The sequence below is a fragment of the Coturnix japonica genome, chromosome 12, assembly GCF_001577835.2.
Source record: "Coturnix japonica isolate 7356 chromosome 12, Coturnix japonica 2.1, whole genome shotgun sequence".
Classification (NCBI taxonomy): Eukaryota; Metazoa; Chordata; class Aves; order Galliformes; family Phasianidae; genus Coturnix; species Coturnix japonica.
In genome coordinates, this window is record NC_029527.1 from 13956480 (window position 1) to 14244837 (window position 288358).

The window sequence follows — 288358 nt, forward strand, 5'->3', positions numbered from 1 at the left end:
TTTCTCATGGAGTTAATTAAAAAGTCTGAGAATAGTCAGCCAACCTCCCATGGCTAAAATGACTTCCCCATGTAGCACCTTCTTACAGGGATAAATCTCTGTTGCAGATGTATGTTTCTTCTGCAACTAGTGGCAGATTGCTGGCTGCTCTGTCTGACACTCGTGTGTGTGCCCTCAGTCTGACAGTGAAGCTGAACTATGTGATCTGACAATAAAGGCCGTGGCTGTTTTTGTGTGGTAGGAATTTGCATCCATCGATATCTCATGTGTCTGTGGAAACTTGCAGGGTGATGCCGGGCACTATTCTGCTACACTTCTGTAGCAGTCTCTGCTTGGGGCTTAAACCTGTACAGATATGTTAGGGAATGCATCTTTCATCATCCTGCCTGACAGCGGGTGTGATTTAAGTGTGCATTTGTGGGATAATTGCTGCTGTGTGGCCTCTTCCCCTTTCCCACCAAGGCCTGGAATCATTCAGCACATTAAGCTGGAGAGAGCATGACAGTCAGCACTGGATAGGTGTAAGAAGCAGCTGGTAGTGAAGTAACACTTCGTAATCTATGGACAGAATCTGAGAGGTCAACTGTAAGATCTTTGATTGGACAGACTAGACCGGAGCACAGGATTAAGCCTAATAAAAGCAGGTTCTAAAACTCTCCCTAGCAAGTTTGTCTAATGTGTACCTCCAAGTCTTGGAGTGTGTTAAGGTTTGTGATTTCATCCATGAATACTACAGAGTGAATATTTTCTTCCTTTATATAACTGCAAATAAGAGAAATATAACATTATGTTGGAGCCTGTTGTTTTTAGAAGTTATGGAATTTATGTGATGTGGAACTTGTCTGCCTGTGGCTGTACAGATTGCTTCTTGCTGCTTAGTTGCTAGGTGCAGTAGCTCCAGTGCCAGTACTTGAACTCTTAATGGATTTGTTTGCATCTGGCACTTTTTAAGAGTGGAAAGACTGCAGCCGTCAAGTGGCATTAGTTATTCTAGGGGAATTTTTGAAGAACTGTAATGAGAAACTCATAATTGAGGAAAGCAGTGAGACAAAGGAAAGGGGAAACCGGAGAAGAGAGTGAAAAGGCATAGATGGATCAAACAGTAAGTGGCAGGGGGGAATCCAGACCCTTCTGTCTGAGGAGGGAAAGCTCTGCTTCTCAGCACTCTAAGGACAAAATAAAACACTGATATAGCGTTACCCTGTCCTTAGCTGTCAACTGACACGAGACTGTTCGAAGTATCTGAATGTGTCTGTATATTTGCTAATTTAAATCTACTGCAAGTGGATGGAAGGACTGGTCGGCTTCTTGTGTGAAAGGTTATTCTGTAGCTGAAATTGCTTTAGGTGGCTTGGCTGTATTTTGTCAATAAAATGTGCCATCAGTAGAGGAACTGGCAGTGAAGTAGCTTCTGCGTGCTTAGAAATGGAGAGCACGTCTGAAGGGCAGCAGCAGAGTTTGTGGTAGAAGCAGTCAGCAATTGTATTACTACAAAGTCTAATTTCTTGGATTTAGAATCTTGAATGTGTTTAATTGCAATGTACGGATACGATCTACAGCTTGGATTTGATAGTTTTTGGCTCATTAAAATGAACGCTGTGTATAAACTCCAATGCTAGAGGGAGTTTGGTGGGGGTAAGAAAACAATGATTTCTTAATACAGTTACATATGTGTTAGAAATACACCCTGTAATGTCTCTGTAAACATTTATTGCATGTTTTGGGGGTTGTATGAAGTCTTCCATTTCAGGTGGGTGAGATGGAAGGACCTTGCCAAGTAATGACTTGTCAAAAACTTGAACAAGTTGCTTTCTGTCCCCTGCTCAAAAACATGGGCTGTGCTGGTCTTTGGTGTATATGTACTTCCAAATAAAGTAACAGTTACAGTAATGTTGTGGGCTGATGCCTTGCTTCATATTTGTTTTTGTTTTTTTCCTTTGGAGTAAGCAGGGATTGTCTGTGATTCTGTATTAAACATACAAGACTAGAAACTGTGATCTGTTCCTGCTGCTTCATTCTGCTGCAGAATTTGTATGTGACCTAGGGCAAGTTGTTTATTTAACTTCTGCTTCCTTGTCCAATTAATTTAGACTGGATTGACAGCGATGTTAAGGCATGCATGGTATGGCTCATGCTATAGGGCAGATTTTGCTTGAGATCTTCTGGTATTTGAGGACAAAGTGATCAAGAACAGTGTCTCAACAGACTTTCTGTGCTAATGAGGCAGCCCAGCAGTGCATGTGTGCATTCTGTATAAAGTAATTCACTCTGGAATAATATTTTAATCATTCTGCAAAGGCTTCTGTAGGCTGAAGTCCCAGGGTGTTGGCCTGCAGAGAAATGTCTGGGTTTTTTTGCAACTTGTTACCATTTCAAGGGAGGTTCATGGTTGTGCTGGGGCTGCTGCCTTGCTGAGCTGCCTCATGGGGCACAGAGTTAAGAAGATCGTGCTAGTTCTTTTCCACAGGAATACAGGTGTGCCCAAGCTTTGTTGTGACTGGTTTTCTGTTGATCACTTGCCTCTGCTGTAAAGAAAGTGCAGGGAAAGAGCTGACTTTGTACAATCAAAGGGGACATGTTTGACTGTGACTGGATATGCTGTTACCACCTCTGGCTTTATCTGTTGTTCTTGCAGTCTCTGCTAAGAGCAGCAGCAGCTCAGTTAATCTGTGATGGATGATTTCTTTGCTTAGCCTTCTATTAGACTTAGTCTTTTAATGAAGAGTCCTGAGCAAGGACATATTCTGGGATATGGCATCCAAACAAACTGGTTGCTCTCAGTTGGACATTTCAGCAAGTGCTGTCCTGCTTGGTGATAAAAAGATGGGATTATGGAGCAGCTGTGCTGCCTCCCTGTGGGAAGGGCAGTGAAGGGTTTGTACAGACTGCGTGTGGGTTAAGTATCTGTTTAATCCCAAGAAATGTAAAATAAAAATAAAAATGGTATCTATTTATACCTTGAAATGGCTTCTTAGTTTATGAAAAACCCTGAGAAAAATCCAAATTATATTTTTGTATGAGCCACAGCAAGAAACAGATTCATTTTTTGCAGTTTACATGTTTGGTAAGTTACATTGCTGATGTGATATGTGCTTGTATAATCTTTTTGTTGCAGTAGAGTGTAGGCTTGATAGCTTAAGGACTGAAAAATTGATATATTTGGCTTATATTCATGAGGTATCTAGCAGCCTTGGCTAGCAATCCAGGTTCTTTCATATAACATATTATGCAGGTTTCTAAAAGAACAGTAAAAATCCTTTCAGCCAGACTATGTAGTTTATCAGTTTCCTACAGCTTACAACTCAGAATCTTTCCAAGGGCGTGTGTTCAGTGGAGGTTTACATCAAATGTGAGTGATAGTATGCAGAAATATCAAATGAAAAACTAATTTGATGTCAGCAGTTCTGACCAATGTGGAATCACTTCAGCTTTTCTACAAAAGCAGCAGCTGGTTTAGTGCTCTGGGGGCTGGCCACTCAGGAGAAAGAACACATTTAGTAAATGTTGGGGGGGAGAGCTTTGTGACTAAGTATTTCCTCACTGGCAAGGGAAGATGTTTGAGAAACATAATGACAGGGAAGGACATACTCTCCCCAAAGGTATATTTGCCTAATCTATAGTGCATCACAAGTGTGGAGATATAGTAGGTGTGGGTAGAAGGAAAACGATGTGTTAATTACAGATGAAGCAGTTAGTGATCCTCTGGAGCAGCATGTCAAGGTATTTCTGGAGAGCCAAGAACATTGACTTGGGCTGAGTCTGATGTGCTCCAGCACCTTACTGTAAGTTAACCCACAGTGCTGGGCTGAGGCCAGGCAGGCCATTGCATCTCCCCTTCCCTGCTGCTGAGGTCCAGAAAGCAAGAAATACCTCCTCCTCCTTGGAGTTTATGGCCTTGCTTTGCCATGCACTTCATTTCTCTTTGGTTGAATGTAAGCTGTGGAGGATGAGGGGAGATGTTCAAGGTGGTTCCCTCTTCAGAGAAGGGAAGAAGGTGGAAAAAATAAATTCAGGCTTTCTCTACCTGATTGGATCAAGCCCAGATGTGCCTCTTTTGTAAGAAGAGTGTTTTCCATGGAAGCTTCAAGCTGTTTTAGTGGTTAGATTTTATTAGATTTCCAAAAAGCAGGAGGAAACCATAATCTTCAGCTTTAAAGCTGTTCAGTCCCTGATACTGCTAGTGAAAGACCCAAGTGTTGGCTGGAGGCTGTGCTCAGAGGTAGGCCGCAGTCTGCCCCTTGAAACACAGTGAAGAAAAACACTGAGGAGCCTCCTGCTGGAGGGAGTGTGACTCTGGAACTGATGATGACAGATACTTTGGCTTTAGCTTACTTTTTCTTCCATTTTATTTAAAAAATAAAAAAAATTTAAAAAAAATGCTGTAGAGGTCTGGGTTTGAGCATCCCAGGTGAAGGTCTTTCCAGATAGTGGGGTAATTTGCTTCTTGTGTGTGGGAAGGCTGTGTTCTCTCTCTTCAAAGGACAGGAGACCTGAAGATCTATGGAATGACACTGAGCTTCATTTAGTGAATCAGGATTTTCTTCTGCAGACATCAGAAGTCATGCAAGAATATAAGTAGGAGTCTTCCTGTGAGCCAGGAAGTGTTTTTTCAGTCCACTATACAGGCAGGTCTGGCTGTTTATTTTATCTGGCTGGGAGAGGATGTTGTTAGAAGTACAACACTTGCTACTGTGGAGCTCACAAAGTAGATTTTCTGGCTACTTTTATTCCTATTGCTCACTTGATTGTAGAACTTGAATAAATGTACCTTTTGGTATAAATATTACTAATGTTGGCAGTAATTGGAGGTGAAACTGGCAAATATATCTATCAAGCCATTTCACAGAGTAATCATTTATGAACATAGCTCTATTAATTTGTTTAGTCAGATGCAGAGAAGCAATAAAAGTGATTGACTAAAAACAATTAAAACAGTAAAAGTAAATTGCTGTGTGCATTAAAACCTGCTGAGCCTGTCAGATGAAAATTGTAGGTTTAAATGTGGAAATTAAAGCTATTGATTTTAGCTAGTGTGCACGTGGCTATCAGAGTCCTAATTTGTTTTAGTTTTCTTAGCTAAAAGTTGCTGAGACAAGAATAAAGATAATTCTAGAAATCACTTCCAAAAAGGCATAAACCCATTAGAAAGGCAAACGTGATAAATATTTGTGTTGTCTCAGAATGATGGGAACATTCTTTTGGGAGACCTATATTAACTGTCAGTATCTTGATGCTACAGAACTGAATATAAATATTTACCAATAACGGTAATTTATTGTACTACAAAGGAGATGAAGAACAAGACATTGACAGGAGAGAAAATACAGCATTGATACAGACTAGATTACAGGGCTTCTTGCTTAATTTATATGTGTGACTTTATTGTCATTTTATTTTTATGTGTTATAGTAAATCTTGCATTCAGTGAACTATTATTTTTTAGTATTCAATTAAAATGCTAGCACAAATAGTATTATATCTGGACAGGTATTAAGGGATAGTGGTGAGGAATGAAAATCTAGTTTCTACATGAGGTCTTCAGCCGCTCAATAAAGGTGACTGTCAGAAATTGAATGAAGCAGGGATTTAAAGAAGTATTATGTGTGTTGACTTGCCAGTGTATAGCAATAGGCCATGGTATTATTTCCTTTTATAGTTTCTTTAGGTCTCTTGTAAATCACCTCTTTAGAGTGTAGAGTGTAATATTTGCTGGTTAACTATTGGATCAATAGAGAGAGATTTTTAAATCTTGCTTCAGGGAGCGTAAAGCACATGTCCAACAGCCTTGTTTTTCTTTCTTTGGGAAGCAGACCCTAATTTCTGTCTCTGTCAGTCTAGACTAAACATTTCTAATCCTGAAAACAGAAGGAATGGGCAACCTCTTCCTAGCTTTTCCCATATTTCTATAGATAGAAGTGATGCTTATAGTCACTGAATTATTGTGGGTTTCTGAGGCTACCTGTAGACTGGGGCAACAGCAAGGGAGAAATAAGGTTGTTAAATTTTTATGGAGTGCTTTTAGAAAAGGGCAGATGGTATCAGCTGCTTCAGAGCATTGCATTTGAGAAAGAAAATGCTCCTAGTGTCTCTGGCTTCTGATAGGCTTCTCATCGGTTTGATGCTGGGCTTCCTGACTCCTCCTGAATTAGCTTGTCTTTTATGCATTGTAATTGTAAAGAACACCTGCCTAAGGAAACGTGTGGAGATGCTGTCCATGTCCTCAATGCAGGCTTCAATTATTTTCACTGGCATATGCAAGTGATGCAAGTTTAGTTTTTCTTAGGAAAGAAGGAGAACGACTTCAGGAGACTTCTGTGTTCCTCAAGAAATCCTGACTGCTTGGTAGACCTGGCCTGAAAACTAATAAACCTTTCCTAGTGCTAACATTTTTACCCCAGTCAGTGTTGAGCTGCATGGAAGGGAGATGCTTGGTATCAGAAGAAATGAAGGGGAAGTGGGTTCTCAGTCATTACTTTCTTTCTGAATTCTGTTGGAAGCAGCTTCTTAGGTCTGTGGTGTGCCAGGTTTCCTGACTCTCAGGGTATTCTGGATCATGCATCTGGATCATGGATTTCACAAAATCTGCACCTCCTGAAAAGGGAAGCAGGGGACCTCAAAGTAATTAGAAAACAGTAGCAATGATCTGAGGAGAAACAAACTAATTTACTAAATATGGTATTGGAATGCAAGATAACACACTATAATACAATATAACTAGAGCTGGAGTTAATAAATCAAATATAATGAGAGAGTATCTGAAAGCTGTAGGCCTTACAGTAGTACTGAAGTGATGTGTGCAGTTGGGATGAGCAGCGGTGAAAAGAGGCAAAGGAGAAGCGTGCAAAGAAGAACCGAAGAGCCCGATCAGGTGACCTTGTCAGGAGTTATATCTCCTCTCTGACTGCAAATGGGGAATGTAGTTCTTCTGTTCTGGGCAGGTACCTGGAACTAGAACATTAACACATTAACATTAAATGAGCATTGGAAGTTCCAAGGACTTGTATGAGACTAACAGAAGGAAATTTAAGTAAACCCATTTACTGCTGCAGTATGTTCTTTATTCTAAACTCTTGGTGATGATGCAAGTAATGATCGAGAAATGTAGTATTCAAAGGCAAAAGTAAAATGAATGTTTCAGGGAGTGGAGCTGGTCTTACTGCACATACTGGAAATACATCAACTTTAGTAGTAAGCTGTAACTCATTTTCCCCTAAGTAATGAAGTACCAACACTGCTCAGCAGTTGTCCTTCTATATGATTAAGGTCCAGATCAGGACAAATACAAGAAGCCAACCTCAGGTGGACAATAGTTTGCATTAGCTTGTTACAGCAAAGTAGAGAGATGATAGCAGTCCTGACTGTATTTTTTAATGTAAATAATCATTTATTCAAAGCAATTTTATTTTCAGCAGTCTTAATACTCAACGTGTTTGTTTAGCATTATCACAGGAGGAAATTGTTCCCTTGATAGCAGAAATCTAGTGAATTTTCACATAAGCACCACACTATCCTTTCCTTCCTTCTGGAGACTAACATTCAGCAATTCCAATTCTGCTGGGAACCATAGTGTGGCACCATTATAGCAAATAATTTGAGCAGTTATATTCCTAAGAACTCTTACTGGAAACACCACGCTGAGCATTTCAGGCAAAGCAGGTGTGGGTTTTATCTCTGGTTTAAGAATTAGATTGGTTTTTTTTTTATTATTTGACAGGGATACGACTCAATAAGGACCTACTATGTAAATACACTTAAGTGAAGACTGATTTTAAAAAAATCAGAGGGTATGTATTGTAAAATGGTTTCTCTAATATTATCTCCTTTGCAAGAAATTAAATTGAAAGGAGGTCTGCTGAAAACATAATAAACAACTTTATACTTAGTGTGAGTTTAAGGTCAAGTCTTCTAACTGGGGGCTGTCCCCTGATTCCAGCATAGCTTGTGTTATGCTTTTAAGACACCCTTCTGTTTGCAAAGGGAGAAAGAAGATGGCATAAGAAGCTTCCAAATCTTTTCATGTGAAACAACCCTGGGATGTCACTAAGGTAGGTGGATAATGGCTACACGTGTGTGTGCTGTTAATACGAATGTAAAGGGGCTTGTCCATGCTGAGGAATGCAAACAGGTAGTAACGCAACTGATTTCTTCCTTAAGTGTTTTGCTGAAGTCCAGACGTTTGAGTGTGATGACATCCTAGTCATGGAGCAGCAGTACTGATTTTTCTTAGCAGTAACCTCTTGCTGCTCTCGAGGAGACATGCAGCCATTAAGATCAAATGCTCATTTTATATTGGATATATCTTAATATCCTTGATAAAATTGATTCTAATGTGTATTTTGTTTTGTGCTGCAAGCTTTTTTCACCTGCACAGATGAGTTTTTGAGGGAGCAAATTTTTGATTCTTACCATATTCTTCAGAAATTCTTGATTGGAACCGATTCCTTTCAGCACTGAAGTTGTGAGTTGCAGTGACAGATGCTTTTTGTTCTGCTTTCTGAGCCATCCTCCTATCCCAAAAATGACTTAGTTGGGTACTTATTTCCCAACACATATATTCCACAGGTTTGCCACTAGGAGTGTAGAGAGAGGAACACACATTTACTTTTGATTTTGCTGCCTTCTGTTCTGTGTGGCTTTCTCCCATGTTTGCATCCCTGTATCCAGGACCAGATGGAGACTACATGTGTGTTAAGTATATTGTTGTGCGTCAGTTTGGTTGCTGAGGTTAACTTCCCTAATCTTTTGTGCAGTTGTAATCAATATCACTTACCTGGGTGTGGTGCTCATGTATGCGTTGTTGGTACAATACACTAAGATGTTCACTATTTAAGTACATGAAGTCTGAGTCTTCATAGTGGGAGTCTGTATGAAGCAGTCCACACTACACATCCATTTTGTTTTGGACTGAATGTCTTCTGTAGACAAACTTTACTTAAGGAGATGAATTCCTGCTTCATTAACAAAGTTCTTTTAAATGTGAAGTTGAAATACAGTAATAACATCCTGTAATTGTATTGTTTATCTACGTTTAATGTTATTACAGACTGATAAGAATGAATCTATTATTTTAGCTATTACAGAAACTCAATTTCAGGTCTCTTTTGCCCTATGTGCTTATGTTCTTTATTACAGAACATTAATATGTAAACTTACTGTGGTTTTAAATGCTGACTGTACTTATATATATGCAAATAGCCTTTTCCACAGAGGTAAAATTCTGTATGAATGAAATTATTAGTAATTTAACTTCTGCTATGTTTTACATTTTGACATTAAAATGTTAAACAGATTTTGATTTTTGAGGAAATAACAAGGACAGTACACCTTAAACATAACATTCAATTCATGCTGAAGGCTTTTTTCTTTTTCTTTTTTTGATAAAGATTAGAGCAGTCCTTAAAATTTTTACATGCTCTCACACCCTTAAAATTTACTACACTCTTTGGGATGTTTACTGGAAGCTTTCAGTAAGTGATTAGCTGTAATTTGCTAACTAAAATCAAACATGAAAACAGGATGATACTGTTATTTCTGTCATTGTTCTGCGTGATATCTGGATCCATCAGGTTGAATCTTGGGATAAAAGATGGAGCATTCCTAAAACTACTGAAGTAAAATCTGCTCAGGAGACAGTGTGCAACAGTTTTGACAGCACATCCTGACCTGATCCCACCTGGTCTCATTCAGTCTGGAGGGGACCCTCAAAGCCTTGAGGGGACTGTTTTCATTACCCAGATGAAAGCCACAGTACCTTGAGGTTTGATATACTGTGGCAGTAACCGAAGGCTGGAGAGTCTGTCGGAGGATGTTCACCCCTACTGTGGAGGTGGGCTTACTCCTCAGCAGTTCTCAGTTGGCTTAGGTTAGTGCTCACCTCAGTGTTCTACTGACTTGTTCTGTGCAACGTTTATCTTGTCTTTGGAGCCTCTTTTCAGTCATCTCAATATCTCTTCACCTTTGCTCTTTTTATTGAGTGAATGGATTGGGACTCATCTCACTGGAAAAAATAAGACCACTCAATTGAGACGCAGTTAGTTTTGGTGAGAATTCTTCATTCTAGTTTTGGTGAGAATTCTTCATTCTAGTTTTGGGTATGATTTGGGATAAAGTATAAGTCAGTACAGAACAGCTTGAACTAAAGCCCAAGTTTGCTGGGGGTTTACAAACCTCAAAAACACAGTCCTGGTTTTATATGTTATATTGAGATTTAAACTTGTTAGGATTTGAGTACCTTTGTAGAGCTCCAGTGAGGCACTTCTTCCAAACATTTCATTTATGCCATGAGAGAACTTGGACCCCCCTCTTTCCCAATGCTCCAGGAGAAAGTCACTGTGGCCATTGCAGTGGTTGGATTTGTATGCGAGCTACAGCAGGGATTTTTACAAAGGAACAAAGTTTGTTTTACTTCATGGCTGGAGGAAGAAAATGTGAAATATTCCAGTTCTGATTTCATGTGTTGCAGTTTATAGATGTAACACTGCCAACAGAGGATAATATAATAGGATTTGAGGATTGTAGAGCAGAATAAAATTTCAAGAAATGCTGAACTGTTTTTCTTCAGGAGAAACGCATGTGGTCTGGGGGGGGGGGGGGGTTATTCCACAGGAGTAAGAAGTAATGGATATTTGCATGAAGTTCTGTGGTTATGCAGTGATTCTACAGAGAGAATAGATATGTAACAGGAACCCAAAGCTTGTTCCAATGGACTTAACTGGCTTTGGGATTTCTTCCTAGCATTTCTGATATTGTTTGAATACTATTAGTCCTCTGAAGTCCTGACATGTAGTGTAGTAGAGGTGGGGGTTTCAGTTCCTGACCTGATAGCTAACTTAGATGTGGCTACATTGATTTTCAGCTGGTCTCACTGGCTTCTGTGTGTATAATTACAGTTGGCTAATGTAGCTACTCGATTCCCACCATGGTATTTCACCTTAATCTGATATCTCATTTAGTGCTGTAATTAGGGAGGATGAACATCTGAGACTGCTACTCTAGGATGAATTTTGCTGACAATGTTCCTATAGCATTGCTTGTTCCCAAATAAAGCAGTGCAGTTTTGTATGAATCCTACAGAATCATTCAGGGTTGTAAGGTGCTCTGAGTGACCTGCAGAGCTTGTGGGATAAATAGAAGGGCAATAATGAAATCTAATCTTTAGTCTATCAGGTGTTTTGGTTTGGCACCTTCCATTCCTTCACTGGGTTTTCTAAACAAATTGCTTGACTTGGTTGAGTCATTCAATTGCTCACTGTATGTACTTGTAAAAAGAGTTTTACTTAACCATTTTATAACAAAGAAGCTCAAACACAGACAGATGTTGTCAAACATATCACAATGTCATTATCAGCTTGTCAAATATTTCACTTCCTTGCCAATGCTGTAAAAACAATTATTTTACAGAATGTGATGTTATTTTTGCAATTTTAAGCTTACTTTTATTCCCCACTATTAGTTTATTCTTCAAAATATGCTATATGTTATAATTCAGCTTTTATTTTTAGGTGAGCATTTTTGCTGCTGTAAACTTGGAAGAAAAGCCTTTGTTTGCTGAAGGTAGTTGGTTTTATGGATCTATATAACGTTGGTGCCTTAATTACTACAAATGGATAATAAACACTTTCCCGTATATGAGAATGGGAGACACACAGATTGGCTGTCATTAGGAACAATTGGGTTTTCTCTTGATAAGTTGTTAAAAAGTGTAAGTACTGCAAGTAACTGCCTGAGGGTGTGTGAGATGACTCCTCTTGGAACCATGAAGCAAAAACGATTTTTACATAGATTTTTACAGAGGAAACTGAGTGCACATTTGTACATAAGTTGTATCACTCTTTTCATTCTTCATTTTGTATTAAGGTGACTGGCATACAGATTTCTTATTGGAAAGAGCAGACTATCATCACAGGAGTGGTTAGAATTCATTATTCCCTAGTAGGACACAACTCTGCCTTTTGTTGGTTAAACCAACCCTGTGTTTCATGGGATAGAGATGAAAAGTAATCTTGTTCTTCCTGCAGGAAGCTACATATATAAGAAGTCTCTTGCAATTAAAGGAGTGAAGAAAAGCTTATCTTTCCATTTCACAAGCTCCATAAGGAACAAACCATGCCCTTTAATGGCTCTGTAGATCCCACCAGGACAAGATCCCACTTCTTCAAATATATCAGAAGCTGAATATAGTGCTGCTGTCAACTTTCAGGAGCACAAACAATTCCCTTTGGCAAACTTTGGAACAAGTGCTTGCACTTAGCAAACATGACCCTTTGATTTGAGGTTTAATGAATCTAGAATAGGATTTTTCACTGCAATGGAAGAACTGCGTGTTGTCACCAGATTCTGATTTTTCTCTTAAACATCTTAGAGCAGTTAATACAAAATTTCTGAACATGCTTAAAGGGAGAAAAAATGGGCTCCAAGACTTAGTCCTAGTGACTCAAATTATTAGTAATCAAAAGACTCAGAGCACTGTGATCCTTCCTGCAGATGATGTGTCCATTTTCTCTGTGGGCACCAGGGACTTTTGTTGATGTGGGAAGCTGCCAGCAAAGTATGAGTGCTTCTCTCCAGATCTTCTCCCTGTAATTCTTGTTTGCTCACTCCCTGCTTGTTCAAGATGCAGTTACTTCACATTATTACCACCTTCAGCTGCTGTTAATTTCCCCTCAGCACAGTGTGTAGCCATAGGCCCTTGGGCCCTATTTCAGACCTTCAAGGGCATTTAGCCAGTAGGAAATGTGAAAAACAGGGAGTGTTGTGTAATTTAGTTTATATGCAGCTGGGCTTTCTTATTCAACCTGATGCTTGTCAACTGTGTGAACATCACCCCATGGATTTTGTGAATTCACAATAGAAAAGATACTTAAGCAGATTTTGTTATTTTGATGGGAGGCAATTAATACTTAGAGGATTGTATTTCCTGAGCATTTTCTTTTGGCACCAGTCTAATGATTTTTTGCCTTTCTGATCAATTTTACTTTACCCCTTCTTTGTTGGACTCTCATTACCTGTTGCAGCTGTTTCCCCACAGGCTTTCTGTAGCATTGGTGGTAATCCTCCGGTGGAATAAAAGCAAGATATTTGCAGGGATTTAGGCATGCCTTCAACAGGAACTGAAAGCCTTCCTTTAGAACAGAATGAGTACGTAATGTTATTTGTTTGAGCCATAAATACAGAATGAAATGAGAACATGTTTTTTGAATGCTTCAGGAGTATCAGCTTCAACTGAAAGCACCCAGATTTTTAAATTTGTTCCTAATAGAATATAGTAATGTTGAGTTTTGAAGTTTTCACATTGTAATTGACTTTGTTTTAGGGTTGAATGCTTCTAAGTGATGCTGGCCGTCTTTTCTCAGGATAATACAGACTAGTAAACTTTTCCACAGGAGGTGCACAGAAACCTTTTGCTCTGTTATATCATCATAACCTTGAAAAGGACTGTGTCGGCTGGACCCTGAAGCTGTTCTCTGGAACTGTGTTGTATCTAGTAGAGTTCCTGTCTTTCTCAGTCTGTATGAAACCTTTGAAGATCTGGTCTTGATCTCACGCTGCTTTCTTAAATGCCTGGCGAATGTGCAGTTCCTCTGTATGGAGGCCCAGCACACAGACTTTGGAGGACTTAGGATCTCTGGAAAAAATGGGCAAAAACAGCGTAGTGAAGGTCCAAATCATTTTGGACTCACGGGTTCCCTACCAATTTATAGGAAACTTAATCATTGCTGTTCTCTGTTCAATTCTTGCATTACATGGTGAATCTTCTTTTTGTGGAAAGTTGTTGTGCCATAAATTGGGAAGAGAGCAACAAAAGATAAATTAGTTGTACCATCCGTGTATGGATGATTACATGATATATTTTTCCCTATACAAGACTCCCATCATTCCCACATCTTAAAATGAAGACCAGTGAATAATGGCTTAGTCAAGCAATAAATACTTAATCTAATGCCACCTTTGAACCTTATAGCTCGTATGTAGGTCAAAGATTATTTGGGTTGTAATAATGATTTATGCTTTCAGTCCTCTGATATTTTTTAAACTATCTTTGCTTGTCTGTTGGTACTACTAATTATTGAGCCTGTTTTTAGGAGAAAACTGTTCCTTCTGGTGCAACTACAAAGTATGTTTTCCTGAATATAAAATAATTCAAACTGTAAGGCATTGTATTGAGTTAGGAAAGACTGGTGAGAAAAACGTGAATATTTGCATGAGTATATTTGCCCATGTAAGTGCTTATATTCACAAACTGTAAAAGGAAGCTTGTTTTATTATATGTAACAAGTTTAGCAATGGTGTATCTTTTAACAAATAATGTAACCTTCCTAGTTGCTGCAGAACAGTAATTACACAAAGAATTCTTGACAGCTTCCAAATTAATCTCTCTCATGCTGGTTGAAAAGAAAATTTAAGCTTTACTAATGAATGATGACTATGCATCTCAAAGAGCTTCCAAACCTAATGTTATTTCATGTTAAAGTGCATCAATCAATCCTTAAGCATAACTTGACAAAATAATTTGATAGTGGCAAATGCTTGTTTTCGTGTCTTGGGCTTTTGTTGATTCTTTACTGTACCTGAGGCAGAAGCTCACCTAATTTGTGGCAAAGAGCTTTCTGACTTGATATTGAAAGCAAATGTTGTCCCTTAAGTCCCCTCTTTTTTTATTCCTGCCTTTTGGCTTGCATGCTGTCACTTAGCTGCAAATAAAAGAATGTGAAAACCCAAGTGTGAAGTACTATGTACTTTGTATAAAGGTGTATTCTTATTCTTACTCTTTTAGGCTGAACAGTGATGAGTTAGTGAAGCGCTTCTGCAAAGCAGCTCCACAACTTCCATTCACATGCATTGGATGGGCTGACTTTCCTTTTTGGTTATTTCATCTACTTTGAAGTTAGTTGTTCTGAGGAGCAATGGGTGCTCTTGCCAGAGGTGAATGACAGACTTTATCCCTTCCTTTCTCTTTCACTTCTTTCTTGTCAAATATGTGATTACAGAAATACACATTCATTTCATGCTACTGAAAATCTCAGGCTTTATCTCATTAGATTTTTCTTATTCTGTAGTCAAGAATTCCTGGGGTGAAGGGGAGTGATGTTGGCTCTGGAAGGGATGGTGGTGTGTGTGTAGCCTGAGTGCATGGAATGGTTGCATGGCATGGAATGAAGCTAAACTGACACAGCAGTACTGAGGTGGTATTACAATGTGGTACCAAGTTAAAGTTTAAATACACTGCTTTTAAAATATATGACCAAAATGTTTCAGAACCGTGCTGCTTTCTGCACTGTTACTGATGCTTTAATCCAGTAGTAGCTATATTAATATCCTTTTAACTTTATATTTCACTTCTAATTACCTGAATTATACCACCAACTTCCTGGTTACCCAAGCATGGCCCCTCTGAAGAAAACCTCAGAGAACAGCAACAGTTAAATGTAAGTGGTACCAAATATATACATTTAATGATGAAGTATAATTGCAAGGAATAGTATTTGGATTAGAAGAGTATATTTGAGCCTCAGGGCATTGTGTCAGATGCAACACAAGGCCTAATAAACTGTAGGTCCCTTCTGCCAGTATTACTATATGAGAGCAATGATAACACTGTGATAGTGAAAACATCCATCAAAAGCTGACAGATCCAACACAATTATACATATGTACATGTATATACTGAAGATGCTAGTTAAATTTGATGGAACAGCTAGTAAAATTTTTCAGTGGTCTTAATGAAACAATATCTTGTACTTATTATTCCTTTCATGTGAGGTTATTTTTAAGAAACAATCCTCTGAGTGTTTGTGGGAAAGTTCCTTGTAATTTTAAGAGTAAACACAACATGTTACCTGATAAATCATAGGTATAATAGCTCTATTCAGAGAGGAGCTGAGTTTAAACTTATTGAATATACGTACTTATTTTCAGTACAGAAACTGTGCCTTTCTTGCTATGTATTCCTCTCAAACTTTGCTAGACAAATGTCTCTTGTTTCAGGTTGTGGGTGGCCCAGTTGCAGATAAATGCTTTTCTTTTTAAGAACCAGAAAAATGATGCATGTACAGTTAATAAAAGAGTTTGTGTGTGGGTAGTTGTTTAAAGAGAAGTTTCCAAACAAATTCCAAGAAGGATGTTCTTTTGAGGTGACCAGACTGTCATTGCTGTTAGTTCCATGAGCACCCTGTGTGGGGAGCTGACCTCTTTATTAGAGCTGGCAGAGTTGTCTCTAGGATACAGCCCTGAATTATGATTTTGGCAGACATGACAGGTTTGGTGGTAGCACAGTGGACCACATCTTCATTCTCCCTCTTTTGAAATATCCATTCAAATAAGTATTGTGGTATCTACTGGCTATAATATGTATTTGGGAGAGAAGCTGTAAGCATCACTTCTTCTTTATGGCATTAAAAAATGCCAGATGTCCTAGGTAAGAACTGCAAGCTGCATGTTATGTGAATTTAAAATGTTGATGTGAATTAAAAAAGAAGTCACAGTTCAGCTGTGTGTATGGAGCTGGTCTTTAGCTGCTTTTATTCTCCACTTGTGCTAAGCACACAAGTTCAGAGTTCAGCTTGCAGATCAATTGTCAATGTTTCTGGCTTGAATTTTTAAACAGACGTTGAAATGTAAATGTTCTAAATTACTCCTGTGTTGTGTGCCTTCCCTAAGGCCAGAAGCAGATGCATTTTGCTATAACCTCACATATCCCTGCTGCACCTTGCGCTTTTGGCTGTGTAGTTTTTCATTTTTCCCTGTCAGGTACCCTATGTGTCAGACTTAGCTACTGACCTACTGAGCAGCAATAGTTGGGTTGCTGTGCTTATTGAGCATAGAAACCACATAGAAATGCTTGCTAATTGTTATTAAATTTCTGAAATTTCAGCACCTGAAATAGACAAAGTGGTTCCTAACTCAGGTTGTATATATTAGTCCACAGCAAAGTTCACAATTGCCAAAGGTGGTTTTTTTAAGACTGTTCTTTGCGTATCTTACTTAACATATTTGTAGCTTAAGACCAATGAAATAGTGTCAGATTTTGATTGTTTTCTTTCCCTAAATGTGTGATACACTCTGAAGAGAGAGGGTTTGTTGATGTTGCAGTGTGTTCTGCTGCAGGAGCCTAATATATTAAACATTTTCCCAAAGGACAGCTGTGGTCTTTAATTAACTTTTTTTCCCATAGGCCTATAATACAGTATTATATAATATTTGGTCAGTACCCTACTTTTCTCCTCTTGTATAGGACTTATTGGTTCTCATTTCCTGAGGGAGCATTATGACTGCAGACAGGAAGAATGCATCAAATGAAAAGTTAATTGTGTTTAAGCTGTGAGTAAGAGAGAAACTGGAATTAGACTTCCATTCTGTTGTGCCTTTACAATAACAGCTAAATATACAGTTTCCTATGCTGCTAATCCATAAAAGCATAGAAAAAAATACTTTAATCACAGAGGGCAAAATATAAAATATAAAATATAAAATATGTATTTTGCCACAGAAATTTTCATGTTTGATTTTGGAAGTTGATTACAAGATAATGGAGATAAACACATGCTAGAATTTATAGTGGTTACTTCCTCAGGGAAGAAAAAATTGTGCATGCTTCCCAAAGACTGCAATGATCTTGTTATCCTAAATCTGTTGTGCACAGAAGCAATGATGGATGGCATGGAGGAACTTATATCCTTACATGTTCATCATAAATCATTACAGTGTATGTGGGCAGCTTCATGCCAAAGCCTTGTCTGGCACGGGTTTTTTTGGAGGAAACCAAATGGCTCACATCTGAGACTAGACTGAGAGTAACTTTCTACAGTTCTGAGCATTCTACAATCAGCTCTATGGCTTACTCATGCAAAATTTCCTTTTGTGCAAGGGCATGAGTTCCCAAGTGGGTGATAACCTGAGAAATAGCAGCTGTTTCAGAGCAGGATTTCCAATAACCTTCTCATTTGAGATGTCCCTATTGCTTATAAGACATTTTCATTGGAAAAACTCCAACTGTCAGCAGCAATTTGCCCAGCAGGGTTTTGTTAGTTTCTACCCTAATATGTTTAATGGGGCTTTGTGAAACTGGGTCTTCAGAAGTCTGATTGATCTGAGGAAAGATATTTTTCCTCTGATTTTGGATATCTTGTTCCAGACTCCTTATTTTAGGCTTAAAGTTTTATCTGAACTGAAATTTAGTAAAACATACTGTGTCAAAAACTGTATGTCTTCTGTCTTATTTATATGCCATCTACTCAAAACACTTGATCTTCTCTAGTATTGAAATTTCAGGGCAGCTTTAACTCGGGTTTCTTTGAAATGTTGCAATAGTTTACTCAAAGATTCAGGAACCAGAGGTCAGAGTGAACATGGCTTGTGCGTCAGGTTTGTAATGCAGTGAAACTGTGATGCTTGACCAGAAGAGAGAGAGCTTCATTACCTTCTGCTAAATAGAGCATAGAGTATGGGAGAAAGTGGGAGTGGTGACGGGAAGCCAAACCAAGTGCTAGTGTATAATTCACTTGAAATTTGACTTCAATATTCTCACAGTCTGTAGTGTGCTCAGGCTAGCATCCACTGAATAAGAGCAGCTCAAAGCACTTCTTAATAGTGAGCATGTGTGTTCTTGTAAATCAAAATAATTAACTGGTGTGCTGGGATCTAATGTGCCAAATACACATGGCAAGCTACATCACCATTGAGGCTTTATTACTTGGATGGTTGTAGCCTCTAGAGATCTTAATTGAGGTTTCATTGCACTGTTCAAACACTTAATTAAAAAAAAAATCATCCCCTACCCCATGAGTTTAGTCTACTCTCCAGATGCTGCAAATACCTGCATGACCCTACTGCTGCTACTGAGAGTAACTGTGCTGAAAATTAGTGAGATCAGCATAAAATAAAATTCCATCATACTGTGAACTCAGTATTTCTCTACTATTTGTGATAAGGCCAATACTGATGGTGTTACTGTTTGACCAAGGCAATGATTAGTGCGTTTGTTTACTTGTAAGAATATGATAAACCTTGTCATAGCAGAAGCTGAGAGGCTATGCCTTGTGTCCCCACGATTCACTCTGCATTGTAATATCAATATGATGTGACAGCACGTGACTTGGCACTGCCTCAAAACAGTGAAAGTGATCTTTTCCCAGGGATTTTTACAGCCAATCCAGTTAAATAAAAACAGTTTTCTGGAAGGAATCTTGGGGAAAAACAATAAATCCCCACTTTCCAGTGTATAGAAATTCCCACATGCACCTGCTTGCTGCACTGGAGCCTCTCCTCCAGCACAAAGGTTTTGTTAAGAATGCAGGCATACAGATGCTGCTGTGCCTCACTTTAACTGCTATGCCTCTAATGACATTTGGTTGAGAAACCCAGACTATTTGTACAAAACATGTATTAAATCACTTAGAGATGATACTTTAATTGAAATCTACAATAATATGCACCTGTCTTCCCAGCTGAAAATGGGTGTTATCTTATTTAACTCCTTTGTAAGCACATACATATCAGCTAGTGATTTCCTTGGATTCTTTTATGTGATAGACTTTTCTCTGATGGGCATTACAGAGACTGCCCTTTTATCAAATTATTTTCATATTGTTTTTTCCACAGCCTAAAAAGAATAAAAAATTGCTGCTACACTTTTAATCTTGGTGACAGTATATTATAAAAATCACTCCTGACAGCAGATGACATTAACTGTGATTAAAATAAGTGGCAATGGTTTGATGATGAGCTATAAAGGGGTGTTTTAAACTACCTTCTTAACCTTCATTTCTTTTAACGAGACACTGTTAGTTAAAATTTTGTGTCATCATGACTTACGCACACAACTTCAGGTACAAGGGGATAGAGATGATCACAGCACATGTTTGTTCATGGAGAGATCTTGGAAAACACTGTAGGGATTTTTATTAAAAATATTGAATGGGATTGTTTTCTTGTGTAGATAAAGGAGATACCTGCAAGATAAGCACAGTTCTGTATGGAGGTGAGAATGAAGAATAATCATGCATATTCATTAACTTGTGATGATCTATAACTTACTACACTGATTAAATAACCAGTCTTATTCAGTCATAGGGAAAAATCAAGGTTATCAGCACAATTACATGGTATGTTTACTGAATATGTAAGATCAGTTCCTACTGAACTTGTACCTTTCTGCTAATTGAGGGTTGCATGTGCCATAGAAACTGTTACCAGAGGAGCTCCAGTTAGAATGCCACAGCACTTTGCACTAACATGTATATGTGTATGTAGAAACAATTTGGCAGTATTGGGTTGAGAGCTAAGTCATCTTTCAGTTTATCTACATGTGATAGATGTTATCTGTGAAGCAGTGACTACAAACCATTTTTTCCTTCCATGTATGCACTTAAAAATGATTGAAATATTTCAGATGAATTGGCAGTGGTGGGGAGATAAAGGCACAGCTGCCCTTTTTTGACTTATTACTCATCCAAGCCTAAAGCAGACTTGTGTTGTTAAGGACTTATTTGGGCTATGGTTGTTTGGTCTATCCATAAGCAAACCCACCTGTCAATAAGGCAGCTGTTTTGATCAGTCTTCAGTATTTGCAGTTCGCTGGTGCTCAATATTATGCCAATAGAGATTACTAAATATATTCTTCCCTTACTAGAGACTGATAGTGAATTGTGAGAGAGCACCCAGGTCTTCAGAGAATGGTGTGATACCAAGTGGCAGTTCTGTTAAAATCTCTTTCAAGATGAAGATGCATGTCATGGTGCAAATGATACTTGTAGTCTTCCTCTATGTGTGTGCCCATCTGTAGTTAAATATCCCCCTAGAGACTGACAGTTCAGTTGCTACTCTCTTGATGCAGCTTGTTCCATCTGTCACTGATGCTTCAGTAGTTATTAACTGGCACATCTGAAATAATAAGGATCTGAATCTGTTCTGACCTGTCTAGAACCTGTCAGAAATCCTTTGGCTTCCTAAATGTAGAACTTACCTGAAAACGCTGGTAGTTGGAGAGCAAATGCTCTGCTTGTGAGGTTTTTAAAATACTAGTAAAAGTGCTCTGAAAACAACAGGACTGTTACCTTACATAAGAGTTCATGTATTGGTCTATACATGGACTTCTTTCCCATTATTTTGAATTTCAAGGAGAATTTAAAGCACTGAAATCTTTCATTCTCTTAACACTGGTAAAATATGAAGGCATGCTATTGCTTTGGAATAATTTATTCCTCAGTAGACCTCAGGAAGTGGAATAATTACTTTTGAACAGTCTAATTTACAGTCTAATTTTTATTTAGGACTAATTCTCAAGTAATTAAGTATCTGTGTTTGTATTGGATTTCTTTTAAAAGAGTAATAACTTAAATCTAAAGAAAATACTGTGAAGTTTCACCTATTCCAAAGTCTGAATGCATTTGATTTTTTTAAAACTACCTGTGGATGATACTTTCTGCATGTGAAATAATGGAGAAACCTGCATCTTTTAGATGTAGAAGAACATAAGAACACTTACTTTAATGTGCTGTTTCTTGAGAATTAAGTTTGTTGCAGCTCATGAGAGGCTAGAAAAGCTAATTTCTCTAAACAGCTCCAGTTCATTCAGGTACCTACATACTGTGCTTCATTTCTGATACCGCTGCAAATGTGAAGTAAACTGGTGATCTATGATCACAACAAGAGAATGAAGGGTTGAGGTTGTATCTCAAATTTTTGTTCTGGTAATCATCAAATTCTGTGCCGATGTGTGTTCACAGGTCACACAATTCAATTACTTGATTTCTGGTATCAAAAGATGTTTCAGAAAGGTGGAATTGCACAGTTTCAAATGGGGTTTTGGAGGAGGAGAATTAGTAAAAGAAGGACATTAGTTCTGGGATAAACAAAAATGACACCAGCCATCTGGGCTCCTGCAAAGACAAAAGCACAGCTTTTATCTGTCATGATTTTGCAGTAGGGGACAGAAACATTCAAGTTGTTCACGTGCGTTGGGTCACCATGGATGTTAGGAGAGTGAAATGAATGGTTTTATAGCCCTTTTTCTATTATCTTAACATTTTTCCAAGTTATTTCCCACTTAATGCAGGGCTGCATGCCAAAGGTGCTGTGAAACAAAGGGTAGAGTTACTGAGATCACCAGAATAGCATTCTGAAAAGATGTAAGACATATCTAATTATACCCAGCAGCAGGTACTTAGCTACAATGTGTTTTACTGCTTCTGCAACTCTGACCAGGATCTCAAACAAAAATCAGACTTTGAACAGTGTCCTTTGAGTCATAACATCAGTGTGTATATTCCATTAGCTGTGAATTTCTGCTGTACTAAGCTATTTGTCCAACCTCTAATTTCATTTTCTCAGTAGTTGAACTGTTTTTTCTTTTTAAAGATGGATTGTATAGACCCCTTTTTGCCTTTGTTTAGAGGTCTGAGAGTGTTTATCTGTGTACATCTTTTTCACTGTCTTTGAATAATTTTTGTCTTTGAATGTCTTGCTTCTGTCACTACACGTGTCATATGTTACTCTCAGTTCAATGTCTGCTAACAGAAGCTGATGGATGGGGTAGAAGACTCCTCCTAGAGGAAGGGGACGTCTGTGTTTGTCTTTCAAAAATATAAGCTGAATATTTTGGCCAGTACACTGAGCAGGATGGCTCAGATTTAAGGAGCAAGTCTGTTGAGAATAATTAGTACAGCTGAACAGTGCCCTCTGAGTGAGTTTGGTTGAAGGAAACAGATTTTTGGCTTGATATTTGGCAAAGATGGAATAGGAGTGTTATGGGCTGGAGCCAGGAATCTGTCTGTCTGCAGAACTCTGACACAAGCCAGTTACTTGAGTTAGGCTGGACTATTGGAGCAGGTGAGGTGTGAACATCATAGCTAAGCCTCTTATTTCCAGTCCCTGCTATTTCACCTTTTCAGGTGCTTTCAGTGTATGGTTCAGAACTTTTGGACTGGCAGCAGTTTTTTGTAGATGTTGTTTCAAATATTGGTAAACATTTACTTACCACGTAATCACGTTTTTCTACTGAAAGAGGTTGTAAATGTGTCTTACTTGCAAGTGCTTCATGCAGACAAATGTGGCACTTAAACTAATGATAATGTTGAAAAGGGTGATGGGGAATGGGAAAGAATGCACACACAAAAAATGTTTTAAAAGTTCTGAATTAAATATGAAATTTATTTCAATTTTCACTGAAGTGGAATAGTTCCTGTACTTCAAGTTATGTAGCCAACATGCAATGGGTTGGGACTTTATAAAAATAATTACACTTATTTATTTATTTATTTATTTATTTATTTATTTTATTCTATGAAAAGAATCACCATGAATAATGCAACCTAAGCTGGTTGAGCTTTCAGTATTTTTTTTTCTACTACCCATTACTACATTGTCTGATATCCATATTTCTTAATTTGATCCTGATTTTTGATTTGTCAATTAAAATTCGGTGCTCTCTGTATCTGTAGTATGTCCTAGAGGTCTACTGAAGTTATTTTGGTTAAGATTTAATATAGATAATTTGGTGTCATTAAGATTCATAGTTGAAAGTGTTTAAATGGTCTGGTAGACTTTTTATGCTGCAGACTCCACAGTTTGAAATAGAAACAAAGACTGGACTGTTTCACCTTTGATTTTTATTATTTATGTCTTCAGAAACTGATGAAAGCAAATGTGTGCAGGGCAACATTTAACCCCAAACCAAGTTTTGTGTTATTCTTTGTGAGCAGATTGAAAACAGTGCTGCCTGGGTTGGGTCTTAGAGTTTGAAGTTGGCTTTCTTTTTCAGTTGCCTGTGTCAAGTTGTAGTGATACTTCCAGCATGTATTTTAAGTATTTTTTTTGTTATCCTTCCTCTATATAAATATCCTTATCAAAAATAAATCCTAACAAAAATCTAGAAAGTAGATTGTAATTCTCAAAACATGTAGTACAGCCAAACAGTTGTCTTGTATAAAGATATTTTTTGTAACGGTGAGAGGGAATGATTTTTGAATTTTTTTTTTTAAGCAAAAATACTTTGATTTTTCAGAATTGCCACATTTCCAAAGAGATGTCTCCTGCTGCACACACAGCAGCCAGCGACTGATCAGCAAAATTCAGTAGGGCTGGTTAATGAGTGGTGAAGACAATACAAATGCAAATCTAGTGAACAGTTGCTTTTCACAGTTGGGAGGCCGTGTTGCAGGTGCATTTTCTTAATGAGAGTTAATTTGTTTCGTATTTTAATCTGACAATACTTGGCATTGTTAGTACATAGGCTTACCTAAAGACGTAAAATGAAGGGTTTGAGGGTTTTTTTTGTCAGATTGGCATTTGATTTCAAGTAATTTGTTGGTGCTGAATAGTAATGGAAGTTACATGAAACAGTCGTATTACTTAGATTTTTATGAGCCATTTTGATTATTCTGGCAGATCAAAGAAAGGTAAGTAGGCCAGATTTCTGTTTTCAGTTGCTTGTAAATAAGATCTAGTGAGGAAGAAACAGGACCATAAGTGGCATTCCATATTGCAGAAAGTAATAAAATGATCTCATAGTACTGTTCCCAGTTAGCAGTTAGCACATATTCTCTCACGCTAAACCACATTGCTCAGTTCAAGAAAGCATCATCTTGTGCATGACTTCCCTGAAACTTTTCCATCTGGATGTGGGAGCACTTATTTTCTGAATGGATACACTTCAAGTGAAGGAAGTGCAACCCCTTCCTGTCAAAGAAGCTGTCTGAACTATCCCAAACTGCTTGAATTAACATAACCTTTACGTATTTTTACTTGGATACCATTTAGCCAATACTGTTATCGGTTAATGAAATGTAAGAATAAATATGCTATGCTGCTAGGAAGCTTACAGTCTCCTTTAAAACCTGAAGTTTTTGCTAGAATGTTAGCTTGTGGCCTGACTTAACTTTATGTAAGGTCTCAAAACCTACTTCTTAACTCTAAGGAAAAATAAAAGCTGCACTGGGCATAGGCAAAAGAGAAAGCTAGCTTTTCTGTACTTGCTTATTAAGCATCATGTGTAAATTATCCATTGTTATCCTACTGTACTTTGTAGCCTTTTAAATCTCATATGCCTCTTGTATCGACTTGTTTTCATCCAATATGAACTCTCATGAATATGGAATGCTGAAGTGTGGGTCAGAAATCAATAACATCCTTTTGAAATATTACCTTGATGCCAGTGACTTCTGCTTCAGGGAATCTAGTTCAATATCCTATCTTACACTCTTATAGATTACTTCTTTAGCTTCCTTATATTTGGAACATGCAAAGGGATATTCCTACTATTGTAAAGTAAATAACACCAAAAATCAATGTGTGAAAAAGGACCTTGATATCTCTGGCACTTGGCAAAGAAATTGGAAGATTTTTCTCTCACTTGAGTTGTGATCCTGGTGAATAGTAACTGAAATGCTCCATTACAAAGGTATTTATACGATAAGCCAATGACTTGAGTTTGGTCCCTAAAATATGCTTGTAGAGCAAAAAGCAGCATGGCCTCAGATATCAGAGTTGGGAGTCTCCATGAGGGGGCAAAAAAAAAACCCAACAAAAAACCAAGAAAGATCTATTAAGCTCTCACACATCAGACAGCACTTCTTGTTCAGAAAATTGGTGGTACATGATTGTATCTTTCCAATGGCATTTCACATGTTAATAAAATTCTGTATCCATACAATTGTGTAAGAATTTCCATAGTAAAAAGCTGTCTATTTCATTTAATCACTAGGTTCAATTTAAAAGTAGTTTTTAATAAGAAAGTGGCCGTGTAATTGTATGAAGCTAGATTAGAGTAATAGTATCACAGGTTAGCTTGCTATACATTGTCTGTGGTGAGGAGCAGTGTTACAGTAGGATAATATTGTAGGAAAACTCAAAGTGGAGTAGATATTTGCCAAGGGTTCTTTGTGGTTAGGATAGCAGGGATTTTTTCTGACTTTATTCAGAACCATAAGTGAAACCAGTGAAGCGACTGGTTTGTGCAGTAGCTTTAGCACTTGTCTGCGTATGCGTACGTGTTTTCCTTCATGTAGCATTACTTGAGGAGTTTTACAGACATACTGTGGCAGTGTTTGGATTGAGATCAATGAATTATTCTACCTCTGGCTGTAGCTCTGATGCACGACATAGTGGCAGATGAGTTATGGTCATTCCTGAGTTAGTGCTGTGTGCAGGTGTGGGCTGCAGAGACCATCAGTATCCACTTGAGAAGGTGAAAAGAGGACCCACAGGCTCCCGGCTGACAGCATGTGCCTGCACTTCATGTATCACTCTCCAGCCTCAGCGCTTTCTGATGGGATTGCCCTGCTTTGGTGCAGAGCTCGCTGACTCCGTGTAATGCTCTTTTCTTTGGGATAGACCCAAATCTTACGTGGGGAATCAGCAGTTTTACAGAAACCAGTTTTGAGGACTGCCAGGTACTGTGATAATTTCTGTCTGGTCAGGAGAGTGATATACACGTATCTGCCTTCTGAGTGAAATCATATACAGCTCATTACTCCTCTGCAGCATTTGGGATGCTGACAATAATTTCAAGCAGCAAATCCATTGAAACAAGAGCACAACTCTGAAATTAGGTTATGATGATGTTTCTGCTTAGAGTGCTACTTGTCTTCCAAATAAAACAAATGCTATGGTTTTGATTTTAAACAATTGGATGACAAGTGGGGTAACTCCTAAGACATTCTCAATTATAAGAGGTTTTTAGTAATGAAGTATGAGGTTTCTGTTACTTGTCATTTACAGATGTGAAATCTCATGTTGATGCATTACACCTGTGCTCCTAATATGTGCTTTTGATGTATCATATATAGGTTGCACTGAAAGTTGTCTCTTATTTATTCCCATGGGAATGACAACAAATTTAAAGAGTGCAATGGCAGTATTTCATAGAGCAAGTTCTCAACTACAAAATACTGTTTTTAACATAATCACCACGATTGGCTCTGCATTTTCACCAGCAATGAGCAAGAATCTGTATGCTATGCCTATAAAATAAATCAATTAAAAATACCAGCAGGGGTGACCTGCTGTTGCCCCTGCTGAAGCGAGTTACTCGCTGCCTCTCTGTGCTAACATCCTCTGTTAGGTCACCATGAACATTCAGCAAGCATTTTTTTTTCATATATAGGAATTCATTGATACGCCTTTGCTTCATATTCACTTCCTTATCAGGTGCCATTCTATCAGACTGCCCCCCTGCTGCCATCTGTCACATGGTAATGAAATATAACTGAGTATTGGTGGGAAGGTTCAACCTCAGCTGCCATACCACCAATATTTGCCTTTGACATCGTGGGCCAGCATAACAAAAGAGGAGTCATGATGTTCAGATTAGCCCTCATATGTTAAGTGTATATATAATAGTTGATACTTTAGTTAATGTTTCACGTAACTCATTTTTAAGCAATATTTTTCAATTTCTGAAAAATCTTACTTATAAATGGTGATTTTAGTAGAAAGTTCTGAGTGCTTATTTGATGTAAGATTAATAACACATTGCAAGCTAAACTGCCCTACTGCTCATATTCTAGTTTATCCTGATTCAATGTAGAAGTAAGAGTTCTCTTACCAAAGATCTGTCTTTCTGAATTACAAACAGCTTTGATGTTTTTTCTTTTTTTACCTTCTCATTCGTAGGAAGCTCAGATGTGGCTTAGTAAACAATGGCAATATTATCTGTAATCAGACACCTGTCCATCCCATTACAACTGACACTTGTCCCAATTTTTATTCCTTATATGGAAAATGTTGGCTCTGCAATGCAAGAGGAAGGGGAAAAAGCCATGTGCTAATCCTTTTATTAACCCGTTAGTAGGTTTGCCAGCCAGCTGATCAAAATACCCTGCTTTGGGAATCTTCACAAATGCAGGGCCATGGAGGAAGATATGCAAGTAACATTCTGAAATGAAAGACAGTTTGGTTTCATGCTTTAGTGGTTGTTAAAGTTGTTATAGTCACCATATATACCATATATTAAGCTCTTCAAATTTTAATATTTAGGTACCTGCTTAGGGAGATACAGTATGTGATTTTTAACCCAGTCTCTTTCACTGTTGGTAGCAGAGTTATATACAAATCCTGCAGCCCATATATTTCTGGTGCTTCTGTGGACTAAAACCTGTGAGACTCAGCACTTTTGTTCCTAATTGATTTGAGGGGCTGTGTATATGATTAGATTAAATAAAAATGATATTTAATGTCAAGCTGTTTTTTCCTTAATGAAAAATTATTGTTTTCACTCATGCCAGCCTGAAATGCAAAGACTGTTTGGGTAAGGCTATTTCTTCCACGTGAACTTAATTTCTATAGCAGTGTATCAGAGTTTCCTCAGATGCACTCTGTGTAGCCAACCAGAAGTTTTCTCTGGCCTGAATCAGGATACGTGATTTTACATGCAATGGGATTTGTAGATATTTGTTAGTGCTGCCTGTGTTCCTGCAGGACTTATGCAGTGAGTCTGAAGTGCTCTGTGTAAGTAAACCCAAATAGGAACACGGCAGTTTCACTGCATCAATACTGCACAGTTGCCAGGCTAATGATCAGCATGTATAAAAACAGCATTAGCAAGAGCAATTAATAAATACAGATGTGCTTCATGATTGGGGCAGACCTCTGATGTATGAGAGAGGTTAAAGTTTTTGCCTCAGACAATATGTGGCAGATTTTGGTAGTGTTAAGGTATTACTTTAAGACAACCAAAGCTAAACACAAGGCCCCCTTTCCCCATTTATTCCTACCTACCCTTCAGGAACTGTCTCATGGTAAGAAAATAATTCCTCTTTTAGTTCCCATTAGTCCTGTCCGGCACTGTCTTTACCTCAGATGCACCTGCACTTGTACTATCACTCAGAGATAAATTACAAGTTGGTGGAAACAGTCTGGCCCTTTACTCTCTGCTTGTGTAATATGGCAAGAGTTGATATTTTGGTGGAAAATGTCTGACCAGCTCTTAAGACAAGCGTCTTAAGCGTCTGTTCAGATTTGCTGTTGTACTGTGCCTCTTCTTTGCCTTCCAGACTTCTACAAACCTTGCCTGTGATCTGATTGATTGCATTCTCTAGTATTTGGTGTTTTGCCAAAGGGTGATCTTTTCCAGTGTCATACCTTGTAAGAAGACAACACTTAAAACAGCTTTTCCTCATTGAATGCAGTAGGTGCATCTAAGATCATAAATCTAGATGACAAAACATAAAATTTACATGGAAGATGTAATTTATCCTCTTCCAACTGATAAAAACGTGGAGTCGCTAGTGGGTAGTAAATTCAGATACAGCATAAAAGTTTTACCTGGAGGTGCTAAATCATCTGACTATATCAAGCTTATAAGGTTGTCTTTGTTAATAAGTATAGTGTGGAATATCTGCTACTGGTTAGGGAGGAACATGAGGGAAGGGCAATATTTGCCAAGCCTTTTCCATTTGAGCAATAGCTTTTTCAGACCTTGGTTTGGTTTTTGTCACTCTTTGCGGTTACACAATTTTTCTTTGGGTTGTTAGCAGAATACTGGGCAGTGAGGAAGTGTTGCTTGCCTTTAACAATGTATAATATTATATCATATATAACTACTGTACTACTATATAATATATATTGGTTTGTTTTGTTCCCAACTCTGCAGAAATGTGTAAGAGTTGCGCTAATGCGCCAGTTCACCTCAGTTACAACCAGTGCCACAAGGCAGGTCTGTGAGCACTTACCATGTGTGCAAGTGCACAGGTGCATGTACATGCAATAAAGGCTACAAACTTGATTCTCAGAGGGTCTTGTTTACATTTCCCCCTTTCCACTTTAGATTGAGTTGTAGCATTTTCCTGTACAATTGTGTTGAAATCTTCACTGCAACAGACAGTTCCCTGCTGAGCCCAGGCTGCCTGTGTAACAGTAAAGCAGGTGGTGAGCATGTTGTGACTTGAAGGGTTTAGACAAAGGATGGATTATGTATGTCACTGAGAATTTTAAGCTCTTCCTCCCTTCTTTCTTTCAAAAGCTGAAAAAAAATCAGATGATCCTAAAGTATCAGATGATACTAAACTTCAGTATGGCTGAAAAGCAAATTGATGAGCTGAAGTAGAGACTTCTTTTTACCAGATATTTTACACAAGACTTTGTTAAAAGCAGCCGTTGGACTTTAAGGTTGCTGGTCAGGAAGTCAGTTCCTTGTAAAACAGTGCTGTGTGTACAGGGGTTGTGTGTTGCATTTTGGCCTGCAATTGGACTAGAACCAATCAGGAGGTGAATCCAAGCATTTTTAAAAAAATGATGCAGAATGGCCCATTAAGAATAAAAAGGCTCTTCTGAATGTTACTACTTTTTGACTAAAAGAAGATTCACAGTTGTCAATATCCTACTGAATTTGTCAGTATTTGCTGAGTTAATTCAGGTCTGGATTACCAAAGTAACTCACAGCACTGACATAATTCTGCTCCCCTTGAAATCAAAAGGGGCCGGGGTTAGGTCAGTGCTAAGAGCTTTTTGAAAACCTCACTGCTGGGTTGCTTGTGCCTTTGTCCACCTGTGAAAAAGAGGCCTTGTGCTATGTGACAGATGGGTTGCCACAGAGTAGCATGCTAGTATTGCTGAGAGAATATCACTGTAGCCATCAGAGCAGACAAATTATTCTAGTTTGGGTGTTTTTCAAGGAAATGTATGCAATTATTTTAATTGACTCTCCAAGTATTGCAGTAAATATATTATCAGGCTGTAGTGGAAATGCTGAGTCAAGGCTTGAAGTGGTGATTGATCACCTGGTGGGAAGACAGGGCCACCCCAGGAGAGCTCAGGTGCATGTAGTGTACCTGAGTGACTGGAAGGGATGAAGCCAAGATCTACCCCTTTCCAGACCTCATTTAAGGGTTGGTAGTGGAAGCAAAGGGATCTTGCTGGAGGTCCCTGCATATCTGAGGCTTTCTAAAGGTAAGCAGCTTCTTTATTTCTGTGCAAATCCTCACTTCCTGTAGCCTCAGACCTTGCTGCTCAGCTGTCATTGCTGTGCTTTCTATCACATTACATAGGCTTCTTGACTAATTTACCTGCTGAAGGGAAGAAGACCAAAAATTGCAGAAAGGCTGGGGTTAGTGCCATATTCTAACTGTACAAAGCCCACATATGACCAATTCTAGTTTGGAAGTATAGAATGAAACTCTGGCCCAGCAATATCCAGTAGGATAAACCACTGCAGCAGTGCAAAGTGTCCCAGTTTCATGAGGCTGTGTAAGGAATTGGTCATGGAATCAGGCAGACGACTGCTTTATGAGCTTTTATTGTTACTGAAGTGGCGATGTTCTTCCCCTGCTGAAGTGAGAGCTGTTGTAGTTCTGCCTGGGAGATGTCAAGGATGTAGCAGAAGGGTCATCTTTGCATTAACCTACATCCAAACAGACCTAAGTGAAACATAAATATTTCTTACAAAATCAGGGCCAGGGTTCTATTGCTCAAATGTTGTTATGGGATTGGAAACAGTGTATTGGCAATAGGGTTTCACTGGGGATCAGTACAAAAGGTTTGGACTTCAGGGCCACTATGCTGTGGAAGGAATAAATATTATGACTCTAACTTTACAAAGTTTCTGCCTTAAATATGCTGGGTTTGAGGGGGAAACAAGAGAGTCAAGGACTTTTCTGAACAAAAAAGAATATTGTTTTTTATATATCAGTGCATTTGAAGCTTCATTTTTTCATATTTCTGCTGTCACTTTTTTAGAAAGGAAATGCAAATAAAATTTGAAATTAGAGAGGATGAGAGTTATAAAGGCTGCTTAGCCCAGTAGGCTGCTCAGCATCACCATCATCTTGCTCTCCCCAGGTGGGATGGAGGAGAGAATAAGGAAGGCAAAAGTTTGAGAGCTCCTGGGTTGGTGAGATAGAGACAGTTCACTTGGTAAAGCAAAAGCTGCGTACACAAACAAAGCACAACTACCAATTCATTTACTAGGAATTCCCAGTGGCAGGCAGGTGTTCAGCTGCTTCTAGAAAAGGGGAGCACATCATGCGTAATGGTTTCTTGGGAAGACAAATGCCATCACTCTGAATGTCAGCCACCTCCATTCTTTACTGCAGCTTTTGTTGCTGAGCATGATGCCATGTGGTATGGATGGCATCTTGAGTCAGTCTGCGTCCTGGCTGTGTCCTCTCCCAGCTCTGTGTACCCCCAGTCTGTCCATTGGCAGGGCAGCATGAGAGGTCTGAAAATCCTTGGCTCTGTGAAAGTACCACTTAGCATTAACAAAAACATCAGTGTGCTATCACCACTATTTTCATCAAAAATCCAAAACATAGCATCATACAAGCCTCTACAAAGAAAATTAACTTTATCCCAGCTGAAACCAAATAAAAGGCTGAAATAGCTTAGCATCTAATACTATCTCCTTCCTTTTCTTAGTTCCCTTTATCCTTCTGTTTATGTTGGCTGCTTTTGTGTAATGAATCAAGGAGAAAGAAATGAACACCTATAAAATAATCTTCTGGTGGCAGGCCAGGATAATTGTGTCACTTAGTGTTATTATCTTTCTTGAAAAATGAAAGCAGTCAGTGAAATTGTTCTTGATGGGATGTTTGATTCATCTGTGGCATCCAGTTGGATTCTGGTCTTTTACTGGTCTGCTGTCCCCTGACAGATACATTGATGCCACAGATCAGGAACAGGCACGCAGCAGCAATGCAAGCTATAGCAGATAGCTTTTCAGGCAATGTGATGGGTTCACTGCTCTCCTTTGGCAGTTGAGCTGATCAGCACAGTGAGATTCGCAGGCCTGTAAAGGGGATAAGCTGCTGTAGGGCTTGCTGGCTGATGCTAACATTGAGAGCTCTACTTTCCTGTTTAAACACACTGGTATTAGTGTTATAGCTATGTCTTATGCCTCGCAGCACTGCTACAATGAATGACCTGTCAGCATTTTTAGGGTAAGGTGCTAATTTCAGGCAATTACAACTCAGCCATAAAAGGTTGCTTCAAGCAGGAATATGAAGCACAAATGCTCAGTAGAGGTGTTAATATTTAGGTGTAATATTTATAACAGTAGCTTTGCAATTTAAAAGTGGTTTTGTCTTAACTCCTGCATTTATACTTCAGAAACTAATGTTTCCTGTTGGCCGTACAGGTGCTGGGTATGTTTTGTGATAAGAATGAAAGTTTGTTTTCAGCGGTCTGTTGTCTGGGTTAGCTGAGAATTCAAAATCATGGACACCATCAACCACTGCAATAGCTAACCTTTTGGCATTAAGGGTTCTTACAGCTTGCATGCTACATGGGATAAATCCCTAACTGGTTCCTTTATTCTGCTCTTAGCAAGCAGTTTGCTAGGCTGAGACTTCCACTCCATTTGCCTACTTTGGGAGTTTGTCAAGGGCCTCTGTACTTACTGTTTTGTTTGCACTGCTTTCTGCAAGTTGGTAACACTGACTGTCTTTTCATGTAAAAACTGCAGTGTTTTTTCAGTACTTATTTCTGTCTCTTGTCATTTTGAAGGTAATCTTAAGGTCTTTAGTAAACTTGGTTGATCTCTAAGAGTCTTACGTTGTGACAGGTTAGTAGTTACGTAAGGGTTTATCAGGTATGGCCTCAGCAGCTGTCTAGTATGGCTGTTTCAGTTTAAACAAGCTGGGAAGCACCCTGGAAGACATTTTCCCTAGCCAGGAGTGTTTTACAAGCATAAGGAATTTTTCCAGCAATTACCTTTGATTTATATTATTAGTAGTTATACCTAAATTTCAAGTTCAGTAAGATTTGAATGAGACTGACTATTTGTTATATTACTGCCATGATTAAAACCATAGAAAGAGCTTATTTTGTAAATAGTGCTACTTCTAAGTGCGGTCTATGGATATTTTAAAGTTTTCAGGTTGTGATGTAGCAATTGATTTTTCAGTGACCCAGAATCAAAAGTGCTTTGAATGAGTTAGATAACAGCTTCCCCTTGATCTCCTTGGGTAATAACACTGCATAAGAACACACTGCTTGTGATCTGCTTTACCCAGGCTGTCTGGTAAACCTTACTAGCAATGCTGGAGAAATTTGGGGCTCACCTCCTCAAGTGTATGGATTTAGTTCAATTTTCTGAGAAGTCTCTTGGTGAAACTTCATACAACAGTTTTGCAGTTGACTGTCTGGGACAACCTCAGAACTGTGCAGCGATCTGTTTCTGCGGTCACACAGTTTCTGTCAGACAAGTGTCTTTCTGAAGAGTCATGTATCTGCAGGTAGCTGTCCTAATTTTGATGAGATTGCCTGTGAAGAAAGAGACTTATGGGGTAACTGGGGTTATGCAGGCTACCCTACATCTGTATGGCCTCAGTTAAATTTGGGATTCAGAAAGTATTGCAACCTTGTCTTTTTTTTCTCTCAAAACTGCTTGGAACATTCCTTTCTCTTTACCCTTTCCATGTAAGTAAATCTTGTTCCTGCTGACAGCCAAGGTAATTGCTTTATGTAGAATGGAAGTCTTCAATTCTCTTTCTCTATTTTGTTATATTATGTAACCTTCCACAACTAAGTTTAAAAGGACAGAAAAATTCATGGTGTTTGCAATAAGAGCATGTTTTATGCTTGTCTGCTACTAACGCAGGGACAATACTGCCTTGATATGGAAATGTCAGAGGCACAGACCTGTATCTAAGGCAGTAAATGTTTCTTTTAATTCTTATCCCACTTTACTCTGGTAGATATTAATTCTAAACTTTCCTTAGCATTTGCAGCAATAAAGCTAGCAAAAATCCTGATGTTTTATTCCTAAGTGGGTTTGTGTTTATGAGCCAAGCCTTCAGACTTCAAGTGAGACTTTGGCCCCTTTTGCTTTCAGAGACAGCTGGGAACTCTGCAAATATATGGAAGCACTGGGACACCACAGAATTTGGGCTCAAGGCATTATTTGTTACTGGTGAAATTACAGAGAATGCCCAGTGTGGGTGGACTGGGGTGTAAAGTCTTCATACAAATTTCTATCTTCCTTGCTGCTCTTATGATACCTGCCAACTGTGATCTTAATGTTGCCTTGCGGTTTTTAACTGTAGCCCCCTGTGATGTGTAGCAGCTATAAACCGCATCACTGGCCACACATCCCCACAGAGAGGTTGTGCCTTCAGTGTATAACTTGAGCTCAGGGAATGCTATGCTTTGCTTTGTGATGTGCCACAACCTGAAGTCTCTGCTTTTCCCAGTTTCTCTGTGTTACATGTGATGTAGTAGCATAATGTTCAGCTCCATTCATTCTCTTTTCTGATGATTCTTTTTGAAGTTGGCCTGACTTTGACAGAGCAAATCTGGAACATATAGGGAAAGCTGTGATATGCCTTCTGCACTTCAACTTGTGGATTGATTCATGTTGAGATTCTAAAGATTTTAAAATTTAAAATCAAATTAAGGAATATGTGGTGCTTGGCAGTGATACATAGGGCTTGAAGAATACATTCAGTTGTGTTTAACTGCTAGACAAATTTTCAGTTTTTGATTTAATGTCTAGAGCATTGACAGGAAGATTTGGCCCAGTACTTCCCCATTTAGCTGTGCTATTAGGCTACCAGACAGCAATGAAAAACAGCAGGTATTACCATGTTAGTGGAAGGCATCCTACAGCAGGATTTGTTCTAGGATGAAGCTGAACAATGAAGAAGTAACAATTTCTTGCCTGACTGAAAACTGCTGGTTAAATTGGACTTAGCAGAATGCAAAAATCTCATTCATTTCTTGGGAGTAGATGTCAAACTGTGTTCTTCTGACTGCAAGAATCCCCATGTTACTTAGCACTCAGCACATGCAACATTTTCCATGGAAAAATTTCTAACTTGCAGTGTAGGCATGGCTTTAAATGCTCTGACTGTCCAGAGAACAGTACCCTCTGAAGCTATGAGTGAGACTCATTTCTGTGTTGTTCATCTTTCATTATCTTACAGTTGCATCTCTGTAAATAAGCATATGCTATGCAAGTGCCAGTGAACCTGATGTTACTGTCCAAGTTTTCAGGAAATATTTAGCCGAGATGCTGCTATATTACATTTTTGTGAGTTGGAAAAAGTGGTACTTTCCTCTTTCTGGAGTGATATTTCCATTCTTTTCTGTATGAATAAGCTAAGGAAATGCAAGCCCTCTTTCTGATGTTATTGCAAAGAGATTTACATGAAAAATATTTGTAAATCTTTTTAAGAATGCCTATGTTATTTATGGTTGTTTTATTTTGGTTTATATGCCATATTGCTCTCTTCTGTTCAATAGTTTTTACACCATCAAGCTTTTTAATGCATTCAAGCATTAATCACTGCAGCCTGTGCTCAGTTACCCCCACTCAGGAGCCATCTATTACATTCCAGCATCCACAGCCAAATGATCTAATTTTTCTGTTGTTTGTTTTAGCTGATGGTTCATAAACTCAAGCCTATTATTGCAGTAGTAAAGATAAATTTTTGATATATCACATTGATGTGTTTGCCATTTTCCTCTCTCCTATCTTAGGAGAAGTCATGATTAAAGTGGGGGCTCTGTCATGGGAAGAAATTACATGGAAATTTGTCTGATATTATACATTTAAACTCATGAATTATAAGTCTGTAAGTACTAGACCACAAAAGCTGACTTGATTACACCAAGAACAATGACTCTGTTCTCAGACTCTACTGCCCTGCTGGTCCTCCTGCTCTTTGAACCTCCATTCTTCTTGGCCTCGTACTATTTTTAGTTTTCACTCATCCAGAGGTTCCCACCTTTTTTTGCCACTGTCCACACTTTTTCAGCCACTGGGTATCCAACCCTTTTTGAATGTCCTGCACCACTCAGCCTTCCACTTTTTTTTTTTTTTTTTCCTTCTAACTATTGCCTCTATTTCCCAATAGGCCTCAGTCCTGTTCTTGGTCTCTATTCTCTACTGGGGGCTCCCACCCTTTTTTGACTTCCACTCCTCGTTGTACCTTGGGAAATTAAAAAAGCATGCACACTTCTGCTGGTTCCCATAGACCTGCCACTTCTTCAGCTTCTAAGTTCTTTTGATTTCATGTGTGATTTGAGCCTTCACTCTCATAGTATCATAGTCTCATAGTCTTGTGCAGGTTGGAAGGGACCTTAGAGATCATCAAGTCCAACCCCACAGGATTCAAGCCTCCTGTGTAGCAGAGCGGCACTTCTACCACTTGCGCCATAGGGGGGATTCGAACCCAGGGCCTCCGGTGTTGCAATGCGGCATCAGGGCACACAAGACTCTCATTTGAGTCTCCACTGTTTCTGTGTCTCTGTCTTTTTCAGTCTCGACCTGCTCTTTGCCTCCCATTGCTTAAGGCTCCCACTAGTTTTAAAATTAGATGACGTGAGCATTTGTGACCAAAAAACTTCTCTGTAATTAAAATGTGAGTCACCCAGATGAATGCATTTTTCAGCCTGCATTGCTCAATGGAGGTTGTCCTGTCCTGAATTTGTATGTATGTGAACTTCTGAAGATGATTAATGGGGTAAATATGCGTGTAAGCAATGAAGATTTGGAATTCTGCTTTCCTCATATGTGTCTGTAAATACCTTTGAGTCTATTTTGATGGTCTCTGGAGAGATTTACTTATGTCTGTGAAGCCAAACTGCTGGAAAAGATAGTGCAGCTGTTTAAGGTTTGTCCTTCTTTCTACCAAGAGTCCTGGTATTACTCCTCTCGTGTGAAATAGAGCATACGTGCTGAATTAGAGATCTTGTCATGTTGATTATCCTCTCAACAGTGAATATGTTGTCTGATGATGGGGTAATCTACAAATAACAAATTAAGTACAACTTTTGTGTGAATGAATAACCAAAATGATTCATTAAAAATACATGAAGACAGATGGCTGTAAAGTAAGAAAATTGCAGCTGTTCATTCTCTTACAATTCTTAGGAGCACATTCTTAGCTGAGGTGCTTGAGACTATTCCAAAAACAGAGGAGACTGAGGGCAGGAAACCTGCTTGTAAGAGAAAAGCACAACAGGAAACATTGCTCTGCTGTAATTCATGCGGGGTGTTGGTCTAATCCATAAAGCACAGCCATGTGCTCATATCCCTAAAGGGGCATAACTGTTTCATGATAACAGTACTCCCTAGAGATGCCTTACTGCTATTATAAAAAGCATTTATTGTGGAGAAGCTTGCATTTGTGGTCCCGGTAGTTAGGAATATTGAACAATACTTGCAGCTGAGCTGGTGATTCACAGAGATTAGCTCTTCTCATTAGCCGGGCACCACTTCTTCCATGCCATAGGGGGAAAAATAAAAGAGGAAATTCTTAAGATAATTGCAGTTGACTCCGTAGAACAATTTCTAGTACTGTCATATAAACAGCAGTGTTTGTGTCAGGTCCAAAGAACAATGACTCATATTCTTTTCTTAGGAAGCCACACTGTAGAGTTTTCTTTGATCAAAATAGCTGCATCAATGATTTGTCAAGTTTTTCCAGGTGCTCTGAGAACCCTGTGCGGGCAACGAGCACAGTGTGAGGCTGTACACAGTGTTTGTTTTCTTCTTAGCAGAGGGATTATGTTGGAAGACTGTATGTTGTGGGGCTGAGCTTGCCGTTTTGTAAGCAGTGAACCAATAATTGCAACACTGGATTTGGGGTCTGAACATCATCTTTTGCAAGATGCTCTCAGACATGTATTCCCAGATGTTTACAGCACGTCATACAACATCTGATGCTTAAGGAGATTTTTACTGTGACTGGCTTGAAAGCACGATTGAAAGCTCAAAATTTACATTTCTTTAATTATTCTGGTCAGAGAATTTGTACGCGTGTTTCCTAAATATGTTTTGTTACTTAATTCTTCAGCTATCACTTAAACAGCAGCATTCTTTTTAGGATGATTGTCCTTTAGCTGCCATCAGAGGAACCAGTGTATTTCTATTTATCAATTGTTCCTCACCATGTATTATAACAACAAATTTACAGAAAAAGAGAATGTGCAAGCTATATTTTTCAGTTTCAAAAATAGCAATCAGACTTCCAAAAGAACAGAAGACAAATCAAAAATGTCTGTCAAAACTACAGCAACATTAGAGAACTGGCACAACTGGCATTAGTATTGCTGCTATTAAGAGTGTTGTTAAGAGTAGTGTAGAGAAGGCTTTCTATAGTCATTGTGTAAAAGCACACACTATTGTCTGAAAGATTTATAATGTGCATGAAGTATAAAAAAAAACAAAGAGATTTGCAGTATACAGACTAGCATAGCTGCAATGAGCCTATTGACGCACTGCTTTAGCAGTCAAAACTTGTGAAAAGTCAGTCTGAAAGAAACTGCTTGAGAAGTCCAGCCCTTAGATCAAACACTTTAAACTGCAGCTAACATACTGTGTATCCATCAGGTTTTATTTGCTTGTGTTTCCCTCTAAATTTCACTGCTGGTAGAAGAGTAATATGTCTCCAAATGATTTATTTTCAAGAAAACAATGACCAGCTGCATCTTTCTTAAATGTACAAGCAGTTAAAGAAAAAACAATCCATTTATCTCCAAACACCAGCTTTCCATAGTCCCTTAATTTATGGGATTGTCCATTAAATGGCTGATTAGCTTTGTGTGCTTTATGCGTGCTTCAAGAGAAGCAATCTCTTTAAAGTTTGCAGAGAACTGCTATTATCCCTAGTACTTCACTTGATTATTTATTTATATCCTCTTTCATGTTCACTTCATTTATTGCCAGCCTAACCGTATCCCATGCTCATGGAGTTGCTAGTGTGTTCCAAGTATTTAAAACTGGCTTCATGCTTGATTTCTTTCTGTAAGCAAGAAAACTGCTTACTTTGTAGCTTTTAATATCTCATTCTCCTCAGAGCGCACCTTCTCCCCTTTCCTCATTGTCAATCTCTTCCCTTTCTGAAGGAGACAGCTCATGGTCCAACTGTGGCCAGCAAGATTAATCTCTGCAGTTCCTCTAAAATCATCAACAAAGCCCTGGAGCTCCTGGCAGGGAACTCCCTGCAGCCTTTCCTGCTGCCCTCTGCCAAGTACCCTTGCTCGCTCACAATGGAAGCAGAAATCTTCCCTTCCTTCCAGGTAACCATTGGATCTGCACCAAATTGCAGACAAATGTCTCAACTGGTTACAGATTGTTGCTGTCTTAGTCACCTGCTTCTTTGTGAGGCTTCTGACTTGTGTTACTGATGTCTCTGTGCTCTGTTATGTCCTGTAAAAAGTACCGCTCTCCAGTGCAAACAGCACAGATACGGGACTGTGTAAGCAAGTGAGATTGAGCTGGGAACTCTTTATATTTCTTATATCCCAAAGAAGTTAGGATATAAATGCACGTGGTTATCTTGGCTTGCTTGAGTCATGAAGTAGTGAAGAAGTCTTGATTCTGATAGGTGTATTTCACTAGTGGATTAAATTGCCCTTCCATTTTGAAGGAGGTAAAGTCTGGCAAGGCGCAGTGATTGTTTTTGTTTGTTTTTAATAACTAGCTTTAAAGCAATAACAGGCGTGTAGTGTCAGGCTGATGTATTCTGGTTTGATTTCAGGCATTACACAAGGGGATAGACTATTTCTACATCTCCCCCTAGAGCTCTTTACCAACTACAGCAGCAATAATAATAACAATCTGGATTATTAAAAAAAAATAAATATCACAATGATTCCCTCAAGGGAGTAGCAGAAAGCCATAGGCCCATAGTGAAGCTTCATAGGATGGAGCGTCTTTCCTCCCCCTGTAAGAACAGTGCATGTGAATATGCAAAACTTGTATATTGCTGATTACCAGTTCTGATGTTCAGGAGAAATAGGTTCTCTTTCAGTTTTTTCAGTTATGGAAAAAATATTAGGCTTCTGACCACAAAAGTCATCTTCTCTACCATCGCTAATGTAGCAAAATTAATTTTCTGCTGAGATCGTTAGAGTAATTGTTGAGAGAACCTGTGGAATTACAGTGTCAGACTAATGCCTAGCATGGCTACCTGGAAAAATGCAGTGAGTTATGGTTTGGGTCTGGGTAACTGTAACCCCAACTGATGGGCTTTGAGGCTTGAGAAAGAGGAATGGGAAATGTCAATAGAGGGAACAGCTGATGCCTTTTTAATGGGAGAGGGTCAGTGGGGCTGGCAGGAGAACTGATGAACTGCCAGTGTGATGTGCTGTGTGCAGCACTGAGGTAGTGCCATGTACTGTGTTTATAAGAGCATGGTAACTGTCCCCAGGAAAAGGCACAAGCCCACCTCTTTGTTAAGTTTGTCTCAGACTTGCCATGTGATACAGATTTAGTTAGCTCTTTCTTCCTTTCTGCATTTCATTTTTATTTTCTTTTTATCTAAAATGACTGAAAAAAAGAAACTCTAGGCTCTTCTGTTCCGGACATCTCAAGAGGATATATTTTGGATTTGCTGGGTGGTTACTGGGTGTTATGTTTGTATGGTGAGAGGGAGAGACGAGGTTAAAAGACAAGTTCAGTAGGAGTGCTGGAGGGAACAATTGCACAAATCTTTTGTGCACTTTCAGCATATGTTTGTACGAACGTTTCATCAGAGCAGTATCAGCAGAAGTGAATCTTCTCTTTTATCAGATTTGAGGGAGGTGGCAGCATGACAAGAATAAGAGTGTATGACCTTTTTTTTTTCTCCATACAGAAGCAGATGTGGGGATAAGGCTTGTACTGGAAAACGTAATCCTCTGAACATGTAGCTGGGGAGAAAGGGAGAACACAGCGTTATGGAGAATGGAGCCAGGTGCTGAGCCATTGTTTTTCCAGTTGTGGCAGACATAAGAACGTCCTCTAATTAAATTTCATCTATATCTCTCTTGCCATCTTACACTTTTTTTTTTTAAATCAGTAATTCTTGTGATGTATTTCATCAATTGAATATTTTTTTTATGCCTTGATTTGCTTGGAAGGCATCTGATTGACTTTCTCTCAAGATTTTTAAGGTAATAGTTACTTAAGTGTTAAACTCTACTTTACAGTGAATACATGACAGGTACGGCTGCACTATCAGCTGAGAGTTATGCTAATAGAAGGGATAGAAGAAACAAATGTGAAGCATGTATGTTAGTGAGCATGGTCATTGGTTAATTACTTAATTAACATGCATGGTAGTATAGTTCAATACCTTTAGAAGGTCTCTCTCCAACTGTACTTCTGCTGATAGACATTTTGCCTTACATGAAAATGCTCCAGAAAAGCATGTTCCATGTAAAATAGCCAGTGTAGTTTTTTCAGATTTAGAGAAGAAAAGCCCTCTTTACTCCTTTCTCATTTTCACCTTCTCCTTGTTCTTCAAAACAAGGCATTAATCAATGACAGTAGAAACTGCTACTCTTAGGGCTGTCAATGTTTATAGCTTTGGGTTTAATAGCAAGGACATAAATACATACTTTTCATTACAGGTTTGCAGTTATTTGCTCATCATACACAGTATCTGATATTATCATAACTCTTTGGTTGAAGCTATTGAAGTTATGGTTTGTAGCTCATACTGGCATGAAGCAGACAGCCATAAAAGTGTATTAAAAAAGCGCAGAGATTTAGATACAACTATTAGACAGTATCAGTCATTTTCTCAGTGTTCACATAAGAGCAAATCTAAACTTAGTATCTTGTATCTTTAACCTTATTTCCTTATCCTGTGCACACCTTTGTCCCTCTGTAAAATCTCTTCAATTTAAGCTACAGCTATGTTTGCCATTGCAAGTGCTTTTTTGTTTGGCTTTTTATGGCTAAGTACTGCTAAGCAAAAACAATTTTGTTTCTATCAGATGAAAAAAGCAGCTTGATTCGGGCTTAAAGAAAAGATGACTTGAAGCTATGGTTACAGTGGGCTGTTGTACTGCCCACCAAAGTCTGGGCTGTGATAGCAAGGGCAATTACTTTGAGGACAACATTGAAGCTTTCCATTTCTATATGATCAACTTTGCCTTGGAAACTTTTCCAGTGAGTTGCTACCCAAGATCTTTTTATCTACATTTGGAGGATTATGTTCTGTCAATACTTTGGCCTGTTTACAAGTGAGTGGGTAGAAAGACAATGAAGCAGTAAAACTTGTCTACTAATTAAAGATGGCCAATGTGAAAATAAAGCCTCAGTTGAGACTTGTCAGTATAGCCAGTATCTGAGATGGTGACTTAATGGGTAGAAATCATTCATCTTCTGGCAGATAAACATTCCTTCAGCTATGGCTTAAATTACTAACAAGAAATTCTAGATCAAATTCTCAGTTCATTTTAACTTTGCTGAATCTTGAAGTGCTGCTGGGCTGCTCAAGGATATGAACTAATCTTTCTGTCTTACAGGGAGGAACCCTCACTTAGGTGTGTCTGATCAAAAGTGCATTAACTCTACTGGGTTTTGAATTAACTTGTAAGCACTCCAAGCTATTTCATACCCTATGTCAATTTAAATTTCTGTTCACACTCTGTATCACAGAATGCAGATTTACAGAGTATATCATCAATGCTCTTTCATCTGTCCCCCTTCAGAACTGTTCAGTCAGATGTTGGCAGAGACTTATTTTTGCTGCGTTTTCCCAGCTTTCTGTGAATAATCCAGGCTTATCCTTAAGTAACCTAATTCCATGTCAGAGAATATTAGGGTTTGTTTTAGCTTCTAAAATTTCACATGGCTATCAAACAAAATAAGACATCCTTTAATAGTCGTTATACAGATGTAATTGTATTCCTTTCTGAAGAAGTAGCACAGTTAGCAGCTTCAGAATAGGTTTGATTTATATTTAAAGTAAGATGTTATTCTTTGTAAGCTAATACAGGCTTGTGGTAACTGTTTCAGAAAAGAGCCAGAAGTGAGTGTATTTCTCATCCCCGTGTTTAGCAGCTCAATTGTTGCATTGTCATCTGAGCTGATGCCTTAAGACTCATTGATAGTAGGGTTCTTTTTGTCTTATTTGCTAGTGCCAGTGTGGTGTGATATTGGAGCAAACCTGTGTTATGTATAGCACAATCTTCTCTTTAACAGTAATGTTTTAGGTGCTTTTCAGAAGCATTTTCTACAGGATGCTGCTGCTGCCAGGGTTAGCCCTTGAAAATTCAACCCAATAATGGTTGAGGAACTTCCTGAGCTGACAAGCTTATCTTTTTAGTCTTATGTTCATTCCAACTTGCATTGTAATTCTTAAATATTGATTGTCATCTGGGTACATCACCTGTTCAGTGTTATTCTTTTCTATCAAACCCTTTCTGATTTTGAAATGACTATCTTTGTCTGACTGTCTTAGAAGCCAAACCACCCTTAGGATGGTTTTGTTATCCCATTACTGAATTTTTCTGCTGCTGCTTTTCTTGGGACTTTCAGTCAAATATGTAATGTAAACAAATTGTTGTGTTGTGTGGTGGTAAATGATGCCAACACAGTGAAAGAATTTGAGGGTAGAGGCTGAATGATTCACCTTTTCTAATAATCAGAATCTTCATAGGATACCTGTGCCTGCAGTGGGTGAGAGGACACTTACCTGTAATCTGTAGCATGACTGAACATTTTTCAGCAAGTTGTTTTCCTTTTATAAAATGCAAAACTGAAGCTTTATACTTGGGAGGGAGGCACAGATGTCCCCAGCCTTTATGCTAAATGTTTTAAGATTCAGAAAGGACTTTCTAGCTCCAGAGATAGTAAGAAAGACCTATGAAGAGCCTGTGAAAGCTGAGATTTCATACTTGGGTTCTGGATGAGGCATCTAGGGAATCGTGCAGCCTGTGTAAGTAGGCTTCTTTTGTATGTTAAATGCTGTTTGAACAGAGAGAGTAAGTGACAGTGTCAAGCTCTTATCTGATTCACCTGCTCTAGAGGCCTTGGGTCTGTGACTTGATATACAGCTGCTGTGCTTTGGCATTCCCTTCTTTTCATATTGCTACCAGCAGTGTTGAAGAAGAATTTGTATTTCAGTACCACACAAAGGACATTTGCTTTGAAAGAAACTAGAAATGTCTCAGAAGGGAGGTGATGCATTTCACTGTGTGTCCTATCAAGCATGGTGATGTGCCTGAGGATCTGCTATGTCAGCAGTTCCCATCCTTTTTCTCTTCATTTCTAAGAATGGAGTGAGAGTGGAACCTGTTGTGGCCTTGTGAATAACTTGCTGTAGTGTTTTCAGATGGTCTCTCTAAGAGTGAGGGGTTTTGTGTCGGTGTTTAAACAAGCTTACTTTCTGCAGCCCTGTGTGTGAAGGAAATGTTTTGTTGTGCAGGGAAAAGCAAACAGCAACTGCAGCACTGCAATCAGTGGCTGAATGGAATGACTATAGATGCTTTATTCAGTGCCAGTGTTTCTTTCATCTGGCAGCCTCCTGTCTTGGCTGAGTTCCTCTTGACATCTGACAATGAGCTGACAGTCCTGGAGACATTTCCTTCTGCACTGTCCTGTGAGTAGATGAACTTCAGATCAGCCCACAAATTGGAAGAATCTCAAGCTAAAATACAGACCCTGCGACAGCCTTATAGTCACTCCTTTTTGTAGATGCCATTTGCTTAAGCACTGCTCTCCTGCTAGTGATAGGCTTGACTGTTCTCAGAAAGCAGTGCTCTATTCTTCTCACTGTAGGTGCTCATTTTTAATTCCTTTTAACCCTACCACGTGGTATATAACCCTAACACTGGGCATAAATTGCTCTGGAGCAGTTCCACTCCCTTAGAAGAGGAGGATGGGACACCTTTGGGAACAGGAAAATGTTTGCTTGCCACAGTTATGTACCCATGGTCTATCTAGTGTATTGATCTTCAAACAGTGTCAACTTACATATAAAAGTGCTGTCTGCATTTGTGAGCATTGTTGGAGTGAAGATTCTTAATTTGGTCCAAATATCTTAAAATTTTCTTTTATTACTTTCAGATAAATGCTATGCTTGATCACTGACCATTTAAAGGTAACTCACATTCCTGACTGTTCTTAAGAAATGATTGTTGTTACCAGAACTGATCAACCAGGAAAGTGAGAAAGGATTTAAGAAAGTTTGAAGTGCTAGTGAAACATTTAATGGAAAAAAAGAGAACATTAAGAGATTTTTTTTTTTTTTGCTGGGGTCCACTGCTTCTGTTTGTGAGTTGGCAGAACAGGGAATCTGATTCTGAAGTAAATCTGCTCTTCCTGTAGCAGGGAGGACAAAAATCGGAACTCCTTTTTTTAGGGAAATTTGTCTCAGATGCTGTTGATGAATTGAGGTTTAAAGCTATACTGGGAGTATACGAGCCCTTGGCAGGCACTTGTTATTTAGCAGAATGACTGCATGTCAGACTTGTGTGCCCCTGCTGATGGCACTAATCTCCGTGTTAGGAGACAAAGTACCAGCTGTGCCTGGTCCTATTTGTACTATTTTAGCCACATGGATGTTCATCCGCTTAATTTAGAAATATTTCTCTGCACTCATCATCAGCCACATGCAGGCAACTGAAATTGCCACATTCATTCTGACTCAGTTTTGAAAACGGCAGATGCTACGTTACTGTAAGACATGGTGAAAGAGTTTTCTAGCTTTGTTTTTGTCTGTGAACATTTGATGTGTAAGTTATTCATGCTGATGAATGAGGCTACTTTTCTTCAATAAGGTCTGCTCCTCTCATTAAGTGAAGCAGAGCTTCCACGGAGACTGGTACTGTTTATGCTTAGGAAAAGGACTTAGAGACTGCTCTGGGACTCAGGAAGGAGAAGAGTTGGCATATGTGGCTCACAAACATGCACAGATGTGTTATGTGGCAGTTATTACTTTTTCTTAATTATGTGACTTTTTCCCTAGCCTGAATAATTCAAATAAACAATACTGTTGTGAGTATGCCTAAAGGCATGTAGCCCTCTCTGTCCTCTAGGTGTGTGGTTTGTGTTCTGCTTACAGTGCAGATATTTAAAGGGAAGAAATACAAAAGCATCTGCCAGGTCCTGCTTGTCAAGTGTGAGCCTTGCATAACTGCTTTACATGCCTGCTCACCTCTACAGCTGTGTCACAGTTGTGCACATGCCACCTTAACCTCATGATCTAGCTGTACTCATGGTCACGTGTGAGGAAGGGGCTGAGCCTTTGTGCCAAGGATCCTGTCCATACAGACTGTGCCTTGTACACCCTGTGGGTCACACACTGCCTCTCACAAAACCTGAGGTACTGCCAGAGTTCATATTGGAAAGATAGGGTGCTTAATGGAAAGTTTTGCAGGTCTAGGCTGTGAAATGTGTGCTGTATTGAAAACATTGATGCTGTTTAAGTGTCTGCTTCACAGTGCCTATGGGCTTTGCCTTAAATCTGTATTCTGTATCATGTTGTTTTCTTGTTTATGTTGTGTTTAGCAGTCCTTAATAATGTGTTTGAGTGGGGGGTTGTATTAGATGTTCTCCAAAGGTTTGCTCCTCCATCAGCCATTCTGTAACACAGAGGCACAGATGCCTACAAAGATTTCTGGAAAGAATAAAGCCAAACTTTCAGTTGCACTGCTAAACACTGGTACAGGAGAAAGGTGTGTGGTAGAAGGGATCAATCTTTCCTTACTGGAACTAAATTTGGAGAACTTTGGAATGGAAATACTGAAAAAGGCTGATAAAATTTTTACTGAAGAAGCATGTAGTGCTTGCCTCTGTCTTGAGCTCCACTTGTGGAGAGAAAAGCGTGCGGAGTTCCTTTGAATGAGATTTCAAATGCGTTAGAGTGAAGAAGCTTTCTCTGAAAAATTGGCTTTGCCTTTTGCTGCATTTGGCATCCATCCTTGCTGAAGTTCGTGGCAAAACTGAGTCCTGATTCTTGTACAAAGTATTTGGATGTGACCTTACTACATTTATTTTGGCTGCTAACTTGAGCCCTGAGGGCTAGTAAATGCTGGATACTTGTATTTAACCAGAGCTGAGCAGAAGTTTGACAAAACTCTGAAGCCTTTTGATTTACTTTCATTAAACAATTATTGTTGGATTTGCCTTTTGGGGAGTCTTTGTTTATAGTATTCTAAGCTAACAAGGACCAGCTAAGCTGAAGGATGGATTACTGAAAATCAAAGCTAGCTCTCCTAATGGGGACAATGGAATCCGCTTGGTGTGAGCCTTGCTGTGACACCTGGGAGGCCTGCACTCCAATATGATAAAGTATTTTCTTTGAAAGAAGGTCACTGAAAGTTCACTTTTACAGAGAAGTTCTTATTCCCAGTTAATGGGACTCCCTGTTGCATGGTCCTGCAGTTGTCGAACATAAAAAGGACGGACTGTCAAAGAAATTACTTTTAAAGCTCCTCCCTGGCAAACTTATCTGAAAGGGCAGACCAAGTGCTCTCCTGGCCAAAATGCGTCGTCCGCAACCCAGCCTCCCAAACTATCATCGCCCTTTGCAGTTCTGCTGATTAGAATTTGTCAGCATTTGGATTTTGAACCTTTGTTTCTGGGCACGTGTTGTCCTTCAGGGCTGCATCTTACAACAGAATTTCCTACCTGGGTTTCAGAGCAAGCCATATTGAACTTGATGTTCTTTAAGGTCTTTTCCAACCTGTGCTATTCTATGATTCTATTTGATCTTTTAAACTGTGGAAATGAAAAATCTTTCTTTGAGGATTTTCCTAGTTCCAAAAAAGCAGCTTCTTACTTTAACATGAACTACATGCTTATTGTATGACATTTTTCGTCCTTAAGAATACAAATTCAAAACATACAAGCAGAACCAAATTTGGCTTTTTTGTGTGTGAGCTTTCCATATGTAATTATGTGTGTATGGAAGTGAAATCTAAACTGGGCTGAGATCCAACTAAGAATCTGCAGTGATTATTCTTTCTGATCTCCTTTCAACTTAGCTGACTCATTTCTACAGAAAGGGGAGAGACGGAAGTAGGATGTGAGAAGTGTATGAACCAAGGGCAACATCATCTGCCAGGAGAAATGAGTATGGGCTAACTGGGCTTGCTTCAGTTTGGCCTTTCATGTGTAACTGCAGGTGTTGGGAGAGGGATTAGAGAAATTTAGTTATGTTCTAAAAATGATTCTGATTTTGTACACGCGGAAGAAGTAAGAATATGGGGCCAGGTTTCTACATGGGCTTTGATTCCAGTGGAGCTACACTGTTATAATATCGGTATTGTTTTTCTGTAAATTAAAACACTTACGGGAGCATTATTACCAGGTTGTTGTTTTCGTTATTAATTGATTTTATTAAATCTCCTCTAAAAAGCATTATGCGATGGCTTTTCTCTTTGTAGCCTTAACTAGTGTAGTTTAGAAAAAGTATGTTGGTTAATTGCCAGCAAGGACAGAGCCATCCCCCTGCAGCCTGGAACTCTGTGTGTTTACAAGCTATTCAGGGGACAGTTGTATCAAACTTCATGCCTCCAGGGCTACCACTTATGCTTGTCCTGAGTCCTGACTGGTGGCAGAACCTGGATGCTGAGTGTTCTGCAGCCCATCTGGAGGCAGAGACCTCCTTTTGTTATAGCAGAGCTTGTTCTACCTTCAGGATCCTCTTCTAATCCTTTGAGGTTATGTAGAGTCTTTTAAATCATGTGAGTGGGCTTTGAGTCTGTGAAGTCAGCCCATCTAACCTTTATATGTGACCCTCATCATATTTTAATGTAATATGTGGACCACTGTCTTGATGATCAAGTCTGCAGTGGTCAGACTTCTGTCTCCAATGATATGTGTGGGAAATAAGCAGCTTTCTCAATAGAAGTCCCTGAATCTCATACAGCTTTTTGCCATGTCAGACACTGAAAGAAAAGTGGCACTAATTCTGCATGTTTGCATTTGAACAGTGAACATCACATCTTCATTTAAACCTTGTATTGCTGAGAAACCCTGCTTTGGTAAGAGAGATATCACTAGAGATAGCTCTAGCTGGAGGCTCACAGAAGCTGCTCTGATGGAGAAATGAAGCTGCTGGGATGAAAACCTAAGCAGAATCTTGGCTATTTTCTTTCAGTAATGAATTTACATTTGATAAAACCAGAGGTCTCTTCGTTTTATTAAATGTACCTCTCTGTTTCTTGGGATATGGAGATATAGCATCTGCTGTGGCAGCTTCTATCTTGATTTTTTGACTTCTCTCTAATTAGTTTATGTTCCAGTAAATCCTTTATACAGCAACTGCTTTAAGAACAACTGAAAATAAAACACGGGAGCTTAAATTGCTTATGTCTTGTTTTTAAGGCTTCCAGGCATTTGAGCAATTTTGTTAACAAGTATCCTGTAACCTATTTCCAAAGGCCACTAGTAGATAATTATATTTGGTTAATTTACATACTTTCTGTTTATAATCCTAATTAGTTCTCCAACCAGTAGTCCCTAGGCAATATCTAGTCTTACCTCATTTTATTTGCCATCCTTAATGTGCAAATTCTCTTAATTTACAAAAAAACGCTGTTAGGTTTGGTTCAGGGCTTTCCCATTTCAGTGCACATCTAAACTGGTTGATTCCATGCTGATTTGAAGCCTATTTGCAAATAAGCATTTTACATTTTTATGGATCTTGCATCTGAGAGCATTCTGCAATTTAGGGAAATTGACCTGAGTTTGACACAGAGCCCGTTTTTATTGCAAAGAATCGGGCCAAATTCTGCACCAACCTATATTCAGGGATTCCTCTTCAAATGTTTAGTTTGCTGAGGTGATGTGTGTTAGCATGGGTTGGGAACAGGTATCAGGTCTGTGACAGCATCAGCAGTTTCTATTGTTGTCTTTTAAACACTACAATACTGTACGACGTTTTCTTCTAGAAAAGCCATATGAAATATTTTTACTTAGACATCAAAGTCTTCCTAGTATGTATGATTCTTTTTGCTGTAATAAGATCAGGCTTGCATTAATATTTTGATGATTTCAAGCATTTTCTTGAAAGCAATAAAAAGAACCAAAGCCTCCCTTTCCAGTACCATGTTAAGTACTTTGGTAGGGCACTGAAGATGGGAGTGTGGCAAGGTAGCCCATAGAGCACGGAGAAGTAAAACCTGCAGTTTGTTTAACTTCTGCCCAGATTTTCAGGAGAACAGTCAGATTCTGTGAACTGTATTAGTTGATAAGTTGTAATACTAAAGCACACAATTGATTTTCAAGTGACCAAAATGACAAATGGTTAGTGAGGAGAATCTCAAAGGTATATGAGTAATTTTTGGTCTATAATTTTATTTCAGCATCCTAAAGAATGCAAATTTTGTGCTGTTGTTGCTCTGGTATCATTTCTACACATCACATTTGAATTTTCAGATATGTTTCTGCTGTTAAATATACGTGCATGTATGCTCAGCATTCATGTAACTGGCGCCTAAAGGAACTATTACCTATTAAGTTTTTCCAAAGGAGATGTCACAATTTGATGATAATTTTACCTCATTAGAGTGTTTGAGGGCAGAGGGGATGAAGAATCTTGGAGCTATTAATAATGAGTCTAGTTTGCTATTTCTCCAGAAAAAAAATCAAGTTTATTTCTGAATTCTTGTTTAGAAACAGAAAACAAGAAAAGGAGTGAAGTATCTCTTTGAAATTCACTTTTTGTCCTTTGTCCTTTTCTCAATCTCCTTTAACTTACAAATTTGTCTGTTTTTAATGGAAAGCTTTGCTAAAGTTTGTAGGTTAGTCACCATTACGATACTGTGAAACAAAACAGAAGAGTAGAAATCCTATCTTTTCTTTATGCTTACAAGTAATCCTGAACACCTTGTGAAGTAAACACTTTTACTCTTCATATTCCTGCTTCTCTCTTGCCTCTTCCCTCCATATCACCTCAGTGCTGACTTCCCTCAAGGTCAGGATGCCGTCCTTCCTATTAGGCTCGACTCCCACACGTGGGAGCTGTGCTCTAGGACAGGATGCTCAGCATGGCACAACAGTAAGGGAGTTAAAAATAAAATTAAAATGTTTGAAATATAAAACAATAATTTATTTTACTTCATTTTACTTGTTAACATTTGCAGCTAGTGATGATTTAATGAAACCGCTTTTATAATTCAATACATTCAAATCTATAAAGCAAACAGTAACTACCATGGGCTTTTCAAATTCCACAAACTGTCTTATATAAACAAATCAGCTGTACATGCACGTTTTCTTCAAGAGGTTGCAATGTTTGCAAACATGCTTTAAAATCTTTAAAGCCGCAGTACACTTCTCTTTGCTTCAGGCTTTTCAGATGAAACCTATATGCTTTCTTTATAAACCTTAGAACAATATTTAAATGTTGATGGTAACTAAAAACTGCAGTTTGATAAATGTTAAATCTTACAAGAGAATGGCTCTATTAGGAATTCAGTAACTCTGAGTTTAAACCTTGAGCTAAATATAGATAAACAGCACTCAGTGTAGAAGTGAACAACAGCAGAATAGTATCAGAAAATATGGTTTCACAAAAAAATACGTATGTGCGGTTGCTCTTGTGGGGTTTTGCATTTTTTTTTTTAGACAAAGAAGAGCACGGGTACCTTTTTATATGAATATAGTTTAAGCAAATTACCTGTGTAAATATGGTTAATACATTTCTGATATTTAAACACTTTATGTAAAAGGTAACAAGTAAAAAAGTACAATCAGTATCCAAAAAGCACTGCTAATATTGCCTCTGAAGGAGCTGGGGTGGGCAAACAGTCTCTCCATTTTTATAATGGAGATCCTGGCACCCGCAGTCGTAGAGTTCAGTATTTGAACTATAAACTCGATGACTGTATCTTATATACAAAAATCTTGCCACATTGAACGAGGCATTGATTCCTACCCCAATGGTAGCGTTCTATGTACATAATTTAGCAATGGTGATTATACAGTAGTCACTGACAGGAAGGAATTGTACACTCGTGTTCCATCTGGTGACTTTGTTCCATGGGTAAGCAGTTCCTGGATTGTCATCCAGTTGTCAAATATTTTTTTATTCCTTTTCTTCATCATTTTTTTGTGGCTCAGTTCAATGATATTCACCTCTTTCTTTTCTTCTGCACCTTGCTGTTCCTTTAAACAATCCAGCCTGCTCTGCATCATAAACTCACGTCGCCTCCTCTGCTCCTTGGCTCGCACCAAGTGCTGCTTCCGCTCCTCTTTGCTCCAGTAGCGGCCCATCTTCATTTCACTTATGGCATCATCATCAGTAGTCATCCCACTGCGTTCTTCCTTAATCTTTATGGCTCGTTCTCTCAGCAATCTGTCCCTGACTGGCCTCTTGGTGATGTAGCGGGTTCCATCGCTTCGGACCTTCACTTTCCACTCCATCCTCGGCTCACTCTGACTTGCACTGAAGTCTTTGCACATACTCACCAGGCTCATTTGGCTCTGTGCATACTCCACTGCTGATTTTTGTTGGATCAGCTGCATGTAGCTCTGATAGTGCTGTGCGTGAGCAGGAATATGAGCATGCTTATATGGAGAGTGGTGGTATGGGGAGACATAAGAGCCAGAAGGTTTCTGACCATGAGTAGGGCTTTTGCTTCCATCACTGGCTTTTCTCTCCTTGCATTCCATCTGTTTGCTCGTCTCAGGATCTTTAGCAGATGAATGGCATTTACCTGTGCTGGATTCATGACTTTCTGAGCTGGAAAACAAATTCTTTTGGGAGACATTATATGCCACTGCTCCCTCATTACCTTGACAGTTGATGCCTTCTGCAGTTCTGCGCAAGGAATTGTCAGGAGAAATCTCAAGTGTGAGCGGAGTGCTTCGGCAGCTTTCACCTGTGTTGTATGCACTTGAGCTATCCTTGTCAGACTTCTCTGGGAGCTCTGTAATGTCTGAGAGCTCATGCCTGCGAACATCGATGCTTGTGTTGTAGTTGCGGAACCCACTGTTATGCAGCATCCAGGGCTCCCGGTACTGATCTTTCAGCTGCTGCATCTTATGAGCTCTCACAATGTTCAGGCACTCTAGCTCAATACTGCGCAGCTCCTCATTCAGCATCTCCAGCTCTTTGTCAACGCTTTCTTGGTCACTTTTGCTCATATCCAGAGTGCTGGTATGGTAATACAGGCTGTAAGGGTTGGCAGACTTCACCTGGCATTTGAGTTCCAGCAGTTCCCGGAATCGCTCACATTCATCTACAGGGATGCCAAGGAAGTCGACATCCGTGCAGTCGGCTGAGATAAATGACTCATTGCTGAACTGCATATCGCCACTTCCAAGGGTATCATGACTGTATGTCAGCTTCTTTTGGCTTCCTAAAGTGTTAGTGGAAGTAGTGTGATCATCTGCATTGTTTTCTTGCTCAGAGCTCTCATCATTCCGAGTGCTGTCATCTGTGCGCCCTACGCCACTGTCCTTCTCATGCTGGTTAGATAAAATAGTGGCCGTGTCAGTGGTACCACCATCTTCCTCGTGCTTCTTCTAACAGTAAAAATCAAAAGACAAAGAGAAGTTACTGCAAAGACATAAAATATCTCAGGATGCCTATTATATAATTGTTTTCTTAATTGCTGCCTGTTATATTTGGTGCATTTTGATTTTTACTTGTACGGAAAGAAAGAATAGAAATGCTGACTGAAAACACACCTTGATTTGGATGACCTTTTCAGAAGAACTTAGTCTGATTTCAGTTAGACAGCAACAACACTAGAATGCAGAATTTCAACGTGTTTCTTTTGGCCTGTGGCTGCACAGAATTATCCAGTTCTACTACGGTGCCACATTGAGAGTATCGCTCCTCCAAAAATGTGGCTGCCACAGCAGATGTGGAGTTTAGAAAACTCCATACAAAAACATGAGAAACTATTCATGAACTCATATGATTGCATTGATTGTGGCAGGACAACAGGGAATCCAGGTCTAATTCTATCTCTCTGCTATGCAGAAACATTTTCTCTGCCCTTCTTGTCAAATATACAGACCTCAGTTCAGTCATTTGCTTGACTTCCCTGTTTGTATTTTATGGCTTTGGCAGGCAGGCAGTTTTCAATATATGTGTGTATGTCAAATAGGCTATTTTATACAGAGAGCAGTAGTTCTCTGCATCTTACACTTATTCTATACTTTTGTCACTGATCACAGCCTGAATGGTGCATTTCTAAGAAGATCATGTCATAATGGGAAAAATGAAAAAGGATATATTTAAAAATAATTTAGTCTCCAAGAAGTTGTTTGTGGATAGCCATATAATATCTTGATTTTTCAGTAAATCTTTTTGTCTTGATGGTCATTTGAGACATTTATGTATTCAGTCAAGCTCAGTACTGGAATATTGAGTGCAATCTGAAGCTTTGACACCATTTCACAACAGAACAGCAGTACCTGCTGAAGCATGCTGGCAGTAAATTGCATTGCCTGGTGGTGCTGCTCCTCTAACATGTCCATGTGCAAGTCATCCAGAAAATCATTTCTGTCATCGTCCATCCATCCTTCATCCAGCTATGTGAGAAAGAAGGGGAAAAAACCCAAACCAAACATTGTCAAAAGAATGAGCACTGATGTAAATCAGGTTCCTTCTTTGTGGAAGGTGATCGGGAAGTTTTAAAAGATTCCTTCCTGTGACAGTGCTGCTGTGTCCTGTGAGGATGCACACACCTCCTGCTGAGTGTGGGCATTGACTCTTCCACCTTCCCCCACCTCAAACTTCAACAGTATGGTTTTAATGTCAATCCCCTTTGCATGAAACCTATACAGTCCTTTCATCCATGGAAATGCTTCTTAGCATTGGGGCTGTTCTGATTTGCATGTCATTTGATTACGATGTATAAAATACTCCAGGGTGCAAAGCTTTAATACACAGCTTGTGTGGCAGCATAAAGGGCCAGAAGCAAAAATGCTTGCTCTGGGTCTGTGAGTCTTTTTACTCCCAACCTATCAGCCCCAAGGGAGAGAGCTCAGAAACATCTAGACTAACAAGACAGTCATGAGCATGACCCCGTGTTTCTGGGTGCACTGGCAAGGGTTGCTTTCCCAATACATGGAGCAAGACAGTGCTGTTTGTTCAGCATCTTTGTTGTGCTAATTCCCACTCTGTGAAGGGACCAGATATAACCTATTATTAAGCTGAGGATGCTTCTTGACAGTATTTAACTACATTAAGAGATGGTGTTATAAAGGGATAAATAATAGATGTTTTAATGAATGATTTATCAATGTAGACTGTAGGATTTAGAACTCAGTATGGCCCTCCAAACCATGGTTTGAAAACATCCGAACTATCTTGCACTGGTAGTTGTAACATATATTGCAGCATAGATAAATCACTGAAATTCTTATACGTTGGACTGTAATATAATGCATATCTACAAGTATAATGACTACTGTATTCTATTATTTTATGTCACGTGTATGTCCAGTCAAACTATTTAATATAGTTTTAGATATATTTGATAGATTTAGTTTAGTTAAAATTCTTTGATGGAAAATATTTTCTACAAAACATCAAGTCTTTTAATTAAGACTCGAGAGTGTTTACTTATTTATTACTATGGTACCTGAATTTCTGGTCTTGCAACAAGTAAGGAGATGTTCTTGCTCTCTTCACTGCTGAGTAGTGCTACGGCTTCTTCTCGGTTCTGTACCTCTATGCCATTGATCTGTAAAGAAAAGAGCAACAGAATGACATCCTTTCACAAGGATACTTAAATGCTGCCATGGCCTGCTCTGGAGGGCTGCATGGCTGGATAGATTCCAGTGCAGTACAAGTCAGAGAGCTTGAATCAACAGCCACGTTATTTAGGTAACTGTCAGGTAATGGATACATGAAGCTGTTCCAAACCTGTGCAGGTGATGCACAGAGCTTGTTAGGAGAACAAAAACTAGACAGGGAGCAGAGTCAGCTCTTGTGGGTGGAAAGGAATGTCCTCAAATGGGACAGGTGAGGCTATGAACAGCATCCCCAAAGACTACATGGGATGTGGATGTCTATGTGCATTAGTCTCTGTGTAGGAGATAGACCACTTCCATTAAAATCGCTACGATTTAAGATTGCACGACTGCTCCTTCTGGCATGCAAGAGTACGTGTTCAGCCTACACCCTAACACAGTTAGTCACCCTGTTAATGAGGCTGACCACTGAGATTTTGCAAATAGGGTCAGAATTTTTATTTATTTTTTGTGGTAGAAAAAAAGTTCAAGGTGTATCAGAGTGTGTGCTGGAAACAGACAAAATCTACTGGCAAAATCCTTAGTCAGCAGACCAGGCTAGTATACAGCTTAACCTGGCCAGGAATATCTAAATTTCATATGCAGCAGAGGAAATTCAAGTTTCAGAAAGTTAAGAGACTATATGAATGTTGAAAGGAACTGTATGAGCAACCTGGTCTAGTGAAAGCTGTCTCTGCCTATGGTAGGGGGACTGGAACTAGATGATCTTTAAGGTTCGTTCCAATCCAAACCATTCTAATACCAAATACCATTTTAAAGGAGTGATTGGTAAAAATGACACTAAAATGAAGATATGGAATTACAGTGGTTGCAGCAGTAGGTTATAGTGCATTACCAGGCTTTCAGCCATTTACACACATACTTGAATAATGCGATCCCCTTCTCGGAGTCGACCATCTTTTGCAGCAATACTGTTGGGATCAATCTACAAAATAAGAGAACTGTAAGCATTTTGGAGATTCTAGGCCTCAGCATCTTTCTTCCCAGCATAACCCTGGCATTAGTAATATGACTAATGTGATAAGCCATTGTGCCTGCTATTGCTGATACATAGTTCTTACATCTTGTTAGTGACTACAGGACTTTTCCTTGCATATAGAAGACAAAATGAAACGCAGGTTAATATGCCAAAGTCAAAACCAAAGCACTAATTCTTGAGATGATACTTCAGGGACTGTAGATTTATCATGTTTGCAAAATATTTAGTTACCTCATAATTTAACATTTTGCTTTACAGCACAGTACTCTGAATTAGAATCTAAAGATTTTGCCTACAGAGCAGGAAGAATTATATCCTGAGTGACACATCCTATAGGAATAGTTTAAATTTAGTTGATTTTTCCATTCCAAACTGCTGTTGTGAAGTTTGAAATTGACCTGTGTGATAAAAATATTTTATAAAATGCCACTTATTTTATGAAAGGAAGCAACGACAGAAAAATGAGCCCCAAATCTTAGCAAATATACATTTTTTTTTTCCTTTCATTTATATTATTTCTGGAATAATTGAGAACAAAAATGGAAGATAGAATGTATTAAAAATCTTCTGAAAACGTCATCTGGAATTGAATGTTGAGAACATGTTAGGGAAAATGAATACTAAATGTGAATGTAACTAAAACAGCCATATGAAAAGATGTCTTATAAATTCTAAGAGGTAATCAGACAGTGCAAAATCCATGTATTCCTGTGATACAGTGGAAAAGCAATGTTTAATGTGAAATGTTTTTACAGGTGAAAACCCAAAGATTTTTAATGAATGTCTCAAGTACAACCCACATTTTGTATTTGTACAGACCAAAATAGGGTAACATCACAGTTCTCTAGACTTCAGAACAAGGAACATGCATTCAAATTATAAAGGCAAGCATTTGTTCTGGGGTAGTTAGTTCAATACTGGAGAAACTGTCAATTTAACATTGCTTTCCAAGAGAATAAAGAGCCTTCTAAAGGCTGCATGTTTGTTTTTTCCTGCTGTATTTCTAAAGATTGCTCACTGAAGTCAGTGGGAGCTGGACTTCAATGGAATGGGATTTCACTCAGTTTGAAGAAAAGGAAAAATAATAAGATTTCTTCCAATTATTACTTTCTAGCTCTTGTTTGAACATGGTGCAAGTAGAAGCAAGGAGTCATCTTAAATGTCTAGTACTGCAGTCTGAAAGACAAATTTTATCTTACAGGAGGCAGCTCAATCCTACCTCGCTCACATAAATACCAATGTCATCCTCATCATCCGTCCTGTAACACACAGTAAGACCGAGCTTGTCCTGGCTGTTCACTCTGTGCAAATCCACTTCCTGAGGTTAATAAAGAAAAGAAAAAAGACATTGTCAATAAGATACTTGTGATTGATGGAAGCTATTTTTCAAATACAATGAAAATATTTTGCTTAAGTGATATAGTGGATCCCTTCTCATTTTACTGTGTAGACTGGCTTAACTTACTGAGCAAAACATGATTATATGCATACAATCAATACTTCAGGCATTGTTGGCCCTTCAATCAATGCACTGTCATTTTGAAAATAGACCTTTTATTGATCTTATAGAAGAAAAATTACCTATATTTCATGTAGTCTAAGACTTCAAATGCTAAAATGCTTATAAAGTATGATTTCAATATTTGCCACAACTGATATACATATTTTCTTATAAGCGGGGTTTTTTTTTCTGTCTCTTCAGAGAAAAAATATAATATTCTATTACCTTAACTTGATAATTTTAATGAAATAATGTAATAAGTTTCTTATATATGTGACTGAAGATCAATATATGGTTAGCAAAGCATTTGGTACTGGTAAGAGAAATGCACGGAATGCTTCAATATCTTGCAAAGGTGTCAATGTGAGTAGGTTGTGGTTTACCATTCCAGGGCTCTGTGGTGGTCATGTCGGTCTTGGAGGCATTTAAACCATCTTAAGAATACATTCTAGCCACAAGGAATTAATCTGGGTTGTTTTCTCCTATGTTTGCTCTTGGTTTGTGTAAAAGTGTTACAAGATGCTCACTAAGCTGTGGGCTGCTCCTGGCTCCTTTGTAAGTCAGTGTAAACATCTCTTTCTCCTCCCTTCCAAAGGATTTCCCAAGAGCCCAAGGATCCTAGGGTGCCTAACACGCTTAACTATCTTATTGTGACTGCTGCATCAGTTCTTCCACAGGGAGGAAGTATGGTTTGTGCTAGAGGGGGAGAAACAAGAGAAGTGGTTTTTTTTGTGTGTGGGTTTTTTGCTGGTTTTTTTTTTTTACTTTTTCTTTTTTTGCTCTCTCTGTTGTATGGTTTGGAAAGGACCTTGCTTCTCTGCAGCTTACACCTGGCTATGGGGCTTCAGCACCATTGCAGTGAAAGGATAGTGTGGCGCCAGGAAGACCAAGTAAAGGGACCTGTGCTAAGAAGGGGGAACAGCCCCCGTGTGAACTGAGGGCCATGCCTGCCAACAGCAGACTTTTTTGTGCTCGGGAAGCATCCAGCACCGTGTTCATGTGGAAGAGTCTTGCTAACAGGATTCATTATTTCTGAACATCTCTTCTGTTTTGACCTGCGCTGTGCCATTTGTAAGGGCAAGATAATAAAACAAGCTGATATGAATAATTTATTGGCATGTCAAGATGACAGCTGCCAAGATCAGCAATCTCATGTTATTTACTTGTCAACATGTGTAATTCCTTTTTTTCCAAGAAGCATTGCTGTAAATGTCAGTGACATTTCAGATGGTATTTAAATGGTTTCAATCAATAGTATCCACGGTGAACTGCTGCTCTTTTTCTCTTTTTCACTCTCTTTTGTTACACACTGGATGAACACAATGCTTTAATAGTTTCTTTCTTTTTTTTTTTTTTTTTAAGATTTCTAAAGTTCTTGGGGATTTTTAGAGAGTAGGTAAAAAATTTTCAGTAGAAAAAGTGAGACAAAGTAGACTTGATTCTGGTCTTCGTTGATGTAATTAATCCTTGGAAGTACCACTGCAGCTAACTCATTTATTCCGGATGCAAGCAGGCTGTGATCTAGAGATGAGGTGAGAGTGTGTTGAATTGAGCATAACTCAGGCATCTTTCCTGCCTGCTTTAGCAAAAAGACTTCATGTTTTGAGGAAAGTTTTCATACAGTTTACTTGTTTGAAAATACAGCAATGAAATAACTGCAAGAAACTAGTGCTATAGTTCACTGCTGTTTGTCATGCTGGTAGTGAAAACATACACACTGTGTTTAAATTATACATAAATATATGTATACGGTGGTTTTGGTCCTATTTGAAACATCCTATGTAACCATGAACACTTGCCAGCACTTCTTGGAGTGCGGGGAGCAAGGTAGTAGCTTTGTTCTTCCTTCTTCCCTTCAGCATGTTTTAATAACAATTAGTGTTTTTCCAACAGTACACAAGTATGGAGAGTACTCTGATAATTAAAAAATAAGTATGAGTCTATATTTAAAATATACCTTCTCTGACATTTGCAACACAATGGAAGGTAATAAATGATCTAGTATACTAAATAGTATATATTTTAAAAAGAGAACAGGCACGTATGCTTTATAAACAGGCTCACAAATAAAGCATCCAAAAGCTAAAGCAAACAGAATACTCTTACAGCAGGTGTTTAGAACCTGAATTTTTATGAGTAATTTGTTGACATTCTTACCCTGGGGTACAATCCCTCTAGTCCTTGGTAGGAACGGAATAACTTGGTTTGATGCTACCCAAATATGGTAGTTTTGTGTGCTTAGTGGTAGGAACAGCTGCTGTCTATGGGTCTTTGCAACAACAAAGTTTTAATATAATCATAAAGGTTTGAAATATTTGAGAGATGAAAGTATGCAATTCCAGTTGGAGTTGAAGAATCAACTCCAGCGTCTTCAAAGCAAAGGTTATTTCCCTTGTTCGGGGTGGAATCTGTATAATGTACAGATACATGAAAGGGAAAAACAGAACAGAAAACTGGCACCTGCAAATACAGATATTGCGATAGCTTGTGTAATTGTACTAGGAATTAATTAAGCTCTAGGAATTAATGTGGGCCTAAAGAACTTTGAAGGTCTAAGTCCAGACAATGACATTGATCTTGCCATGTCTTACTCCTTTTTCTGATGTGTGGTCCTGCTGGACGGCCCAAGGGCCCAAGCATGTGATCCTGCAGAGCTCTATGCTCCTGCTGCAGAAGGAGCCGCTGCATGCACAGCAGCGCCTGGTCTGCTTCCAAAGCCCTACTAGGCACCTGCTCATTTGCTTTGGGCAGGCATGCCACAGAGTCTGGAGATGAAAGAATACGTAGTGCTCAGCCAGGGCTCAGATAGTGTTGTAATGAACACATTATGAAATATATCAGCCGCCTACAATGAGGAACGGAGACACTGAAGTGTCCCGGCACCTGGTCTAGATGTGCACAAATTAGTTAGCAGGCAATGGTGGTATGGACAGAATGTATCAGTATCAAGGGATGTGTTAAAATGACAATTGTGAAAATTTCAGATATGATGTAAGTTTTACACAAACACTTTCAATCTTTTGCTTCTTCGTGTCAGGTTAAAGTGGGATTTTGAGAGATGTGTGAGAAAAACAAGCTTGCACAGGTGATTCGTTTGAAAGATTACTGGCTCCATATGAAATGCAGTACCAAGGAGGGCTCAAAGTACTTGCTGCAGAAATCCACATGGCATTTGGAGGAAGGCAGGAGGAAATAAATGTGCACTATGACATTATACCTGCAACTGCCCATAATAACAGATTAGTAAGTGGTAATAGTAAATTAACCTCTGTAAACTCAAGAGAGCGTTCATTTGCAGCAGATTATTGGATTGTTATACTGGTGATTTAAAATTACAGCGTGCTTGTGTATTTATAAAAATCCAAGTCTCTAACAAGACAAAAATGAACAGTAGAAAACTGGAAGGTGTGGGCAGTAATGGATAAAAAAGATATATTGCAAACGTTCAGAAAGGATTGCCTGAAGTTTGCACAGTAAGTACTCTGCCCTTTGTCTCTCTCTCTCTGTAAAAAGTGGTGATGTTTTGTTTTGTTTTCCTGAGATACCTGATGAGCAGGGCCCACTTGGCTAAGGTGTGAGAGCCCACTTCTGTCCTCCTGGCATCAGAGCTGTGACTGCAGTAGGGGGACAGTGGTCACAGCTGTTCAGAATAGGCTTGGTGTCAGTGGCAAAGAGACATCTAAATGAGCAACTTCAGCTTTTTAAATGAAGAGTCCATGTATGTTCAACATGGAGTGAGAGCATGAGAAAGGAGATTTTCTAGCAGTTAGCAAGTGTTTCATGCTGCTTTTCATCTGCAAGCTTTGCAGTCAGCTCTGGTGAACTCAGTTCTCTGCTCAGAAAGAGAACAGAGTTGGGAATAGGAGGGGGTAAAGGACCAAGTCAGATGTGAGAAAACAAATGTCCTTTCAGATTTAGAATGTTGTCCTTTGTAATCTGAGAAAATTTGCTTTCTGAGAAAGCCCTCAATTAGGCTGCATGCTTGTTTGAATGAACATTAATGCATAATCCTGCTGGAGAAGCCTGCAGTGGCATTATTCTTCCTTTATGAACCCAAAGTGACTTCTGGATGGGCCTCTGTGAAAAATGAATGTAGTTCTAATTTGCAATAGAATCTGGAAATAGAATAGAATTCAAGATTTAGTCCTTCTTTCCTTGTGGCACGTAAACTTAGAGTGAAAAGGAATAATATCTGCTTATTTTGATAGTAGGAAATAGATGACACTTATCTCTGAATCCTAAATTTTTAGATACATACTGAGAGAGAACTGGGAATGCATTTTTGGTGTCTTGGCTATACTGCCAGTGTAAATTCCTTCCTAAGAGTTATTTACTTTAGAAGCTTGTTTTGAACTCAGTATTTCACTGTTTTGTGTTTTGTTTACTTGCTACAAATCACTAATAACTCAGCTATAGACCATAAAAGTTTGGATGAGGAGCTGCTGGTTTAAATTCAAAACACGTTTTATGGACACAGAAACCCATAGGGCTGACTTGATGGCTTTCTTACTTTAGGCATTCTTGCTGCAGTCAATGAAACAGTGCTTTTGTGGTCCTTTAAAGCATATCTATCAAAAGGCAAACAAAAAAGCAACTAGCCAGTTGAGTCCCTGTAAGCACTTTGACCTTATCATTGATCATAGTCACTACAATTTGAACAAGAATCTTTAGTGGCTTTTAAGAAATACTATTAGGCTACAGAGACTTTTCTAATGTTCATCCCCTTGTGTTACTGAGCTGATCACCTTTTACCATCAAGTACTATATCAATGTCAAAATTATTAATGTTGTGGTTTAAGCCACGTTAATGTCTGGCTACTGAAGTACATGTGTTTAAACTGTTTTCAGCTCAACTGGTGGACCTTCTAATGGAAGCAATATGATTTATCTACAGTATTAGATTTCCTAAAAGATAGATTTTGCAAATACACTAGCAGAAAATACTAAATTTGTTCTACATTTTCCCTTAAGACTGGATTTGTGTTCCTTTTTAATTAAGGGGGAAAACAAACAAACAAACAAAACATTTCTTTAAAAGAAAGGCCTTGAAGTCTGATGAACAGGGTTTGTTTTGCTGGCACTGATTTTATCCTGACTTCTATTTGGGTTTGTATACACAGATGAATTACTACCAGATCTGCAGAATTTGAAGACAGCTTGCAAACTTTTTATGGGGATTGAAGCCTTGATTTTGCAATCGCTTTTATAGAGGGGAACTTCATGGTCAAAGAAGGACTGAACTTTGCTCCTGTTGAAGCTGTTGATAAATCTGTCGTTGATTTAAACAGGACTATAGATAGTTTGCCATCATGTGCTCTGAGAGCTTTCTTAGCAGGACCATGATCTAAGAAATCAGATGTGCAAGCAAGCTAGGAGTGTAATCTAGTCACTAACTGTTAATCATGAACGTATTTTTGGGTTCAAATATAGGTGGAAGTATTTAGAAGTACTGACATATTTGCTGCTATTTATTATAAATTATGAAAAGCGTTTCAGTGGGCCAGTACTGTTTAAGTAGATGCAGAAGTAGAGCCTACAATTCACATGCTGTACTCTGAGTGTTTGGGAACGGGTTATAAGAACTAAGAATGAGAAAACTGAAAAAAATCGTTTGATGGGAAATGCAAACACAAAAACCACAAGTGAATTTTACAGATGTGGCAGGCAAATGAACTTACATAACTTTATGACTGACCTATAATTTTGTATGTATCCTCATGTAACTCTAGTAATGAAAAAGGAGGGAATAGCTTAGTATAGTGTGAGAGCTGTTCTCATCTTTTCTTGTAAACTTAAAATATTTCTAAGTGATACAATTGAGAACATCTGTTTCTCACCTGGGGAATATTTAAGGGAAACACATGGCTTTTTTCTGGTGACCGTGTGGGATAGGTCCACTCAGCCAACCTGAAAAATCTTTGAGATTTCTAGAAAGCCTAAATCAGCATAGTTATAGAGAATGTACCTGATGGAACTAAGGAATTCATTATTTATGTTAATTAGCTGAAGATCTAGCTCACCATTCCATGATACATTGTCAAATACATTGCTAAAGGTGTCAGTAAGATTTGCAACCTGCAAAGCAACCAAGGTGCAATGTTATTAAAAATAACTGCTTTGAAACGGTCTTTTTACTTTATACAGAATATAAAGACCACGACATCCATGTGTTAGGCTTGAGTAAATGAACTGGTTACTAAACATTAAGTACCTCCAATTCTAACTCATCTCGGTCCATTTCTTGATGGATTCCTCCCATGTAGTCATTTGGGTCATAGTATTCATGCACTGATGGATGACTGGAGAAAAAAAAAAAGTGTTACAATAGCATTCAGTTCTATAGTTAGCATAGCAATGCATTCCAAGCTTATAGCAAGTCATCATGAAACACAACAGACTAACATCCAAACCATGAAGATACACACAGTGAATTATATACACTATACCAGCAAATGTATTAGACAGTACATGTATTGTAAGAAGAATCTAAAACATCTGACACCTGATGATGAATGAAAAATTGGTAAAGGAGTCTTAATGTTTGATTAGTGACTTTTCCTCAAATGTAAGGCTGACCTGGAGAAAAATATGAAGATAGTGGTGGCAAAGTAGGATAACAGGTACTGTGTGACACAGCTAATGGGGCAGATATTTGCCAGAGTGAGAGATTACTTATTCATGAGCTCATGTTATTTGCAGAGATGTACATGAAATCATTGTTGCCTACTTCCTTGGTAGTTTTTCTTAGCCTTGAAGACAGAAAATCATATTAAGTATTTTAAAAATAATTTGCCACCCAACTATTTTGATTTAAATCAACAGCATTTTGTTGATTGACTTGAATACAACAGGCTGTGCATAGTGATTTAAATGCCATTTAAATATGCAACGCTCATTTCACTGTTGGCATGATGTTTTTTACATCTTGAACTGTCCAGCAGCTCTGCTGTCTGCACAGCAAGTTTAAGCAGTATGATTTTTGTGTCATCATTCTTATATACTACAATTTTATTTCTCCTTTTAATTCGCTTAACTAGATACATGTTTCTATGTATGTGCGATAGTATTTAAATAACAGCATCTGCTAACTGGTTAAGTTTCCCAATTCACTAAACACAGGTTAACATTCATTTGAATGGAATTTGGAAAAATTGCAGGAAATATTAAGGAAGCATAAAGCACATCCTCAGAAACTTACATTACTCTTTACTTGTACACACTGGATAACAGCATAATTTAATAACAGTCTGACTGCCCTTGTATGCAGGATAGCAGTGAGGCAGGCTACATGGTTAAGAACAACATCCAGACCTCAGAGTAAGGCCAGTAGTTGGAACCTGTGCCTAATGCTTGAAGGGCAATGAGTCCTTGGCAGGACTGAGCTGGCATTATGTAGGCACATTGCAACTTAACAGAATTTTCAGGAATTAATCTTTGCCGTGTTTTTACTGTATTTGGTTTTGCAGTTGGAAAGTGGCAGGTAGTTGACTGAGGTACTGAACGCCCCTCTTGCAAATATATTTGGGAGGTGCCCTAAGAACATGCAACCTCTCCACAGTGCTCTAATCCCTATTTCCCATTCACTGCATACAAGCTCAAGTCTAGCTTTGTCAAGCGTTTATGCTAAAACATGCAGCTGTGCTTGAAATTTCAATGGATGATAACAGGTAGCGATGCAGTAATATTTGACCAAACAATCTTTCACGTAATCAGCACTGAGAGCCACAAGAGGAACAGACTGCACACAGAAGACCAGTTCCTGGCTGAACACGTGGATGTTAGCATGCCATACAAGTCACTTTGGAGCAGTACAGGATTGGTGCCTGTCTGTAGTGAAACTTGCTAGGAGTGCTGACAGCGCTGTCCGGAGGGGCGTGCTGGGTTCTGTGTGCTGTGTTCACCGCTCAGGCTCTCAATGGAGTTCTTGCTCAGAGCCATACTGCACAGGCAACACATGAGCGTGCTGGCACTGCTTCTCACCCCATACAGGGTTGTCTCAGAACCTGGTATTGCTGTGGACTGATCAGATCACAGTCTGAGACAACACAACAACTGAGACATTCGGAACATTTCAATTACTTTTTCCATTGGGGAGGTATGTGTCAAGACGACAGGCAATTTGCATGGACTCCTTGGGGAGCTTTTTTCCTCTTGAACAGCATGTGAGGGCGTGGTGTGTGTGCACCAGGAGATAATTGTCATTTTTATTTGTACATACAAAACATCAAGCTACCATTAACAATAATTAAAATTTGATTCTAAAACATCCATGACAGCACTGGTAAGTAATTTTAGTCCTAGAAAATAATTTATTTGAGTAACATCGCTGCAGGGTTATAATAAAGTAATTAATACACTGGAACAGAATGTAGCGACTCTTAGCATTATACAATTTATGGCAGCCATAAAAAATAAAGTTAAAACATAAGCAACCCAAAGAGGCAATGAGAGGAATTACAAGATGCAATAACTTTATCCATCAAATGCCAAAAAAAGGAGCTTTATGAGGCTGTGTTGTGACTCAGTGGCATTACTCATGTGAGTAATAGCTTGGTAATGTGTAGAGAAAGTGAAAGTGTTTTGAATTATGAATCAATGTTATATGAGTCTTGGCTATATCTGGGAGCACACAACCACCAGCAAGTAAAGGTATGTTTGTAAACTACTTCTAACATGCCATGTTAAGGAATGCAAGGATTTTCAAGTGCTTCACAAGCAGTTACTTACTCTTTGGGTAGGAGGTAAGGGTCCAGCACTGAGACAGGTGGGGTAGGCGAGCCCATCTTGCTTAGAGCCATGATGTGTTCAAAGGTGATATCTGTCTGAGTGCCCACATCCACCAGCTGAGATTCAGGAGCAGTGAAGATCTTGGTGCGTGGAGTTCTCCTCAGGACCTGCACCACAATGGGCTCCTTGGCTGTTTTGAATGCTTCCACTGCCTGCTCATGTGTTGCTTTAGATAAATCCTTCCCATTGACCTGTGAGAGAAAAAAAAGCAAAACAATGCAGGGAACAGTCAAAAAGTGGATGGAGGATAGCTTTGTTGTTGCTGGCTGTTAAGGACTCAGATTCCATCTAAATGCTCATACAGTAAGTACTAGGAATGATTTATGTGATGTTATGCATCTCTCTTTTTCATCTGTCACTGCAATGATTTTACAAATCCTGGGCTCTCTTTTAAAATTTAATTAGCAGATTTTACTGGGATCACTCTGAACTAAAGTCCAAACCAGCATCTCATTTACTTCTTGAAGATTAGAAATCTCTCAGCCCTAGTTCGAACAGAATAAGTTATTGATTGCCCTGTAATTTTTCTGCTTTTGTTTGTTTGCTTTTTAATCATTTAACCTTGTTGCTGAACTAGTGGGACAAAAATTGCTATTACAGAAATAGGTATCAGTGTATATCAGTGTATGTTAAACATGTTTTTGGATGGGACATGATGGTCATACACTAAAATGGAGATTTCTTTGGGAGCGTGGCTTGTTTGTTGGTTTGTTGAGACATTTGAAAATGTAAAAGGTCTCTGTGCTCAGTCACTAAGAGCTGTGGTACAGAAATAGTAGAATTTGACCATCTTTTAACCTGCCAACTGTTGTCATTTTAACACAGATTTAAAGAAACAATTAAACAGAAGCTGCCCAGAGCAATTTTAGTGAAAGCTGTATAATAACATTACAATCCCATAGCACTGTGCTACTGTCATATAGTTGTTGCCTCAGTCCAAAGAATGTAACAAGTGTAGGCTCTCATGCAGACACAAAATGCAATTCAGAATTTGTAAGCTCTCCTAGCAGTGAGAGTGAGGACCCCTATCATAGCAATCCTCACCTTTATGAATAATGTCTTACATTGTTCTCTTTCCAGACATAAATTATTCACTTGATAAATTGCATTGCTGTATCCATCCCTGGTGAGGGCTGCACAGTAGAAACTCTTGCCTTCTGCAAGTTAGTGCTGGGTTTCTCAGGTCCAAGAGTAGCATATTTTTTCCAATGAGTAAAACCAGTGGGCATAAATACAGAGCCAGGTATTAATAGAAGCTACTTCTTTGTCATTTAATTACTTCCGTAAATGTGCTGAAATGCGCTAATGTGGTGACTATGTCACATTAGTTTCTTGAATATGATTTACAACACTAAATGTCCAGATTCTGCTACGTGTGTGTATCAGATAGCACTTAGTTCATACTTCGATCTGCCATGTTTAGTCCCTCTAAAGTAAGTGGGGCAGCTTACAGAGTACTATCACTCCGTGCACTAACTGAATTGAGCCCATACTTCAAGTATTGCTTGCAGCAAAAAGCTGGGCAATAATAAAGAGGGTTAACTTGAGTGCAGAATCGATTGAAAGGTCTAAATTCCTTCTGAATTGCCTTGCACACATAACACTTATTACACTGTCATCTTTGCTTTATCTTTGAGAGGCAAAGACACCAGTTTTTTTGTAAAGCCAGCTGAGAATGGAAGATGCTAACCCTGCATTTGCATTCCACTAACAGTTGTATTGACCACAATTGCTCACAGTAATGCATAGCATGTAAAGTTTGGCCCGGTCAAATTAGATATCATTAACTTGCCCAATCAAGCAGATTACTTTAAAACAATTTGTACAGCTGTAAAATTAACTTCAGTGTAATGTTTTAGCTGGAAAAAGGAAATGCTGATTATGGTTCCAGTTTTATTATTTGCTACAAATTAAATGTAGCACATTTTACTGTGTGCATCCTAATTCTTTTGGTACAGCTAAGTATATCAAGCCATCAAAATAAAAGAATCCGAAATTGCAGCAAGCATAATCTCCAGAAATGTGCTAAAATAACTCTTGAGCGAAACATTTTTTTATGTGAGCTGCTTTCCATGTCTTTGTGTTAAAGGCTGGTAAAATTGTGCAAAGGACAGCTTTCAGTTTATTCCCTAGTACTGTAAGTAACCTGGATGCCAAGGATTTTAGTAGAGGTCTCCTGAGATGATTCATTGCTGCAGATCTGAGGACTGGTATCCCCTTTGTGATTTTATATGTGATTTACATGTAAATAATCAAACTTCAAAATAGACTGACACAAGCAAGGAATAAGGTAGTAGTTGGATTGTATCAGAAATTATTATTACATGAGTTATTTCCCAGTATTTCTATGTTTTATGGCAGTATCCTCATCATACTACGCAACATTCTCTGGCCAGGAGCCATTCACATAGAATGGTTTCTGGTCAGTCTGTGGATCTCTTATGAGGGACTGACTCCTTAATTCACACTGGGTAGAATCCTTTTAGCCCTGCAGGTTTTTGTTTCCATCTGCAGTTAGTTGTAGGCAATATGGTGAACATTATTATATTTGATTTATTGAGAGCTGTGCTAACAAAATAAGAGTTAATGGGTTGCACAAAGCTATCACTCTTAACCATTCAGATTCCAAATGAAGAATGATGGAAGAGGAAGCAATGATGGAAAAATATGCTTTAAAGCAATTTGCAGTTGGGAAATTATACTGCTCCAGATTAGGCCCTTAGAAAAACAGTGCAAAGTGCCACATTGTGCACTAAATACTGAGCACTGAGTAGTTTATGTTTACATGGTTTTTATAATTATTTCTTATTCTAGCACAGTAATATCACTTTTTTTTTTGTTGTAGAGTCATGAGGAAGAGAGTGCTCCATTTGGATAATAAAAACTGGTAATCCTCAATTCTGATTATACGCACATAGCCAATGTGCTTTTTTGTCCAGGAAGTCAGCATTTTGGTGTTCGATTCCTACTACAAAATAGTCATGAAAAACATACAGTGGGATAATTTCAATAATCTGTTGTCCATGTGGAATTAGTACTCGAGACTAACTTTGAGTTCTTTTGAAATGTAAGCCAATAGAACATATTGATTAGGGTGTTTCCCTGCTATCTGGCAATCTGTCACAATTGAGAAACTCCCAGTGCTTAAAAAGCCAATGAATACATTTGTACAGTTCACTTTGTTAAAAAAGTGGCTGTACAAACATAAAATTTATTCCTGATGCTGCTCAACTGTACTCAGCAAAATTCACTTGCTGAAGATGCACTTGATCCTACTGTCTTATGTCACTGGTGAAGATGTTAAAGAGCACTGGTCCCAGTACTTGGACACCACTTGTCATTGATCTCCATCCAGACTCTGAGCCATTGACCACCCCTCTCTGGGTATGACCTCACAATGAGTTTCTTGTCAGTTACTTGAACCGTACACCCATCAAATCCATATCTTTCCAGTTTGGGGGGAAGGGTGTTATGGGAGACTGTGTCAAAGGCCTTACTGAAGTTCAGATAGATGACATCAGTGGCTCTTCCATTGTCTATTGATGTAGCTGTGCCATCATAAAAATCCCCAAGCATAAGAGTTTACCATGTGTCCTTTAAATATTTTGCACTTTATTTTTGCTTAAATAATGCACGATGTCTTTTGGGTCTTGGTAGTTTACTAAAGAAACTAGAAAGATTTCTGTAAAAGAAAATTATTTTTCCTTCTATCAAGTTAGGCTGATTTATATGGGTTTTATGTCATGAATGGTAAACAATTGTATGCGTTGTACAGCTTGTTGGTTCTTCTCTGCTTCACGAATGTCACAGAAGAAAACTTTTTTGCTTAAGAACAAGTAAGCAGCTTTTCTTTGTAGAAATGCATGCAAATCCTTGGGAAGTGCACTATAAAAACATTAGTTCTGTCAGACTACAGACGTCTGTGCTCCATTTAAAACACTCTTTATGGTCTGATTCACCTCTTTAGCAAGTTCTTAAGAAGTCTGCATATTACAAAAAAGCACCAGAACTTTAAAGATTTTATAGAAACGAGAGCAGCAAAAAGCCTGTTTTCTAAACCTCCTTTTCCTCAGGAACTGGAAAAAGAAGGTTCAAAATACAGGTTAATTCGTCTTGCAGCTCCATCTAATCCCTCTTTTATTTCCCTCATACGGACAGTCTCCCCGTCTCTCTTTTACTTTTTAGAAAAAAGAATAATATTGTTTAGCAATGGACTGTTTCCATGTGTGTGCATTTCCTTCTGCCTTGTGAGCCATCCATGACAAAATAGTTAAGACCAAAGAAAAAATCTTTTCTTAAGAGTACAGAATGCATTTATTCTTGAAACCATTAACTTCCAAACGGAAAATCCTGGTAAGAAAGACCACTGAAATAAGGAATTTTTATTCTATTAGTAATTAGCTCATTTATGTGTTGACAACACAGCACCAGCATTGTACACTGCATACTGAAATGTATCTGCTTCTGGCTGGATTCTCAGGCTCTGCTCCTATTTTATCATTTGCTTCAAAGGAAACAGTTTTAGGTCAATGCTGAGGCTTCTGAAACACTCACATTTGCGCTACATACAGAGTATACAGGGTACACTTGGAGTCTCTTCTCAGACATGCATTTATCATGTTAAATAATTTTATGTAGTGGCAGGATTACTTCTACATACTTTGTCAGTGTAAAAATGACAATCTTTTGCATATCTGCTCATGGCTTAATAACCAGGGTCAGTATAAAACTGGACAAGTTTACAGGTCTTCCCTTTTTAATGACTCTTTCTGCCGTCTCAGTTGCATGACCCAAGGGAACCAATCAATTATATTTCTGAGTGAGTTACAAACAACAGCCATAAATAATTACGAATTGCTAATGAGAATAACCCAGTAACTGCAATTACCCACTATCTCTCATTTTCTAGATTTGCCTGTATATGGAAAACATGGGCAAATACTTTGAAAAATGATGCTTCTGCATTGATGTTACTTCACAACATACCCATTCCTGTTTCTGTGCTGTCACTTGCCATTTGAAGTTTTTGAGTCCATCCTCCTGCTCCCCTCCCTTTTTCCACAAATGTAATGTCCCCTTAATGTAAGATTGGGAAAGAGCAGTTCAGGTTAACTCTGAAGATATCAAGGAATGACTGGATGTTGTGTTGAGGGACATGGTTTAGTGGGAGCTATTGGTAATAGGTGAACAGTTGGACTGGATGATCTTTTTAGGTCTTTTAGGTCTTTTCCAACCTTGATGATTCTATGATTCTGTATCTATCTTGAAGAAGGTTATTGGAGCTGCTGTCAGAGATGGAAAAAATGCCTGGTGTTGCTACCTAGGAATCCAGCAGCAGTAACAGATCCAACTGGTTCAGCTGGGAGCCTGCTCTTTCAGTAGCTACCTGATATCAGGTATCTGCACCTTGTGATCTTGTGCCACGTGCTTCCAGAAGCAGAGCAGTGCTGAACACAAACCTTAGAAGTTGTAATGACAGTAGAGGTCCCATCACCACCTCATCTCTGCCCTTTCAGTTCATGCTGTTTGAACATGTCCTTCAATTTCCAGTGTGCTATTTGTGTTTTAAAAACCCCACAACTCATTTTTCCTTTACTTGGCTAAAACTGATAGCAGCGATACAGATACAGAGATACAATAGCCTATGCTGCACTCTATAAGAAAGCCTAAATTGAAAAAGGCTTTCATACCAGCTGTGATTTTTTCAAGTATGAATGTCCAGTTTCTCAAAAACAATGCTATTGGACCTAATTATCTGTGTAAATGAATGCAGTCCATGAAAAAACAGAAAGAAAATCTTCAATCAGATTGAAACAATATTTAGTACAATTAGTTTTTCTATGAAGCATTTAATTTTTCAAGAGTTCCTAAGGAGTCTGAAGGCAGTGTTTGGAAATTCTACTGAATCCATCTAAGGTATTGTCTCAGGATAAAGCCAGAAGAAATTTCAGCACTTAGAAATGAAATGAGAAAGTGCCTATTTCCTGTACCTGTTGAGAGTGTGCCCCATCACCTACTGTGAGATAACACCCAGAATTATCACTGAGTCAAATCAAGCTATAAAAACTGTATCGAGATACTTCAGTATTTTATTGGATGACATCTCTAGATTTTTACCTAAAGATACACTGAATTAGTAGGAAGATTTGCTTCAGTAGTCACTATTTAGTAAATACTGAAGTGCTGTGTATGTACATATACAGTGAAGTGTATGTATTGTTATCAATTATTTACTCTTCCAGTCTCCTGTCAAATTCCTAACAGGTTCAGGAGGACTAGCTGGATCTGCTTATATTTACCTACTGAGCCTCTGAAAGAAACAGTCCAATTTATATAAAAGTGTAGAGTTGTACCATCCTAGTGAAAATGAAACATGACCTTTTGTTTCATTATTAATGGACACAACAAAACACATTTATTAAATCTGCACTTTTTCATTAGTCCATATGTTTCTTTTATCCCAGCCCATGTCTGACATGTGACAGTAAAGCACAGAGTGATTTTGTCCCTAGTGCCTGCTCCCTTGAGGTTTCTTGCCACCTGCTTCATAGCATTAAACAGATGTATAAGTGCAGAGCATTACAAAACCCATCTTTTCAATCATTTATCACTTAAAATAATAATTAAAAAAGAGAAATAGAGCTATGCTATGGTTAATCAATATATCTGCTAAACATGAAGAGAAAAGGCACTGCAGGTTTTAGGAAGACAATAAAGCCGTAAGATATTTCAGGTACACTGTAGGTCAAGTTACCCATTTACATTGCAAGTAGCCATAAGGCATTTTGTTTATTTCATATCACAACTTGTTTATGTTCCTTTAATGACTGAAATATCCCTCTAACATGCAATAAAGAGTATCTTCAGAGAAATTCTAACAGAGGCATTACATTATTCATTGTCAAGTGAAGAGGAAAATTTCAATTGCCAGTTTCTGGTAAATGCCTAATTAAGAAAGGGGACTTCTGAGCCACAGACAGGCGCCACAATCATTAAAGGGCAGTTTTCTGAAGATTATGAGTCTCTAGTATGTCAAGCAGAGTTTTTCTACAGCTGAACTAATTCAGCAGTAGAAAACCCTGTCTAGAACAAAGCCCTTGGAATTAACGTCTTGTTTAAGCAAACACACACCTACTTTGAAGTAAGTGCGATAGGTTCACAACTGTTACTGAGGTCAAGTTTAATGGTAGCGAAGTGACAGAATATAACTTCAACAGTGTTCTTAATTTCAGCTGCAGCACAGAAAATGTACATACAGTGTATTTGAAGCCATATACTGCATATCAAGTTGACCAGTTTACTATAATTGGCACTTAACACTGAAAACTACTGAAATGCAGACTAATTCTCTGGCTGCCCAATTAAATTTGAGTGTGTGAAAAGCATATACACATATATACATAATTATTTTGTTTCCCAGACCTCACAGCTTTGATTAGAAATTTCTTTTTGAGATATGGCCCTGATTTAGGATAACATCATTACTAAGAAATGTTTAAGTCTAGTCAGTCTGTGTGCTTGAATCAGCCTTTGTTAACACTGGTTGCTTTATTTTTTGTAATTCTAAATATGTGAACAGAATTCTAATGACAAAGGGAGGCGTATCAGAGATGAGCTCAGTGCAACTAGCTTGTGTATCAGTCTCCTTGCAAGAGCTGCTGCTGGAATTTGAAAATGAAATATAGTGTCAGCTACTTCCTCATCACTACCATCTTCTCATTAGCACAGCAATTTGTATGCTAACCTTGGTGTTTATATTACTTTAGCCACATAATATCTTAATCTAGCAAAAGGGGCAAATCCAGTTTGCCCACTGCGTTTTTTACCAATGCTGTTGTTATACTTGTCTCAGAAATGTGCTTGGCAAAGAGCATGTGGACAGAGCTTTCAAGTTCTGAAAACACTGCAAGGTCATTGCACCAACTGTTTTGTCAACATTCAGAGAGGTAGAAGTCATCTGCTCTCAGATCATCTGAAGCAAGTGCGGTGGCAATGTGAGCTTGTTTCCTACCACTGTTTCTGTCCTTGATCTGGAAAGATAGCCCGGAGGAAAGAGTTGGGCCCCATTCTGCTTTAAACCACCATTTCTCATCTTGAAGTGTAGGTTTTGATGGGTTGTAGTTATAATATATTCCTACCATGAGAAGCAGATGAACTCCATTATCTTGAATCCCAGGGAACAGCTCTGAACATTGCCTGTACAGTTAATTTGATTTAAAATCCTGTGTTCTTACCCTTGGAGTTTTTAGATGTCTACTGAGGAAATGCTTACCTTTCAAAATGTGCGTCAATGTGTGCTTAGAGTGAGATACGTAGTTAAAAAACTGAGGTCCTAATCTTTATTTTCATTTTACAAACTCAAAAGCCCTGCTTCAGATGGTGTATTCTTCTCTATGTTTCCTTCAGTGGAGATCACTTTTTGTTTCCCAAGGTATTTCCTTAGAAAAGGAAGTGCCCATATTTCTGCTGTTTGTACAGGAGCTAAAGACATTGAGAAAAGAAAACTGGAAAACTGGCCTGCAACATCCTCCCAATATTATGATTTTACCCTTAAGAAAACTCTTTCCCTTTGTCTCCCTAATTTCACCATCAAAAATATTCTGGAGAAAATTTCCATATAAATTGAAACCCAAACTCTAATAGCATGTAATTACTTCATTTCATATGCTATTTGCAACTGGGAAGTGAACCTCAGGATATATTTATGGTATCATATCATGATATATCTATGGTATATGCCCCATGTTGCTGCCCCAAAAATGCTCATCACCAGTGATGCTGTTTGGCATCAAGATTTCAAGTTGCCACAGTCCCCTTTGTATTTGTAGTGCAAAGCATTGATATGCACAGCTACAATATCCTTTAATGACTAGGTGTCTTAATTTGCTTTTTATTATGTGATTAAAGGTACAATAAGGTATGTGTTCAACAAGAGGCAAGACCATTGTTCTGCCTCATTAAGCTCACAGCAGCCCAAAAAGAAATTGTAGGCAATGTGCCAAAGCCCTTAATGAAGAGGATCTCTTTGAATTATCTATGGATGAGGAAGGGATAAAGCCTGAGCCCTGGTATATTTGATCCTCTTTGTGCTCTCTGTTATGAGGACTTACGGAGCCAGATGTACCAGACCTTCTGGAATTGTATTTTATTGAAGTATTGTTTTCACAGCCACATAAAAGCTCTTGGCCTAATAGAGAAAGTGTAGTTATGTGCTATTATTAATTCTTGCAAGTGTTTTCTGAATTCCTACACCTCAGAGCCATTAACCTTCTAAAAATAAGGTCAAGGGGATTTATTTGTAACAATGGCCAATATTTCCTAAAACCAAATTATGTAAATTTTGGTCTAACTGAGACTTTGAAAAAAACTTAGTTTTATCAGGAATGGCACTGTCAGCTTATGACACACTATGAGGGTTACATGGATGATGCAAAATAAAACCTGCTGTAAGAGATATTACCGCTAACATACTTTAGAACTTTTGTCTTTCGTATCCTGGTATTTTAATGAAAATAATGCTTCATACTCCTTACCGTTAAATTTTAACTGATTGCTCTCAAGATATACGAGGATGCGTTTTTATAGTCATAGTGACATTTAATTAGCTGGACACTTCCCCTAAGCTACAGAATTCCCTCCCACCTATCTTGTGAAAAAGAGGAAGTAGTATGCTGTTGAAATAATTCTGTGTAATAATTTCTATTCTGGAAAAATCATGGTTCATAGTACTAGAGAATTCAGATCTATGTTAGAAATCCTAGTTTTATAGGATTACATGCACCTTTCACTTCTTTGGGAGCTGAGGGTATTCCAACCATGTTTCCCCAAAGGACTCTCATGCTCAACGTTAATTACTGCTGCTGTGCACTGAGCTGCTTCTGCTGCAGAACAAGGTTGCAAGACTTTCCAGGCTGATTTCTAAATCCAACTCCATGTCTGCCCTGAACCAGCAGTCAGCACCAGATAGTTCAGTCAGCTCAGGTATCACCAGGACTGTTCCTGTGACTGATCTTAAGGACGTGTATTTAAAGAACGCTGCCCTGCTTCTGTCAGTAAGTTGCAAAGGTTTTCTGATTCCTTCATTTCACATCAAAGATTGCAAAAGCTTTGTAAACAGTTATGAATAATTTGTTGCTCTGGTTGCTGAACTTCTGAATGGGATTCACTAATAGTCATCAAATCTAGACCTGGGGGATAAGTAACTATCACCACAGCCACTGCATGAGCTGAGCTGAGAGCTCACCAACAGAACCAGCACCAACTCTGCTGCTGCAGGCAGCATGTGAAGCCAGTTCTCAGTATGAAACAATATCCAAGAAATCTGATAATCTTTGAAATTCTTCCCATCATCACATGCACAGCAGCTTAGCAAGTGGAAGTGAGTCAGTATAAATAGAAATGACAGTAAGCATGTCTTTCTATTTGTTCTCACAAGTTATTTCTTCCCTCCACAAAGCAACAGTGTGTCCTTTGGGTAAGCAAGTGGGAATTAGATCAAAACTATGTCTTTAAAATTTAATCGCTTCCCTATCAGCATAACATACAAAACACATATATTATTCACTGTGTTGTCAGTGCCATCACTATCTGTGCTCACATGCAGGTAGCTGCACAGCAAAGAGCCCGGGGTTTCACTGCTCTGTGAAGCTGAGCAATACCCTCTGCTGGCAAGCAAACACATGGCAGTGCTGGGAAATGTCACCCCCAGCCCCCAGTCCTCATGTCACTTGGCAATTGTCATGTGTCCTAAACAGCACTAGGAATGGTAAAGTAGTAAAGTACAGTTTGAGAGATCTTGATATTTCCTATTTATCTGTAGTGTTCAATGCACTACATGGTTTTGGAGATTAACTATAATCTGCTGATGGTTATTTCAAGAGATCAGTAAGTGCGTGTCCCTTAAAAACCTGGCCCTCACTGTGTTTGTCAAAATTATGCTGCAGATGCAAGAAAGTTAAGAGATTACAGACAGATAAACAATACAGACAAATAGAAAAACAGAAAGACAGGAAATATTGCATTGAGTTGGTATATTATCACAATTTTTGAAAACTTATCAGCTGCTCAATATGAAGAATGGGGTGTCTAAAGATTTGTAGAGTATTAGTTTTCATCTGGTGTCAACTTTAGCTATTTGTTAGCTGATATTCCTGCACTTAGAGCTGAAATAACAGGACATAAACTTATACTGGCAGGAAGCAGACTCAGCAGTGAATGAATGCAGGGCATAGAAAGTATCTATATGTACTTGTAAGCAAAGACAAAACCTTCTGAGCATCAGTCATTGCCTGTGTCTTCCTAACTTGCTCAGAGCATGTGACCAAGCAATGAGGGTCATCTCCTTGTGAAATTTTACTAATGCATACTAGAGAAATAAAGCAGTGCCCTATTTCTTGATATAAAATTATGCAAAACATTTGGTGTATAATAACATACATTAAAATATTTGATGTTCTGCAAGTGTACAGCAGGGAAAGTAAAAACATAATCATTATCTTACACACATGAAATTAGGCAACAGACCCTTTCATTTCCACTTGTATAAGCAATTTTTGGTATTCCATCTTCCCTGTCATTAACAGTGTTTACAAGCCTAAAAGACAACATTTGTTTTTAGAAATGAAATCTAATGCTTTACCTGACAAACTTCATACAGTAATTTGTACTGTTCTTCTTGCTTCTGTAGAGTGCACAAACTGCATCCCATGTTTAACCAAGTAGCAGAAAATATCTTCCTTATTCAGCAGTGCAGCCACAGAAATCTCTGTTAATAAGCATGCATGCAGATATCCTTTGAAACACCTGGGTGGGTCGGCTGACCTGGAGCACTTCACAGTAGTATCGCACAGAACGTTGCAGAGCAACCCTTCTCTTTTCTTTACAGCTTTCCCTCTCCCTGGCAGTACACAACACTCCCTCTGCTGCTTCACTCTGGCTGCCGTACTGAGCTCCAAAGCACGCACTTTATACTGCTACTAATGCATATTAATCAGCTCTCATTGACTATTCATAACAGACAGTGATACAGAAGCTATAATTGCCAACTATGACAGCTGAAATTTCTCTAATTAACAGGCAAGTGCTTCAGTAGCAGGCATAATAAAAGACACTAACAATTTTGTAAACCATTTTGTAGCAATTACAAATAAACATGACTACATTTTACTACGGTCCCTCAGGATAATTCTTAACATATTTAAGCAGACCAAAAATACATTTTAAATGTAAGGCACAATGCAATGAATCTAATAGCATGCAACTCAGCAGTGGCTGCAGCAAAGTTGAAATGTGCTCAGAAGCATTCATTTATATCTCATACTGTGTTGGCATCTGAGGAGCTCAGTTATAGCAGGAGATGACTGAACTAGGAATTCAACACAACACAGAAAGGCCATCCCTATCCCTGAAAGCTTATGTATAGCCATCAGGGCTTGACTGCAAGGCAGTGGAGATGTTCCTGCTAAATGTATGTGGATTTGAAAAAAGTAAATTAAAAAAAGCACTGGATTAATATTTATAGAATAGCTTTAGGTTAATATTTATACCAACTGAAAAATGGCCATCTGTGCTGATTTCTCTAATTTATTAAAACTCAAAATGTTCCCCATTTACAAAAAAGCTGTCCAATAAGTATGGCATGTATTCACTATTTGAGTGCCTTAATCTACCTGTGCAACAGATGTAAAATATGAAACATAGTGAGCTGCCCAATGAACTAGAAAAGCATCCATAAGTGTAAGCCTTACAGCTATTGCTCACCCTGCAGGACACACTGCCCTGTGTTAACAGTTTGGATTGAATATATGTTTAAACATTTAGATAGTATGCCTTTTTACAGTCTTATTTCAATTTATTCTCCTACACAGAAAAGTAACCAGCATAACACAAGAATGAGTTGAAAAGTTTAGTTTAGATACAGATGTTTCATGGCAGAAGGCCTTGATCTCATGCTATGGACATCTACCTGGTTTCTGACTGCTGGCTTAGCAGATTTCAGAGGAAATTTTCAGTGATGACCATGTGCAACTTTTATGCACAACCTCAATCCATAGGTATCTCCCTGTGAGATGCCCACCTATTGCTACAATTACAATGACACAGTTTGAATTAAAATGGTCATCTTCTGAAATGCAGTTCATGCCATGTATATGCTGTAATGCCCAATTTACAAGGTAGAGACTGTGACAAGAAGGGCTCCTAGGGATCCCTGCACTCCAGGGAATGTGTTTTGGCAGCAGTCTGCCCAACTCTGGGAAACAAAGATGGGAAACTTCTTCACATCCCTGTTAAATGTCAGAAGCCTCCTATAGCAGACAGGGGCTCCATCCCGGTGATGTTTCTCTCACAGTATTTCTGCTGCAACAGTAACTTTCAAGGTTAGAGCAAGACAGAGATTGCCCAGGTCTTACTGCTGGTCCTCCCTTCTGAAGGATTCTGGCTCTTGCTGTTAGAAACATTTCTTTCCAACAGCGTATTGGGTGCATCTTCACAGCCTGTGGCTATGGATCTTCAACAACTGGAAAGCTCGCGCATATGGGAATTAGTGCTCCCTCAAAGCAGGAAGGATTATGATAAATGAATTAAGTGAAAAGAAAAAAAAAGATCCTAGTGAAACTGCAAAGAAGTTTATGCCTCTGTCTGGATAATTTTGGGTTATGTGATTTGATTAAGCAACTTAAGGTAAAATTTTCAAAGCTGATGCCTATGGCTTTTCCTTTTTAAAGGGATTATGTTAATTCTTAAATGCCACTTGCCGTTTAAATGTTAAACTTAGTTTAGGTGGCTGGGTTCAGTCAGGGATTCTCAGCAATAGCATGCAGCTGGATATGACGAGAAACAAAACTGAAACATGCATGATATTTCAATTGTAATTTCAACAGAAATGCATCAATTTATTGTTGTTCTGTGGTGATGTAATCGACTGTGAGAGATGATTTTTCATTATATCTAATAACTACCCCAGAGACCAGTAATGATCTGTTTTCATGAAGTTTCATTTGATTCAAAAAGATAAGCCTTATATCTGGTCAGGAAAGTAAGTCCAGCACAGCTCTCTCATGTATGTGATGCTTTGGATTCTTGAGCTCACAGAGTGAGCACACTGCTCAGCAGCAGGCAGCATGGCTTAATGGTGCGGCTGCCTTTGTTGCACTGTTGCTCTGGTAAACAAGCCCGTCCAAAAGTCAGGCCAGAAGTTACCTCAACTGAGATATTTTCCATTATTGAAATCTAATTCATATTTCCCTGTTCTTCTCATGGACAGACATTGTGGCACTGTCTCGTGAGCATAGCCTCATTTTTTATGGTACTCTCCAAACTTCAAACATTTGGACTGAAACTACTACTCTGGTCATTGTCCAAGGTAGGTTTTTGTTTTAAAAGGTGTAATTCAGCCATAGTGCTTTACTCATTTCAGAGAGTAAGAGTACAGGAAAAAATACTTTGCCTGCCCATGAGAAATTTTGGATGCTTTGGCAGGGGGATTGGACTCGATGATCTCTAGAGGTCCCTTCCAACCTCTACAATTCTGAGATTCTGTGATATGTTTTCTTTGAGAAAGTTTTAGTATCAATGGAATTTGAAACAAGAATGGGATGTCTGGCACAGGGATGCCTGGTGCTGTCCCTGTGATAACTGCTAAATTTGATCAGCTTTTCAGCTGCTGCAGTTCACACGTTCTCAGTAAAAAGTTTTTTCAACTTTTCAGTGTAATTCTTATGAGACTTCTTCAGTGATGAACCAACTCTGTGGGTGATGCCAGATGGTACGAAGAGACTCCAGCATTTCAGTTCCTTTACCCAAGTGCTCTTTGCGAGGTTCAGGAATGGACACCAAAACCAAAGATGTGCAGTGATCCTCACTGCTGGGCCCAGGTAGCGTGCAAAAGCTGCCTGAATTACACAGGGTGTGTGATTGCCATAGCTTTGTAACATACATGCACAGGGCAGTCTGTGTGTAACAGAAACTAGTAAACATGTTGTATGTGGTTAAGGTAAACCAGCTGCATTGGTTTGTCCGGATAGGGCAGCTTGTCACTGGATCTGTCATCTGTGTTAACAATGTGTCATGTGTGGTCCCGCCGGCACCGCACAGATAATGAGCTTAGCAAAATGTAGGCATAGAGAACATCTTACATCATATGTAATATGAATATTATATTGGTCCCAGCTGAATCTGAGCAATCCAGACTGAATGGGAAGTTACTAAGCCAGCTGACTAGGAACAATGGTAAATAGCCTTTGAATATACAAGGTGCCAGGAAGAGCTTTCATTAGCATTTATCTAGATTATTTGCTCCCTATCTGATTACATATGGCCAAGTCTGCAAAATCTCTTTTACCAAGTTATTTGGCTCCAACTATCAGGCGTTTGCTTTTGTGTGTAAAAGCTAATTTCCAAGGAACTGAAAACGGAAAGCATCCAGAGTGCGAGGGCCACTGCAAACTGCAGGGTGCTGCTCTGGTCTCCAGGAGGCAGGATGTTCCAGACAGGTTGTGTGATGGCTACGAGCAAATCCTGTCCCATCCTAAGGACAGGTTTTGCTGTTTGTGTTTGTCATAGTTGCAACCTGCAATCCCCAGGCTTCTAACTACAAGCCTAGTTTAAATTTTGCTACTGAAATGTTTGATTTATTTTATGATTAAGCCTGTCAGATGTTGGTAGGTAAAGAGAATGCACAAGGCTTAAGCGCTGGTAGTGTCCTGTCTGCACGGGCTGGTGAGTCAGAATAAAGAGGGAAATGAAGAACTCATGAGGGACCTGCACCCTGGAAAGGAACATTATTGGGGAACTCAAAGGCTAAAAAGCGCTGACTGCCAGCTTTGTCAAGGGTAAGGACTTGCATTGCCAAGTGTTGGCTCTTGGACAGCAGTTCCCACCAGCAAGAATAAACTCATGTCCTTTGTGCAGGGAGCAGATGGCACATGGCTGCTTCACAGATCTGGGCAAACACCAAGCACTGCACTCAGTTCTGGGGCTCCTAATGTTTGAGCTGTTGACTGTAATATTAGTAATGGTTTGGCACTGTTTATTTTGTTTCTTTAAGCGCAAGTTGGCTTTGTTTGTATGTAAGTAACTGTTTAACATTATATTTTTGTACATATACTTAGCAAGTTCTTTTTAAACAAATGATTCCTATTTAAGGAGCATGATTGTGGAAATGTTTGCTTAATGCATCAATATTTTAATTACTTTTCTTTTTTTTTTTTTAACAAATATTTAAGATTTGAGAGAAACAAAGGCAAGGAAAGAGAACAGCTGTGACTTTATAAATAATTCTCACATTTGTGTGTTTTATAAACAGAAGTCAGGAAACTGTACAGATTATGATTACACATAGTGGTGTGAAACAAAACTGTTTGTGCTACACAACTGGACTTTAAAGCAAGTATCTGGAATTCTTCAAGTGTTTTAGGGTTCCTTTTAATTAGAGCTATTGGGTTACCTCTATTAAATCTTGAGAGCCTCTTTGTTGAGAAAGTGCTCTGAGTTCTCTTTCCCTATGCTTATGTGCAAGTTTGCAGTACTACAATCCACTGATAGCCATGGCAAGTGTTTGATTCTTAATAATACATTGAATTGACATGGACCTGCTTTAAAAATGCCCTTCTGAAAAGTCTTTCATTAAATAATTGAAAGTAAATGAGGATTTTCTATGGCATTGTGTAGGCACAAAAATTAAATGCATACTAAAAGTATAAAGATCCCAATTCTGCATTTTCTTGCATATGGGCATAGCAATCTGCCTATACACTGGAAGCTCCAAGATTGGAGCCAAAATATTTAAACTAAAACATACCACAAGAGAGGCTGTGAAAGCAAATGTAAAACTTTGGCTTTCTTCCCATCAGTTAATGTTGCTGCCTTGAGGTCCTTATTTGCTCCACTTAGCTTCTCTGAAAGAGTTCCAATTCTCAAAAGTAACTTAAATGAAATGATATTTATTGTTAGATCATTGAAGGGATTGTTCTGTCCTCTAAGCTCTTTAAGAAGTCCAGTATCTTCTTAATTAATGCCACTTGAAAAAGACAGTAACATTATAGGAAAATTAGAGCAACATCACTGTAAGCAATGCAACACCAGCATGTATGAGAACATTGTGTTAACTCAGTCTTTGCAAAGTAGAAATGATGAGGTCAGAATAGGGTAAATAACTGTTTAATATGCCACTGAGACCTTGTGATGGAGAGAAGGATGCAGAGAGCTGACCTATAGACTACAGATCTATCTCTTCCTTGGGCTGCCTGTTCTGGTGTCTATTCCCACAGTGCCAAGAAATGCTGATCAAAGATTAAGACAAAAGGTGATCCCTAAACCAGGAAATGTACACGCTGGATTTACAGAGACACTGTTATGGAGTGGGTGGAACAAGGTTTTAGCTACTAGAGGACCAAAAATGAACTAATCAAAATACAAATGCTTTTTCACATATTAATAAAGCAGTTCCAGAATCACCATCAGCAGCACTTCCAACCCAGCAATGCCAGCTTGAGGGACCTGGAGGCACACATTTCAGGTAGCTGCACTTTAGCTCAAATCCTGGATGCAGTATCATTGCCCATTTTTCCATTCTTCACAAAATGTATTCAGCCACTAAGAATACAAACCAAAAAGTACAGAAGACTGGCAAGGAAATGAGAAAATCTTATTATAGGCTGGATTTGTGCTCTAAAAGGTTTTCCTGTGTTGGAAGAAACCTCAGCTTCCTCTCAAAAAGCATCTTTGATTTCCTGGGTTTGATACTGGAACTGACAAGCTTACCTCTGTAATTTCTTACAGGTGATTTAACTAGATACTTTCTATTTAAGAAGAACTGCAAACTGAAAGCTGCACAAAGTGTTGCTTTTTACATGGTAAGAGCATTGTGATCATTGTTATCACATTTATAAGAATATCAAATTGAAAATTAAAGATTTTTAAATGATGAAATCAGTTCATAAAAAAATATGAGTGTAAAATTGATTGGCAGTTACACACTTGTGTTTACAAATTTCATGTGTTGTCAAATCTAAACTTACAGAGCTTCCATCCCCACTTTGCTTTACTGTGAAATATCACTTCAGAGGAATAGCATTGGTGAGCACAGACTGCTGTGAGTGATGGTTCATTTCAAATGAAAATGTTTTTTGTAAAAGTGATAATACTGTTCTACAATTTCAGAGCCTGCAAAATGATTCATTGTACTTGAATGCTGCATAGAATCTATCGACATAATACTTAATCTTTAAAACTGATAGACACGTGCCCAAAAGCTAATAAAGTTCATTCTAATACAAACGAGCAAGTAAAATAGTATATCATAGTCGCTGATAGCTTTGGATCTCGATCATATAACTGTAGCCCAGGGACAAAGAAAATTGAAGTGATTTAGAAAGGTAGCCAATAGGATTTATCTAATATCAGGCAGTTTGCTGAAGCAAAACAGTAATGTCAAAAAGAGACAAAGGTGTAAAATCCATTTGACTGTGTCCAAATGCTTCTACTCTTTGACCTTAACGGCTCCCGATGAACTCCCCATAAGGTAAGCAGAATAATAATAATATATGGTCAGAAATTACCAAGACCTGCTAAGTATCACAGCCTTTACTAAGTTTTATCTTTTAGATACTGTATTCATATTATGAATCTTAAACCTTCTCTATTTGAAAAGACATCAGCTTTCATTTCTCAGTTTGTACTGTTCCACTCTTAATTTGAAACAGAGCAAAACAGGAATGACATCTATGGTTCATTAGGTTTTATATTAACCATCTAATGAAAAGGATATGTGGGAATATTAAGTATTAATGGTAAATGGCAGTGAATATGAAAAAAGTTGCTGATATGTTTGCCTTTGTATTCATTTCTGTGTTCAGGTGCACAGGAGGTATCTCACTGCTAACCCTACTTAGCAAAAAAACACCAAAACAACAACACAGAAGATGAGCAGACCTTGAATGAAATGAAATTTAAGGCTTTTAGCAGCAAAGGGAATGTCAGTATTCATTTTTGTCTTTGAAGGTGGGAAAGCTGCATTTCCTCTAAAGGTGATAGGCACTTGCTCCAGAATTGGTCTGTGATTAATTCCAACATGGGCACACAGAGTGGACCAGCGGTGAATGAGCTGTGCTGGTCCTGCACACATGAGGCAGCAGTCATCTCTGCTTTACAAAGTACTGTCAAAACACTGTGCACACTGTGTAGGAGACAAGTGACTGAGGTTCATGGAGACTCAAGTGGTTTGTAGTCACAGAGACAGGCTGTGCCAGTGCTGTGAATTTCATCTGTGTTTTCCTAGTGCCAACAGAGCCATAATATTGAAAATGTCTTCTTCCAAATACAGAAGAATGTAGGAAATGGCTACGGTCCTGCTGAGTGCTCTAGTGCACTCTGAGTTCTCTATTGCTCAGTGTATAAAATACACCAACAATTCTGTGTGGTTTCCATTTCTCCTGTTCACAGTATAATCTTGCTATCCTATAAAACTACAGCTACCCTGTTCACTTCTTGTTTAGTTATGAAATCAATACTATTTTGGTAACACTGATTTGATAAAAGATCAAAAGATATTCTGGAGCCACAGTCCCTTCTCTAACATGGGGAGGAAACTTCTCACATCTAACTTGTATCACTTTGAACAAGCAATTCTGGTCCAATGTGTAGTTTATTCCTGGAGATCACAAAGCTCCAAAGTGTTGTTCCTTCCAAGTTAACTTCATCTACCTTGATCTTAAGTGGTGGTGGAATCTATTTCCACTTGCTATTAGCACTGCATTTTTGTGCAGCCCTGTGAATCAATGGTACATGTCTACCTTAATGAAAAAAATAAATTACTTACACAGGTTATTGTATTGGCAAACACCACAGAATTATTGTGAAGACATACTTTCTCTGCTGTTCCCTCCCTCAATATACATACTCTGAGAACCAGTATTGATTAAGGAGAATTGAAATGAATACAAAAATATAAATGTTTGATAAAAGAAATGTGGAAGTACACAAGCAGACACAGTGATGAATATCCATAATAACCCAGAAATACTCACTCCTATTGGAACGTACAGTCACCCACTAATCTCATAATTTAAAATGAAGCCCCATAGCTGCAGGCTCTCCACAATGCAGCACGTGGAATGAGATTTTCCTGCAGACTCTTCTTTTTCAGACTGGTAAGCCTACTAAGAAAGGGAGCTGCGTGTGTTTCTTTTGCTTAGTAGTGAGAATAGATCAACATCCTGGATAGGAATTTTACAGACATAATGTTGATTTAAAAGATGAGTATTAATTAACAAGATGGTTTAGTCATAAGCAAAATGATTCGGGTTCTTTCAAGGTACTACTGCAGGTCCAGAATTTTTGTCCTGATGGCTAACTGCAGTAAGGCACCGGACTGTACAATATAAAAGCTTTTATGGTTTACTGTATGCTCTTCAGCTTTATTTATTTATTTATTTATTTAAATATATTTTGTGTTGTGGCTTGTTTTGGAGTATCAAGAAATATGTATCCATTTTAATGAAACATATTATCCACTGTCTATCTTTGTTATCCTTCCTCCTCGAAAATGAGAGGGCTGTTGCACAGTACCATGCTTTCTGTTCCAATTGTTTTTGTCTGTTCTGACTATGATGATGATGATAGAAAACTCACATACATTGTTTTAATATTGCACAGTGGAATGAACATACTGGATTGTGTGTACGTGTCTAGAGGCACAATCAGTTAATGGCTGGAGGGAAGAAACTTCAGATTAGGTACCTATGAAAACACTGAACAACTCACAAATAAAACACAGACAATGAGGGCACCTACTTAGCAGCTTAGTTGCCAATATGGTGATCGACATGATTTTCTTTGCTACTTAAAATCCCTTCCTGTTTATTGGCTGTATTTTGCAGGTCATAAACTGCCAAACACAGATTCCTAGGTCCTTAGTATTGAAGTTTCTGTTTGCTTTCTTTGAGTTTCATGTTCTTAGCAGAGAAGAGAAATCAAAATAATTAGAGCTTAAAATATTCTCATTTCATGGTGTGGCTAACAAGTGAAACTACAAGTAATGATGTAATCTAACATGTCAAAAAAGAAAATGAAAAGAGGAGACAGAAGGCAGGACGGAGCCAAGGGATGAGATGTGCCATGTCATCTTCTAATTAACTAACTGATCCTTTAAACTGTCAAAATCAGCAAGGAGCTCCATGGCCTGGTGTCTTATTAATATTCATATGAGGCCAGTAGAAGCGATGATTCCAGTCCCAGCGGTTATAGTTAAACATTAAAAAAAAAAAAAAAGAAGAAGAAAAGAAAGTCAGGCCAGCCAAGACTTCAGCAGCTCCACATTCATAAGGAAATGCACGCAGGCCACCCTGCTTTCTCCAAATCTCTGCTGGGGGAAATTCTCTGAGGATGCATATTGATTTCTGAATTATTATGGGGGTTGTCTATTGAGAAAACAATTAGTTTTTTTCTTGCTATGAACTGCCACACTGTTAATCTCATCGAGCTCCATGTTGTCAGATGAAAGAAAGACACATGTAACATTTTGTCCATTTTTAATTTTGAGCACACCAAATGAATACGCCGTTAATAAAACCCTTTCATTTAGAGGAATGGGTGAATTCATTTTGCCTTGTAGGATGCAATTCAGGATTGCTTTTGCAGAAATCTGGGGCCCGCAAGCAAAATAATCTTCCATAATCTTCTTATAATACAATTACTCTCTTACAATTCAGCCTGCCAGTCTTTTCCCTCTCCCACAAAGTAGAGTTTCCTGAACCTTGAAGTCTAAGGGAGCAGCTGACATTTGGTTTCTCCGTTCATTTTCTGTTTAATTCTTCATGGCAGGACAATGCTTTTTTTTTCTTATATAAAACCATAAAGTAATCTTCTCTTCTCTGTACTACACAGTATATTTTAGGGCCCAATACAGGTCAGCCACTGGCAGGTTTGTTCTTGTCTGCAGTAGAAGATGGGGATAGGGACATAATTCAGCACCCCCTGAGGTCAAAGGGAGTTTGAGTGCTGGCCTTATGTAAGTAATTTCAAGAGCAGACTATTTTGAGAATAGCTAATCCCATTTTACACTTGCCATTTCTATCTGTGCATGTCATAGTAGGAAGTAATATATTATGCAGCATTTTACAGCAGTATCATCAGAATAGGAGGGGCTGGGCTATAAATCATGTACTGTGCCTCCCAATGAAAAAATAATTAAAATGTTTGAAACTCATCAATGAATTTAATTGAAATTCTAAAGAAAAAATATATTTGGTTACCACCCTACTTCTTCTGTCACCTTTACCCCATCCACGACCAGTTTTCTTTGATGCAACCTTTTAACAAGTTTAACACAGCTCCTAGAGCAGAGCAAACTTGGGATCAATCATCACAGTCCAAGTCCTTGTCCTCTGCAGATGAGCAGGGTCAGGAGCAGAGCTCCTTGTGGAGAGCTGAGGGCAGAGCCCTGCTCCTTCTGCACTGTCTTCCAGCACCATCCCAGAGGACTGGTTCTGGATTCTCACCACAAAGTCCTCTAAGTCACAGCAGGTTAATTTTTAGCACTTCAAATAGTTCCTCCATCGGCTGCAGCAACCTGGTCGTGCCCCTGCAGTGTCAGCAAAGCAGTGCCCTTGGCAGGACCCCCACCTCCAAAGCCATGGTGTGCAGCCTATGTCCTCCTCCATGCAGGCAGACTGCCCTGGCCATGAATACGGGAATCCTGGGCCTATGATGTGCAGAAAAATGTACATATGGTGCTTACGTGGATCTGAGATTTGTCTGGGCAGCCTCTCAGTACCAGAAAAAAGAATGAATCTCTAAGCAAAGATATGAACCCAAACATACAACAATGCATGTTTGTTCCATTGTTTAACTTCTCTTACGTACAAAAGACAGGCTGAAATAAAAAAATTTAAACACTTTACACTGTCTGTCAGCTGGGTTAACATCAGGCACTGAACTGCCAGACCACAAATCTTGAATATGTTGACTCTAAATGTCTACCAGGTGCATATGTTATGGATCAAAGAACACACTGATTAATCCAGCAGAGACGAAAGTCTGTCACTTTGGTCATGGTGGCATGATACCACAGAAGACAGTAGTGAAGAAGCAAATGAACAGAAAACAAATGTCAGTGAATATAATAGCTATGAAAGGTTATCTTCCAAAATACTGTTTTATAAGCTCAAATATTGGGTGCATCATTTTCGTTCAACAATTCCTGCTTTTTACAAACCATGAAATCCATACGGATTTTTTGTAAACTAATGCTTATCTGTTTCTCTGCTATCATTTATTTTTTTCCGAGCAGTTTATAATGTTTAGTGTGACAGCTGATTCCATGAAGCTGTGTACGTTGCCATTTCACTCGGAAATATCTGGAAGCACAGTCATGCTGTACTCAGGGCTAGATTCTTTTTCTTCAGTAGTTTGAATGTATCTAGTGTGTCTTCCTCAACTAAAGGTTACTTCAGCAAACCCTTCCCATAACTTACAGAGGAACAATTCACACATTTTCCATTTAGACTGAGTGTTTACTTGAAAGCATTTCAAATATTTTCCATCTCTGCACTCAGAGTTTCTTTTTTATACTGTAAGTTTAATTTAATTTAGTTTGGAATTTGAAGGCAAGAAAAAAACAACTCAACATGTTGGATAATAAGACCTTCCTTAAATTCAAGCTGTAACACTGAAAATATTTCTTGTGCACGAGGTACCACAGCCAATAGTCTGTGGGGATCCTCTGCATGTAAACCAGGGATTTGTATGTGGATTATACTCAGAGGCATCTGATTCTTTGAAAAGAATGGAACTCCCAGCACTGTCTTTTAGCTTCCAGAACAGTCTCTGATTAAATTCTGCTGAAAGGCTCCTGATTCTGCTTGTCATTCAGTAGTGTTTTAATGTCCCCTACTTCTTGCAAAGATAGCCGCCTTTGTCCTAATAATATCCTGTCAATGCATGTATAGTTGCCAGCTTAATGCATAATTTATGAATTAGATTTTTCACAAACATACACTGAGTGGATATATTAATGATACACATTTGGTAAATTTTCTGCCTTGTTTTGGCACAGGATAAATGATCAGTAATCTCAGAAGAGAGAGATCTGTGTGTGAGTGTATGTGCATATTTTATGCTTGGAAATAAACATTTAAATCATGGTACCTAGCAAGCATGTCAGAAAATACGTGCACCCACACTTTTACCTAATCTGATTGCAAAATGACAGTGTATTGGTGCTTTTAGGAGGAATAAACACTGCTATATTAGGCAGGTTTGTCTAACAAGCTACTGTTCATTTACACTTGTCCTCAGCTTGTTCTTCTGCATAATTTAAAAGACAGCTGTCATAGCTACATGCTATCTGGTCTAAAATCTGACACTCATACAGTGTTAAAAAGCTACCTACTGTGCTCAGTGAGAGTGTGCCCGTTCCCCTCAGCATCAGCTGGAGCTGAGGACACTTGTGCATGGCAGTGGGACTTAAAACCTTTCAAGTTTGACTTAACCACGTAGAGTCACACTGTGGAGAAAGTTCAGAAGTGAAAGGTGAGAAAAAGAATGAGTCTTTACAGTGCTATTCACAGTGCCTGTTGCACTGGGCAAGATGGCATCCTGTCCACCAGGGCACAGCACAGGAGGTCTTTGCTGGGGCAAGCAGCTCAGGCCAGCAGCACCCAAGTAGCACCCAGTTCCCCAGAGTAACCCCTGGGAAGCAGTCTGTGTGTAATCCACAGCCTGACATTGACTTGGAGAAACAGCATTAAGGCAAGGCTTTGAATGGAGCAAATCACTGGAAAAACAGCAGCAGCAACTCATCAAATCACGTTACACTACCAGAATGACCAGGAGTTTGTTCAGAAACAGAATTCATGCTAATGGCAGAGTAAAGACCGAGCTCAGGATCCATGTGACTCAAGGACTGATTTATGCACTGCAAATAAGTATATCCTTCTGAGAGAAGGCCATTTCCTGTTTAAAAATTTAAAAATACTTGATTAAACTCTGAGGTTACCAAACTAAACACATTACACTATTTAGTCCATTAAAACTCAGAAAGCCCGTTACTTATCATGCAGGGATGCACTGATTGTATTTAATCTTTCTTCTGCCTGCAGTTGTTTTCATTTCCTGTGAGCAGTGTGCTCCACCAGCAACAAAATGCAGCGAGCATCCGCTGCCCAGCGCCAGAGCTGATTACAAAAACCTATTGTCCTTTTGGCAATATTTGTAAGAAAGTATCTGCATTTTATGAACTCTTATCATTATTATCATTGTAACAAACATATGAAAGCTGGAGCCAGGTGATAATAAGGATACCTGAGCAAGCTTCACTGGAAAAACTCTGTCTTTTGCAGTTAAATTCTGTGTGTTTTGATATTCTCAAATATCTGAAGTGCTACTTTATGAAAAGCATTTTTTAACTGAAGCAAGAAACAGAGTAAGTGTGTTTCTTATAGAGGAAAAAACGGCGGACCTTGACCCTTACTGTACTTGTCCCACAATAGTTCGTTATTTACCAAGAAACAAAGGCAATTACTACTATTAGTCTAACGTTCCCTGCCGGGTTATAAACACACAGGGTAGATGATGCACTCAGACCCTTGTTTTCTCTCACCTACTTATGGGCATTTCATACAGCTGAGGCAGGCAGCCTTAGAAGTAGCAGTGATCTCCATTAAAGGAATTTATCAAAAAGAACTGGGATGGAGCATAGTGATAAGCCCTGATATCCAGCTTAGTGCCAAAGATAACGATTTTCCATAAAGATCAAGTTCAGAAATACTTTTCTGTGAAGTTTATGAGCCAGCACTAAATTCATCTTTTAGGTCTCTCTTTTTCCTCAGATTGGTGAAGAAACACATGGTTTTAAAGGCTGCTTTCCAGTTCTGTGTTTCTGAAAGGCTTTCCTTTCACACTGCTGTTCACACGTTGAACATACAAAGCTGTGAAAGCACAAAGATGTTAAATCACAGTGCTTGTGAATTTATTTTATTTCAAAATCATGGAATAATTTTGGAAAAGCAGCGTGCATTCTCAAACAGCTGTAATACACACAGTACAGATCAATTCTGCTGAGTACAAGGATTTAAACTGAGATGTGAAACTGTCTGCTCCTGGATTTGGTTTTCATTTAAATGTAAAGAGTATACTTTCCTCTTTACACCTTGTGCATTGTGTTGGGAATTTTCTCTAATGAATTTAGGAGAAATGCTAATGGAGAACTATTGACTTAGCAATTCATGGAATAGTAATTTTTTTTTTCTGTTCACTTAACCACTTTATCTGAAACTCAGCATTTGCTTTACAGCCTTTTCAGCTCAGTGTGGCCATTCAGCTTAAAGATGATTTCTGCTGTCAGTGAGCAGAATTAGGTGACTTCTCAGTTCTGTAGTCTGAATTTGTCCTTGTTTAGCCCAGACATCAAGAGAAAAGGAGAAAGGGAAGACTTACTGTTTCTTCCAACAAATACAATCACCACCAAATGGTGGGGGAGCAAGAATTGCTATTATAAAATATAACATAGCCAGAAACTTCCAAAAGGTGTCATGTTGTGATTTTTAAATGCCCAGCATCAATTTAATGCAAAATGCTGCCCCAACAGAAATGGGATTATTATCTCTGTTAAATATGTCCTTAGGAACTTAAAAAAGCCTTGAGTCATCACTCAGATGTACTTAACACCGCATCTTTAAGTTGTCAAGTAAGTCATTTTTAAGGTAACTTATTCATTTGATTTTGTGGCATTTAAAAGTGAGCATTTGCCAGAGAAAGCAGATCAGCAGGAAGAAATTGTGTGACTTTTTTTTCCTGCTGGTGCAGATGGAGCCTTTTGGGTCCTCTGGTAATTACTTAGATCAGACTGCAGAACTTTCATGACTATCCTGCAAACTTTGCTCCTACCTGGAAGAGAAAGGATTAATCTTGTCAAGTGTCGCAGCACACAGCCTGCACTGTGCTGCTGGACACGATAGTAATTTCTTAAGTCACATGTTTAGGGTTAAAATCTTACTCTTGAGTTGCAATATCTGATCAGGATTTAAGTATCTGTTTTGTGTGATTAAGAGCAATTCTGAGCAATTAAAGAGAACACTTTAAAAGTTCACTTGCAGCAGGTGGCAAAAGGCTAAAGAAGATAATTACTCTTTTTAGCCATCTGCATTAACTGCCATTAGCAGAATTAACCTGAGAGTCACCACTTTGAAATCTGAGACAAATTTCTATTCCCTTAATCACATAATATAACATTGTCTGAAGTCTAATTAGGAAAAATAAATAAATATTTGTTCCTTTCATGGGGTGTCTATTTCTTAAATTTATTATGTTTTATTAAAAGTGCGATAAATTGAACAAGTGCTTGTATTAAAGGGTTTGGAATTGCATGTTGGCTTTGAAAAGCTGTTCAGCTTAAGAGAGTTTGTCCTGGAAAGTCCTGATCCATATCCCCAGCATCTGCAGGAATGAACTTCTGTTGGAAAGAAGTCACACTTCTATTCTGTCCATCAAGTGTCACAGCCATGGAATAATCCAATACCCCTCCCCATGTCTGCTGACAGTTCTGACTGCTTAAATTGCTGCTTGAGACTTTGTTACATGATCAGGAACCATGCCACTTTTATGGCCCTGTTGCTGTGAAAGGCTGGGAGCAGTTATAGACACGTTTGTAGAGAAGCAGAAGATACAGTGTCAAAACTGGGAAGTGAGCAGAGGGAAATCTGTCCTCACACAAAGAGCAGCCGGAAAAGTGAAGGGACAACAGCAGGTTTTCTTTCCTCCCTGAAACCACTGCATGAAGTGCTGTAGCACCATCCAGTTAAAGCTGATTCAAACAAAAAGCATGACTCTGAAAAGCAGCCATTTCTGATACCCAGGCATTTTTTTCTGTCTTTCCTATTCTCTGGAAATTTCAAGGAGCTTGTGTTTCACGAATACGAGCAGCCAGATCATGTTTCATTCCTCCACACTTGTCAGGTGTGTCTGATCTGTACTTTCTCTTTGGATACTGAGATTCTGGTAATATCTTATGCTGTGACATGACAGATCCAGACACAGACCCAGCCACTGTATTAAATGGACAAAAGCTTTCTGTGGAATAACTGTAAAGTTTTCCAAATATCAATGATATTTTTGAGTACTGAAGTAGTAGGGTTGCTTTTCCCAAAATACAGATATCCATCTCAGATACCTTGACATCCTCACACCTGCAGACAGGATGCAGGACTTAGGAGGACCTGCAGCCCTTAGAATCAGGATCTAGAGACCTGCTCAAACTGTTCACTGTGCCTAAGTGCCAGTAACCTTCCATGTTCAGGCCACTGAATGGTGGTGCATAAAAGCTATTGCCAAGCTGATTAGGCAGTTGGAACATGCTGATCTGTAGCTATTGCTAGATACCTTGAATACTCATTTCCATAGATTAGATGTGATTCTGTATAAAGTTTCTTACTAGGTTCAGCGTGCTTTGATCCATATATCATTGCTACTTTAGCTACTGAGTTGTCTTGATTTGAAAGAATATATTTGCTATGGAGGAAATATAAACAAGCTGAATTTAACCAAATAGCTTTATGTTAAATATTCAAATCTCCTCTCATGTACCAGGTTGCTGGAAGTGGTATTGCCTGGTTTGCTTTGCTGTGCAGTCACAAGTGCTTTCTTCAGCAAAAGATGCTTCTTCCTTCTCCTCTTTCTGTGTTCTGGGGCTTCCATACAAAACAAAGAGGAGAGTAGGAAGGAGGCAGATAGATACTGTGCAGGAGAACAAAAGCCCTTCAAATAACTCTTTTAGACACATTTCACACTTTAATTGAATAAATTGTACAGAAAATCCAAATTCTGTAGAATATAACTCCCCAGGTGCTCTCAGCTACTACATCTGCAGCTGTTTATATTCAAACTAGGTAATTTAATACAGCTACATCTGTATATATTGTACAGTGTATTTTAAAATCAAAATGGCTATGAATAATTCAGAACAAAGCAAACACCTATGAAAAGACATTTCCATTCTCTTTGGACCTTCTGTTAATCTCTGAACATTAAAGCAATATTAAAAGTAGAGCACTATGCTGGCACAAAAGCTCTGTTCTCAATAGGTGCGTAATGTCACTAAGGTGACACACATGCACCAAAAAATAAATGTATCATGTCAGTTGGCAAATCAGTTACTGCCTGGTGTTCCCCAAGGGGAGGGATTCACGCATGAGGCTGCCAAAAGAAGGGCCATGATTCAGTTTGGCAGGGGCACTGCCTGTTCACATTTTCACTTAATTGCTCCTTGTCATGTGAGATGTGGTGACACAGTGGCTAGAATAACAGAGAAAACAAATGCACAGAATCTCATATATGCCAGAATCTCTAAATGCTCTGTTTATTTTGCTGCTGATCATTAGAGATAAGAATAATTAGTGTTTCATTTTCTCCTACTTTTTTTTTCCATGTCATTTCTGCTTGGGTGATGCAGAAGTCAACAAATGACCTACAGTACATTAAAACAGGATATACTGTCCAGTTGAGTTCTATTGCTAGAGTTGCTTGTGTTTCACTTTGTAACTTCATCAACACACGTAAGAAAGGCTAAAGATACTTCTGGGTCCCCTGTAAAGCCTGATGGCCAGAGATGTCCTGCGCTTCATTCACAGCAGGAAGCAGTGTAATTGTCAGCTCCACATTTCTCTCCAAAGAGCTGCCCTCAGCTAGAAGGAGGAAAAAGATTATGTACAAGGCTTTACAAATTTGGCAGATGGTAGAGTAACTGAGGAGGCTGACAATGAATGAGCAGCTATACAGTACAGGACTGGATACTCTTCTGCATGTAAGGAAACGTCTCCTTTTGGAACCTCAATATATAAAACTGATATGATTTCCTGCTGTTATAGTTGCTGGTACAGGGGAGGCTGGGGAGGAAGAAACTTAATGGATATGTTGGGGTGGAAGAAAAGAGACAGAGAAGGCTGGAGGGTATGGATGGTGTCAGGGTTGGGGGCAGGATGTTCTGATGGCTGCCAGCACAAAGCGCCGTGGCACCAAAGGAAAGGCCTTTGCTTCATTTGTCCACAACAAGCTCTTCCACTCCTTGTGCAGTTATCATTAAGATGTGTCCAGTGCTGGAAGACGCCAGCCATTAAATTATATAAAAGTGAAGGTTTAACCACAAAAGCTGCCAGACACTCCTACAATGAGCATTTATCAGCCATGTAGAATGTCTCCAGGTTATGTATTCATCAAATGTTCATTGATTTAAGCTTTGGGCATTGTACAGGATTAGAAATTATTACTTCTGATTTAAATAGTGTTTAGGGGACAGAAATCAAATATAAAACACTCCTTATACAACAATAGATTTTTAAAGGATTGCACAGCAGAAATATTGAAGATTATGAGACTTTTTCCAGTGTTTTAGAACTAAGGAATAGCCTCTACCTAGAGCAACGGGCTGAGTATCAGAAATGAAGTGGGCCCATTTTTCACCTTAAGTGAGACTGATGTTCTTCCCTATGACTGTTCAGAGCAGAGGATACCAGGCCTCCTGAAAAGCTTTGCAATTATGTGAGAACGCAGAAACATGAACTTTGCCTGCTTGTTGCTCTCATCTGGTCCTGACATTCTGTTCAGAAACAACAGAAAAATGTCAGAACTCCCTTCTTTTTAATCCTACACCGTTCCCAAATGCAGGCAACAATCACAGGTTGGATACTTGAACTCCACTAAAAATTGTACTTGGGTGCTCAGGAAAGGGGCTATCTAATGAAGAGAGGAAATGTCCTCCCCAGTGCAGTGAAAACTGATCTGTCACAGAGATGCACTCATTAGCACAGAGACTTATATAGAAATGATGCACTCTTTTGGGAGAACAAAGCCTAAACATGCTTTGGATGCAAGCATATAGATATAAATAGATTATCTACTGCACCGTATCTCTGAAACACCTTTATCATATCAAAGTAATAATACTCTGAATGTGGTGGAGTTGCTCGGCACACCAGGCCCAGCAGTGACTGGTTGCAGCTGAGACTCTGCCCTGGATGGTCCCTACCACCAAAGATACAAATAATTTGCTGTTCCTCGTCTGCAGCCTTCATTTTCTCTTAAGAAAGTTCATTGAAGGATGCCTTTATTTATACTAAAGGTATAACCATTTTATGTATTACCTTGGTCTTTAATGGCTTGTCCTGTATGTAGCCACAAGAGCATGACATTTGTTTATAGCCGTAACTTGTTTTAAGTGAGGGGCATCTTACACAGCAATTTGTCAGTGGCTAAAGAGCCTGGGGCTAGGCATTCACTTAGAGAATCTTTAGACTATTTTAAATAGGCCTTTGGGACCTCCTTGCTGACCAACCTATAACATGCCCTCCTGTAGCATCTCACTGTGCTATTTCTTTTAATTGACTAACCTCAACACTGGCTGTTCAAAATCACTTTAACCCAAACATGCCCCCGGTCTAAAGCTCCTAATGACCTTCCCCTGGCCCTAAACACATATGGCTGAGACAATGCAAACATCATTTAGAAGATGAGTAAATTCAATAACTCAATTACCACTGCACCAAAATAACATTTATCAAACACTGGCCACAGTGGTTTGTATCTTTAGCTCTCTGTGTTTCAATGGCACGACATTTGGGTGAAAGTAACTAATCGATTTAGGAATGATTAAATAGAAATTTGTAACACTTGGCATTATTAAACCTTCAATCTTCATTAGAACTGCTTAACGATTACATCATGGGCTGTGTAAAATAAATTAACAGTAGCTGGAAACAATCTCATCGTAAATAAAGAAAGGAAAGGTATTAGGCTGGTGTTCAATAGAAATACGTATGTTGTGGAGTTATTAGTAGGTTGTACATGCATGAGTAGGTTTGGGGAAGTTTTAAGATTGAAAATATGTAAAAAAGCCCAACCCCGTTAATCACCACCCTCAATAAGTATCTCACATAGAACACATTTATTTCAAAGGTGGAGCAGTAGAGCCAGTAGCTCTAGGAACACAGGTGAATCACAGGACCCCCCTGCATCTTCCCCTAAAGCAGAAGCAAGACTTCATTCACAGGCAGTGGACATGAATCCCAACTTGTCCTCACAGGCTCCCAGCCCCTCATCCTTTGTCTGAAGTTAATGTGGATCTCTAGTTCCTTCTGTTCCTCAGACACCCAGGAGGCCCTTTCCCTTTCTTCTATAACAACCAAAGCACTTGACATTTTAAGTAAGTTAATTTAAAAAAAAGATTTTGAAAACTCTTTAAAAGTCCTTCAATTATTTTTCTAACAGCTTTGCTCAAACCCTGATTTTCCCATGCTCATCCACTTATCCAAGGTCGCTCATGTCTTATCTTGCTATCCCCAAATATACTCAAACTTTTGTCTGTTCTCATGGTCTGTCCTTAGTGTAATCAGCAGCTCTGGCTTCAATGGACTTCATCAACTTTGTATTGTAGAAATGAGAGTACACTGACTCTGTCCTCATGAAATTTCTATGTGGCATCAGCCACGGCACGAAGGACTACGGGTGCAGTGCATTCTGCAAATAAATACCTATTTTGAAAGGTTTGCACACTGTAACTGCTACATGAAATCAAAGCATTTCCCTAAAAGTTACACTGGTGAGCTCCTAAGTAAATAAATGTGGTCTGGGGATCACAGCAGTTCCATACTTTTTAATGAAATACTTAAATGGATTTTTTTTTTTTAATCTATTCTAGAAAAAACAATGAGTTGGGGGTATGAAGAAGCCTGTTGGTGCTGCCCTGCTTCACACTGTCTGCAAGGCCATGCTGAGATCTGAAAGGACTTTCCAGGTAGCTGTAATCCGTATTTACTGTCTCCTCTTTGGGATCACGCTATGCTCAGCTTGCCTGGTATTTGAGAATGCCAGAAGGTTCAAACACCAAAACTTTAATCCCCAGCAGTAACATGCAAACAGCCTCTACCTTTACGTTCAGGTTCAAAAAACAAAGCAGCCTTTTCTTTCCTACTACCAATTCATCTAGGAGGTGAAAAAGAAAAAAGCAGTGAACCTAGTCCTGAATAGCTAATGAAGTAAAATCAAAACTCAAAGAAAAAAGATTTAACAAATATTTATCAAATACTATTCAGCCCTTTAGAAAGGACTGTACAACACAGGACTGTTTTCCAACACATCAGCCATTAATGTTTCAGTGAGTAATAATTTATATCACAAATCTCCTGCTAAAACTGGAATTTAAATTTAAGTCCCCAAACCCATTTCTATACCATGACATATATTAAATAATAAATCAAATATTATTGACAATGATAAATACAGTCTCTTGCTTCTTTTTTATTTATTTATTTTTCTTCCAAAAGGAATCAAGAGAAATGATGGCTGCCCTGTAATTTTCTTCCAGTCTCAGGAATATAGCAAATGTCATTATTATGTTCAAAGTTGTTTTCTTTTAAAGCTAAGAAAATAAGCCATTCAGTAAAAGCAGTCAGCATTAGGTGTTTAAGGCCCCTTACTTATTTTATTACGCAAAGAAACTCTTGTTAAGTGATTGAAAAGAGAAAAAAAGAAAGGAACATCTTGAGGATAAATAGATGAACAATGGGTGGAAAGGGAAGCTTAAGAAGGCAAAAATATTCTAACTTGAGTCATGAAGGAAATACCCATCCAAATGGCTGCTGTCCCATGGCTTGTAACTACATCCACCTTCACTGCCTAGCAATGAGCTGGGCTACAGCTACAACAGCTCTACAGTTGTAGCTCAGATCATGCAAATCAAGGTACAGTAATTAACAAACTAAGATGTGACAGTTGCCTTCAGCTCCTCAGGTTTTAATCCAAACAGTACTTACTTTTTTTCACTTAGATTAAATTTACTTGAATTATTTAAAAACATATTTTATGTTCTAAAACTTACAGTAGACCCCAAAGTGAAATATTTGCCTCAATGAACTCAGTCACTGACATCAAATTAGGACTAAAACAGCTTATTTCATAAACTGATGATGTGCTGTGAAAATAAAATGTTTGGACCTGTTCTACAGCATTTCCAAATATTTTATTTAATGGCACATTTAGAAAATTTAAAGATGACGTGTATAAATTGTAACTGTTTTGCAGTCATTGACATGAAACATATAGAACACTTTTCCCCCACAGATGGAGGTATGTACCACATACTAAGTAGTGGCTTATATTTATGTACTGTACAAAAGGGTTACAGTATAAAACTTATACAAGTCTGATTTTGGAAAGTTCTGCCTCTCGTACAAGAGAGCTTTGCTAATAAGCTGTGAAGTTTCACATGTCAAATACATCTGTATCAAAAAGCTGACTGATAGGCTGACAGCTGGAATCGGTTTTATCTCAGTGCTACAGATTTGATTCATGCCAGGTGAGCAGCCCAGAGGGTTGAGCCAGTTGCTGTCCTGTGGGAATGGCATTCAAATCCCACAGCAACCAGTATCCTAAAGCACAGGTAAGATGCTAAACAATCTGGGACTAGAGAGGCCTGTTACTCTAGAACAAGTTTCCATCTTGTGCTGAAGTGCTAAGGGAGAAAGTTCTGGCTTCTCCTTACAAGTGAGGGGAGCTTATGTCATTGATCGAGATAGGGACCATGTCTACACCCATTCTCTCTCAGAAGTGCCATCTAAAGCTTTGTGGACTCAACGGAAAGATTTATGTGGACTTGAAAGGCCTTCACATCAGGTTGTGGGATGTGCACACATCCCATGAGAACTTGAAGAAAATATCAAAGAGTCCAGAAAATCGGATGTTGCCTTAGTTTATTTTATGACCACACAACATCAGAGATTATCTCTGTGGTTGATATGAGCACAATTTGTGGAGGGGCAAAGACTTCACAGTTGAGCCTTGTTCCAAATCCCGTACCATAGGCGTTCCTTAATATCTCTGCCTGGAATGTTCACAGTCTCAGCCTGCTCTGACTTCAGTCCTGAGATGTCTGAAGCTTGGAGAGACAGCTGAGCTTGGTTATTGGTGACAACTGGGCATCTTTTCAAGTGTTTAACTTTGTTAAGCTTTGTTTAGCTTCTGCAGACAGTTTTAAGAGTTGCTACTGACACACATCCCACCAAGTTTTGCACTAAGTTAACTGCCAAATAATTGAGAGCAGATGTAGGGCAATAATGCAACAAACATGATGGTCTTGTTATCAGTTCACGAGACAGCAGATGATCCTTTCTATCTGTAGGAAAGACACTTTGAAATGATTACTGCAACAGCACTGCATCCCTCGTGGTGTAATGATCTACAGCCACAGGGTAAAGCACTCAGTATTTGGGATACTGAAAGCAGTCAGGATTCAAACACAGTGTAGATGATGGAGTTCAGCTCTCTACATTTCTCTGTGGTAGCTCTTTCATTTTTATTTATTTATGGCGAAATAAAGAGAGTGATGTGGAACTGTGATGGAGTTCTAAAATGTTTCAGCTAGATGTGTTTTGGTTGGCAACATAATAATAACTTCATAATGACCTCACAATATCATTGGAGGTACTGGAGCATGAATGTAACCTACACATGTAAATGTCCAAGTGTTTATGGAGGAGGATAAAATTATTCTCAGAGTTCAACAACTGCTTCTCAGCAAGTCATGGCTACTCTGCTTCTGGTTTGTAGGTCCTGTAACTTATATTGAGGGAATGTTGGATATAGCAGGAACTGAGTGTTCAGCTGTACTTGCAACCTCTCTCTTTTCTTTCCAGTGCAGGTTTAAGTTGTAAGGACTTTGTCTGAAGCTGTGACTAAATGGATCAAGCTTTGTGTAGCTGGGTGAACTTTCTAAAAGAGCAACTTTAGTTGAAAATGTAATCTTCTTATTGGTGTCTGTTTGGCTTTGTCAAACTAAAATCTCTAAAGCTGAATTACAAACCTATGAAGAATGCAGTCCCTGTTTAGGTACCAAAACAGCCATACTTGTATTGGTGCAAATGGTACCATTGTAACACAATAATCAAATGAGTTTCTCATAAACTCTTCTGTAATCCAATAAAGAAACAGCCTTTTTTTAAACCTTTATCAATCTCAATCTGTAATATTTACATACATATCACAGATAGGGGATGAAAGGGAACTGGAATAACTGACAAGCAAACTGAGATAAATGAGAAATAACCCATCATTATAGCAAAAAAAGCAAAAGGCAGCATTATGTAGAAACTTTATCAAGTAATTAATGATCTATCTGGGAATAATTACATGTGACTCACTGCTCCCATTTTCTTAAATGAATTTAAAAGCTATTAGATATCCCCTTAACAATAAACAGCATATGAGATATTGCTTTGCAGCTTTTGTTCACAAAATTTTATCTTAATCAGTGAATATGGACAGTCTTGAGGAAGCGTGTCTGAGCGGATCCAGCTGCCAGGTAGTGAGGGATATGTATGCTTAGCAGGAAAAGGCTGAGATAATGGATAAGAAGATGCAGAGCCTTGCACATTAATGGCATTACTACTACTTGCATTGTTTGGGTCTAACTAGCAGATGATGTCTTTTTGTGGCCAGTCTGATATGGGTAAGATGCTCCCAGTGAATGCATGTCCTGAACACTCTGTAAATTGCCTGTTCTGACATGCAAACACAGGATGATGTGGGAAAAGGATATTCAACCGCGTGTGTGGGTCTGAGTGAGCGGAACAGTCACAGAAGGGATTTAAATGAAGAAACTGTCTATATGTAATCAGTGTTTGCTGCTCTGTGCAGTCATGACATTGCCCTACCATTTTTGTTAAACAATAAGAATGATGTAACCATGAGAGTGATGCAAGAAGATGCAGACGAGGAAAGATCTGACTCAGTGAGAGCCCAGGTTCAATAGAGAAGACAGAAAAGCATTGTTTTCTTGTTACCTATACGGAAGGATAAAGCATTCAACTGCTTTGTGAATAGGGTGGATCTAAGGCAAATAGTGCACTAAGTTTTCTTCCTGAGGACAGCAAATGCTAGATCACTATGGATGTATTAGCTGCAGTATTTTTAAAATAAGCGAGTGGGAACACTAATTTCAAAGCACTCAGAGCTGCCTGTATGTACAAGGATGAAATGAACCCACCTAACAGACAGAACTGCTTTAAACAGACAGCAACCTTTAAATATTCTATTTCCAAAGATATTGTCTTTGCCATTTTTTTTCCCCACAGAAAATACCATATTTTGCTAACATGATAAATGTTCTATGAGTGTCATTATTGGTGCTCTCTATGAGTGCTAATGACCTTGTATAAAGCAGACATAAATTATTTTTACATGTCATCCCTAGAGTAGCTTTATGAAGAAGCATGCAGTGATTGTGTACTTTGTTCTTTGATTAAATGCTGCAGTAGAAGTGACTTTGGTAAGGTTTTGCCACTTGATTTCAAGGGATGATCCCATTCCCAAAAGGGACAGTAACCTACTTCTATGCTAACAGGCAGTAATTTGAAGGAGCATATTAAAAATCTATAGCTGCTGTATTTAGCATTTAATTTAAACTCAATTAAATTGCCATTTGATTGGGAAAACATTAATTCTAAATGTCCAAATGAGACGATTCAAAGACAATTTGTTCATCAAAAGTATGACAACTTTTCAGGCAAAAATTTCAGGTCTGAATTTTTATAGCACACCTGATCGGTATGAAGTATGCAGAAAATGCATGCTTTAAAATACAAATAGTTTGATCCTGACAAAATAGTCCTGTTTGTGAAACTTCATATTCTCCAGATGCCAATGGATTGAGTGAGTTATCTCACTTTCTGTATTTTTGATCAAAGAAATACAATTATTGTGCAGTGACTAATAAATATGCAGCACTAGGTATATATTATTTTGTTTCATACCCCAGGATCAATATGAGAAGAAGAAACATAAGCAAATTTTCACAATGAGCTTTTTACAACAGATAACACCATGGTATGTCTTCACAAAAGAGTAAATTTAGTTACAAAACTCTTTGACTTTGTGCCCTGCACTGGTAGCAATACCTAAGCTGAAGAATCGGATTGTGCAAGTAGCTTGTGAGGCTCACTAATGCAAGCTGCTGCTTGTGACACCACACAACTGAAAGCAACGTTGTGCCTGGATTGCAAATTAGTGTGGGTGAAACTGAGATGGGACATGACACATTTGAGTCTGAGCTCGTACTGAACAGATGAGCTCAAGGCATGCCATGTGGGGTTGCGTGAGAGGAGAGCAATGCACCTGAACCCACTAACACTGCCCCGATCTGCCAGCTCCAGCCTGAACCCACTCAGCTCTCAGCTGGCATTCCTGCTTGCTCTGTAGCTGGAGCCAGCTTTTGCTAGCTAAGAAATGTATGTTGAACCTGCAGCATACATAAACTAGAAGAGAGATTATTTGATTTTATTTCTATTTCTCCCATACACCTGGCTTAACACTGCACTGCATAACACAATCGATAACCACCTCCTAAACACGCTGATTTGTGAATATAAGAAATAAAATGGCAATCTTGAAGTACTGTTACTTATTCTTCCTTCCCAGCATCTAGAGGAAATACAGCTAATTGTTATCTTTGGCCTCAGTATGGCTACATGGAGAAGATGTGTATGAAATATGTGCTGACAGAAGGCCAAAGTGCCCCGCTCTTTTCTTTTTGATCATCTCAGCATTAACTCTATGTAATTCTTCCTTCCCGACTAATGTGAGGTTGAAGAAGTGCAAACAACTGTTTCCAGAGATAAAAATGAAGAATTAAAATGATATTATTCTTTAGTTCCTGGCTCCTGGGCTGGTAAATTAATTCATAAATGGGAGTATTAATACTTATGATAAAAATGCTTCCTATAATTGCCCCACTTAATAGATGGAGGGTCCAGAGAAAGAAAACAAAAAAAAAAGAAAGAAGCAATTAAAGAAAATTAGTGTTTCCATTTGAGTATGAAGTTTTGAGTTGCAAATGAAGATAAAATGAACTATATTTCCTGTTTATGATACCAAGAATCTCATTAAGGTGCCTCCTCTTTGACCTATGTTGTTATGAGAAAGAAACCACAGCGAGCAGGCTTATGCTAATGAGAGGCAAGAGTATCCTTGCTTTTTCACAATTAGAATGAATGTACGGGGGAGCCAGATGGGACCTTTAAAAATGCCCACAATTACATGCTTTCCATAGATAATGGCAAAGACTCCATGATGGCTATTGTAAAGTAACACTCAGATGAACACAATAGTAGACTTCTTGTTAAGATTTTTCTTGCCTTTAATTGTGTCTTGGTTTTTGGTGAGTTTTGGAGAAGAGGTGGGAAAGAGGTGATTTACTGGAATGTTTTCAGTTCAATAACAGATTTCATACAGCCAAACTAGCAGAACAGGCCTTTGCTGGATGAAAGGAAAGCTGAATACATTTTAAAAACATATCCTTCGGTGGCTTTAATGATAACCAACTATTCTGTCAGTTTTATCTAATTAAAACATCAGTGTCCTTGCTTCTACCACAGAAATGTTATTGCTCCTCTGTTTGTAATCCCTCTTCTCTCCTCGTGTGCTTTTCACATCTCGTAAGCCCTGTCATGCCCGTCATTGCTAACTGCGTGGGCTTGCTTCTTCCTTGTTCATCTCAGTTCCTTCACTGAGGTTTATAATTAATTGAAGTTATATAATTCAAGAACAGTTGTTACATTGTATAGTCAGCTTTGTAGAGTTCTTAAGTTATAGGACATCTTATTGAAAATAATGAAGACAAAGCTGAAATTACAGTGCTGTCAACCTGGCTTGCTGGTGCTGAGCTGAGCACTGCCCAGGGTACGTGTGCTGTGTGCCTGCAGCCTGCCCTGTGCGTGCAGAGCAGTGGGCTGGGTCATCTCCGCATCTGCCTCCAGCAAGCACCTCGTTGTCCAGACTGTTACCCATCTAGGTGTGCCTGCCTACAGTCAACCTGACATGTGTCACCGGTCCTCAGATTCTCTGGATCCCAAAGTCACACAGGGCTGCAACATCAGCACTTCCTAAGGCCTCGTAGCTTCTTTCTAGAAGTCTGCAGCACAGGGCTGAACAAAAGTTAGGGCTTGTCTCTGCTTCATATAGATGGGGCCAGACTCCGAGGCAATGGAGATTTACAGGCCCAGCCTGACAGCCTGACTGCTTGCCCTGGCCCCATGCGGGCTGTCAGCCCCAACAATTACACAGCAAAGCCCTGCAAGTATGTGGAAAGGGAAGTTACAGACAAGAAGTTATTGAAGGTCAGCTGATGGATGGACACTCATTAAGCTGTGGTAATATTATTGCTTGCGATGCTCTGCCCATAGAGTTAATCAATTTTCTAAGTGAATGAAAGTGAATTAATGCTGCTTTAATTCCAGATGAGAATGTCGACACAAGCATTTAGTGAAGTTCAACTAATCCATTTAAAACAAACTTGGATTTGTTTCTCTCAGCAGCCATGCATAGGTAACTATGGGAAATAGAGCTGGTAAAATATAGGAAGCTATCATATAGAAAAGACTTCAAATAGAAGAGTTTTTAGCACTACTGCTGAAGGCACATTGGTCACTTGGTCTTCATTCCTAAACCACTCACAGAAATGTGTGCAGCTTGTCTCATTTTTACCTGTGCAGCAGTGAAAGAGTAACAGTGACACTGAATGTGTGAATGCCCTTCCAACTACCACTATCCTTTGGGAACAACATGCCCCTGCAGGACCTGTGCCATCCCTTGTTCCTCTGAGAGCTGCTTCACCTTCAGTGTTTTCTAGATATGGCTTCAAGCATCTGCTCTTTGGTTTCCATACCCAAAGGGACAAGACAACTACTTTGCTGTCATAGCAAATGTTTTATTCTTTAGTAAAGGGGTGGATGGAAGCACCACAAAATAAAATGAAATAAAAAACCCAAACAAAATAGAGTTTAGCCTTGAACAAGAGTTGTCGTGTCAGACAATCCATGGGAAACAAAGGAGAAACACAGTACTGGCACAGCATACCAGGTTGAAGAGTATCACACTGAGCCCAGAGATTTGAGAAGACACCTTCGTCTCCTTGAAGTTGATGGGAATTTTGCCACTGACTTAATGGAGACAGGTTTACACCCACACTGTCTTAGAAGTGAATGCTTAGCTGCTGAAGTACACATGGCATCAGTCCCAGAAAAACACCACCAGCCTGATAAACCTCACCACATGCTGACTCAATCCAAAACCTGTTCTTAGCTCAGGGACTGATTTTTTGTACCTCTCTTGTTTTACTTGCCACAGTCTTAAGCAGGGATTCTACAGAAGCTAAGTGAGACAAATCTGCTAATAAACATGAAATGGAGATCACAAGATAGCCAGGACATAGTGGCACAACAAGAAATGAGTGGAAGCAGATGGAAGATTGATTTCTGACTCGAAGAATACAGAGTAAAGTACTTTGATTAAACTTTATTTCATACCATGAAGTGACAGAGTTTTAAAAAGGTAATAAAAACTAGCTGAAAATACTCAGTAGAATCTCCCATGTCCAAAATATTTGGTATGCAGATTCAGTTTTTTCTCTCCACCAAATTCCTGCCTAGAGATCTGGCTGTCATTCCCTGTATATGGGGTGGGTTAGGGATGAACCCTGGTTTATTGCTCTGCTTGCTGTGAGCTACTCCAAGAGGGCTGTGCCTCATTCACTGGCCTGAGTCTCTCTAACACCTAAGTAATCTCCTTGAACTACATGGCCATTCAGTTGGGTTAATATGGATTTGTGTAACAAAAAACATCAGATTATTTTAAATACTACCCTGCCTCCAAGTAGTAATTACAGTAACAAAAGAATCAAGCACCTGGATGCAACTGAATACTTTTGATGCCTCTTCCTCTTCACCAGTGCATCCCAAAAAAAAACCAAGAGCAACCTCATTCCTCAGTTCTAAGCACTGCACTGTGTTAGTTTGTAATAAATCTCTAATCCATTCACAGCAGATGCTGTGAACCACAAGTAGGACCAAGTAGGACTTCTTCGTGCTTGTCTACCCATTTATGTTTCAGTACAAAAATGTATGGAGTTTTGAAACAATCTTGAAGCAAAGTGAACTGCTTTCTGCAGTCCAAGGACGTTCTGTACCATGTGGGCTGTGGCCTCCAGCTGTGGGCAAAGGGAAAGTTTTCCTTAGAGGCATTCTTCAGCAACTGAGGGGTAGTGAGAAAAGCTAACCAATGCCTTTCACTGCATTTTCTCTAAAGCAGTCCCCATAGAATACGCTTCATGCAACCTTGTCATTGTTTAATGTGAACTGGGCCAAAAGGTGAAAGATGAGCACTTTCTCCAGCCTCCTGGGATCACCAGCCACTTACAGAGCCTATTCAAATGATCTCATTAACTAGCAGTCCTACTTCCATAGACCCTTTCACATACCCATAGAAACCAACAAAGGTTTCTTCAAGGCCGACATAATTTCCATCTGATATTTTTTTTCCATTTATTTGGTACTGTTCACGAAGTAAACTTATACAAACCCAGTACAAATGTAAGAGAGTCAGATACTATGGCAGAAAACATTTGCTTTAAGCTGCTAGGGCTGGGTATTCCAGCCTCATTCCCTTCTTGCTCTTTCGAATACTGACAGGCACTCTGTGCACCTCTCCAGCGTGTGTGCATCCTTCCCCTGGGAAGCCAGTGGCATCAATCAGGAAGAGATCTGCCTGGTTAACCACCAACCTGAGCAGGGAGAGACTTGTGTCTGATGTATCCAGACCTCTAGTGTTACGAGCAGGCCCTGGATTTCCTAGAATTAATCGTGTTGATCTAGATGCGAGAAAGGTCGCATTCCCAGAAGTCAGAAACGTAAAAGAGAAAAATGCAAATGAAATGGCTTTATGCTTCCTCCAGTGTTACAGCTGCCGAGCTGTAAATGATAATGTACGGCCTCTTTTCAAAGCTGTTTGTCTGCATACAGGACTATGATGGGGAGTCAGAATGTGCCTTAGCTACAACATCCCTATTTGCAATATCCCAGCAGTGACAAACCTTCCCAGCGCTGTAACAACACCAGGTTTTAATCACAGAGAGTGTCACCTTCACATTAAAATGATCCAGATATTTTTCAGTGTATGTGAATCAGCAAAGTTCTCTGAGACTGAAATATGACCATGGTAGTGTTCATTGTTTTATGCGGAATGAAAGAGAGAGAAACTAATTCACTGTCCTTTTGTACTAGGAATAGAATCAGGCATGCGGTTTTCTACCTAGAAAAGATGTTTAATAATCCCATTTAATGTTGAGTTCAACATTTCATTGTCTGCCATGACTAATCCACAGATTTGAAAGAGAAATTCCCCTTTAAAAGATAATGGAGCCTCTCAGATCCTTCACTTTTAAATTAGAATTAACACAATTTTGAAAGTAAGTACCATTTTGTGGGGATATTTCCTACTGTATATTCTGACACACGTACCCTAAGTACAGTGAAAGAGAGGGTGCTTTGGATCACAAACGCCACTGCAGTTGGACTAGTAAAGCCACTGCAATCCTCACTTACAAAAACCTTCTAATTAAATGAATAAACTTATTCTGAAAGACATTCAATGAAGGATGCAGAATAGGATTATTCTACTCCATCAAACACCCTTTTGATGTTTAATGAATCTACAACACCAGGTAAATTATGGTTTTGTGTTCACTGCACACTTTTTAATGAGATTATAAAGAAAAATCCAATATATGACAAGTGGGTCAGATACATTTTCATGTATCTGTCTGAGAGAAACTCCTGAGTGATCATTTAGAAATATGCAGCTGACTACAGAAAGAACATTTAAACAAGCACAGTTATTAAAGAATGGAAACCACACAAGTGTTGCTATTAACTGATACTTTCAAGCATCAGACCGCTTTGAATCAGTTGTGGCCAGTGAATAAGCCTATAAAAATACATAAATATTCATGGGTACACAAAAAGAACTTTAATAACAAATTCTATTACACTGTTTTTAAAGAATCACAACCATCCCTGCTATCATTTGGTATTTCACTACTATTTTAACAAATAACACCATCCATTAGAGTATGCAGGGGGAAAAGGCACAGACACTCAAGCCTCACATGCCATGAAGTGTTTGCCACACTGCACAGGGTTACAACTCTGTTAGCATTTCCAAGTAAATGAGGCTTAATATTCAGATACCTAGTTATGCGTGCCCTTTCTCAACCTAAAGCAATTGTATGTCATGAGTGTGAAGGTGATACAGAAGTGCTTTCTATTTAAACAGCACTGCTCCCTGTGACAGCAATCACAGAGCTCCTTATGCCTTCCCCAAGATCCCAACCAGCCCAACGGGAAGTAATGCGGAGGGTCCCCCTTGGAAAGCACCATGGCACCAAGGCACCAATCTCACCTGCTCCCTAGACCAGCTCCCACAGCATCACTGAGCTACTACAATTCTCTTTGCAGTGACTGCTTCTTTCTTCCAAGCAAAGTATTCACTGGCCATCTGGCCTCCATTGCCCACCCTAGGCTTGGGCCAAAGGTACAGATTCTTGGACTTCTGCACGCCAGCATTCTGTTTACAATGCAAAGTCTTTAATTGAGAACAAATGGCTAAATTACTCTTCCTCCACTTGTCAATGCTTCTGGCTGTAAAAAGACAAGTTGTCCAAGGAAGCCAGGATACATGTCTCAGCAGTCTCAATTGGACATGAACTAATTTGGAAACTTCACTGCAAATGAATGAATATCACATGCATTTTCTGCAGCCAGGCAGCATCTTTCAATCTCTCTGACTAGAAGCTGAAGAGCCAGATTAAATGGAACAGTCTTAACCACACAGAACTCATACTGAAATGTCCAGTACTAAAATCAAGGTCTGTGTGACAGCCATGTAGCAGAAACTGAGTAGTTTGTACTTTGATAAAAAAAATTTTCTTTACTCAGAGACTTGCAGTCAGTATAATACCAGTTCAAATGCTAAAGGTATGTCCCATACAAGCAAGGAAGCCTCAAGCTCAAATTGACACTTTTTCACTGAATCAACAAAAACCCCACGACTCTGGGGCTTGGAAATGCTGGGTATCTCATTTTTTTCTAAAAAAAAACCCAAAAACACAACAAAACAAATTTGTGCTTCAGACTGATCTGCAGCCAGAGCCTTCACAAGACAAGTCTTCATTACTGTGAATATTACTGCACTGTGGACTGTGATACTGCAATAAGGTCACAGCTATAGTTTGCAAATAGTTTTAATAATGATAATAATTTTAATAATGATAGATTTAATAGTTGCAAATAGTTTTAATAATGAAATGGTCAAAAAATATTTTACTTCCTAATTCAGAATTCACCAGCAGTTGAGTGAGTTTTAATTGGCTTTAGTTTAGATCTGTGGAGTCAACACTATGAGAAGGTGCTCAAATGTTATGTTAGCAGGGCTGGATTTAAGTGTGTGCTTTGCAGGTCTGTCAGTGACCTTGGCTCCCAGTATCGGGCTCTGAAAGATGTGGCTGGGGCAGTTGTTCCTATCCCAGCTGCCTGCTAGTGCTGATGCTGACTGCTGCTACTGTGCAGGGAGCATATCTGTATGTCTGTCTGTCTGTCCAGCTTATTGCTGTACTTCACACCAACGCTTTAGGCTGAAAGGCCAGGCTGCCAATTGGGCACCTGAAGTGTTGACACATGTTCCATTCCACCATCCTTTCTAGTGGATGATGATGCTGGAAGGCAGAGGTATGGGGAGAACAGCTGGAGGTGGTCACCTCTTAAGCCACTGCAGCTAAATCTGCCAAGTCTTATCTGTCAGAGTACACAGTTTGTGCTTTTAGTCTCCCGTGTTTGGAACCACAGGATTACTATTTAAATGCAACGAATTAGCCTGGATGAGATCAACTGAAGAAAAATGTAAGTATATCTGGAAGATCTGAGTGCTTCAATGAAAAGCATATTGTTAACACCACTTAGAAAAAATACAGAATCTTAAACTTCGCACATAATTTAATGCTGTTCTTTGGAGCCAAAATAATAATAATAATAATAATAAAATTTAAAAAAGGGAAAAGGGGGAAAAAAACGGAAGGAAAAAGAAGGAAACAAATGAAAAACAAACACAACAAACTTTCAATAGAAGATATTATCTGCTTGCTTGATAAACACTTCAAACTTACAGAGGTCTGATCTTCATCTGTTTTAAGTCAGAATGACTTCACTTTTGTCAGAGCCATGAAAGCCAACAGCAGATGAAGAGTTGGCCCTAGTCTGCCATTCATTAATCTCCCGGGAAGGCACAAGATTATGGACAGAACACTTTCCTTCTCCAAGATAAGGAAATACAATATCCCTAGAGTAACTCTTATCTACCCTCAGATTCGATCTGGAAAGGCTTTCCTCTCTCCTAAGCCTGTTGTAGAATTTCTGTTCTATAAACACAGCCTTTCCCAGTTTACGGGTCTTTTTAATGCATTAAAGATGTGGCTTTCTCGGCCACAGTCCCGTCTATTCCTGATTCCTCTCAGAACTTTGGAAACCTGTTCTTTTGCTGGCACGCATACTCCACAGTTTTTTCTTCTTCCCTTTACTACCGGAGATGGAAATGCTTCCACTTACAGTTGCCCTTAAGTCTCTGTGCTGTTTTTTAGCTTTTGACCTTTCCATGTGTGGCAGATAGAGAACCAATGTATTGAATTTGGACTGCATACCCATCAGCATCACACCTAAAATGAATTACAAAAGTGAAAGTGCAGATACACTCCAAACGCAGGAGCTAAATACGTCCTTCCAGTGCTTTAGTGCCATCTAGCGACATATAGATATAGTAAATATTAGAATAACGTGAGAAAAGTCCTAATACTTTTCTAAATGCATTACAGAACACATATACTGTTGTTCTCTATGAATGCTCCAAATGCAGTGATGAATACTGTAGGAATACAGAAAGTAATTCTTTAACTGGTGTGCTTTCTTAAAGCACCCCAAAGCATTGCATTTAAAGGCACCCGGGCTGCACGTGAGTTAACATTCCATTGCACGTATAAAACCTAATTCTTAAATCTTTGATAAATCCTTTCCAAGTAGAAACAAAGGAGCTTCAGTTAACGGTATCCAGTCTGCAGACTAAACACATACCTTGTACAATCGGTCTCAAAAAGCTGTTTACACTATTTGCCACATTTGCAAAGGAATGTGTAAAGGCCTGTTATTTACCTAGAATATGTTCTCAAAATCTTAACTCCTGCATAGCTTCTTATTTATAGCAGATGCCAGCAAAAGCACCTCAAGTGCCAGTAGCTTTGAATGGAAAATCTCATATTTAACCCTTCCCTCCCCTTCCAAGCAGGATTCAGTATTTTCTTCCAGGCCCATTGCAGCAGGGCTGCTCTGCCTCGGTCCCTGCTACCCTGTGGGACATTTCTGCACATAGCACTGTGTGGCCCACAAGCACAGTCAGTACAACACAGACATGGCACATGAGCCACAGCTGCCACACGTGAGGCTTTCAGGAAAGAAGTGGCCCAAGGCAGCGCTGCAGAACACATGCAGGTGGCAGATGACACAGTGAGAAGCTGGGGTAGGAACCAGCTCAGTGAGGCTCAGGAATAGCCTGCCAGTCTTGGTGAGTCTGTGTGGAGGTGACATTGCTGCCTATTAATTGAATTAAGAGATAAATGAAAAAAACATTGTCCAAAGGGTCTCTTTAATTATGGATATAATTCGTCTCAAGTACAAATAGTTTGCAAGATGCCAGGGAAATTGTACAGGGATTGCTTTGGAAACTCTATCAATGTGTCGTCTTTGTCTTAAAGTTTCTGTAGAAAATAGAACACATGATCAGAAGTGCTTTCTTTTGTCTAAATAGCCACTTCCAACTTCGTTCTACGACTACTGCTTTTTATAATGCTGTAGAAAAGCCAAACCAGAATTAGAAAATGGCTCTAGTGTGTGATGTGCTGTCACAGCCGGAGACAGCCCTGCCCCAAGGACTGCAAATCAAGGGTTTGATCCAGAATCAGTTAATGAAGGTCTTTTCACTGATCTCAGTGAGGTCTGGAGCAGGCCTAACAGCAAAGATGTTGTCTATTAAGTTAAATTTTCTTTTGGATGACATTTTGGAACTGTTAGCATAGTTCACATTTCAGTTTCCATTGTCTGCCGCCATATGAACTTGATATTTAACAACAGTTTTACGTACAGATTGGAAATCTGATTTCAGTTACTCCTACTACTGCTTTATTTCATTTAAGGAAATTGGTATTAAATTGTTGGATATATTTATGTGCTCACATTTGTTATTACTTTAGGCTGTCTGAAGTACCATGTAACCTACGGTACTTCATTCTCACCATTAATTAAATCTTTTCCAAGGTTAACACACCCAGGAAATAGGATTGGCGAGCAAGTGTTGTGTAACAGATGAACTCATATAAAATCTCAATGTGATTTAATTAGTTGATAATGGATCATTAATTACAAAGCCAGCGAAATGAAACACATTGTTGTGGGAGCACATAATGGAACTATTGAGAAAGAATAGATTTGTTTTTACTAAGTACTTGTCTGCTAAGAAAACCACCTGTGCAAATAACCAGCTCAAATCAGATGACAAGCAGATTTTTTATTGCACAAGAAAGATTTTGGTTTCCATGACAACGCACCTAGGTCAAAACAGCAAATTCTATATTTCTCTGCAATAAACATTTCATTTACTCTAGCAGGTTTATCATCCGGGTTTATAATGTGTCTAAAATATATTTATTAGCTAGCAATTATTTAATACAGCAGCTTCTGCCCAGAAATTGCTGGTCGGTGACTGGGGATTCAGCTAGAAGTGTATGGGATCTATCCTAAGCCTTTTGGCATTTTAAACAAATGCCGTAATGCTGTTTGGCTCGCAGCAACCTACTGTGAGCTCTGGGGAGAACTAAGCAAACAGTTTAAACGTTACACAAAAAGTTTTTATTTAATTGAATTCAAGCATTTATAAAATTATATTAAACTAGGTCATATTCTTAGGTTATAGGGTATTTCACATTTTCATCCATAATTGCCTGTACATCTCATTTAAAATTTAATGAAAGTCCATGAAAAAGGTTTTCTTGATCAGAGAGCAAATCTGCTTTATTTATAGGCCTTTTTCTCAGACCGAGAATGGAAAGTACGAATGTGTTACTCATTAAGCCCCACGTTGTTCCATGATTGGATGACTGAATCACCACTTCCCCAGGGCACCCGAGCCAAAAAGAGCTGGAGTCAGCGAAAGTAGAGGAATAGGTGTGTGCTCCTTTACAGTGCTCCAAACCAAAGGAACAATTAGAGAACAATTAGCAAATCCTGAATTAACACGGGGCTGCCTTCCTGGGAGCAGTGCTGAATGGGAAGAGGGGTGGTAGGGGGGGCTGATGGCAGGGCACCTGGTCGGCCTCCAGTAGGCTTTCTTGTAGCAGAAGAACATGATGGGCTATCGGATACGCCTTCGTGGGCCTGCAGGGCCAAACGTGGATGGATAAGGACACTATTCATACATACACATCTTGATTAAAGGAGCGGCCACGCGGGTCCTGTCCGCTAGATGGCTGCAGCGGCACGGCCTGGGGCGGAGTGCGGGATCCGCTGGGACGCGATGGGAACGGGAGGGAACGGACATCGGACCGAGAGAACAACGTCACGGCCTCCTCAGAAACGGGCTTGAAGTTCTCGGAGCTCTGAGCACTGACAGCGCAGGAAAAGCCGTTCTGTTTGCGCGGTGTGATTTCAGAGCAGCCCTATGCAGAGCATATCTCAGAGCGACTTTTCTTCTCTCCACGTGGCAGCTCTCATTTTCACCGGGCGGCTGAAGGAAAACATAGTGCTTTTTTTTTTTTGGTGGGGGGGCAAATGAGCTTTCTAATAATATCTTCACTTCCTGCCTTAGGATTTTGCCCAGGCTTTTTGTTCCCTCCTACTCACACAGCGGTTTTTAAAACTGAGCGCAGCCTCCAAAGCACCACGTATTGCGCTGGGTTTGGAGCCCACAGGAGCCCTGCGAGCACCACAGGAACTGCGAGTTCCTGGCTTCTTTTAATTTCTTCTTCTTATAATGACCATAGAATAATGGCCAGTGTCTTTCAGCAGTTGCCCCACCGATGTCTGTCTCCCAGGGAAGCCCTGTGAAGGAAACCACTTTCCACTGCCTGTAACTCAACTCACGATTTCAGCTACCGGCAGGGCTGGCTCTTCAAAAGAAAGGAACCCGGTGAGCAGCTGAGCACTGCTGAAATCCTTCCGTGTTGTGATGTGGTGATCACATGAGTGCACAACTGTTGACAGAAGTACAGCTCTAAGTTTCTTAGAACATCTACAGCTTGAGAGATTTACTGGCCTACTGGCAGTAAGCAGAAATAAACAAAAACCTAATTTCCTCTGTAAACCAACAGTTAGAAGAGCATACTTTCTAAACATGGCACGCACTTATAATCCTAAGGTAAAACTTTCCATCTGGGAGCATGGAGAAGGAGGTCAGTTTGCTTACCGTTGGACATGTGCTCAGTGGCTTGGACACATACACTGCTAATGAGGAAATGCTGGCACAATGCGCTCTATAGTTTAAGCTCTATAATGACAGGTTTCAGATGTAAGGAAAATTCTATTAAGATTACAATCACTGTGAAAACCAAAGTTTCTACCCCTTTAATGAGAGCTACACGACAACTGTTGGCCCTGGGAGTTTTTCTGCTCCTGGAGCATGGATGTTCCGGCTGCTGCATGTCAGGGCACCATGTGCATCATCTCAGTGTGTGTTTCCCTGCTCCTGCTTCTCCCAAAGAAAGCTGCCTGTGTGGGCAGCCCCCAGTGCTGGGAAGGGAGAGGGACTGCAGCGTACAGCATGGCCTTGTCAGCTGAGCTCTGCTCTCTCACTGCAACTTCACAGCCCTCTGGGTAAGGAGAGTGGGGAGCTGCAATCTCCTACAAGTACGATCATAACCAAAATTCTTTCTGCATATACTGGATATATACATATTACAGCTCAGGCAGGTTGCCTTAATGGAGTTGAAACACTTTGCTTAGATGCAAGCGACTGGTCTTGTATGCCTAGCTGGGCAGTTCAACAAAGCTCTCAGTACCTGTGGAATTGCCTTTAACGTAAATGTCACAAGGAGACACAATGCAGAAAAACTCAGTTTCCACAGAGTTCTTCACTTTCCTATTCTACCTTTCTGAAACTACATCGGGGATGTTGAAATTACGTACGATGGCTATTCCCTGTGCACACCAAGCCCATCCTCCACATTACATTAGGCAATAGCACCATTTAAAGATTTTAATCATCTGCATTTTCAGGGATGATAGAGTAAAATGTTATTTTGCTGCACATTAAACTTATCATATGCACATTAAACCTATCATAAGCCCACAGCCATTCCAAGCTGAGACAGGAAACACCTGGACTTCTGCGGTAAAACATCACTGTGAGTGCACTGTGCGCTTTGGAACAGATCATTCTGAATTGTTAATAAATATTCATCTTATGGCAGTAAAACACTGTGTGTCCAGCGCTATAAACATCAGTGGAGTTAGGTTAACATGCATGCAATCTTAGTCATCTTGATTTTCTTCCCTAAAATGAGAACTTGACTTCCCCTCCAAGAACATCTTAAGTTTTAAAAGCTTAAAACCCAAGAAGATCGTTCTATCGGATATACAAATTAAATATCTCAGTTTCTGTTATATTTATTCTTTGTTAAAATATTCTCCCATGTTTTCTAAAGGGCACACTATTAAGTTAACTAAAATGAAGGCTTTGTTTCCTTTCCTGGGAAAAGCCTTGCACCTTGGCAGACGTAGCCCTGTGGGCTCACACAGGAATTCACTGCGACTCAATAGTCTCAATTTGAAAAACAAACCTAGAGATGTACCTAATTATGTGAAAGCCAAGGGGCAAGATGCAAATTGTAGACAAATCCTCAGGCTTTCCCCCAAGAAACTGCACACCATGTGCGTAATTACACAGACATTGGTCAGGCTAACTTTTGTGACAAGAAGGCTCAGAACCATGCCCCGAATTGAGAAGAATTCCTGATTCTACTACAAATAATGTAATTGTTATGTAATGTAATGCCCATCAGTCTTGAGCTGAATGAAGTCCTGAACTGGCTGACTGCGGAACTTGGCCCAAATGGGGCTGGGAGCGCAAGCAGGCAAACCTGAAACAAGGGAATTCTACTGAAGACCATTAAATTCATCTGCAGGACACACACAGTTACAGAACTGCAGATAAAACAGTATGCTTCATCACTCTGAGTTACCTGTGATCAGAAACCTGAATATTTTGTACATTTTTGGCAAATACCACATGAATGCCACAAACCATGTGCCTCAGAACACCTATCCCAGGAGCTCCAAGTTGCATTTGGGCACATCTCTGAAGAGAGGTGGGAATTCGAGGGTGAATTCCCTTGTATTGCAAGGGGTGACTCTCCAGCTCCCACCTAAGACTTGGGATCTGTTGCATTCTGTAGGGACAGAAGATGCAGCTTGAACTCATTTCCAAATCATAACACAGATTCATTAAAGGACATGATAAACTCCTCCTGTGTGTATCCTGCTGCACATGCTTACAAGCAGAGTTAAACTTTTACAGAAAATTTGCTCTGCTTTGGGAGCTGTTTCTATGTTTCTCTTGCCTAACACTATTTTGTACAGCTTGCCTACTCATAATGTAGTTCTGTGTCCTAACAGCTTCCATTGTTTGGGTTTAACATAAGCATCCACCAATTTTCTACTCAAACCTATTGCCCATGGAAGATTAATATATATTTTTTTCTGTCTTTTCTCAAAGTATTTTAATACTCAGGAAAACAAGATATCATAAATCTAAGGAAAGAAAAGCTGCTTTCAATTGGGCAGGAAAAAATAAAAGGCGAAGTCTGTTGTGCATGTGTGTCAACAGCTTTCAAAGCTGCAATCTGAGTGCAAAAAGCAATCAGAAAAATCTTACTGCTCATACAAGAAAAATTTCCCTTGGTGAGAACTGCACAAACACTGAAGCAGCCTTAAAACTTGGCTTATTGTGACTGTCTGTAGCTCTACAAAGACGACTTGTTTCTATTTTCTGAATGTGTTGAAAACTAAAACATGGCAGCTGTAGTTCTGCTGTAAAGCTCCCCCAAACAAACACCAAAACAACCCTGACCACCTGTTTTGAGCAGACTTCAGCTGTGCAAAATGCCTCTCCAAAGGGAAGTGCTGGGCATTATTCACGAGAGCCTCAAAGAGAGGGGGTTTGAGTTGGATTTTCCTGTGCATGTGGCACTGTTATTAAATCACCATTGCTTTATCCTCTCTCCCCCAGATAGGGTATTTATTTTGTGCTCTCATCACTGCTGTAAGGAGGAGTGTTTCTTCACGGTGAGATGCAGTTTCAGGCTCAGCAGTTAACCAATGCCCTGTGAGGAGCCCTGGAGCTGAGCTGCAGCATGGCAGGAAGATGGCCAAGCTCTGCTGGCCCTGTGTGCCCCCAGCTACCACCACACTTAAGCTGTTCTTTGGTGTTGACACAGATAATTGTGCAAAAGTGCAGACATGTTGAAAGGCCATTGGGTTTCACAGATACTAATATGTCCATAAGCAATCAGGCAGTCTGATGTTTAAGTACCACAGAATTACTGCATGAGATACCCAAAGTCTTCAAATAAATTCTTGTTATAATGCCTGGTTCAATGCCACTAAGGTACACATACAACATTCTCTGGACGTTTGCAAAGCTGTGTCTCAGCACTGCCTATCCACCAGTAGCACAGAGTAACTTAACGAGGTGCCAGGCAGCAGGGAAGGGGTGCTCACAGTAAGGATGGACAGAGAAAGGTGAAAGGTGCTATTCCGCAAGCTATCTCAACTGGAAAAGTTGTCATGAAATAAATAGGTTATCTCCTATCTGACAAGAAGACTCCTTCTGTGAAGTGGAAGCTTAGCAAAGCATTCAGTAGCTTGCTTTTTTAAAGTATTTTGACCAGTGCAGAGGAAATGGATGGAATGAAAGACCAGCTCACGTACCATGAACAGATTTAATAGTCTTCACCATTTTTATTTGTCAGCTCCCCTCTCTAGCCAGTTAAAAAAAGAGAAGCTCCTGTTGATAACAGATCACCTCACTCTGCAGTGCAGCAATGCCGACTATCCTCAGTGCTGGGGATTCTCATGTTTTTAATCTCCTGCATAGCAAGGCTGCCAGGGCATTGTGGTGACTTCCCCATGCTGCAGATGTTCATGCAGAGACTGGTCTGTCCCTCCGTATGGTTCAAAACACAAATGGTCTTACTTGGTATCTTGAGAGCTTCCCGAATTTATTCCAGCTGGGCTGCAGAGCTGGGCTGTTGTTTTCATGCTCGTCTTGCCCCACACTGCAATACTGAGAAAAAGCTCAGACTGTTCCAAGGCTCCCTGCTCTCATGAATGGTTTGTTTGTAAGGGTGGTTTTGCCACCAATCTTGGGAGTATGAACACTCTCACTGTTACTGTTTAACTATAGTAAATCAGTTAAAGTCTAACCGTGGTGTTCCGGAGAAATATTTTATTTCATGCAATGAGACTGGTCTACAGTCATGTATCCGACTTCCAGACTGGAAAGACTATAAAGAACAATGATTCTGAACTTTACAGCATTTTTTTTCCCAGTGATTTATATGCACCCAGAGTAAGGAAGATGAAGACTTTATGTGATGAACACATCTTCATTTTCAAACATCCTACAGGCAGGGGGTCTGAAAAACCTGGGAAATACATAGAAGTGTGAAAGTATTTTTTATGAACGATTTCACAGAGTATTTCTCCTGCCAGCTAATTATGCATAACACAACTGAGAGCACACACTATTATGGTAACTCCTGAGTGACCGGTTCAAACAGGCAGAGCATGATAACAGCGCTGGAAAGCAGTCCCTGCTTGGCGGATGTTAGGGCAGATGCCTTTCCAATAAACTCTCTGAACTCCAAACTACAGCATTTCATTTTTCCAGAAGCCTCTCAAGTATGTGGATGTTCAATGGCAGAAACATCCTGCTCACAGCTGATGTTTTGTCAAGATGTTTTCTTCTCCAAGCCAAGCCAGGAGAAAATGCATAAATATTCTTGGAAGCAGGTCACTTATTTTCCAGCTGACATACATGTTGTATTCTGCTATTTTCACTCTATTTCCCTTACACACAGAGGCATATTGTTACATGGGAAGTAATTTATATGAGAAAATGAAAGTGGTACAACTCAGGTTGTTCTCGCAAAATTTAAGTATGAATTTTGTGCAGACACTTTGCTGTTGAAGACTGGAATTCTGTGATTTAATGAGAAGTCCTTAGAAAAGGGTTCAGCTCAATTAAAATGGGGAAGTCCAGTCAGGAAGCTGCAGTTTGGCCCCCATTTACTATGGTTTTTTACAAAGTCATATTCAAATTCTGTCATGGTGACTTTTTCATACAGACAAACCCTGAAACTCTCTGCCGTTTCAGGATGCTTTCTGCAACCATGTAGACTGGCTTCAGGACACACTGGAATGGTCAGTCTGTTTTGCATTACACACCATCTGAATAGGCACTAATTCCACTAAAGCACACAGACACAAACCGGTGAGAGATGAAAATGAACTCAATCTGATACGTAGTATGTAAGAGGGAAAGGAAAATCACTGATGCAAAGTATGAGGAGAAAATGAGTTTTAAATCCCTGTATGAACAGGCCAAACTTCTGACATCTGAGGCATGATCTAACATTACACCAGATGTTAATGTATTTGTCTTTTAGTAAAGCATATGACAATCTCATATAGAATTTTTGCTTTAATGATTAGTGTGTGAAAACAGCATTTGGGAGGTGATCACAGTAAGTTTGAAGCTTTGCTCTGATTAACAAATTAGCCAGTTCTAAACAGATCAAGTAACAGTCAGAAAAGCCAATGACCCTTGAAAGCAGGCTTAAACTTTCATTGGGCCATTTCTTACAGACCAGTAACTTTGGATGCAAACAATATCAGGTGTGCCCCTTTAGACCAGAAAATCTCTTTATTAAAAATGAAAGAGCACTTGGTTTTCACCAGCTGCTTTGAAGTAACAGCATTTATTCCTAATAAGAGGGATTTTCAAGACCCAAAGAGTCTGTATTTAGAAAGAGATTGCTTTCAATGGTATGTTCCAATTTAATTAACTCAGATTTATAAGCTGATAATCTATGTTAGTTGCATTTGTGATAGGAAATACAAAATTAAAAATGCGTTTGTAATCAAATGAAATTTATAGCAAGGGGCCAATACTTTAAAACCCCACCATATCGGAAAATACGATGCTGTTTAATGCAAAATAATTGTGTTTTCATAATGGGTGATACCTCTCCTGGAAGCTTTTGGGAAGTGCCAGAAGGGTCAAAGCCGGTAACTCACAGGAGCCTTTTCTTAGTTTCTAGTGGGTGCGGAGTTGGGCAAAGGCACCCTGAATAACGAAGATGTTTCCTTTTAATTCTTTGCTTTCTTCGAGATGTTTTCCCAAATATTCCAATGCTAAATACTTCAGCTTCTATTCAGTATTTACAGGCATTACTTGTCAGAAAGGGAAACAATTCCTTTGCTGGTGTAAATCAGTACCCTTAAAGACCTGCTGCATGTATTTATAAGCTCAAGAGTGTTCTCCTAGGCACATTAAAATGTGTATGATTTAGGTGGGATCTCACAAACTAGGCCATTACCTCAACAGTCCAGCATTAATTAAAAAAAAAAGTATCTAACAAACCATTTCAATTACAGTATTTATGAAAAATCCATTTTTGGCAGAATGACATGAAAGTAGTTCAGCAAATGATACCATATACTAAACTTACAGCCATTACAGTGATTTCTGTTCATTATACATCGCATTCATTAAAGATTCCCTCTTGGAATGGCATTCCTCTACTGATGTTATACTCCTGTATGCATGCCAGTTCCAGTATTCACGCATGGCTCATGTTTGCTACTCTGAGACAACACAGGTTCTGACCTTGCAGGTACTTTCTCATGAGAGTAACTTTATAGTCAATGATGTGTTGCACATATAGCTGTAAATCCAGGATGCCCTTCTCCAAGAATTAGAGACTGGTTTGCCAGAAAATACCCAACCAGGGGAGGGCGCCACACGGCAGAGCTGCCAGTCTGAAACCTGGAAGCACGTGCAGAGTTCCTTTCTGTAGCCCACAGAAGACAGAATGCACCCTTTGCTGGGCAGCATACTGCATCAGATGTGTGAGTTTATTCAAGGGTAATGCTTAGTGACAAGGGAATAGAACATACTTTCCCAGTCTCCAGGTTTCAAGCTGCTGCAGAATTTCAGTTCCAAAGTATGACTTAGTCTAGCTTGGGAATTTTCATCTGAAGGCTATTAGTGCATCTGGTTTGATTTGTTTCTAATCAACCAATGTGGATCTTTAAAATGTATTCCCTTGGAAAGTTTAGCTGATATTTTCAAGGAAAACATCAAGAAAATTCAGCTTTACCATGCACATTTTTTTCTGCTTATACAACAGATACTTCTGCTTTCAAGTCTGTGGTGTTCCAGAGGCACAGGGGAACCGAAATATTTCTTCATGACAAAAAATGCACTTCTGTCCTAAGTAGATTATTTAAAGAAACTTGTCCCATTAAATGAAAATCCTCCATTCATCAGTTCATAAGTGAAAACTGTCTGTAAAATACAAAGAACATCAGATATGAACAAAAAGATCTACTGCAGCTCTACTTATTTCTGTCAGCTACTGCCATCACCTGTAGGGACTGCGGCAGGAGGTGCCCAGAAGCGGGTCCTTGTACCAGGGACACTCAGGGCTGCAGGACACTCACAGTGCTTCCCCAGACTGTGGTGGGGTCTGACTCTGCATCCTGCCTGCATTTCCACTTGGCTTCAGCATCAGTCTGCTGGTTTCCTCTTCTGTGCCATATCCCACATGCCATTTCTGTCTGGATGTCTATTTTTCCATGTGCAACCCTCCAGTCTCAATTTACTGCTGTAATTAATGGGTTTGCTATCCCTCTTGCTTCATTCTTACCACTTTCTGGAAGACTGAAGTAGAGTCCATAGGAATATTTCTCAACATAAGTATGCTTTGTTCAATGCCAGGCTGCAGAATAAGCATTACTGAGAATTTCCATCATTTCTACATATAGCATGAACTGGGGGATCCTGAACAGTATTTCACAGTGCCCTTTTGAATCATGAATTATAGGTAGGACTGGGACAAGCACTCATGATTTGTCATCTTTGATAACTCTTCTGACCATAAAGTGCACTTACTTGCCCTTTACTAGTTTCACCCAGGAGGATGAAATTGTCAACACAGTTATTTGCTTTGTGTTCAGTTTTGAGAAGCAATTTTCAAGAAAAAAAGAAATCTGTTTGTGAGAATGTGCATAGGGGAAAACACAGCACTCAGCACACTGAATTGGGACTTCAGGCCTCGATGGGAAGGCTCTGGGGGGAAACGCAGACGGTTTTTCCAACAGTGCAGCACTGCTCTGCTGGTTCGGGTGCTCAGCTGAGCATAGCGCTCCAAATGAGCTCTTCACAGGTGGCCAAAAGCTGAACGTTCCCTGATGTGTTAATACCCAACTGGCTGCCCTAATCTAGATGACCCGTGGGAGTGCTGGCACCCCACAACTTCACTCTGTGTTCATGTTCCTGCTTGCACATTCAAAGTGACTGTACAACCTCAAAAGCCCTGAGAGATCAGGTACAGTGCTTAAGAGCTGTCAGCTCTGGCCTGGCACCCAATGCAGGACGACTTTTGCGTGTGTATTTCCTGCCTTGTGGTATCATCTCACTTTGTGGTGGGAAGATCAATTAGCGTTTGGGAAAATGCCACGGGATGGGACAACTGTGGCAAAATTAGCAATTCTGTATCTAAAGCAAAGTTCACAGTGTCAGTAATCCATGAGCAATAGTGGCTGACAATACAGCAGCACAGGAGTGCTGAAAGCTGCTCATTACAGCCAGCGCTGCTGTGCCCAGAGTGGAGATCTGAATCTGATCACAGGAATAAAGAAAAGAATACACAGCTGTCCCAGCTGCTGAGCCATTCCATGTACAACTTAACCACCTTTTAGTGTAATTTGTGTATAATGTGTGCTGCATGAATTAAACATGAAAGCCCTCTGTATGTGGTGCATTTGTAGTTCCTTGCTGTTTGCTTTAGAAATTCCTAAATGCCCAGCTGCGTACAACGTAACCCTTAACAAATTGCTTTGCTGATAATCAAGGCTGCAAGGGCCAAGGTCAGAGTTCAGCTCTGTCTGATGTCAAGTCCTTCCACCACAGCCTGAAGCAGCATGTGATGCAGAGCGCTCCCTAACACAGCTGCCACCAGCGGCTGCGGCCCTTCATGCTCCATTGGATCTGGTGGGACAATGCTTACATCTGTGGTGAGTTTAAAGCTCCTCTTGGTTAATCCCTCAAACAGCCCAGTGACTGCTTTCATGAAGTAAAGATTAAAACTACTTGATTTTTTCCCCCTGTAGTTCACAGGAAGATGCTGATGCAATTTTTGAAGTGTTAAAGAGCAGCGAAAATGCATTTGAAAGAGAAGTGAGACATAGGAAGAATATGAACATCAGTTTTGTGACTTCCAGAAAAGCTTTAAGTGGTTTGTTAATGAGAATTATACAAAGCAATAGACCAATATAGATAATATATTTTATCTGGGGATAATGCTACAAAGCAAGGATGAAAAGGCTACTCTGATATTCAGTGTTTCTTCTCCTTAGGCAAGCTTTCATGTTCCTAGATGTATTATAGGGTAGAATCTGACTGACACTTTAATTGTTGCCTCTTGAGGAAGAAGCTAACATAAAGCATGAAACACCACTTTCTCCTTCAAACTTTTAAAACCGAAACGATAACTGTGACATCTGTGATGCTGACTCAGCAGTGGAAGTCATGTTGAGGTGCATTAAGGGGAGAAAACACGAGGTGCTGGGAGGCAGCGTGTCCGTGAGCTGTGCTATGTGTGTGTGTGCTCAGCTCTTCACACTGCACTGAACAGGTAGCTGGGTGCCTAAGGTAGGGATCTAGATTTCGTTAGACAGTGAGGATCTTCATTAAGGGCTGTAGAGCCCAGCTTTACAACATTTCAGATATGTTTTTCAATTTAAAAGAAGATTTGGCCATAGCTGTGAAAGCACCACAAGGTTTTCTGTACTGTGTCTCCTTCTCTGGCCACATTCCACTTGATTAGGTGCTTTTCTGTTGTAAACAGATGTGATCTGGAGGAGTCTCCTTTTCAGAACAGATAAGTATGTTCTTTGAGTTACCATTTCTTATGGCAGCCAGGAACTACTGCAGTACCTTCTCATACTTTAACTCTCTCATTAATCTGAACACTTTTTTTTTTTGCTACCAAACTTGGAAGTTTAAAGTAATGACAGGGAAAATAAGCTCCCCAACTTTTCATTCTTTGTAATCCTCTCTCTGCCTCCTGATCACTCCAGTCTGTGGGACAGTGTGCTGAGTTAGGTAGTACAAATCAAGACGTGCTATTAACTTCTTAATAAACTTCCAAGATGGTCTCTGTACTTTCCATCTGCGGTTTCCAAATAAAGTCCTCCTCTTATTGCAGGGGGTCTTCAGTCAGGTCTGATACACAACATGAGAAAAACCCGTATTTTGAAGTGGTACAACCTGAAATTATCCTTAACACAGAACTGTTTACTATTTCTTGTTCTGGTAGTTTGCACTTTTGTTTATACTTTTAAGTTCATGCTTTGCCACATGTTAAGACTCTCAGCTAAAGCACTTCCACTGATCAAAAGCACATCCACAGTTCAGGGCTGCTCTTCAGTTACTTTACAGCCTGGGGGCATCTACTTTCATAGGGTTTAACAAACCACTCATGCTGATGTTTTAATCCCAACAGCCTTTCTATGACGTGAGAGTCCAAGTTCTGAATGTTTCTGTGCTTTTCTGCACTGCAATGAATGGCTGGCTCTGTGACATGAGGGTACTGGAAATTCATTTGGAATCTCTGCCCTAAACTGTTACTGGTATTTTGATGTGAGCTTGGAACTTTTACAACTTGCTTATTCATACTTATTTGTAGATGGGCCATAGAAAGAAGCCAACTTATTACCAACACACCGGCCATTATTCTGAAAGTGTGAAAAGATGACAGCAGGTTTTTGCAACTGGAAGTATTTTTCCATCTTAGCAGAAAACCGTCTTTCACAATGTAAATATTTAGGGATGAAATGTACTTCTCATTTTCTGTGCTAGTATCTTCTTTCTTCTTCAAAGTGCACCCTGAACTATTTACAAATTACACTGATTAGAAACAGCATATTTTTTTTAGTTATAAGGAAATTTTATCACCGCCAGTCGGCTTTGTAAGCCACTGATTGATTCACTAATATTTATACTGTTGGTACGAATACTCAGTAATGAAGAGTTCTGAAGGTATGCAGAACACATTAATGCAATCAGAGGGTAAAATCACGCTGCTTTTCCTACTTAACTCTGTAATCAGTTCTAACAAAATCATATGGGAAGCCAATCTGACCCACATCTTCCCTTGTTCAGAATTGTGTGTTGGATTTGATTAATCTTCCATAAGTCACAAATGTGAATTTAGATTTTCATTTGCACCCAAGCAAGGCTACAAGTAAATATTATACGACTTCAGAGGACTTCAGCATATAATACTAAAGCGAATCAAAACCCAAGCCAACTGACTAGGCAAATAAACAGTACCCATAACTGCACAGATCCTTAATTGGAATAAGAAAGTAAATAGTCAAGCAGCTTTCAAACAAATTGAACTCAGTAATGTGAAAAAATGAGAAATCTCTTTTAATTTGGTTGTAACAAAAAGGAAAAGATGAAGTCAAAACAAAAGAAAGAATAGGACAGATCTTCTGGTTGAGTGCTCTTTTTCTGTTGAATAGAAAAAACCAAGATTTACAATAACTAAAAGCCTAACCCATCATTTTTTAAACTGACCATATTTTTTTCCAGCAAACTGGTGACATGATGACAACTTTTCAAGGCTTTCCTTTAAAAGAGATTCCTCAGCATTTTCCTAAAACAGTGCTGAGCTGTTACAGTATTTCATCTGTATGAAATAATTGCTGTGAATTAATCTCATGGCCGAGCTTTACTCATTTAGCATTACTTCCAGCCACGTATATTCCATGACAACTTACTGTAAAGGAGTAAAGTTCACAATTCCTACATAAATATGAACCCTTTATGTCTCTCATGACTTACTCATGTTAGCTGTATACTAAATGATGTTAGACATGAGACTAAGTTAGCGTGTTGATTCTGGAATGCAGCAGTTGCATGTGGTTGACTGGTCTCCACACAAAGGTTTATAGCACAGTTTTGTACTTCATAACACAGGCAGATTTTACAATATAACGCCCCTGCTAATAAAAATAAAATTGTTACGTAAGGCCACTCCTAAATAATGAACCCACTACTATGTTTAATTTCCCCATTAAATTCTGTGTAGCAGTAAACGTCGTTACAGAGGTTGTTATTAATGTGAGTAACCTCAAGGCTGCTGCCAACGCTTCGAACATAAAATTTCTGTATAGATGTTGGAATCAAATGATATAGTGCTTTATATGCAAAGTTGGGGTAGGATTCCCTGTAACGGTGAGATTTCCAGTAGCATTATATACTGCACTGGAACCTGCCAGACAATCTCAGACACCACTTCCTCACGGTTTCACCATTCAAAAGATGATCTATTGTGGTTTGTTTATGGATTAACTCTGTTAAGTAATTCAGCTTTACTCTGCAAGCATGCATGTGATGCATGGAAGTATCAAGACTGTGAAGATAATTTTCAGACTTCCACTTGATTTCTATTATGAACAGTGTAGGATCTCCAGGAAAGATGTCCTGAACACACAGATGCCATGGCATGCTGGGGACAGAGCCCTTTCTGGCCGCAGACGGAAAGGGTGAAGGATGACAAACAGCTCCAAGTCATAGCAAAAAAGGAAACAGCTGAGTGTAAAATTATTAGTAGTATCCAGCACCATAATTAAAGAAATCTGAAATAAAACCTTGCTAGCTTTTCTAAAAGAAAACACAATAACTAACAAAGTTCTGCCTCAGTGAATCTTCACTGTGACCTCAGGACTCAATTTTAACAAGTTGATTTTAATCCTGTTAGCGCAAGATCAAAGAAAAAGATTCATTGGCAGGGTTAAATGGAGCAACAGTGAAGGATTTATAAAAGTAAGGCCAATACTCACATCAGTCCTTCTGTCCTAATTAGACTTATGTTTTTTCTAAGCATTGCTGGCAGGAACTAATGCTCACAGGCCTGTGCCAAAGTAGCTCACTTTAACCTGAGGACATCTTTTTGCTCATTTGGATTGTATTTTAGGACTTGTCTTGTGAAGTGTTATTTTCCCACTTCAGAAAGCGAGGGCCTTTCCAGCAGCTCTCAGTGACAATGTAAAAGATGCTCATCAAGAGGGGAGCCCCATGGGATTTGTCCTTATTCTGAAACACTCCAAGGAGGTGGGAGATGTTACAGGGCAATCAGCCAGCATGGAGAAAAGAAACAAGCAAGGCAAATGTGGAAATAATGTGAAAGATAACACATGAAACTATAACTGCAATCTCTAATCACTTTTAGACATCTTTAGTTCTTTCAGCTTTACAGTATCTGCCTCTGAAAAAAGCAACCTTTTGGATTCACAACACATAATACCTACTTCAGTGCAAGTCAAGCACTTGTTCATTCTCCATCTTAACAGAAGATACTGGACCTGCAATTTTTTGTTACCTCTTGGATCACCCTAAGATGGAGGACAGTTTCTGTTCTTCTCAGCTAATTTTCCCTGGCTCATACACAATACATATTATATATATAGTATATAATGTGAGATTGTCTTGAGAGAAAATGTGGTTACCAAGGTTTCAGTGGTAGAATGCTGTGATGTTGTTTCATTGTGAACCTCCTCGAAATCAGGCGATAAACAGTTAACTTGGGCCATGCATTTGTGTATCTGTATGTATACATGTAATGTATAAACTTAATTAAAACCAACTGCAACTGCCAAAGTGTAACATTACTGAGCGTAACATGTATTTTGTCATGGCTTCAAAATGCAAATGTGCTTTTTGACTTGTTATGGAAGTCTTGCTTGCCAGACATTTCTAAACAAAGCCCAGGAGGCTGCATTATACATCTTCCCTGTCTTAACCCTTCTCTTAATCACTTCCCTCTAATTCCACTTTTTTCAATGTGTGTGGTTCAAGCAAAGCCTCTTCTCTATAATTGTATTCTAAATTGGCAAAAGGATAGTGTGGGGTGTGACTTCTCCAGTTTTTTATGCAGTCGTATTCTCCTGTGTCCCATTCTCCTACAAGCTCTCCCACGTCCCTGTTAAGTAGCCAGGATCATATGAAGGAGTCAGATTCCATCTGTGTCTTCCTACAGCAATAGGATCCATAAAATGAGCTCCCACCCTGGTACTTGATAATATTCCAAGCCAGAGGTACTCTGTCTTTCCATCTGGAAATCAGTGGTTCCCTCCTTTTAGCTGCAGGACATGGGGCAGCTCACTGCACAGCACAAACAACAGTGAAAGAGAAGCTGCTGAGAGTTTCAGAGGAGCAGAAGGAGGTTCATGCAACAGAAGACAACACAGTTGCGGGAGAAATACTGGCACAGAAAGTTCCTAAAATGTTTTTCCTTTGTTAGAGATTCATTCTGAGCTATTAACAGCCACTGAAAAGATCTCACTGATTGAAAGCATGCTCATTTCATGAAGTTAAAATGCTCTCTGGCATTCCAGTGCTCACTAGGACATATATGCACATACATCATGCACTGCTACCCTTGTTTGCATGATGGACTCCACAGCATTAAGTATGAGAGTGCTGCTCCTGCAGTACAATCTCATACACATAGAAGAGACTTGTGAAAACAGCATGCTTGAACAGTCAATATTGTGATCTTAAAGACCAATTCTAGAGAAGAAACACATTGTGTGGCATTCCAACATTACTACTTTTGCCTTAATTCTCTCCTGTTTGTTAAACACAAATGTTTATGCCACCCCTTATTCGACAGTAAGCTAGTTGGACAGCATTTGGCACACACTGATTTTTTAATAACTACCATCCACTGGCATACACTTACTTCTTTAATAAGCACCATCCCCTGAGCACACATACCAGTGATGTAAAACATTTTCATCAAATTAAGCAGAGGCACCAGTAATTAAAATTATTTTCTTATTAATAAAAGGCAGTTCTTTACATCTATTAACACTATATTCAGTTCAAACTGAACAAATGATGGAGAACCTATTTAGCAATACCTTTCATACCAGTTTTTGTGGGCTTTTAGAATACGAGTTTAAAAGACAGCAAATTAACAAACAGCATTCTATACCGTTTGGTTCTAATGAGATTCAGGACCATTCCTGTCCATTTCACACACCTGCTCTGGGGAGGGACCTGACCCATACCCAGTCCCCACCCTCAGCTGGCAGTGCTGTGCTGCAGAGCAGGGGACCACCCCACCTACAGTACGAGGCACAAGCTGGACAGTGCCGCATGCTCCACGTGCTCTGCATTGTGGATCCCTGTTCTCTCTTCTGATAACCCAACTGATTACCTCAGTGACTGCAACCACCTGTCAGCAGTGAGCCATGCCATACAGCCTACACTATGCTCTGCACACACAGGTCAGTGTACCGGCCCGACATCGCCATCATGAGAGTTCCCCACACTGTCATTTGCCTTCATCTGTGATCACTACCCAAAAGTGAATCTAAATGATGAAAAAGCTGTCATGACCTTTGGCTATTACATTTTCTTACTTAAAAAGCTTACAGCCTTTGAGACGTTATACAACGTAGCTTTATTTTGTTCATCAGTAGAAGTTTCCATAAAAATGGAAAAACAGATTACTGGGAGTCGTGTGAATGCACAAGGCGCAGTGCTGTCATGTTAAAAAAGAAGGAAAAAGGAAGCAGATATTCGCATCTTGAAAATGTCTGCAATGGGTTGCAATGCACTGCTGTCTGCTGGAGGGGTCTGTGGAGCCCGTGAAGGGCTCGGGCTGACTGTGATTTATGGCTGCTTCCAGGTACATGTACATTTTCCATCCCCCATATAGACTCACGCACTGTGCTAGACAGTCACGAGAGATTAAAATTCCTGCATATTTTCTGGAAGCACTGGCCGTGCTGAGAAAGAAGCACAGGAAGGATCGTTTGTTTTGTGCTTACAAGAATCCTTTACACATACATGCGTTTTCTCTGCATTTCACATGGGCATGAGTTAAAACATTCCATTTGGGTAAGATGTTATTTTAGTTAATTTCCTGCAGACTGTTTTCAGCATATTTCTAAGTGAATGGTGAATAAGCCTTCAGTTGAATGCAGCACTTTCAGATCCCGCTGCTTAGAATAGCTCCCTGCTTCTCAAGTATTAATTGTATCTGGTTATGGTTAAATGTCATTAAAATACGCAGCGAGTGATCTACAGGGATTTGTATTTCCACCACAAATCAAGCCTGCACCTTCACGTCCCCACACAGCAATCCCGGATGGGTTTCTCCCTCTGTGCCTGTGACAAACATCTGCAACTTCTGAGTATGGAAAATAAAACTTTCAACTCGAGTCTCAGAATCGGAGCTGACTGATTTTAGGAGAGAACATTGTCGTTCTGTTCATAAGTTGGTTCAAGAAAGGAAAGGGAGAGAAGAAGCAAGGAAGTAAGCCAAGAGCGCTTTGACTTGCTTTCTGTTTTAAAGTGTCTCACCGAGCGGCGTGCCAAGAAAAACAAAGTGCAGCACAGCGAGCAGCGAGAAGCTCGGGTTACAGCCGCTGAGCACGGCGAGAGCCGACAGCCCCAGGCAGGAGGAAGGGAAGAAAGCAGGGAGCAAAGCAGTTTGTGCAGGTTGGCGACAAGGGCCCATTCTGCGGGCTGACATCAGTGGGACCATTCATCCAGGACTGGGCGGGCAGAGTGGGAACGGAGAGGGCTGCGCATGTGAGCACACACACAGCTGCTGTGGCCACTGGATAGTAGAGCTTTGCCAAGGGGGTCGTAGCAAGAGAAGGAAAACAGCACCAACCCCCAGCATTTTGGGGTGTTTTCTGTGTATTTTAGTCTAAATTCAGAAAGCAAGCCTCATTAGGGTACATACTATTGTAAATTACTTTAGTAAGGACATGTCAGCAAATTCTATACATTTGTATGTGGAACTCAAAGCTCACAAAGCTCCAATTTATCACCCTTTTAAGAAGGCAGGGCTGCTAGTTCTCCCACAGGTCAGCACCAGGTTTTGCCCCCCACCTGTTTCTCATACAAGGATAAAACTCTGCTCAAGTCCACATGGAGCTGCTTTAAGAGGGAAGGTACAGCAGCAGGAGCTGGCTTACAAAGCAAAACTTGTAGAGCAATTCCACTGGACCTGCCCATGTCCTGGGGATATGGACAGGAATGGGTTGTGGTTCCATCAATGGCATGGATTCCTTTAAAAAAGAGCAATGCCTTCACGGAGTTCTAAGGAGAGGGAGAATTTGGGAAGAAAAGCTGTGCTGCTTCTTGACAGCACAGAAGACGTGTGGTAGTTCAAGTGTATTACAACTGCAACAAATTCACTACAGATTTTTACTGCAAGACCTGTGAGAGGAGAATATCGCTCTGAGATAGTCAAGTCATCCTGCCCAAACAAACGGCAGTCTGTGGTGCTCAGCCTATGGTGCTCAGAGGCCCTGATAGGCCCAACCAGCCACACCTGGGGCCTCTGCCCACCCTTCCATAGTCCCAGCAGCCCACTTAAGCTCAGCCTCAGGGTTTCAGCCCTTTCCTGAACTGCAGGGGAGGGGTAGTGGTCCCCAACTTTCATACTGATCTGTCTGGACTGCTCCCATGACATCAGACCTGACTTGCTGCCTTCCATGCATTTGCCTGGTGATCCCTGGACTGCCAGTAAGACATACTGCCATTGCTGTTCTGCTTTATTACTGCTGTTTTTATTTTTATTAGTGCTTTGTGTTGCTATCACAATCAACTTGTAGTTGGTTAAGAATTGCTGTCTCTGGTTGGATCCTTCTAGTGTTGAGCCCCTTGACTGTAAGGTTAGTTACATCCCTGTGAGCCTTCCTGCTAAGGAAGGCAAGCATTGGCATAACACTGAATTAGGATCAGTATTTTACTTCTTTTGTCTCAATTTGTGTGATGATTTACTGAAGGCATTTCCATGAGGTTGTAGACTACTAGTGGTCCCTTTGAAACTGCTTCCTCTGTTTGGTTTGAATGAGGTGAACCATTTTGTGGCCATCACTATTGGGCCTACAGCTAAGCCACTTTGGAGAAGATAAAATTAGTGGTGCCAAATACTTGCAGGAGTATCTGGGTAGCACAGCCCATGAACTCTGCATGGAGGTAGTCAGCAGACTACCATTCTAACTGGGGCATCTGTTTATCTGACTGTCATAATTCACAGGAATGCAAGAAATACAGATGAAAAATGGTATTTTCAGCACGAGCCATGTAGCAAAAACTAAGCTTGCTGTACCTGCATAGGATTTAAGAGCTCTGGGTTTACTTTCCAAATCTACTTGATTGCTTGTATTGCCCTGAGGCCTGTATGTCAGTTATAAAGCTTTTTAAATATGATTTTTTTTAAAAAAAAATCCCTTTCCTCACAGCCCAATGTAAACACAGAAGGAGCTTTGGCTGGAGTACATGTAAGGTGTGTAGCCTAAGGGAAGTACCAGGAAGTAGGACATGCCTATGAATCTTACTGAAACAAGGCACAAAAATTGACAACTTGAGCATTTCCTCAAAGTTAAATATGATACAGACCTTAACTGAAAACAGTTTCTTGTACCAGAAGATATGTCATCCACTGCCAGCTAAAAGCCAAAAAGGAAAAGCCAAGAGCTGAATGGTGCTCTGCTCACACAGAGTGTAATTGTGGTTCAAAGCTTCACTGCCAAAATTGAGCCTTGAGGATGAACTAGAAGGGTTGCGTTGCTGTTTGCTTTTATAGAGAATTGTGGAAGATAATCTCATGCAGGAAGGTGGGAGATGTGCCAGCAGCTTATGTGTCTGTATCCCAGAACTCTGAAGAAAAAGTGTGTTATGCTTAGCATCGTGATTTCATTTTTCTAACAGCCTTGTTTTTATGATTTAGATACTGAGAGTAAGAGATGTCAAGAAGCATTAGCTGTTTTTGTTAGAACATCCACAACTACGTATGCACTATTCAGGACAATGCACTGTTCTCCTTGATGGAGATTTTAGAGTAGAGTTTTGGTTAAGATTTTAAGCCTTAAACTGCAATGATTTACAAGATGACTACAGATAAGTGCTAGTTGTTTTGAAACTAACAATGCACATTTATTCTTCACTGTGCTAAGCTCCCTGGCCCACTTCTGAAAGAAAACATGATTTAAAGAAAGCAGCTGTTTTGCATTTATGAAATTTGCATTATCTTTTCTTGGAACTGGGTCATCAGCCTTAGGTTGGGAAATCTGGAAATATTTCAGCGAATATTTCTGAACTGATTTTCATCAACATGTTTCTTCATTCTGACTTCAGTCATAAAACTGACCATGTGGTCACAATTTATCTTTGATTTCCATAGTAGAGGTGAATACTGAAAGCAGGACTTCATCTGAGAAGTTTCAAAGGAGTTCTCAGATATTAACTAATGTATGTGTTCACATCACCTTAAGTGCCTTGTATGGCTATTTAGAAAACATTTAACTGCCACAGAAAACGAGGATTACAGAGCATAACGTTTTATTCAGTTGTGCTTTTGCTGTAGATTTTTCTCTTAATGATTTTTCCCTTCATAACATTCTGTTCACAGGGCATCTTTTCTCTTAAGAATTCCTCCCTTGAATTCCTAGTGGCCCCATTCATTCATCCCCCAATGCAGATTGCTTGTTAGTGGTAACAGTTGTTACCAATAAAAATACCCTGTGCTCTTACCAGGCTGGAACTGCAGGCCACATCTCAGCTGTGTGCAACAGCCATGGAGAACTCCTCCCGTAAGATACACCACCCAGCACAAAGTGCTCCAAGGTTTGACAGCAGCAGTATCTAATGTATATCTCTTTGTTCTTAGTTTGCCTTCAGGTCAGAACCAAAGGTTAAAAACAGAAGGCAACACCAAACCCTTTGTAAAGTGAAATAACCTCCAAACCAGGATATTATATCTAAAGGCTAAAAATGGTTGTAAAGATCATTACAATATCAATGTAAGCACAGCTTACAGTTTTGAACCACAGGGCTTTTACATAGAAACAGGATGCCATTCTTCTGCCTTTGACCCTACACAAGTCACTGGGGTTAGGAAGGTTGGAAGGAAAAACACTTCCATGGATGCATCAGAAACAGACGTAGGTGTCTGTGTTCCTTCAGATTACTGTTTTGTGTGAGTGTGTAGCATGTTAGTCAACATCAACACATAACAGCAACTTCACGGAGGCCAAAATATGTTTTATTACAGCCTAAGGGGATGTGCTCACAAATAATTCCCTACTGGCACAAATAACTGAGTGGACTTCATTTTTTTTTATTATTTTTTTTTTAACATCTGAGAGGTTTTGGTGCTCAAAGCCCTTAGAGACAGTTGCAGCCATTTTCATCAATGTTTGAATGATTCATAGCTGTTTTCTCAAAGCTAAACCACATATTTGCTGTGCACCTGAATAACTTAAAATGAGAAATTCTGATGTACATGACTGAGATCTTTATATAGCTGAAAAGTTAATTTAATAAAATTTCTCCAGATCTCAAGACTGTGAAAACCTGAAATGACTTGCATGAAATAATACATATCGGGTATCATTTATCTCCATTAAAAATATATATTAATAGGCAATATAACAACACGTGAAGGGAAGTATGTTCATCCCACAGTCAGATGGAACACTCCAGAGGTGATAAAAGCTAGACTGTAAGTACAGCATGTTAGGCAGTTAATGAAAGGTAAGACTGAAATGTGGCCTTCCTTGCTTTTCTCAGATGCCTGCCTGGCACAGCAAACCAGCTGATCACTCCTATCTCATTGTACACCTTGTGTAAACTGCTATTAATGTTGGTAACTCATTTTGTTTAACAACGGAACCAGGTAGCGCAATGCAGAGTCCAATCCAAGCCCAATTCAAACACGACAGCCTTGCCATTTGTTTCCACAAAAGCTGGATAAAAGCCATAATTTTTATTTCTGGAAAGATTCTGGCTCTGTGTTTTGACTGAGCCAAATGGAATGCTCTTACAGCAACAAATTCCCTTAAATATTTCAGCACAATTGGATTAGAATAATTTCAGTGTGCTTAGCCCTCAAGATAGTCTTGTATCCATAACAAAGCTGACTGCAATAAGATGCCAGAATAAGAAAGACTCCTTCTCAAAAATATGGCACACTCTTTCATATTTTTAAAATCTCCTAAGGGTAAGATATTCCAACAGACATATGCATCTATTTTGGTGAAAGCACTGAATCATAAAGACATTGAAACTCTTGTTCAAGACGTATACATGAATTTTAATATGCATATATATATAAGTTAATGTAATGTATTCATTGGTGAATAGCTGACTTATCTAGGGACAGTCATACCAAGTATTTGAGTCAGCAACCAGACTGATCTTTAATATGCACCTGAACCTGACTCCTGGTCTTCCATGAGAAGCAGAGTGTAGATGTTTGGATGCTTGTTGTCACTGTCATTCCATGAAAAGGGAGTGTGTGTTTATCTGAATTTAGACAGCACTAGCTGTGTCTGTAACTGTGTCTTGTAACTCAAGAACAATTAAATCATATGAAGTGTGTGACTAAGGTGAGTAGGGGCCTTAGAGGAAGAACAGAGGTAGGATGCTGGGAGATGAGCGATCTGCTTATCTGGCCAACGCACCAGGCAGACTGGAGATGTGTGGTTTAATGCTGCTGAGATATAAAGAGGAGGAAAAATAATTAAGGCAGATCGAATGTTCTGGATCATTAAGAAAAGTATTCATGGTATTAGCATATTAAGTTTTTAAGAGAGTATCATGGTATTATTCATTCTCTGTAATATGTTGCAGTCAGCAAATAGGTAGTGTGACTGCAGATGTAGTTGAGTATCAGATCATGTTGACACGCAGTTTCACTGGCTTCAGCATAAAATACTTTTGGTCTCTGCTTGCTGAAAGTCAGAGGATTTGAAGTTTTCCAGTCCAGTGTGATTAAAATCAGTAAAAAATGTTACTGTTCACTTCTACACTTGTGGGCTGGACCTGTGATTTGCTCACTGACCACAGCCCATATCCTGCAGTAGATTTCACCTCGCTGCCAGAGAGGACAGACACAACTTGTGCTTGGTTGAACAGTGGCAGCTTTCCCTGTGCTGCTGTCCCGTTTGGTATTACAGCTGTGTGGATGGTGAACTGCACTGCTGTCACAGACATGACCTGCAGGGCTAGTGGGTGATGTTGGCAGACACAGATACAGTTCTGCCATTAGAAGAACAGTTGTGATGTTATTGTCTATTGGGGAGGATCCAGAATAACTAATCACTTTTGCCATGGAAAGCAATGTGACGTCATCCTACAGTTACTTAATTCAAGTGATGACAGTCAGCTATTCTTCCAGTATTTCAAGCAAAAGATCAATTCCTGTGTCTAGTAAGCAGCTATGAGTATTTGCTGGGTGACTGGGACTTTAATAGGCTACGATATTGCCTATAGTCATTAAGAAATTACCATTTACTTTGGTACATGTAATCCATTTCAACATAATCAAAGTCAGGGAAAACCACAGTCAGAAACAGCTTGACATCCCCATGAGTAGCAGAAAATGGCTTAGCTGTCACTTGCTGACTAATGTTTTACAGGTGAATTTAAAAACTCCCTTTTGTGTTCATTATGAATAGTTTTATTTCATTCTAGGTGGGCACGCTACTTATGCATGTCCACATACTTAAGTACACCTTTTATTCTGGGATAGTTTCTACTCTTCTACAGAATCTGCAAGAGGCGCTTCCTGCCATAAAGCACAAATATTCTGTGTAATTACAGAGGCTCCAACAAGACAAGTAGAATGTGATTCTTCCCCTTTTGCATCAGTTTTACATTGCCATAAATCTCTTGAAGCTTGGAGTTACACTAGCATGAACTGTTCAATGAATGGAAAGTCACCAAATAGTGGCAATTAAATAATGTCTTGTGTTGTGAACTCTTCTACCAATCACAGTCATGATCAGTGGGCAAAACATTATGCAGAGACATACAGTGACTTTGCCTGGATAGGGCTGCATAGACGCCTCAGTGCCTTTTGAGGATAGAAAAGCACAATAAATCAGGATGCGTTGGATTCTGTTTTATTACTGGAAAAGATGATGCTGATCTTTACAAAAAGGAGAGGACAGCCTTCTGATGCACAGCATTTGATGGTTGCTCCTCAGTTTTCTCATGAAGAAGGAGTAAATTGTCCATAGTATTTCAAATAATACTGTCAAGATAAAGTATTTCTAAATCAGTTTAATCCATTTTGCTATAAATGGAAACCATGCTTACAGTATTTCTGGTGGGATTAGTTAGCTAAGAGCTACAACTTGCCAAACTGTGTCTTACATTAAAGAAAAAAAAACCAAGAATCTTCATGAATCAGAAGCAGTGTTCAGCTGCATGCTAAATGGCTTCTATAATACATGCCTGGTAATGACATCTCGATAGCCTAATATCTCGTATACAAACCAGGAGCTATTTTCTGCATCTGACAGTGTTTACAATAGGGAGCCTGAAGTCTGCCCTCCTATAGTTACTATTTCATACAGTGATATTTATGGTCTGAAACTGATTGGGCTTCCTATTTACAGCTAGTGGGATATTTATTTGTCAGATGACTATTAACTACATAATTCTGCTCAGCCTTTGTGTGAAACAGGATGTGAGATGGAAGTGTAATCCAAAGTGGAATGGAACTTGTCCCTTGGGTGCTGTGAGCTTGCACTGGGTGCAGTAGCAGCCAGTGCTGCTATCAGCTGTGCTCACTGTGCTGCCTCTGGATGCGGGGCGGGGGCTGCCTGAGACCAGCAGGGATCTCCCTGCACATCAAGCAGATGTGCTGCAGGAGGATTTAACTCCTTCACCTGAAGTGTGGAGGCAAATGTAAGGGGGAAAAATGTTTTAGAAGCCTAGATAACTGTTTCCATCTGAGGAGAACTTGAGAGGCACAAGGAAGCAGGGTCTTCTCATTTGCACTGGGTGAAGCAGGCTGGTGTTTAGCTCCCCTGTAGCTGTTCTGACCTTGCAGGCCACAGGTATATTTATATTCTGCAGTGCTGCCAGCGGGTTGGCAGGTGCTTGTTTTGCTTCCAGCTTGAGAGGCCTTTTAGAGGGGCTGATGCCTTTTACTATCTGCTTGACAGAAGTAGGTTTGATGGATGTGACTTACACAGAAGGAAAAATGGACTAAGTGCTTAGAGATGACTGACAGGTGCAATAAATCGAAGCTGGCCTTTGAAGATCAAGAGCCAATGGCAGTGCACACGCAGCACTATAGTTCTCTCTGTTCAGGCCTTTCAGCTTACAACCAGTGCCACTTTTTCATGTTGTTGAAAACTGAACATATGGTTACATTCAATTCAAACAAGTCGGAATCACTGTCAGATGAACATAGATTAAAACCACAAGAGAAATCTGACCCACGCAGATGCTGTGGCATTAGTGCCCTCCCACCATCGCTCACAGCCCATTCCTGCCTGCAGGCTTTGCTAGGAGCATGCTGGCACTGCTATATCAGGAAGCAGTCATGTTAAATGATGATGTATGATTCCCAAACACTCTCCTCAAGAAAGAATTAATGTGATTATTTGCTGTGAATAATATGCTATCACCACATGGCTATACGCCTTGCCTTTGTCAGGAAGATGGTGCGCTGGCATAGCTTGGTGCTCTTCAGAACTCGATAGCGTAAGTTCTGCAGTACTCCAGATAAACAAGTGAACTCTCCATCGTGCATTCTGTCGGACTTCTCTTTCACCACTTGCTGAGACTGTAAACTCTCTTCCTCTGGGAGGTACAGCCATCCTCCCTTGTGGTCAGAACTCCTCCTGTCAAATATGTTGGATGAGGGAGCTGACCTTTCTACAATATTCATATTCCAATTCCTCTGCCAGTAATGGAATTCAGGTGTTTCACAGGGCAAAGCAAACACTGCTAGCAAACAGCAAGCATCTTGAAGCATAAAAACATTGTGCTCAGCAACAGGAGAATACGGAGATCCAATGTATAATATCAAATACTGTCCAGTCCAATGACTGCAGCTTTGTCTAGGTGCTGAGCTTTTGTTGACACATCTTGGAATTGCTGGAATAGGCACAGCTCTTAAATCCCACAGGAAGGCTCCTTTTGGGTTTCAGGATAGGCTGAGACCAGACTCTCGCAGGCTGCTGACCCTGCTTTCCTGTGAGACCAACTCCATTTTAAAATGAAATTTATTTGTAATAATAAACATGTAAGGGGATGATTGCATTACAGTCAGAAACACTTAAAGGTTGCAGTGCTTTTGAATTATTACTTTAAAAAGTTTAGATAAAATTCTGCTTTGTACACATGCAGTACATTATGGATCCAAACCTGTTTTCTAATTCTGCATTCTGCTATCAGTCTCTAATAAGATGGATACCAGGCAGTGGCCAAGATTACTAGTATACCAGTTCAGTGCCAGTATGAGGCTGGTGTTACCATCTGATATGCCTTTCCAATCTCTAATTTCGATGACTCTGCGATACACAATATGTGTCGTGCCTTACTGTGTTAGATCATATGTTAGAGGGCTGTTGCAACATTTGTCAGCATCTTTATAGCGGAAAGAAACCCTAGGAAATGTACTGATTCCCTACTAATGTTCAGCCAAACACGCAAAGCTGATAATATTCAGCAAGAGCTGTTCCAAAACCCAAAGGAAAGTAATGTGGTTGGTAGCAAATCTGATAGCTTATTTTTAAAGAGAAGTTGCAATTCCCATTTACAAGAAGGCATTCCTAGTTTTCCTCCATTTGCCCAGAGATTTAGGATTTGTTTGTTGTAAGAGTAATGATATCATCTAAACCCTTCAAGTGACGTGATTTAAGAGAAAACAAAGCAGGAAGAGTTGAAAAGCACGACTTTCAACACAACTTTACTCAGGAAGAATCACTGAGTGAAGCAGTTGAAATCCTTCGAGTACAAGTATGCCGTGCTGTTCTGTGCAATGCTCTTAAAGGTTAAGTTGTTAGCTGTCACCGTTCAGTAACACACCGTGGTACTGCTGGGGGAAGGGAGCACTAACTGCTCTATTTTTCCAGCTCTGCAGCCAGACTCTCTAAACAATTTCCTGCACTGGGTTCACCTAAGAGACTAAATTGTTTTTAATACAAGGAATGTAGTTAACCACAACCGATAGACAAATACCTTTTCTTATCACTAATGGATTACAACACTTGACTGCAAAAGCAATTTAAACCTTACAAATGGCATATTCAACTCCATAACAGCAGTTTTGCAGGGAGAACTGTTGTTACAGCAGCTTTTCATTATATCTTTGAATGTTTGCACTGGAAAATTGATCATATATTTCTTTAAAGTCAGCAATATAGCTTGGGTTTTCTCTGCTGTGTCTGAAAGTTTCATGAGTATCTCCTGTAGGTCTACAAGCTGTGGGCAATGCTGGGTGCTGAGCAGCTCACATGGATGCTCAGCAGCAAAGCACTGATGGCTCAAGAACAGTTTATATGTTTTGAGTGGAAAAAATGTTCATTGTTTTAAAGACATCTGAGAAACATCATCAAGATTAGAGTCCCAAAAGATAAACAACATGGGTAAAATTTATGTATGTGGATGTATTTAACAGTAATCCCCAAACAGCAGGGAAGTCACATGGGCAGACTGATTGGCCTGGCAGTACTTAGCTCAGGGAAATGGGGCATAGAAACATCAAGGGCAGATTCAGACCACAGAACTTTCATGGACTGTGCACACAGTAGTAAGGAACCAGAATTAATCCTTCCTCTTTTCCTTCTGGACCTGCTCCTTGTATTCCTTCCAAAGTCTCTCGCTTCAGTGGAAGGAGCTACCTCTCATGCCAGCTTCACCTGAACAGTGACTAGGATGGGTGATCTTTGGATATGGAAACATGTTAAATTTACTCACTACATTTCTGGTTAATAGCTGGTTTTGCTAACAATGAAGCTGTTAATGACAATTGCCAGCAGGCAGCCACAACACACAATGACAAGGTCTGTCTGGGCAGCAACCTCAGCACCCATCTGCTGTCATGGGTGAGGTGCCTGCAGTCTGTCTGTCCCTTCCTGAAGCAAATAGCCCAAGTCCTTCCCCATGAGTTGTGCTCAGGCTTACACACACAGCCCGTAGTGCTGCTGTTAGTAGGCAGGCTGGAATAATGTGTCAGCTCCCAGGTTTTCTAGTGACACAAGTCAAAGCATCGTGTAACAGATGTCTCTCCAATTACAAGAAGGTAATATCTGGAGACAAAAAAAATCTATGAGCATCTTCTCTGCACTGATTATCCACTTCCACTGGGTCTCTCTCCCTCCTACCTTGTACCACGTGCAGTCATTTAAATTGCAGTGAGTTGAGGCACCATCAGTGAGAACAAATGTGCTCTACGTGCTTTTTTCATTAAATAAAATGACCACACAAGGGGAACGGTAATGGAGAATATGGCCCAGGGGAAAATTTATCTGAAATAATAGTTTCTTTTGAGCTTGAATATCGCTGATATGTTCTGAGAGTTCAACTTTGATTTAATGACTCCCAGACCTGTAGGAGTGTCTGGTCTGAATCTCAGCTTCTCAGCTGGCCTCTGTTCCCAGCAACCACTATCAGTGTCCCAGGATGGAGGACTCGTTAGGAACTTCAGGTCTCTGATTCCTCTGTGTTTAGCTACCATCTTATCACTCTTCTGCAAGACTTCTTGGATATAAATAATATATGCTAAGTGTTCTACCTTTGGTTAAAACCAGCAGTAATGTGTTAGTGCTATAGATCACGTATGTCAACAGGTCCTCACTGAGTAATGGTTCAGTGTTTATTATACATCCTTAAAGATATTTTCTACAAGCATTTTAATGTTACTACATTTCACACTGTAAAAACTCAGGTTTCAGCACAAATGTCAGACATAACAACACCGAAATCCTTAAATAAACAGTCCTTTGGGGTGAGTTCTGTTAGAAGTGCATTTTTCAGGAGCTGGTGCCATTTGTTGGAGCTTGCCCTGAACTGTCAGCATACCTTTTCAATCAAAGCAACAGCTGCCAGACTGATATAGTCCTGCACCCGAACGAGAACCCCTCAGAGCCTACATGTCCCCTTCTTATCACAGAGGAGTCTGTCACTGCTGATACCAAATCACTAAAAATGGCAGCAGAAACAGTAATTCAGGGCTAATCTCATGACATGGGCTGAAGGGAAGCCACAGTCCACCCCACCCCGCATTCCTCAAACAGCCAAATCTCCCGCTGGGAGTCTTAGGTATACAAAGAATGAATGCTCTCTCTATCCGTAAACAGATTCACATTTTGCTGTTTTAAAAAGGTTATTATTAATTGCTGCTAGAAGTGGACATTGCAGCAAGCTGCAGTTGGACTTAGAATTTATGGATAAAAAATTAAAATGGGAATTTTGAGCATTTGTAGGTATAGTTTGTTTGTATGGCATATGACTGCAGGTGTTGTAGACATGGCTTATAAGCATTTTAACAATGTAAGCTTTTGTTTTCATTACTTTGCTGGAAAGATTCTTATTCTGTTTCATATTTCCCATGGTTTTAGTCTCAAGGAAGCTGACTGATATTCTAAGAATCAGTAAAATCCCACAGAATATTTTATTCAGTGATGGAATGGTTTGTAACTTGTCTCTGACCATTTTCTAACACTTCATGCTGCTGTAACTCCACTGACCTGAACTGGTAACACTTGTGAGCTCATCTGTTCAAACGTAGATAAAAAAAATATATATAGATGTGGGAGTCTATACTTTAATACAGGCTCAGTTGGTCACATTAAAAGTGATGCTCCCCTAAACTTTCACTTGATTTGTTCAACATATACAATAATAGGGTGGTTAAGTACCTTGCTGGATTGACAGATGTGAACTTTGCACCTGGCTGAGAAGTGAAATTGTGTGAAGTAATCCGTGCCTTGGTTCCCTGGTGGCTCTGATGATACAACTCCTCTTCACTTTGTCCTTCTGTATGTTTTGAGTATTTACACCGAACATTTTTGGAGACAGGCACTACTGCCGATGGGATTGCAGTCTCAGTGAGGGTCTTCAGGCATTGCTGGTGTAATTAATAATAAAAGATGACCAACAGCACTGGATCTCACGTAGCTTTTATACTCTGGCTTAAAGGTTAAGTAGGACAGAATGTGCCTGTCCACTCCAGTGCAAGGAGAAAATATATTACTCTTCTCTGACTACCCATGAAATAAGCCCGCTGAAGCCAATCTGAGCCCCTAAATGACAACCCAGTTTGTTTGTGTTATTTCTTTCTGGTGAACTGCTCAAGTAAACCTTTGGGTTCTACTTTGATAACTGAATGACTAAATAGTGTTTCAGATGACCAAGTGGAATTAACACAAAGGCACAGTTTCTTAGCACATCCTCCAGGCATGAACGGTTTTAAGGATGTGAGAAGGCCAGAAATGGAAAGAGCAAATGCTCTTATCCTAATGCAGAAGTTACTGGAAATAACAAGGCAGTTGTAAAACTGTCAAATATTTGGTGCTTATGTAAAATAGTCTTGCGTTATTTACCTTCTGTTGCTAAAGTCTGTTCTGTTGATGCCACTGAATCATTTTCTCTGTTTAGTACTGGTAGCAATAACATAATCAGTTTTAGGAGTTATCACCAGTATTTGATCAAAGGCCTTTTACCAATGGAAAAAAAAATGGTATCAGTGTGACTTCATGCTGACTGCGGCAGAGGAAATATGTAGGCACTGAAAATAATCCATGAAGACATTGCTGTGTGAGTAATTACACGAGTACAGCTCTTTAGATAAAGATTTCAGGCTCTGTCAGTTTCAGAACAGACAGTGGACACTGCAAATGGGAGCCGTGAACCCTGCATACTTAACAGTTTCTGATGCCTTTTATTACACCTAAAAATAGTAATGGAAAATGCCTGAGAGCATTCTGATACTGAGGAGCTGCAAGGTGTGCTTAATTCAGCCTCTATGCAGTATTTATGATCTCACTGCATCTTAGGACCCAAATCCTGCTTCCATCCAGAGGAAGAATGCAATCAACAGACATGAGAACTGAGCTTAGATAATCATATACATCAGGCCATGCAATAAGTTTGTGGATTCGTTTGACACGAAGAACTCCATACAATGCCTTGATAATGCAGTTAGTAACCAACTGTATGACTTGAGGGCTCATCCAGCTCTGTCATTAATGATCTTTTAATTGCCTAAGTGCAAACATCTTTCAAGTGGAAAGAACTTTTGTCCTATAGGCCTAAAGAAAAATATTTTAAGTAAAGCATAAACAAGACAACTAGTTCTTGCACTGCAATAGCACATTAGAGAAGATGTTTGTTTGTCCATGTGTGTTTTGAAGGAGAAAGAATTAAAATAACATTTGCCCTGGTTGCTTGTTATGAAAAGCACATGAAAATTGAGCGCAACTTGCTGAAGCTGCGTAAGACATAATTCATGCAGCTAAAATGGAAGTCTTGGAAAGACTACAACTTTTATGCAGTGCAGTTTGACTCTAACCACCTGTTGCAAGGATTCAGAATAGTTTCCAGTATCTTTCCATATCCCAGGGCTTTTTGAAAGAGGTCTCTAAAAGGGGCATTTGAAACAATAACACTCCCCACCTGGAAAGGAAAGGCAGTGTCAGCCTGCTCGGCAGCCTGGCAGCTGCTGATGTGAAATTCTTGTTTTAGTGATGGGGGAAAACGTCCGTTTCAGGTCAAAACTGAAAGCTTACTTTGGTTTAAGTGTGTGAGGTGAGAAGGCTTCCTCCGGCACCTGTTAGAATGCATCAGGCATCGCTTTGCTTTGCTGAACCTATTGGCCTTTACAAGCTCGTAACTGATGGTGTCTGCAGAGAGCTGCCACTCCAGAAACATCTGCACCAAGAAAACTTCTAGTTCTGCCTTGAACAAGAATCAATTTCTCCTTTCTCATTCCAGCTTCCCTCATGTCCTCTGCAGCTGTCCTTCAACGGAACAATAGATTGATTCAGACCCACCCCAAAAGAAGAGAGTACAACTAAACATTACATCTCTCCCAGGGTTACCAAAGCAGAAAGAGTGTTTTGCTCTTTAGCACGTAGGACCTGTTTCTGGCACAAGGGAAGATGTATCTGCTTGGCCTCCTGCACTTGAGCTGTGAGACACCCGAGTGATGGAGACAAAGATAAATGTGTTTGGGAATGAAAGGTTTTAGCCGGCTCTGTGCAAATTCCTACACAATGTTATCATCGTGGAACCCAACCGCCAGACAAATAGTAACAAAGTGTAAGCGTTGTCTCTGAAAAATAGCCCGAGTGCAATTAAACTTCAATTCACAGCTTTTTAATTTCTTTATCATCTAAAGTTTTTCATTTACACTACGCTAAATTTCCTTAATCTAATCCACGGCAGTGCTGGCTTTGAGCTCAGTGGTACATAACAATCTGTAGTTTTCCAATCAGATTCCCCTGTTCAGAGAGTTGTTCTGTTACTGTTTTAAATCCCTCTAGACAAAGAAGTTAACTCCAAGTGTGATAGCACAGAGCCATTAATCAGGTATATAAAGGACTGCACGATGCCCCTAAAGCAAACTGATTTAGAAGTGATCGTAAGTAGGTAAATATTTCACCCAGAAGTGAATTTTCAATGTAATTCCATGGAAGAGCTGTGATTTCAGGCTTTATAAGGAGGGCTGCAATTACATTTTTTCCAAGGGGATGCAGTGCACTGACAGATGCCTCTTCCCTGAAGCGAACTTCTGTATTATAGCCACACTTAATGCTTCTGAGATAAACTCTTTGTTGAGGTCCCTAAAGAAGCAAAAAATAACCTTGCCCCATGCTTTCTTTTCTTTTCTTTTCTTTTCTTTTCTTTTCTTTTCTTTTCTTTTCTTTTCTTTTCTTTTCTTTTCTTTCTTTCTTTCTTTTTTTTTTTTTAAAACAAGTCTCTCCTTGGGATATGTCTGCTTTCAGTTTTCCTGCCCTCCCTTATTGTTTTTTCTCTTAACTTTATTTTAAAGGAATTAAATAAAGCAGTATGTGAATGTACATAGTTGTTATCACAGGATGACTGCTAGGAGCTTAAATTAACTCTATTGGCTCTGTATATGAAAACTTGAAATGTCTATATTTAGAAAATAAGCAAAGCACATTGCACAGCGTTCCAGTGAGAGCCGACAGGATATGGAATGGATTTAGCCACTTTCCTGCTAAGTGTCTCCTCCTTTAGCTTTATATTTTGATGCATGTAAAGCCAAGTACCAAACTGCTAACAAAATGCAGTTATATTGTCTTGTTGCCCCTAATTTTGCGCTAAGTTTTACCTATTTGTTTGTAGCTCGTCTTTAACTGTCTCATTCTTTACAATTTCAATTTACTTAAACTCTCAGCCTCCTCAGTGTAGGTGGTCTGTAACATGAAACCATCAAACAATTAGTTTTATGCTTTCCTTTCTAATTCCAACCCCAGCTTTCTTTTCACAAGCAGTGGTAGGAAATCCTCTGTCTGACATAGTAAAGGATAAAGCAAAACAAAAATCAGGCCCACTTGTGAGTTAAAGACACGCTTAGTGCTTTTAATGCTCTGAATGTTACATTTCTTAATGTAATAGTATACTTTAATCCAGAGGCTATTTAGATAACAAAATGGCTGGGAGGCAACCACGACGATAAAGGCTTTCCAACAAACTGCAGATTTAGAACTGAACTTGATCCAGAGTTTGTCTAATTTGTACATACAACCAAAAGGAAACTTAACTGTAAACTTTTACATAATAAATCTAGTTAGGCTGTGGTACACAGAAATGACTGACTTTGCTGAGAAGCAGAAGGAAGAAATGTGGGCAGCACTTTTACATATTTATAAATCAAATAAATAGACAATAGACAAATACGTATTTTATACACATATATAAACATACATACATGCTCATATATAAGTCTATCTCTGTGTATTTACATACATATAAACCCATATTACATATATGAATTCGAGGCTTGTTCAGCCTGGAGAAGAGAAAGCTCCAGGAAGACTGCATTGCAGCCTTCCACTACTGAAAAGGAGCTTATAAGTAGGAAGGAGAATGACTTCATAAATGGGTGCACAGTGATAGGAGACGTGCAAAAGGTTTTAAACTAGAAGAGTTGAGATTTAGGTTAGATATTAGAGGAAAATGTTTCCCACACAATGCAGTGCAGCCCTGGCACTGCTGCCCAGAGCTGTGGGTGCTCCATCCCTGGAGGTGCCCAAGGTCAGGCTGGGTGGCCACCAGCTCACAGCAGGGGCTGGAAATGGATGGACTCTAAGGTCTCCCCCAGCACAAGCAATCCCAAGGTTCTACGACTAGTCCCTTTGGCTTTAGAAAAGCCAATTCTGTACTTAAAGTTAAGCGTGTTTACATGTTCAGGCTTTTTTTTTTCTGCAGTAGACAGCTTATGGTAACACTATTTGCACTAGAGACAGCTTTATCCCAAGGGATTCCCATTCAGTTACAAATTGGAACATGAAGTAACAGAATGAATACTTGTAAATTTACTTTTTGTTATCAGATTAGGAAAGATTTTACAAATGTGGCCATCAATTCCCATAAATCCACCAATGCAAGTGGGTATAACTTCATTACTGATCTTCAGTTGGTAGAAAAACTCCCCCAGTGAAACTTTCACTGCTGACTTCAGCTAACCAAGGTTTCTGCTCTGGTAGATATCAAATTAATTGTCACTGTGCTCGTTGCTTCAGGTCAGGATTTGTCTTTGGATTTTGTCAGGTTTTAAAATACTGTCCTGCTGCCCTTGGCTACTCACAGACAGTTCCCTTTGAGAAAGGACTTTCATGGTTTGAAATGTGAATTACAGCTAACAACTCACTGGTAACGTATCAATGATAGATAGAAAAGGCCGTAAGTCTTTTAGCATCTGTCTGATGCTGTGAGTGTATACTTATTCCCATAGCCCTTTTTCTCCTGCAAAAGATGGTGTGTATCATCTGATCACCCGAGAATATGAATGACTTAGTGTGATTATCAGGCTGGTGGCAGAAAGCAGTCAAGACCTTTCCCAAGACCTCCAGTTATAGCCTTAATTTGCATTCTTCTACAAGGATAAGTTAATTGTGCCATGGTTTATCGCTTCATTGACAGCTCAGTTTAATTAAGCAGCCATGATAATTGCATTTCTTCCTGAAACTGCAGGAAAACACTTTCTAAGTAGATAAAAGCTTTTGGGCTTAGGTTTGTGTTTTGATTTTTAATGTTTTCTAAGGGAAAGGAATTAAGTGGTTGCAATCAGACACAGAAACAGAATAGGCCAGACTCTGCAATCCTTGTTCATGCTGATCAGAACCTCGGGGTATGGAATAAACGAATGGAAAAGAAATTATTTCCAGAGTAAATTATTATTCAGGGCAAAAGGGATAGGATTAGGGAGAAGTGCATTGCCTCAGCTCTCACTGTGGGGTTTTGGCTCCTTTGTTCCACAAACCTATTCACATTATAACACATTATGCAAAAGCAAGCATAAAGCCTAATCAAGAGTCCAGCACCTGTTAACAGCAAATGGCTCAAACACGAGGAGGCTGTCAGGCACTGCTCTTCCTGATTCCTCAGCTTATGCATGGAATTCATTTTAGCCCCACAGAACACGTCACAGCACCTTCTTGACCCCCTGACACCTCTCTGTTTCTGCCTGAGATACATTACTAAAATGCTTCTGATTAATCTAATGAATTCGGGTATCCAACTGCAGCAGATTGTCTGGGGAAGAGAAGCTGGGAAAATGAGCGGAGGTGCACAATGTCAGCCCAGTGAAAGCAGCCTTTAATAGTCTATAAAACTTGGAGATTTGCTAGACCCAGCAAGAGGCTAATATATTATCTATCACTCTCTGACACCCCTCCTCATTCCTAAGTTTATTACTTACTTCAAGTCAGCAGCTCTGAAAGTCTGCAAAAATCTTCTGCAGTGTGGAATCCTCAGAGAGCAAACAAACTTTATTTATGGTGAACGTAAAGCAAAGAGAGAGTAAGAGAAAACTTTAATTATCAGCAGGGGCTAAAACTGAAAGAAAAGTTCCAGTTGCCAAAGAAAGNATTTATGGTGAACGTAAAGCAAAGAGAGAGTAAGAGAAAACTTTAATTATCAGCAGGGGCTAAAACTGAAAGAAAAGTTCCAGTTGCCAAAGAAACAGCAATTCCCCTGCTTCAAAGTAAACTGCCTACAAAGCAAGAGAAAAGGAGGCCAAAATGAAAGGAAAACAATGAGGTTATATTTAAAAAGAAGGAAAAAAAAAAAAAAAAAAAAGCTCTTTCAAATACAAGAAGGAATCAGAGTTGGCTGTGTGAACTTGAAAATTAATACAAGTCGCTAGCAGGACACAACTGCATCTACAAGCTGCTCATTTCTTTATGTTCCAAGTTATTGGACAGTAACCTCTGCTAAAGGAACAAGGAGAAAGGGAATCCAACTGCTGCAATCCAGTGCCCTGGTGATGTGCAGGTACCAAGAACTCGCCCCTTACTTTTAGCAACATCTCATATTCTGGGATGTTATCATTGTCTCACTTTTGCTTCTTCACACTTGGGATGAACTGAGCAATGAAGAGTTGGCACAGCCTTCTCAAAGCACACTCAATGTCTTAAGAATTTGAGCTAGAGACCAGAGACTTCCTTAACAACTGTGGTATATGAATGCTAGCCCCCACCGAGCATTTCTTATGAAAGAAGTGCTTCCAAGATTGCCTGAGACTTCTGGCTCCAGGAAGCACTTGTGTGGCAGACATTGGTGTGTCTGCCCCAGCGTTTTGCTTCTCACCCTGCCTAAAGCCACACTGAATCTTAACAGGTCAGACTGCACCTTCATACAGAGCAGTGTCTGCTCATAGATCAGTTCAATCTTTTTCTTTGACACGGCACAGTGCTCTGTGTAAGTGGTACGATGCTGCTGTGTGGAATAAGCATTTACTTTTTTCTTTTTCCTTTTTGCTAGAGGGAAAACCAATTAGCCAGAAAACAAGAGTCCATCTCCACACCCACACAGGAAGAGTAATTTAAACTTCCAACTGTTCCGTGTTTGTGGATCAGGTTAAATACACTGGGATTTCCAGTGAATGAAATGGGACCTGGACTGAGCCAAGAGTGTGTTCAGTTTACATCTATTATATGGCCACAGGATTCTTTTCTTTCTTTATCTTCTTGTCAAACCACAATGCATCTCCATCCAAAAGCAGGATATTCTCAGGAATACCATCAGTCCTAAAAAGCCTCAATTTCAGCAGCAAAATATTTCTTTGAATGACTTCAGGCTGCCATTAGCTTTTATCCAAGACATGTCGTACTGCTGACAAACAGTCATCGTTTGAGCAACAGAAAATAAACAACAACCCACCCAATTCATTCATGGGTTTAACTCAAGAAAGCTCTGCCTAAAGCCTGTTACTATTACTATACTATTAAGATTTTGGTCTTCAAAAGAGAGGACTGTTAAGAAGAAAAAGATTTTTGTTTAGGAATAAAGCTAGAGAAACATTTCACAGAGACTGCTGCAAGGCAGGAGATCAGATGATCTCTTTGTGTGTTTCTTTAGAAGGAAAAGGCAGTTATGCAATCCCAAGCAGTCATGTGGCACGGCAGCTGCTAAGGTTACTGCTAATTTTTATTAGAGCTGGCCGGAGCCAGAGAAAGATCTGCTTTATAAGCAAGACCTTTTGAGAAATAAACTAAATCTTCCTGAGCTGGGAAGCCTGCAGAACTGACAGAGAAGGAAAAAATAGCACTGAAAAGCTTTTTTTTCCCCCCCAAATGATTCAGGAAACATTTTCACTCTCCCTTCCTGTTGCTGGTTTCTTTCTCATGTTCATCCAATCAATCAAACATACATAATATTTACCAGTTTGCAGCTGAGATTCCTGCCCAGCCCCACAGCCCAAAAGGCCTATTCACAGCCCCAGTGTGTGTGTGCCTCTATTCTACATCCCAAGGAAGGAGCCTGGCCCTGAGCACAGGGCTTCAGCTGGCCCTGCTCTGGGCAATGCAGAGGTCCATTCTGTGACCCTGGGAAGCAAGATTCGCTCTGTTGGTTAAACTTGGAGGCAGGACTTTGCAATTACCCGTATCCCTGAGATACTTCAAAGTTACTGAGACTTTCGTGTACTTCAAAGTTACTTGGATTTTGGCAGAAGAAAAACAGACAGTAGAAAAATTAAACTGCTTCTATACAAAACTCTTTACAGTCAAGAGACCCGTCGTGCCTCTGTGTATGTCATTTAAACCTAATTTCAGCTATTTCATACTAAAGGTAAATGAACTGGAAATAATAATGGATAGTTTGGTGATGATAACCACCTATATTTTGTCATTGTGAAAGAGTGTATAAGAAGAGCCTGCCAGAGCATACACGGCTCCTGGGATCCATAGGTGAAGTTCTATGACTGAAGCTAAATAAATTGATGATCATTTTGAAAGAATATTTTAAGACGAGGCTTACGTATGCTAGTAGCAATGAGTGTGTACCAACAGGAGATAATATTTTGCACACCTCACACACCTGAAATACATTCCACCATTAATGCACTATTTTAGTTGCAGAAAAGATATTGGCAACATTTGGGCTAATGATGTGGCCTAAAGACAGTCATCACCTGGTCCTTCTCCAAAAGAATGGCTCTTGGACATGGATGGGACGTGTGCTCCCACCCACACAGTGTCTGTGCCAATCCCCTTCTTCAGAGCAAATTCACAACTTCCCATTTTTGCAACATTATTCTCCCTCAGTCTTTAAAAGCCAAAATTCCACTTTCAGTGGAAAATTCCCTTTACAGGTATAAGATTTTACAGATAGCATTAAAAAAAAACCCCAACAACTACTACAACATTATAAAAGCAACAACTTACACACTGTACTCATTTAAAAGCCCCAGTACTGAAGCAAAACATCTCTACTGCTATTGTTGCCATTTCTGTTTATGAGAACCTAAAAACTTTATAAATCCTGTAGTTGTGCTTCATAGAGAAACATAAAATAGCAAAGTAATATTGTTTTAAAAATTATCAGCACTGTGCATAGAGAAGTTACAACAGCATTGCAGTTGGGTCACAGTGCTGATTAGTTGTCACCTCTCAGTGTTTGAAGCACAGAACTGCAGTTAACTGCGAACAGCTTTTAGATTTTTGGGGTGTAAAGAATAAATTAGGAAAAGGAACTAAAGCAGCACAATATTTCATGCTGGAAGATATGCTGTAGCATAAAGTAAGAAGTTGACATGAGCACTACAAAGACCAGTGTTTAGAAGCGGCTGCACTGTGTGTGTTACCAGAAAAGATTCTAGGATTTCATTTCAAGTTCCATGTGTGAGAAAAGAAGGAAATTGCACTACTGTGAAATAGAGACAAATGAGCCACTCAAGACAGGCGGGTTTGCATACCGTGCTCTTGTTTTGAAGACAGATCCCATCAATGGCACAAACCAGGTTAGCACTGAAGGGTGAGCTACTCCAGGTAGAGGATGTTTGGAAAGGTCTGGTGACCTCACCCATACATACAGCCTTCCTTCACGTTTGCTGGGCAAATTCCATCTTCCTTATAACTCCAAGTTAAAAGTAATGCAAATTTTACTCAAGTGCATTTTGAATGGCAATGGTCTGAGCTCGCTTTTTTCCCCCCCAGTTAATCTGCACTTGCTTTTTGCATATCTTTTCATACAATTGACATGGTAATGTACTACATATGTACTAAACTAGAGATGATTGCATCTGATTGCTCCATTATTGTGATACAAACAAAATGTATGAAAATAGTTGACAGGACATTCTGTGTGCTGCCTCTAAAAAGAGTCAGAGCATTCAAAGATCTAAAAATAAAATCTAACAGTTAATCATAATGGTTTGGCTTCCAGTGTGGAAAACTGAACAGGAGATGATTTAAAATGCAAAAAAATTGTGCCACGTGTGAAAGGATTAAATTGCCCCATTGTTAAAGGCTTTATATGCATCCTTTTAAAAAGGCTTTTTTGGAACTTGACACATTTCTTTTTGCTCAGCTAAAGCGAATATGAAACAGCTATTTTTCACTTTGAAAGAGCGATAATTCATAAGGCCAGAATCGGGATTTCTCAAGTGTTATTTTCTCTCTGGAGTGCATGCCCAGGCCATGGCTTTGTGTGCAGTACTGTGACAGCTCCTGCAGTCCACGGGGTGACACCAGGCAGCAGAACCTTCACACTGTGCCTTCCCAGGCAGTGGGTGACCTTGTCTTGCCTTGGCACGGAACAGACTGACAAAGGGCTGCACAGACAGCTGGTGTCCTTGGGATGCTAACAAGATGTTAGCAAGAGGAAACCAAACCAAGCATGGATTCATTCACTGGAAATGGTAAACATGAGGGTGGGAGAATGGATGAGATGCTAGACAAGCCTGTGATCTTGCAACACGAGTCGCCTGCTGGGTCCCACGCTTTGTGTGAAGCTTGGCAGGCCTGGAAGTTATCAAAGCATTTTGCATTGCCCCTCAAAGTCCCGTTTTTCGTGGCATAAAGCAAATTCATCATCACACCAAAGAATTCTGGGAGGTGGGGCACATGTTCAGTCCATCCCTTAAGTGTTTTGGTTTTTAAAGTCTGGTATAAAACTGTCCCATTGCTGGCATTTTTCTCTCCCATTTTTCATTCCTATGGTCAGGAAGTCTGATGCACGAGCATATGGTCTAGAAAGTACATTCATCATCATCACTTATTTTTCTCAAGAACAACTTCCCTTGTAACCATGTTATTCCAGCACAAACTGAACAAATTTGTTTCATCCTCTGCAAGGACTTTGGAAGTAGAGTCACCTGCTCCCTGCAACTACTCCCACCTCACAGGTTTCCCTGGGGTGCCACTGCCTGTACTGTAATGGGGTTTCTAAGTCCTTCCCAGAGGATAAAAGAAAATGGGGCTGTTGGAAGAAGACACAGATGTTGTGAAGGAGTGCCCATGAGCCACAGCAAAGCCAGTGCTACCCTGCAAACTGAGACACAGAGGTAGTGCTGTGCCAGGGAGAGGGACACTGATATTGTAATCCCATTAATTTAATGTGATGCACATAAGGGATCTATTCCTGAACATAGAGTTCTTTCTGGGATAATTGAATTTCATCTTTGTTTTTTGGCATACTCTTGAGAGCAACATTCTAAGCTCCTTGATTGAAATGCTCATGTCAGACTTAGGGACAGCATCCTGTGGACTTTTACTGATAGATGGCAATAAAATGGTGGGGATACCTGAGGGAACTCACAAAGGACTTTACAGGAAGTTACAGCATGAAATGTGCTTATAAGTATAGCTCTGCAGTCTACCTTGCTCATCAGTGAGGAGACAGAGAAGGGTCCGCTGGGATAGAAACAATTGTTTCCTTCTTTGCAAAGCTTTGTATTTTCATTTCATCCAATGGATTTTTCTTTTTCTTTTTTTTTTTCTCTTTTTTTTTTTTTTTTTTTTGTTGCTTGTGGGAAGGATGGTGACTCAGCATTTACTTTAAAACATGTACTGCACATCTTTGGTTCATCCTCCTCTTGCTGTCAGGTTTATTGCCTTCCTCCCCACAGCTCAGAATGCAGCACTGATGGGGAATCAAACAAATCCATTTATGAGATGAAAAAATGCAGCGATAACCAACATCTTCTGTTTTTATTTCCATTTTCTCCTTAAGATTATTATAAATCCCTTTTTACACTGACCAAGATCTATGTTTTAGCACAGACATGAGGATGCTCCATGATACCATCAGCAAATACAGACAAAGGGCCTGGAAAACATTCTGCAAGTATGGACTCCAAAAAAAGCTGACTTAGCTATAATTGTACTCATAGCCCCACTGTGCTCCCTCTCCAGAAATACTGCAGTGTGTTTGCATGTCCTGGCAGGAACAGGAACAGTCAATTTTAAGTTGCTGTCTGAAGCTATTTTTTTTCCAGAAAATTAATTCCTAAGTATGTATCTGCACAGTAAATCTTGTTTGCAGAGCTGAACTCTTCCATTCATGACAATGAACAAATTCTGTTCAGCCTCTATGCCTATCAGAGCTCAGCTTGTGCATGCAGTGAGCCTTTTGCAAGAGAAATGCTTAAGTTAATCATGTTAAAGCTGATTTTAAAGAGTGCACCAGCAAATGAGAAATTGAAAGCTCTGCTCAGATATCACCTTTATTAATTACTCATGGAAGTCTCCTATGAACAGTCTGTGAGTGGTGATAAGCTGCAGTGGGCATGAGCTTGGGGACAACTGTATGCTGGCAGGAAAGCTGGGCTGGCAGCACATGGATTTCTTTCAGCCCAAATACTCAGCCTCACAGAAAAACCAGATCCCATCACGTGCCAGCAGACCATGTGAAAAGATTCTTCATTTACTCTTTCAGCCCCCTTTAAAGCAGCAGATCTTTCTTAGCCTACATATTTCCCTGACAGGGGGATGTATGCCGTGCTGGGAGCACTCCATTCCCTGCCCTCCTGCCCGGCTGATGTGCTCTCTCTGCGCTGATCTGACTTTTTGACGGCCATACCATTAACTCTGAGACCCAGCATGGTTTGCTGAGAGCCACCTCCCCTGAGCAGAAAGCGGCTCTGCTGGAACTGCCCGTGTACCACAGGGTGAATGGGGAACCCACCACAAACTGTACATTTTATTTGCAAGTATACAGTAGGCGATTCCGCTACAAAGTTTCATTGTTCCTGTGTGTAACCTATGAAGAAACTCCCCTAACAGAAAGGCAGCCTGTCATTTGTAGCAAACGAGTGCGCTTTGGGGAAAATCAATCAAATGCACTAAGACAAATTCTCAACTTTTAAACTAATGATCCTTCCTGTGAGCAGCATGAGACATCGGGCAAGCCCCAGGTGGCATAAATCCTTGTGGTTTCGGTGCAGCTATGACAGTTTATGCTACCGCAACAGTACCCTAATTGTACTTAAAACGTTTTAAGGTGGCAAGCAGTCAACATTTCAAGCCTCCTTTCTGAACAGCTCTGAAGTTAAACAAACGAGCTTACTAGTTAGTGAGAAGAGAATGCTGTCTTTAGTTCATAATCCTTCAGAGCTGATGTGCTTAAAAATAAAAACTTGGGAAATCCAACTTTGTCTTAAGAAATGCCAGGCAGCTGCATGGAGGAGTCCTTCATGGCTGGGACTTGAACCAACTCTGCTACAAGAGGAAATTAGGACCATTTTGTTGCCCTGACAAAAATGGAATCTATGAAAACAGTAATTCCTCTGCAATGAAATCAGTAGTTTCAGCATGTTTATGACATGGCAATTTGCTATGGAAGAATAATTCAGAATATCACCTTAAATCTGCTGTATGCTTTGAATAAACAAGTCACAGCCATACATGAAAATCCTGTAGTTACACCACTGCAAGTCTCATAACATCATTACTTCCCCACTTCTAGAGAAGTTGTGAAATACCTGGGAACAGATATAGGTGTAAAGCATTGCTTAACATAGAGCAGTAATGAACAGACCAAGACCCACGTCTTTTACCCTGACCAGACAATCTGTGAAGATATTTTCTGGTATATTTCAGATTATCCATTTGCAAAATAAGGATAATATAAAACAGCGAAAAATCCTGTGTAAGCGCTGAGTATCTTTATAATTTGTCAGACTTGGTAAAATGAAATACAAAGGAAAAGGATGTATCTGTATTTCTGTTGTGTGCTGATTTGAAGACTGAGCAGCACAGATCACACAACATTCACCTTGATGATGGATGTCACTCACTTAGCAGTAGAAGCAGTTCACAGTGCACTGCTTATGTTACTGAAATGCAGTTAAAAAATGCTTTTAGCGAAAATTCTTGACAATTATGAGACCTGATTTTCTTTCTTTTTTTTTTTTTTTATATATATATATATTTATTCTTTTAAAATGTGTAAAATAGGAAATCCAAACCAGTGGGAAAATATGATTAAAAACTATCTCAGGCATAATTCAAAGTTATCTCGGTATAATTTGTCAGGGGAAAGAACTTCCAAGCAACATTTGCTATCAGCTACAAACAGCACTATGCATCCAAACTGTGCACTGCGGAATCCCTGCTAAAGTGCTGAGAAATGTTTTGACAGTTTTGAAAATGAGAAACAATGCTCCCATTTTACATATGCTCTGAAATATGTCTGCCAGGAGATCCACAACACAGAAACAGCTTCAAAAGGGAACAAAATTATTTCTGTCTTGCTCCATTTTAAGTTCACTGCCATGGATTCTGGAATCGTTTTGGAGATGTTTTGCTTAGCACCTTATGTTAGAATGAGAGTGCTTTGTGAGAGCATCTATTTAAAATCATGCTAGTGTTACTTAACACCATAATATTAAGAGCAAGTCAAATAAGTTCTAGATAGCCAAACTCAGTTCTAGATAGCCAAACTCAGTTCTAGATAGCCAAACTCAGTTCTAGATAATTATCCTTTTTCTTTGCCATCTCTCATCCTTTTCAAAGCAAATATGACCCGTCAGCATGCTCTATTCTCTGTGACAGGTTCTGTCTGAAGCTTTTGACTGCATCTTGTCATTTAGAGCTAAAGCTGTTGAACTGCTGGTCGTGGTTATGAGGCGTGGGTTTGGGTTCATTAGAGACTATCATTAAATGTTTACTGATTTTCAGCTAGGTAATTCACAGCATATTTTAGTTATCTAATATAACTGGATATGGGTATGACAAAGCTGGTTTAGATGCCTTGATGCAAGAGGATTCCTTTTCTTCCTTGCTCGGAATGGGGTTAAATACACTGCCGTAAATACAAATCTAACAGAGTAAGAAATTATACAGTTGTTTGTAGGTGCCGATGTCCCCAGTACAAGTACTTTTAGGGCTTTGCATCAGACCACTCTAGTCTAGTTCTGTGAACTGGATGTCTGTAGTGGCTGGGGGGCATTATATTAAGCCATTTTAACTAAGAAAAAACTATTAGCAAACTCAGTGACTACCCCACAGTGGGAAGGAATCAGAACACATCAGCTGGGCATCTCTCAGAGACTGCCTTCAACAGGGCGTTCCTAATCCAAACTCACACACCCAAAGTCAATGATTCTGTAACCATTTTGCTAAATTCTCATCAGCCTTTTGTGTGTATTTGAAATGTGTGAATATGAAAATTAATTTGTGGACAGCACAGGCTGTCAACACGCAGCATTCATTTAGGCTTCTGCTACCCTTAGTATGCTACAAATACAACCAGTTTCCCTTGTGTCTTTATTCTGGAGATCTCTCTCATGAGAAAATGTACCTTGGAACTGTGGGAAGGACCCTGCCCAAATGCTACTCACAGAGGTACGGATGCACTCATAGAGCAGAGGCAGCCAAGAAACACAGCATTTAAATCTCACCCTGCCTGCCTTCCTCTATGTTCTTGGGTTCTTGCTGTTGGCACACCATAGCAGCATTTAGTTGCTCAGCCTGGTCTGTGCTACCAGTGCCAAATACTGAACTTGTGGAAAAATGGAGAAAAGCAGTAAGGAGTGAAATTGCTTGCAAGAGAGAGCAGATACTGCAGAACCCGTGGAGGTCAGCTGCATTCGTTCTCCCGTGGCAACTCCTACAACAAATTGCCATATGGTTGCAATTCCAGGCTGAGTTACAGTGCTTACACTGAAGGAGACTGAAAACCAGGACATCTCCTTTCTTTGGGGAGTTTGATTTTCCAACATTTTGTTTCTCATAGTTGTTTTGTTTGTGTGATTATGCGCTACTTCAAAAACGGATGTCAGCTTTTCAAACATGCTTTGGGGAAATATGTGCCTATGGGAAAAATTTCAGTTCAAACAAAAATTGCAGACCTTTTCCCCATTATGTTATACCATAAATACGGTTTAAGCAACTCTGGATCATTTCACAGCTCAGCTTCTTATCTTTTTATAGTTCTGCTACCGCGGCTCCACTCCTTTCCATATGAAGAATCTTAATTAATATTTAATATCCTTACTAAATTGTGAATACAATTTACCATCACAGTACAGAAAATAGCAAATACACATTGTCTCCTGCCAACAGAAAATCTCTAACAGCTGTTTACTGCTCATTTGCAAAACATAAGAGCAATAGAATTCCATTACTTAGAGCAACTGAGTTTCTCCATGATATCCTTGGCAACAAACACAGCACTTATCTTTCTGAACAACAGACTCTCCAAGTATCTCCGGCCTACAAAAATAAGACAGCGAACACTTCTCCTTGACTGTAAAATGCTAAACAAAGGGAACAGACTCACACTCAGCTGCTCTTCATGCAAACGAACCTCCTTCTTTCTCTCAAAAAAAACCAACAGCCTTTTTTTCTTCCCCCCAAACAAACATTTCCAGCAACCGGCACTTTCACAGAAAGGCCTTTTTACTGATGTCAGGACTTTGGCAAAATGAGAAGAAATTCGGTCTCCAAACGGAATAATACGAGTAGTTACAAACAGCAGTAAAGGAGCACCTCAGGCAGGTTTATAATAAATCCCGCAGAAACTGCAGAGTAGAATATTTTCTGTCTGTTTGGAACATTTATTACCTTTGGTCTTAGAGCCCAAGATAAATAAAATCATGGTTTACACTACAGATATTTCACATATGGTTTTAACTGAATAACTTACAAGTTTCCAATAGCTTTAAAAAGAAATATCTACAGCATACCAGATAGATACTAACTCCTCAGAAAGTCAGGACGTGCACATACCAACCATAATCTGGTTTCTATATTTAGGTAAGAACTATACCTAAAGCCACAAAGGTCAGCACTGAATCAAGTCAAGCATGTTTTAGCAGACATGTCTTCTAGACAGTGTTTACCGGGGTACATTTCTCCAAACCCACGCTAAACTTCATGCCATTTGAAGACATGACAACGGAACTCGGACTATGAAAAGAGACTGGATAGTGTACTCACATACCTCAATAATCCTGTCATGAATTTGCAGCCCTCCTTCCTTAGCAGCAGGCCCAGTGTCAACTATTTTTGATACAAAAATTCCTTCGCTGGTTGAACCATCTTGATTGTCCTTTAAAGATGAAAAACACATTATTGCACCTTGAAGTAACTCTAATTTGCGCTAAGCTAAAACTCATCTGTGCCACAGCAGAGCATGTAATTTGGACTAAATGTTCTTAGTGATGTCTTAATATGGGACTATTTGGACTAATGAGAACACCTGATCCTCCCATCCTGAGACACTGTACAGCCAGGAATGGACTTTGATTAGGCTCATCATTTGCAAGATAATTGTTTTCTTCTGACTGAGGGCAGCTCAGTAGTAACTGTCATTATAATTATTATAATGTAGAATCCAGCGAGACAGCAGCCTGACTGCACATCAAACAGAACGCAGCAGGGCATTTGTATTTTTAGTTGCACAGCTCTTCCTCTGGAGCCTTAAAAATAAAACTGTGGAAAACAATCTCTAACTGATAAGGCATCTTCATATCCCTGTCTATTGTAAAACCAGCTATCAGTGCACAGCAATGGTTCAGAAAAGGCAAATGAAAAGTGTTAAATATAAAGAATAGCTTTCAAGTGAATTTACTGGGAATAATTTGTGATTGATGTCACATTTCTGACAGGCCAAGGAGTAGTTCTGAATACTTTTCTAAATTACTAGGACAAGGTATATTCCACTCCTTGATCTAATTAAAGTCAGATACAGCAGCTCCTGCCAGCAAGCATCAAGCAAAAATACATTAGTGAGTGTGTGTGCAGGAAACATCTGCTGAAATTGAGGAATTCAAAAGTAGGTTGTTTAAATTACATCCCTTCACCTGCACAGAGGGCGGCCTAATCTCTGGTGGAAAGGAGAGTAAATGTTGATTTCTTAATGAACTGTAAAGGGTCTGAAGCTGCAGGTCCTGAACTCTTGCACTATCTTCTACACAGTATGGTCTGAGAATAAGATACCAGGGCTTTCACCATCTTGGGAGTTACACTCCACCTGTATCAGTGTCACCAGCTGTGACCGTGTGCGAGATTAAACATGTGAGAGAAAAGAACATATCGGTAATAGGCCTCCAATACTAATCTGAACGTAAGACCTGCTCTGAAAGAATCCCAAGAGAACCAAATAGTTGTCAGCAGCATTTTTCCTCTAAGTGTTGACCTACATGCTTTTCCCAACTGGAAAGGGCAAACATATTTTAACAATTAACATACCACGCATGGTCGGCCACCAATAATATTAAATCCAAGAGAGCCTGAGTCACGATGAAGGACGAGAGTCAGTGCTTTAGTTTCTTCACCCTGCAAAGAACAGAGAGATGCATTCAAAGCATTTGTGTGCACTGATGAGCAGCACAGATAACACTTCTATCCTGGTCTGTTGGGTCGCTTTGTTAGTTCCTTTTCCCATGAAGTTTAGAGAAAAAGCCTTGCAACAAGTCTGCGGGAGAGCTGGGAAGGCAGCAGCCCCGGCTCCAGCCACCCCACGGCGCCTCTGCAAAACCCGCCCTTGAGATTTATGCGTATTTTTTATTGAGATCTACAGTGAGACACTTAACAGCAACAGAAGATATTTATATGCAATGCTGTTCCTGCAACTACTTGACCCAGTCATATGTGATCTGTTACGTAAAATACTCCACGGCTCCAGTAGTCAGATTCTTGACTTTTCCAGTGCTTGAGGGTGTCTGAAGGACAGCATTTTTATGTCGTCTCTCTCTAGTGCGAGCTGCAATGCACTGCTTTCAACAGCACGGAATATGAACTGTTATACAACAGCAAATCTCTGGCCAGCTTTAGAAACAGCTGTAAACAAAACTGCTACAAATTCTGCGAAGGGCCTATGATGCTAATTGCCATTCACAGCGCCTGCTGGAAGGAGATTCTAAGTACAATTTTCTTTGGAATTCTCACACTAGCAAAACAGAAATCCTGCAGCACTGAAAAGTGTTAATTAATTCCCTAAAACGTGATGTTCTGCAGTGAACAAATTTCTGATTATGCAAAGAAAAAAGCCCAACAGAGAAAGGCAGGACAGCCTTGTAATATCTGAAGGGCTGTGCAAGCGTCATTTGCTATCCTGACCTACCCAAGCTTGCTCCTAAGCGCAGATATGCTCATAAAAGGTGCATCTCCTATAAACTCACACAAAAGCTCTTTTGTGACAGTGCTACTTGGGCCTACACATTTTGCTAGGACAAACCTACATGAATACAACTAAATCCTCCCAATCCCCACAACTTCAGAATCAATCAAGTGCAAAACACCACAAGACCCTACAATAGCTCACAAGTACAAAAAGCCATCTAAATAATGGCCTCTTTTTAAGAAGTAAGAACAGGGTACTCCCAACTGCACGGTGTGCACCCACAGTTATCTGTGAACATTTCTACCTCCGAGATTTTTTCTTTGTTTTATCCAAAGGGTGAAAAAGTTATGAACACAAAGAAGGTTTGAGGAAGTTATCTTACAAGTCTGGTTTTCATAACCAATTAATGAGAAAAATTACAACAGTTACATTGTAATTTGATGCAGCTGGTTTTAGTTTGTGCATTTTTCTTCTAACGTATCAGTTTGAAGTTGCCAATCAAGTATTGATGTCTATTAAACTCATAAAAAATGTCCGAGTAATCCTGGATTACTGAATTACCTTCACAGATCTGGGGGAGATAACAAAGCCCAATTCCCTCCCAGTGTAAGCTGGCAGAGCTCCGCTGACCACAGGGCTGCTGAGCCAACAGATCGCACCTGAAAATGTGGTTTACAATTTTCCTGTCAGACTGTGATCTTATCTTTCCTCCAGGTCCCACAATAAGCACACGTGGGCCTGGTACAGAGAAATATGAAAGAGTTCCAACTAATTTTAATTCACCTACACTCAGCGTCACTAAGAATCAGGTACTCAGACGAGGATGGAAAATGAAGTAAAGGCTGTTGCTCTGTGAGCCTTCAAACCCATATGTCAGACAGCATTTCAAGAAGCAAACTGCCAGTCCTGTGGGGCCGCTTTCAGGGACTGATAAGTCAGCATTTGAAAGACGAGGATGTGACAGTGTCACTGTTTACTTCCACTGTTATGCCTTTTTAAAAAGGCAAATCAATTACAACAATCAAGAAACAATTACAACATGGCTCTTGAGACACTTCCTGTAATTAAAATTGAACGCTTTCATTAAGGCCTCCTTATGTGGCTCCGATTGGATGCCTGTAAGCCTCGCAGAATTAGTATTAAAGCAGATAGGTTGGGATTAGCCAAAAGTTGTGGGAAAAAAACCCAAACACTCCAGTGCAGTGTTTTTCTGAAGTATTCCTGAAAAATGAACTCAGGGTTTTTAAGAAACTTTCCAGTCAGTCCTGACAGATTTGTGCACCGTCCCCATCATCCCTCAAGCAGTGGAGTAGTGTTACAGAGCAAACCCCACATGTCATTCAGTGATAACTCCACCATCTGTGCTGAACAGCCGAGCACATGGGAGGCAGCAGTGCATTGCTTTGGTACTTGGTTACTTTTGCAGATTCACCTCTCAGTGTTAGCAATTTCTTTCACGACTGCTTTTGCTTCTTAAGAAAGCCATGATGTAAATCACTCTTCCAGAGCTCTGCCATTCTTTCCTCCTCAAATATGTCTAGCATTCCAGTGAAGCAATCATTAGGCAGTGAGATAACTGGAAATGCTGTAGCTCCCTGTTCTTCCCAGCTGAGTAATGGGAATCTAATAGACTGCTTTTTGCTTCATGTATTGCAAGACTGATTTCTTTGGTAATGCAGCTCTGTCAGTTACAGGAAGCACTTCAGCTCCTTGTTTATTGACTGCAGCCCAGCTGAGCCTGCTTGAGTCAGCCTGAGAAAGAACACAATCTTGTCTTAAAGGACTTCACTTGGCATTCACGCAATTAAAACTTGTGCTCCTACTTCCACAGAGACCTCCACAGGTCTTAAACTCCAGATCATGAACTGGTTCCTGTATCTCTCTGATGTATTTACTGAAAGCCTGCTCCTGCCTTTGGTTGCCATAAAGCAAAAGGGCATAAGACCAGACTTCCAAAGACCATGCTTTGCCAAGCCTCAAACCCTTCATTCACCTTTGACAGACTGACAATTGTACAGCATAAATGCCACCCAAAAAGCGCACCTTGCCAGGCACAGCTTTTACACTGCAGACTGGAATCAGCACCATGAGCTGAGTCTGGTTCCCTCCTACTGCTTTCCAGTGGACTTTGATGGCTGTGTACATAAAAGATCGACTACATCAGCTTATCAATAGGTGTGAACAGTGGTATGTTTCAGCAAGGATTAAGCATTGTTTGAATAGTATGAGGTTTTTCTTGCTTACTTAGACTTTGATGTTTCAGGATGGACAGGTCTGATCAAAGGCAACATTAATTTTGAGTAAGACATGTTGCCTTCCCTACCACTCCCTCCTTAAGCTTGTCCACAATAAGCCTCACCTCCCAACCGAGGGATAAAGTCTCCCTCTAAAGAAGCCTTCAGATTTGTCTTTTGGAATAAGTGTGGGTCAGACATCCAGTAAATACACTGCAAAAGTGAAGCATTCCATCAGTGGCTAAGAGGATGGAAAAGTGTACATGTGGTAAACAAAACTAGATTTATTTAATACCTATCTGTTTAATGGACTTACAGAACTGAGGTATTACCAGAAGACTCTCTGAGTGCATATAAAACACGTATTTTATGTATTAATATAGTTATGGCATGGGAAAGCTGAGTGACAAATGCAGTGCCACAAAGGAACACTGTGTTAAGGCAAAACCAGGTCTATGTGTCTGCAATTCCCCCAGCCAAAAGACCAACAGATTGGGTCCTTCATGATGGGCCTTACATCCATCACTATCATGTTTCCCCTCAACTAAGCCTTTAAACAGACCTGTAAGTGGGCACTTTATTTTGACTGGAAGGAGCACCCCCTGATTTATTCAAGTCTGCTTCTGTACCTGCAGAAACAAGCAACCCATCTGCAGGCAGAGCATCCCTTTCTCTCCATCTACAGAGAATCCAGAACATCCTGCAATAAGTTTGGGAATCACCACACAGCCCCTGAACCCCATTCATTAGTGCTAGGTGTTTTAACACAATAATTACAGTTTATAACAAAACCTATCTAGTATATTCATAAGAAAATAATGACAGCGGTGGCGCTGCACACTTTGGATACGCAATTTCCTCTGAAATTGAAGTCTGTTATTCTATATTATCATATATGTAATCCAGACAGCAAGGGACCTAATCCTTAGGCAAGCACAGTGCCCTGCCAAGTGTTTATAACCAGCATCCTGCACTGTGCAGCCGGTGCCTCTGAGAAAACAGCCCCCAAAGCAGCTCGGAAGAAGGCTTCCATCCAGCAGGCCACATCCCTAAACTGGGAAAGCATCCCAGGTGATCACCAAGGGTCTTCAGAACACTCTCTTGCACCCAAAGATGCAAGTTTCCTGGTTGTTCTTTGGGCACAAGGCAGGCTGTAGCTGTTGGTGTTGGAGGGCTGCCCAAACTGCTGTGAAAGACATGTGATTGACCGCTGAGCCACAATGACATGACACCTTCCAGCTTTCTGCAGATTAGACGCTGCTTCAGAAAGCTGCATAGCGGCCTTTTGTAATAGGGCTGAAAACCAGCACAGTTCTCCTGGCCAGCTGCATCCATCTGTTTGATAAGAAGTACTGCTGTTAGCTACGCACCCTGCATGCTTACAGCTATTGGCAGTAGCACCTTTCGTGCACCTCACTAACTTTACAGAGCAAAATTGAGCATAAGGAACATGACCAGCATTGGCCATGGAGCCACGTGAAGGGAAGCTGTGCTGCTGGGAGCACAGCGGAGCTGAGGAGCAAGGAGGCAGCTGAGCTGTGCGGGAGCTCTGTGTGGGACAGCATCCCACCCAGCACTGCCCCAGGTCAGAGGGGGTGGCTCAGTGTCAAGATACATTCGGAGCTGGCGAAACATGGTGGGCTCTCTAGGAAGAAAACACTGCAACACGAGTTTGGTCTCCCTTGCACAGCTCCTGCAGCCCCAGCACCACCACGGTGGGGACACAGCTGCAACAGTCCCAAGCAGCTGAGAACGGCCGTGCAGGGATGTGATTGTGCCGGGATGTGGCAGCACATTCCGGGTCACCGGGAGGACTCCAAGTCTCTTCATTTAAAAGATAATTGGCTCCAAGCGCTTCCCTCGCTGGGGAGCCTCGTTCCAATTAGAGCTCGGGGGCTGTTACAGCTCTGCCTTTTGATTCCGAGCACTTTATAAATAGGCTATTTCTGAATGCCTGGAATCAAGTTAATTTTTCTCCTCTCAAACTGATCTTTTAAGGACAAAACGCAGGGTCGGATCCGCCCTTACCTTGCCGGGCGAGGCGGAGCGGGCGCGGGCCAGTGCGTCCAGGCGGGCGCTGTACTGCGTGAATCGCTTCTGGTAGCGCAGCGCCGTCACCTGCAGCTCCAGCTGCGCCGCCGCCAGCCTCGACAGCAGCGACTGCTCCCGCTTCCCGGCGCGCAGCGCCTCCTTCTTCAGCGCCTTCTCCAGCGCCGCCGCCCGCGCCTGCAGAGCGGCCCCGTGGGCGCGCAGGGCCCGCAGGCAGCTGTGGCCGCCGCTCCGGCGCTCGCCGTGCGTGAGCATCAGCCCGCAGCCCTGTTCGCACAGCCCGGCCGGCCGCGCCTCGCAGCGCTCCCGCATGTGCGACTCCACGTCGCGCAGGTTGAGCACCTGGCGGCAGCCGCGGTTGCGGCACTTGGCGGGGGAGAAGTCGCAGGTCTCGGCGTGCTCTCCCAGGTGCTGCAGAGGCACCACCGCCTCGCAGCCCCGCGCGTGGTTGTCGCACTTGATGTCCAGCTTGAGGATGAGGCTCTTGAGCGGCAGGACGTGGTTGAGCTCCTTGGCGGAGATGCGCTGGCAGTTGGCGGGGCAGCTGCCCTGCTGCACCACCCAGGGCAGCACGCAGCCGGCGCAGAACACGTGGCCGCAGGGGGTGGTCAGCGGGTCCTCCAGCACCTTGTTGCACAGGTTGCACTTGAAGTCGGGGTCCACTTCCCCGCTGAAGCGATCCAGCTCGAATCCCATCGTCCCGCCGCTTCCCCAAAATAACGATTAAAAATTAAAAAAAATAAAGCCCAGCCGAAGTAAGCGAAGCGCAGACGGGACGGGGGACGTGAAGCAGCCCCAGCAGCCCCAGCAGCCCCAGCTCCCCGCGTGCAGTCCGGCCCGCAGCGCCGTCACGGAGCGGCCCCTCGTTCTCCACCGCTCCCGCGGAGCGCCCGGCCCCGCTACCCCGCGCTGCACTGCCGGGCGCCGCCTGCACTCACTCAGCTCCTGCCCGCACTCAGCTCCGCCCCAGCCCGGCCCGCCCCCTCGGCTCGCACCGCCCCCCGGCCCCCTCGCGGCTCGTGCCGCCCCTCGCCCCACTCACAGCCCCGTGCTGCCCCTCACAGCCCGGCGGAGCTCCGTGCCGCCCTTAAAGCCCGTCAGTCTTTCGCTGCCCCTCGCAGCCCCGACGGAACGTCCCCCGGGACCCCCGGTGAGGCACAAGGGCGGCTTTGTGCTCCGGGGTGAGGCGTTGTGCAGCGGCCGTTCTGCTGCAGGTGACGGAGATGCACCGGGGGGGCTGAGCAGCACGTGGCGTGCCGGGCACGGCGGGAGCCGCTCCGTCCTTGTTGTAACGTGTTTCCGTCATGGTAAGACAGCAGCCCAACTAGAAGCTCCAGCTTCAGTGAGCTCCGTGCACCCCGTGCCACGGGACGATGATGACCATGAGAGGTGCCGGTGCACACGTGGCTGTGGTCCGGGGCTGGCTCAGGGGCGCACGTTTAGCATCGAGGCGCTCCGCTTCTCCAGTGTGAATTCCGTCTGTAGCTCGTTTCACTCCAGCTACTAACGATCCATAAAGCGAAAGGCAGCGCGCATCACATGCAGCGAGTTAGGTACGCGATCAGGGAAGTTTTGTTCCAAGCAGTTTGGAGATAGCTGCTCTAAAGCAAAGCCCTTTGTGACCACCACCATGCGACCTTCCTTAGATGAGCGTACAAAGTGCTTCCTCACACGTTGAGCGGGCAGCAGGTGGGGATGGTAACGCTGTGTCCATCGCTGGTGTCCTGGCAGTTTGGGCCGGTGCTTCCAGCTGTGCATGCAGGGTGCACAGCTAGCCCGGTAAAGCTGGGGGCAGAGCTTTATTGATTCCAGCAGTGATGTCAGTACCGGGCTCCTGAAGCCATCTGAAACTGTACAAATATTTGGATGGAAAATACGGGCAAGAGTTTGAATAACGTTTTCATGTGAGGTCGTGGCCAGGCAGATGCTGTGCTGAGTTCTGTGACGCCCTTTAATGTGACGTTTATGTAGGAATGGATACTTTATTTATAAACCAAGTATGACGGAAGCTTTCAAAGGCCACTGCAGTCTTGTATTTAGGCAGCAGTTGGGAATACTGACAGGGAACCAAAGTTCCGCTCTCCCTGCTGCCATTATCCGAGGGATAAGGCACAAATGGAGCCTTCCCTACTGGAGACACATTTCAGTTCTCCCTCTTAAAAAAAATAAATAAATTAAAAAGCAGTCTCTCAACAGGAGCCTTTAATGTTACTTTCAAAGGCTGTGGTTGGAACTGAAAGGAGGTTTGGTTTCCAGCGTGTTGCCAGCAGGGCTGAAATTACATTGCCGCAGCTGAGGAAGATGGTTTGTGTGTGGTCAGAGCTCCCCATCAGAGGTGGTGCTCTGGGGCAGGAGCATCTCCTGAACCAATAGGGCTGTCCTTTAATTCTGCTGTCCCAACATAAGGAGATGGCATGTCATTGTTGTGCTTTGGGAAGCAGCACAGACACAGTGCCAGCTCTGGAAGACCTGCAAAAATAAGGTTTTGTTCAGTACATATTTTTTTCTACCACTGCATTCTCCAGTCTCAGGAAAAACCAAATTGCTTAGGGGTGCCAATTCGGTTTTAATTGCACTTGTTCATATGGGTTAGCATCACTTTGCGCTTAATTACGAGATCCCTGCAAGAAACCTGCTATTGTTTTTATTTTTTTTTTTCACCATTTCCCTTAAAAATACCAAAACCATTTGACAGTTCAGACATTGTCAAATCCTGCTGCATGCTCATTCTGTGTCCTCTATTCTGGACAAAACCTGTGGTGTTAATAGGACATGTCCTGTGTGAAGTGATCCTCGTGCATGTGGTCTGAGCTGGAGCCTTGTGGAAGCTGAAACTCGCAGTGCTCATGAGCATACTTGAAATATTTGTAGCATATTTATAATACGTGCCTTATACTGCGTGTGTATCTAAAATGTTGAGGTTTTACCAGTGTTCTGTTCATTGCCTGGCGCTGCAGAGTTCTATGAATTTGAGAGGTTCTGTATCCTGTGGGATTTTATGAGCTTTGTTGTACTGTGTATGTTGTAGATGTGTATCAGTAAAATACAGATCCTTTGTTTTACTGCTGGTGGGAATCTACGTTTGTGTTAACAGGATAGCGGAACAGCTGGCGAGTGTGGACCAAATGAAACTGCCTTATAATGGCAGAGCATAGTATCAACCCCAGCATAGACAGTTTGCAGTGATAATGATTTATATGACACTTATTTGAAGTATTTTGTAAGAGGTTACACTGTGGCTTGGCAGTGGAGCTCGGATTCCATGGCTTTGTGTGTACAGGGAGATGGTTGATAGAATAGTGGAGCGGATGCTGAAAGGTAATTGTAGATTAGCAGCAGAACAAGCGTCAAAAATCGGAATCAATCTCTCTATCAGAAGGAATGTTTGAGCAAAAAGTAGAAGATAGCACCCAGCAGAAACACGAATGTCCTTTCTTGACGTTCCATACATATTTTTGTGTAGTTGATTAACAGCTGCTTAACTGCCTCAGAAACCTTGAAAGCCATCATTTGTGCCCATTTCATAGCTTCCTTCTCACCTCTTCACGTAACTAAAGCCATAGTGATGCTTGTATTTTATTGATTAAGAGACAAGGCCCAGAAGAGTTTTGGCTGTAAGAACACATTCCAAAATTAATACAAATAAAGATAAAGGTATAATTCAGTGCTGTCTGTACAGATAGCTATATTAATTCCCCTCCACAATATCTGAGAGTATTAAAGTTATTTGTTGTCCTTTTTATTATGAGCACTCCTCTGTAGTGTCAAAAAGAATTGTCTGTTTTAAGTCTGGGCTTCATGGAGTGCAGGAATAATGGAAGTACCCTCTGTAATTCAGTCTTGTTCTGTATGCTAGCAATTGAATACTGCTTTTCCTGAGCTGTTCTTCACTTGATGCTGGAGCCACTTTTGGTGAGCAGCTGCTTTTTACACACCAGTCTGTGATCTGAGCACATGACAGAGGCCCAGAAGTGGCTGCTGGTTGCCTGAAAATACCAAAGGATGCCAAATTTCAATGGAAATCCCAAAAAGCCTCCGTTCCTGTGCCCTGGCCTGTGACCATAAATGCTGCATCTTTGAGATTCCTCTGCAACATAAAAATGTACAGAAGGCACCAAATTTTGATGCAGACCCCCACATTCAGTACCGTATCATTTCTTTGTCTTTTCCTCCCATATTTAAATATTTAGAGAGAGTGAACTGTCATTATCTATTCTTAATTCCCTTTTACACATCTTAAATGTTGTAGTTAAAGACAACGTTTAAATCCAGACTGTAGTTAACTCAGTGGTAATGGGTGGGACATAAAATGCAAGCTGTAATTAAAAGGCATCTTATGTACGAGGTTTTATGATGAATTCAGTAAAGGGAGGTCAGCCAACGTCTCAGAGAACAGTGCAAGGGAGCACACAACGCTCAGCATTATTTCTCCTTTTTCTGTACTCATAGATGTTGTTAATCTGTTGGGCAGGACTAGCAGATGGCATTTGGCATGGGTAGGTGTGTTTAGGCTGGTGTAGCTGGCGAATCCAAGAGCCTTTGGGTTGCCCTTACTTGATAGTCTGGCCCCATGAAAAAGATCCTGAATGCTCTGAAGTGGTGCTGTGTTTATTTATCTGTGACCGTGTCTGCACATATGCATTTCTGAAAGTCCTGAGCCCCAACCATTTTCTCTTGAAAATGGGAAAAAATATTCCTGTTTTCAATAAGAGAAATGGAAATGAATTGCCTTTTTGTTTGTTTGTTTTTTGTTTTTCAGAATGATTGTAAGGTGGGGTGCTCTGTTTTTCTCCACATCAGCAGCACTGGGTTATTGCAAGATGTTTCTGTACATTTTCCACCATAAACCATTCTCAGTACTTGCACAAGGTGTATCTGACAAGCGAGTTTTGTGGTCCTCCACTGTTTGTTAGCTCAGCAGTTGCCCTGTATTTATATTTACAGCACTGTTACAATTTCTATAAGCCAAGGAAATGGATTCCCTAATTGTACAGAGATATATGTATTTTTTCTTTCTGAGCAATTGGTTTTGTTAACCAGAATGCCACGTACAATGTAAGGAAAATGTTCTATCTGGAAAATTAACTAACAAATGCTAATCATGCAGCTAACGCTAATTTTATTTGAAAACAAACAAGAAACAACAAATGACCAGGGACAATTTTTAAAGGAATTAAAAAGATTGAAAAAATGATTGAACATTTTCAATCAGGTGTAGAAATACAGAGGAGCAGTCACTGTGAGCATGAAGGAATGTGTATCCGGGTTTGTGTTTGTAGGAGAGCTTACTCATGAGACTGAAATTTCTGATATTGGAGGGGAAGAAGAGAGAGGCTGGTTTGGAGCAGAGGACCAGAGGGATATTCAGGTAAGTCAAGTCTGAAATAAGGACTGCGCTCCTCATTTGGCATCTGACTGTTTTTCCTGTTGAAGGCACATGAGTAGGACTAGCAGCTCTGATAATGAAGGAGGTGAAGATGGAGATTTGTGCCCTAGGAAGTTCTATAGAAAAGAAAACTTGTAGAGACTGCAGAGGAGGCAGCTGATACCTCTAGGAAGTGAGGAGAGTCCTATGGAGTGCAGGGCTGGTCCAGTGTGGAGATCTTGGTGTGCTTTATCCTTGGAGATCTGTATTTGTATCTAGGTTATATAGTTTCATGGACAACCACAAGACCATAAGCTCTGCTATATCAGGTCATGCTTTCCCTCTAGTTTTCAAGGCTTTTGCTAGTTAATGCCCTACACAGTTTGTTCCCCAATTCAACATGTGCCTGAAGCAGTAAAGACACATTTAGGGCCTCAAGTAGAGTAAGATAACTACCAGAGAGCTGAGGTCCATGGTCCTGGAATGCCAATTTCCTGGGCTTTCAGTATGGCTCCTTGGTAACAAGCCTTCCTTTAGGGAGAGAGTTGGAGTGCCAGCATGAGTGAATCCTTCTAGTTTGAAAACTCCAGGTTTTCAAAGAACTGTGTTGATACAGCTGTCTCCCGAGTTGCCCTGGTTTTCACTTCTCAGTAAAAATTTCCACTGACATCATGACAGGAATGAAATTTCAAAAATGGTTTAAATATCAGTTCCACAGGTATTCCTTCTCTTTCCTCTTCTCCCTCCCCTGCAGTTTATGTTATTTTCTGTGTAGCTAAACTAGGAGGCTGAAAACTTGCCAATTTATTTATGATCGATGCGTTCTCCAAGACTACAAAGCAGAGAAGCCTGCTAAGTATCAGGGGAAGATCTAACTAGTAACTAGTACAGAGTGTTGTATGATTGGTAACAAATCCCTCTCTGTAGCTGTTTACTGCTGCAGGCTATTTTAGGAAAATGATTGTTTTCAACATAATGGCTAACGCTGTATGTCTGCTCATTGCTTTATAACAATGAGGACATTATGAGATTGCTCTCATACCTACTCTTCATGTTCTGCTAATTCATTTTCCATTAGGCAGCATTTATAAAAAACTGCAGCAAGAATTTTCCATAGTCTTGTTAAGCTAACTGTTCTTTGTGAGAGGACTTTATGCAATAATGTCAGGGAGGCTTTTCACCTATGGTACGTAAGGCAGGGACAAAACCTTTGTACTAGGTTACAAGCTACAATTTTGACTGCATCCAGCATCCTGCATGTTGAAAAATCTGCTTTAGGGACCTTATCAACGTTTCCTACTTTATCAGATGTATTTGGGGGATGGGAAGTGCTTTTCCATCTCTGCCTGTTGTTTGATCACCAGAACTCCAGCTGAGAGATATTATGGGAAGAGCAAACTACTAACAACTTTCTGATACACGTTTATGTAAAGCCGCTGGCTACTGTGCACTGTTTCTGTCTATAAGCAGTCATAGTAGATTTGTATTGCTACACACCCAAGTTAACTCTGAATCCAGAGCCTGGCTCTGTAGCCCCCATCTTCAAAGAGTGACATATCTAATTCTGAGGGCAGATGTTACCTAAACAGGAGTGTTTATTCTGCAGTAGCTTTGTGTCTTCCAGTAGTTTTTTCATTAGCTACTGTAGGAATGAACTTTTTTTTTTTCCTAATGTAAGGAGAAATTTGGTAAAGTTTGTAAAGAAAACTGGACTGACTGTGGAAAAATTGTGACAAAATCACGGTATATAAATGGTTGTTTTATAGATTATTTAAGTTTTATGAAGTAGTTTCTAGTGACTGATTTAAGTAATTGAATAACAAGATAGAAAGTAATGGAAAAAGCCAAAGGTAACAGCCTTGATGGTAGAGTTAAATGATTTATCTGACTATAGCTATTCTAAAGGCAAAGGTTAATGTACTGAACTGGTGGTAGGAATTATTTCAGGAGGCATGCAGAGCATTTTCAAGTTACTGAAATTCATTTAAGTTGTACATTTTTCACCTCCCTAGTATTAGCCCCAGTCATCATATAAAAGGATAATATTGACATCTCCTGTGTAAGGTTAACACACATGCAATTAGCAGGAATTTCTTGAAGATGGATTGAAATAAACTGGTACCACTCATGGCAATGGCAGAAATAAGGGTAGAACTATAGGTAATAAAGGAAAGGTCAGAGCTTTATGTAGTCAGATGTAGTTCCATACTTTCCCAAACATTTGATAAGGCATACATTTATAGAAAACATTAATTTTTGTCTCACAGATCCTAACTGCTAAATTACATTCACACAGGCAATGATATTATAGCTAGCAATGATTTCTGCATATGTGCCTGAAAAGCATTTTTCTCCCTTTTGCAGGCGTATCTGCCTTCCTTTTCTTTCCTACAGACCCTGCTTTTCTCATACTGTCAATGTCACTTCTTTTGTCTCTTCCTTTATTTCTCCACTTGTTTCCTTGTTCTCTTCTCATATTCTCATATCACACTGTCTACCAGCGCATTCTGTATCTTTCCAACCCACGGCATCTGGTTTTACTTGGCTGTCCTTGGCAGGATATTATTATTGCTCAAGGGGTTGGCATGTTACTGGAATATACACCCTTCTGGGGCCTTGGATGGTAAATGTTAATGCTCAAACTCTATCTGCACTCTGTTGGTGGCATAAGTTCTGTCTCTGGACTTACGCCTGCCTCAGAGGCAAAGACTCTGTTCCCAGACACTAAAGCAAAATCAAAGTGACCTGGGGAAATTAGAGCAGGAAATGATCTACATACCTTTAAAAGTGATGAACCTATAGAGAAAACTTCAAAATAGGAAAGGGGGAGGGGTGGAGGTAGGTGCTGTGCTCGGGAAGACTGATGTGTAATCATAGAAAAAGTAACTTTGAAGAAGAAATCTGTCTCAAGTGATAAGATCTGAGGAGACAATTACAAATGTAGTGAATGTAAGTTGATGAAGTGCTGCTCAACTCCACACAAGAGAATGCATCAGTGATTGCATTCCAGAAAATTAGAAAAAGTATGATAAGTTGGTTAATGACAGGACACAGGAAGGTGAGATACTGGCGGGTTTCTTGAAATATGTGGTCCCAGTGATGCCTCTTTCATTTGCAGCTGAATGCTGGAAGCTTGATGAGAATAGTGATAAGGGGAACTGATTACAGAAATAACACACATCTTAGGCTTGTGCTTTTCCTGTGAAGAGATCCTGCTACAAACAGTGTAATTCTGCTATAGCATTGATTTATCTGGGGAATAAATTAGCTGCTTTCATTATTATTTGTTGCTGATATTTTTCATATGGCTCTACTACTTGACTGTTATTTTCCCATAGCATTTTCCCAGCATGCCTTCAGAAATATCAGAAAATGCTCACACACAGTCCAGAAAAGTGCCAACTAAATATTCCACAAAGTGCTTGCAGATCTTGTGCAATGTTTTCCCTGGTCTTTCCCAGCTGTTTTTTAGCATTGATCTAATATTTCCCCCATGAACCGTTAGCATTTTTGTGACATTAAACATAGCAGGGAGGTTACTTTCTACAAATGAATAAAGTGACTGCTCTGACTTTAGGATGATGAAAAGTGCCCAGTATTCCTCTCCACCAAAAGCTGCTCCTCCACGGTACTTCTGAATAATTTGGTTTTTTGAGAGTCGTTTGTGGTTTTTTCTATCCAAGGAAAATAAGATAACTTGTATTTTAATTCAGACTACTCAAAATATGTAGCGTGACACTTTGTTTTTCCATTGGCATGGAAAACTTTGGAGTAGGCTCTGAATATACTGAATAAAATATAAACAGATCACTTAAGTATTTTTCAATATACCTGCGTGCTAAAGAAGAAACGACTGGCTGTCTGCAGCATGAGGAATTTGGGCTGTGTGGATGTACAGTCACATAGATCTTACCTGCCTCACAAAACAGTTCTCCAACAGCTCCTTACTCTTTCCTGCCCTATAAACAGTTTCTAAACAATAACAAGATAGGATTCAAGGCTCTGCTTTTGAGTTCTGTAAATGAGCCTAGAGGGACCAATGCTCCAAATGAAACTAGCTGTATAGTATATAATTGTATAAATGTTTGAGAGATACTACTGGACAGGAACAATATCCCAGACATTGCCTCTAACATTTAATGTTTTCAAGTTTGAGTAATGTTCGGTAGAATCTGTGTTATCAGTATCAGGCCATGATCCACTTTAATTGGCTGACAGCATCTACTGTAGCCTGTTATTTGTGCTATCTACTTAATCCTAGCAAGAATAAACTAATCTCTGAAAATGGCAGGTCTATGAAAGAGATCATCAGTCTTTATATAAACCAGACTTAGGGTTCATAGAGAGGGGCAAGCTTGTCCTCACTAGACACAGTAGTGGTTTCATTAATAAACGATGCCTTCATATGAGGCACCTTTGTTGTCTTGGTCCTGTGATGAGCTGAAATAAGATGTCAAAGTTCTTTTGTCTCCTGCTATGCAAAACCAAGGCAAGGAACACCTTTTTGTGTTGCTGACAGTTTTTCACCTAGAGGGTGGTGTCACACTGGAACAGGTTGCCCAGGGAGGTTGTGGATGCCCCATCCCTGCAGGCATTCAAGGCCAGGCTGGATGTGGCTCTGGGCAGCCTGGTCTGCTGGTTGGCACCCTGCACATAGCAGGGAGGTTGAAACAAGATGAGCATTGTGGGCCTTTTCAACCCAGGCTATTCTATGATTCTATGATTTGAATGTTGCTGAGCTTTAAGAATCATGATATATTCTGCAGCAGTCTCCATGCATTTCTTGTTCAAGGTTGATTTAGTCCAGTTTAGTTTGCTATTTGCATGTTTTGACTTTAATGAATTCATTGTGAACATACAGCTGAGGAAAAGATCCAGGCTGCAGGTAATAGTTGGATGCCTAAATAAGAAGGCATCTGTTCTGCAGTGCTAGAGTGCAAAGGCAACTTTGTGAGTTCACAGTTAGTTTTCACATTTCACATAAACAAGTTTACATTTAGATCCTCCCTGAGGGAACTGTTTGGCATCCTTATATAAATAACAAAGCCCTCCTCACTCAGAACAGGCTTCTGTCCAAGTGTGCCAGGCCACTTCCACAGCCTGTGGAGGTTTGTAAAATCCATGTGAAGGACCTGAGGCCCCATTCAGCTCTGCTGTGCCCTGCTAAGGGCGGTACAGCTTTCTTACCATTTGTGCTGCTGCCACAACATCTGAAAGGTTTCTGTGCTACAGTTCTCCCCAGAAGGAGTGGAGGGGTCAGTGTTACGCCCAGGCAGGCTTCCATCTGGAAATACATTCAGAGTGGTGCAGAGCAGGCTGCAGAAAACTGCCCATCGTGCAGGTTTGTTATCAGCAGGACTGGGGTGGAGTGTGCTGCTGCACAGCCCTTCCATCAGTCCCCTTGCTCTGGCTGTGCAGTGCCACTTGCCGTAGCAGGTGGCTGTATCTTCTCTCTGCCTGATCACCGTGAGTGCATTGGAAACCAAATGATGACTGGGGATGGGTCAGAGTTCCTGTAACTAGTTAAACAATTTAGTTATTTAATCATTAACTGGCTAGATTTGCCCTAAGGAAAAAGCCTGTTTGACTAATTATTTTAATGGAAAAAAATAGAGCTGCTGGGAAGCTGCAGCACTAGTTTGCAGGGGGCTACCCTTAGCTCATGTGTTTTAGGTGGATTGAAAAGCAGGAGGTGGGAAGAAGGATAAAAATACGATTAAGAACAGTTCACAGTGCAGAAATGATGAGTGTAAGTGTTGAGTTGTTAGTCCTGCATGCTGCTTTCCACCAAAGGCCAAAGGAACTGCTGTACCTGTGTGAAATCCTTGGACTTGTAGTATAAAGCGGAACCAATGCAGACCCTCCTACCCTCTTGTTCTTATAGTTAATCAAACAAAAATTTTATGTGATGAATGCTGAGTGTTTTTATATTTTTGAGTGTACTTTCACAGCTTACATGTTTGTAATGCAGTGTAGGTTCTTGTTTTGCCAAAGGAAGTGAATATATTATCATTGATCACGGGTTACTGTCCACCTGAGTGTCTCTGCTGAACACTCTCCCTGAGCTGTCCTGTGACTTGTGAAACACATAGGAAACGTTTTCTGGTTATTTTGGCCAGTGGATGTGTATCGTCTTTGTGTAAATATGTATAAATCCCTTTCTTTTATTAGACCAATTAGTTAGAAAGAACACAAAGTTTCTGGCACGCAAGCCCTTTAAAAAAAGTTTTTGTGGGATTCTTCAGTGTCTCTTCAATGACATAAAAGAATGATTTATATGCCCCAAATATGGGTTGGGTTTTCTTTAGCTGCATAATTTAGTCTCCTAAACAATATCACATCCTACAGACCTTGCCTCCCTTCTATTCTTAGACAGTCTCGTCTATGGTGACATTTCTGATTTACGTGGAAACTTTGCTATTTGAAATAATGAACCTTCAGTTGGGAATTAAAAGCTTCACACCACATCTCTCATTCATTGCAGAGTTTTAAAGGAATCTTGAGCCCTGTTTGCCATGTTTTCATAATGTTTGTATCTGACTTTCTTGTACAGTTCTTCAGAGAAGGAGTTTAAAAATAGACGGAGAGAAGATCGAGGGGTTTATTTTAAAGTATATCTTGGAGATGGCTACATTTCCTCACCAAAAACACAGAAAATTGGGACTGGATGTGAGCCTGATCTTTCAAACAAAGTTATAATGTGGTGTTTAGTGACCACAATGAGTAGATAGAGCACAGAGGATCGGCTTGAATTGCCACTCATTTTTTACAATTCCCTGTTTAAAACGCACAGAGCTCTCTTGGAGGCACTTTGTGTGTTCTTTCCACTTTTTTCTTTTTCTTTTTGTAGTAATTCCAAACTCTTTTGGGACTCATTTAATCCCGAGGTGTCAGATACAGATTAATGCTTTTCGGTTACATAATGTGAGCTTTAGTTGTAAAATGAATTTCTGCCTAGAACGTATCCCTTCTCTGCCATTAAAAAATGGTATTCCAAGCAAAATGAAGTTGGTTCTGTTCCATGTGGAGAAGAAAGATCCAGTAATGTCACTAGGCAGCAGTTGCACAGAAATCCCATGGGTGTGTTCTGTTTTCAACTCATAATATCCAGCAAAGTGTCCACTGGGAGAACACACATGTATTGCACTTTCAATGCGAGCTGCTTCCTAGGAGCACTAATACCAGGATCAAGACTACTTCTAATAATGCACAGATGCCTCTCACTGCACAGTTTATCTTAAAAGAGATCAGTAAATGGTTGAAAAAAAATCAATTTTCTGCCAAGTAGAACTTGGTTATACTAAAGTGGATATTAGAGCTGCAGTGCCCAGGAATTTTATCTTTTAAAAACCCAAGCAACAGTGAGTACTGAGGTAGATCGAATGGTAGCAAAGAACATCATCTGATGTATGGACATTCATTGAATTTTATTTCAGCTGTTTGATACTTCTTTGCTTTAAAATATTCTCATGGCTTCTTTCGGGTTTGTAATGTGAGACACAGGCATAAACCAACTGCTGTGGCAGCTAAAGTCACTGGAGGCTGTCCCTCATTTCTTAAGCTAATGCTAGAGGAAAGTTAGAATTACTGGGATATTTATGGACCTTCCTTTTCAGAACTGCAGGACGGTAAATGGAAATGATCTGCAGAGATTGCTTACCAGAATTGTGGAGTATTTTGCTTGCATCACAGAATCAAATGTATGTGGACACAGATGTGTGCTAGGCCGTGCAGTCAGGATACTTTGCATCCTCATATTCAGTATGAGACAGTGAACCAATTACTGCATACGTTCTGCTAATTTCCTCTTGAGTTAATTCCATAATTGCAATTGGGATCTGCAAAATGTAGAGGCAATTTCAAAAAGAAATTTCTTACCCTTGTTTGTGACTTAGTAACCATAGCTTTAGCCCAAATAAAGCCTAGAAATTAAAAGATTGTTAAAAAAATAAGAAAATTAAAGAAAACCAAACTGGGAACAATCCCAGCCTCCTTGCATAATTCAGTGTTCTCTGAATGCCACGAGGGAAAAACTCTTTCCCTGGCTTATTCTGGTGGAAAAAGTTTGCAGAGTTTGCATGGGATGTAAAATAAAGCAGGAGAAAGTCATAGGAAAACTGACAGCAGCTTGGTCTGTTTTAAAGGAAACAAAGTGAAAGTCAGTGGGAGCCTGGCTGCACTGGAATGCCTGCCCCAGTTGTGAACTGTGCAATCCAGATGGTTTTCCTCCGTCTGAATGGGGAGCACTGCTGCAGCTGGGCTGGCTGCATCCTGCTGCAGTTATACCTGCGTCCTGCTGTGTGCTTGGAGCCTGGCAGCCGCCCGTCCCCATCACTGGGGGAGAGGAGGAGAAGTGTGGGGAGCAGGAGGTGGCACATTGCTACCTGTGCCCCAAATCCAGGGCTTGCCACAGTGCCCTGATGTTGTGCTGGTCCTCCCACACCCACGCACAGCTGCTTAGAAGCAAGTTGGGAGCCCTACTCTTTCATCAAACCTTCCTGGGTGCAGTGTTGACAGTGAGGTGTGGGAGCTGCCTGTGGTTGATGAGGTCTCTGAGATTTTTAGAACCAGCCTTCAGTAAAGATTATGATGTTTTTAATGTCATAAATATGCATAAAAATAGGCTACTTCAGTTGTGTGCATCAAAGGAGACCTTTACTCCATACATTATAATGTCTACAGTACAACTGAACTTGTGCCCTTGCCATGAAGAAGGTTGACATTGTCCTGAGCTGCCTCAGCCTGAGCACTGCCAGCAGGTTAAGGTGATCCCTCCCTTCTGTTCAATGCTGGTAAGGTTGCACATGGAGTATTGGATCCTGTGCTGGTGTTCTGGCACTAGAGAGATCTGAACAGACTGGAGAGAGCACAGCAGAGGTACTGAAATGAGATGAGCATCTCTGCTATGGCAAGAGGCTGAGGGAGCTGGCAGAGCCGAGCTGGGCTTGGGGGGGTGGAGGGGTCTTTACAGTGGTATTAAAGTTGAGGCTGGAAATGTTTAACATGAAAGTTGTTTGTTGAAGATCTTGAAAAACATTTGCAATGAAAGCATCATGAATTTCTCAGCTCTTCCAGAGGATTTTTGGAGTGCATTGCAATTCATTCTTTCTCTGAATTGAATATTCTTTTTGTAATAAGGTACATTGGAGTACTGGGTCAGAAATACATGCTGAACTCTACTACTTTAAATGTAAAAGTGTCTGCAATGAAATATTCCATCTATTTTATAGCTGCCAGTATCCTTTGTTCTATGAAGGCTATTTCCACTCAGTAGCAATATAAACTTTCCAGTGTTGCCGGTATGGTTAATCTTGCTTGGCTGTAACATCTAAAAGGATACGGTTCAGACTTCTCCAGTGTCAGTAACTGTATTATAATCACTTCATTTACTTTGAGCTATACTAAGCCAATGTTGCTCAAAGTGCAGAACCTATTTGTTAGGATTGAATTCAAAGAATGAATGAGCAGGTTCTGCCTTTGTGCTACCCAGGTTTGGAGTCAGTTGTCAGGACTGGTGCCTTGACCAAAGTGTGCTGTGCATAGGGATCTCTTCAACCATAGTGGCAGACTTCTCTACTTACAATTGTCTGTGTCACTGTTTTCATAAACCTGTTAAATCCCAGTGTATGTCCTCTTTACTGATGGGAAGCAGGAGAGAAGAAAGTAGCTTTCTAATTTTGGAGCCCTCTGAAATGTTAATGATATTCAGATCATAACAGAAAATTAAGGACCATTCTCAGAGGACTCGCTGCTTTCTGCGGTTGCCGTGCACTGCAGCACTGCGAGGTCACATCTGATGCAGGAGATTTTCCAGTATTTTTTCTGAAGTGTTGATGTTAATCAGCTTTCAAGGGCAGGGTGGCATGTTTAATGATAATGGAAGTGTCTGGTGCTAATGCTTTTGCCTGCTGTCTCTTGCATGCCTTACTTCCAAGCCATCCATCAAGATTAACTAGAATTTATTACATTCGGCTTCCTTTCAAGAGATATTATTAGAGGCGTATAATCATTTGTAAGATTTATCTGTTCACCACAAGGATCTTGGAAAGGTGTACAAACTCAAAGAATGAACATATAGTTGATTTGGGATGTGATGAGGGCTCCAGCTTATTAGAAATATTGCTTAATGAAGAGTAAATTTTAGCCCACATTCTGCCTGACCTCAGTCTCCTTCTAAGACACCTTCCACCTGGCTATTTTCCTACAGTATCTTTTAAAGTAAATCTGGTTGTTTCTTGATTGCTCAGAATGCCCCCCAGTGCTGCCGGCCACACATCTTTAATTTCTCCGTGTTGGATCTTATCTGAAAATATGATCCACAGCCTCCCTGACCTGAGCTGCTAACACCCCAGCAGCACTCTGTCCTGGGAATCCTGGAAGCATTTCTGGTTCATTTCAGTAGTGAACATGTAGCAGAACTGATGCTTCTGTAAATATTAGACTTATGATATACAGCGTGCTGCAGAGACGATTTGCATATGCTCAATAAATCCATCAGTATCCATTTACTCATACGTACATCACCGGACTGGCAGTCCCAGAGGCACAGCACTCATTACAGGTGTGTGGTGGAGCTGATCCACATGTGGTCAGACTGGGCTCCATGACATCTGGAAGTGCCGGACAAATTTACAGAATCCTCCTCTGTGGAGGTGGGACGTTGTACCTGCACTGTAAGGAGGCCTAAAGATGCATTAGAATAAAACAGACTTCAGCTGTAATTTTTCCTAGTGCTTTGAAGAGCAGTAAGGCAACGGAGTATTTGTACCTGCTTCCTTTGTTTCCAAAACTTCACTGAGGACTGAACTTAACAGAAGATGGTTGATTAATGTGATAACTTCTTCTCTTTGTTAAGGAGTTCTGCAGATAACATTTGGGCAGGTCGTGGTGCATAATGTCAGCATGATTGACTGGAACATTCTCCCATAAAAATTCAGGTTCATTTAACCAAATGGTGACATTGGAAAAACTAAAGTCAAGCCCTTAATGATTGTTATTGATAGTCTCAACTTTGAAAATCTGTGTACCTGAGTAAAACTTCAGAGAGCTTAAAGAGTGCATCAGGATCCGTAGGAGGTTTCCTGGAGACCATATGAAAATTATTAAGTAGTGCCTGTAGTGGAACCCAATATTCTTGGACCACGAAGCAACAGCTAAATGGAAACTTTGGCTATTACCATATTCATGTTTCATGCTAAAATAGTTTTGAGATCAAAGTTTCTGTTATTAAAATAATGGGCGTAAAAATAACAAAATTACTTTTTCTAAAACAGATCCCTTGTATCTGATTTTTGTCAGAAATCTTTATTTTGGAGCAGTAATTTGTTGCAGGTTTTTTTTTTTTTTTTAATGTACTACTTTTGATTCATTCATTAAAACGTTTTTTTAATTTTGGCTTGTTGCTAAGGCCTAAATAAAAGCATTTTAGTTACATAAATACAGATTCTGTGGGCTCAACAGTAATATAGTGCGTTTAGAAAACTGTCATTTATTCTGAAAATATACAAAGGCAAAGCCACAGACAGAATTTTCTGTGTATTGTAAACATTCTCACAGTATGGGTATAAATATCCTTCCTTTGATTCATTGCATGCCAGATCTTCAAGGAAAGAGATAGAAAAAGAAGCTAATGAAAGGGATTGTAAATTTAGCAAGACTCCTGAAGGCAGCGAAAGCCAAACAAGAAAAGGGCTTGCGAAGTTTTAAGACACTGTGTACAGACAGGACCATAAAATTGCAATAACAATACTAGATAATATAATCTCATATTTACATCATTTTCATCTGCCAAGATCCGCTCGAATTATGGTGTAATCAAGGAACGGTTCTAATGGCTGTTTGCTTTATCTGGTGGTCCTTGAGCAAAGCAAGGCAACTGTTGCATCATGGAAGAAAGTTTAGGTTTAGCAGGGTCTGCGAAGAGCCTTTTCTGCTGTGGTGCAGAAGGTGCATTGTTTGCCATCAGAAATATTTCAAGACCAAGTTAGCAGCTCTCCTCATTAATTCCATAACAAAAGTTTTCCCTCTCCTTTCTTTTGAATCCATTTTCTGATTTTGGTCAGTCTGCAGAGCCATCTTGTCTAACGGCGTTCCTCCAACAGTAAGAAGTGTCGCTTGTTTTACAGGCAAGGAAACCACTCATTTGGCAATGCTGTAGCATCCTTCCAATGCAGAGAATATTCCTAACTTCATTTGTGTGTGCATATCAGAAAGCAGGATATTTTATAATGTTGAGGTCGTCTAATGTAGCAGCGAATGGTCTTATACCCATAATTATACCCATATCCAGCTGCTGATTTGCGGTGTTGTTTGTATCTCAGTGTCTGCTGTATTGAGCAGTGACAAGTTTTGCATTTGGATCATGGAAGTGCTTTATTCTATCGGCCAAAAGTTAGGAAGCTTGTGTAGCTGCCCCATCTGTCCCCTTCCTGTGACTGAAACCTTTTCCAAAGAGATACTGCCAACCACAGGCGTCCATTCCCCTCAGGCCACACCACCTAGAAGTGGTGCAGGGGCAGGAGAGGTAGGAAGATCCTCATCCTGACACACTGCAGCCTGGTGGGGCTGGGGAGCCTGTGGGGATGGATGCCTTCAGCTGGTCTGGCAGCAGCTGAATGATGCCTAATTTTAATGGAAATGTGCATAAATTTGGGTGTATGTAGGAGAATTCTAGAAACGTTTGGAAACCAAAAGGTTTGAGTGCCCTTTCTTTTTGCTTTTAAAGACACAAAAAATGGGTTTTTTAAAGATGAATACAGTGTGCTATTTTACATGATAGAAGCCTTCCTTAAATTGAACTTCTCTTAGGATACTTGTTTGCTCCTTTCCTGGCAGAGCTCCCAGTGCCTCCATAGCAGTTTCATCTGAGGAAAGCCCTGACTATTTGCATGACACTGAAGAGCTAAAATTCTCTTTAAATGGAGCACAAAGATTGCCGATATGTATTGTTCTAAAAAAAAACCCCTAAACTTGCTTGTTGGCTGGGCCAGAGGGGACGCATTGTAAATATAACTGAAACATGTCTCTGCTACTGCTGTCTGATCTTGTCATCAGATGGTGCTGTGGAATTTGTGCAGGCCCTAGAAGAAAGAAACAGGCTGACAACATGAGCTTATGCTGTGAGAATATCCCTCCTAATTACTTTGCATAGATTGGAAAAAAAAAAAAAAAAAAAAAAAAGAAAAAAAAAAGCCAAACTAATTAGAAATATCTTATAAAAAGGAAAACAAACATAAAAATGTTGTCTATCTGCATTTATCACTAAGAACTTATAAGTGCTGCTTATTGATTCTTTGATGTCAGGAAAGAGACGTTTTTCTCCAGCCCTGTCTGACTGTTCTGACAAAGCTCAGATTTCCATCCATCTTCCTGACACTAACTGTACAACACGCCTCTGGGCAGAATCGCTGTGTAGAGTTTGATTACAGTAGAAAAGAAGCAAGCACTTTGCAGGGTTCTGTATGTTAAAAAACTTGTATTTGTCCAATAAATCATTATTCATCTCCTAGATTAGTCTAGAGAGCAGCTGACTTTTTGTCAGTAGACATTTTTCTCAACATCAGTCAGCAGTGTATTGCACTGTATATGCTATAATATGTTATAGTTAGGACTTCTTTTTCTGAGTACTGAACTCAGTAATACAACAGTAGGAAGTAAAGATAGCAAGGCATGTATATGTCTAAAATTAAGTGCAGTTTAAGAGCTGGAGTATATTATCAGGTAGAGTTTACAGTTCAATTTGTAGGACCAAACCTTTTTACACTATGGCATTTTCTAAGTACACAGACATCAAGGAATCCTGGAACATGTTATGTGCTGAGAACAGTATTTGCATTTTAGAGATATGTTGAATTAATCCAGGAAGGAGAGGAAGATGATTAGCTATTAGGTTATGAAAGATTATTCACAATTATTTGACAAAATGACTAACATGTCTGTTACTTAATTCATACCTTACAGTACATCTCTGCATAGATAACAAGGGTTTGATTTCATAGGAAAGCAACCCAGGGCATTTAACTATAATTTTGATGAGTAGCAGCAGTATTGAAAGCTGAGTGGTGACAGTTTCAGTATAGATGTGCTATGGATCCATGGTTATGCTCAGAGAGCTGATATGCATCAAAATTCACACTGATATGTCTTCACACGACATGCCCTTGTGCTGTATCAGTGCTAAAGTAAGCTTGACCATGCATGTCTGCAGTCAAACCTGCGGGGATGGGATGGAAACTGGGATCCTTCCTGAAAGCCAGTTATAATTAACCATCTAAAGAAGGTGAATGGAGAAAAAAAGTGACTATTTTTCTTGCTCTGTTTGCAGTGGGTGGTACTTGGTGTGTGGCCTCATGCAGCTCAAAGCGTGCTGACCAGTCAAATACTCTGCATAGAGCTGGGCCCAAAGTAAGTCTGGGACTGGGAATCTAGGCATGTAGGCTCCTTTCTTTGCCATTTGCCTGCTGGCAAGAACTCGATTGGGTCTATGGATTTTTCAAGCTCATTTACTGATTCTAGTGTAGACTGAAGTGGAAGAAAATGAGGTGGAAGAAATAAAGACAAATAAAATATTTTTATTGCTCTTGTCTTTCTTGTAGTTGATCTGTTTCACATACGCCAGCCTGGTGAAGTGTTACCTCTCCATTCGGCCCTTCTCATTATTTACATGGACGTCCCTTATGGCTTCTTATTCTTACTCAAACAAACCTAATAATCAGCCAGAAATAATAAGTCTTACAGCATGCAGAGAAAAGGCAGAACTGGAGACAGCATGAGATCTGCAGGTACATGGTGCATGTTTTGCATGGCCACCAGGCGGTGAGATGGTGGGAGCAGCACGACAAAGACATGGAAAGGAACATCACAGGCTGAGATGTGCCTTAGAGCTCAGTCTGTGAGACAGGAGAAGTTACACAGAGTTCATGTGACTGGAATTTGGCGTTTAGAAAAGTGCTTGGCCAAAGTTGGCATGGTGAGAAAAGAAATAAATTCTACCTGCAGGAGCTGTGAGTAAGTATAACTGAAATAGATCAGATGGTACGTGACTATGTGAAGAACAATAAGGAAATGAATGATAAATCCTTGCAGATTCTGTGTAGTCCTTATGTTTTCATAGAAAAAATATTTATGGTAGACAAAGTCTTGCACTTGTATAAATAGAGACTTCCATATGGTCTAAATACTTAAAAGGGGGGAGGTTTGTCTATTTTGTATTATCTCAGCTGCTTTTTTGTTGGGTTCTGTAACTGCTGCTGCTGCATTTTGTATCTCCGTTTCTTTTCTTCTATGCAGCACAGGGGGTGCAACCAGTCCTTTGTAAGGGAAAAAAAGTGTTTTTGAGTGCTTCTCAAAAATTCTGTCATTTAACAAAATTACTATGATCAAACATTGAGAAAAAAAAACTACCATCACCTTTTTGTTCATGCATATAATCTGCTTCTTTTCCCGTCCTTGCAGTTTAGTTCAGGAAATGGCATAAATCAGTGAAATTGATATTATTTCTTCCTGGAGAGAATAATCAAACAGACTGAATGGCCACAGCAAAACAGCTACATATACAGTAACAGCTAGTAGTAGGATATTTAAACATTCGCCTAAATTCTGAATTCAAGATCATCTGTTTCTATATGGGAATCTTAAGGAACAAAAATAATAAGTTTATCGCTAGCGAGAGAAGTAGTTTCAGTGCCAGTCACAGTCAGGAGCTGTGTGTGCCTGCACTCCTTAAAGTTGGATTATTTTATGTATGTCAGTAGAATAGCTCAGTGAATGCAATTAAGAATGTTCTTTTACACTTGTTCCCATTTGGGATTGACGAATCCCAGTCAGTGGCGGGGATGAGTCCTTTTGCCTTTGTTTCTCTGACTACCTGAATTCCAAATAGAACACGATAAGGGCAAACTGCAGTTCCAACCTCACCTTTAAACTGAATATGAAGTCTAAATATCTTCCTCACTGATGGTGCGCAGTGAATTTCTTTCAGAGACATCTTGAAGCCTTCTGGCTGCAAGAGTGTTCAATATTTGTTGAAAAAGTTTTCTGAAGAAGTTGAATAGTTAGGGGCAAATGTGGAAAAGAAAGGCATGTTGTTCCAGCAGACAAAGACAGGGTATCAGCATTCATAAATCTGCATTCCCAAGACAACTGCTCAAATCTGGAATAAGGCCCGTTGCTTTGAGCTTACATATCAGAAAGCTTTCATTCCTCCACTGCACTGCAGACAGGAGGACAATCTCACCAATGTTATGCTTTGGATGATTCAGTGAGCAATTCTTTAGTTCAACAATGGAAGGTACGACCTACTCCAGGAGTAAAGAAGAAGGAACAGAAGGTGCTTGTGAAATCTAAATATTTGCCTTGATATTTTCTCCAATCATTTTAATGTTACTGTATCTTTTCGGTAGAAGAGCTTCCAGACATTCTGAGTGAAAAGTGGCCATAGGTACCTGCATTTGTAGTAAGAACAAGCAGCTCATATTTTAAAACTTATGTTAATGAAAAGGTAGAAAAAAATGACTTAATTCCTACACTGGACACTGTTTTTTTTTCTCACATTACGCTTGCTGTATGTTAATGGAGTAAATAGCACCTTTGTGTGCAGAGAGGATAGACTGAAGTTTTAGGCAGTGGTGTAACTATGGCACATATAGGACTGCGAAGGTAGAGAGAAGTGAGTAGGGACAATGACTGGCTGGCTGGAGAGAGGATGGTCTCTTATTTCTCTTATGTGAATTCTTCCTACTAAACACACCACAACTGGCAGCTATTCTTGTGTTTTAATTTCCTTTTCTCAGGCATTCAGCTGTTGTTTCTGTCTGGCAGTCTTTTCCCTGGTCACAGTTGGTCAGCTGAAACTTCAGCTCACACCATGTATCATACTGTCTTATAGTCCTGCCTCAAAGCTTGTTGTATCTGAGTCTGGGCAGATGTGAGAAGTCAAATAAAGTGATAAATGAATGTTCTGGTAAAAATGTTACACGAATTCATGGAATTTGTGTTTCTGATTGCCATGCGTGGCTAATCTACAGCTGTTCTACGTATGGATCTCTATAGTTTTGATTAACAGAGGTAATCATGGAAAAAGCTACACAGCCTTGAAAGTGTAGTTTGTTGTGCGAGCAGAAAGATAACAGCACCTTAACTTGTTCCCTTTGCTTTCAGCATGGATCTATGAAGGTAAAGTACTGCTTTATATGTGTCACAGTGTTTGTAACAGCACTGTGCATCTTCAACCTTAGCTGTGGAACTGAAGTGGTTTAATTTCTCTGTATTGATTAGATACAAGCTGTGATGTATCCATCATCTAGCTGTCTGCAATCAGTCAATAAATCAACCCAAACCAAACATCAAAACTGGTGTGAATAAATTGCCAGTACATGTTGCTAATGTCCTTAGAATCTAGCTCAACCATGTGCACCCTACGCTCATTCCACAACACCATGAATTTCAGCAGCTGACATTTTGGGCTGTCATTGCACCTGGATGTTGGGACTGGCCCAATTTAGGAGATTCTGGCGAGTTTTAGCAATGGGAAATGTCTAGCAGTATAGCAATGGGCTGTGCTAGTCTGTAGGTTGAGAAAGCAAAATTCTTTTCATCTCACTTTGTCAGTTTTCTTTGTTATCATTGGTTTAAACCCTAAACGTTTTCTCTTTAAAAAAATAATAAATCTATTTGACCTGTGTGTTTTTGTCTCATTTGTTTGGTATGAAATGATCTGCTCTGTGCCTGGCCTGACCAGCAGAAACAGGCGTGAGAGGGTGGGAGGATCTGAAGAGATCATCAGGCACTTCACATCCTGGTGGAAGTACTTTTCTGAATGAGTGAGAAAAAGCTTACTTGACTGATGGGAGATCTGAAAGGCTTACCCTGGAGTTAATGGCTGAAACATCGCAGTTTTCTATGGTATTAAAGTCAAGTCTAAGATTTGTCTGAGCAAGGTTGTGATTATCCATACAGACCATGATTCTGAATACTCAGTGTATTTTTTAGCCTAAGTGATGGACAGTGAAGTGTAATGTCAGTGACTGGGTCCTCTCAATAATGGAGAATTGCTTATCTTCTAAAGTATCGTGCTTTAAATCAGCAGCATATTTTAAGCAGCTCTGAAGGTTTCCTAAATTGCTGCAGTATTACACAGTGAGGGCTCCCTAAAGCCCTTGTGCTTGTGTTCACTTTCTAGTTTTCAGTTTTCTTTTTGTTTTTCTTTCAAATTTGTGAAGTTACCCACCGCCTGGAGGGCCAGGAATGTATACACCCAACGTGTCCTTCTCTTCTACAGTTGCAGGGAATTACACTGAGTAAATTATTTCACATCTCTTTGATGTGTTTCAAATGAAGCCAAATGATATCCAGCTTCTTTTGAAAAGAATGTGAAGGCCTGCGGAGGAAAAAGCAGCATGTCTCTTCTTTCTCAATTGCAGTGTCTGTCTGTAGGGAAATGTTCATGTATGTATATGCACTTATTACTTAAAGACAATTTGATAAACATAGGAGAGATCTGCATCGTTGCTCTCGTAAATAGAAGCAGCTTCTCTGAACTGGTGAAATGTTGACCAGTCACACAAGCAGCTAATTAAGCCCTCTATCCCTAAAATGGCTTGCCATTCAGAATATAACTAAATACCTGTATACCTTCCCCACAGTACTAATAATTGCAAGATACTCTATTTTTAAGGATGAAAGGGCACATTACTGTAATGTAGCTAAAACTGCACTTCTCACTACTTCAGACTTCTGTCCTTTGATGCTTATATCACAGACCTTTACATAGCACTTCAGGAAGCTATCATAATAGGCAGAAGTATTGTTGGGCACTTACATTTCTACATGTGTATATATGCTGTCTTACAGCTTCCACTGCTCCGAAAATATCTGAAGAAATTTTGGAGGATAAATTCTGTTCTTGGTGGTGCTTCTTGTATAGCGCTGCCCTGACCTGTGCTGTTCCTCCCACTAACTTCACTGACATTTTGCAAGGGATACCTGGCAATGATTAGGACTGAAATAGAGCGTCAGTTCAAAAGATCCATCGTTTAAATTAATTTAAATTAAAGAAATGAGAAGATTATAATCCAGATAGACTCTGGATGATAGAGAGGATTTTCAAAGTTCCACGGGAAAAAAGAAACTCCTGAGCAGGGGGTCCATAACATCTGACTCAACCTTTTGTGTGTGAAACTTCTATAAATGTTTTTCATCAATAGGAAGAGTTGAAATATGGAATTAACCCTTAATGAATTAGGGAAAGGCATGCACTTCCAACTGGAGAATGTAACCTGAGCTACTGTAGCCCTTTGATCTTTAGGTTCATAAAATAAGTAATGTGTTCCTGACTTCACAGACTAGGTCATCTGAAAGGCAATGATTATTTTGTTTTTCATTAGAAAAGACTGAGGGAGATAAAGACTAAGTGAGATAAAAGAGATTCATAGGCCTTGTAGGCTTTAAACAAACACATAACTGATTTGTTAGGGGAATATTTTTTTTTCTTTCTGGACAAGGCAATTAAACTCCTGTTAGGAGAAAGGAAGCACTGGTCTCAGGAGGTATAAGATGTGTGAAATGGGCAAGTTTCCAGTGTAAGAAGGTGAAAGATAAGGGTGTGTATAGTTGCCAGTTATTTTAATGTGCTATTGGATTTCATTATGTGTTATGCTATATATAATAGGTACTGATGGGTTATTAAAGTAGCAGGAGGCTTCCTGGAAGATCAAGACAATATTTATGGTGCAGTTTTTGTAGAGAAGGCACTAGATAATGTACAGTAAATAATGGATAAATCAAATTGGAAGAAAGAAAGGTCATTCATGTCCTTTGTTGCCCAAGGACGGCATAAATTGGTGGCCAGGGTTGGCACTGATGGAAAAGTTAAGAGGAGAGCTGAGAAGTTGAGAGTAAGGCTCCAGGCTGCTCAGAGAGTGTGGGAAACTCAGCAGTCTAGAACAAAGGATTTTATAACAGCGACCATTTTTATTGCTTCTGTTGTCTGTGTTTGGTGAGGATGGTCATTTCAGAGCTGGCACAACTGGTTACGGATTTATCCTTGGCTTATACACAAGGTCTACTGGGAAGAAATCCCAAGCTCTATGCCAAAACTAGTATTTCTAGTTTTTATCCTTTTCTCATTGAAATCTGAGCACAGAACAAATGTTACATGGAGCTCGTGGGGTAATGTGCTGGTAATTTTGTGTGTCTTCATAGGCTTGTGTGAAGTTATGGGGTTGTTCTTAGTGCAGATCTTCCCTTTTCTATAGCCACTCCCTGCTGCTCCATCAGCCATTGCGGTTTGATTCTGAATATGAGAACCACCTTGCAAACAAAGCATCTAGCAACCACCATTGTCTCCGTGAGGCCAATACATCATGAATATGTTGAGTGGGTCAGGGAGGGAACTTTGCTTCGAGACACACACAGACACGGTTGAAACATTGCAGACTTGTCAGAGAACCACTTGGGTCTCTGCTGCAGCCTTCTCTTTTGGGACAGGAGTGATAATAAATACGGCCAGTGTCTGACATCCGAGCTGTGTTAGAGTGGCAGCTGTAAACAGGGACATAAATTTGGTTTTGAGGAGAGCTGTGTTCTGGGGGGTCTACTGGAATCCTGCTGATCTGGTGCTCAGCGTACAGCACAAGCCCTGAAAGAGAGTGATTTGAAATTTGAGAAACAGAAATATAAGAGAACTCGAGGGAGTTTGCCTTTGAAAATGAAAATCTCAATTTCATTCAATATTTGCTTTCAGCTATAATTAAGGAAAATAAACTGGGGCATGTATTGATTTGAAGCCATGGGAGATGTAAGTGGATGGCATCTCTCAAGCTGAGCTTCCAAATTAGAAGTCCGTGATGAAGGTATAGCTCAGAACCCTGAATGCACAACAGCGTGATTGATTGAAAGAACAGTTAAATTGCTATGGTAGTTAACAGATTTGAAAGGGAAGGGTTGGCTTGTGGGCAAGGGAAGAGAGAAATGTGTGGGCTGATGTAGAAGGATATAATTTAATATATATATATATAAGGGCCAACTCATGAGGTGGTTGTGCTTCTGAGTTCAAAAGTGGGTTGTTAACTCAGTGTGTGTATCTGTTGACTGTGGGGTCCTCTTTGTTCCAGCAGGCTGACCTACAGCTACAACACAACCATTGCTATAAGCAACCTGCGCTGGCTACTAGAAAGGGCACATAGAAATCCCATGATCTTAACCTACTTCTTTAACATTTACATTTCTGGAATTATGAGAAGTAGTTACCATAGTAGATTCAGGTTGCAATAGTCTCTTTAAAAGAGCGCTTGACTGACCTACCACAGTTATCAGTATTTGCTGAATGAAAGAGTTATGAAAATCCAAGTATTTTTCAGTTTCTTTTGCATTGTTTTGACAAAATGCTTTCCTTGTTTACAGAAAACTCAAGTTTTAGAAAGTGATTTCATAATTCCCAAGGAGAGAAGCAACCTCACGCTTCTGTCCAAGCAAAAAGAGATCAAAGGGGTTTTGTTTAGAGAACAGTTACATTTCTTCACATCACTTCCAGTTGTTGCAGGGCTGTTGTTGCCACATCATCAGTCCTAGATGTGCATCAGGCTTGGAATGTCATTAAACTTTGTGTTGTGGCTTGCAGAAATGTGTTCTGTTTTTTTGCTCTGTATGCAGAGGAGGAGGGATTTTTCTGAAGCCATTAAAAATGTACTTGGAATGATATGAAGAGGCTTTCAAAAGGAAATGTTTGTACAGAAGAGAAAATCGTGATCAGAGTGTCTTTCCTTCTGTTTCTGTCTTCCTTAGGTGTCAGAAGCTTTACATTTCCATGCAACGGGCCACATCTTCCTGCTGTCTGAAATCTATCCTTCCTATCTGATGTACAAACACTTTCTTTTGCAGATGTGTTGGAGACCTCCTGAAGGAAATGCTAGCTGCATAGCACTCCCCTTCTGCCCCAGCCCCAGACCATTAGTCACAGGAGTGGTATGCGGCTTGTATAGGGAGTAGAACTGACTGGGTCTGCATAACCACAGCCTGCCTGTGGCTTTTCTGTCTCAAGTACATATTGGCAGTTTGTGCCAGCCAATTCTGGAGGCAGCTTGGAGTCCCAGCTGTGTGATGTCGGAGTCCTCTTCAGTTGGTGTGAAGTTGTGCTGGACTCTAGTGATAAGAAGGCTTTGGATCAGCTTTTGCCCTATGCAATTTGTTCCACAGTCAGTAGAGCAAAGAAGCTGCCAAGGCTGCAGGACTGCCTAATGTGCCTGTGATTCCATGGCCACAGCACTGCTGCTTTTTGCTTCTTTCTTCACCAGAAATGCTTTACAAGGCTGTATCTCCTGTTACAGTGGGATTTGTGCTCCTAGGTGAGATTGAGAGTAGCCTGTCAGAGAAGAGCTGCAGGCTGCTGGTGCTCCTCCAAGTGCAACTAAACAGCCAAAGGAAAAACAGTATTTATCCTGTGAAGACTGTGAGTAGGTTTAATGAAAGCTGCAAGTAATATTCAGGTGAAACAGGATAGTCCTTAAGGTCGTGTATTGGCCAGAGCTTTCCTATCAGTGCAGCATGTTCTTAAAAATTAAACGGTGATGATTTCTACTTTTATCATCAATGGAAACTTTTAAAAACTGGATAACAGTATGTTTTGTTTGCTGCTTGTTTCTCAAAACTTTATACTATTTTGGGAGGCCAATAAAGATTCACTGACGTCAAAATGGAATATTAAAGGCAGATGTTTCTAGTTAGCTTATTTATCCTTAACCCTTTTCCTGATTTTTGTTTTTTGTTGAGAGATAAGTCTAGACGTGGAGCACATTTCTGATGAAATAATAACCAACAGATTAGTTGGTTATTGAGCATTTTCCAGAATAAGACTATCGATTTCGTTTTCATATTATTATATTATATATATTATTATATTATTTTGTGGCCTTTTGAAAAGCCAACAATCTTAATGCACTTGATCCAAAAAAGAAAAAAAGTCTCCTCTGTAATGACAATTATCAGTAACTTTATTAGATACAGATGCAATATGCCACTGGCGTGAAACATTAAACATCTGGAGAAGATGGATGTTCAGGTAAATGATATGAAAGAGCTTTAAGATTTAGATAAAACAACAAGATTAATATATGTGGGGAAGTTTGTCTCTGTGAACTGTTCTTGGTTCATTCCCTTCCATAACCCCAAAAATATTGTAAACAGATTAGTTTCTTGGAAGAGGCAGACTTGGAATTGGACGTAAAAGCAGTACTGACTTCAGATGAGGGGAAGGAAAGCTGTGCAACAGCGTGATACTGCTTTGCCACAGGACCCAGACTCCACAGCAGGCAGTGCTGATAGGAGAAGAAATATTGCTCCATTAGCTCTCATGGTAAATATGTGCTGGATCAGGAGAGCAATAAATATAAATATAGACGTTGGTTGCTGGAACTGGTCTGGGCCTTTTGCAGAAGTAAAAGCATTCAAGACTGCTTTCAGTTACACCACCTTTTTTTAGGCAACTGGTATAGTCCTGTCTACATTTCTTTTCCACCAGAAAATGGATGTTGCTTCCAACAGAGGTTATAAGAGATTAAGGCAGCAGATGCAGGGATGACAGACTGCATATTTTGCCTTTGCTCGAGGAGATGAAGATCAGCTGTTGCAGGCTTATATCTGTGTCATTGCCCCTGCTGTCCTGCTGCACAGCCCTCCCTGTGCTGGGGATTCCTTGCGGGGCCCCATGCTGGCTGGGGGTCCTCAGCAGTGGGATGGATTGCTGCTATATCAGCGGGATTGGAATGGGGGAGAGCTTCTCTCCTCAGCAGCCTCTCTTTGCTCACAACCCCTCAACACTTCCCATTTCTCAGCCTCTCCCACCCATCTTCACCTCCTTTGATTCCAGCTGGCTCTTGGCAATCTCTTCTTGCTCTTACTGTCCCCAGACCTGATCTGTGACTGGCACAAAATCAAGTTTAGCCAGTATTTCTGGGAAGCCTTTAATTATCTCTGGGAATACAAATGACACTGTCAACTTCAGGCTAGCCAGGGAACCTTTGGCAGTTGGCTCTAGGGTTTCTCATCTTGCTGGCATACTGTAACAGCACCCAGGATTTGGCTGTGGATATGGCTTGGTCACGAGGTTTCTAACCTTTTTTTCCTGCCTAATTTAATGCTATTTTTAAAACTCAGCCAGATTTTTTTTTCCCCTTGACAGCTGGATTTGGCTCAGCATTTCTCTGTGATTCCATAACATCTTTTTACAGTATTATCGTATTACTTAGTTTCATTTTTAGCCTTGGGCTTCATTTGGGTGCTCTGAAGGAGTTATTGTAATAACTGACATTCCACCAGATGTGTGTAGCACAATAGCCAATAGCTTCAGACAAATCTTTTTATGGTTTTTCTATAATAATAAAACAATAAACTTTCAGTTTATATGGAGACACGTTAATGTAACTTTCCACATGTAATTCAGCTTATAGGAATCTTAAACCTTCCAGAAAATAATGCTTAAGTAGATTACCATGAGCCTTACTAGACATTTAAGGGAAAATATTTATTAAAATGTACTTTGGTCATGAGGATATACTTGCCTTTAAACAAGTAATTGAAACCATATTGAACTGGACCCTGCCAGGCTTGTTGGATGGAGACTTATTCTAGCTGAAATCCATTGGTGACTTCTAAAGTCAGTGATTATTTTATCTGAATTAAGGTGCCACAACCGGGTCCATTATTTAGGCAACTTCTTATTAAGAATTATTTGATTATGTGGAATGTGAATAGTTATGTCTAGACACGACCTACATGATTCAGGTACAGCTTTGTTCTCACAGACTTTATTTGTATGGGGGCTCTGCTACCCCATGAGCAAACAGAATTAGGCCACGTCTCACCATCATAGGCTTAGTCCATTTTTCCATAGTTTGATGGGTGCATTTGCTCTTGTAGTAGTGGGTAGTCCACATTGTCTAATTCAAAGAATAAAAGGCACTGTATTGCTGCAGGGTGGTCCTGCAACATTCGAATGAGAACAGTGAGGATTTCTAACCTCCAAAACAGAGAGTTGTTGAAAAAAGTGTTGATTTACTAAGAGCTTAGCCTAAAGATTAGCTGGGATGCTAATACTAGTGAACACACTGGGCTCTGTGAATGCCCACTGTCATGATTCCTCACAGACAGCCTCACTAGGACTGTATTGTGACTTGACAGCTAAGTGCTGAAAAAAACAGAAAGAGCAAAGTTAAAGTGTTCCACATGGTTGGTTGTTCTCTGTTCTGTATCTCTGCACTGCTTAGGGTTTGGGTTCCTGTGGCAGATGTAGTTAGGGCTATAATTCCTGCTAGAATGTTCTGCAAATGCTAAGAGAGTAACAGAAGAAATAAATCCTGTTTATTACTCTCAGTAAGTTTTGGTAGTCCGGTTCTTTGTGAATTAAAGTTTTCTTCCATACCCATTAGGGTGCGTTAGCATGGAGCCAGGGTAAGAAGTGCAGACTTAACTAGCAACTGATCTGAGCACAGAACAGCTCCTTTATTTACTTTACTTTGTGCTGTTAGCTACCTAATAAGTGTTTAATGAAACAGCAAACTGTACGTATAGACCTAAATTATATTTTGAGTTTTGTGTTTAACATTTGATGAGGAAACATTGATGTTATGGTCAACATAATAACAGATACTTCGATACTTGCTTGAAGTCTGTAATTTAACCTTTTCCATTTCTTAGAACAAAGGAACTAATTTTAATTCTATGGCAGGCGGGATTGTAGTTTGAAAGCTGTGAGACCAGCCAGTCTCTGAGGAAACAAAAAAGGCATGAAGGCTGTCAGGGTTTCCAAGAAGCAGCTCTTCCTATTTAGCTGTGATCCCAAAGCCTCTTCTGGAATTAACAAATTAATGTGGTTTTGGTGCCTGGTCTTCTGGAAGACGTCCTAGCTCCACATGAAGGCAAATCCGTAGAAGACACTGCACTAACTGGAAGATCCTTCACCTTGCTGCTTTCTTGCAGTCTAAGCAGAATGCTCTGTTTGTCTGTATCCAGCTGTCTCCACCTGCCCTCTTGCTTATTATTTTTCTTTACATACATACTTCTTATGCTTGGTGCCAGTTCTCAACTCTTCAGATTTTATCACTCCTCAGGGTGTCAGCTCAACAGAGAAAGCTGATGGTAAAAGATCTCTGTTGAGATCTTTTTGAGCAGGCTGCCCACAGACAGCGTGCATCTGAGTTGCGGTATGACTATAAATATTCCACTCATACACCTATATGACTTTTCATTCTCTTAATCCTCCAGTCAATGTGACTGTTTCTGCTCAAGCACTACCTTCTTTTCCAGTATTACTTCAGTTTTGTAGCTCTTTATCTTCTTATTAGGAATGCCAGAATCTGGAAACAGTCTGCTATTAGCTAGATCAACAAAGAAGCTTTGATTACTGTAAAGCATGGGCAAAACATGTAGCATGAAATTGTGGGATGATCCGAATAAATGGGAATTTTGCCACTGGCTCCAATAGACTAAAGATTACATGCTTATTTAAGTTTGAAATCTCAAATGCTGAAGGAAGTGAAAATGCTATGAAAGCTTCTTGTGGAAAAAAACCCCCAAAACAAAACCACATCCAAACCCTCTGAAAGGGCTAATTTTCTTTGAAGCTTATTTCTGACTAGCTGAACTGAGCCTTGGATGAGCATCAGAATCCAACTAAATAGTAGTTGGGCATGATGGGGGGAGACTCGTCCAACATATAGAAAAGAGCTTGGATAGCAGAACCTTTTCTTCTCTTCCATTTGATGATCATTTAAGACATGGGTCTTAAATGATCCCCATTTTCTTACCTTGAGCTTTTCAAAAAGGACCAAATGTGCCTGTGAAAACATAATATGAATATACAGTTGCTCTGTTGAAATCTGGTACGTTCCTTCAAATTTCTGCTGATTTCCTTGACAGCAGAATTCGGCTTTACTAATCCATCATGTCAAATTCTCTGGCACTCTCGTGTAAATAATCACTCCCAGGCAGTTGTTAAAAATGGGCAATGCATGCAGTATTTTCTTATCCAGTACATCCACAGAGCTTTTTATTCAGATGCAAATTATTACTAGGAAAGAAGATTTGGTAAGTTGTGATAGCCAATGCAGCTCAGTTGCTTTTGTTATTTCATATAGTCCTGCTCACTCTCCAAATCTAGAGGCCCTTCAGTTTCCCAGTGGCTTTGTATAGCTTGACCTTTCATGAAGAACTCATCTCTTGTACTGCTGGCAGTTCACATTAGGAAACTATATTGTGTTCTTCTGTTATCAGTAGAACACATTACCAGCCTTAAAACACATTGGAAAAGGTCTTCCAAGGGCTGCTGTACTGGTTTGTATTAACATGTGTACCCCATGTTTTCCCAGGATCTTGTTTAGAGGGAGAGCCAGAGAATACATGCTGTATGGCATAAGCAACTGAGTCATTAAACCAATTTTGTTTCAGCAGTATGGGGTGCTTTTGGGCTAGAGGAGCGGGAAGGATTCTTTCTTCATCTAGGTCAGGAAAGAGGGATATACATCTGGAGCCCAGTTCCTTTCCTTTTCAAACCATCCAGGGTGAAGAAGGAAACAGAGCTGAGGGTGAAAAGGCAGTCCAGAAGAGTTACTTCCTGTGTTTGAAACCAGATCCTATTTATCTGCTGATCTTATCCATCTCCATTCCCCCCTTCCGTCCTTGTCAGACTGGTATTAGGTTACTGATGGGAGTGAAGAGAGCACTGCCTGATCTTGGGAACTTGTGGCTACTACTTCCATCCTGGGAAGCAGACGCTAGGATAAACAATTTGTCAGAAAGGTTGGATGAAATTTCCTTTAGCTTGGCTAAAATTTATGAGAAAGTAGAAAGTTCTCATGGGACTGGGAGAGCAGCTCTCACCCTGGCCAGAATCCACCATTTGGCAAAAATTCATGCAACCTGGGCTATGGGACATGAGTGTTAAAATCAAGAATGCCAATGCTGTGTTATGCAGCGGTTGAGCCTACATGGTCCCTTCTGGCTTTGAAATCTGGGAATCACTGGGTAATTGCTAGTACACAGCCATTTGTTTGCGAGCATCACTTGTGCTCAACAGGTCTTGTAGGTCAGAGCCAGTGAAGTGAGAAGCAGAACTGGGGCAGAAATGTCTCAAGATCTTTTCAGAATACTAGGGATCCTTAACACTGCTGTATGCGGTAATTTTAGAGTATCATCTGTCATTAACTCCTAATCACTAATCACATAGATAGCATAGTAACTGCATTTCAGACCAGCTGGCCAATTCTTCATTCTATATGTATTTCAGTTGTGAATCTGAGAGCCACAACCAGGAGGCTCCTCCCGAGCAGGAACAGAAGGTTTCATTTCATGTGATTTTACGAAGATTTCACATTGCTTTCTACTCCGCGGTGAGACTTTTACACATGGTTTTGGATTCTTGTGACATGAGTTTTTGTGAGGGATGTATTACTTTATGAGAACAGAAATTTTTCAATATAATGTAATTATGATTTGAATTTGATTTCTCTGTTTTATATTGCAAAACATAGGATTAAAGGGATTGGAAGGACGTATTTCAAAGCAGAAAAATTCCACTCGAGAGAAGTTTGAATGTTCAGTCTGAACCTCAGCCCTCTGCCAGTATGTTTCAAAACATGGTGTCATTGAACCTGACACGCTCCTGAAAACATTTGGGATTCAAGGAAACAAAATTTCCTCCTGGAGGAATGTCCTGATGGAAAACCTCTCAGCAGCTCCATCTTGCATTACTTGGCAGACTTCACATTAGACATTGCTTGTTTCCTTGGCATTATGGAGTACTTTTCTTGGGAATGTGGCCAACTTTGCAACCCAAATATGGAGAACTGTAATGTGATAAAATTCACATTGATAGTGCTAATAAAAAAACCTCTGAATGCAGTCAGTTTGTCCATGGCAAGTCACAGCTGAAGGGCTGGAGCCCAACATTCAGGTAGCTGGAGGCAGCAGGCTCATTGCATCACACCTCACAGCACACACACGTTGTCTGCAGTGACACAACAGTAGACACCCCACTGTCAAGAGTTGCTCATTGTGCAAGTGTCTCTTTATTAAAACCTGTCCTTGCAAGGAAGCTTTCCCTGCCTACAGCAGGGGGGTTGGAACTAAATGATCTTAAAGGTCCATTCCAACCCAAAACATTCTATGATTCTGTGATGTTCAGAATAACATGGAAGTACTAAAAGTACTTTGAAAATGTTTGACTCAGAGAAGTGGTCAAAGATTGGCTGAAGTCTAAGTCTCATTACTCTGTAACAGCAGCAGCCCTGGCACTTTAGGGGCATAATCTGCTGGCTGCTCTCTTCATCTGAGTTTTTAAAACTTTTTTCTGTCTCAAATAGAAATTAATCTTTACTTTCACAGTCACCCATCACAAACTGAAGATGATCCTCATCAGTGGAGCAAAAAGTATGCTCTTAGCAAAAGCACCTGTGCTGAAGTGAGACAGTCTTTTTCCTCCCTCCTGGCATATTGTAGATATAGAATTTGTAGAGGAGAGCAGGAAAGCCTACCTTCCTATGCTGTATGGTTGACCCAGCTTGTGACTGTGGGACATCAGCCTGCAGGTCTTTCAGCTAGTGCCTATTCTTGTGGGGGTCTCAGCACATTGTCTCTTTCTAGATGACATTCCTCACAGTCACCTCTGCTCTGGCTGCTGCAGCTGCCTTCTGACCACAAGAACAGGCCTTCTTTGACTCTGGCGGTCCCTGAATATCCCTGGCAAAATTCAGATCAGCTGGCACTCTTTAAGTGTGCAGTTAACACACACAAGCTATGAAAGATTAAAGGAAACTCACGTTCCTCCTCTCCACATGAAAAGGGTTTGTAAACTCTTTCACTGCCTATTTTTTTTCTTGTACTCATGGTAACAAAATAGAGCTGAGTCAAACAGTTTTCCAAGATCTAAGGAAGGCAGGGTTATTTTCTACCCTGCTATCTTAGCTAATAACTGATTTCACAATATGCAGTGTTATGAGCGAGCTACAGAGAGCTATTGTCATGGAAGTGCAAAAAATTACGAGAGACTTCAAGAGACACCTTGGAGCAGAGCTGTGAGCTTCTCAACTGCTTCTTAGCAGCATTGGGAGCAACATTCTGCTGTGAGTGTTAATGTCATCACCTCCACAGACTTTGCGTATTGTAAAGTGACACTTCCTGGAGGCACTGTGTGTAGTTGTCTGCCTCCATTTGGGCTTTAGATGTTTATTTATTGGGTTTTTGTTTTTGTTTTTTGTTTCCTTTTTCTTTTCCTGTAGTCTTTTTGGTAGCTGATACATTTTGGAGGCCTTTGGGTGAGCAGGGCCAAGCAAGATGAACAGTCCATGCAAGAGCTTCTGATTTGTCAGTGTGAGTGCAGGCCATCTCTGATACTCTTCAGATCAGAAATGCTGCACAAACCCTGGCTCACTTTCCCTGTGTGGAAGGGCTTGCAGTGGCTGTATCTCTGCATTCCCATGCAGCTTCCCTGCAGGTACAAGGCTTGCATAGCTCTTACTGGTCATTGCAGTGTTTCCCAGAGCATGGATACAACAGGTCTGTACTTCTTCCCAGTCTGCTCTGGTCCCTCTTTGCCCGACCAGATCTGCACATCCCCTGTGCATTTCAGAAGTGGAATCCCTCAGCTCCCTCTGTGCCCACTGTTGAACACTCACTGCCATCACTACACTGCCTGCATCAGCAAGCATTCCCTGGTGAACGCTGCCATGTGCTGAGCTGCCAGCAGGGAAGCAAGGCAACCCTGGGAGTAATGTAAACATTAGCAGCAGCTTTGGTGTGTGTTGGTAGCTTGTGTGCATTCACTGCCATTTTGCATATGGGCCATGGTACTCACAAGGGTTTGTGGCTAAATGCCCACTACATAAATCCTCTACTGCAGGCAAAGCCAAGCTGCCAGTGTGCTATTCAAAACTTCCTTGGCTGCTGGATTCAAACTGAAGCTAACATCTGAACTTCAAAGCTAAATGCAGTGTATCTTGTTTAAAGGAAACTTTTCAAGTAGATTGTTAAGCAAAATGAATCTCCCCACTGTGTTTTTTATGGGTTGAAACCAAAGGCTGTTGCCCCAGAATGGCTGAAGTTTTCCTTCCCTTTTTAGAAATGCAACTTCTTCAGATAAAATAAAATAAAATAAAATAAAATAAAATAAAATAAAATAAAATAAAATAAAGAGAGAAAAAAAAAAAAAAGAAAAAAGAAGGGAAATGTAACATTATTTTCCCCTAGTGTTCAACATTTGCTGTTTCTGTTAGGTCATCAACCACCATGAAACCAACATTTAACTTACAGACTGATTGCAGCAGCTGCCTGAAGCCCTGCTCATAACCTCAAAAACCAAACCAGAAGAGAAAACATTCCAGATGAACTTAGTTTAATTTGCTCGATGTATTTGTAATGGAACACGGTATTGCAGATGGGCATTGAAGTTCAACATTTCGTCTGCATTATAAGAGAAGAAAGTGCTACTTTATGCAGCAGAAACTATTCTGGGTTTAATTCAATAAATTGTAATCATGTGCAGTATACTTGTGTTCACAACAAATGTCCCAGATATCCTGGAGAGAGAGACATAAAAGGCTTCATGTCTTTTAGCGTTAGAGCTGTTAATCTTTTTTAATTCATCGGTTTGGTTTCACTTAGTGTAGCACTTGGTGTATTTAGAGCATGACAGTTGGTTCACCGAGCATGACTCTGCTAAGTCACTGCAAACAGTGCTCACCTAGTTCTAAGAGTCACTTCTGTCCCTTGCATAGCGGCCCTGCCCCTCTTCGTAGCTTATGTTGTTGCTGGTCTCCTAGTCGTTGGCACATGTATCTGTTTCCAGTTGTGTCACTTTGTTAGCATAGTTTCTGAGCCCCTCAGTTTATGTTCATGTTAATAAAAACAAGTTGAAGCACAACCGAAACAGGGATTGAAGGGGGGTGCTCAGGGGGGTACTCTATGGGCACTGAGGTGGCTGTGGGGAGGATTTCAGTGCTGTCCCAAACTGCTGATTTGACCACTGGGCTGTTTTGCACCTTCTTGCAGCCAGGCAGAATCAGCTGGAGATCTGTTATTACTCCTCTTGGATGGGGAACAGAGCTGTAGGAGACAGATGGGAACTTCTCTCTGTATTACTGCAGCAGAGTGAAAATACACAGGCTCGTTTTCTGTCTGGCTGTTGGACAGGAGCCACCAAAAAGTATGAGCAAGTCCTTGAAACGTGTCCACATCCTACGGATACTTTCCAGGAGACTCATCTGGTGAAATTTTGCCACTCACACTTGAGAGTGATGGTGTGGAGTGGCCTGAAGACTGAGGGCTGCAGTGCTTGGTGTGCAAGCTGCCCTGCAGCAGAGGAGCAGTGCAGGAGTCATGTCCACATGCAGGCTGCAGTAGGAGTGCCCTGCAGCTTGCTGAAGCCAGGAGCATCCCAGCACCTGGTGGGCAGCAGGTCAGACCCTCCTGCCCTGCATGCTGGCTGTGCACCCCACTGGGGCAGGGTGGGCGCAGCCATCTGGGAGGGAGGCTGGGGCCCAGCATGGGGAGGGTCAGCCCGAGCTCCTTGCTGAGGCTCAGTGTCCTGCAGCTGCCACTGGAATATTTGCTGCATGCTGAATACCCCCGAAGGTCTGAGAAAGAGGTGTAAGAGCTCAGCTGTCTTGGAAATCTCTTCCAAAGCTGCTTCCTGCCCTGGCTGTGTTACAGAGTGAGGTCAGTGCTGGGCTGCTGGACTCCCTGAGTGTTTCCTTAAAGCGAAGATTGCTGCGATTTGGAGGATTCCAAATACTTCCATTTGCCTCATGTGCTTTCCATTATTTGCTGTTTATTTGCCTGCATGAAACACATTGATATTGTTAAGCTGTTCATGGCAGGAAACATTTGCATGAACAAATATTTTGCTAGTTGTGCTCTGATCAGGAAATCACCCAGCAGGGGCATTGATTTTTGTTGCTCTCGCTCTCTCTTTTTAAAAACCAATTCAGAGCTTGGTTCCCCAGCATGGGGCACCAGTCTTTGGCATTTAGGAGAGAAATTTCCAACGATGAGTGAGTAGCAGTTGGCTTTCTATTGAAAGTCATTGAAACATCCCACCTGTCACAGCAAATTTACACATTCATATGCTAAAGAGCTCGGAATCAGCTGGTGTTATGTTTCTGTTGGGAGCCAGATTGTTTGCCTGTTACTGTCGGAGCAGCAGCCACTTCCTCCAGCGTTTGCACAGGGTGGGTGGATGAGCGCTTGCAAGCTGCTCCTCAGTGCCTGAGTCCTTCCGATGTGACATGAGGCAGAAGTTCACCACCTGGACGCAGTGTCCTGCAGTGGGAGGGGAAGTTCGAGTGTTTCTGTGCAAACCCTGAACCCAGCGTTTATTTTGGGACTGACTGCGCCAGATGTTGAGGCCACCAGGCTCATACTGAAGCTCACGTTTTCAAGGATACCTAGACGCGGCTCCACTTGCTGTTGTGAGGCGTAACTGACTTAGGGACAAATATCTCCTCTTCTGAAGGTATTCCTTGTCCTGGTGCCCACTGCAGCCAGGCATGCCCTGAAATGGCTATGCCCAAAATAAGGGACACTCCCTCTCGCAGGGTTAACAGTCTGTGGCACTGCTGGTTCCAACACCCCCAGCAGCATTAGTGAGATGATTTTTTAATTATTATTATTATTACTGTAGAAACAAAACAGATAATTCAGCGTTAAAGATTCTGACTGTAGCCACCTGACAGAGATCACAATATGACTGATGACTGATTGAGCAGTGGATGTGTAATTTGTCACTATTAAAGCTGCATTTGTTCTGCCAGCTGCAGCTTGCGGTGGCTCGGCGAGATGGTGGATCCAACACTGCCACCTTCTGCTTGCACAGCGCGCAGGTGTGGGCTGCTTCAAGGCCTCTGGATGTGACAGATCCATGTCCATACACTGAGACAGCAGGAGGTTTTGCAGGTTACATACCCCTGGCTATGCACACACTTTGCAAAGCACTGCCCTGACAGCTCTCATTTTGATATTCCTGCACTGAATAGAACAATTATAATGAAAAAATAACTGGAAGTGACTTTTTCATTATTTAAATGCACTGGTGAGAAGGACTACTCAGTCACTGTAGAACAGAGTGGGCTGTGGCTTCTGATTCTTAGGACTAAATTTTAGCATCAGCTGAAAAGGGAAACATTTGTGTTTTAATGGGTAACAGAGCCTGGAAAGCCTTATTGCATCTTAGGTGATGTGTGCTTATCAAATGAAGAACTGTGTGCTGCTGGTGCTGATAGGTCCTTAAAGGAGATGCCCTCTGAGGAGCTGTGCCAGCATAGGGTGAAAAGCTTCTGATCCAGTGCAGGCTGAGCGCAGCTGACACACGAAGCATCCCCCCACATTGGCTTCCATATGTGCAAGGCCTCTCTAGAGGTGCTTGTACATATGGGCTTCTGCACATGGATCTGCTAATCTAAAGATGCCTATGCAAGCATTAGCACTTTAGAATGCATGCAAATTTATTACATTCCCCAAAGGATTTGGGTTCTATAAATTTAAAATACTGGCAGGCTGGGACAAATATTATCCAGCTTCCATATGTTTCCTGGTATATAAAAAAGAAAATAAGCATATTTTCTTTACACTCGCACAGTGTGTATTCAAGCCACTAAAACATCTCCTTTCTACTTGAAGAACAGCAATACATTCCATATCTTCTGCTAACATCAGGCTTCTGAGGTGAGTGGAGCACATACAGTGTTAATTAGTCCTTCAGCCTCTGCTGTCTTATTTCATCCAGGACAGTGTTGTTTTCTTCAGACTGCCTGCTATGGTGCAGTGTTTTGGTTCTAGGAGAAAACCATTGATAACACTCTGATGTTTACAGCTGCTGCTAAGCAGTGTTGTACAGAGCTCAGGCTATTTGCAGCAAAGGGCCCAAGGAGCAGAATTAGGACAGCTGGCTGAAACTGACCAGAGGGATATTCCATACCATATGACATCCTGTGGAAGAAAGTTTTGAAGAGAGTGGAAGTTCATCTTGCTCTCTTCCATTGCTTGGGGACTGTCTTGGCATCGATCTGGGGGTGGTGGGCAATCGCTCGTGCATCACTTGGTACGTACATTTATATATATGTGTATTTGTCATAATTATTATCCTTTTCCTTTATCTTAGTAAACAGTTTTATCTCAACCCATGAGTTCTACTTTGTTTTTCTCAGTTCTCTCCCCCATCCCACTGGGAAGAGGGAGGTGTGTGCTGCTGAGCCCTGCTGGGTTAAACCACAACAGCAGTTTATCAGGGTGATTGCCTGTGCTTTGGAAGCAGCCCTGGCTTGCCTGTATCCCTTCCTTGTCTCTTGGCCTGGTTAAACTGCAGACTGTTTAGTGATGGTTCCTATCTTCATGCCCTTGTACAGTAAGGTCAGAACATTTGACCAGAGCTCACAGGCCCTACAGCTGGAGAAATAATAAGAATATTTTGGAGATCTGAGAAGGTTTAAAAGTGTCTATTCAGATAGAAAGCAACTCTGAAATTGCTTTCAGAGCAACAGGATTGTGCCTCTCATGTTTGCTTTTCAGATCATTAAGCTCTTTTGGAATATTTATAATGTTTTTGAGAGATTAAACAATAGGGTTTTGTTTGAGACTGTTTCTCCCCCCTGAGCACTATGTTATTAAAGCTGCTTGTGTAAGGCAATACGCTGCCATTGAGGAGGGTGGTGCAGAGCTGAGTTAGCGAAGCAGAGCTGTTACACATCACACCTCCTCCTCGAAGAGCTTCCTAGGTGAGAATGAAGCTGAATAGCTGGTTCTGGGGTGTGTGTTTTAAAAGATAACAGATGGTTCATCCCTGTAGTTTGGAAGGGTTCCACTTCACTTTGTGCCGCTCTGGAAAGGAAGGTTGAAATGCCTTCCCATAACTATAGCGTTCAAAGTTTACATAAGACAAACACTGCTAGCAAAGTCAAACACTATAATCTTGTTGGGGAAAATTCTTCATATTTTCTGGTATTCAGATGCTTGAAAGTAGGCACTTAATGACTCTGTGGGACTGTTAGGAGGGCTGCGGGACTGAGGGGACTGAATGCTTAATTCTAGGCTGACTGACTGATATTATCTCTGGTGTGAGTTGCTCAGGCAAAAAAGAATACTCTGATCTCTGCTCAGTAGGCAAAAACCATCTTTGTACAACTTGAGATGCCAGTTGCTTCTGGCTCTTGAGATTCTGTCCTATGACAGTGGGACTGTTAGTGAGAGTGTGCTGCTGCCATAGCGTGCCAGTGTCAGTGGTGCAAAAGGCTTAGGAATTTGCATATCTGTGAGCATGTATATGTGAGTCAGACACACACACAAGGCTTATAAACACCTATTCCATATTATACAATATTTGCTTCTAAGATTTTTCTAAACAAAACTCATTCTTTGTTCACAGAGTGCAGTGAGGGTTAAGTGAAGGTCTGCAGATTACTATAAATTGTTTTCCTAAGTAAGACATGTCTTCTTCTAAGTAATAATGCTTTAGAAAGTGAACACGCAGTAATATTTGCTGCACAGACAGTTATGACCAACCATTCACCAAGGGCTGCTCTCCAGCTCCTCCACAGATTTGAAGTTCGGGATACTTGGATGGCCCTTACTGCTATTACTCAACCAAAAACCTCAGCCCCCACAATGGGCATCCATCCGTCTTTGAAATTATGAAGGGTGTATTGATAGGGGCAAGGGAAAGAAATACCCTGAAACAGCACTGAAAGGAGTTGTTGTGTGCAGTGAGTAGAGCTGGGGTTTTGCTGCTTGTTGTCTGTCCTCAGCTCACCTCCCGTGCAGGGCTCTGGAGCATCAGTGAGGCTCAGTGGTAGCAAATTTTTAAACAGATTGGATTTTGCTGTGTTGCAATTTCGAGGCCACATTATGGCTGCTCATTGGAAGATCTCCTGTGGAGCTGCATGGTTTTTCCATAAAAATTCAGCTTGTGTAACTACAGCTGAATGTTCTTGCTGGCCTAAGCCAAATGCATAAAGATACAGAAGGGCATGAAACTTAAACTCTGGAATAGGGCCTAAATGCTGCTTTGGGACTTTGAAAATTTGATGTAAAATTTCTAAGTCACTTGGGCATTATTGAACAGATTCCCTTGGAGCTGTGTAAATTCTGTGTCTGGCCAGCTTTGTATTTCATTTTCAGGCGGTGGTTGGAACATATATTACCGTGACTGGGAAGAGGAGAATTGCATTAAGTAGTGGTGGGGCTATTTTTCTCGCTGTACGCCAGAAGATGTCTGAATAAATTGACAGCATATTTTTTTATTGTTCTTTACTTTGATTTATTTTCATTCCTGAACTTTCTCCCTTTGGATAATCCAGTTATAGTTTCATCCAGTATAGCTTGCAGCGGGCCAACCTTCTGTGAGTGGTCTCCCAGCATATGTCAGCAGACTGAATAACTGTTCTTGTCTGTTTGTGAGGAGCAGATAGGACAAAGAGGGGCAACTCTGAATTACTGGATTTTGGAACAAGGAGAGGAACAAATGTAGAGCAAAGACCACCCAAAATATTTTCAAGTTCAAGATTCCAGTGAAAACAAACAGCAACAAAAATAATGTGCTTCTGATTAGTTGCGTAAATTAGCTGGTATTGTTCCTCTTTGCAGGCCAAATGATTTATTGATTTATCCCACACGATGCTAAATGTAAATTGGAAAGGTGTAAAATTGTGTTTCACAGTGGAGCAGATAGTATTTACTCAGTTGGTGAGCAAAGTTACCCCCATATGTTCTATACATTATGGGTACATAGTTACAGTGTTATGGCATGAAATGCCAGCTGTTAGGTCATGATATGAGTGATGTGCAGATCAAGAGCTATCAAATGTATGAATCTGTAACAACTGAATAATGAACATATTGAAGAGATTGTGATGTCGGTAGACCAGCTGTAGGGTGCCCAACTGTTCAGTTTTTCCTGTTGCTCCCAAAATTGAAGATTGGGGCCCTCAGTTCCCAGCCTGCACACCTCCTGGCTGCTTGAACTCTGCAGGGGTTTGCTGCTTCTTGCAGGGCTCCCGGCTGGAAGCACAGTGCATGCCTCTTTCCCTGGCTGTCTGTGTTGGGAAGGGCAGTTGGTAGCTCTTAGAGCCGGTTCTTTTCTGCTCAGTTTGTGAATCCAGACCGGCCCTGGTGTTTAGGGGATTTTGCCTTGTGAGTTAGGACATAACTTGGTTCATGAGAGGCTTCAGCCAGTTCCCAGTGGAGTGCAGCTGGGTCTCTGGTTTGTGAAAAAGACCTTTTCATACTACTTGGAGCTATTCAGAAAGACAGAGGGCCTAAAGAAAAGAGACACCCATTCCTTGGTTTGCAGCTGTTGCATCTTATGCCTTTAGTTTAACTCCATATTTCTTTCTCACTTTATCACTGAGCACTGTATTGTGGTGAATGCTGTCCTGTTGTGCTATTTGCTGTACTCTTTGCGCAGAGTAAGGCATCAGTATTAGGCATCAGTACTGCACAACACCTGTATTTATCCAGAATATTTACTGATCGATGGCAGTTTCCAAAATATTTGTCTTTCTCATGTATAGAATTTGTGCTGTATTTATTTATTATACAATTTCTGTCTCTTCCACTTCATTCTTTCTTGTGTGTTTCTTATCGGTGTCAGTTGTAGTCAATTACTTGTGTAAAAAGATTGAGGACCTAATTTATGGCATGATGACATACAGTAGATACACTACTCCCATTAAAACCTGATGAAACCTCTCTATTAATTTTCACAGTGTGCCGAGTCAAGACACAAAGGGTAGAGCTTTGATGAATAAAGCATATTTTCTTACTTAGCTCCATTCCCAACTAGCTCAACTTCTAGAAATAACATGAGTTGGCCAATGAAAACAGCTCCTTGATAGTGGTAGGAATTTAAGATAAAAAACAGCTGGGTACATTTTTTTTTTAGATGAAGGGAAACAACTTTGAACTCTGCAGACAATGTAGTTTAAACCCAAGCAGATGTGGTTTAATCTCAGTTTTGATCCTCGTGTAGGTTTTCCTTTAAAATGCATGTGTGTGCACAGAAATGATGACTTTCAGATGTCTTGACATAATTTGTTAGAGAATCACCTTGGTGCATAAATCTTGTGTAGCAAATACTTCACATCTTTGAACGTAGACTGAAGGGTACCAGAGAGAATTTATGTTGTTCTTTTGGTACTATCCTGCAACTGTGTACAAGAAACAATACTGTCATATGAATGGAAAGGCTCAGTGATGGGAAACTCTTCCCTAATAAATCTTCTTACTGTTGGAGTCTAAGTTTCTCTACAGTAGAAAAGAGAATATCAGGCTTATTCCAGATCAGCAGGCATGATTGATCTGAGCCCTTCCTTGTCTTACCTTTGTAGCCATTTTTCATGTCTGGCATTTTCATTTGCTAATTTCCCTTTTCTTTTACCTGTATGAGCAAAAAGTGGAAGTAAACATATAAACAGGCCTCCTTTCAATGGATTATCAACTTTTGATATGAATGTACCAATGACACTGCCTGGCAGCACATGTTCAAATGACTGTTAAACTTCAAAGTTCTGTGCAATCAAGGCCTACTTCTCTGCAGCCAAATCAAAAGATTGAATACTGGAGAACTGCCTACAGATGTGACTCTACATGGATGTGAGTATCTCATTCTCACAGTCCTTTTTCATCACTAAAATCAGGGAGGTGGACTGGAAAAATTTCAAAGCTGTATGAGGAGATCAGCAGGCAGCCAGCAGAAAAAATAACCGCTTCTCTGCTTGGCAGGAAGGAAGAGTACTTGGGAAAAAGGACCCTATCCTGGGGTATAGGAGCTGAAGCAAGTACAACCAGTACATATTTTTAGAGAGTCCCTTGTTTCACCCCAGACCATTCACACACATTGAAACCAAGGGGAATTAGTCATTCAAATACCTTTTGATTTGCTAAGCTGTGATTTGTTTTCTTAATGTCTCTGTTTCTGAAGTGGAGATATTTTACCAGACTCACCAAGAGAAAAATCTGCCTTCAGAGTGGTGGGAAAAATACTGAAGATGTAACGCTCATTTGTAATTAAAAAGAATGAAAGAACAAAAAAACACAACAAAAAGAAAACAACAACAACAAAACCCGCAGCAGAATCATTATATTAAAAACAAACAAAAAGGGACCAGTTTTCTGACTTACAGTTTTCCTTTTTAGTGGATTGACTTGTGACTTCAGAACTGGATGGAAATACTGAGCATTTCTAATGCCTTCGTTGTAGTGCAGTATGTACTGCTTGTAAATGATCTGTCCTACTGAGCATGAGAGGCTGGTCCTGTGGCTGGATGTGCTGCTGCTATCCTGTTGGCAGAGCTCTGAAATTAGACAGGCTTTTTCTGCATCCCTTCCTCTAACACAGCCATGCCAAGCACAGGGATTTGGCAGTAGGTTTTTCCAAAGTTAGAGATAAAGCTGTTGAATGGTTTCTTATAAGACTAAAGACACAGCTTGTAAGAAAATAAATACAGCCACATATCCTGGCTTTTTACCATGACTTAACTGACTGTTGGTTTAGCAGATAGCAGGAAACTATGAGTAATCCTTTCTTGGTGTGTGATGGAAAAATGGGTCAAGCTGCCATAAATCTTGAAGTCCGTCTGGACTCGTATGTTAGCATCTACCTTGCCTGGAGGCACCTGCTGCTGTTCCATTTCCTTCCAAATCTTTAGGGTGGAACTGTATTTTATCAATATTTTCCTTTCTGTCTTCTGTCAACAAAAGTTTTCATGTGCAACCAGAAACCTTTTTAAGGAAATCTTTTGAGGTATTTCAGTGTTCCTTTGCTATAAAGATCTCCTCCATTTGCTACACAGGGTAAGGATTACAATAAGAAATTCTCACCTTTGAAGGTTGACAGTCCATGCAGCCAAATGGCACCCATTACCTACTGTGCAGAGACGCAGAAGCACTTTGTGTATGGGATCTTGTGGACAAAGCACTCCAGGTTCACATCATCAGCTGGTACCACAGCTATACTGTACAAAGCATGGCCCTACACTGCCTGTGTGAAGCTGCCAAAATAACCTTGTGTCAGCAAGAGCCAGGTGTCCAAAAGGGTGATGTGGACATGAGCCTAGTATATATGAAACGCTTCCTGTTTAGTACTCGAGCATCTCCATACATCCAGCCATCCTTTCTACCTTATTGACCTGCGAATCTGAGAGCAGATACGCAGAGAACCTGAGAGTTGTTCCAGTTTCTGACATCTTGCAGTCTCTTTGTGCTGCATAGGATCAGTGTTGTGTATTGTGCACTTTTCATATCGTATTCCATAGGCACCAAAAGGCCGGTGAACATCATGCCTGAGAGGCTGCATTCCTGTTTGTGTGGGCTCCTGCTCTGTGCTTTCATTGGAGCTCTGGCATTCCACAACCAGCACAAGTGTGGAATGTTATTCTGGCATCACCAAGTAGAGCTGATTGACAGACAAGTGGAAAAGGAGGCAGTAATGAGTGGCAAGAGTAGTCACTGACACAGATGACTGCAGAAAACCTGTAATCAGTTAATGATTTTCATGTTCAGAATAAAGATGAGCAGTGAATTATTAACTGCAGCCTAATAGCTTCAGCTAGATGATATCTGATAACTCATTACATTAACCAGTAAGTGGGGTAGTCAGGATACCTCCAAATCCAAAATGGTTACGTTAGAATTTGTGTGAGGGTCAGAAAGGTACCTATTGAGCACAACTTTATTGCCATTCCTTCTGAAGAAAAGATTATTATTTTTTGCATTAAAGATAGTTACTACCCAGTGTGTGTTTTACGAAAAGTTCTGGCGTTTCAGAAAAAGGAAAGAACATTTTAACTGAGTAAGGGACAGGATTACAAGTCACACATTTTTTTTACCATTTCTTCTTTTGTTCTTCAGCTTTTTAATGGCTGCACAGTGTTGTGCCAGCAGCACCCAGGATGCTGGGATAGTTTCAGCTATTGATGTTGAGAATAAATTCCTGGGTCTTGGAAACCATCACCAAGTGATTTTATGGTAACAACTGTTTATCCTTCATTCTGCATTGCTTTTAATTCAGCTCTTCCCTGTCAGCTAATCACAACCAGCATAAAGTGCTCTCCCTGATACAAAGGGCAATGGGAATTGCATTTCAAGGGTGAGCTTCTCTAGCAAAATGTGGAGTTTTGATGTTGCAGTATATGGTCTGTACGTCCTACTACAGTCACACTGGGATAGTTCTCCTTCGCTTCAGTGGGAGCTGAGCTGCCCCTTACACGTTATATGTGCACTCTTGTTTTCAGGTAGGTGTTAATGTTACAGAAGCAGAATTCCTTATTTTCGTAGTTTCAATCATCTTAGATTGGAAATGAACACAAACTGCAACAGGAATTTTGTCATGCTTCACTATCCATCATTCACAGACTTTCAGGGATGCTTTAGAGTCAGTGCTGACGTGGGCAACCTTGCTTCATCCTGGGGGATGCAGTCTGCATCAGGCCTGTTTTTAAAGGTAGTTATCCTTTATGTGTAAATACAGAGGAGAGAGAAGTTCTGTAGTTTTATGGCATGGCTCTCAATTTGTATCATTGTTAGCTAATGGCACAAGCTCATTGGCTCATGCTGTGTTGTCTCACTGCTGTTACAGCTCATGTGGCCATGTGTTGCATGTTGGCCTGGGCTCCTCTCCTGCTGCTGGCCAATAGCACTAGCCATCTGGAAAACTGTCTTGTAAGGACAGTTGGAATTGCTTTGTCCATGGCTGAAACAGTGCTGGCACTGCAGGCTGCGATCTCCTGCGGGTGTTCCTCCAGCACAAGGAACATGCTGGGTTGTGCCATGGCTTCTGTCCTGGTTCCTGGAAATCTGGCTGGCTTTAAATTTTATATGAATATCTGAATTGGGGTCTTCAGTGTTTGTGCATCTCCGGTACAGATGCAACACTCCTAAAATGGGAGAAAATGAATAGTGTTACAGAAACAGTATTTTCTGTGATAAGGAGTGAGATGGCAGCTGCATGGATTTTTAAGTCTGGTGGCCCATCAGTTTCCACTGGGAGATACAGACAGCTCAGGATGCAGAGTTAACTCAGCACAGGTTAAGGGATAGAGTTAAATATCCTCCTTTAGCAATGAGATTTGAAATGCAGCCCTACAGCATCAATCTCAGTTTCTGGTCATCCAGTCTGTGCCATAACCACTGGAGACATTGCTGCTCAGCCCTGGGTATGTTAATTCAATCGATTACAGTCAGCATATTTCTTGAAAGTAGCAAAAGGTTAAACCAGAAAGTGTTGGGAGATCATCAAAGCTGATTCTAAAGGAAAGAGAGAAGTCTAAATGCAGGGGGGAGTCGATGAGAACTGTGAACTGGAGCCAAGGTTTCCCAAAGGAGGGAGGGGAGCCTACACCCCACGTGCCTTCTTACACAGCTGCTGGTGTGGAAGCTGTAATTTAGCTTCAGTGAGCACTGAACCCTGCTCATTAGGCTGGGCCACGCACCCAGATCGGCACTGCTCCACCTTTAATGCCCTTACAACTCCTGTGATTAGTCAATGTAATTAGAAAGTCTGTATTCACTGGAAGAAAACTGCTTTGGTCAATGCTCTGGTATGGATTAAGCTGAAAATCAAAATCTCATCATGTTTTGACTAATTGCTGTTGAAGCTTTTCAGCAAAATGTCAAAACTTGAAGTGAGGCCACGTCAGAAAATTAAAGTACAGTGAGTACATGGCTGGTATTAAAAAAATCAAAAAGAAAAAATCAAATGGATAGATCTGAGGGAAAAGGAATTACTAAGCACAGCCACTTGGGTTCTGCAAAGTGAAATTTAAGTTCAGTATATTAAAACACATGTGGTCTGTGTTTGAAAACATTTTGTATACAGGCCTGAGAGCAAAAATGGGAAAGATGTAGCTGCAGATAAGCTCTTATAGAGAGCACAGGTCATGGATCAGGCATGAGAAAGAAAATCTTCACTTGAGATCAAGTATAGTGAGTGAATATTTTGTTACTGACTTTGGTGGGTTTCAGAGAACTCACAGAGCATATTTTCCCAAAGCTGTTGGGGTAGGGATTCATATCAGCCTGAGTGGACTTCAGGACTTGAAGCCTTGCTTGAGTGAATGAGGGCAAGATCTGTGGCCCTGGCTTTTGAGGAGGTTGCATCTTACGCCGCTGCTCACACCTGAGCTGAGGGGATGCCCAATTTCTGTAGTCATAGCTCATGGCTCCAGCACTTTTGTCAGGAAATTCCGATGAGAGGTGTCCAACTATTGTACTTCAGTGCAACTTCTGCATGGCTGAATGCAAACTAAAGTCATTATCTGCAAAATATGCACGTAGGAAATTTTGTTCCTCTGTGAAATTCTGCTGTGTTGGTTGAGGTAGCTTACAATAAACATTGGGAAGATGGGATTACAGTCAGTTAACTCTAATGTTTTAGTGCATCCAAATTGACCATGACATAATACTACCTTGGAGCATGCAGAAGTTCACCAGTGATGACTACATCAAAAACAGTCTTCTGTTCAACTAAGCTTTGGTCTAAGCCATTTCTTAAAATACTGAGACAATTGCTGATCTTAATGTCCTTCACCAGGGATCAGAAGCCTGGGGACTTCATTTCTTTGCTGCTTCACAGGTCAGTCAGAAATCTTCAGTTTTGATTACTGCCTTGAGTGGGGAGACTGTTCTTTCTTGGTCCTACCAGTCTGTGTAGATGGTATCAGTGGTACATGGCCTAAAACAATTACCTGATTTTGATTGTCATTTCTACAGATGGTATTTTCGGAGCTAATCAGGAGCCTAAAAATGAAGGCAGAAATCATATATTTTCAAATGTGCATATTCTTCTCTGGTACCAGGTGGGACATATGTATGTAAATGAGAAGGACATAAAACTCAGAAGATGTGAATAATGTTTTGAGTCTGGCTGTCGTCTGTGCAGTAATACAGATAGATCTTCCTGCTGAGACCAGCTAACGTGCCTTTGTGGAGCTGTGGGTGAGGAAAAGTGTACTCTGGTCAGATTTCCTGTTACTTGTTGAAGTCTGATGAAACGTAGCTCTAGGTGTAACCCAACTAACAGTTTAATGTGATACAATTGGAATGAATTATCCTGTGTGTCTGCTGGGAAAAGAGAAGGTGCTTTCAGACAGTCCCATTTGCAGAATGCCAGGCCCTAGGGATCCTTTCTGTTAGCCCTTTGTTCACAGCCCTCTTCTTCAATATCTGCCATGAAGGCTGGCATTTTTTATTCGTCCACTTTACACCTGCTTTGTGTTAACAGCCAGCCAGAGCTGGAGCATGATGAAGAGAATTTGTCATATTGCATTTCTGATGCACCCAAGGTAGGATGCTGATCAGTCATGCATGGGTGGCAGGCTTGTCAGGCAGTACAGTTCATGAATATATATTGTTGCTGAAAGCAAGTTGAAATCATCATCAATATGCAGTTAGATTGAGGAATCATATAGCATTCCCTTGCTGAAAGCACTAACTGGTCCATTAGCAAACATGGCTGGGTTATTTCAGAGGGCTGCCTTCAAATTCTGCATTCCTTCTTGTTTTATAACTTGAGGAACAAGGAGCACTTCAGGTACCACTCAGGACCTTCGCTGAGACGTAAGTCAGAAGACGGGCACCCATGTAAAACCAGTTTGTACTTTTCATTGTATTTCCTGAGGAAGGGATTCCCAAACAGGAACAAATCTTGGCTGCTTAGTTGTTTTATTCTTGGAAAGAAACATGTCTTTCTTGATAAGCCATTCAGGATGACTTTTGAAATAGGAGCTCACCCTGCTCATGCTGATAGAGGTGAACATAGTATCTGGAAATGAAGTAACTTTAATTCTGTATGCGGTATTACTGTGCTGTATCGGTATCACTGTTTCTCACAAAGGAAGCATTGTCTGTAGATGACTGGAAAGTGTATCAGGAAACGTAACAGTAAGGGAAGGACTCCGTTCAACTTTTAGCTTTAAAAAATTCAGCACAGTTTCCATCTGATGTCAATTACATTGTACACTTTATACATTTTTGTTCCAAACTAACGGCACTGAAACGTTTGATTATAGCAGATTCTTATCTTACTTTTTCCACGTGCACAATAGTCTCCAATTTACTGAAGGAAACCTGGAAGAACTTAAAGTTTTTTTAAGGGAGGGAGTAAGTAGTGTTCATGAAATGCCTTCTGCTCTGCGGATCAGTCAGAGAATGCCAAGATTCCAGCCTAGTTCTTAGAAATAATCGATCAGCCTGCCTTGTAGGTGATATCTCCTTAGGCAATTGAAAATGGGAATGCTGGGTGGGAGTAGCAAGAGTGGGAAGCTGCTGTAGCACAACACAGAGCAGGTATATGGAGGTTCTGCTTCAGGCATAGCAGTGAGCCTTGAGCTGTACTGCTGGATTAAAGTCACAGCTGAGCATTTTACAGCATCGTTTAAATTACATCAGCAGTGTTCACCAGGTCTCAGTGTGTTTACCAAACTTAAGTGAACGCTCATGCAAATCTGTAGATGTCTTTGCAAGTGGTGGGCTTATTAGATTGTTTTGTTGTTGTTGTTCATGTACTACATATGTGTACTGGCACAAAGGAAAAAGTTAATGCGTTCAAAATCCTGAGCACTTCAATCTGATAAGAATCCAAATATTTAAGCAGTTCCTTCTGAGTTGGAAGAAAAAAATTTGGACTTAGAACATTGTATCATAGAATAGAAAGGTCTAAAAGCAGTGAGCTGAGCTGCCATGGGGCTTCCAGGGAGTCCATATCCTGGTGTTGTGAATTTGGTGTTACCTCTGGGCAATGCTTCAAGGACACACACAGGAATCCCTGAGATTATCCCTCAAAAGAAGCATGGTGAGTAACCACCAGCAAGTCTGTCTGATGCTGGGGACATGCCCTTGGAGCCCTCAGGCTGCAGCACAGCTCAGCTGGGTCAGGCAGGCAGGGCTGGACTTGTAACGTGCAGCAGGTGCTGGTCCTCCTGCAGCTGTGGGTGATGAGCATGAAGAGGGCCAGCCTCCACTTAGGGCTGCTTGCAGCTGGACAGTGAGGGAGTGATTGGGCTGTGGCACAGTATTTGTGCCCTGTTTGAGGGTTGTGGAAGTTTGGTCTTTGTTTTTGCCTCCAGCATGGCGGGATCTGGGGCTGTTTCTTGATGCTAGTCTCATCTCCATCCTCCAAGTGGGTGAGTACAAGGCTTTTGTGTGTACTGTGAGTGGGGCTGTCTTGGGATGGTGTGTTGATGCTAGCGTGAGAATTAGCGATGTCTTTGTGTTGAGAGGAAAAAGAACAAAATCCTCAGAAGACTTCAAGTGTTAATTCCTCTGCAAGCCTAGCTTTGATTTCACTTGTGTAGAGTGTGTTCTCACAGACCTGGGAGTGAGAGAGAAGCTTACTAATTAATGTTTAAAAGCCTACCTCTACAAATGTTCTGAAATTGCTCTTTCAGTGCAGAGTAACTGAATAATTCCAGGGCTTGATGTCTGAAGGTCTTTAAGCTCCAGCAGTAATTCCAATAGGAACTCTTTCTTTTCTTCCAGTGGCATTTAAAGTTTTTGGAACAGGTTTGAAATCTGGCTGCTCTTGGTCTTCAGCCAGTGCAGTTTTTGCAGGGGAAAATACTTATTCTGTTAGATGAACACAAGTGCTTTTCTCTGGGGAAAAAGGGAATAATTTTCTGTGCTAAACTGGTGTGCCTGAGTCTGAACGCTAAACGTTATCAGTAAATGTTGAGTATCTGATCTGTGTAAAAGCATAATTACCAGTTTTCTGCCCAGGTGGGTGGTTATGTAAATGGAAATGACTGATCCAGAAAGAGGGAGGGATATATTTAGAAGAATTTGAGCCTTAATGCTGCAAAATGGCTCCTCCCTTTCACTGCAGGGCTTGTTAAGAGCATGCAAGCTGTAATGGGTCAGGCTGTAAGACCCAAGTGTATGGGCACAATGTCTGCTGAAGCACCCAGCAAGGGGAAACTTGGTCTCTGCTGTATGGAGCTCTTGTAAAGCTTGAGAACGTGTATTTATCTTTACCTCCTGTCAATCCTGAGCTGAGTAAGCTTGGCAAAAATTTTGTGAGGCTGATGAAAGTTCAGTGTCCAACAAATATCATCTTGGAATGACACACAGAACTCTTGCTAGTTCTCTTTGTATCGTTTTTGAGGGGAACGCAAAGGACTGCAACTGGAAATCTATGGAGGGCATATCCTGTGCATGGCCCTGATGGTGCTTATCAGGTTTGATCACTGAAAAGATAAGCAATGCAAGAACTGCTTCTAATTCTCTGCTCTCAGCTGAGAAGCAAGAGTTGTGGCATGCAAAGTTCAGATTATGCAAGTGTATTGAAATTAGACATATCTGTCCAGATCTGACAACGCATTTGGATGCATTTAGTAATTTTTGCATGCCTTAGTGTGAGCACATGAGCTGTTCTGTCACTTAAAGATTTGGTGTGGAGCTGGTGCCTTGCTGCTGCTGTAGCAGAAACTAAGAGTGTTATAAACAACAAAATCTCTGCTACAGTTTCTTGTGTCTAACATCACCATAAAGGTGGGAAATAAAGTACTGAGAAACCTTCTGAAATTGAAATGCCATGAGATTATTCTTGTTAGCTGTGCTCTGCTGCTAACGAGTCACTTGTTCCTACTTTTAGCCTAATCAGGGTGATTAGAGAACTCAGGTGTGCCTTGCATGCAGGGGAGGCAGCTGGCAGAGGCCATGTGCTGGGGTGCTGGAGGAGCATGAGATCTGGGAGATTTCTGATGTGTTTATGCTTGCTGTGCTGTGCATCCTGTGTAAGAAAAGAGCAATGAAAACTGTTACTCTGTTCAAATACTCCAGATGTCAGAAGTTTCTTGGCATTACAGCTGTTACTCTATTATCCCTGTGGCTCTGTGGTGGCAAACTTTTGTCATACAGCCTCTGTGTGGGACCTGGTGTGGAGCACTGTGGAGAGATGTGTTGGTGTCCCCACAGCAGAGTCCTGCTGCTTGGCGGTAGTACCTCACAGTAAGAGGTTGTGGAGTTGACTGATAAAGGTGGAGGAGAGCTGGGTTCTGCTGTGTTCCCAACATTGCTATGTTTACTGGGGTGTATGTGGATCCCATCTTCCACTCTAGAGCTGGGCTGGCTGCCCAGTAGGCAACAGCTTTTTCTGCCGAATGCACTCTTCAAGGGCTGCTGCTTTCCTTGCACTTCTCCCAGTTTATGTGCTGCTCTTCCCTTTGCTTCACTCCCTTTTTTGTACAAGAGTTGTCCTAGTGCTGGAGGAGTTAACTGCAGCATTGTGCAGCTGCCAGGCAGCTGGGTTGCTTGCCTCTTTGTTAAAAGAGGAGACAGGATTGTAAATATTCATCTCAGAGGTATGATTATGCCCAGACCACAGTAGCTGCAGACATCTTCCTACAGTGTACTTTGGCAGGGCTGAGTTGATTAATGAAGCGAGAAGCAAGAGGAGGAAAACTTTGGGAAACTACTATGCTGCTCTGCAATACCTAATCTAAATTAGTACTCTTGTTTAAGTTGTCTGCTTTAAATTTGGACTCGGGGGAGAAAATATGCTGATACATATGGGTCGTCTGATTTCCTTCCCGAGCTCAGCAAGACTCGGTGCCAGCGAAGGGCAGCAGGAGGCTTTGAGCAGAAAAACTAGAAGCTTAATGTTTCTAGCTGTTGAATGAAGTACTTGGGCCATTAAGGAAATGACCACAGGACAGAGAGTATCAGCATCTTGAAAGCCCTTCAATGTTATCCACTGCTGTCAGTGCTTAAGAAGTGCTGTGTTGATGTAATGAGCGCTTGAACTCACAACTTCTTAATGTATTTAAGGGAAACAAGACCACCCTGATTAGCTGTAGCTTTACTTTCAAAAGAAGTTATGATTACTGAAATACTGTCACGTGTTTTGAATCACTCAGTTCTGTGGCCAAGGTATTGCAGCCTTGCTACAAAACCATTAATTTTAGTGGCTGGGCCTCAAATGTTCTTTCCCATTTTTAGGCACTTTGGCAGCAGAGCCAAGCATAAATGTATTCATGTGTATTTTCCTACTGCAATCAGTGTCCTGGTGCTTTCAATGTAAATACTCTAAGATCCTACATCTGATAGTAGCTGCGGGGCTGGTAAAGTACTGTGGAGTTGAAGGCACATCATTACGTGGGCTCTGGGGCTGGGATTCCTATCTCTGTGCTGCCCCATCTGCTATCCCTGCTAGCTGTGCTGGCTGACGTGGCCTTGTAGCTGCATGGTCTGAGCACCTTCCCTGAAAAAAGATAGTTTTTTTCTTTGCCACGTGCCAAAGCATGTGGGAATATGGCTAAAACTAATCCCAAGTTGGAAAGCTTAGTGTGTGGAAGTCTTTAATGCTGTCACCATGCTGATGTTAGAGACCTCGCAGTGTGCTGGGCTGACTATTCTGAGGTGGCTGAAGAAAGGCAAAATACAAATGTTGCTTTCTTGGAAGTGGATACAACGTTTTAAAAGGTGTTTCAAGTTGAGTGCACACAATTTAAGCCACCTGAAATATTGATTCTAAATTTCTTCCACCTGGAGGTAGGGGATAAAGAGGCTACACCAGCACTGTGTGATTAACTGGCTGTAGTCATAAAATATCTTAAGATCTGTTATTCTGCATGAACTTTAGAATTCAAGTGAATCTACATAGATGGTATTTCATTACAAAGTTTGGGATAACTTTGTCATTTGAAGATGTTTGCTGCTGTGATGATGAGTGTGAATTGTGCTCTCATGAGCCTTCATGGTCTGAAGCTGAGAGCTCTGTTTTGTGGATTTTGTTGTCATCCTTCTCTAATTCATTTTGTACACTACGGCATTAATGTTTTCTTGTTAATATTTTCTAAATCAAATCCAGCTCAGCCTGTGGAAAATAAAGCTATTGTTTAAATGGATGGCTTTGAATAAGATAAATCAGAAATCAGTATGTGGTGTTTGAAACCTCTTTTCATTTAGCAAGTTTGCCTTTTGTTCCACACCTCCTCAGAATGTGACTGTAGGGCATAGATTGGAAATATGCAAGAAAAAGATGCCACCTGCAGGCTCTGGGCTGAGGGTGCACTTCTCATCAGGGACAGCCCTGGCTAAGCTGCTGAAGTGCCTCATGTTGCCTTGCAGATGATGAAGATACTTATGGGCACATACTTCTTTACTTCAGCAGATGAAAGGCAATGAAACGTGTTAGAGATCGTTCTTCGAGGACCTCTGTGTTAATCTTAAGTAGGTGTAAGTGGGAATGACTCAGATGAAGCAGGAATAAAGCTTCCCTTCTTATTGCTGTCACAGAAATAAAGGCGTGCAGCCCTAGCAGTGCCCAAGGACCTCATGGACCAGAGTTCAGATGCTTTGGTGTATTGGTTTAGGTGTTAGCTGGTGCTCACCTCATAGTAATTGATGTATTGCAGTATAGAGCTCTATTTCCACTAAGGTTGGACTGGTGTGTGGTTCAGGAAATGTGTTCAGGTTTTAGACTGCTCATTGTTGTGATTTTAGTGGTGTATGACTATGCTCAACCCAAACTTGCCAGGTTGGATAAGCAGTGCAGTAGCATTGCCAGAAGCAAAACTGCTTTCTGAGTTTGAAAGTACCTACAAATAAACCTTGAAAACAATGAAAAAAACACAGATGGGAAATGATTTAAGGAAAACAAAACAAAGTAATGGAGGACATGGATGTGTTGCTTATTACCTGCCACTCTCATTTCTGAAGTAATTTTTCATCCATGAACTACGTGGTCAAATGCAGCAACAAACCAAGAATGTACGTTCTAGCTTGTAGGCATGTTAAATAGTGGGAATTGATGTTATGTCATTGCTGCTACAGGATTCCTGTTTAGAATCTGTGGCTCGAGGAGAGCTGCTGAAGGTGGATCATTCATCATAAATTGTAATTGCACAGAGATGATCTTCACTAACTCCACAGACATGATTTTCATTTGAAACTGGTAGAAGAAAGACTAGGAATAATTATGATATTAATTACATCAAAGACTTTTTGAGTTCTCCTTGTCCTTAAAATCTTTCAAGTTTAAGTGTTGATGCATAGTGGGCTGAAAACTCTTAGCAAGTACACAAAATTCAGTTCCTGACACAAAGTAATAGTTCAATACTAACTTCAGTGAAAGAGTAGCAGTCCACCAATAAGATTTCATTGGGTGATAATGCTGTGAAGATGGAAAGGAGAGATGGTCTTAATATGGCATGGTTACCTCTAGTGTACTGGAGGCCTGAGTTCTAATTTTGCAGAAGGAGAATTTTTGAGGAGTAGTTACTATTCCAAGTGAGGCTGGAAAGTAAAGGAAACCTTGTAAAGCTGCTGACCAATGTGGGCTCAAGTAATAACTTATGCCAGGTATGGAAGCTATGCATTTGAGTTTCCTTTGGGTTTTGCATCTTGGGGCTCACTCTGCAGTGGGTACACGGTCTGAGTCTTCCAGTACTCTGAACATCAATTTCATTTGCTTTCATTTCTTGATGCTTATTTTCATGAATTCAGGCAGTATGTGGTGTATTCGTGACCTCTACTTTTCCCCCACATATACTGGAATCCAGGCAAAGAATTCCAGGTTAAAGGAAGGGAGTAGACCAATGCACAGCATGATTGTATATAAACCGCACTTTATCAGGAATCCAGGCAAATGAAATTGGAGTACTCGGATACAAATGGCTGTGTCCTTTGCATTGCTCCTATTTGATTAAACACCCCAGTATCTGTTGGACCACAGATAGAATTCTTTCTCTGAGGGTAATGTGAATAGTAGCACCCACACTCTTACAGCAGGACCATAATATGTGAAAATTATTGTATGTGCTAAAATACAAGAATGGATGTTTTGACTGAAAGCTGTACTCTGCACATATATATACTCTGTGCTATACTCTGGTGCCTCTGGAGGGCACCAACAGCCAACATTATGTTTTTTCACTTGCCTTGTAGTTATTACCCACTGTCAGGGAGTGCTATGAAGATGGCAAATATATCCCCCATGTATAGATTAAATTGAATGTGCTTCGCCTTGCATAATTTGGAAATTCAAAAGACCAATTTCTTAGTGTAATTGAAAACCACTACATTTCAGGCTTATTCATTGAATCAGTATTTCCAGTTAGAATCCAAATTAATCTTTCTACCTTTAAACAAGATAACGAGGGTGTAGTTATATTTACACAGCCTTTTGACAATCAAGTTCAGTGTAGCTGCATATGATTAACTACACACACACAATTGCAAAAGGTTAGTACGGGCATGACTCAAGTCATGAGGGAAATCCATCTCCTAAGGCTGAAAATCTGAACTGACAGTTCAACACTCAGCCTAATGCTTGGGTCCCTCTGGAAGGGAGAAGTAAAAAGGAAAGGAGAAAAGGCAAAATGACCAGCCTGACATAAGAGTCCTGTCAGTTTGTATGTACTTCCCTCTGGATTTTTTTTTCTATTTAGCCTGGAGTCCTCTTGCTTTAAAGTTGCATTAATGCAACTTTCCTAAATAGCTTCCAGCACCTGTCAGAAAGTGACGTGGCATCCAAATGCATTTGTAGTGCACATCTGAGCTTTTGTATTCTGTGTGGGCCAGTCAGCTGGAAATGTATATTTGAAGTTTGCACATGGAAATGTTTATCTGGAGCACACCCTGCTCTGCATCACTGTTATCTGATGGGGTGGGTAAACTGCGTGCTGAAACCCTTAATTCTCTGGAATGAAGGGGAGTTTGAGGAGCTCACCTCTATGAAGAGAAGTGAAAGGGGCAGATCATCTGCTTGGGCATTATGCCTTTATCAGGTGCCTTTATTGAAGCTCAGATCTAATTCCAGTGTTATTTAAGGGAAGTCCTATCTGGCCTGTGTTATACAGGAGATCATTGTGAAGAACCTGACTTGTTTGCTGTGATAATACAAAAGCAACTTGGTACAAGGACACGTTTATGAGAAGAAGCTGTTCTGCTTGATGGTGTTTTTGCAAGAAGCTGAATAAGTCTGGGTGCCCAACAGTGTGCTGCTATTTCCCAGCACATCATCGACTGGGTTTTCAGTAGGCTCAAACTACCAGCTGTTTGCCCACTAGCTGAGGGCACAGTGGAAGGTCCTCCGTGTAGGCTGACCTGCAGGGATGCAGATATGACTTGTCCTTTTATTCAGCTGACATTGGCCTTTGTTGAATACAAGATATTCAAGGGAATTTTAATTCTTTCTGGGAATGGGAGGAAGTAAAAAGTTTTTAAATAGAAATGCTTGATGGTCAAACACAGATTAACTTCAGTGGGCTCATGGCCTCAAGCAGTGACTTGCAATCCAAGTGAGCTGATAGTCTTTCATTGCCAATGGAGCCCGGTTGTGTTTCCTTGGACTTGTAGGCCATGCTTATAGACAGCCGGTGTGCAGGACCTGCTTCAGTTGTGCCTACTTGATTTGTGTGTGAGCATGAGGTCTCATACCAGAGTTACTCTTCAGAGGAAGTGGTGTTAATAATAACTCATTGTTACCGCATTCAGAGATTCTCTGAGGTGGGGCTGTAGGTGCTTGTTTAGGTTGTCCTGTCTCTGCTTCCTAACTGAATCACACCTGCCAGCTGTCTTGTGCAAACAGACAAGAGAGAATTTTCTGGTAAGCTTCTGTTTTGTGCTCTGTCAAGCAATCAATGGCTCATGCTCCGTTACCTGAAACTTGTGTTTTCACTTATGCCTCCGCAAAATATGAGTGAATATTGTTTTACACATCTTTGAGTATAAACATGATTATGTAACACCCTAAAGAAGAGTGGCATACTTTTTTGGCTTCTATGCTAACTGCTCTCTCCGTTGTTCCTTTACAGGTCTGTGCTGGCTTTTCTCTGCATCTGTCTGTGTTGCACTGGTGGTGCCAGTTTCCAGTTCTACAGTATGTTGTCAGCAGGATCAGAGCTGGACCTGCAGGGTAAGTGTGAGCAAGTTTAGAATGAATCCATTAAACTAATCTATATTATTTGTTGTTCTGTGTCTCATACTGGACTACGGATTTAATACTTCAAGTGGTAACATAATTCAACTGTTAAAAGAGTATGGCAGTGTTGGGTGGTATTTGCTAGATCTTCTGTCGTGACTGTGGGTTGTGAATCTCTCAGAAGAAGATGTGGTTTTAAAGTGTGAAGTAAAAAGAATAAAACTTGCTTGGGCACAAGTAGTCTTCATTCTGCTTTTACCTTGTAGGGGCTAAGCAGTGTCATCCATCCCTTGTCCATTCCCTGAACTCTCAACTGTGCTTAACATAAACTACAGAGAAGATATTCTGTCCTGATACCCTTTTCTTGAAAGGTTTGCCATTGAGCTTGCTGAGTGAAGTCCATCCCCTTGAGTTGCTAAGGAGTGCTGTTCAGGATGGTGTTCTCAGTAAGCTTTTTAGTAACAGACTGGATTAATTCCAAGGAAGCTCCTCTATTCTGTTGCCTAATTAATAATGTATCTCTTCTCTTTAAAAAATAAATAAAAATCAATGCATATTTAACTGATAGCTGAAGTAGCCTCAAAAGCATGCAGTCTGTGAACTGCATAATAGATGTTCTGTTGCTTTGAAAATCCTAACTAGAGCAAAACTTATATGTGAGTTTGCATTATAATTCTAAAGGTCTTAGATGGTTGTTTTGTGGCATTTTTCTTCTTGGAGAGATTGGGTAGAAAACACAAAGTGCATGCTATCCCAGCGAGTGAAGTGAGCGAGCAGAGGTAATAACCTCCTTCCTTCCCTTTCTGAAGGGGATTTGTAACAAAGATGAAACCTGCAGCAGTGCATCGAAGTTGTAAAGCTGTTATCCAGCATTACCTCATCCTTAAACGGCTGTTAGCAAACAAGCTGCTCTGGAAAGCAGTTTACATGACTGTTCCCTTCTGTTGAGTAATGCAGGGTAAAGTAAGGTTTTCCACTAGGATTTGGGAGGAAATTTCATCTACCACTGTCACTGTACAGTGCTGGCCAATGCTTTCCACTGCACAATTTCTCATTACAGGATAAGAACTGAGATTTTAACATGAACTTTTGCCACTGTAAGTTCAGCTGATCATTGTAATAGCTACTGACACCTTGCTTTGCAACACTTACCTTTATTTGTAGAGAGAAGAAAAACTGGTTATTGCAGAGCTCAAACAGTTGTGAAATGTCAGGTCGTCTTTGATTCATTTCTGTCAGCATAGGTGATTGGGATGGTGAGTCTTAAGGGGAGCATCCCAGTGTTTGTGTGTTTTTAATGGAACTTCAGGAGTTAGCTTTAAACAGGTGAGCAAAGCCATGTACCACTAGTGATGAAGTATTGTGAGGGATTTAAAGCTGGGGCTACGATGAGATCAAAACACGCATCTTGTAACATGAACAAGAATTGTTTTGCTTAAAGGTGAGGCTTTAAATGAATTTGCATGGGATCTAGATGAATGACCTGTGTGATCAGAGCAGGTTGCATTATAAATAGGTTCACAGAGCAATGCTGAGTGAACAGAGCTCATTTTGCAGGCTGAGACTGAAACTAATCCTGACCTCCAGCAGAAGAGTGTGTAGTGTGATGCAGGTGGTTTTTATCTTCTGCTCTTCAGTCATGAGCTTTGGAGCTTGCAGACAGTTCAGTTAAATTTTTGCTTGGGGTTAGAGGTAGCATAGAGACAACTGCATGCTACACAAGAGAGAGCCATCTCATGTGGTGCAGTACGCACCTGGTATGAGAGGGCTACTTTGATTTGGCTGAATGTGAAGTGTCTGTCATAAGTCAGTTATAGCCATAGTTAACAGCCAAAACTCAAACTTTAATAACTGTAAAGCCTTCCTCTTCCTAGAGCCTGAAAGATTTGTTAACATCCTTCCAATTGCAAATTTGTTCATAGTATACAGGATAAGAATAATTAGGAGTATAAATACTTTAAGGTCAGTACCAGCATTTTTTTTTTTTTAATACTTCTGTAGCAGAAATTATTCCCACAAGTGGAAGCTTCATTGAAAAGATATTCAATCCTTTTACTTCCATGAAGGAGGTTGGAGATTCTGCTTATCATTAGGGATCATGGAAGCTTTCTGTCTATATTGAAGGTAGAATTAACTTAGTCAATCAGATATTAATCAGAAGAAATGGTTTGGTAGCCTTCCCAGTCAGTGACTTGGAGAAGCTGAATGCAAGATCTCTTCCAAAATGCTGTCTAAATCCTTTGTTTCCCAGAGATCAACCAGCTGGCCTATCAAGCTATGTTAGACCTATGTCAACTCTTCAAAAATGAAGTCTTTTCAGTAGGCAATTTTAAATATTTCAAGATCTCTATTTCAAGGATGATTTTAACTAAAATTTGTGCTGGAATGTCCCTTAGTACTTTTGCAATACAGCTGATCTATCACCCTTCAGAACTGGCTTGTAAACCAAATAACAATTACTCTAAATTCTATGCATGTTCCCAGCTGCATAAAGATGACAGTTACTACAGCAGGGAAACAAACAGCTCTGTGGTACCTGAAACTGAGATTTATCTTGCATCAGTTGTGAGTTCCTAGAGAATCTTGGAAACAGCATTTCATGTTATTAAATCCAGTTCCAGGCTTTGTGGGCAACCACATAACAGAATCGTTGTAGAATAATCTGAAAAGGTGTTAGAGAGGTCATGTAACACATCCATCAGCCCCCAAGGCAGGATCAAATGCATATTAATCCGGACAGATATTTTTTCAATCTGCTCTGAGAGATCTCCTACGGTGGAGGCACTCCCAGCTAATCTGTTCTGCCTCCTCATCCCTGCCACTGGAAAGATTTTCTTAATGTTTGCCCTAAATCTTTCTCCTTGTAATTAGTCAGGAAAACTGAGTAACTTATCTGTCACAGGTATGTATAAAAGATTATATTCCACTGCTTGCATATGAAGATATTGCATTCCCCCAGAGAGCCGCCTTCTGTTTTGAGTGTGCTGCTCTGATGTTGTTAATCTTCCTTCATGTCATGTTTGATGAACCTCCCATTAGCCTGGTTGCACTTCTCCTGCTCTCTCTGGTTAGTTTGTATTTCTCCTGATCTAGAATATCTTTGTCACATGTCTAATATAGAATCGATAACCCATTTTTGATTCAGTAACAGAAACATTTACTATCAATCTTAAAGTAAAGGAGCTGTTATTATGGAAAGATGTTTTTCCCCTGTAATTGGGAGATTAGTATTCCGTAATAACAAAAGTAATGTAGAGTATCAGTTTGGAGGCAGGTGGATGAATGGTGTTATAGGACTGGCTTTAAAGATATCCAATCTTACTGGTTTTCCTCAGTGATTTGGATCCAAGCTGCTTTGTCTTTGACCTTTTTTAACTGACATTTACCTGCCTCCCTTCCCATTCCTAAGCACCTTTCCCTGTCTTGTGAATACCCAGTGTGTACAGTAACGATTGCTGTTTTTTTTGTGTGTGTTTCAATTCTTTATAACAAGTTCTAAATCTCGCAGCCGGTGTGCAAGTGCTCCCTGGCTCTGGGAGGTGCTCAGTCCTCATTTGCACACACTCGGTGACATGACAGCCTGTTTCATGACAAATGACATGTATTGCTGATTGTGCCACGTGAAGCTTCTGCAGCGTCCTTTCTTCTTCCTGCAATTAAAGCTTTCATCTTAGTTACTGCTTTATTTCTTTTTTTCCTTTGTACTCATCAGGAGAGGAATAGTATCAAATAATATTTGAAATTACAATCTTGGCTAAGACAAAACATAAAAACGTGAGGTAGTAATTGTGTTAGATCAGCGTTCAAAAGCTGGTAAGTAGGCAGGCCAAATAATCTGCACTTATTTTGGAGCAACAGTTTAGGATCCTGGGGTACCAGGTATTGCATTAAGCAGCTTTGATGAAATGAGACTCAGTTAATCGAAGTGGGAGAATAAAGCTGCAACAGGAGAACAGGGAACAATTGGCTCGTCACTCACAGCTGAGGAATGCAGATACCCTGTTCTGCTGGAGATATAACTGACAGAGATAAAATGTCAGTAAAAAATTGAGATTAAAGGAGACCGTTTGATTCCTTAAAACCAATCCAGAAGTTTCCACTAACCCTCTGGCTCTTGCCTGGCAAGTAACACCATAAACCTGCTCTGAGTATGGTAACAAACTGGGGATCTTTAGTACCAAAGTGGAAAAAAAAAATTGGAAGTGCCAGAGGGGAAGAAAGAAATAGGGAGCTCCTGCTGATGTCTTGAACTACTGAATTAGCAGCAAATTTTCTAGCAAAAAAAAAAAAAAGTCTGTCTGGCACTAGGAAACCAGTTGCTTTCCCAACTTCAAAGCACACATCAGGCAGTCCAGTGAGGATAATTCCTTCCACGAGCAGACAGTTTAGCTCTCAGGTGTGTGAGCGAGACATTCTGAGTGGACCCCTGAAAGATTATTTCTTTTTTTTTTTTTTTTGTCTTGCATTTGAGTTTCTGAGCGTTGAACATTCTGGGCTTAAGGTGAGGAAAATACATTTTGGAAAGGTTTTTATGGAAATTGCTTCTGTGACAGGGCCAGGAATAAACCTTTCTGCACTGCAATTGCAGAAGGAAATGACCACCTGAGTTATAGCTGAATGAAATTTACCTTATTGCCAAAGCCGTGGTTATTTTCTCAGCATCTTTGTTCTTCAGGATGTGTGCCTGGGGCTTCTAGAAAAGGTTGTCACTTTTGAGTGTGACTTGATCTTTCTCAGCAGATTTCCTCTCATCGTTGTGTTTGTGTAAATGAGGTGCTACAAAGCAGTCAAGGCAGAGAAACTTCATAAGGTGATACCGGGCTCAGTCTTACACTTGTAAAGTGTGCTGCATCCATATCACCCCTGGTTAGAGCACACGCATGGGTGTGAAGGGGCTGAAGCTATAATGCTTTAGCTAATCCTTATAAGGTTTTGGAGTTTCTGAAGTTGCCAGTCTGGCTTCATGGAGAGTTTGGTGTTCAGTGACTGTCTGCATACCATACTAAATTCAGCAGCATGTTTTTTCCATGTTGAAACAGAGTTACAGTCATTCCTGTGGTCTTTGGCTTGTTTCAATTATTTAGTTTTGCAAAAATATTTTATAAATCTTATTTCCTCTTTCATACTATTGTTTTTGCCAAACTTTGATTTAAACCATGGAGACAAAGATGGATCTTTCCTTTATATATCTGCAAAGTTAGATTTACTTCTTTGACCCATTTGAGCATGATTGAAAGCTAATCTGTCTCCTTTTTATTGGCTTTTGGTAAAGCATGTATTTCTCTGTTTCCCTTTTTCATTCTGCGTTGTCTTGTGAAATATGTAACTTAGCTTCAAGCTGTAAAGAATTGTCCTTCTCCAGTAAGAACAAATTGACAACAACCTGTAGTCCAATCCAAAAGAAGTTTTATGCCTTTAATTAGCTTCTCAGACCATGTTTGTGCTTGATTCAACTAAAATGAACTGTGGGCAGTAATAAAAGGATTGTTCTCACCTCTGACCTTGCAGAGAAGAATGCTGAAACCGAAAATGGTTTTTTTTTGGCCCAACATCAACAACAACTGGTTGAATTCCTATCCAGAGAATTTTTTAAGTAATATTGCATTCTGCTTGAAAATGGATCAGTACCATTCAAATTATACACTTCCAGCTTCTTCAAGGATTGATTACTTTTGTTTATTAACACACTAAAAGGTATGAAATGTTGAGTGTTTCTGTTATACTACCATGTCAAAGCTAGAATTGTTATTTATTGAGGTGGTTGGTGTTTATTCAGGTTACTGTTCTAGTGGCTGATTCTGTGATCATTCATAGTGTTATACTGGACAAGAAGAACCTTACCCTATATGTATGTTGTTCCTCTTTGCTCCTGAAGAGCTGAGTGAGCATGAGAGTTACATCCAGGGAACACTGATCCTAGGGCTGGTTCTGATAAAAGCTGCTGACTCACTGCAGTAACCTGAAATTGATCGCCATGTCCTTTGTTCTGGTGGGTGGCATCTCTGTGGCATCACTGACCCTCTGCAGCAGAGCTGACTCTTGAGACACGGTACCACACTTAGTGCTGCTGTTCACAAAGGGTTTGCAGAGCTGTGGATGGGGAATATCAATAAAATCTGCACATTTATTGCCTTCAGTAATTAATTTTACCACGGTGTTTTGCTTCATTTTTTTTTTATTCAGTGTGGTAACTCTATGTATTTTAATGGTTTCTACTTGGTCAGAGTATAAGTATCTACTTCAGTCATTTTTTTGTTAGTGCTTGAGTATGAAATACCTCCTCAGCAGTGGTGTGAGAGGGCAGCTTCAGGCACCCCATAGTGGATATGGACTATAGAGCAGTGTTTCCTCTTGCTAATAGGAGTGTGCTGCTGCAAGCAGGAGTGCTGGCCTGGTGGCATCCTTGCTGTGAAAGAAGAAAATGAAGGACCTGATTAGGATAGTTTAAAGTAATCCTAAGTCTGTGTTAGCTTCTGTAGCAAAGTCAGGCTGTGAAAGGGCTATGTGTGGTGCACAGCCAGGTTCTGTATTGCTAAATTCCTGAATAGAGGAACAGAGTGCAAAGCTGATTGTACTTTATTGTATTTTAATTTTATTGCCATATGCATGGAATTGCATTTAAAAACAACAGAATCACAAACAATGTAGAATAAGTGCTACTAAATATAACTGCTGTTGAACCTGCCGGTTAGTGATATAAAGTCTTCAAAAGACCTGTGCTTTGCAGTAGTTTGGATATGGTTGTTGAGTTCCATAGTCTGTATTTTTGGGTTGGAAGTGTTGGATGCATATTTTCATTGATGTCTGCTCATTCCTTAAATATATTCTATTCTGGTGCTCTTGAAATTCAGTAATGCAGCTGTGGTGCTAAAGAAATGTGGTGTTTTGTGTTTTGTTTTGGTTTTTTTTAATATAGGCTTTGTAGTTTCAATATTTTTCTACTTGCATGTTACTTATAAACAGTTTTTTGCATTAATTACAATTCAAGTTACCTACAGAACTTCTGTCATCCCGTGCCTAAGCAGCCCTAGTACGAAGACGCTCCAAAACCAACCAAAAGCTCCCCTTGTTTAAAACAGGCATATTGATGTAGAAGGCTGCATAAAGTAGAATAATGATGTAGAATTGCTACATAACATAACCTTGAAGAGCTAAAAAATATTTCAGATCCTAGATGTACATTTTCAAATGAAGAGTTGAGTTCAGAAAGCATTTATGACAAAGTTCAGCATCCAGAGTTACTGGATGAAGGAGGGATTTGATTATGGGGAGGTTCTAACCGTGAAATGAAAGGCTGAGGAAATAAAGAAATGATAAAAAAGGAACAGGTCAGAAATGGATGGCAGCACATAAATATTAAAAGTTCAAAAAGAACGGGTATGAATTAGAGCTGCAAATGGTGTTCAGTATCTTACAGGCTGGAAAAAAACAAACAAACAAACAATAAACAGGCGGCTAACAGCACAATGTGTTGCACTGCCTGGACCTCAGCGTCTCACTATGGAGGCTCACTACTTGATTAGGCCAAGTGTTTATTTTTGCTCAGCCTTCATTCCAACAGATTACCAAGAGAAATGAAAATACATGGGGGAAAAAAATTCCCTGATCAAAGGTGTAGTCCATCCTCAGAATGCAGCAGTAATTCATGTGGGCTGCGCTGGGAATGTACACAAAGCTTCAAGATCTTTATTTATGGTGGTTTAAGCATTGGCATTTTTTTTTTAATTTAATGGTGCTTTTAGTGTGTGTAGTATGTGCATCCATACACTGATGGTACTTAGAACAGTTCTGCCAAATGGGCTTTGAGGAGATCTCAAAATAAGGCGGGCTGTGATGTGGGGACTTCAGTTAGTGAGTTGAAGGGAAAAAGGAATTTAATGTGAAATGAGCTTTGCTTCCTTAAAACAATATGGCTACCTCTCAATCTCAGCAATGGGTGAAATTCCGTGCTACCTTTTGTGTTGCCGTGGCTGTGCACTGTAGTCAGACCACCAGCACACTGACCTGCATGGCTTGGAATTGCCAGGACTTTCTGATTTGATGAATTAGAACAGCACTGTAGTAAAAATTAATACAAATAATGGCTGATGTAGGAAGAGTAAATAAAGAAAATGAATGCAGCCAGATATAGCAAGTCTTTGATCATAGATTACAAAGATATTTCATTGCATAAAAGTGTAATGATGTCTTTGAAGAGTTTGTAACACAAAAGTTCACGTACATCACAAAGCATAAAGAGTAGGGGAGGGTAAAGGATTAAGAAAGCAGAAGATAAGACTTTGTGCATCGTTAATGAAAGATGAGGAATAGAAAGACAAATGAAAAATATCATTCATTGCAGTGAAGACTTTGATTCTTTATTTTACTGTATGTTGGCTTAACACTGTGTGGGGATTTAAAGATGTAAAAGAGAACAAAGGCACAAATACACTATGTCTGTATCACAAAGTATGGGGAAATGGGGTGGTTGTTTCCAAAGGGAGAAACAGCCAAGAAGAACCTGTTGAAACACAAGGTGCCTAAGAAGTGAACTATGGATTAGAGCTAAAATATCTTTGTGCTCTAAGAAAGCAAATAACAGTAGCAGTGATTGTTTCTCTTACAAGGCTGGTTTTTTGTTTGTTTGTTTTTTCCCAATAGAAAGCCAATGCAGGGCCAATGTAATGTACTGTGACCAGCTGGTATAGGCCATCACCCTGAGCAGTGTTTGACCACGTATCTGCTGGCAGAATATATGTTGGAGAGAGGAGCTTGTGGTCCTTGCTTTTAAGGGATACTGTGGTGCAGTGTGAGCTGGGCTATGTTTTGGAACTGAGGTTACATCCTTCTCCATTGCTCCCTTGGTACTGTTCCAAGCTCTGAGTTTTCCTTATTCCTACAGTGCTACACAGCAAGTTTCTATACATAGTTACTGAGCCTTGTTTTTCTTTCTGCTTCTGTTGAGATTGACAGAAGAACAAAAAAAAAAAAGTAGGTCTGCCTCCTGCTTTCATTAGTTCAGTATACTGCAAACCAGTTGCTTCGGTTGTCTTAAATGGTACTACATTACAGAGGTCATGCCCAGATGATTGCTTAGCAGTGATAATGAGCCTCATGACCCTATGCTACGTGCTACCTTAGAATTATGTTCACTTTTCAGTTTTCCTGCAGCAGGTATTTCCCTGTCTCTAGGACTTACTTTGTAAAACAGGATTTGAGGAGTTTGGTCTCTTGTTTAGTGCCTCCTCTGACCTCTTCTCTGAAGAGCTCTACTGTTCCTGTTTGCACCAGGCAACATGAAAAGATGTTTTAAAAAAGTATTGTCATTGATAGGATCAGTAGAATTAATGTAAAACTCTCGGTGAAGGTTGTAGGGTCTGTAAAGCACACGTAAAGTGGGTGTCAAAGATTCCTCTGACTGCCCAAGGCACGAGGTGGGCCTTGTTGCCAGCTTTGTTAAAATCTGGAGATGCTCTAAGACAGTGTTGAGCTGAGGCCTGGCTCAGATCACCAGCACACACAAGGCTGGAGATGCTGCTATTGTGTAAGATGGAGTCCATGTTAAGGGGCTTTGCACCAGTGAAGAGTGAAAAAGAAGATGAGAGGGCAGTTTGTGCACAGGATGTTCTGCCTGGTGAGTGCCCGCTGCTAGCAGAATGCTGCTCAGTGCAGGTGGGGATTTGGCAGCATGCTGGCTGCTCTTCACTATCTAGAAGATGCCTTACCTGGCTGTAGCTGTAGATAAACACCAGGGGGCTTGAGCCTCTAGAATATGCAGCAGCCTTTATTACTTATTGAGTTTAATGTCTAGCACCTGGAAATGCAAGTCCATAGTGATGTAAGCTATTCTATATCACTGTTAGGAGTTTGGGGAATACATATGGCTTAGCTGTAGACATTGAATTAAAGGAGTTGTGAAATGCCATCTGCCTGCTTGTGTTATGTTTTCTGAAGCTGCAAACAGCTCACAGTCGTTTCTTCTCAGGTTTATCTCTTTGTTTGTGGGTCTTTTTTTCCCTTCTTTCTTCTTCTTCCAGTAGCTTTTTAAACTCAGTTTTCATGCCCTTGCTTTCAGGTTTGGTCTTGGTTCTATCTAAAAGCAAACTTCAAACGTATGTGGACAAGATACTGCCTTCTGTTTCATCCAGTGTACTTTAATGTACACATTTTACATATTCTATTTAAAAATCTATGCTAAAAGTGAGATGCATGAACATGAATTAGTTTCCTGTGTACAGGAATTTTCTGTGAGTTGCATAGATGCTACACTGCGTCAGCGCATATGTTTTGTGAATTAGAAAGTGTACTTTCTATGATGATCTCCCATCTGCTGCTACCTCTGATAAATGTAATGCTGGCTCCTGAATACTGAAACACTGAGGTGCTTTACTCTGGCATATGCCTGACAAGCAGATCTTGTATTTCAGAGGCTGACCCTCTTGTGGATGACTACCCATGAGATATGTAGGAAATAGGCGATTTGGTGGAGTCAAACAGACAAAAGGAAACATTGCTTACTTGTCTGGGGGGGGGGGGGGGAAATCACACTTTTTCTGCTAGGCTGTGCAATAATATCTCTCCTGTATTAATTCATTTTGATGTGAATTTGTTAACAGCTTGTTAGGTAGGCAGATGATGAAGTTTATACTTAGTGAAGAGACCTTGCTTTTTCACTTGTCATTAAATCACTGTGGAGCTGTTGCTTACAACTGCAGAATCCAACGGCTGAGGGTAATCTGCTCCCTGCTTGCTTTATGACTGCCTGGACCAGAGCAGGGAAGGACAAATGGGCAAACCCCCAGAGAGGAGATTGCCAGCATTGAATCTAGGCTGGGTGGTGCTGCCTCTGGTGTGTTGGTGTATATACAGCTTTAAAGTCTGTTTTGTTCCAATACTTGCTCCTTAAAAAAATAAAATTGAAATCAATTCCATTAGTCCATTCCCAATCTGCAGAAGCCATTATGCTTTCTTCAGTGTATGGCAACTTTTTTGTGCAATGTAACTCAAATCTCTGTCTGCTTTTGGAAGGATAATTGGCTGATGCTTTGGGCTTGAGGTTGCTGAAGTCATGAAATCAAAAGTTCAGAGTATTTTGCTGGTGGCAGGAGAGTAGCTCCAGTATCTCTTTCACAGGGACGCAGAATGTTCTGGGGAGATTGGTGCTTCCATTCTGGGCAATGCTTCAGCCAAGAGCAGCAACTGTCCTAAAATGTCTCTGATGATCTATGATGGCAGAGAAAAACCACTGATATTTTTCATTCCTAAAAGCTGAGTGGTTCACTCCTACAAATGTGCTTGTGGATCAAAAATGATGGTGCTCAGGACACAGCTGGATCAACCATATGATTTTGTTGTATCTCAATTTCTTTGCTTCTCCATTGTCATGCACTTTTGCAGTCATTTAATACCTTGTAGGCTGATTGTAAAGTGATTGCAAAATAGAACAAGCAGGTGGTTTTAATGGTACTTTGAACTCATTTTCTCTCTTCATGTATCTGCAAATGAACACAGAGCGCAAAGAGCTGAATCAGGGCCACAAATGACTTTTATTAGAAGAGTTTATTTTTAATATGTGCCAAAAGAAAAACAATTTTTGCTGTACATCATGTTACAGAGCTTTTCCGTGATGATGTACTACAAAGTGACTTACTTGGGAAGGTTAAATATGTTCTAAGACATCCAAACTGTTGTCCTTTAGCATCTGTTCTCCATAAAATGCCATACAAAAGTGCATCCACACTGTTTACATGAGCCATTGATACAGAGGCCCGGACAAATATAAATTAATTGTAATGCCAATGAAAAAATATGAAGAAGGAAGTCATTTTTTTTGTCCTGGATCACTATGCTTGATAAATGTGTATGAGGTGTGTGGTTAATTAGCAGGACAGTACAAAGAATTACAAGGTTCCCTTTAATCTCTCAACTTTTGTTATCTGGAAACCATCAAAGTAAGGAAATCCCTATGAACAAGTGTTGCGCTGTCTGTATTGGTAGATGCAAACATGGGGTTGTCCATAACAATTTGACAGTAATGAATGCAGAAGCAGTAGAGATCAGTATAAATGTGTTTTCCTCAGTCTTAAAGTAACTAAACAGAAGATAATTATTTTTGAAAGTGCACATATTCAAATACTGTAAGGCTAAAGATATTGAATGTGTATTGTAAATCTATACAGAAGGAACAGAAACGTGAGGGAAAAACTCCACCAAAGAAACAACCAAAGAAAGAAACAAACAAAAAAGAAAACAATAAAAAAAATCTTAACCTATCCTTTCCTGAAAGTAATGATAGCAGCTTAGGGACAGTGTGAATCTTAAGGGAAATTCAGATGGTTTTTAAATTGTTTTAATTTTTCTTTTAAAAAGTCCCCTTAACAGGCTGATCTTTTATAGGGTACGGTGGGAACAGAAGACAAAGACTAACTCGAGAGGAATGGCAGTGCACACTGTTACCCTTCAGAAGATTCAGGTTGCTTCTTCTGTAGTGTTTCTACTGACACAACTCCCTGGTGCAGGCACCATGTGTGCCACCACTGATTACCTGCTCATCACACCCTTCATAGTTTAGTCCACACTGTCTGAAAAGTGGCTAAGAAGTTTTCTTTTCATGTGGTTATAACTGTGTCAGTGGTGTTGATCATAAGTGTGTTGGCTGGTGCTTGTGGGTAGGTGGTCTTTCTCCATGAGGTGATAGAGGACACCACTGTAGCAAAAGCTGAACCCTGGTTACCACTGGTAAGTCAATTGCAGTAAACATGTCTGTGATGGCCTTGTTTGTGTGTATCTTATGGGATGTATCTACATAGTGGATTTGTTATTCCAAAACAAGTAGACAACAGAGCAGTTCTAAATCCACTCAAAAGCACAAAAGCAGCAGTTCTGCTGAGCACAAGATGTGAAACATGTTTGGCTGGGCTCAAGTGGAGGATTTCACATAAAGCTTTTCTAGTGTGTCCTGTAAGAAAAAAGGTAATGCTGGGAAACCACATGGAAGATAATTCATCATGGCTGCTTCTGCCTTGTGCAGACTCTAGAGGTGACTGCTTTGGTGAAAAGCCTGAGGGCTGGGAAGGAGCAAATCTGATTGAAAGAACTTGGCAATATCTCTTGACTCAGAATGCCATTGGTATCACCTTCTACCATCCCACATAGGACTTGTTTCACTCATTTCACTATTCCCTTTTCTTTTGGCCACCAGCAGAAGAGACAAGTGAACTGTGTTTTAGAACTGGGAGGACTGGATGCTAATGCTAAGAAGTTCTTCAGTTCTTTTATGAGTTGATTTTTGAAGCAGTGCAGCTCCTGCAACAGGCTTTAAAAAAGCAACAACAACAAAAATGGGAGGGGAAAAAAATAGAGAAAAATGCTTTGATAATTTTACTGCAAAATGGATAGTTCATCTCTATAGAGAATAAAAGTGTCATTGATCTCTATGATAAATTGTGTCTCAGTATCTGAAAATATAGACCTTGTTTTTTTCATTATAAGGATGACCTTGCTTCTATTGTAAATCAAAAGTAACCAGGGATTTGTGGTTCCTGTAAGAGCTACAGTGGGGGGAGGGGGGAAGAAATTACTCTGAATTTGCAGCCCTTCTTAGAGCTGAAGGAAGGTATGGGCAGAGCTTCTCACTTTCTTCAGGTATATACCAGCATGGATTTCATTTCAGTTGTCTTGATGTGTATTGCCCACAGTACAAAGAATGAGGTGAAAGGGAAAACAGAATTAATGTGGGAGAGTTTGGCCAGGATTGGTCAGAAAAGCAGCAATTCTCCTTTAAATGTGGGAATTTTTATAAACATTTTTCATCCATCATTATACACCAGCTGTGTCCTGTTTGCTGACTGTTCCTGTTTGCTCATAGTATGAGGTGGAATGGTTCTGTTGATTTCCACAAAGACCAGACCAAATTTTTGCATCCCTCAAATTCCAGTTGTCAACTTTAAAGAATTTCCCACTCCTGTGACATAAGGTTGTCCTATAGACATGCTCTTCACTCCTTATCCATCCAGTACTGCTGAACAAGGCAGGATCTTCTATTAGAAGTTTGTGTTCATTTAATTAGGGACCATATAATTATGCACAAGCACACAGGGGCAAATTAAGGTTGCACAGTCAATCTCAATTCTGGCATTTCTAATGTTCGAGTGCTTGACTTTGTAGCTTTAACAGCGTGGAGAGAATATTGTTGCTGCTTTTCTCTCCACTGTGTTAATTTTAAAAGTTGGGCTTCTTTGTTGAACAGTGAAATAGCAATGGTTGGTAGGGAGGTTTTGTATCAAGTTTGCAACGCAATATTCATAGAATCATAGGGGATGGAAAGGACCACTGAAGGTCATCTAGTTCAACCCCATGCTAAAGCATGCTCTGCAGGAAAGCATCCTGATGGGCTGCAGAAAATGTAGGCTCTGCAACATCTCTGGGCAGTTTGTTCCAATGCTCTGCCTCCCCCAAAGTAAAGAACTTTTTCCTCATCTTTGTGTGGAGCTTCGATCTTCCAGTTTGTGCCCGTTTTCTCTTGCTGGGCACTGCTGAAGAGAGCCTGGTGCCATCCACTTGACTCCTGCCCCATAGGTATTTATAAGCCCTGATAAGATCCCCCTCAGTTTTCTTCAGGCTGAGCAGTCCCTGCTCTCTCAGTCTCTCCACATACAGGAGATACTCCTCCATCCTCACCTACCCAGCTGGTCATGACATCACAGATGTTATCAGGTTGGTCAAGCATGATTTTTCCTTTGGGGAATCCATATTGACTACTCCCAATAACCTTTTATTCTGCTTTCTTGGAGATGACATCCAGAATAAGCTGTTCCATCACCTTCTCAGGGGTGGTAGTGAGTGGCTGACCTCTTCCTCCTTGCCCGTTTAAAGACCGGAGTGATGCTGTCTCCATCATGCAGTGTTGCCCCGCCCAGCCTGAAGGTGCTTCATTCCTTCTGCTTTGACTGTGTCCCATATTTATAGGTTTGGACCTCTAAAGCAGAATATCTAAAGAAAAACAGCTATACTTGAAATTCAACAGGCATCTTTATTTCTTTTTCAATATGTTTCCAAGCTGAAAGATTGGGCTGTACCATGAATCTTTGCAAAGACCTCAGAGCAAAAACAAAATTTTATAGGGTTTGACTGCAGCTAGAGTATTAAAAATGCTATTAAAAGCAAATGACAATGCAGGATAAAATACATTCCAGTCAGTAACTATTTACAAAGAAGTCTAAATCATTGTTTTTTCGGACTGATACTGCACACCACACAATAAAAGGAATGACAGCTGAACAGGAAGCCCTTTCCTTGTCAGTCGGTGATGTCATCTGGGAAACAAAACCTGTTGCTTATCCTTTGATTGCATTAAGGAAAGGGCGAAAGATTTTGCTTCAGGAGTTAGAGGAGCCTTGTGTTAGTGCCAGTGCTGATGTTAATGAGACGAACACAGACCAGAAGCTTCAGGGCTTGAATGAAGATCTGGTAATCAGCTCTCTGCTGTTCCCATGTTTGTAAGATCCTTGACCCCCCTGGAATGATGTCAGTTCTTTTGCTCTGTTCTCAGTCAGGCTACAGGACTAGCAGCATTGAGTGAGTGTTTTTTGCTCAGGAGTGTTGTTGATAGGCAAGAGTGTTAGTGGAAAAGCCAAAGCTCTTTGAACCCATTCTGACCATGCGTCCTGGGGATGGGAGAGGTGTGCTGCGTGACATCCCACCTGGATATGGAAATGGAGGACGTTTAGGAGCTGGATTCAAAAGGAATTTCAGAAAACCAACAGTGTTAAAGTGATTAAAGCACTTTAAGAAGATAATTCTCATTGTTCAGGGTTTTATGCTTATGATGATATCATGTCAAAATAAGCTCTGATGAAACTTAATTTGTGGCTGAAGGAAGAATGTTTCAAAGGGTTTGTACTTGACTCTGTCTTTATATAAGTGTTGCTTACTCAATGGCAACAATTCTTTTGGCTTCAAAATACTGGAAAGTTAGACAATTTATCTGAAAGATGTAGCAAACAAACTCAGTGTTGGTTTTTGTTTTTTTTCTTTCTAGCAAGCATACCCCAGTGGGTGGTTTTGGATATTTATCTGTGTAAGATAATCAGCTAGTTATTGTAATTTTGGTTGACAGTTATGGCAGCTTCATAATAATATGCTTTTATTATGTCTTCTATCAGTGGGATCATATGCTGAAGTAGCTGCGTTTGAAAACCTTGTCATACAGAGTAACCGCTGCACCTGTCAGCTTGGTGCTCAGAGCTTTTTAGGAATATTGGCATAGATTTTAGAAGCCAATTGAATATCTAACCTCCAGAGTACATTAAAATAACTTTATTAGATTTTACAAGCAGTGTCATTGAGTTTGTTTTGTCTCATTAAATCAGTTCAGTTAGCTGTTCGTCTCGAATCCCTATGGTTGTTAAATACTTGTTCTAGATCATAACTGATCCTTTACTAGCAAGGCGAAAAATGAAGTTTCAGAGGTCTGAAGCAGAGATGCTATTGGCTGAGCCAACTAATAATAAAGTTTGCTGTTGGTGAAGGCTAATGTAATGTAGAGTTGTATTTGGAGGGGAAGGAAAGGAAGCAGGCTGAAGATTCCATTGATGAGAAAAAGGAGGATGCTGGATGAGTCAGGAGTTAGTTTTGTATGAGGAGCTGTTACTCACCCCACTCCTACATGGCAGGTTACTTCACATGCAGAACGTTTGTGCAGTGGATGTGGCAATGCAGAAGTGCTGTTGATGGTTTTTGGATATACAGCACGTTCTCTTAATGAGGTGGTTACATAAGCCCTGGAGTCGAGGTAGTAACTTCTTCTGTTTTAGAGCAAGTTTTTAGAAATGTCCACGGTTTGGTTTTTGTTTTTTTTTTTTTTTAGGAAAGTTCTGTACAGCAAGTTGAATTTCCTGTTGCGAATGAAATAATTTTTTTTCCCCCCTTGGAAACTAAATGTAACAAGAATTTAATAATTCATGAATTGAGTTTCAACATCTTTTAAATAATAGATAGACTGTCATGCCAGGTTCAGCTGAAAACTTACAGAGCATACATTCTTATGTTTTTCTTTGACGTTTTGGAGAATTACAGAAGTACAAACATTTATTTTGTATTTCTGCTCATTTCAGTATTTTATTCCCTTTGGGTTGATTTAAGAAATAAAAACAGCATTTTATTTTTCTAAGAATCACTAGCTTCAGTTTGTGGTGGGGAAAAAAAAAGCACAGGAAAGGCAGGAGACATAGGTATATGGTCATAAATGATTCACTGGACTTTTGGCTGCCAGATAGAACAGTTTCATAATAACTTTGTTTATTATTTTTCTTATCAATGGAATCAGATGCTTAAATAGCTCTACTGGAAAGTGCTGTAAGGTTGACTAACAATTACACCTCTGTCACCTCTGCTGCCTTTGTCCTTTTCAAAATAATTGGACTGGATTTATTTTATTGGCTGTATTTTCTATCTCTATAAAATAGCAACGATTTCCAGGTGCTGTGGCAAGTTGCAGAAGCAGAGTGTCATTTAGCAGTATTTTTGGATGTGGGTTGGATGTTGTCTCTTGCTTAAAGCAGTACAGCTGTGTGGGGCCACCTTTTGGTGCTGCCTGCAGGGTGCGTTGTGTCCCTGCTTGGGGGGGAGGTGACCTGAAGCCCATCCCAGCTCCTGGTGGGCTCTGTCCCTTTGCCAAGTGTCACGGAGTGCTTCTTTATCCTTTTGGTTTTGTTTGCCATGACAGACAAACCAAGTCAGTGTTTGGAGGTTTTAGTTTTGTTTTTATAATGAGACAGGTGTGTGCAGGGCTACACCAAATGGGTGCTCTGCTTTTAACCCCCACACAAACCGCAGGGTGGTTTTGGCCAGATGCTGCAGGAGGTAGAGCTTTCAGAAACTTAAATTCCTGCAATTTTGTGAAAGTCAATGTCTAGGATTCCTCTTTTCTATCTGTGTTTGTGGTCAGGTGGAAACCTAAAACCCAGGATCAGTCTATCTGATGATCTATCTATGGGTGAAGTAGTTACAAGTGTTACAGATGTTTAAATCCAGAAGAAAAATGCAAACTAGAGCATAGAATTCAGTGGGTCTTAAGGAATGCAATGCAGCACACAGAGCAGTGCAAGGGGAGGTTTCACTTGTCCTGTGATTCATGCATCTTCTTTGTAACATCAATTCAGTGGAGGAAGGGCTGACTCGAGAGTGATGAACTCTCACCTGTCTTGGCAAAGCCTTCTGAAATCAGTGGGAAGACTCAACAGGTTGAATGAATAGGTAGCCACTTCTTTTTCAGTTTGGAAAAGGATTTCAAAATGTTAAATATATATATATATGAATAAATCTCAAAATTGAGAGCATTTTCCTGTTCTTGTACCCTTTTTTTTTTTTTTGTGTGTGCAATAGAAGCTCATGATGGAATTAGCAAGGACAAAGGTGTTATTTTTTTAATTATTAGTGGTTAAGTGTATCTTGTAGGACATCCTGGTGTGAGTACTGCTCAGTTAAAGTCTTGAAGGTTGTGAGATGAGCTGTGTTGATCTGATCTCCATTACAACAGGAGCGGCACGAAATGGAAAAATCAGGCAATGAGGATCAGTTTGGGAGGTGCTTAAAGCTGGGTTAGATGGGGCTCTGCACATCAATGGCTGGCAACCCTGCCCACTGCAGGGGCACTGGAGCTTAGATGATCTTTAATGTTCTTTCCAACCTAAGCTGTTCTGTGAATTTATGCAGGTGTAAGTACATAAGAATCCACAGCAGTTTATTTGAGGTGGTTCATGCTCAACTTCTGTATGGGATGAATAATATTTCACTATATCTGTGCTTTTGTCTTATACTATTTACAAACTATGAACTTGTCTTATCAGCTAAATGGGAAAATCAAAATGTTAAGGAAATCATTATCTCTTCAGCTAGATATTCCAAGCCTAAAAAGATAACATTGGCACTTACATGGTGTCAACTGGCAAAAATCAATCAAAACTTCATTGTGATAAATGTTCCCACGTGTGAAATTACAGTGAGTTTGCGTTTGGTTCCAGCTTGTTCAACTTGTTGAAAATGGTTCAGTAATTTTGGTTATTTGCAGTAACTCATCGAGCTGATAATAGCATCTATTGCACCATATGTTATCACTTAAGTATCAAACTGCAACTTTCATGATTTTGGTGAAGGGGAAATAGGTTAATAATAAAATCAGTTCAGAACTGATGAGAACTCAAAGTTCTCTTCCTTATCTTTTGGGAAGTGGAGCCTGCTTCCTGAGGTCTCCAAAAACATGAATGGAGTGGCAGTGCTCCTGTCATCCTGTCATCTACCTGCTGTGCAGAGTTAGGCTGAGGTCCTGCGGCTCTTTTTATAGAGAAGATACAGAGAAAATATTTTGCAAATGATTTGGAGGCAATAAATAAGGCTTTCCTAGTGGTTAGCAGCTGGGCTCTTAGCTCTCCAACAGCCTGATAGATAGGAGGAAGAAGGTGTTATCTGCCCTGTAATGTAGCACTGTTGCACCCAGCCACTCAGGTTGTTATCAGTAGTCTTTGTAATATGGTTATACTTAGGAGTGTAATTTCTGGCAAAGATTTCTTGTACAGGGATCTGTAAAAATTCATTTCTAACAGGCAGTCTCTGCCCTAAAATTTTGCTCGCATGCATGCCTTGAGATTCAAGTTGTGAGATACGGCACAATGCAGTTTTATTCTCTTTTGTTATACTGTTAGAAAGCTGGGCCTCTGATCTTTCATTTTGAAAAGATTTTAATATATATATATATATATATATATAATTTTTTTTTTTCAGAGAGAATCTTTTATCGAGCAGCTTTTCAAAAAGAATGTTTCCCTTTCTCATTGGAAACGTTGCAAGCAACTTAATCTCCAAAAGGGAAAAAAAGAGTACTAATATTCAATGGTGATGGAAGAAAATAATTTCAATGTGATAGTGAAATGGTAGCAACATTTTGATTAAAAATGCAAGAACATTCAATCATTCTATCTGGTGGACCATATGCACATGAAAAGCCTATCTTCATTCCTATCGTTCTGAGTGCTCATTTTCTACAGAATGATTGATTGGCAAGATTTGAATTCCTACACCTTTCATCTATCTTCAGTACTTCCATAAACGTTGAATTAAGCAGTTTTTATGAAACTTATCATAAACTGGATTGTTCATTGAAAGTGACTGTGACAAAGTAGATTCCCCTGCTCTTGAACTTCAACAGCAATATTACACAATAGCTTTATTTCTGCCTGGTTAAAAGCACAGATATTCTTTCCTTCAGAGTGAGCAGTGCCTGGGATGGAGTGAGGAAGGCGGAAGGGCTTCTGAGAAAAGCAAGAGAAAATATTGGCTTGAAAATCTTGTTCTTTATTCTGAGCTGTGGAAAGTGAGACTAGTGCCCTTGTAAGGCTGTGATACTTTTTGTTCTTAATATCATTTTGTTGTGACCCACTCCCTCTGAAATAGACTTTCTGTTTTGGTGTCATTAATAGAAGCCTTTCTTACTCCTTTTATGCTAGTGCTGTGTCCTGCATGCCACAAGTTGCACAGCTTTTGGATTGAAAATCAATTAATGTAACTCTTCTATATATCCCCTATGAACACACTGCTGAAAAAAATAGTTATAGCAATTCTTTGTTACCTCTGATGGGCATTGGGCATAAGGAAGGGAAGATGGCCTGTATGCAGATATGCGAATGGACAGAACTGCTGACAGCTTATTGCAGCTGATGAATTTTCTCTCGGGTGCTTGTCATGAATCTTTCTAGGTGATAACTTGATAGGGCTGTATTTCCCCACAACGATGTGAAGCCACAGTTGTGAGCAAATGCTTGGCTTTATCAGGCAGTTTGTCTGCTCTGGAGCTGTCAGAACAACATTACATTACACCTGCTGGCACTTCTGGTACTGCAATATTCCATAACGTATATTCCAAATTGGGTTTATGTTTTTCCTGGTAAAAAAAGATATATAAATGCTTGATTTATGGGAACACATGGAACTTGCAGATGTATTGGTGTCACTGCTTCCCCCAGTTACTGAATTAAATGGTTGGAAAAGGGCAATCAAGGTGGCTGTCACATGCCATTGCATGAAGTTAGCACAACATCTGCTTTGCCTGCTGTTTCAGAGATCACTGGTGCATATCATAATTGGGAATAGAATCACTACTTCATTTTTCTTTTTATTGGTGAAGACTGTACGTGGGGAGATGCTTAAATTCTTCTGAGAGTAGCTGTCTGGTGGAAGGCTGGTATTTCTACCCTGTTCAGTATTTAAGTTACAAGAAGCTTGGAAAAAGAGCATGTCACTTGTTCTGTAGTCACACTGACTGTTTAGCCTTTCTTTATTTGCCTGATCACGTAGAGCTGCTCACTTCTTGTTCTTGGGAGTGCCACCATTCATTGCCTGATAAATGTTTTTGATGGACACAGTAAGTTAATTGTAGCTATCATCATCAGAAGCTGCTGGTGTTGTGATTTGGTGTTTTCTCAAAGAGCCATTAGAAATGGATGCAATATAAACTCCTGGTTAAAAGCAGAGTGATGCATGGCTTTCTGAAGGCATTCAGGAGGACTGGCTGTTGGTGACAGAACTTGCAGTTATAAGCGTTTATGTTGTTTCCCTCTGGGAGTATGATGGGAGGGTAAAACTTCTGTACTGTCAGGCAGTTCTCCAGCTGGAATATTAAATTGGTATAGTCCTGTAATTCCCTTGTACCCTGAAACTCCTTGGATAAATAACATATCTTATTCTATCTGTGAGTAGTGATAGTCACGTTTGCTACTGGTGAGAGCACAAATGAAATACAACTTCTTGGTCTCGGAAACAACAAGCCATGTTCCTTGCTCTGCCAGCTGCTTCTTGTATCATCTAAAGCAATTTTGTGCCTAGTAAAAGGGTTTTAGATGCAATTAAGTCTAATCCTAGACTGTGCTTTTGGCTTATGTAGAAATTGGTTTGTGTATGCATTTGGTGTATTTTCCAACACTTTATCATGCTGTGTGCTTTCAAGTAGGCTTGTAGTGAAGTTTCAGGGTGCTTACTGATAGCTTTAGGGTCAATTCATGCTTGTGTTGCTGACGTGAATAGAGATCAGGGAGAAGTTTCTCTGTTTCAGGTGTTTGGGTTTTTTTATCATCTATTTCATTGGACAGGAGTGGTTTTGATTCAGGGCATCAGACCATCCTAGCAATGACAGCATCTGCTTAAGTCGGGATCTGGGCGCAGGGAGGGTGGTGTTGCTGTTCAGATGCTGCCTTTGATTTATTGCAGGCTGTCTTGTTTTTCTTCTCATTATCCCAAGTTGGATTAGCAGGTTGTTGAAAGACAACTAGAAAAGAAGCAGAATTCACTGCACACCAGGCTTGGTGTCCCTCATTGCCATGAGGCTGTGAACTGCATGGGCCGTATGCATCAGTGAGAGCTTGATTCATGAACATGTTCACCACAGTGAAGTCAACTGTAAGGTCAAAGTGCACAATAAACCAGTGACTGCTAGCACCAAGGTTCTCAGCAACAGGGATTTTGGTGAATTAATTTGTACTCAGCTTATCAGTATCACTCAGTTCAACTGACTTAATTTGCAATACTGGAACATGAGTGTTCTCCAGGCTAAAATTAGGCCGAGCAGTACTGTCTCATTGAAGGCCTTGCCAGTTATTAGATGTTTTACCCAGTTTGCTTCTGGATTCTTGAACATGGGATATCTTACAGCAGCCAGGCTGGGCTGTAGCCTCCTTGTCAAGCTCTTAAGTTCTGGAAAACCAATTATTTTGGCACACATGCTTGCATTGTGCATGCAGCCCAGGGCACTTTGGTGGCCGTGTGAGCCAGCCACACCACCTGGAATGCATAGAGCCTGCTTGAAATGAAATGCTGAGGGCACAGCCACAGCCTGCTGCCCCCAAGAGATGTCTGCCTGCAGCCCATGGAGGGCTGCTTTCCTTCCTGAGGGCTGTTTCACCTGCAGGTTGCACTTCCTTACCTTGTGGGCGAGGATGCATTTGTGAGACTATTAGCTTTTGAATTCCAATTAATTTGAGTTTCTTTTAATAAGTTTAATAATGCAACATCATTTTTCTCCTAATTTAGCTTAATGTTGTTTCCTCATTTAGTTAAAAATTTGAAGACTTACTACACAAGAAATTAGGTTCTTAATGAATGTTTTATTCAATTATTAGAGACACTCTCCCCATCATACTTAATGTTCCATTTTGAACTTAACTTTTTACACTCCCTCTCAAGCCATCTTTCTCTCCAACTCAGTAATATCCTCATGTGTTTTAATACAGTGTTTAACTGCTGCATTTTCTTTCCATGCTTTTACTTTGCTTCAAAATTTGAACCTAGGTATTTTTAAAATATATTTTAATTCAAGTTTGGAAAAGATGGGCTTTTTCATAGAGATCATTTCTTAAAAGGTTCTGAGCACCATAAAAACTTTGGTTTTTTTCTTCTGAAAATAAGGGAATAGAAGTTCTAGTAACTTTATCATCATTTTAAAGGCAAAACAAGCTGAAATTAATTTTAACAAACCTTCAGTGTTACTTGGTATAGGAAGAGTCTTCAAATTCTTTATTTCTTTTTCTTTTCAGGCTGCACTAATAGAGATTTAATTATTGTCACTCTTTGTTGGTAAATAGCCTTTTTTTTTTTTTTTTTTTTTTTTTTTTTTTCCCCCCCCAGCAGTAGTTACTGGTGTGCAGAAAACTGATAGTTAAATGTGACTGGAGGTGTAAATCAGAAAATTGTTTTCTACAAGAGGGAGAAAAGAATTTAGAATTATTTTTTTACATGGTGTTCATCATGATTGAAAGTTAGAGACCAGCAGTTTGGCGAAGAGATAATTTGAAAGGAAAGTCTAGGGGTGTTTTCTCACAACTAATATGTTTTTTCCTGACATATTATCATATAATGAGAGGTGTATTGATGAGGTGAGGGTCCTAGGAAATGGTAAAATATGCAATCAGATAAAATGGAAACACATTTCAGAGGAATGCATTGGCATGCACTTATTTTGCAATCTTATAAAATGTGTTCGATTTAAATAGGACTGTGCAGGGCAATCCAGTTCAAATAAATACTGAGCATTAAGGTGACAGCTTAAGAACATTATATCCAGTGATAGGGGGCACTGCTAAGGATATAGTTTCTTTTTAACAGTAAGTAATAAAGTGTTGTAGCGGAAATTGAGATCTTTGCAATAAAGTAAATAATTGAACTGCTTTCTGGAGTGATGCATCAGAAGGGGCTTCTCCATGAGGCACCTTTCCTGTGTTTCTTGACAGAAAACCTGCTAGCAAACTAACAGGCAAATTATCCATATTATGGTGGTGAGAGGACGAGAGGTGGGTTCAGGAAGCTTAACTGAACGGTACTGTAATATTTTCAATAGCAGGCAATGCTGGAAATAGGGTGTTGAGTGTTGCTTTGGGCAATGGGAGCAGGAAATGGCGCTGGATATGACAGACATGGCAGAGCAAAATGGAGCCTGCACAGCAAGGACCCAGGTGGAAGGCTTTAGCTGAATGTGGAGCTTGCATTTCCATTATTCTGTAATTCCCAACTTGAGATTCACTGTCCCTAGGTCAGGGTAAACTCTTCTTTTTTCCAGTCTGTCCCTTCCTTAACTGCTAAGGAGTTGTTCTGTCGTTCTTCTTGTGTTGTTGTTTTTTTCTTGTTGTTGAGGAGGAGTGTTGGGTTTTTGTATTGGTTTTCTTTTATTCCCATTTCCCTGAGACATGTATTGCGTGACCAAAAACCCCAAACCCTTCTGGTGTGCTGGATGCCTTGAGAGCTGTCCTGTAGGTTTGTAACCCAGCTGACAGCTTCAGCCGAGTCTGTAAGTGAAAAATGAACTGAACTGTTAATTGCAGATCAGGTCAACAAGTTGGCTCTACAGGCATCTTCCTACCTGATCAAATGCTTGGAAGCAGTCATTTGTTTGCTGAATCAAAAGATATTTGTCCATTGTAATTACACTCCATCGAAGTGTATTCTGCATAGGGGGACTGGAGATGGAGAAGAGCTTGCAGAACAGGCCATGGAGGTGCAACCATCATAACCTGCAAAATGCTGCTTTGCGTGTGCAGAGTGGTGGGATCTGTAACCCAGACTGTGAGAACAGCTGAAGGTGTGGATCCACCAGTACAGAAATCTGTCATGGCATAACGATCTCTGATTCACTTTTGTCCTGTTGTTCTTGTCCTTAAAAGTGTATCTGTTGCTAACAAAAATATCTTTGTTTCCATTAGGAAACAGTTTCTTAGGAGGAAAGCTGATGTTGTTGTGCTCCGTGCACGGATGGTTTGCCCATTCATTCTAGTGAATTTCAGTTGTGTTATGCTGTTCAGTGAAATACTTTTGAGAAACATTTCTAAAATAATCAAGTTAGCAATGAGTAAGAAAAAGATAACAGCGTTAAGATAAATTAATGTGTATCCTGATTCCTTCCAAGACAAATCCTAGGAACTTGTTAATGCTCTCCAGTGGTCAAACATCTTCTGGAAAGTACTATTTTGGCTTCACATGACTTAATCACGTGAATTCTGTTCTAGAATTAATGTTTCCAAGATCTTATTGGCTATAAAATAGAACTTGGAAATTGGATTTTCTTTTTCTCTATAATACTTCATTTTGTCTGTCTTCTAGAATTTAGAAAGAATTATCCAGACAGAGGCTGCAAAAGAAAGTAAAGAGGTTGGTGCACTGACTTGAGTACTGCCCTACAGGTTTTAAAAGCTCCTTCAGTTGCAGGTTGCAATGTTAGTTCATTGTGTTCAGATCACCTGCAATGAGCAACGCTCCTTAAATAAGGGCTTGCTGCTGTCCCATTGATTTAAGGCTTCTTTTACTGCACAGTGTTTCCTTGGCCACCAAGGTAGCTGTGCCTTGCTTTTCCTATGTGGGAGTTGTGAGATAGCAAACCTTTTAAAAACAGCTTACACGGCAATTAATATTAAAATCTGCTTGCAATTATCCCATTCTTATTTCAGAGGAAATTAATGTGCATTGTTGAAAAGCATTTAGTAGTAAGATGGTAAAAAAAAAAAAAAGGCATTTTATTCTGTAGCATTTGCAGAACTTAATGCAAAACCCATGTAGGATGGCTTACTTTAATCCCACCTGCTTTTCTTTTATCTGAAAGTTGAATGTTTCTGTTACTCTTTCTGCATTATTTCTCTGATCAGCATCATCAGCATCTCTGATGGGAGAGAGAATGCAGAAATTGGCTCCTGCCTGGGAATACCCAGCAGAAATGCATATGCAGACTTGGTTAAGTGTTGCTTTCTGAGATTCCTCAGTCTGAAGTAAGAATTTAAATAGGAGATCTGAAATGAAAACAAGTGCTCTGTTCTTTATCCCATGAAGAGTAATAATATGCTTAAATATTTACCAATCCTGAGCATGGTAACAATAATGCAATAATCAATATGTACTGTAGGAATACTAACTCTTTAATTTACTGCATACTACAGTGAATGGGATAAATCTGCTTTGTCTTTGCTTCAGTACAATAACCTTTAAACCCTGGATCATTAGAAATCGTTTGTTTGTTTCTTTTAGGGGTGGGGTTCAGGAACCTGCTCTATTTAGGAGACGTTTCCCATTCCTGATCTCTTCACTGTCATTTTTCTGTGGCTTTGTGATTCATTTGCTTGCAAGTGGATTTATTATCAAGTAAGCCCAGTTTTTAACAAAATGTCATTTGCAGTCTCAAAAAACAAGCCTTTCTGCATTTGCTCATCTACCAATTCAATAAAGCGAGTCATTGAAAAAGCCTTTTTCAGAGCATCATCCAAATAGTTGAGTAGAAGGCAATGATCCTGATGGCTGCTCTGTAGCCAGAGCTGGTGCTGGATCAATGGCTCAGTTCAGCATCAGGACTGAGGAAGGCAGCAAGGATGGATGCTTCTGGCAGAGGATTCCTTCTCTCTGCCTCTTTCCCCTTGAGCCGTTCCATCCCACGTGTTTGTGATGTGCCACAATACAATTCTACAAGTCTGAGGAGGATTCCATAGTAAGCTGAAGCTGTCCATGTCCTGTCAGTGGCTGTGGTGGCACTGAATTGTGTTTATTTGCTGCTTTGCGTCAGCAAAGTGATGTTTTGAACAATAATGATATAAACCTGCTTTACTGTGTTGGTTTGCTGCCAGGTCAGTACTCTGTGAAGTTGTGTGGTTAAGTATGTGTACTCCGTGACCCAGGAGATGTGATGGGGATTACAGACGTAGAGGACATGACAAGGACTGCCCATTTCAGCAGTAATATCATAGTGTAGTTTAGTCCAAGGAAACTGCTATGACAAAGTTTCATCTTTGAATGGACAGTTCTGTCCATCCTGCTCCCAGTGGGCTCACTCTGTGTTGTGTGTGCAGGCTGTGCCCTGTCTTTCTGCAGCATGAGTGGTCTGAGTACTCTGGGGTGAGAATGGGGGAGGATTTAGGTTTGGTCCCAAATGCACTGGAAGAGAAATTCTGCTGACTTCATCGTGCTGTATCAAGGAAAATATAAGGCTGTAGGTACTTGGTTCGTTCTGCCTTTCACAGTTATCTGAGGTGGTCTTCAGCCTCAGGATTCGTCACTGCTGACAGAGATGAAAGCATTTCATTTCTGTAATAGCACCCTTCCCCTTAGAGGAGTTGTTAGTATTTACTTATAGCTAGAATAACTGAGTAACTGTGAACAGGAGTGTGTAGATAAGAAAATTGCCAGCCATTTATTCATAAACTGGTTGAAAGAACAGTGTTTTTTTTTATCCAAGGATAAATATAAAAGTAATCCCAGCCTGATAGCTCTGTTACTGTAGATCTTTGTCTAAAGGTTAGGAGTGAGTGGTGGAGAATAAACTGAACTGTAATCTTAGAACTGAACAAAGGGATGAGCAAACAACCTCCTCCCTAGAGAATCTCCACTTGCTTTTTGTTCTCAGCAAACCTAACTTCATATTTCTTATTTTCTGACATGCGGGGAGTTCTGTATGTGTGTGCCTTTGCTTTGGATGGTGTGCTTTGGATACAGAAGTCAAAACATCTTGGGTGTGTGAGTGTTTCTAAGGTGGAAGTGGGTTCCCAGCATACACTGCAGGCCTTGGGTTACCATTCAGAGAGGCAACGAGCATTTAAGGCTGGGTGAGTGGAGCGACATAAATTGCTCACCCTTCTCCTATGCTTTCCTGTTAGGATGGTGATAGGAGCTTTTCCCGTAGTGAAATTCCTACAGATAATTCATACTGTGTTTCTGTGAGTTCTATGTGAGGCTGTTTTGCTGTGGGATTAGTAAATATAGAACTCAGGGATGGCTATAGCATCTGTAAGGCAGTGTGTTGAGCAAGGAGCTCCCTGGCTGTGATCCTGGGGAGCAAGCACTATGATACATAGCTTAAAAAAGCAGCTGATGGCCTGGATGTGGTGCTGGTGTACATCTGTGTTTCTCAGCTAGCAGTCTTCTGTAGCACTTTGTGCCTGCTGCTTCTTGCCCAAATTGCTTTGTGCACACCTGCAACGAATAAGAACCTTCCAATTTTTTAAACAATCTCAGTTTTGGCAAATTAAAGGATGGTAATGGCTAATCAATTCTTCTCTCTGCCACTTGTAGTTGCTCTCTTCTGTTTTGTGTATTTATGGGGGGAAAAAACAAACAAAAAAAGCTATCCGCAATATTCCTTTTCTGCCAGAGAAAATGGGACAAACCTTTACTTACATGATAATGATGTATTGCTGCAGCTACTGAAAGAACAATGAAGATATATAGGATGCACCTCTGTAATTGTGAGGAAGGATGATCAGAAATTGTGAGCAAATCATGCCACAGGTATTAGGAGAAGAGTGTGCATTGCCTGAGGAGAGGTGCTGGAGAAGCAAGGCTCTCATGGCCACTGCCGAGTTATTCCAGCCCAAGGTAGGGCCTGACCTTCCTGCAAGCTGTCAGGATGGGTAGAAATAGAGGAGCCCATACCCACATGGGAAGCAAAACAACCTGAATTAGGCATCATCTTAGCAACTAGCTTGAATAAGATGGTAATTGAATCAAATCCCTCTAATCTTCCTGTTCGGTTTACTATTAATGACATTAGCTGCAGCATTAAATAGTGTTGAAAATCTCAGTTGTCCTGTGGAGTGCAGGAGGAGAAGCTGCATGAGGGAATGATGTGCTGGAAGGATGTGGCAGGTGGGCTGGTAAAGAAGATGGGATGAGGCTCACTGCATGCTGGTCCAAGGCCTGGAGAATTACCTGATGAGGAGAGAAATGAATATTTTATTACGAGTCATCACCATTATGGTACCATGAAAAGTCACAGAGAGAAACAGAGTGGTAGGCTGGGAGCATGCATTGTTCCCTCAGTGGTGCTGTGGGTTTGCTCTGATTAATCTGTCTTGCATCTCACCCAAAGAAAAGAAGTTGGCTAATGATGTGCTCTGCAGATGGATCAGTGCTGGCGCTTGAACAACTCTATATCTGGTACACAGGTGTTTGATTTTGTTTTTGTTAGCAAGCCAATAGAAGGCAGATTTAGGGAAAATTGACCACAGTTACTGCGTAGAGACAGTTTCTCTCGCTGCTCCCAATCTAACTCCACCATATGCTCAGTGTAGGAGCCCAAGCTACCACACGTCTTCTAGTCAGCAGGCCAAGCTCACATCTGGTGAAAGATAAGAGTGGAACCGTGCCTACCAATGTTACTCAGCTCAGTGCATCATTCTGCAGTTTCATTTTGCTTTGTAGAGTTAAGCAAACACCTCTGAAAATTGTCCCTGCATATTTGTCCTGTCACAAACTCTTGTCCCTTTTGTTACTGCTTGAAAGCTTTCCAGAAAGTGCTTTTCACAGCAGATGTTTGCTAACGCAGGAGATGCTAAAGAAATAGTTGTGAAAGGAGGTTTTAGTATGTCTTTTTTTTTCCCCATACCAGATGCGATTAATGTATATAAAGTTTAAGCAAAGAAATTGCTGGAGTTGGGAGAGTCTTCATGTCTATTTAAAATGAAATGCTCTTCAGGTATTAATTGTAAATTTTGTGCAAGAATGGATCAATCCAGTATGTGCCAGAAAGCAAGGAAATCTTTGACAGATGGAAGAGGGGATAAACTGAGGCAACATGTAGGAAATCCATTGGATTAAGACTAGACAAACTAAGAACTTGTTGCTGCAACTGCTCTAAACTGTAATTTGGGGGATATTGGTAGAAACTCCCACCAAGTCAGTGTGTTTGAACAGAGCATGAGAAAATCAATTGAAAACATAATATTAAATGAGTAGTAGTTAGGCTGTCTGTTCTTTCTCAAGTCTACCAATGTACTGTTGCTTGCAGATAGGTTTGTTTTCTCATAGCAACTTGTTTTGTGCTGGGGAGAAGGCAGTCAATCATTCTTATACGCCCTAGGTGTGTGTTTTTCTATTTCTAGTGATTTGCTGTTTCAAATGTGTTTGCTGAGGAAGAAGGGTCCTTTCTCAGTTTGTCACAATCAGAAATGAAATAATGGAGATACTGTACATGTGTGGTGCATCTTAAATTGATAATCTCATAGCTGGAAAACAAACTTTCCTAGTATCTCTGGAGTCTGCACTTACTCTGAGTTATCTCCTATCTGTGAATGATTTGCTATGCAGCCAGTGCTGCTCTCTAGCTTGCTGAGGCACCACTACAGTGCATGCCAACATGCATGGAATTTAAGTCAGAAGGGAGTACATTGTAGGAAATGTGTTTCTTTGATGATGTAAACATATGGGGAAAATATGTGAGTGCCCTACAGCAGCACACCACTGTGTTAGCTGGGGAGAACTGGAAGGGGATGCAGTGACAAGACTTGACAAGACCTTTTAAGGTTGACCAAGTAACCGTGTTCTAAGCAATTCCAAATTCAGCAGTCATCTCTAAGTTTTCTAACCTGCTTTTGCATGTGTCATTTCATCCTGAATCATCATATCTTACCAGGAAAACGTTGTGGTGTAGGAGTTGAAGCCTGTGCAGTCTGTGTTAAAGTTGTATTTATGATGATACTCTGAACTAATATCTTTAGTTTTTATGAGACAGAATGACATTTATGAATAATTCATTCATGACATGGTAAGCTGAACTATAGTGATTTCTTCCCAACAGTTATTTGGAAGAACTATTGGCAAGACAAAAATCAATGTTAACAAAAGGATGTCAGTAGAGAGACTGGAGAAGGGGGAGGGAGAGGTTTGACTGCAGCCTCATGGGAACATATCTAAGTTTTTTAGATACTAAACTTTAACCTAAAGTTTATGGATTTAGTGGTTTGGTTTTTTTTCACTGGTTGTTCTTATCTTGATAATGGATGCCCATAGCAGATTCATGAAAGTATAGAGTTACTGAAAGTGGGAATTGCATGGCATTGGCATTTGGGAGCAAGATATGGTCACAAAACAAAAACCTAAACACACTGGGTCAGTGACAGCAGCATTCAAAAAAGCACATCAAGTACTAGAACTATTAGGACAGTTATAATCTAGAAAGATTTTGCACTATTGCATAATTAGAAAAAAACAAGCCAACATTATTCCTGTCATTTGGTTACTATGTGAAGTTCTGGTCCTTTCTTCTGGGGGGCTGAAATTGCCTCCCACCTAAGTCAATTATGCTGTAGCATCCAAACGTGTGCCAAAAGTTGCAAATTCTGCCTTGCTATTTTTCCTGCTGTAGGCTGTTGTTGCCTTGATTTTGTGACCACTCGTAGGGAGCTGTTTCTTAGTGATTTTGAATGTCTTGCCCGTAAAACCTTCAACTTTCCTTATATTTAGGAGATAGCATTTTATTCTTGTGTTTTGTTTTGCCTAAACTAAGCACTTTGCTTCAAAAGTGTGTCCTTGTAAATCTTTGTCCTTTTAAATTCAAAGGTCAATGATACTTTCTATATGCAAATTCAGTTGTTAAATGTATTGCACATTACTACTCCTGGCAGATGGGGAAAAACTGCAAATTTATCATGGTAATGGCTTCAGGAACAGAGTAAGCAATTATAGACACAGTATGACAACTAATGACAGTCTCTTTTATTCTCTAGTGTTTTCAGTAGCCTTTTATATGAAATAAGAGGAATGGAAGGTTACTTTAGCTGTGTGTTTAAATCTAAGCCAATATTACCAGAAATTGTAATGTATAGCCTTTATTATTACCCATCAGAAAGCAGTTTAACTTCTGGCCCCTTAATAAAACTCTTCCTGAAAATGCATTAATAAATACAAGTTTATTTTGTGTTAAACTCTGTTTTCATTCCTTGCTTACCATAGGGCATTACAGGCAGTTGGGAGGAGAATGTTCTGTTGTGAGAACTTTCTCCTGCTCCTTTTCCATATGCTGGATAGACCAAACTCTAATGTTCATAAAATAGCTGGTTTGTTTTGGTGAGGATGGCAGTTATCAAGAAATGGAAGCTTGGAATGCTCTGGCTGTGGCTTGCAGAGCCGCTCACTGTTATTGAAGAGAACAGCAAACGTCAGCAGGGCCAAACTGCTCTGTGGAAAAAACACAAGTGATTGACACAGAGTTTGAAGTTATTTTACCACTGATAGAGCTGTATAAACTAACCTGTTGTGATGACTCAGAGCTACATGGATTGCACAGGAGCTCAATAGTCAAGTGAATAATATTCAGAAACAGCCCAAGGAAAGCAGGTAATCGGATTACCACATTGTGTTCCTCAGACATCGGAGTTCTGATGTTTTGGGAAAATCAAATTAAAGCTATTAGTATTAAAATTATTGAAGAAGACAACAGGTCATGCTTTCCTGGCTGTAGCTGACGTTTTGCTTTGAGTCCTCTCGGTCCCATTGAGATCAGCTAGGAAGATCAGTGTAAAGAAAGTGTCTGTCATGCTGGATCTGTGGAGGCTAAGTACAAAGCAGGCATCCATTGCAAGCCTTTAACTGACCACCTCGGTTTCTGATGGTAAATCGGAGATGGCAAAAATCACACCATGGTCTGAGGAGCTTGCTGGGGCCAAGGAGAGGAGCAGGAGCTTGGTGGTTGAGGCAGCCTGACATACAGCTTGTCTCTGATCTGCCCAAGTTCAGCCTTGGCAGTTTGTGCAGATCTTTGAGTTCACAGCACCCAACTCCTGCTGTCAAGACACACAGCTAGAGCTGTTCTGGTGGTGCTTGTCAGCCCACCCTTCTGAGTGTAGGGAGGCTCCCAGCTTTATACCAGCTAAGAATTTAACCTGGCCTGGATGAAACAAGGATACTTTCATCCATAAAGGAGTGAGGATGCTGTCTTAGCTCATGATGACAGTGCAATCTTCATGGGGAAGTAACAGTATGCTTCTGCTGCCTGTCCCGCCGTTCCATGTGCAGTTAATTTGGGTGGGCAGCTATCTTGCTTCCTCCCCTAGAAGGAGGCACTGATAACAGAAGATTAACCTTGCTCCATTTAAATTATAGCCAGCAAGCAAAATGCTTTGTCCCTCCCCAGACAGGGGATGGATCTTCAGGAGAATAAACTGTCTGATGTTTAATGACTGCAAGTTGCCAGGACTACACTCCAGTGGGCCAGAGAATCCTGAATAGTGATCTGGTACTGATTTATTTTGAGAGTGAGCTAAGTGTTCCATGTATCTTGTGCTTACAGCTAAGCCTTTCTTGAGTATCTGCAAACAAAATACTGACCTCATCCAATGATACTGCCTTGAGCACACCTGCTACCCCACCTCAAGCTGCCTGCAATCACAGCAGAGTAATGGGTTTCTCTCCATATGTGCTAAAAGATGATTTTCATCTTAAGCTCAAACAGATGCTCTTAGAGGCTCAAGTGGCTCCCAGTGTCTGACATGGGTTGGCTGTTCTAAAGATGTTTGGGTTTTGATGTAAATGAGTAAAAATGTTTTGATCAACTCCATTTTTAAGCAACGTGCAAGTAATAATTTAGTAAAGCTAGCACACTTTTGTTGAGGAAAAAAATGAAATAGAGGTTTGGCCATTACTCACTCAGCAAGGTTCTGTAGCACTAGTGCTGGTGTGAAACCCTGAAAAATGTTCAGTGACCCTCAAACTCATGCTGTCACCTGGAAGAGAAGACGTTCCTGATCTCCTGCAGGTCCAGTAATAAAATAGAAGATGTAGGCGCATTCCCATGGAGACCTGGCTCTCTGATGTGTGTTGTAAGATGGCATAGCTTCAGAAGAGAGAGGAATCTGATGCCACGCTCCCAGCAATGTGACTTGTCTGAAGTGTAATCACTGCAGGCACACGTTAGATAATGTTCTCCAGCACAGTGAGCTCCCTGAAAATACCTCATCCGAAGAATAGCTTTATATATCGCTGTTCTAGATGCTCTGTAATTTCTTAAAGTATTCATCTTACTCTAATCTTTTCCATTCAGGTGTGTGGGAAATGACTGCAATCCTTTTTCATATAGTTTTTCTTCAGTTAATCATTTGTCTTTAGCAACCAGTGCTGCAATAGTGTGAGACTTAGGATAAAACCTCAAACTCTCATTTACAAATGTATAGCTTCCCATTGAGATTTGATTCTTTCGATGGCTGGAGAGTCATGCCAAAAATTATTTGTTGTCTTTGTTTGTTTCACTTCAACCTGTGTGATATGATTGCTCAGCAATGCAAGATGGCAGGTGCACCCTGCCAAGTAATGGAGTGACTGGTAAAAGGTGTAGAAAACTCAGAGGTCTCTTAAAATGAGGCTACTTTCCATAGTAACACAGAGTTAGGAATGTGTAAATTCTGGTGTTACAAAGTGGGAGTGCAGGCTTGGGAGAACTTGTGTATGTTGGGGGGAAAGAACTGGTGTTTATTGAGCAGTGCAGGAAAGTAACAATGGCTACAGCAGAATCTGCATTAAGGACAGTAGCCTTCACTGTTTGGATGTTGTTCTGAGCCCTGTATATGGCCCATAGTAAATTCATTCAGAAATATATTCAAATAATGCAAATAAATGTTTTTAACCTAAATGATTTATTGCAAGTTTATTATAACTTCTGTATATACATGCATTCTTAAGTGTGTAACTGGCATAGATACACAGTATAAATAAGGTAAATCTCTATTGACAACTTTGGACTTTCCTGATACTCAGTTAGATATTCAAATGAAGCCACAGGTACTCTATTAGTTTGGTTAGTCAGTACTGATTTCACCCAGTCCAAAGCACTGTAAAGTCAAAGCCAGCCTATTTATTTCTGTGATATCAGTTGTTATGATCTATCACCTTTTGCTCTCTTGTTTTTGTTTGGGAGATTTCTATATTTTCAGTGACATTTCAGGCCCTGTTGTAGTCAATGTGTAAATGTAGAACTCCAGTGATTGATGCATTTTTGTTACAAAATGTCATGGCTTATGTAGGAGTTTTAGTTGAGTACAGATTGCAGGGTCAGCCTATCCTAATGCCAAACAGCATTGCTAGAAATATTTACTAAATAGTAGAGGATTTTCAGGGTAGCCTAACAGTGAACGTGGCTGTTAGCACTGCCCCTTGGTGAAATACCAGCCTCTGCTTCATTTGTCACCTACTTTCCCCTGTGCTGTGTAATGTGTGGTCAGAATGTCCTGTAAATGTAATATGTCGTCATTATTTTGGAGACCTGGAAGTTTAGGAGCCATAAACAAGTGATTGCTTTCTCTTTGCAATTTCTTTGGTGAGAGAAATAATTATGGAAGTATCCCATTTTTCAGGGTGGATTTCAGATGGTATGTGCTCACAGTGACTTATGTTTTAATTACGGAGATCCTAAATGGAAACAGAGCTTCGAAGCTTGTGAAAAAAGATTTAAGTTTTCCTTCCTATTTCTTTATGAATGTGCCTTTGTACGTCCAGACTTAAAAACTCTTATTGACACACACAAATCTCTGTTAAAGTGAGTGATCATAACTGCGCTCTTAAGCTGAGCAGATGGAGTGCAGCTTTTTAAGAGTGGCCGTTTGTGAAAGACATTTTTCCCCCTCCCTTAAAACCATTTTGAACAAATCGAGTGCTGTTCCATCTCATAAAGACGCGTGATTGACATTATATAATGCATGAAATTTTTCTTTTCAGAATCATGACGTTTCGTAATAAAAGTAGAGATAATGCTGGGAGCTGGTAATTACACTCTATACTCACCCAGCAAAAAAGATCTACTGGGGGCAGAAATGAAACAATGTGTCTTTACAGAGAACGCAATTAAGTAAAGCTAGATTAGGGAAACTGCTGAGGGTACGTGACATGCTTTATTATCTCAAATGTGAAAATTTAATTTTCTTTTTCCCCAATAATTCTTATTTTCTCTGTGTTTCTCCTGACTCTATGGAGATCGACTTGCAACAGCTTCATTTTCCTATTGATCTATTTAATATTTATCCACTGCGCATAATAAAACACTAAACAGAATTTGCTATCAATGTGCAGCAATAAACAGCCTTTCTGCCTCAGAAAAACATGATAATATTGTTTCAAAAGTCTTTTCCCCGGGGGAGAAAATGACATTAACATTTTTGTTAGGGGAGGAGTGACTCAAAATTAAATCTTGAAATTACCAGTATTTATCAGAGCCACTCAGAAAAGTGGAGGGGAAAGGTGAAATGGCTGAGTAAATATCATCATCTCTGCATCTCTAAAAGCGAGGCTAAAAAGGCATTGGAATAAGTGTGGAAAGTCTCCCCTTGCGAATATTTATCAGAGGTGCTTCATCTCGGTGGCAAATTTAAGACAAGATGTGCATTGCAATATCTGTTGATGTGGAGAGTTTCTTAATAATAGGTTAGGTTTTCTAACAGGGATATGCTGTCCCTGTGCGAATAGTATCTGCACTTAACAGTGAAAGGTTGTAGTACAGATTAGTTCTGCTCAACTGAACAAGGAAGGGAGCACAGCTCTACACTAAACAAACCACTTCTGCATTAGAGTTTTGTTATTGTCTGTTCCTTGGAAAAAGAAATTGCACCCAAGAAGTTCCAGGAAAAGAATACAAATAACGTTAATGTAACTTGAAAAGTGTAAGGAATTATGCTGCAATCAGTGATGCTGGCAGCACATGTTGTAGAAAGGGTAGAAGATTCTGCCCACTCAGGTACAAAGATGTGTGAGTTACTGTTATCAGTATGATCAGAAACAAATCATCACAGCAGTAATTGTATTCATAAAAGTGGGATGTAGTTTCTTCCCAGCAACTTGATTCCATGCTCGAATATAGTCACAGCTCTGGCTGAAATGTCTATAAGCATCTTGAGCTCTGGTGTGAGCTCAGGTGAGTAAGGAAAATGTTTTAATGTGATAAATACTTCTTGTTGCTCTTGTATTTGTTCACAATGGTATGCTTGAGCATACGGGAGAAATTCTGCTTTTGGAATTCATCTTGCTGAGTTAGCTGTCTGGGATTCAGGCATCTAGTCAAAGCTGATCATCTCTGAGTAATGGAGAAAAAGAAGCCTGCACAAGGGGAAGTAGACTCGCTACCTTTGTGATCTGTCCTCAAGATGTGATGAATCACCGTTGGAAAAACCTGTTGAGGGTGTATATGAATGAAGAGTAATGTAATCACACTGTGCTCTGTACACTGTGCTTTTGGGTGATTGAGGTGAGTCCTCTTACGTGGCTAAGATTCCTTGCAAATATGAAGGAGTAGTAATTTGGAAATAATGAATGAAAATGTGTTTCTTGCCAAAATAGGCCTAATGTTTTGAATAGTGAATCCGGTTGAGAACATGGTGAAGAAGACAAAACAATTCAGTAAATTGTTTCCTGCAAGTTCTTCCCAGAATGGAGTGGGTGATTCCTGTCCCCATGCAATGGCTTGTCCAAAAGAGCAGCATTAAGAGGCAATGACTTTCTTCCAAACTGTACTGGCTTCATGGCAATATTTGGTGCAGCAGGTGAGTTTACTGCTATGAAGTAGATAATAGCAGCACAAGTAATTTCATTGATGAGGCATGCATCAAATGCACAAGGTACATCTACCTGTTCTTCGCTTTGTCCGTGTATTCCTAGACTTCTGCCAATTATGAATGCTGCACATTCAGGCATGTTAGCCATGAATCTTGGCACTGAAAGGATAAAGGAAGACTTTACAAATGAAATTCATTTAGGCAGTGTATCATCAAATGACCTGATAAGCAGGGACTCATCTAGATAGCAGTTAGGTTTTCTATACTATTGCAAGGATTGATTTGCTAGAAAGGCAATGAGCAAAAAAGGTATCTGCAGGAGATTTTATCTGACTGAGCCAATTACCTGATAAAATATGCAGATCCAAGTCAGACTTCTAATACTCTGAAAGAAAAAGATTTTTACTTCTTATCCATCTTAACATACATTTAACGTTTTGAATACCTCCATCTATTTTGTTCACGTTATATAAAGAGGAAAATGTACGAGTTTCCAAAAAAGTATTTGACTACCTTCAATGGAAAATCAGAGCTCACCTGAAGGAATGACTTCTGTGTTGTGATGTCTTCAGTATTCATAAGTACCACATGAGCTTATAATAACGTTAGTGAATTTCTTTTAGAATGTAAGCTTGCACATGTGAAGGTGAAAGGCAAACTTTTCATTGATTGTAATTCTTCGTTATTTGGGTCTTAATTTCATAGCTTCTATCTGAATCTAAATCTCTTGTGAGAAGTGTCTTTTATTGTTTAATAGTGACTGATGTATGTGTTATTGGAAGTCTGTTTTTCACTTTATAGACTATATTCAATATAGCATGAATGAATGAACTTCCCATTAGCAAATACTAGTTCAGTGTTAAGTAGACAATATATACAGTATGCCTATATTCAGTAGGCTTTTACATCAGCGTGGCCCCATTCTTTTTGCATCTTGCTTAACAAGGCTGTCTTTGGAAACTAAGGGTATGGATACGGATACTGTCCCCATGCAGGACAGAATATAGAGAAAACCCCACCGATACGTAATTATTTCAATCAGTATGTGAGTGTCTGCACTCTGTTTGAGAAAAGAGAGGTATTTTATTGAACTGGCTCCTAGAAGTCCACGGTTTCTTTTTATGTTACTTTATTTTGGAAGATCTGCATACGTGAGTGCTGCAGTTTGTCAGATTGATGATTGTACTTGGCAGAACTCTACAAGAAAAATTATTTCAGTAGTGTGTAGGTTGTGATGAATCACATTAGCACTGACTTCATGGGCTATCTCTTTAAAATGAAAGCCAAATCTTAGGTGGAGGATTTGTCTTTTAGCACATTCATATAAATACTTATTCTAAGCAGAAATTAAAGCTTAGTGTTGTCTTATTCACCTGGGATGAAGGGCTCTATTTCTATTATTGCTGACCATTCCATCTTTGTCCAACCCTCTTTCATTTCTCCTCTCCCTAAACTTTCCCTGTTATCATAACTATTTATAAGGAGGATGATTACACTTCCATTGGCCACGTTGCATTGTTTCTCTGTATGTGAAAATATCACTGCCATCTGAGCTGTATGACACGTTTCATGGTACTGAGCAGCCTCCCCTGGAGGCAGAAGGCTTTCCAATCAGACTCATGGATTTTTAAAACAGTTTTATAAGATGCTCTGACTAGTAAGGCCATAGGATGTGCTAACATCTAAGAAAACTCCCTGTTGTGTGTACTGCTTCCCTTACCTGTGATGTTGACTTCAATGCTAAAAGCAGAAAGGAAATGCTGAGAAATGAAAACAGAAGCATTGCGGGATGTGCTACCTGAGCAGTAGTGGCAGGCAGCAGGCAGGAGTTCAAACTCAGGCTGGCTGGGGCAGGGGAAAGGGGAGGCTTGAAAATCACTGTGGTTTTCTTTTCTTTTTCCCTTTATTTTCTTTATACTTTTTCTTTTTCTTTCTTTCTTTCTTTTTTTTTTTTTTTTTTTTTTTTAAAGAAAAAAGAAAAAAAAAAGAAAGGGAAAAAAACCCAAAAACATGATTTGATCCAGCCTCTCCAGTGGTGTTGAAGACTTTTTCTTAACTTCAGTAAGGATCATGTTGGAAAAAGCTTAGTAAATGCCAACTGAAGGAATTGTTGATGAAGCTTTTCAAAGGCTCTAGAATGGGAGTTCAGTTCCTGAGCCGATCTCTATGTTAAATTTGGTGTTACCTTCACCCATCTCATTTTGCTTTGGTTCGACTCAAAACTCCAAGGCTCTGGAAAAGCTGTCAGGTATTAAGGGTGGCATTCTCCTTTTCTTGAAGAAAGCTGGGGCAGGCATGATTAATTAGAAAGGATCAGGTTTATTTCAGCTTAGCAGATGCGTAAGACCACTTGTAAAACTACTTAGGAGCCTTGAATGTAAATGACTGTTGCAAAGATTCTTTGTATTTAAAATATAAGCCTAGACAGATATTAATAATGAAAAAGGCCAATAAATGACCTTTTCTCCACTTTTTAAAAGTAAATGTAGTATTGAATTTTTCATCTGTTGTTTTCTTTTGAAATGTGAAAGATCACATAAATGAAAGCAGGTGAATTAGATTATATTCTCTACAGACACAACCCTCATGCTGTAGTGCTGTTTGGATACATGAGAATTATTTTTTTTTCATTTATTCTGTGTATACAAAAGTATTACTGCTTCACAAATTCATGAGGAATATTTGAATGCAACTTAACTGTATTCACTTCTACAAATATAAGAACATGTTTGTTTTCTCAAAGCTTTTAGCCATCATGACTGGAGTCCAAAGGAGTTTGTTTGTCATTTGTCAATGGACATCGTTCTCTGCCTTTGCTGATGGGAACCAGGAGCTGCTCAGCAGCCCTGAGCATCTCTGAAAGATAAATTGGTTTATTGCTAGTCAAAAAATGTTTTGTATCCTGCTGTTGTGTTAGACTTACAAAACATAAAGCTGCATGTAAGGAGCGGTCAGTTGCTTAAATTTTGATGTGGATAAAGTGCTGAGTGGGAGCAACCTGTGAGTAGCAGGAGAGGATGGGTTTGAGAGCTGTCTGTCCAGCCAGCCCCTTTCAGTCATGCCAGCTCTGCACCTCCTTCACTTGTTGGCCTTAGAGTTTTGATTCCAAAACTTGTTTTACTAATTAGGCTGCTTGCAAACCTCTCTTTGATGGTATCACCCAGGCTCTGGGCACTGCACCCACCTCTGCAGAACTCTATTGAGGGGAAGAGCAAAAGGGAGAGTGAGCAGTGGAAGCAACACAGTGAAGTTATGATGGGAAGAGTTTCAAGCAGTGATTTCAAACAGGCTAGGCTGGCCAGCATAGACATCAGTACTCTGCCTTGCACATTGCAAGTTCCTCCTCCCCATCCCCTGAATCTTATGTCATTGCTGATGCTGAGCTGACCTGAGCCCAAACAGCTCTGCTTCCTAGGATTGCAGAGTCCTGTGCAATACATGAATAGGCTCTTTGCCCAAAACAGGGTAGGGTATTTTGCCCTCTAATAATTAGATGAGCATTTGCTTAGCTGTTTGCTCTTTGCTTTGTACCTATCTGAGGTGCTAAAATGCTCATTAGCTTCACTTTCCTGTATCTGAACTCAGTTCCTGTGGCATCTCACAGGACTTCTCACCTTCTCACCTACCCCAGCCCTGAGCTGAAAACCTCCAGGGCAGGAGCAGGCAGTGGCAGGCAGCCTCTCTGCACATCTGTCATGCTGCTTCTGCAATCCATGGCTCCTCTAGCTGTTCGTGCCTGTGGCTCCTGACACGTGCTGGTCAGTAGGTGAGGGCTGTGCATGCACTTGCTGAGAGACTTGGAAGAGAAATGGACACCCAGTGAGTGACTGTGCATTAAACCTAGTGCTTACCGAGGGGGAAAAAACCACAGAAATCACATGCGGAGTCTGCCCATTCTACCTGTCTAGAAGGGTAAAGTCTTCTGAAGGATGTGATACGAACCACAGGTTTAAAGCTCATGGCCTGCTGTGCTATGCTGGAGCTGCATCAGGAGCTGGTGCTGTTCTCACCCTCCCCCTTCCCGCAACACAAGCTACACAACTCTCTGTGAGTTTTGTTGGTTACTTTGTATTTTCTAGAATTTAAAATGTCAGCTTCTGAACTACAGAAAAAACCAAATGTGCACTAATTCTTTGATAACAGCAGGAGCAGGAGTTCAGATGTGAGTCTGGGTACTGCAAATGCTTGGGCATTGTGCAAACACAGGGAGCCAGTGCCACTGCAAAGCACCAAACAGTGTGGGGACTGACTGGCTTTTTAACTAAAATTTGTGTCATTAATGATCTCCTTCTAAATGAGATAAAGAAATTAGACATGATAAATCCCAGAGCAAAGTAACAGCCCTCAGGCGTCATGGTTTTCTTAGTGTGCTGTAGGATGTTGTCTTGATTTTCCAGTGAGTGTGAAGGTAGCAGCTCCAAGCACACATCTGAAATCCTAATAGGCTGAGGGACATCCATGGGCTCCAGGTTCTTGTGCTGGTATTGTAGCTTGTATTGGTAATGGGAAGACTGGAGCCTATCAGCTGGAAGTTTATTTCTGTTCCCATTCCCATCTCTCAGTGCATACAATGCTGTGCCTACATGATGCAATAGTTGTTTAAGATCTTTGTGGAAAAAAGAAGTAGAAATACAAGAAGAAAGGGCTTAGCTCCTTGTGGTTCAAGTCAGCTCAGGGGACCATACTGACAGCTTAGACAGACTGAAATACCAAGTTCTGCATGGCTATAGCACCCACAAGCTCAGGGTGCACATTGTATGGTTATGAGATCAGGTTAAGGCAAATGCTTTCACATTGTTATAATGTTTTTACCTTGGAAATTGTTCAGAGAACAGTTTCGGGAGAATGAAAAGAAAGCACAATTGCATCTTTGGAATAGAGAAGGAAGTAATAAGTCTTCAAAGGGAAGATATTCTGTAATTGAAAGGAAAAGCACTCCCAGGTATTCCTTTTAGTAATGGCTAGGAAGGATGTATAATCTAAAGAGCAGAAGTGAGAAGTGCTTATTGCAGCAAAATGAGCCTGTGTGTGGATCTCTACCCAAATGAAACCAATGGAAGGGACTCCCTGAGCAGTTTGGTTTCTTTCCATGACCAACTAGGCATATTAACTTCCCAAGTTTTAATGAATGAATATCAGTATCTGTGTTTACACCAGCTGATTAGATTCCCTGCTGTAGGTTCCACTGTCAGTGATAAGTCTGCAGAGACCAATATTTGCAAATTTATTAGCTCTCTACTTATTTGTGGGTAAAATATTCTCCTGTGATTCATTCCATCACAAGAGAATGCTTTTCCAAATAAATTGCATATTGCTTCCTAAAATTTAATTCCTTATTTCATATTCCCATTGTTTGCTCAGTTTATGTCCTTTAGCAAATGGCTTTCTGTAGGTTTCTTGCAACCTTGAACTTTTGTGTCCTCCAGTATAACTCATCCATTTCCATCAGAGAGAGAGAGAGAATGCTTTGCATCCCATGTGCTCCCTGCTGTTTCCAGCCTGAGGAAGGATTTCCATATTCTTTAATACAGATCACATCTGTTTGAGAATACTAAAAGAAAGCCAGCATTGCAAAAAGATTTCTTGCTTCAGAAAGCTCACAGTTTCATCAGGAGACGAGCGTGCAGATTGCAGTGCACAACAGAAAGCATAAAGTAGCATTGTTCACTGTGATATCTGCAGTTTCATAGCTGTAAAGTATTTTAAAGAGAGCTTTGTCTGGACATGTTTTTTACTTAATGATAATGCCTTTTGATTCTTTGCATCTTAAAATAGACTAATTTCCATGGAAGAAAGGTAGTTTTGGGGGAAAAAAACAGGAATAATTTAGTTTGAAAGAAAAGCTCATTTATTATGTTGGTGCTTGAAATTTCTTGAGTTACTGTCAAAAGATAAAGCATCTCTACCCTATTAGTTTTATCAAACACCTATTTTACATGATTCTAAATACTGTTCTGAGATCTGATTATCAGGAAACCATTATGTGATGATCCTTAGCTCATCTGGGGATAACAGCACAAATCTGCTCTTAAGTGTAACCAGAAGTGGTGGAGGCTGTGGTTCTGCAGTGGTCTCAGGTACAGGTTTGTGCAGCATGCTCGAGAGTTTGCTGTGTGTTCAGGTGAAGTTCTGCTCCCTCTGCCTTCAGATATAAATTGCCAGTATACAATATAACGTTTCTAACACCTTGTTGAAAAACAAACCTCTATATCTCTGCTTATTTCTTACTGCTTTGAGCTTTAAAAAATAAGAAAAAAAGATGTAAACAGCTGCTGGGTTCCTGTGATCAATGGCCTCATGCTTAGTTTTGTGATAACTGGATTGTGGGAGGAGAACAGAGAGGTGGGAGGATTCCAGCAGACCTTGTCCAAATCAGCGCCCTTCAGTTTTGCTGTGGGATGATGCTGTGTTGTGTGGGTGGGAACTGGGCAGCCCCTGGTGGTTATGGAAAGCTTAGGAAGCAATACCCTCCATTTCTTTTGTTCCACACAGACCTTCTAGTTACAAGACTGGGAGTTAAAGTGCTGCTGTTGCTTCAGAATATGGGAAATGTTTTGTTTGTTTCACCCTTCATTAAGTCAATTTCCTCTTAATTGGAGGGGTTATTTAATCATTTGTGAAAATCTTCAAAAATTCATTGCCAATGTATTGCCCAGTTCTCATGAAAAGGTTAGTGTGGAATAGCCATTCCGATGCTGGATATGCACATCTAGATTTCTGGTTAGGATTAGTCCTATTAATAGAAGGGAAGTAGGGAAGACTATGCAGAGTCTCTCAACTAAAATCAAGTGAATATTATGAATGTTCACAGTCACAGCTTGACTTGACTTTCATTTGTATTGTGGTTGATCTATGCTATCCTCTGTAAAGGAAAAGTAAGAAACAGAGCCTTAGAAAGTATGTGCTGGGGTACAGCTGAGATGTGGGTCTGAGCTCTGGGCACCCTGGGTGCTGTGATTGAGTTTCTCACTTGTGAGTGTTGGAGGCAGATTACAATCTTCCAAAGTCATGACTCTGACCGCCCCCCAAAAAGAGCCCTTTTCAGCTCACAGCAGCCACTTCTGTCATTCTTCCCTCTATTCACTTAATGCTGCAAGATAAAAGTGTACTTTTAACATCAGTATTAGCATATTCCTACAAGCTCCTTCATCTCATACATAATCAATCTTCTTACCCACCAATTGCAGTAAGGGAAAAGCAAAAGCTTTGTTTGACTAAACCAAATGATAACAGCATACCAGCACCAGATCATGGCAGTGATTTGTGCAAATAATGATCTTTTCCACCTTGCCCTGAACAAACTCCATACTTGGAATCGTGTTCTTACTACTACACAAGTAGTTAAATGTCCAAATGTTTTGTCGGTGGTAGCAGCACAACTGTAAAGAGACTGATTGTTAAGCATTGTGGATGCTTCCACTTCTGATGTATGCTTCCACCAAACCATAAGCAAAATGAACCCAGTGCAAAGAAAACTAAATGTATGTCTTCCCTTTCCATGCTTCAGGCAGACACTACAGCTGCTGTTTTATAGAGGTAAAAGGAGACTGAAGCAAAGTTATTCTTTTTGGCAGTATATAATAATGTGGAAGCAATGCTTCTGGGAGGACAGAGCTGTTTTGAGGAACTAGCCGGCATTATGACATTTCCTTTTACTGAGAGCATCTGCTGTCGAGGTGGTACCCGGCCTACATTTGTTGATTTCTGGTTGCTCAGCAGATTCTTAGGATCAAAGCCAAATTGTACAAAGTTTAGATAAATAAGTTAGACTGCAAAGCTAAAATGTTGACATTCATTTCTCAGGATGCATATTTTAGTGTGTAATGCTGGTGAGAGAAAAAGGACTTCATGTATCTTTTTATGTTAAATTCAGTTAAACAAAGGGAGGCCAAAGTCTTCTTGGATTGTTTCCAAGAAAAAAGGACTTAAACAAAGATGATAGCTGTGAAATAAGTTCTGCAAGGTTTTGAGTTAGTGTTGTCAATTTGGTGGCTAAGAAAATAGTGATGTTATTTAGTCGTAGCACCTATCTTCAGGCATTCATGTTTTTTGATGAGCTTTCCAGTGGGGAACTAATGCTCTTAAGAGAAACAATTTTAAACCCTGAGAATAACTACAAAGTTGAGCCCAAGAGTACAGATGTGATGGTATATTTGAGTGAGAATAGGGAGTGGGTCTGAAGATCCTTATTGTGCATCTGGCTGAAAGAACGTGCTTGGCTGCCTTGTTTCCCTTGGCGATCAGGCCTGTCTGTCTCAGCATGCAGACCAGGATGGCACCCTGCTGTTCCCAAAGGCAGGCTCTGTGGCATCGGCAGGTGGGAGGAGGAGCTTCTGGGCTAATGCATGGTGGTTTACAGCACTTCTTTCTTTTCTTGGAAAGATCGTTTCTGCAAGGTACAGTACAAGCATAGATGTTCCAGGATCTACTGAGCATGAAATACTCTGGGAGATCTGCAGTTCCAGGGGCAGAAGCTCTTTGCAGTATAACACGTAGCTAGGAAGAGGGGAGAACAGGATGATGACAGCACCCTGCTATTCATCCATTATGTGTATCTTGTGAGCCTGTCTCCACAGAGGATATAGGAACTGCAGGAAGGCCAAAGGACTGATTTGTTACTGCGCTCCTCACACTACCCTCTGCTGCTTTCTTATTACAGAATGAAAGGGAATAATTCACAGTTATTTTTCCTTCTGAGAGCTGTGCTACACCTGCCAGGGGCATGATAATTCAAGGGCCTGAATGCACTAATAGGTTGCAACCACCATGCAGGTAAAGTAGGTAGATTTCTCTTCCAATGAAGGTGTAAGATCACAGCACTAGCAGGATCTGTAATACGGTGAGATTTTGGATAAGAACTAATAAATAATTGCTAAAACTTAAAAATGATTGAAGAATTGTTGGGGAGTATTGTGGGGAAGGCCACAGAATGAAACGTTTTATGCACAGGAGAATTTAGTCTATTCCTTCAAGTACTGCTCATTCTGTCATGTCTGCAAAGCTTCCAGTTGCTTTCTGGCACAGCAGAACATCAAAATCCCTGTGATGCTCCTATTAACTCTGGCACGGATGTCATCTGCTGGAGGTGCTTATCTCATTTGTCCAATTCTCATGAGCCATAACATCACATGATCCTTGGGGACATAAATGTCTCTGTAGCAGCCTTGATTGCAGGTAAAGCTTTTAATTGTAGGGAAATCCTTAGGGAGTGGTTTTATTTAAGTTGTCCTAAATATATTATTTCAGCTTTTGCTCATATTAATGTTGTTGGAGGGGAATACCATTCTCCTGCTAGAAACAGCCCATGTGCATGTCTGAGCATCTTGTTCTGCCAGAATCAATCAAGACAACCTGCAGGTGCTGTTGGAGAATGTTTTTCTTCACACGCTGACTGGCACCGAGAGTTTTAGCACAGATATCCTTCCTTCTGCACCATCAGCTTGTGGTTCTGGGGCTGGGCGGCTGAAAGGCCCTGCAGTCCCTTATGAGGAGCGGCTCAGGGAGCTGGGATTGGAGCCGGTGCAGGGGAGCCCAGCTGCCCTCAGTGCAGGCTGTGTTCATGGAGTCCGGCTGCACACCCTTGAAATGTCTGCTCCCAGGCTTCCCTGAGGGCTCAGAGGCTGAACCTTCATCCATTCAGTGCAGGTGCAGTGATGGCAGCTACAGAAGCTCAGCTAAATGATAACCAGAGCTCCCCACAACTTGCAGCCGTCACCCTGAGTTCACATAGTTTTTGTAATAGTGACAGGCTTGTGCTCTGCAGTGTGGATTGTGGCATCCCCAAAAGGTTTAGCAGTTTGTGACTTCCTGCAGCATTAAACCATAGAAACAAATCAGTGCTTAACATAGATTTTACTTTTATTTGCTTCCTTCCACACTTCAAGTGCTGAGTGTGTTGACTAACAAAAATCAGCATTTTGGGACTAATAAAATATATCTGTTTCCTCTTTGGGGGGGGGGGAGGGGAAGGCAGTTTCTTGCAAGTTATAGCTAGTAGGGAATGGAAAAAGTCATTTCCAAATGCATGAGAAAGATTTGTGGTGCTAATGGTGAGATGGTTCTTTCTGATGGCGCTTTGTGTGGTATCACCATCTGTCATGGCCATCACCATGACTTGTTATGTGCTGCCTGTGTTCTCCACTACAAAATGTCATTGGGGCTGGAGCTTCCTATACAAATAATATCATGAAACTTCTTGATTTTAGGAAAAGTTGAGCAAAAAACCTTTTTACAGCAGCCCCAAACCAGTATCATTAATCCATGGTCATTCCTAGATATTAATTTGCGCACTGGGCTCTTTGCCCGGAAAGCACACTTCAAGATGTGTTTTACACCAATAGAGTAAGTAGTGCACATTAAAGGCCAATTAGCAAAGAGACAAAACCAGGCAAGTGCTCTGTCTGATTCATTGCCCCATAAACAAGGTGCTGCCACCAGCTCTTGGGCCTCAACCAGAAGAAAGGAAACTCAGGATACCTCTATTATCTCTGATGAAAATCGTGGAGATACCTGTATAAATTCTGGCTTTTTTTTTTCTCTTTGTCCTGCATTTCACTCACTTGCAATAATAAAGCCCTTTGTATTGTTTATTCAGGCTTTCTCCAAATACGATGATGATACGAATAGAGAGAAGGTTTTAAGGAAAATGCAGAGTTCACAGCCTAACAATCCTTCTGAAGTCTCTCACCTGCTATTAGAGAGGGCTGCTCTGCATTTTAATTGTGCTTACCCTACTAACAAACCGGAATTTCTTTTAAAGTAGAGGCAGCACTTTTGTCAGCCAGGCCTCCACAGGCCATTAGAGATCCTTTGAACTTAATTATTTGCTTCTGGATTAAGAGGAACTAAAATCCAATAGCTCAGAAATGGTTTCATAAAGTGTGTGTGTGTCTCTTGGGCCTCCTGGGTAAAACAAATGCTCCAGCTTAAAATGCAGTGCAGAGACTAAGAGAGATGGGGAAAGCCAGGGGTGATGCTGAGGAGACGTTTGTCTGCTCCCATTTTATGTGACCGAGATCACGCAGAGCCCTGCTGGGACCTCATAACAGCACTGGCTGGGAAAAGCACTTTCTGTTACTTTGATCTTATAAGCACCAAAGCTGGATGTGTGTTTTAATAGTAGCCTCCTCCCATGTGATACCAAAGAGTTTCAAATATATCAGAAGGAAAAAAACAAAAACAAACCCTTGGTTTTCCTGGTGCAGTTTTGCTGCCAGTGTCAGAGACTGCTTGCTGTAAAGCCCCGCTTTGGCTGGCTGAGAGGCCAGCTGCAGACCCTGGAACACAAGAGCTGTTCTCTTGCTCCTTGGAAGAGGTGCCCAAACTGCTCACCAGAAAAACATTTCTGTTCAGCAGCAGCTCTGAGCTGTGCTGCTCCGCAGCTCTTCTCCAGCGCTGCTGAGATGCATCCCTTGTCCTGCACAGCAGAAGCTGTGCGTTGCACTTCTCACAGTGCTGAGCTGCAGAGATATTTTACTCCATCCTTTCTATGGAGTTTCAGGTAGCTGTGAAGGGTATTCATTTCAGCCTGATCTTTCTCTGCTTCTTGGGCAACTGTGCCCTAGGAACTGCACTGTTAGCAGGCACTGTGCCTGCACTCACAGCAAAAAGCCAGAGGGGAAGGGTGGGTGGCTGCTGGCTGTTTTTGCCCTTAGAAATCCTATTCGTATGGTACCTCGTGACAATATGTTAAAAAAACAAATCAGCTTTGTTGAAAAGTGAGCTTACATCAGTGACCTTTATCCTCTGCCTGGCTTTGAGCTTGGATTTCAGTAGGGTCCAGGTCTGGAGGTGGTGGGTAAAAGAAGGACTTCTGTTTTGATGGTGGGATTCATCTGATGAGCTTTAGTGTGAGTCTTCTGCACAAAGGAGCAGCTAAACTTAACGTGTGCCCTAATTTGAATCGTCAAGCTCCTGCAGTTCTTGATGATATTCAGCTCCTTTGCATATACTTGAAATGTTTCTACCTAGACAGCAGTGAATTGGTCAGTGTTGAGGACATGGCTCGGTGACATCCCTAATTTGATCTAACTTAGCATTGCTTTGATTTGGTGCTCTGCTCTATTTCAGCAGCTGCATATCGATTTCCTAGATTTTATTCTGCGACTGCTAATTCAGAGCTTTGCTTTGGGGAAGGAGCCTGGCTGTCAAATACAGCACTGGGAATTGCAATCAGGAACCCAGTGGTTTCCAAGCACGGTCTTTGTTCCCATGTAAGATTTTGCTTGGTTCCATAGGGTCCTAGAGTGCACCTTAAGATCTCTGAGTAGCCCTACTTGCCATGCTTTGGCTTGCATTGCAAAGCCATTTCCGGGTGCCAAAGCTCTGGATTCCTTTTGAGTGGCTTTACAGTACACCTCGGTTTTAGGCAACCTGATGGCTTTTTCCATGTATGACTCGCTAAAATTAAAACATGAGGCAGCATTAGCATTTTAGAAATTTTTTCTTAGTTTATTACAGCTACTCCCATTGTATTTGCTACAGTCAAGGCTGTGATAACTTAAGCACTTCTATAGTAAATGCATTCTTTTGAAGAATAAAATTGATGGAGGGTTCTCTTGTCTTTGGGTAAATCAGGTTGTGGATACAACATGTCATATTGACTCTGTAATACATGATGTGTCTCATAATAATTTTTTTTCTCCTGGTTCCCAGTGTGTAGTGCAGGGATCTGCTATCATTGAGACTGACTGTCTGTCAGGAGAGATTTATTAAAGAAAAAAGTAACCATTTTCTGGTCATAGGATTAAATTTTAATGGAGAAAAGAAAATGAAAGTGAGGGTAACAATTTAAAAAACAGAAACAACCAAACCCAACCACAAAACAGAAGTGTTTGGGGATACTTCATAACCAGTAATGGTATAAATAAGTATGCAGGCTATTTTTCACCCAGTGCAAATGGACTGACACCGTGCTTGGCGGGGGGGGGGTGGTTGGGGTGGAACTTCACAACCAGAATCCCCCTGCATGTGAGCATCATACAGCTGGCTGGGCTCTGGGCAGAGATGGTGGGAGGCTGCAGCTGCCCTGGCCCAGTGAATTGATTCCTGACCTATATTCCATTACTTTGACATTTATAGAACTGCATCTCAACTATATGTAGAGGTTTTATTCAGCAATACGTCTCTGGAAGTGCAGTGGAGGAAGAAAACTGTAGTTGCAAGTTTTGTAACGGAAGTCAGAGGTTTGACAAACATCAGCTTTATTTATAAATAGCTCTCTAGGACAAAAAATGATGGTCCCTGCTTGGAAAAGTGCCTTAAATTACCGAGATGTATAGAGGTGAGCAATGCATAGTGTGGCATTTTCTGCAAGATTTCTCTCTAGATAAGGCTGCAGCAGACAATGTGCCAACAGGCAGCTTCTTCACTTCCTTGGCGCCTCTCGGATTTGCTCTCTAATCTCTTCCTGCAGGAATATTTTCTTGGTGCTTTTTCTTTACAAAATAGATTAATAAGTGCACAGCGGAGCTGCCTTTTGTACAGCTGTCTTCTATTCAAAACGCACTTGCTAGGACTGGTGAGAAAATTGAAGTTAAACCACCACAGTGCGACTATTGTGCTGACTGCTGCATTTGGGGTATTTTTATGGCATACCCCTCATTCTGCTTTTCCCGTCTGCTGGAAGTTTTTTAACCTTACAGTTTGGCATCTGTCTCAGGCATTTGGAAAGCAAACAGTGACTTAGATTGTGGGTGTGAAGGCTGCAGGTACATTGGTCATTGCTCTTTGGGCTAATGCAAATTCTGGCCCTGTGCTCTGGTCTCTGTATAAATTATGTACAATGGATGGAAGCACTGAGAAGAACTCAGTGTGTCAGGAAGGCAAGGATGCAAACAGTGAAGGCAGCTAGCATGCAAATGGCTGGAAAGCAGTGAAAGTGATGTGCCGTAGTGGTTTACAGGAGTGCTGACAGATCAGAAGGAGACTGAAGCAGGTGTGAGAAAACAGAGTTCAGCTGAAGAACAAACATACTGACTGACAGTTGAGGGATTGTTGAGAAACACAAAGAAAGAGCTCGGCTGAGCAGCACCGAGCCCTGATTCAGTGAAAATCTGGGAAGGGCCTCCCTGCATGAATGAGATTAGAAGTTGTGAAGTCTGTGTAAGTGGCCTAAGCAGCGCTGTGAAACAATCCCATGTTAGATTAAGCAGATACGTGAAATGATTTCTGTTGCTTGTGCTCTGCGGAGCTGGTGGAGATTCCTTTCCCTGCCAGATGTATCTTTGCCAGCTGAAAGGCGATCTGTTTCTCTGTGACAGTACACTCTGTTTTGTGCTGGGAGGAAAGGCTCTGGCTTTTTTGCACGGGGTCATGTAAATATTGGACCCAGATGAAACACAGCCATCCGTCAGCTCCTTGCATTGCACTATATCCCCAAAGTCAATGGGAATTCAGACACATTCTTGATGTGTCCATAGCTGACCATGGGGAGCTAGCTGCTGTGCTGTGCTGAATGACCCCTGTGATTCTGTGATAACTCCTCAAAAATTTGGGATTGAAACTAATTTCTTACATCATTCCATTTACTCCATTAAAAATGGCCCAGTAGCAATTTGGCATTTGTTGGCGTGTGCTTGGAAGTGGGTGGAGGGAGATAGAGAAAACTGGAGAACAACATGCTAATAGTTAATATAAAAAAGTCCTTGGACAGGGAAGAATTAAAAAACATATATTTCCTTTAAGGAAGGAGGGGTGCTGTATACTCATGCTGTAGACTCATTTTCTAGATGTAGGTCCCTCTTTATGCTCTTGTTTACATTGATTTTTAATTTTCAAGAGTATCTTTGGGCTGATAAGAGACGCTTTGCTTCAGGTCCATGCTGCTTCCCCACCAAGGTTCTAAAAGTCCTTTATAGTTTCCCTCAGCAAACGATACTGAAAGGAAACTGATTATTTGGGAATGTACTGCCAGTTTTCAAAATGATATATTTAATATTGCTACACCTGGTATTGGAATTCTGTGTAGACTGAGCTGCTTCAAAGCTTGAAGCACATCTTGCTGAATAGGCTGCCAGTTTTGCTCGCACGTTTCAGAATCCAAAAGCTTCAGTGGAGCATTTGGTTCTTTGGTGATTAACTCCGTGTAGAAATTTTCTGAAGCTGTTTGCTTCTGTGCAGGTTTTCAGTGCATCAACTCTTCATATGTCAGCATTTAAATGACTGGGAATTCTTGATCACTCTTCTTTGCTTTGCTGTAATGCTCTCTGCTTGTGGAGCTGTCAGTTCTGCTAGAAATGTTTACCTGCAGCATCACATCTGCTTTGGCCACAGTGGATCAACATGTATGATGATGGGTCTATTTACAAACAACTGAATAGCAGGGCAATTGTGAAGACTTAATGGATTTTCACCTATGCTTGTACCTTCTATAGTTTTAAAAATATTCTCTGGCTCTTCATTTTTAACAATCAGGACAGGAAAGGCTTACAAAAGAGATGTGAGCAGCCTAAAGGACTGCTGGTACATCTTACTGTCTGTGAGTTAGCTTGTATTTGTGTTATCACAGCACCAGTTCGCTGTAGGGTACTGTATGAACTCACGTTGCTGTGTCCCAAAGGATGTGCCATTGAGACAGACAAAAGAGGTAATAGGTGAAAGGCTTTCTCTTCCTAAATAATTGCTGGTCAGTCAAGATCACAGAAACAAATGAAAACATCCAATTAAAACATTCACATTTGTAGGATATTATGCCTAAAACTGTTTATCTACTAAAGCTGCACAAGGTAAAGTAGTACCTGCAGTCAGTGGGTTTCATGCTTTGGTATGTTCCAGTTGCGATGTCTGTCCTGTGGTGGATGTTTTTATCTCGGACGCAGGAGGTGCTCAGTTTTGGTCAGACATAGGAACAAACATCAACCTGACTCGCTAATAATTGAGACAGATTCCAGCTCCTTGCTGGTGTAAACTGAACGACTGCTTTAAAAATTCCATTTGCCCTAACCAGGTTGACCCTTGCCCAGTCATTTTGTGGTTTGGTACCTTAGACAAGGGGAGGTGATTATGGAAAAACTACCAACAGTAAACAGTTCTGTAGCTGAACTTAACTCTTTGTTGCTGAGCAGGCAAGTGAAATTGCTCATTAAATTGCTTGTTGTTCACATTAATAGTAACTTTTAGTAACAGTGATTCTGGTTGCACACTATGAGTTACACTGAAGCTGTTTCCATTAACTTCAGCTGCCTCTGGATCAGCCACAAAGTGCCTTTTTATAGGTATTCCGGAATTGCAATTTGACATTCAGGCTGTTTGATTATCCACCTAAATTGCATGCTATTTTTTCCAGTTTTATAATCGGATTACTATAATATTAACAAATAAAAGTGAAAGCTGAACAACAATAAAGCTTCAGTAGGAAATGAGCAGAGAGGGAAGAGAACATCAGCAGGCAAGAGATTTAAAAATATAAAAATGCTAAACTGATTTGTTCCCTCCTCTCAGCTGGAGCTCTGCGTTAATGCACACGCACAGATCACACGTCTCATGGTGCAGCTTCCATTTTGAACAGGGGAAGGAAGAGTGAACTCATAACCAAGAGAAGGATAGACTTCCTGGGTGTATATGTCAAACTTTGTGCTCAGAGGGGGAAGATTTTTTATTTTTCCCTTTCTTTCCATAACGTATTGGCATTTTTGTTTGAGTGTGTGCTGGATTTATACAGAAATATTCACTTGATTCACTTGAAACAAGAGCTCTGTTCCTGGTGGATATGCTACCACTCTGTAAGACGCACCTATTGGAGGGGGAAGGTACTGCATGCACTGAACTTCTGCCTCTGTATTTGTTCATGCTCATGAGGGCACCCATGGTGGTGAATAATATTATTTTATGAAAAGCAAATGAAATGGAGTTAAAAATTTGGCAGCAGTTAATAACCACTGCTTCCTTATGTGTGGTTTGTCTGGGTTGACTACACTGATACAGGCAGAATTCCTCTGTTCTAGCTGTTGGACAGGCAGCAAAATGATCATCTTTGCCCTGAGAAACTTGCAGCGTAGTGTGAATGCACACAAAAGCTCTTGCCAATGTATGGATGGCACTTTATTCATAAATCAACAGGCTCAGAGCAAAGATGCTGAGATAGTGTATTTGGGGGGATTTTTATAGCCTCCCAAGGAATAGGCTGTTTCCACCATGGGAATGAATGATGGTGTTGGCACATTTCTCTCATTTTTCATGGCTAAACACTTTCCATTTTCAGCAAGTCCTGAATTAATTGTGAGATTATTCACATTCTTTATAACAGTCAGTAAGTGTGAACCCAAAAGGGGGGCAGTCTGTGTGTGCAGGTGTAAGATACAACCTGCTCTCCATTGACTGCTGCAGTTATGTTTGGAATGCAGGCTGTTTACATGCATTTCTCTCTTAAGTAACACAGGGCTCTGTGAGCATATACCCAATCTGCTATGCACACAGTGAGTCCTGCAGCTGGACTTTGATTTAAGCTCCTGGCTCAGTCCCTCCTTTCAAGGTGCTGAAAGGCCTGGGCTTAGCAGATGTAGCTCATTAGATGAAGGTGTAAGGAAAGGGGAGCAGCGGAGAGCTCTGCTGGCATTGAAGCACTCCCCTTGGGGCATTACTGATTCTCACTTACCCAATTCTCTGCTGTTGCAAAGGTCTGAGCAGAAGCATCACCTTTCTTGCTGCGGATTGTGATAGTCTTTCTAGTATATACAGCACTGGGTAATACGCTGTGCACTGTGCTACCAGGTGTATAGGGGCAGGTGTTTTGTGCACCCCTCTGTATTGAATTTTTGTTACCCTGTTGGTCTGCAAAGAACAGGGGCTGGCATTTGAGAAGATAGAGGTAAATAATGTCAGGAGGGCACCTAAGCAAGAAATACAAAATGGTCTTTGATGTCAGATATTATTGAGGAGATCAGCAGTGAGTTTCAGATTTGAGCTGTCTCCAAGTGGAGTTGCTGAAGTTGTTCCCTTTCTTATTAAGTCTCCCTCCACATACAGTCTGTTTTATGCTGGTTCAGTGCCTACCTAGCAGAGAGAGGTTTCCATAAGCAGAAGGTAACAGACCACTTAAAGTGGATCTTTCACTATAATCTCTTAAATGAGATAATTTAACAGAATATCGATCCCACATTGTTAACTTACTGCAGCATATTGAATATGAAGTACTACAGGGCTGTAATTTAGTTGGAGAATTCTTCAAACAGGCTGTCATTTCTTTTCTTGCTCACAGAATGAGCTCAGTAGAAATATTTCTAACCTGGGTTGGTTGCTGATAGGTCATCAGTCCTGGCTTTATTTTAAATTTATAGATGGTTAAATGTAGGACTTACAATATCCTCAACTTCACAACAGCAGCTGCAGGTATCTCCCTTACTATTAAGGTTGTCTGATATTCAAATCTGAAGACCTTTCCTTGAGAAGCATCTTTCCTGTGGTGTCATGAATGCTGGGCTACTGCTGATAACTACACACTAAAAACACTGCGTAGTTAATTTATTTAAAATGAAATTCTGAAGACTCCATCTTATTATTTTTGCTGTAGAAAGTAATGCAATTGTATAGAATAAGAAATGATCCATTTCCACAGCTGCAGATATCTGGAATATGGATGCTTTTTATCTTTTAAGCTTGATTTGATACATGAGAAGATTTTCCCAGTTCTCCTTCCCACATCCACAGAACTGATTTCTATTTTTGTCATCAGAGCCTTATCTCAATTGGTAGAACTATCAAGAAATTAAGGAATGTTTTCATTATCAGTACATAAAACAGAAGAATTTATGAAGTAACGTGTCAGTAAGCTTGATTGCTTTGCAAAGAAAGGGGAATTTATGCCTGTTTTTTCTTCCTAATGTATAAAATAACTTGATATAAAAAAAAAATAAATTACCATTTTGTCCTGAGAAATTATGTCTTTTCTTCCCCTAGAGGACAGATGTTATAGTACTGTGATCACAAATGGATCATTACCCTAAATAGTTGAGAGAGGAGAAGATACTCCATGCTTTTCTAAATAGCTGATTTGAATAAATAAGCATTTGTTCTCTCTGAAATACTCAGCAGTTTCTTTTCTATTTATTAAAATGATAAAATAAAAATCAACACGCACTTGTAAAAAGTTCTGTAGTCTTCCACCCCTTTCTCTAGGAAAAGTGGTAAGAATGAAGTCTGAAAGTCCTAATGCTGTTCTAAGATTTAAACCACCAAATTATAGATATGCTCCTTAATGAGATTTTAACACATCATAGAAATGCAAAGAAGTAGGCTTCGCTTTTTGTTTCTCAGTGATCTTTTATTTCTAATCATACCTGGTACATTTAATTAGGATTTCTTCCCTGATAAAGGTGGTGTTTAGTTGTTTAATTATGTAGAATGTAATACAGAGAAATCTATTGAATGGAAATCTGACTGGGGATGGATTCGCTTATATTTGAGGTGGTGTTTTTGCATGTCAGCAATGCTGCTTGTATTTCAGGGGAATTGCTCCTAGTTTCAAAAGCCTAGTGATACTCTGAAACTTCAGAGGGCTGTGTATCAACCCAATACAACTGTGTGTTGTTGCTGCTAGAAGATAATTATGGAAGAGGAAATGATATGCAATAATGACTGTATTGAGGAGAAGTGTAGCAGTCATAGACAGGAAGCAGCAAACCCTCTGGAACTCTCTAATACCTCTTGGCCTTCCTTAATGAAATCCAGACATGTCAATAGCAGATAAACGCTCCACACAGCACAGGGGATGATGCTGGGGAGATGGGACTTTAACCCCAGCATGGCACATCTACTGGGCATTTATGATATTATTGGTAAATGCTGGAGGAAGTGTATAATGTATGCTAATGTTATTTTCCTTTTTTAGTTTTTTATTTTATTTTTTATATTTTTATAGAATGCTTTCTTCAAATGAAAGCAAAGTTGCCATCTTTCTGGTCTCCATGCTATCATGCAGAGTAAAAGAAGCTGGCTGTTAACTAGGGAAGGGGCAGAGACTGAGGCATTTCCTTGGTGGCATTTCATTGCATTTCTAAGCCAAAAGCCATTGCCACCCTGGTTAAATGTCAGCCATCCACCAGCACCACCTAAGAAATATTAGGAGCAATGAAAGTGCCCTGAATAATAATCAGTGCATCCTTATTTTGTCTCGGTATTTATTCATTCAAGTTCAAGGCTTACTGCAAGGACCATGTTTCTATTTTCCAGTCAATTAGGTGTTTTAGCTGAAAACTTTTTGGTGGTCACAGCAGCAGTGCAAGCTGATGGGGAGACAAAGGGAGGAACATGTCCACGAATCCTACTTCTTAAAAGCACTTTGTAATGGGATTTGAGTTGGAACTTAAAGTGTGCTGGAGGTTAG

At 40.3% G+C, this 288358-nt stretch overlaps 1 protein-coding gene across 2 annotated transcripts; it reads right to left on the reverse strand.

Moving 5' to 3' along the window:
- Nucleotides 1-51677: 51677 nt before the first annotated feature.
- On the reverse strand, nt 51678-170933 carry PDZRN3 (PDZ domain containing ring finger 3). 2 transcript variants are annotated; one of them, XM_015875342.2, is made up of 10 exons: nt 169971-170933; nt 164835-164921; nt 163585-163692; nt 67579-67829; nt 65063-65150; nt 58570-58668; nt 57234-57296; nt 56200-56301; nt 55028-55144; nt 51678-54127 (listed from the first exon to the last, which is right to left on the reverse strand). In XM_015875342.2, exons 1-10 carry the CDS (start codon nt 170685-170687, stop codon nt 52577-52579), a joined length of 3183 nt encoding a protein of 1060 aa, XP_015730828.1. In that variant the 5' UTR covers nt 170688-170933; the 3' UTR covers nt 51678-52576. The 2 variants fall into 2 exon arrangements, with proteins under 2 accessions (XP_015730828.1, XP_032303154.1); XM_032447263.1 differs by lacking the exons at nt 163585-163692; nt 164835-164921; nt 169971-170933 and adding an exon at nt 79277-79392.
- Nucleotides 170934-288358: the final 117425 nt, after the last annotated feature.

Coding starts and splice junctions, on each gene's coding strand:
- PDZRN3 (XM_015875342.2), bottom strand. CDS start 170,687: ATGGGATTCGAGCTGGATCGCTTCAGCGGGGAAGTGGACCCCGACTTC. Junction 57,297..58,569: donor TTGGTATTTATGTGAGCGAG/GTAGGATTGAGC, acceptor CTTATTTTGTAG/ATTGATCCCAACAGTATTGC. Junction 56,302..57,233: donor AAGGGGATCGCATTATTCAA/GTATGTGTGTAA, acceptor TTTTCTTTACAG/ATCAATGGCATAGAGGTACA.